Source organism: Daphnia magna, linkage group LG6, assembly GCF_020631705.1.
Source record: "Daphnia magna isolate NIES linkage group LG6, ASM2063170v1.1, whole genome shotgun sequence".
NCBI classification, from domain to species: Eukaryota; Metazoa; Arthropoda; class Branchiopoda; order Diplostraca; family Daphniidae; genus Daphnia; species Daphnia magna.
In genome coordinates this window covers 7,488,535-7,721,772 of record NC_059187.1, presented here as the reverse complement: position 1 = coordinate 7,721,772, position 233,238 = coordinate 7,488,535, and the positions used below count along the sequence as shown (strand labels likewise).

The following is a 233,238-nucleotide window of genomic DNA, read 5'->3' as shown; positions in this document are numbered from 1 at the left end:
TCTATTTCTCTTGATTGAGTTTTTCTTTTTACGCTGTTCGTTTTTTTCTTTTTTTTGCTTCTGCGTCACGCCGACGGCCTGATGTCATACGAGGTGATGTGTTCCCACGAGCCCACATTCATCTTTGTTTTCGGTACCGCTCAGTCAGTGTAACCATGTTGCGTGAGTGGGGGGGGGGGGTGACCGTGAGTAAATAATAACCGTATTTTTTTCTTTCACATATCTTAAAAAAAATAAAAGATGGTTAATCGGATTACAGTCAGTTCATCTTTCATGAGATGTAATATGTATTATCTCATACTGTACGAATGATGTCTTTTAGAAGAAAAACAAATGTATTTGAATTTCGATTTAAACATTTGCACGATTTTTCGCGATTTTGGTGGCTCTGGGAAGTTTGCCCTTTGGACGATACCATATCGCTCTTTCGTATGCGGCAAGAAATTTCCAAATATTGCTAGATATGCTGCATCGGTATTCAACGCCCTCCTCTCCGAAATAGAAGTTTGTTTAGTACGCTTGCAGGATCGGTTCTTAAACCTCTCTCACAGTTTTCCTGAAATATTCTTTAGTGCAAAGTTTTGTCCAAACTAATGATTTCACTTTTTATTTTATTTTATTTATTTATTTATTTTTTTTTTAATAAAAAATTTATATCTGCCTTATCTTGCTTTATTGTGTCCAAGTTGAATCAAGGCGATTATTAAACTTGCGCGAGAGATTAAAGTTCAATTAGGAATTTTTTTGCCAGGCTTTCTAGTTTTATTGCATTACCTCTCGATTGCACTGTGTGAGCCAAATCAAACAAATGTAAAACTGTAAATATGCCATGTACCTTTATTATACCTAATCAGGAACTGTTGAATGTCTTATGCAGTGAATCGTTTAGGATGTACGTCTTATGGGCGTTTGCTACAGTGGCGAACATCTTTTTTCTTTCTTTCCAGACACCGCACCTAGAAGTGTGCCGGTATTATACGTCCCTGCATATTAAAGCATGTTCAGAATAGAGTGCTGTGTAGAAAGGAAAGTTAGATCATTGACTCTTTGTGAGGACTGCGAATTCGATTACACGATGAATAGCAGAACTCTAAGAGCTCTAAGGCTGATGCATTTTTCGCTGAATTAGTACGAGGGGGAAGAAAAAGGATTAAGAGGGCTGGAACCAAACGAAAAATGAACTCGTACCGGGCAAAGAGAATGTTCGCAATCAAACGGGCAGTGCACCAACTGAAACTGTATGGACGTAATAACAAACACAGGATCATTACACACTCGCAGTGCTGGCTCTTGAGCTCACGCTTTCTCTTTCGGCTGATTCGTCCCCTAAAACACTAGGAAAATTAATTGGCTTAGACGCGCTGTGTGGGTAAAGCGGATCGATACAGGGTTGAACAGCAGCAGTTGTCTTCGTCACGGTACAAGTGGAGGGGACGTGGAAAGATGGGCGAAAAAAAAAAAAATTCGTTGTCAAAGTGAAGCCATTCCTTTCTTGCCTCTTGTCAAAGACGTATATTGCTTTAGCTATCACAATGCCTAGCAGGAGTCAGTTGTGAGCTTATGGTGTACGTAAAGAGTGTATAAGCAACTTTCAGTCATCTCGTTACCAAGAAATTCGTTCAGTTTGGTTGACTTGTGCTTGGAACATTAAACTGGTTGACCTGCATAGCGATATTCCGTGAACTGCGGGCGACCAGTCTCTGGGAAAGAACCAAGAGAAAGATAAAGTAGTGGACACCTTTTGCGTACATTTTTTAAAATGAAGTTTTTGGTAATCTAATTTGAGATTTATGCCACACCAAAGTCTTGATAGCATAGTGCAACAGAGAAAACTCTTTTTCTTCTCCTCTCCAGCCACCCTTGAGTATTGCACTTATGTCATCTTAGATATGGGGGGAAAAAAAGAAAATGATAAAAATGGATCACAATCCCCGCTAAAAATGACAGACCTTATTACCTTTTCACACCTTGTCTTATTATTGAAGATCCAATATAGTGCATCCATCAACCGAAACAAACAAGTTTAGGCAACGCTTATATGTCTGGAAAAGTTTCCAGACATTTTCCTTTTCCTCATCAAATCGTCTTTCACCGTTTCTTCTTTGACGGTCTTTTATCGATCAACGAAAAAACTGTGGGTTAGGTCCGCCAAGTTGGAAGGAACGAATGGTGATCGCACTTCGGGAACTGTCGCTGAAGAAACGATACCTTTTGCATTTATTTTTTTATGATTCTAGAATTTTGAAAAAGACGCTGTCAGATATAGTACTCGTTCACTGAATTTCCTGTTGCCTCTATTTATGCACATTTTTCCGTCAGTCAACCAGTCAGAAGCAATTTGCCGGCTGCTGACTGTCCACAGCGACAGGCTGGACATGTACTGTAGACCAACCGCTGATGCCAGCAAATCGATATTGCCCAGCAATCGCTTCACTGCCAAGATCGACCATCACATGCAATAATGCTTGACGCCCGCGTCGCAAAAAAATGCGAAAGATTACTCCGATAAGGTAGTCTTCTTTTTTTTTTTTTTTCTTCCCTCCTCGGCAATATCGTCTTCCGTCTTCCGAGCGAATAACAGCAGAACACCGGAGCCAACTTTTCCTCATTTCTTCTTATAATTTATTTATTATCTTGAAGAAAAAAAAAAGAAAGAAAAGGGGAAATTGGCGAAGGTAAAAAGCACTCACGAGTAACTATAAGTAACTATAACTAATGGCCCCTCTATACTTTGTCACTGAACGGAAAGGGATAAAGAGAAAGTACGCAATTTTGGTGAAAAATGGAGATCGTTATCGGGGCTTTTTCAAAGAAGGTAAAGCCTATGATGGAAAAAAAAGTTAGCTTCCATTCCTAATAGAGAAGGCGGTCGCTGCGCTAAGGGCACACACCAAAGGGATGGCCATCATTTTGATCGAAATCGAATCAAAACGACGACACCATAAATGAATCATAATGGAAATATGGCGCGGACTATTTCCCTTTTTTTGTGTGTGTGTAATTGCATGAGCAAAGATGCCCACTCCCTTCAAAGAAAAAAGGAATGATTTATGATCCCTGAATTATCTAGTTAGACCTACATAGTATTGGGCGATGTCGTAATGTCGAACCATGCATTGCAGGGCGCACGCTTAGTTTCAACGATCGCTTGCTCCTCACTAGCGCTAACCAACGGGAAAGATGTCGGGCACCACTTCCATCCTGTGTTAGATTGCGTGGCCGGAAGCGGAGGTGTATAGGCCGCCTAAGGTGGGAAGAAAATGGCAGAGAAAGGAAACATTGTTGATCAGTTCTTGAAAGCTTAGACTTGCGCCTGATCGATGTCGAATCAGCGTCGACATCAAATGGAGAAAAAGGGCAAAGAGTGGGAGTTGGTAAAAAGCCCAAAAGAATAGAAAACTTATACGTTCATGTTCGTACGGATTTACCGAGTCTTTTACTTTTGTGTTTATGGCCTTTGGAGAGGGGATGAAAAAAAAAAAAAACAAAGTTTCGAATAGGGGGTTGGTAGTAGATTGTAAGCGGCGGGAGTTACCATATGATGTATGTGGCAGCAGCATTTGATTTTCGTCTAGGCAACCGCGTTCGGTCTAGTTGGCCAAGAATGATGACAAACATTCCCATTTGGATAAAAGAGAATCGAAATCAAATATGCCCATGGAGTATTATCATGATGTATTATCATTGCCGTAGATATGGGTATTCTGTGTATCGATTTCCCTGCCTATTCAATTTGCTATGTACACACAAACTATAATAACTATAACGTTCGCCAAAATTTCGGGCGGCTTTATCCCGCTCCCCAAATTGAATCGATTTGGCTTGGGCGTGAGTAGCAGACTATACTGCACAGGACTTATCGACAAAGTAACGTGGTACAGTCTTACAGCCGTAGAGTGTAACAGCGGAAAAAAAGCGAAAAAAAAGAGTAAATAAATAATCGATAGACCTCTCGAGGCTTAGAAATGTATTTGCAATGTATTACTAAATGTTATTTTCTTTTGAATTTTTGCTCGGCTGTTGAAGTTGTCACGCTCCCCAGAGGCGCAACCTGCAGTCGGCTTTGGAGTTTTTCCGGGCACGTAATCTTTTCTTTTCAGGCATTATTTTTCATTGATAAAATCTCCTTTAGCTCTGTTAAATATACGAACTTGACTAAAGAATAATGAAAGCCTCGTTGATCGATTAGTTGTTGGTCTCATCAGAATTGCAAAGTGTTTCTGACGTTGAGCAAATTGAGTTCTGTTTAGGTAATAATAACTGACGCGAACCTTGCACGCGATACTCCCACCATCAAGCATAATTGAGTTTCGAAAATTGATCCTCATCCGTAGCTATCCGTACCAATGCTTGCATGCTTATTCCAAAGCTGGCCATGACAACGCCAAATATAAACGACAAAGGCCCAAATCAAGGATTCTTTTTCCTATCACTTACTGCTCTGCTGCCTTGCGCACAGTAAGCCGTTCCCAAAGACATGGTGACTTTTACAAAGTGAAACGGAGACGCCAAATTCCGCCGCTTGAAGTCACTGCTGGAGGGGCGGGAGACATGGCTGCGTGAGGGGAATAGTGACTTGTTAAGAAAAAAAAATGCTCGGGCCTTTGAACACGAACGGTAGGGCTTGTATCATCCATACCTGACAGAGGCGCTGTTGGTCGTCAGTCGTCGAAGAGAGAGGAAGATATAAACACCAGCGGAAGCAGTAATCAATTTTGATCTTGGCGGGCAAGTTTGGCGTTATTAAAATAGTGTTCGTTTAATTCTTCGCTGCAGATATACCGGACGTGAGAAAACGAGGCTGATGGTGAAAATGCTTGTGATACTTTAGCCTTTTGCTTGTGTTTTGATGCCACTCGGGACTTGGCAGCTTCCGTCGACTCATCAATCCTGCGATGGATCACTGCAAGGATTTCGACACTGGGGATCGCACTTCACCGGATGCGTTCACACTCGCCGCCCGGGTCCAATTCCAGAGTGTCAGCAACATCCAGATCATCCTCAATGAGCATGTACACCATCAGTTTCATCATGTTTTTACAAGATATCTTTCATTTAGACTTTCATGGTTGTGTTCTTTGTTTCTGGATAGTTGGGAGCAGTTACCAAGGCGCAGAGTGTGTTCCATGCCTTTGCAACTTCTACTCAAGAAGAACATTTGAACCATGGTCTTACTGTCAGTGTTGTAGGGAAGACGAGGTTGCCAGGACCTGTCCAGATATGGGTGAGTTGGTCTTTGATTGAAAACACTGTTAACTCTTGACTTCATCCATTGAATTTATTAATCCAAGCAGAGCCAGGAATACAGTAGGCTCATGAGAGAAGATGATGACACAGTTTGGATAGATAAGGGTGGGCTGGATCCAAACTCGCAAAGGTCCCTTGAAGGTTTACTAGACCAGGCTCTCTCAGACTGCATGCTTGTGCCGATTAAGAGACCTGACAATCATCAATTCTTCTTGGTGGTGGCTCTCGTAAACAAACAGGAAGGACATGATGCATTTGGTTCCCTAGATCTGCAGGCTGTTCATCAATGCTTTCAGTAAGCTTTTTTATTTATTATTCATGCGTAACGACATGTGTCCTATTGCACCAAAATTCCAATTCTGGCGCCTGTTATACGTCTCCCTTTTGCCATCCTAATGACACCATCGTTTTGAAAGGCGAAGATATTAGGTCTCGTAATGATTTATTTCTCGCGTGCTTCATTCAGGCAAGTGTTGGGAACGCTGGTTGGTGCCGTCGAACTAGAAGAAGAAAGACGGCTCCGTGAACAATGCCAATCACTGCTGGCGGTGGCTAAAAATCTTTTCTCTCACTTGGGTACGTGTCTCGTTACGACTTTCTGTGGCTGCATTGCATACACGCCACCACACACTCGCTTAGTATGACTGAGGTGTCACATGGGAATGGCAAACGAGGAAAGGATAACAAAGACGGCTCTTTCACATACGATATCTGTTTGTCTCTTTCGTGTCGATAATCAATAGACGATGTGGAGCTACTGCTAAAGGAGATTATGAGCCAGGCGCGTCACTTGACCAAAGCCGAACGCTGCTCGCTATTCTTGCTGGACAAGCAACACAAATGTCTAGTGGCCAAGGTTTTTGATGGTACGTCGTCCGGGTCAGGACAATGGGGCACGACCGATGGGCGCCAGCTGGGTATTCCCGCTGATCAGGGCATTGCAGGTCACGTGGCAATCACGGGTCAATTGCTTAACATCTCGGATGCCTACGCTCACCCACTGTTCTATCAGGACGTAGATAAGACCACGGGATTCAAAACGAGGTGAGTTTTTATAGCACTACGTCATCTACGCCTTTTTTTTTTTTATTTGTCGTACTTGAGCATTTCTCTTATTGATATGAATCTTCTCTCCCATTCTTGGTCGGAAGAAATATTTTGTGTTTCCCGATAAAAGATGGCGACGATGTCCTAGGCGTAGCCGAATTGTGCAACAAAACCAGTGCTCCTTGCTTTACGCGGGCAGATGAGGAATTGGCCATGTCTTTCTCCATCTATTGCGGCATTTCCCTCGTGCATGGTCTCATGTACAAAAAAGTGCGCGACGCACAGCATCGGAGCCACCTGAGCAACGAGCTTATGATGTATCACATGAAGGTATTGTCTGGTGACTTGAGGCGATTTGGGGAAACCTTATGCGTATCACATTCTTGTTGTGCTTCTCCGACAGGTCTCGAACGAAGAAACGCTCAAACTGCTTCAAGAAGAATCGATGAACATGCAAAAAATTGACATCAACTTTTGTGAGTTTCGATTCGTGCCACGGTCAATGGAAGAGCTTAAAACTTCGGCAGCCGTTGTAGCGGTGTTTCAGGATCTGGGTCTCAAGGAACGCTGGTCGATAAATCAGGAAACACTCAGCAGGTTGTCTATTGACGTTGCCGCCATCTTCCGCCCTGCGTTGATTCAATTATTATTTACCCTTTTTTTTTAATATTTTATTTCGCATTTTTTATAAATGTTTAAATACCGTAGGTTTGTTTTGATGGTGCGAAAAGGCTACCGTGATCCACCCTATCACAACTGGATGCATGCCTTTTCGGTTTTCCACTTCAGTTACCTCCTCATTAAGCGACTCCGGCTGGTTCAGCAGGACTATTTTACGTAATAAATTCTGGATTTCCTAAAATAATACATGTTACTAATTTTCGTCGTTAATCACATGGATTCATCCTCAGGGATTTGGAAGCTTTGGCCCTTTTGGTGTCAAGTTTATGTCACGACGTTGACCACCGAGGCACTACCAACTCTTTCCAGCTGGCCTCCAACTCAGTTCTAGCTGCGCTCTACAGTTCTGAAGGATCTGTTATGGAGGTACGAATTTATTGATGTTTACTTGCTTTCATTTTCCAAGCTATCTAACAAAGTTTGAATCTCGCGCACAGCGACACCATTTTGCCCAGTCCATGTGTATTTTGAATACGGAAGGTTGCAACATCTTCGAAAACTTGTCGTCCAAAGACTACACTCGATGTTTAGATTTGATGCAAGATATAATACTTGGTATGATTTTTTCCCCTTCCTTCTATACATGTTTTTATATCCTTTAAAAACTCTTTAAATTTAATCCGATTTTGTAGCTACTGATCTAGCGCATCACCTACGCATATTCAGGAAATTGAAGGATCTCGCAACTTCGGGATTCGACAAAAGTCGGGCCGAGCACCATCAATTACTGTTGTTCTTGATGATGACCGCAGCAGATCTTTCAGATCAAACAAAAGGTAAATCTTAGTATTTGATTTAGTCGCACGAGTATTTTTATTTCAGTTGACGCTGAATTATTTCTTCGTTTTCTAACTGATAGATTGGAAAAGTTCAAGGAACGCTGCCGTAAGTTTCAAGTTTTTACAGATTCCTGTTGAAAGAATCAAAATTTTACAGCCAGTCTTTTTTCTTTTTCCTTTTTCCTTTCAGCTGCTGGTTTATCGCGAATTTTTTTCGCAAGGAGATTTAGAAAAGGCCATGGGAAATCGACCAGTTGAAATGATGGATCGGGACAAAGCTTGCATTCCCACTTTGCAAATACAGTTTATCGATGATGTCGCACTTCCTGTCTACTCGTAAATAAATTTTATTCAAAATTTTTTTACTCTTAAAATATATACGATTCTCTGTTGCATTAATTTTTTTTTCTTCGTTGTCCGTTTGATAGACTGCTTGCTCAACTCTTTCCGGAGCTGAGTATACTCGTCGACACGGTAAACAGTAATCGTGAACGGTGGGTAACGCTAGAAGATGGTCACGTTGTTTCGCCAATGGAAATATTGACAAACGACATTGACTAAGTTCTCGCTGATGTGTTGTCGCCGAGAAGAATAACGTTACTCTAGTCCTTAATTCAATCACACTGAACTCTCACCCTTCTATTTCATCTGAATTTTTCAGAAAAGCTTCACCCGTACTTTTTTTGTTTTATTTTCACATGATTTGAGTGCAAATGCGTGTGCGTGTGTGGTATAGATTCGTCTGTGAAGATTCGTATTTGTACGATTGACCAACCAAAGAGATAATTTCTTGACGAACTTTATCAGCACTGGTTGTCGTTATCAAACCAACACTGTTTTGTTTTTCTTTCCCAACAACCGCAACCGGTGCTTGTGCCAATAAGGAGCTTAAATACCTCTACTTTCTTTTTTTCTCTTGTTCCGTTCTTGAAAAATAATCTGAAAAAAATATTTAGCCGTACGTATGTTGTTAGTCAGCACAGACAACCAGAAACCCACTCGTTTCTCATCCTTCGATCTATTTTTTACTTTTTCGTGTTTTCATTTAATCTTTGTCTCATGTACTTTAATACTATATTATTCTCAGTTAACCGATGGATTTATCAAAAGTTAATAAATGTCAGTGAGTATAAAAAACTAATCCCTAATGGGAAAATGTATTGATGATCACGAGCGTCAAAACAGCAAGTGTAATCGATGTACTTTTCACGGAATGTTGATATGCAGAATGCTGTTACATTATAGTACGTTACGCAGGTTCGTTTTTTTTTTGGCACGTTTTCCTTTTTACACTTTGTCTTTATGTGCGTCATCCTTAGAGTAAACCACCAACTATCTATTTCTTGTCAAAAACAAGGCTGTGCAGCTGATGCAACAGAGTAGTATTACCGCGACGCCAGCAAAAATGTACGTCGAAGTCAAGAGCCAGAAAGCAAATGAAAACAAAACACGACTACAATAGTTGGGATCTGATCGATCACTATAGTTTGGTTCATACACGTGATACACCCAGTAGCAACCTAACCAAAAGTACAATTGATTATATGAACAGTTAAATGTAGTGATATGTGAAAACGTGAATCCTTACCCGTAATGAACCAGCAAATCAAAAAGCTATTTATTAATGACTGAACGGATGCTGTCAAAGAGCTATCAGGAACTTCGAGGTCGGCTTCTTGAGATTGCTGAGAGCGAACTCTGAGAGACAGAAACTGCTTCAATAATCCGCAAGCACCTATGGAAATGGAACAGCAATCACGATCATTTCCCTTACGAGATAGATGAAAAATTATTACCTCCTACTATCAAGTAGATTGGAATATAATTTTCAGCTGGACAATCATAAAAATAAACCGAACCGACAACGAGCATACAAATAGGAACTAGAATAGTGATTCCAATGATTACCATAAGGCCAACTAAAATTAGAATTTCCAATTATTTGTATCACATACATCATATATTATCAGTGAATAATAATACTTTTTCCGAGTAGGAAGAAAAAAAGGTTTTTGACGAAATCAACGAACCCTCGTGAAGTCTTTCGTACTTCATTAACTCGCCCAAAAAGCGAATCGTAAGACGGTGGAGGAGCTTACAAAAGGTAAATGACAGACCAATGTTAAAACAACAGTAAGCTTCTTTTCCTTCAAAAAATTCAAATGTTTTACCATTAGGATCACTAGCTTCTTCATAGCTTGGTAAAGGTTGTTGTATTTCCGCTCTAGTTGTAGTAATGACTGATGGGGAAATATGTAATCCAAATAATCTTTGTTCATGTAACCTGTTAGATGGATGACGTGCATCTGCACCAATTCTGATCACTGTACTGTCTTCTTGAATAGGCTCTGATTCAGAAGATGCAGCTGACTGTATGACATGCATCTGTTTTAAATATGAAGTTTAATGCATCATAAGCAATCAGCAGAACAATATAAAGATCATACAACACTTACATGTCCATTTGAAACATTTGCAGTTGAAATAGCATCATCAACCATATTCACCAGATGCTCTGTGGTAATAAATAAATATAAAATAAGTACAATAATATGTTTAATGATAAAAAACAAACAAACACAAGTTCAATACAAAACGCCTTTGGAAAGCAGAAATACGCATACGACAGCAACACGTAGCCAGTACGTCGCATTTGAGCCACTTCTTTTCAAAACGTAAACTCGGATCACAATGGTAAAATAACTGAATAACCTACTTACCGACCACTGGAAAGAAGCAAAAACGGAAAATATTGCCATCTACTACTAAATGAATCGGGAGAATGGATTTAATGCTGCAATATTTTGGGTGAAGAATAAATCAAATGTCACTGTTGTTTCTCGTTTGCCTTGTTGCCTGTTCGCCTGGGGCCATGTTGGTTTTATTTACTTTTGAAGTTAAGGTTAAGGATGACTCATTGATTTATCATTAATTTATATTTATGGTTGATTGATTGTAGTAATGGAGTTGTACTTGTGAACGCACCTTTCACCTGTTGGGCATAAAAAATATCATGGCGGTAAATCGGAAGGCATTAAAAAAACTAGGAATCAACGAACGGTGCATCATTCTTCCTTTGCTAATTTGTTCGCTAATATAAAATGTTAGGATGCAGGAACGAAAACAAACTGAATTTTTTAAATTCTTACGCAAAGAATTTGAACTTCTATTTAGGAAGAAGTAAGTAATGAATTAAAATGAGCTTTGCCAAGACTTGCGATGCCAATATTTCGTAATTCCTTGCACTCACTAACTTGTGGAATTATTTTGCAGTAGGATTCAGCTTTCATACACAGCTCTCATTATGGTTGTTTTCGGTTTATCTGGAAAGATAAATTAATGCTAAACAGTATAACTGCATCCTAAAAAATGGGGTTCTTAGACCTTTGGTACGAGAATGGCACATCGCACATGAGAACAATGTCCGTGTAGACCAGGCCTACACTGAGAGATATGATCGGCAACGATAAAGATTCTTGAGTTATCAATAATTTTATTTTGGGCAGTATCCCTGCTAGTAGAGTTTTCAAAACTTTCTATGACTCTGCTGATAGTCTGATAAAATCACATTATTCGGTGTTCTGTGCGCATCCGAAGAATGCCCTTGAGCGCCTTGAGCCTTGAGCAATTGAGGAATTGAGATTCAGGATTCAGCCAGCTCTTGGCCGCTCGCATCGGGTCTTGGCTCGTTGGCTGTTCTGTTGTTGTGAACGCACCCTTCGACCCTATTACGGCCTTCGAAAAATGGCGGCTGGCAATCTCCAATCGTGTAGAAATGTCAAATTGTGACGTTCTCTCCAGTGATAATTCGCGCCTGATGTTATGTAGAAAATCAAAATGTCACGTTTAGTAGACTATTTCATCGTAACTGGATACGACCATGAAAAAGACCGTAAGTTAAATCATGCTGTTGGCGAAGAGTTTCATTTTACCTTACTAGACTTCTTTGCACAAAAACAATATTTGTTATGTTGACACTAGCTTGCTTAGTTGGGTAAGCTGATTTTTGCATCAAGGTTTAATTGTTCTTCAAAGGTCTTATAAAAAATAAAGTAACTCATCATTTAAATGTTCATTCCAATCAGGTGGCGGCTTCAGCCAAGGAAAAATCATCCAGCGATTTCCGGAAAAGGACTGGGATGATACACCATTTATTCCAGGTATTGAGCTGTTCTGCCAGCCACTGGGATGGATGCTGTCATCAGAGCAGCTAGAGCCTAGGTTCTTCATCTCTGTCCTGACTGGTATTGATGGCAATAGGCACTATTGTGCCTGTTTGAGTTTCAATGAGGCTGTCTCAATCACACCATCTAAGATTGATGAAGAAGAAGATACTGCAACTGATTATCGAAATTTTCAGTTGCTTGGGTTGAATCGTTCCCTCTCTTCATCAAGTACCCACCACAGCATTATGTATGCACCTACATGCCTTGTCCTTGTCTCAAGGCACAATTATCCAGACACTTTCCGTAACTGGTAATGAATCATGTTCAAATGCTATATTCAGTAGCCTCAGTTTTTTATTGTGTTAATCTGTATTACACTTTTTTCTCTTTCCAGCTTAGGAATTATTTATACAGTGCACATTGAGAACATGGGGCTACCGTTGGAAACGTTAATTGGCAACTTATTAGGCTGTGTTTTTGTCCCATCGCCGGGTGGACCTCAGATTCATTTCAGCATTGGCGCCAAGGACAAGCAATACTTGCAACCACCTGCGAGTCCAACACTGCCCGTCACTGGTTCCACCGTTACGCGGTTGTTCCAGCAGTTAGGGATCAAGAACACACTGTGTGTTTTCTCGGCAGCGCTGACTGATCAAAAGGTGTTGTTTCACTCGAGCAGCCATGCACGACTGAGTGAGGCATGCCACGCATTGACATCCATCATGTACCCTTTCCGTTATGCTTATGTCTACATTCCTATTTTACCGGCTACAATTGTCGAAGTCCTCTCTTCCCCGACGCTTTTTATAATGGGTGTCCATTCTTCGTTGCGAAACCAAGTACCCGAACTGATGGACGTCGTCGTGGCAGATCTTGACGGCGGATCTGTCAGCATACCAGGAAGCATAAGTGTTCCCCTTTTCCCTGAACCTCTTCTCACAAACGTTTACGAAGCCCTAAGCATGGTCCTCCAACCAGAGCTACGCAGCGCCGATTCGGCTTTTCCTCTTTCATCTATTCCAAAGACTGAACCATACACTCAGGATAAGGAAATTCGCGCCATTTTCATTCGGTCCTTGGCCCATCTCCTCCAAGGTAAACCCTATCCAATTAAATTGTTAATGTGTAATTTTGACCGATTTTCTCTTTTCTTTTTGTCCAAATCAGGATATCGCCATTGTCTTACTATATTGCGCATACATCCGAAACCAGTCATTACTTTCCATAAGGCGGCTTTTCTTGGCCATCGTGGTTTAGTCGACTGCGAATTTACTAACCGTGTTCTAGGAATGTTTTTCAACACTTTTGTGGCTGAACGAGGTCCATCTTGGCGAGTGTGTGATGTATGGGATGATGTTTATAGCTCGCTAGCCGAACAACTTCGAGCCGAAAGCCACGATCAAAAGCTTGTTCTGACGCATATTCGTCAACTAGCAGCGCAACTTGCTAGTAACGAAGAACCTTCACCGCAGCCCTTTACGCAACGCATCCCAAGACCCACTGAAGGTGCCTTCACCCGAATCCATCAGCCAATTTTTCCTCGGCTATCGCCAGAGCTCATCCAGCAGCGCATAGATCAAGGTCTAGCCAAAGGCAATGCTGATCTAGTCCAAGCGGCCGTAAAATCTTCCGCCTCAGCTCCACGGCTTGTACCAATGGGACCACCGCTTAGTGGTTTACAAGACTCACGTCACCTGTTCAATAATTCTGCCCGACGTTTGGAGGTCTTGCGGAATTGCATCAATTGCATTTTTGAAAACAAGATCTCGGACGCCCGTAAAACATTTTCGGCAGTTTTACGTGCTCTCAAGACAAACGATGCACGACTGGCGTTGTGCACTGAACTTGGCCATCACGTAGCCGGTAGTCGGGCCATACTTGATCCGGCTCAGTTTGATCTTGTTGTCCGTTTACTAAATTGTGCGCTGCAGGATACATCGATAATGGATGAATATGGCGTGGCAGCTGCCATTCTTCCTCTGGCCACATCATTTTGCCGTAAACTCTGCACAGGTGTCGTTCAGTTTGCCTACACCTGCATCCAAGATCATCCCGTATGGCAAAGGTAAATCCTTGCTCCAATTACATTGTATATATCTGCACAGTGCTAAGAATCTTTACTTTTTTGTTTTTCAATAGTCAACAATTTTGGGAAGCTTCATTCTATCAAGATGTCCAGCGAGATATTCGTGCTCTCTATCTTCCTCGCTCAGAGCCTAATGCGACTTTTAACAGTGCAGAGGCAATTCAAATGAGTAAGGTGGAAATGTCAGTGCTAGAGATCGCAGCCCAACAGATGAGGAGGTGGCCGTCGATGAGCGCTGATCAGCGTCTAGAGTTGGAAGCGAATGAAGAGTCGACTATCTACTCTCAGGCTATTCACTATGCCAATCGCATGGTTTACCTTCTGGTTCCATTGGAAGCGGGTGAGAGACGCCGAAGGGAAAGAGCAGTTGCAGGGCACGGAGAACATGACAGTGTCAGCGCCAGTGTTACAAACACGAGCGTAGCTGACAGCGAGCGATCTGGTGGCGATGACGAATCAGGTTTTGAAGAGGCTATAGCTGGAGAAACGGGAACTGCAGTTGTTCGCTTCGTATCGCGTTTCGTCGACAAAGTTTGCAACGAAGGAAATGTAACTCCCGAACATGTTCGATCGCTGTATCAAATGATCCCTGGGGTTGTCGCCATGCATCTTGAAACTCTAGAAACAGTCAGTCGAGAAGCCCAGCGACTGCCTCCTATTCAGAAACCAAAAATTCTTACGCCGAGTTTATTAAATGGCGAACGACTTCTCGTGGAAGGATTGCGAGTTTATTTACTGCCAGATGGACGCGAAGAAAGCCCCAACTCGGCCGGATTAGGTCTACTACCAGCCGAAGGTGCCCTCTTCCTGACGAATTATAGAATCATATTCAAGGGCACTCCTTGTGACCCACTTGTTTGCGAACAAACAGTCGTTCGTGCTTTTCCAGTAACGTCTCTGACGAAAGAGAAAAGAATTTCGGTTCAATATTTAGGTCATCTAGATCAATGGCTTCAAGAGGGACTTCAACTGCGTTCCAACACTTTTCAAATGCTAAAGGTAGCATTCGATGAAGAGGTGAATTTAGACAGCGTCGAACAACTCCGCAAGTACATCCATCGTGTCCGCCATCCACCTCAGCCTTCCGTCTTCCATTATTTTGCCTTTGTAGGCCAGACAATTGTAGATGCTACGCCAATTCACAAGGGCAAAGAAAAAAGCGCAACACTTAAAGGAATGGCCAAAAAGACTCTTTTAAAAACCGCTCGCCAAGTGGGGCTCAAACCAAAAAGCGCAAACAAGAGGAAAAAATATATTCTTCAGCCACCTGGAATTATCCCAGTTGGTGGAGGTAGCACAAGCGGCAGCGGTTCACTGTTGCGAGAAGAAGATGAATTGGTAATGGATGAATCTTCTGCTAGAAGCCTCAACCCAAATGGCTCTGTGGGAGGTATCAATTTGGCTCAACAGCCCGATCCCAAAACACTGGAGCGTGTGATTGAACGAAGTTATTGCAAGGATTTCCAGAGACTCAATCTTGCACCTTCACCCAACACGAGTGGCACTTTAACACCTGGCAAACCCAAAAGCGATTCGTTTCGAATATCGACAGCCAATAGCAATTATAGCCTTTGCCGTACCTATCCGGCTTTAGTGGTGGTGCCTGCCCATCTTTCAGATGATAGTCTTGCAAGGGTAGCTCGTTGCTATCGTCATGGTCGCTTACCTGTCATAACATGGCGCCATCCCCGAACGAAAGGGTACAAATTAAATTTTTCTTCTATTAATTTCTTTCTTTTGCTTAATTTTGTGTCGCTTATTCGTAGACTTCTCCTGCGAGGCGCTAGCTTTCACGTAAAGGGAGTAATGAATATGCTGAGAAGTAATGCCAATGCGAACTCCGTGGCGACTGCACCACCGGGTCCAAATGATCCTGTTTCATCCAGCTTGGAGCAGGAACGTTATTTAAATGCCATCATCACGGCCACTCCTGTAGCTGTCCTGCGTGAGGGATCCTCATGGGCAATGTCAGACAGTACGCTGAGTATCACATCCCTCGTTTTGACTGTTGGAAATTCCGCAATCGGATCTGCTAGTGGTGTGTCGCCAACAGGTGGACTCGAAACTCCCGATGTGGGCAGAAAGAGCAACTACTTTGGTCATGGTGGAACAATTTCTAAGGCAATGAGTACACTGCGACATAATACCGGTCGGAAAAGCGTAGGTCTTTGGGGTGCCGCAAAGGATCGACGTTCTGGCAGCGGGACTGCTACACTTGCAATACCCCATTCCCCGCATTTCCGCAGCAGCAGTGGATTGGGCATCGCAGGAGCAGAGAGTGATTCAGCCTCGACGACGGAGTCGACCCATTCCATAAGACGAGCTGCTCTTTACATTTTTGGCGAGAAAACCACTATTAAAGCCATTCGCACAGATACACTTCCGAAAACGGATTTCATTCCGGTTGATTTCCCCGAACCTCGCAACGTCCGTAACGGTTAGTCTCCTTTAGAGCCTCGGAACAGTGCATTTACCTTTATTTTACTTATACTTTTTGGAACTCTTGCAGCTTTTAAAAAACTAGTCCGTGCCTGCGTACCCAGCTCAGTAAGCTCCGAACCGGACCAAAGTTTCTATCGAGCAGTTGAGAATTCGGAATGGCTACAGCAATTGCAGACCTTGTTACAAATCGCTGGGGCGATGGTTGATTTGATGGATTTGAATGGATCATCGGTGATGCTTTGCTTGGAGGAGGGCTGGGATGTTACTGCGCAATTGACGTCGATCACTCAGATCTGTTTGGATCCATATTATCGCACAATCGACGGGTTTCGAGTTCTGATAGAAAAAGAATGGCTGGCCTTTGGCCATCGTTTTTCCCATCGAAGCCATCTTAATTCAAATTCTCCGGGTTCGGGCTCAAGCTCGTTCACTCCAATCTTTCTGCAGTTCCTAGACATGGTACGGTTTTTAGATACCGTTTAATTAATTTTTTGTTTTACTGATTTCCTTTTTTGTAGATTCATCAAATTCATAGGCAGTTCCCGCAGTCGTTTGAATTCAATCAGTTCTACCTCAAATTCTTGGCTTACCATCACGTATCGTGCCGATTCCGTTCCTTTTTACTTGACTCCGAGTATGACCGTGCGGATGCTGGAATTATGGCTATTGAAGACAAACGCGGATCTCTCTCACGTCATCATCGCAGCTTCGACACTTTAACTGACGATGAATCAAGTCTGTTTCCTAACGGAGGCCGCATTTTACCTGGGGGTTCCAACTCCCAATCGTCTGCTACGAGTGCCGGCCAATCCATTTTCGATTACATTGAGAAGCAGTCAGCCAAATCTCCTATTTTTCACAACTTTTGCTATACATCTGAAAGTGACAACCTCGTGCTCCGTCCCTACTGTACTGTCTCAAATCTAGTACTGTGGGATTATTTCCTGACAGAGGAGCTGTCTTACGGTTCACCTTACGATCTAGAGGTTAATGCAATGGATTTGGCACAAGCAGAAGAAGCCCGTGCAATGGAAGGGCCGAGCATACCGCCCTCTCGTCGGCGTGCAGTCAAGATGGGCTATGATGGAGTTCAGCATCATTTACCAGACGTGTTTAGCTATATGCTAGACGAAATACGCCGATTGGAAACCGAACTAGGGCATCTACCGCAAAAATGGAAACTTCTTTGGGATCGCATGGAACCACCTTCTCAGGACTTCCCTGCATCTCGGCAAGAAGTCAGCTCGGTGGCAATGGCTAGGGCTCATGCCCGAGACGTTCACAAACGCCAAACAATGGAAATCCTCTTAAAAGGTCGCTTTCCAGGGGGAAGTGGAGCTGGAGCAGGCGCCGGTGTAGGAATGGAAGGAGTCGCGCAGGTTTACACTAACCCGCATCGCTTCGAAAAGTACAATTTCTCGAGCCCTACCAGCTGTGACTTTTGCTCGACCATTTTGTGGGGTATAGTCAAGACAGGAATGCGCTGCAATGATTGCGGTTACAACTGCCACGAGAAATGCATTGATCTTGTACCAAAGCATTGCTCGAAATATCAGACTTCATCGATAGGGTTGGGAGGAGGAACAGATCAACATCGAGTTGGCCCATCAACACCAACAGTCAGCCAATCAGGCAGACCTGGAAGTGTGGACGTTTCTTCTGTTGGTTCCAATGTTTCTCCGCACACCTCCACCTCCCACCAGCACTACGATCAGTTTAGTCCGAATATCGCAGAAAATCGCACGCATGAGGGCTACCTGTACAAACGAGGTGCCTTGCTTAAAGCCTGGAAGCAAAGATGGTTTGTGCTGGATTCGGTGAAACACCAGTTACGATATTATGATTCTATGGAGGATCCATGCTGTAAAGGCTTTGTTGACTTGGGTAGGCTAAAGGCACACACAAATTTTATGTGGATTTATTTTAATAAAGTTTTTCCTTTTGCATAGCCGATGTGGTGTCTGTGGCGCCATCCGGCTCCGTACCACAAGGAGCGCCTAAGAAATTTGACGAAAAGACGCTTTTTGAAGTACGCACTCAGCGCCGGACTTACAATTTCTGTGCCAACGACTCCGCTTCTGCCCAAGAATGGATTGAAAAGATTCAAGCTTGTTTACAGTAGTTTTTTTTTTTTTTCTTGGTTTGTTAAGCGTTCTCCACGACGACGACGATCGCTTGGTCGAAATTCCATCTCAGTTTCTTTAACGTCGTTTACAGCTTATCGCATCAACTCCAGTCAGTTATTCTTTTTTTCAGATTTGCGATCAAAGGAGAAAAAAAAAAAAAGAAATGGTATATAAAATCCGCCTTTATGTTCACTTGCTTCCCGACAAAACATTTGGTTCGTAGAATGTGCAACAGAATTCTGTTTGGCTTTGACTGGGAGATTGCTACTGATCAAGACTTTTTAACCATTTTTTCGTTCTCATATTTTTGTTGTTGATGGATCTAGGTGAGTTGTCCTCGCGTTGAATTGCTTCATACGCCTGTTATATCAAAATGCAAACGCATCAAGAATATTATTGGAAAAGAACAAGTTGTGTATCGAATTGTATATAGTCACTTTTGTTCTTCCTTTTTTTTTTTTTTTGTTGAAACCCCGATGAAAATACATTTCAGCCTAAATAGCGATTCTCCGTAAGTTCTGGAACATTTACTTGGAAAAGCTAGTGTTCACTTATCACGCTAAAAAGGGGAGCAGCACTGTCAAATTCTCCAAGAAACACGTGACAACGCCGTCGTGTTCGAAAATCGAAGCTAGTGTTTGCCATCCTTCTTCTTCCACATCCGATTTGATATGGCATCTCAAGCAGCGACTGGTATAAAAAAGGCAAGCAATTAAATTTTTTTGGTTCAATTAGAAAACAAATTGGCTAGTTCAGTTTTAACAAATTCCGCTGATTAAAATTTAGCTTCAAGCTGAAGAATCAGAAGCTGTTGTTTTCCAAACGGTAAAGTTTACTTATTCACTGCATTCACGTTGTCTAAAAGGAATTTCTGACAAAAAATTTATTGTGCAGGTATTATTTTATTCTTTGGCTATTCTTTTGGTTCCTGTTGCAGCATTCATAGGCAGCAAAGTAACCCTTGGTGGTAAATTATTCTAAACCAATTTCTTACAATTTCCAAATACTGCATGATGTTTTTCTCATCTGTTGATTTCCTATTTAGGGATCCTGGGTTTTGAAACACATTCATGCAATATATGGTCAGCTGTTATAGCAGTAATAGTTTTACACCTTATGCTTGGTCTGTATATTTATCGTACATTCTATCCTGCTCCCACCAAGCAAACCAAGCAAGATTAAAGATTAACCACTGCTACATCATACAAGAATAATAAAACATGAGCTGTGAAATTGGGCAAAAAATTGTTGGACGTAGAGTAGTCATAGAAACACAGACTGGGAAAGTCACTGGTGATGTTCGTAATGTGGACACCAGTTATAGCAAATTGTCTCTGGTAAATGGTGTTGCAGTTCCAACTGGTGTTAAACTTCCTGAGCTATATCGAATTTATGTCAAGGATATTGTTTCAAGTAAGATTAAATGTTTTTACTTGTGAAATGTATTCTTATATTTTTTTGGTATGGGTTTTAGTTACACTTGCAGATGAAGAGGTATTAAATTCAGAAAACTCTGCTTCCAATTCCAGCCAGTTGCCTTTAAAATCACCACCTCATCAAGAAAAGAAAACAAAACCCTTATTATTATTATCTCAAATTGAAAAGAAAGGCAGTGCAGTTCTATCCCCACAGCTGACATCTTTTAGCAATGATAGAAAAAATCAACCCCTAGTAATGCAGAAGGTTCTCCCAGCTCATATAAAAACCCTGGATAATAGCATACAAACCGATATATTAACGAACAAAGTTCCATTTACGAGAGACGGAGATGCTAGTCTTTCATCAACCCTTCCAAATTACACTATAATTGAGGAAATCGATGGATTGTACAACAGTGCGGTATGTAATGGTTTAATTGCTGCTGTAGAGCAAAGTTTGTTAATGAAATATTTGTTTAAAGATTGACAGGCTTGAAAAGGAATCGGTGATTGGGTTAAGCATGGAAGGCATACGAATTGGGCGATTTGGTCTTGTATGTTGGATTGGCGTAGCAATGAGCGATCATGCTTTCCTCTTTGATGTGTGCAGCTTAGGCCCTACTGGTGTCAAACTAGGACTAGCCAAGATTCTTGTCAATGACAAAATAGTTAAAGTCACCCACGATTGTCGTTTTATGTCAGATGCCTTTATTCATCAATATGGAGTCAAATTAAATAACGTCTTTGACACGCAAGTAAGCTGAATAAAAATTTTACTTGTATCATCGTAAAATGAAGCTATTTTTAAAAATTATGTTTTTTAAAACGATAGGTGGGGGCGTTGGTAGTTGAGAAGAAAAAATACGGTCGCTTTAGTAAGTTCGTTCCTGGGCTTCCGAGATGTCTAAGTGACTTCTTTAGTCTGCCAAGTAACCTAATGTACCATCCAAGAAAAAGACAAGGACACGATATGGTAAATAATCTGAAAAAATGTATCTATTATTTTCCATTTTTAATGAATCATACCTGTTCAGGAGTACTCGTTTACTTATCCACTGCAAACTTTTTTTTTTACCTTTTTTTTCCTTTTTTTTTAAATGAAATATGTCACTATCGTACGTTTCAGTACATATTAAAAACGAGTATCTAAGATGAGTTTAACTTTCATAACTGTCTTCAAACAGTCGTTAAATGAAAGGGATTGAAGCAAGCATTTCACATTGTCACTAAAGATTTTTTTTTTTAAATCTGAAGGAGGATGAGGCTATATGGAAGCTACGTCCGTTGCCACAGCACCTTGTAGAAGGGGCTGTTTTCAATGTTTGTTGGCTGAAAAGACTACGTTTAGCTATTATGGAAACACTTCTTACTGAAGTTACTCTTGGAACCAGTTTGTATCTGAAGGAAGTCGGGGATCTAGAAGCAGAATCTGTTTCGGAAAAAAGGGTAATTTATCTTTATTAATTTAACCATGAACTTAAACTCAATTCTTTTTATCTTAGGTGGCAGCTCATCTGATTCCAATGAGTTTTAAACAGTTGGCTTCGCAACCAAAAATATTATCTTCAAACGGAGATCTCCATGAGGATTTCCATGACAGTGTCCCACAAAACGGATGTGATCCATACGTCTCATTTACGCGACATATTTCTCACGTCCGCAAACATTAGTTATGTCTTCTTATCCGCGAGTCGTCATTTAAATCATTCCACTAGCTACATAGCACAAAATAATAGGTATGCTAGTACGTTAGGGCTCTGTTGACAATTTTAATAATTCCATATGGAATGAAATGCCCGTATACCACGCCCGCAGTCCCGTGTGTGATAGAAGAACAGAAATGGAATAAAAAACCCATACTCGATTTTGAATCAATGAAGATAGTGATCCTAAATTTTACGAACACTTTCAAGCTAAAGTTTGACCTGAAGCAAGCATACTAGAATGTCTTTGAATGCCTCAAAAATGATTTCTTACTAAAAATTTCACGCTTTTAAAAAGGTCGTATGATATTACGACACTGGCCCCCCGTACTTAAATGATTTTAAGAATGGGGGCTGGTGTCGCGTTCTTCGCCGACTGTAGCCCGCCCTGAAAAAACGGGGGGCAATGTCGGGGGTCTGGGGTCGGGGTACCCTCGGGGGCTACTGTTGGGGGGTCCACTGTCGCGTTCCCAAAAATTGACAATGGATATCAATGAATCTGCCCCGACCCTAATCGGGGCGCATTTGCCAATCGGGTTTCAAAATTCGGGGCTCAGGGTGAAAATTTTTGAACCCCGATTGGAATTCAGGCGCTATTTTTGCAAATGACGTCGTGGCAAGCGGGTTAACCTCGATTTTTGCCCCGCCCTGCCCCGATTGACGAAGTGGCAGCCCGATTCAACCCCGATAGCCTTTTCCCGGGGTGGGGTGGTTAATCCGATTATGGCTAATCGGGGCCGATCGCTAGATATCAGTCTGTGCTTCAGTCTGTGTGTCAATAATCTCGATGTTACAGAAGAATCGTGGAATGGTTTATTAAAAAAGGTGCTACAGAATCAAATATCAATAGCAACAGTAATGTGACAGCCAAGTTAGTGGAAGTAGCTGAGCTAGAGCTACTAAAAGAAGAAGACTGTAAAATAAATTGTAGAATCTATTGCAACGAAATTTTTCGGTGCAATAAGTGGCGTTATTCCCTATAGAGCAGTAAAATATCCTGCGTTGCGAATTTTCCACAAATGCGAAAATCTCATTTGTGTCCAAGTTGGTCTGCTGCGGCTGCAGCGTCTTATGGAGAAACCATTTTCTTCACGTTAAAAATTTAGTTTTCATAACTATAATTTAGATTTCCCCCTTTTCTTCCTAGCAGTGGGTACCCTATTCATCTTTTCATTTCCCAATTTTTTTTTCTAGCCCCAGTTTTATCTACTTTATTTTTATTTTATTTTTGTTTGTAAGTTGCTCGTCTCTTTTAGCCGAAGAATTTCGTTTGCTGCCAGAAATTCGTCTGCTACAAGGGGATGAACAACAACCCATTCACAAACAATAGCTAAATAAAAATAAACCAGATAGAACTAGGGCTAGAAAAAAAATTGGGAAATTCAATCTTAGGCTTCTAAAAGTGAAGAACAGCTCTGGCGTCTTTGCGGTTTTAAAAAGTTGCGGTTTTGAAAAGCGTCACATGACGGTTTTAAGAATGGACTCTTTCGTTTGCTTTGCCCAATGAATCTGTGCTTGGAAGTTGGAACTGTCAGGTGGCGTTTGGCAGCAGCACCCAATCTTTATTCTTAAACCCAGAACGAGCGGTTCTTCACTTTTTCAGGAGGATTGCTTGATGATACTTGTTGGTTAAACCATGAAGAATACGAATAGATGGATAAGTGGAGGGTTATTAAAGGATAAAACTGTAAGTCCTCGTGGCATTTTCATTCACGCATGCAGGACAGTTGTGAGCAGACGAACCATTGAAATAGCCTTGTACAGTCTAGCTACATCCAGCCAGATACTACATACTAGTATAACCCGAAACAAAAGTTTTGACAAGTATTGTCGTATTTCGGTTGCAGGTTTTCACTAAATACCAAGTAAGTAACGGGTTTAATCGTGTTCAATGTATGATTTTTCGATTCAAGTCTATTTATGTGCCAGAACTGAAATTGTATTTTTATAACTTTTAAAGCACCGCTTAACTTTTATTGACAATAGAGCAAGAGCGAAGCGCGTACCCCCCTTGTTTTACGAACGCACCATATGGTTTTAAGATAGCTTTTGCGGCTAGAAGCCATGTTTGTATCGAGATACAAACATGGCCGCCAGCCGCAATTTCTCTCTTAAAATAGTAAGGTGCGTTCGTAAAACAGTAGGGGGTACGCGCTTCGCCCTTGCTCTATACTATAGTCTACTTTAGGGCTCCGCCCCGATCACATTCTAATCGGGGGCACCGCTAAGCTTCCCCGATTAAAATGAATCGGGGAAGTTCGGTGCGGGGATTTATTTTTCGGTGCGGAACGGTGGTATAATCGGTGCTGCACCTATAGCACCGCTACAGCCATAGGGGGTTAGTCTTACCAGTGACCTTGAGTTCTGATAGGCCAACGAGAATCACGTGACTAGGGTCACATTTTTTTCTTGTTGGCCGTAGGGCAACTGCCAATTTAGATCACTATTCATTGATAATCGGGGAAGGCACCGATCACCGCACCGAGCACCGAAATCTCTTCCCCGATTAAGATTATCCCCGCACCGGATCGACTAAAAAACTCCCCGATTGGCGTGGGGCCGAGCGCTAGTCTACTTTTACAACTATCAAAATCTTAATTACCATTTAAAGCAGAACAAAGCTCATTTTTTAGATTACCGGAATTTCAACTCCCAGTTTTACTTCCGGTTTGATAATTCAAAATAATTTCTTATTCGTAAGTCTATCAGGAAAAAGAATCACATTTTCGTGATCATCTTCAAATTTGGGGTCGAATCCATGTATGAGCTCAAAATTCCCGAAAATCGTCAAAAATCGCAAATTTTTCTGAGCATTTTCTACATAAAAAATCACGATTTCTTTCAAATCCGACTTTTGGCTTAAAACCGTCATTTCAACCCCAAATTTGATAAGGATCACGGAAATCCTACTCGTTTATTTAAGGGATCACTATTTCCGGAGATATTGGCTACTTCCGGTTACTTCTGGGAAATTTTCGTGACAATTTACAAAAAGTAAAAAATTAGCTGTCTTTTTCATCAAGTCCCTGTGCATAGTCACTTAATTCACAGATTGTTATTATGGGCTCCCTTATCAGCCCGCCAGTTTCCTCTACAACATACATTTGTCTGCTACAGAAAGTAAACATGTCTACAAAAAAATTAATAATAAATAAAGTCTATATCGAGGTCAAATAAAAATTACAAGATTACCTGATAACGAAGGAATTTCGTAATCCAATTCTGAATGGAACGGAAGATAATTTCAATGGAAAAAATTAAAACTAAAACTACAACGGGCGAAACACTGTAAGCCGCCATGCAACTATGCAAGAACTGTTACTACTTACTAGTTCAACTTGATCTCGGTCGCCGAGGTGAACCCTACCGTCTTTCATGGGTACACAGAAAGGTTGTAGGGTTCGCTCCGACGACACTAGGGGGAATTATTTACATCGTGCAACTGCACATCTTCCCTCCTCTACACAAAATCCCCGAGCCGTTATTTTTTTGTTTTGTTATTTGTTATTATTTATGTTTATTGTTTATGTTTCCATTCCGAAATACAATGCCTTTTAACTTTATAATTTTGTTTTCCTTTATTATAATATTACTTAATTAAGCAACGATATAATTATGAATTTCCACTCATGGGCATTCGGGTAGTGGAACCGGTTTCAAAACCCGATATCATTACTGTGTACCCTATTTGACTTGTTTTTTGCAATACATCATAGTTTTATTTATTTTCCTTCACTTGCACACCCATTTTAAGTTAAGGCTGGGACATATCTTTTAAAGTGGGTATTTTAAACGAAAGAAAACCGCTTGATAAGCACCTACCCGAGTAATGACCCATCAGCTATTTTTCAGGTAGGTAGGTCGGTGCGGTTTAACGTGTCTCGGGTAATCCCTCTATCACAGTACACAAAATTAAAATAGCTTTATAGGTAACAATATTAGGTCTAAATAAACAAATTTTACAGAAATGGATAGCCGATGATGGGGGCTATCCACTTCCGTAAAATTTTTACTTAAAAAATACCTAACCGAGTAGTAAACCGATTGGATATTTTTGTCGGTGTGGTTTGAAGGATCGTAAATTAAATGAATTATAATCGGTAAACCATAAGCTCTATATTTTAAAAAAATTACAGGAATGGATAGCTCTTGATTAGATCAATCCATTTGTGCAAAATTATCGCATTAAAAATTTTTACTAGGGTAGTAAACCGGTTTACAATTTTTTGTTAAGGTCAGTGTAGTTTCACGGGTATCGGGTAACCCCCACCTCCCTGATTTATGTAAAACTTAAATAATTTTTTGCGGAAAAACTATAAGTCCAAATTAAATAAATTTTACAGATATCAATAGCCCTCATCAAGATCTATCTATTTCTATTAAAAATTTTGAACAAATATTCATAGAAAAAAAAATTGAAAAAGGATTATATTTTTTACTTTTGTCAATAGGGTCGAGTATATCCATAGAGCGCAAAAACTATAAAAAAACGTCTTGTCTCAAGTTTTTTGTTTATGAATATTTTTTCATAATTTTTACAGAAATGGGTAGCTTTTGATGAGGGCTATCGATATCTGTAAAATTTATTTAATTTGGACTTATAGTTTTTCCGCAAAAAATTATTTAAGTTTTACATATATCAGGGAGGTGGGGGTTAGCCGATACCCGTGAAACCGTACCAACCAAAGCAAAATATTGTAAATCGGTTTACTACCCTATGGCAAGTTTTTAGTGCCACCTATTTCACCTCAACCCGTCACCTCAACCCATCACCTCAACCCGTCACCTCAACCCTTCACCTCAACCCTTCACCTCAACCTGGCTATTTTTTTGGCGCCATCTAGCGGCAAATATAATGAATAGTCCTACAAACTATAGAGACCGGCATCTCCCTCGATTTTCGCCTCGATTTTGACACCAGTAGCGCCACATGCTGCGTGAATTTTAACAAGCCGTGCGCGGAACAGTTCTTCGAATTCGGCTTACAGGAGGCAAAAGTGAACTTGAATACTGTTTCTAGAACACGGGTTTCTCCTATGGGGGATAAAACTACAAAAAAACAAATAGATGAAATCAATGTGATATTAGGTTAGGTTAATTTAGGGTAAACAAACTCATAGGGATTAATACAAAGGTATATATTAAGCTACTATGGCAAGTTTTTAGTGCCAAAAGTCTCCCCTGCACCCTACAAGCAAAAACCTCAACCTCGGATGCTATCCGTCACCCTCACCTCAACCTCGGGTGCTAATCGTCACCCTCACCTCAACCTCGGATGCTAGTCGTCACTCCCCACCTCAACCTAGGATGCTATTCATCACCCCCGCTATGCTATGGCGCTATCGAAAACGCTATATCGCCCCGCTATTTTAAAAACTACCCGTCAAATCCATGCTGCCACCTGGCGGCAAATCACAGAAGCTCTGTCATGGAGCTACTAGATAGGAATTTGAAAACTCTCCCAGGGCCACTAGCGCCACTTGTGTTTGGTCCCGAAAATTATTTTTTATGAGTACGCTTTGAAAGGTACGCTGAACAATTCGTACGTTTTTGAACTTTTTTTTCGATTTTAATTTCAATCGCAAAGGTGGAAGGTTGGCATCATGTCGTTGGACATTATTTTTGAAAATTGTCTGACATGTGGAACCTCTATGGAAATTTCACTGTTAGAATCTCACTCAGCGACATGGTAAAAACTGCTTTTAGTTTGTTGGGATCGTGAATTAAAATAAAACGTTCAAAAACGTTCCGCGTACCTTTCAAAGCGTACTCTGGCGGAGAGAAACAAATAATTTTCGGAACCAAACACAAGTGGCGCTAGTGGCCCTGGGAGAGTTTTGAAATTCCTATCTAGTAGCTCCATGACCGAGCTTCTGTGATTTGCCGCCAGGTGGCAGCATGGATTGGACGGGTAGTTTTCAAAATAGCGGGGCGATATAGCGTTTTCGATAGCGCCATAGCATAGCGGGGGTGATGAATAGCATCCTAGGTTGAGGTGGGGAGTGACGACTAGCATCCGAGGTTGAGGTGAGGGTGACGATTAGCACCCGAGGTTGAGGTGAGGGTGACGGATAGCATCCGAGGTTGAGGTTTTTGCTTGTAGGGTGCAGGGGAGACTTTTGGCACTAACAACTTGCCATAAGCTACTATTGCACTAACTTCTTATATCGAACACTCAGCAGTCAGCACTGTGACATTAGATTCTTGCACAGACTTATTACAAATTTACCAGCCCTGTTAAAAAATGGTTTAGTTTTAAATTTGGGGTCTGAAACTTACCAGTTTGTAACGTGTTTTTCGAGGATAGAAAGTTCTATAGATGCCCCACACGTGAGGCACTTTTCGAATAAAACTGATATTTTAACTATGAACTCAGCTGACAGGAAGAACTGTTCCGCGCACGGCTTGTTAAAATTCACGCAGCATGTGGCGCTACTGGTGTCAAAATCGATGGAAAAATCGAGGGAGATGCCGGTCTCTATAGTTCGTAGGACTATTCATTATATTGGCCGCTAGATGGCGCCAAAAAAATAGCCAGGTTGAGGTGAAGGGTTGAGGTGAAGGGTTGAGGTGACGGGTTGAGGTGATGGGTTGAGGTGACGGGTTGAGGTGAAATAGGTGGCACTAAAAACTTGCCATAACTACCCTAGTAAAATTTTTTAATGCGATAATTTTGCACAAATGGATTGATCTAATCAAGAGCTATCCATTCCTGTAATTTTTTTCAAATATAGAGCTTATGGTTTACCGATTATAATTCATTTAGTTCATGATCCGTCAAACCACACCGACAAAAATATCCAATCGGTTTACTACTCGGCTAGGTATTTTTTAAGTAAAAATTTTACGGAAGTGGATAGCCCCCATCATCGGCTATCCATTTCTGTAAAATTTGTTTATTTAGACCTAATATTGTTACCTATAAAGCTATTTTAATTTTGTGTACTGTGATAGAGGGATTACCCGAGACACGTTAAACCGCACCGACCTACCTACCTGAAAAATAGCTGATGGGTCATTACTCGGGTAGGTGCTTATCAAGCGGTTTTCTTTCGTTTAAAATACCCACTTTAAAAGATATGTCCCAGCCTTAACTTAAAATGGGTGTGCAAGTGAAGGAAAATAAATAAAACTATGATGTATTGCAAAAAACAAGTCAAATAGGGTACAATGATATCGGGTTTTGAAACCGGTTCCACTACCCGAATGCCCATGAGTGGAAATTCACAATTATTACAGTAATTTTAATGAAATTATATCGTTGTTTAATTAAGTAATATTATAATAAAGGAAAACAAAATTATAAAGTTAAAAGGCATTGTATTTCGGAATGGAAACAGAAATAAAAATAAACAATAAACATAAATAATAACAAATAACAAAACAAAAAAATAACGGCTCGGGGATTTTGTGTAGAGGAGGGAAGATGTGCAGTTGCACGATGTAAATAATTCCCCCTAGTGTCGTCGGAGCGAACCCTACAACCTTTCTGTGTACCCATGAAAGACGGTAGGGTTCACCTCGGCGACCGAGATCAAGTTGTACTAGTTCGTGTCCAATTTTTTTTTCACAATTTCATCGAACTGGCAACTTCGGACGTTAGCCAACTCTATTCCGTATTCCCCCCATGTCGTGAACCAACCAAACCAGCCAACCAGGGTTCTATGACTCTGTTCAAATGTTAAAAATTATTTTTTTTAAATACAAAGTATAAAACGTGCACCATCGCCTTTTCCGGAGAGGGAAACGATTCGTGGGTGGGGAACCGACTTGATACCGTGTGCTGAAACCCATAATAGTGTCACTTGATTATCTGGATTCATCAGCTTTACATCGTGTTTCCTCTAAGGTAAGATAACGCTTTTGAAGCTTCTGTGGCAAATTCATATTTTTTCAGTAAAAAATTAGTTTCAAAATAGACATGTAATATACTATCGAAAGGTTTACTGCTTGCGTTTTTTTTCTTCATATTTTGAAGTGTAAACTGTCAGCTACTAACTGCCGGTAGTTTGATGTATACAAACGCCACATTTGTTTGTAATGGAAAAATTCAATGGTTTAAAAAAATTCTGCATTAAAGATGATTTACTTTTTTGATTTTGCCAAGTGAAATGCGTTCATTCTACATCTAAATTCAAAAAATGACAATCATAGATTTATAGAATTGTCTGAAATATTCTTAGCAAAACTAATTTCTGTTTGTTCTACAGATGTAAATTGCAATGTAGGAGGATCCCACGCTTTTTGGTGCTATGTATCTGTGGTGGCTGCTAAATGTACGTTGCCTCATTTGTTTTGTGAGTAATTTTAAATGTGATGGAAAAATTATCCACTCTGAGTTGCAAAGATGTATCACTCATTCACTCAATTCATCCTTCCCCACATTATATGAAGCTTTTTATTTGATAACATAGTGTGTTTTATAGTTTGTTGGGGATAATGAAATGTTTCTTTTTACAGGAAAGTTGTCTGGGAAGTAGTGAGGGCTAACCACATAACAACAAAAGGTGTGTATTACGTGTTGGGTAAATGGTTTGTTTTTGTATGATGATTTGTTATCCCTGGCATACAACACCTTGGTGATAATTCAACAATGGTAACTTCATATTTCTGAGATTACATTTAGTTGAAGTGTTGAATTTTCTGGGCTTTTGTTTGACTCAATTTTATTTTCCAGTGTTGGGTTTGTTCGTGTGGGGTCATGAGGTGGCCAGGTTTTTCCTGTGGTTGCTGCCTGGAGAATTTACATGGAGGTAGGGCTCGGCCCCGATTACCCGAGAACCAGCTTTCTACTGGAATATACTGGCGCGACACACATAAAATTTTGTTTTTAAAGTTTTCGTTGTTGATTAGCGCCAGTACCTTCCGGTAGTAAGCTGGTTCTCGGGTAGTCGGGGTAGATCCCTACATGGAGGTAATTATGCATCTTAATTTTTTCATTGTGGTTCTTTAAATGATGATAGCATTTTATGATGCATCCGTTATACGCGGCGGCTCTGCAGAAAAAGCATGAAAATTACTTGCCCTCACTGATGTTCATTTTTCGTGATTCTATGATTCGAATTTTTCTGCTGTGTAACTGCTTATTTTTTTGTTAGGCTTTGCGTGGTGAAATGGTGTTCAATGTTACCAACTTCCGTCATTTTGGTTCCATTCTGGGGATGCATCAGGTAATTTATGGCAGTTGCCAAATTCTGAGTTGTGATGTCTAAAGCATATGACTGAAAAGTGAAAACCCAGAAGATTATGATGTCAATCAGGATACTAAGCTCTTTCTAATGCCGCGTCTTCGTTTAATGGTCTTCATTAATAGTCGCTGTATTTTCCAAGTTTCGTTCCAGGATTTGTCGGCGTTAGTTTTTCGTCGCCAGTTCGTGACGCTGTTTCAAACGGGTAATTATGTTGACATCACTTTGTCTTGATCCCGATCGCTACGCCTCTCCATATCCAGTAGGAAGAAAGGTGTCTTATTTATGAAGGGGATATATTAAATGGCCACGTAGGAAGCAACTGAGACTATGTCTTGTCTATAGGTTGTGCCGTATACGGGGTAGCAGTTTGACAGCGCCTTTATCCTGTTTTTTTTTTAAATACTACTCTTTGTAGGGTTGGGTTAGTCTCTGGTGACTGTTGCGGTGGATTCCGTACCTTAGGTAATGTTCTTGTTTTTGTCGTGCTGAACTGTTCCAAATGATGTTTCATCTTTCGGGTATGATATTATTATGATTCTCTTTATTCACTGATGGAACAGTTTGGCGTTATTTCTGTTTCTTTCTTGCGTTTTTAATCTTTGGCCATTCTGCTTAGGTCCTGGGTTTAGCGCATGTGCGATGGGTCATCGCATTTGTAATACGTCATGCGGATAGCCCAGTGTCGTTGTTCGACGCTTGGTGAGTTTTTTATTTTATTTCTTGTATTCCGTTTGGCTGTTCGAATGATTTTATCCAGTACCGCCCCAAACAGAAGGATAGTGTTGATTGGTTAACCTTTATAATCTCAGTTACATTCGTACAATGATTGTTGGTTGTATTTGGGAATCAATTCAGCGCATTATCTATATTCAGAGTCTGCTGTGGCGATTTTTTGTTGGTGTTTCCTTACGGGTTTGGTGTTAATTTCTTCGTAGGGTTGCGGCAATCTCTGATCCTCTCGTCGAGCAGTTCGCTTTCACTCCTCAGGTAATACTCTTCTCTTTATCGTGCGTAATTGTTCCAAATGATGGTACATCTTTCGGGTATGACATTTTTATGATTATCCATTTTTTTTCTCGCTGATGGAACAGTTCGGCAGTATTTTTTTTTTTTTCTTTGGCTTGATGTCTTGCATTTTTTCCTAGGTTTTTGGTTGCTGAATTTCGCGTATGATTAGTCGTTCAGCATGTCACATACTGAGCTGGTTGCCGTTGTTCGTGTTCTCTTGGTATTAATTAATTCTTTCCCATTTTGTTGTTTGAGTGATAATTTCCTATACCGCCTCAGGCCGAAGAATAGTGTTGAATGGTTTTCCTTAATGACGACCGTTAGCTTCATTCAGGGATTGTTCATTTTGTTTTGAAGATTATGATGTCATGTTAAATTTTGCTTAGAGTTTGCTGTGGGGATTTTTAAATAAAAAATAAGCACGTTCATTCCCTTCAACCAATTGTCAACGCGAGGGTAAATAAATAGAAAATTTTTGCTTAAAATAAATACTATTTTCAAAAGATTTTTGAATTTTTTGGCCTGTAGGAATTTCCCTTACGACACTTTCATTGTAGCTGGCAGTGACCGTAATTATGGCTTACTTAGCCCATACTTATCAAGACCTGCCCTCTTGGTTCTCCGACCTAAAAACTATCATCTTCAAAAACTTCCAGGTTTGTTATGGTCGTAGAACAGCAGACGACGGAGGTAAGAAAGTAACGAAGCAAATAAGAAATTCATACGTTTCGTTCGAAATACGTACTACTCGATTTGAACAGTTCAAAGCGGTATTGTACCATCGGGCAGAACCCAAACGGTCGATGCATTGAAAATGTCGGATCTCTGTTGATGAATTTTCACCAGCACTCTTCTACAAGACGCATGTGAAGCAAACGATAGCGAAGGAGATATGAACTTGAATTGGTTGTTTACAACCCATGGCTTTCCCGCATTCCAGGATTAGTATTATACACCTTTCGCACTTGTACAGAGCGTTCGGAAACAAAATTAGTTGTGAATGGGTTTGCTGTTGACAAGCAAGGTTTGTTATTAAACAGCACGCTGTACATTACAAACCCCATTTTCATACTTTTCTTTTCTACAGGGAAGGATTTGGATTTTTACCAAACTAGACAAGAATGAAATTTCTTGTGGCTGATGGTCTTGTTGACTGACAAGTAAGGTTTGTTATCAAACAGCATGTTGTACATTACAAACCCACTTTCATACTTTTCTTTTCTACAGGGAAGGATTTTTTAAACCAAAGTAGACAGGATATTTATTCTAAATCCTACAATGTCCTGGTAATAAATCACATGAAAAATGCTAAAAGGATTTCGCTGTATTAAGTATATGTTTCAGCAAAATTTTCATGCTAATTCGTGTTTTTTCTTCAATGTAGACTACAAATCATACTGAATTAGAATTTTAACTGAGGCTGGGTGCCAAAACAATGGAAGTGCGATTGGAAATATCCATGATTTATTAACGTTCTCTCATGTTACGGTGTTTTATTAAAGGCAAATTGAAGTGCATATCTGGGCTCCCTTTTTTCTGAAGCTCCGTTTCCCCTTGACTCATAATAAGCCCGTAGGGGGTCATGCACCTACTGTACGGTACATATAAAACAACATATATCGAGGTTTGGAGGGCTTTGGTTGAAAATGGGACGTGGGGGGTCCTCATGGTTCGATGATGTGGTAATGGAGGGCTATATCGCTACCCACAAATCCGAATAAAGGTTAATATAATAAGTGTCTCCCCCTGGTTGAGAGCAATTTTTGAAATGGTTATTTTTACCTTTTAAAAGTTGAAAAATATTTCATTATGTGGAAAATTGTCCATACAAATTTTGATTTACATTAATTTTGAAAAACTTGTTTTTCATACTATATTTGTGTTCACGCTCTCTATACATTTCTAAACTTAAAATTTTTTTCTTTTAAGGTAAAAACAAAACGATGAATAACGTGAAACGAAACACTAACTTTATCAGCGAAACTTTTTAATTTATTCATATTTCGCACAATAATCCTAGTATCCTACCATACAGAATCGGTCTTCGAAAGCTGCGTTGCGCGATGAAATCAAAGGTGAAAAAAGATGTGACCTGATTTCCAAGATTTTAAATGATTTCTGAATCGAAATCATGTATTTTAAGCAAAAGTTGAAATTTGGCAAAAAATAAAAAAGTAAAAGGGCAGCCAAGGTAAAAAGCCAAGTAAAAAGCCTTCCCACTTTTGTCAAAATCGGCAAAAAACGAGATCTCTTGAAAATCTCCAAAAATCACACGGCATAATCGAAATTGATCGCTGATTTCGATTTAGTCATTGGTTTTATCGTCAAACCAGCCGTTTTGAAAATTAACGAAAGCAGTGCTGTTAGCGCCCCAACTTAATTTATGGTTTTTAACGTTTAAATAAAAAACTATAAGACCAAGAAAAAAATAAACCTGATTTCCGTTATTTTAATTGAATTCTGAATCAAAATCATGTATTATTAGCAAAAGTTGAAATTTGGCCAAAAATGAAAAAGGGGGAAGGGTATGGCCTTCCCACTTTTGTCAAAATCGGCAAAAAACGACATCTCTTGAAATTCTCCAAAAATCACACGGCATAATCGAAATTGATCGCTGATTTCGATTAATTCATTTATTTTATCGTCAAACCAGCCGTTTTAAGAATTAACGAAAGCAGTGCTGTTAGCGCACCAACTTAATTTATGGTTTTTAACGTTTAAATCAAAAACTTTAAGACAAAAAGAAAAATAAACCTGATTTCCGTGATTTTCATTGAATTCTGAATCGAAATCATGTATTCGAAAAGTGGGAAGGGTATGGCCTTCCCACTTTTGTCAAAATCGGCAAAATACGACATCTCTTAAAAATCTCCAAAAATTAAACGGCATAATCAAAATTGATCGCTGTTTCGATTTAGTCATTAGTTTTATCGTAAAACCAGCAGTTTTCAAAATTAACGAAAGCAGTGCTGTTAGCGCACCAACTTAATTTATGTTTTTTAACGTTTAAAAAAAAACTATAAGACAAAGAGAAAAATAAACCTAATTTTCGTGATTTTCATTGAATTCTAAATCGAAATACTGTATTTTAAGCAAAATTTGAAGTTTGGGCAAAAATGAAAAAGTGGGAAGGGTATTGCTTTCCCACTTTTGTCAAAATCGGCAAAAAACGACATCTCTTGAAATTGTCCAAAAATCACACGGCATAATCTAAATTGAACGCTGATTTCAATTTAGTGATTGGTTTTCTCGTTAAACCAGCCGTTTTATAAATTAACGAAAACATAGCTGTTAGCGCACCAACTTAATTTATGGTTTTTAACGTTAAAATCAAAAACTATAAGACCAATAGAAAAATATACCTGATTTTCGTGATTCTTATTCAATTCTGAATCGAAATCATGTATTTTATGTGAAATTTGAAATTTGGCCAAAAATGAAAAAGTGGGAAGGGTATAGCCTTCCCACTTTTGTCAAAATCGGCAAAAAACGACATCTCTTGAAATTGTCCAAAAATCACACGGCATAATCTAAATTGAACGCTGATTTCAATTTAGTGATTGGTTTTCTCGTTAAACCAGCCGTTTTATAAATTAACGTATACAGTGCTGTTAGCGCACCAACTTAACTTATGGTTTTTAACGTTAAAATCAAAAACTATAAGACCAATAGAAAAATATACCTGATTTTCGTGATTCTTATTCAATTCTGAATCGAAATCATGTATTTTATGTGAAATTTGAAATTTGGCCAAAAATGAAAAAGTGGGAAGGGTATAGCCTTCCCACTTTTGTCAAAATCGGCAAAAAACGACATCTCTTGAAATTGTCCAAAAATCACACGGCATAATCTAAATTGAACGCTGATTTCAATTTAGTGATTGGTTTTCTCGTTAAACCAGCCGTTTTATAAATTAACGTATACAGTGCTGTTAGCGCACCAACTTAACTTATGGTTTTTAACGTTAAAATCAAAAACTATAAGACCAATAGAAAAATATACCTGATTTTCGTGATTCTTATTCAATTCTGAATCGAAATCATGTATTTTATGTGAAATTTGAAATTTGGCCAAAAATGAAAAAATGGGAAGGGTATAGCCTTCCCACTTTTGTCAAAATCGGCAAAAAACGACATCTCTTGAAATTGTCCAAAAATCACACGGCATAATCTAAATTGAACGCTGATTTCAATTTAGTGATTGGTTTTCTCGTTAAACCAGCCGTTTTATAAATTAACGTATACAGTGCTGTTAGCGCACCAACTTAACTTATGGTTTTTAACGTTAAAATAAAAAACTATAAGACCAATAGAAAAATAAACCTGATTTTCGTGATTCTTATTCAATTCTGAATCGAAATCATGTATTTTATGTGAAATTTGAAATTTGGCCAAAAATGAAAAAGTGGGAAGGGTATAGCCTTCCCACTTTTGTCAAAATCGGCAAAAAACGACATCTCTTGAAATTGTCCAAAAATCACACGGCATAATCTAAATTGAACGCTGATTTCAATTTAGTGATTGGTTTTCTCGTTAAACCAGCCGTTTTATAAATTAACGTATACAGTGCTGTTAGCGCACCAACTTAACTTATGGTTTTTAACGTTAAAATCAAAAACTATAAGACCAATAGAAAAATATACCTGATTTTCGTGATTCTTATTCAATTCTGAATCGAAATCAAGTATTTTATGTGAAATTTGAAATTTGGCCAAAAATGAAAAAGTGGGAAGGGTATAGCCTTCCCACTTTTGTCAAAATCGGCAAAAAACGACATCTCTTGAAATTGTCCAAAAATCACACGGCATAATCTAAATTGAACGCTGATTTCAATTTAGTGATTGGTTTTCTCGTTAAACCAGCCGTTTTATAAATTAACGAAAACATAGCTGTTAGCGCACCAACTTAACTTATGGTTTTTAACGTTAAAATCAAAAAGTATAAGACCAATAGAAAAATAAACCTGATTTTCGTGATTCTTATTCAATTCTGAATCGAAATCATGTATTTTATGTGAAATTTGAAATTTGGCCAAAAATGAAAAAGTGGGAAGGGTATAGCCTTCCCACTTTTGTCAAAATCGGCAAAAAACGACATCTCTTGAAATTGTCCAAAAATCACACGGCATAATCTAAATTGAACGCTGATTTCAATTTAGTGATTGGTTTTCTCGTTAAACCAGCCGTTTTATAAATTAACGAAAACATAGCTGTTAGCGCACCAACTTAATTTATGGTTTTTAACGTTAAAATCAAAAACTATAAGACCAATAGAAAAATATACCTGATTTTCGTGATTCTTATTCAATTCTGAATCGAAATCATGTATTTTATGTGAAATTTGAAATTTGGCCAAAAATGAAAAAGTGGGAAGGGTATATATAGCCTTCCCACTTTTGTCAAAATCGGCAAAAAACGACATCTATTTAAATTGTCCAAAAATCACACGGCATAATCTAAATTGAACGCTGATTTCAATTTAGTGATTGGTTTTCTCGTTAAACCAGCCGTTTTATAAATTAACGAAAACATTACTGTTAGCGCACCAACTTAATTTATGGTTTTTAACGTTAAAATCAAAAACTTTAAGACCAATAGAAAATATACCTGATTTTCGTGATTCTTATTCAATTCTGAATCGAAATCATGTATTTTATGTGAAATTTGAAATTTGGCCAAAAATGAAAAAGTGGGAAGGGTATCGCCTTCCCACTTTTGTCAAAATCGGCAAAAAACGACATCTCTTGAAATTGTCCAAAAATCACACGGCATAATCTAAATTGAACGCTGATTTCAATTTAGTGATTGGTTTTCTCGTTAAACCAGCCGTTTTATAAATTAACGTATACAGTGCTGTAAGCGCACCAACTTAACTTATGGTTTTTAACGTTAAAATAAAAAACTATAAGACCAATAGAAAAATAAACCTGATTTTCGTGATTCTTATTCAATTCTGAATCGAAATCATGTATTTTATGTGAAATTTGAAATTTGGCCAAAAATGAAAAAGTGGGAAGGGTATAGCCTTCCCACTTTTGTCAAAATCGGCAAAAAACGACATCTCTTGAAATTGTCCAAAAATCACACGGCATAATCTAAATTGAACGCTGATTTCAATTTAGTGATTGGTTTTCTCGTTAAACCAGCCGTTTTATAAATTAACGTATACAGTGCTGTTAGCGCACCAACTTAACTTATGGTTTTTAACGTTAAAATCAAAAACTATAAGACCAATAGAAAAATATACCTGATTTTCGTGATTCTTATTCAATTCTGAATCGAAATCATGTATTTTATGTGAAATTTGAAATTTGGCCAAAAATGAAAAAGTGGGAAGGGTATAGCCTTCCCACTTTTGTCAAAATCGGCAAAAAACGACATCTCTTGAAATTGTCCAAAAATCACACGGCATAATCTAAATTGAACGCTGATTTCAATTTAGTGATTGGTTTTCTCGTTAAACCAGCCGTTTTATAAATTAACGAAAACATAGCTGTTAGCGCACCAACTTAACTTATGGTTTTTAACGTTAAAATCAAAAAGTATAAGACCAATAGAAAAATAAACCTGATTTTCTTGATTCTTATTCAATTCTGAATCGAAATCATGTATTTTATGTGAAATTTGAAATTTGGCCAAAAATGAAAAAGTGGGAAGGGTATAGCCTTCCCACTTTTGTCAAAATCGGCAAAAAACGACATCTATTTAAATTGTCCAAAAATCACACGGCATAATCTAAATTGAACGCTGATTTCCAATTTAGTGATTGGTTTTCTCGTTAAACCAGCCGTTTGATAAATTAACGTATACAGTGCTGTTAGCGCACCAACTTAACTTATGGTTTTTAACGTTAAAATCAAAAACTATAAGACCAATAGAAAAATATACCTGATTTTCGTGATTCTTATTCAATTCTGAATCGAAATCATGTATTTTATGTGAAATTTGAAATTTGGCCAAAAATGAAAAAGTGGGAAGGGTATAGCCTTCCCACTTTTGTCAAAATCGGCAAAAAACGACATCTCTTGAAATTGTCCAAAAATCACACGGCATAATCTAAATTGAACGCTGATTTCAATTTAGTGATTGGTTTTCTCGTTAAACCAGCCGTTTTATAAATTAACGTATACAGTGCTGTTAGCGCACCAACTTAACTTATGGTTTTTAACGTTAAAATCAAAAACTATAAGACCAATAGAAAAATATACCTGATTTTCGTGATTCTTATTCAATTCTGAATCGAAATCATGTATTTTATGTGAAATTTGAAATTTGGCCAAAAATGAAAAAGTGGGAAGGGTATAGCCTTCCCACTTTTGTCAAAATCGGCAAAAAACGACATCTCTTGAAATTGTCCAAAAATCACACGGCATAATCTAAATTGAACGCTGATTTCAATTTAGTGATTGGTTTTCTCGTTAAACCAGCCGTTTTATAAATTAACGTATACAGTGCTGTTAGCGCACCAACTTAACTTATGGTTTTTAACGTTAAAATCAAAAACTATAAGACCAATAGAAAAATATACCTGATTTTCGTGATTCTTATTCAATTCTGAATCGAAATCATGTATTTTATGTGAAATTTGAAATTTGGCCAAAAATGAAAAAATGGGAAGGGTATAGCCTTCCCACTTTTGTCAAAATCGGCAAAAAACGACATCTCTTGAAATTGTCCAAAAATCACACGGCATAATCTAAATTGAACGCTGATTTCAATTTAGTGATTGGTTTTCTCGTTAAACCAGCCGTTTTATAAATTAACGTATACAGTGCTGTTAGCGCACCAACTTAACTTATGGTTTTTAACGTTAAAATAAAAAACTATAAGACCAATAGAAAAATAAACCTGATTTTCGTGATTCTTATTCAATTCTGAATCGAAATCATGTATTTTATGTGAAATTTGAAATTTGGCCAAAAATGAAAAAGTGGGAAGGGTATAGCCTTCCCACTTTTGTCAAAATCGGCAAAAAACGACATCTCTTGAAATTGTCCAAAAATCACACGGCATAATCTAAATTGAACGCTGATTTCAATTTAGTGATTGGTTTTCTCGTTAAACCAGCCGTTTTATAAATTAACGTATACAGTGCTGTTAGCGCACCAACTTAACTTATGGTTTTTAACGTTAAAATCAAAAACTATAAGACCAATAGAAAAATATACCTGATTTTCGTGATTCTTATTCAATTCTGAATCGAAATCAAGTATTTTATGTGAAATTTGAAATTTGGCCAAAAATGAAAAAGTGGGAAGGGTATAGCCTTCCCACTTTTGTCAAAATCGGCAAAAAACGACATCTCTTGAAATTGTCCAAAAATCACACGGCATAATCTAAATTGAACGCTGATTTCAATTTAGTGATTGGTTTTCTCGTTAAACCAGCCGTTTTATAAATTAACGAAAACATAGCTGTTAGCGCACCAACTTAACTTATGGTTTTTAACGTTAAAATCAAAAACTATAAGACCAATAGAAAAATATACCTGATTTTCGTGATTCTTATTCAATTCTGAATCGAAATCATGTATTTTATGTGAAATTTGAAATTTGGCCAAAAATGAAAAAGTGGGAAGGGTATATATAGCCTTCCCACTTTTGTCAAAATCGGCAAAAAACGACATCTATTTAAATTGTCCAAAAATCACACGGCATAATCTAAATTGAACGCTGATTTCAATTTAGTGATTGGTTTTCTCGTTAAACCAGCCGTTTTATAAATTAACGAAAACATTACTGTTAGCGCACCAACTTAATTTATGGTTTTTAACGTTAAAATCAAAAACTTTAAGACCAATAGAAAATATACCTGATTTTCGTGATTCTTATTCAATTCTGAATCGAAATCATGTATTTTATGTGAAATTTGAAATTTGGCCAAAAATGAAAAAGTGGGAAGGGTATCGCCTTCCCACTTTTGTCAAAATCGGCAAAAAACGACATCTCTTGAAATTGTCCAAAAATCACACGGCATAATCTAAATTGAACGCTGATTTCAATTTAGTGATTGGTTTTCTCGTTAAACCAGCCGTTTTATAAATTAACGTATACAGTGCTGTAAGCGCACCAACTTAACTTATGGTTTTTAACGTTAAAATAAAAAACTATAAGACCAATAGAAAAATAAACCTGATTTTCGTGATTCTTATTCAATTCTGAATCGAAATCATGTATTTTATGTGAAATTTGAAATTTGGCCAAAAATGAAAAAGTGGGAAGGGTATAGCCTTCCCACTTTTGTCAAAATCGGCAAAAAACGACATCTCTTGAAATTGTCCAAAAATCACACGGCATAATCTAAATTGAACGCTGATTTCAATTTAGTGATTGGTGATTTTCTCGTTAAACCAGCCGTTTTATAAATTAACGTATACAGTGCTGTTAGCGCACCAACTTAACTTATGGTTTTTAACGTTAAAATCAAAAACTATAAGACCAATAGAAAAATATACCTGATTTTCGTGATTCTTATTCAATTCTGAATCGAAATCATGTATTTTATGTGAAATTTGAAATTTGGCCAAAAATGAAAAAGTGGGAAGGGTATAGCCTTCCCACTTTTGTCAAAATCGGCAAAAAACGACATCTCTTGAAATTGTCCAAAAATCACACGGCATAATCTAAATTGAACGCTGATTTCAATTTAGTGATTGGTTTTCTCGTTAAACCAGCCGTTTTATAAATTAACGAAAACATAGCTGTTAGCGCACCAACTTAACTTATGGTTTTTAACGTTAAAATCAAAAAGTATAAGACCAATAGAAAAATAAACCTGATTTTCTTGATTCTTATTCAATTCTGAATCGAAATCATGTATTTTATGTGAAATTTGAAATTTGGCCAAAAATGAAAAAGTGGGAAGGGTATAGCCTTCCCACTTTTGTCAAAATCGGCAAAAAACGACATCTCTTGAAATTGTCCAAAAATCACACGGCATAATCTAAATTGAACGCTGATTTCAATTTAGTGATTGGTTTTCTCGTTAAACCAGCCGTTTTATAAATTAACGTATACAGTGCTGTAAGCGCACCAACTTAACTTATGGTTTTTAACGTTAAAATAAAAAACTATAAGACCAATAGAAAAATAAACCTGATTTTCGTGATTCTTATTCAATTCTGAATCGAAATCATGTATTTTATGTGAAATTTGAAATTTGGCCAAAAATGAAAAAGTGGGAAGGGTATAGCCTTCCCACTTTTGTCAAAATCGGCAAAAAACGACATCTCTTGAAATTGTCCAAAAATCACACGGCATAATCTAAATTGAACGCTGATTTCAATTTAGTGATTGGTTTTCTCGTTAAACCAGCCGTTTTATAAATTAACGAAAACATAGCTGTTAGCGCACCAATTTAATTTATGGTTTTTAACGTTAAAATCAAAAACTATAAGACCAATAGAAAAATAAACCTGATTTTCGTGATTCTTATTCAATTCTGAATCGAAATCATGTATTTTATGTGAAATTTGAAATTTGGCCAAAAATGAAAAAGTGGGAAGGGTATAGCCCTCCCACTTTTGTCAAAATCGGCAAAAAACGACATCTCTTGAAATTGTCCAAAAATCACACGGCATAATCTAAATTGAACGCTGATTTCAATTTAGTGATTGGTTTTCTCGTTAAACCAGCCGTTTTATAAATTAACGAAAACATAGCTGTTAGCGCACCAACTTAACTTATGGTTTTTAACGTTAAAATCAAAAACTATAAGACCAATAGAAAAATAAACCTGATTTTCGTGATTCTTATTCAAGTCTGAATCGAAATCATGTATTTTATGTGAAATTTGAAATTTGGCCAAAAATGAAAAAGTGGGAAGGGTATAGCCTTCCCACTTTTGTCAAAATCGGCAAAAAACGACATCTCTTGAAATTGTCCAAAAATCACACGGCATAATCTAAATTGAACGCTGATTTCAATTTAGTGATTGGTTTTCTCGTTAAACCAGCCGTTTTATAAATTAACGAAAACATTACTGTTAGCGCACCAACTTAATTTATGGTTTTTAACGTTAAAATCAAAAACTTTAAGACCAATAGAAAATATACCTGATTTTCGTGATTCTTATTCAATTCTGAATCGAAATCATGTATTTTATGTGAAATTTGAAATTTGGCCAAAAATGAAAAAGTGGGAAGGGTATAGCCTTCCCACTTTTGTCAAAATCGGCAAAAAACGACATCTCTTCAAATTGTCCAAAAATCACACGGCATAATCTAAATTGAACGCTGATTTCAATTTAGTGATTGGTTTTCTCGTTAAACCAGCCGTTTTATAAATTAACGAAAACATTGCTGTTAGCGCACCAACTTAATTTATGGTTTTTAACGTTAAAATCAGAAACTTTAAGACCAATAGAAAAATATACCTGATTTTCGTGATTCTTATTCAATTCTGAATCGAAATCATGTATTTTATGTGAAATTTGAAATTTGGCCAAAAATGAAAAAGTGGGAAGGGTATAGCCTTCCCACTTTTGTCAAAATCGGCAAAAAACGACATCTCTTGAAATTGTCCAAAAATACACGAAATAATCTAAATTGAACGCTGATTTCAATTTAGTAATTGGTTTTCTAGTTAAACCAGCCGTTTTATAAATAAACGAAAACATTGCTCTTAGCACACCAACTTAATTTATGGTTTTTAACGTTAACTTAAAAAACTATAAGACCTATAGAAAAATATACCTGATTTTCGTGATTCTTATTTAATTCTGAATCGAAATCATGTATTTTATGTGAAATTTGAAATTTGGTCAAAAATGAAAAAGTGGGAAGGCTATACGAATATTCAGATGAAGATGAAGAATGCATACATGTTCTTAATTCCATTGTATTAGAAAGACATCCAAGACAAGTTGGTTATCTAAATGTCATATCGTTATACTCTGATATTGACGTTTGTTCCTAAATAATCTATAAACAAAAATGATTTCTGAAATGATTAAAAAAACATTTTGGATGATATTGTCGCGGGTGAAAAGGGAGATTGGTTATCTCTTTGCAGAGATGAGTCATCCGCTTCTTGGACAACGCTGCGATCGTGGTGAAGAAATTATCGGGAGAAGTCCGCTCTAAGAAAGATACGCAGATACGCAGTCCGGAAGGGGAGTAATTCGCGCGACGGTATAAAACGCTGCCCCGAATCTGCGTTAGATGAATCTCCATCGGGTGAGCTCCCGGAGCTGGGCTCCGTAGGAGGAGTTCCCTGGAGTCTTCAGACGCTCTCCGAGTTTGGTATGGTCATCCCTTATTGTTATTAGTTAAAAGTGAATAATTGTCTAGAATTTAAGTCATCACTTGTTGTATTCGTTTGTTCTTGTTCCAATACAACTCGTGTGACAATATTTTAATTACCTATTTTCTTCTGACTGGAAACTTCTTTCATGATGTCGTTGAATTTGGTTGGATTTTGTTGGTTTTGGTTGAAAGAGTCACTAATGTAGGGTGGCCTATATGAATGGTTGTTTCCCCCTGTAAAATAATACTTATAATGACATGAACACGTAAAAAGAACATACCATACATGCATGCCAAGAATTTCTTCAATTTGTTCGAAATATTTGGGTTTCTTTTTTCATTTGCACTACTACCAGACTGATTGAATTTTGAAATATAAGTTCGATAATCTTTCCTGAGATTTTCCCATTTGGTTCTGCATGATGCACCTTTATCTTCACCACGTACAAGATATCCTTGTTCAGAAAGACCGGTAGCAATATCATTCCAAATTTGCTTTTTATTTGTTTTGTTGTCAATAAGGAGACTCCACTTCTCTTTTAAGAGATCTAAAATATTAAAAGTAAATGAAATACTATAAATAATAGATATGTAAAACATGTAGATTACTCAATAATAGTTCTGTTGCTTCCATATCATGTTCAATTGTGATGCCCTTTTCCCACCATTCCAACACTCCTTTTAAGCACTATTATCAGGCAAAATACTACTTTCAATTTCCATTTTCATTTAGATTTATCTCTGGTAAATTAAACGCATTCAAATCAGAATGTAATGCCTGAACGAAAAATAAAAAGGAATGTATGATAATGGAACACCGTTGCCTCATTTATTTATATAATGACTGTCGTGTGCACAACAAGGGGCGGGGAGATGTATGACGTGAAGTTGAACTAAAGATCAACCGTGGTCCAGACCATGGTTGAGCAAATTCAACTTTTCTAGTTCAACTTGGAATTTTGCTTGACGCAAAAACAGAGGTTGAACTGTCTCTTGGTAGAACCCCCTAGCGGCAGTTGACAACAAAACAGCAGTCGACCTCAACAGTTCAACAAAAGGTTGACGCGGAAACGCACCCCTTGTGAGCTCAACCACAAAAGTTCTACCACAGTCCAGACTATGGTTGAACTAAATTCAAGTTGGTTGACCCTCCCACTTTATAATAATTCTTATTTTCTTTAATCTGGCAACCTTTTTTTAGATAGGGACTTGGCGCGTGGGTCGTGGTACACGTTTATAAATTTTATTTTCTATCACAATGAATACAAAGTGTGAAGGTGTTTAAGGGCCAAGAGGTAAAAGATAAAATAAAAAAATAAAAATATATAAAATAAAAAAATATAAAATTAAAATATGTTAAACTTTGTAATAATTCCTACATTAACATTTATTACTATAGAGGCAATTCACATCGCGGTTTCGCGTGTCAATTGTTTCGATGTCCGCCATTTTCTCTGGTTGTTTATGTTATGTTTTGTGTTGTCTGTATTGGCTGAAAGTGCTTTTTCCCAATACAAAGTGGATTTTGTGAATCAGTGTTTAATTTTTTTGTATTTTTTTTATGTCAGTTAATTGCTACGTATCTTGGTTAGTATGTGTAGCAATTTCTGTTTCCAGATCACATTTCTTGTATTTTTAAAAAAATCTTTTCTGTAGGGCTGTCATGGGTTTTCAATATTGTTGTGCCCCGGGTTGCAAAAGATCAAGCAGGGATAGAAGTGTGCGTTTCTTTTCTATACCTTGCATTCGTAAAAATCAAGGGAAACTGGAATCGGATGTTGTGAAACGCAGAAGAGAAGTCTGGTTGAAAAGACTTCATCTTGTTGGCAAAAAAATTACGAATAACATTAGAGTTTGTAATGCACATTTTGTTCTAGGTAAGTATCAACAAATTTATTAATAGTGAATGTGTCTATCTAATTCTTCTATTTGAAATCACACAGGAAAACCTTTTTACTACACTGGAGAAACACACCCAGACTGGGCCCCATCCCTGAATCTTGAAAAAGTGTATTTTAACGCTAAGTCAGCCATGGATAGAGAGTCAAGAAGAGTCATTTTAAATGTTCAAAGAGGTAATACAAATTATGAAGTATAATTTATTCATACGTTATGACAATTGTTATTAACTACATGCAGCATTTCAAGAAATGGTACAAGAACCCGAACAAGTGCCAATTGAAAATGTGCACCTTAATGAGGAAGTGGTTAATATTTCATTAACTGAAGGTCATCAAGAACTTTTCCCTCAACTGTGTACTGAAGCTGAATCTCAACATTCTGTGTTGTTATCTGAAACGAAGGAAAAAGACTCTTTTGAAATGGATAAATTGAAAATTGAACTCTCCACAGTGAAAGAAGAACTAGAATTTTACAAAATGAAGACCAACTCATTGACTAACGAGTTACAAAAGTTGAATAGTGAATTCCAGTCCTCCATTGAAAAATCCAAAAAGTCTGACTTCTTTGAAAGATGTCAGGGTAGTGATTACTGGATGAAAACTTACACCAGCCTGAATACTTGCACGCTGTTTGAAAGCCTATTCCGTGCTCTTGAGCCAGCAGTTGCCAATTCCATTCATGCTCAAGATCTATCTTATCGTGAACAGTTATTTCTTACTTTGGTGAAGCTCACTCATGATATGACAGAAGATGACTTGGCCTTCCGGTTTAAAATTTCACAAAGCACCGTATCAAGATATTTTCAGAAATGGATAAATATTATAGACCAACGACTTGGCCGGCGCATGATACATTGGCCAAGCAGAGACACTTCGTTATTGACGACGCCTATATGCTTTCACACGAATTTCAGAAATGCAGTATGTGTTGTTGATTGTTTTGAAGTGCAAACACAGATTCCACACATACCATCACAGCAATGTGCAACGTATTCCTCTTACAAAAGTCGCAATACTATAAAATATTTCATTGGAGCCACACCTCAAGGAAGCATATCCTTCATTTCTTCCGGATATGTTGGACGGACTAGTGACAAGCACATCGTACAAGATAGTGAATTTTTGAGCAAACTTATTCCCGGAGATGAAGTTCTCGCTGACAAAGGATTTCGTATTGCGGAAGACGTTGGATTGTGTGGTGCAAAGTTAACAACTCCAGCTTTCGTAAAAAAAAAATCACAGTTAACGTATCGAGAAACGGAACATTCAAGGAAAGTGGCTAATGTTCGCATTCATATTGAGAGAATAATTGGATGTTTACGCATGCGATTTAGAATGTTGGTGGGTCCAGTTAACATTTCATATTTGCGTTGCCACGTTAATAACGTTAGTTTCTATGATCAAATAGTCCGTGTTTGTTGTGTGTTGGCTAACATGAATCCAAGCGTTGTACCGCCTGGTTAAAAATAAATTAATTCGTCTTCGAGATTTATATGTATTTCATTGTGAATACAAATTTGACACATAACGGTAACTTTGATAGATAATGGCTCCAGAATTTCTATTTCAAATAGTACTGTGTCATCCATGACAGCCCTACAGAAAAGATTTTTTTTAAAATACAAGAAATGTGATCTGGAAACAGAAATTGCTACACATACTAACCAAGATACTTAGCAATTAACTGACACAAAAAAAAATACAAAAAAATTAAACACTGATTCACAAAATCCACTTTGTATTGGGAAAAAGCACTTTCAGCCATTACAGACAACACAAAACATAACATAAACAACCAGAGAAAATGGCGGACATCGAAACAATTGACACGCGAAACCGCGATGTGAATTGCCTCTATTCCAGAAATTTGAGATTAGAGATAAGTAAATAACTACTGAATAGACATTGAGAAAAATTTTGTCATCTGCCTTTTGTTGTTTACAAATTTTTCATGTTGACGTTTTACGTCTGCTACTCCACACTAATCGATATATTAAAAAATTTTGCCAATTTCAATAAACTACAAAATACTTTTATCAATATTTTTGAAAAATTTACAGACACCGTTATTTCCTAAAACAAGTATTTTTTTTTATTTCTATCAAATTTGTAATTAAGCATTTCTGAAAGGGATGGGAAAGGAGGAGGAGCTTTCCACATGTAGAGATCAATTTTCGTTTTATGGTTAACTGCGTAGTTCAACCAAAAAGTTCTACTCAACCAACGTAAAAACCGTTTTATGGTCAACCAAAAAGTTGAGCAGCTCAACTACAGGTTGACGATAAAAGGAACCCCAAGTCGGGGGAACACTACACGAAAAAACGAGGATTTTAGGGCGGAGCGTAAGAGTAATTTTCCGCCTGGTGCGAGTGCCATCTGGTAACTCTGCGTGGAGTGAATACCAACACACTCGCAAGAGGCGCTCTCGTCGGGTGGAAAACGTCTATTGTTCATGTTCCCCGCAAAACCCCTTTTCTGAGACGGAAACTAGCCAAACGGGAGCAGCCACGGATCTATAACTCTGAAATATCGAATAAAAACGTAATTAATAAGGCCATCAAAAATAGAAAATATTTGTACTAAACAGCAATCAAAACGAGATTTTTTAAAAGAAAAAAAATTAAATTACTTATTCGAAATTGTATTCGAAATTATACAATTTTGAGTTACAACGAATAAGAATAACGAATACGAATAAGTCAAATTTTTATTCCACGAATAACGAATAAATATTCGAACCAGATCGGCCATATTTCGGGTAGGTCAGATCGGTTTACTCGATTGCGGCCAATCGGGGCCTTAACAACACAAAACAGTGGGCGCGAAAATTTTCCCGCGAATTGAAGGGGTGCAGTATAGTATGTATGGAGCCCGGGGTGTACACGTGCTGTATGCGAAGCTTTCCACGAAAATTGTGTTTACTTTCAAGGCGGCAATGAGATTTTTCCTCTTTTAATTATATTAAAACCGTAGTAACGGGGAAATGTTTGAAACTAGAGCCATGCTACCACAAGTAAATCAATTTCTGAATTATTATTCTGAGTAATTTTGTGGCAGGTGCTGCTATCTGCTGATACTGGCAAGTCGATCTTTGTCTTTCCCCAATTCCTTCGTTGTTTAATCTTGGCTCGTGACGATACGAAATGTATACTCATTGACGTGTGAAATTGTGGTGTAACTTTATAATAGGCTGCGTAATTGAGACACTGCAATGATAAATTGAACAACTCAGCAGTCAAGAAAGTAACTAGATAAACCGTCAATAGTACAGTAGTCCAGGATACATTTTACCAAAGTTTAAGTTACAAAACAAGAATGACGGATGACGAATTAAATTCCCCTTCATGTGGTGTTATTGGTAAATGTTGCTCCCGATGGCGGCTTTGGATTCGACCAGTTGTTATGTAACGCTTAATTTATTTTATCAAGCCTAAGTGAAATTTTGAATGAATGTTTTCTTACACAGGTGTTTGTACTTCATCATCATTGTTATTTTCCTTCCTCTTCTCATACTAACATTATGGAAGAGCAATGAGTACAGCATCAGGTTTGAAGTATGGCTTATTGGGGGGCTATTTACTTTATTGGCAGTTCCTATCAGCTTATGGGATATAACACAGCATTTGGTTCACTATAACAAGCCACATATGCAAAAGTACATCATAAGGTAATCCTGTGCTGTGAAGTCTTTCCAAGTTTTTTTTGTAAAATACTCATTTACCATTTACTTTAGGATTTTATGGATGGTGCCTATTTATGCTTTAAATGCTGTAAGTAGATCATTTTCATTGTTTCCATTGTCAGAAGTACTTAATGTTTTTTGTATGCTGCTATCCAAACTTGTTTTGCAGTGGGTTGGATTGTCATTTCCTGCCTATGCCATTTATTTGGACACATGCAGAGAATGTTATGAAGCTTATGTGGGTATCCTTGAAGTTCTTTCAGTATGAAAACCATCTGACAAAACTTTTTTTGTTAGGTGATTTACAATTTCATGATGTTTCTTCTGACATACCTTAAACAAGAGGTACATGAAGAAGCTGAATTGCGAGACACCAAGACACACATTCATCACATCTTTCCTTTGTGTTGTCTGAAACCATGGCCTATTGGAAGGTAAAATAACAACTAAGTTTGACTCAAGACAGAGGGTGTATTAAAAAGAAGTGGATATCTTGTAGCGAGTTGATTCACAGATGTAAACATGGAATTCTTCAGTATACTATTGTTCGTCCTTGCTCTGCATTGATTTCTGTGTAAGTATAATTTATTTATCTTATGAATTTGAATGAACATAAAGCTCTGTGTTTATTCATCTCCAACAGGATATGCGAAATTATAGGCGTTTACGGCGAGGGCAAATTTCACGCCAATTTGGCTTATCCTTACATGATAGCGATCAACAACCTTTCCCAATTTATCGCTATGTACCACCTAGTTCTCTTTTACCGGGCCCATCGAGAAGGCTTACAGCCGATGAATCCTATCGGAAAGTTCTTATGCATCAAAGCTGTCGTTTTCTTCTCGTTCTTGTAAGTAAGCTTGTCAGTACAGTTGAAACCAGTTCCATTGAATGGAACTTTTAAACCCTGCATCACTTATAAGGCCTTAAACAATCCAATAATATTTTTGCTCCATTTCCATTTTCAATTTTTTTTTTTTTTTTTACAATGAAGTCAGGGGGTCATAATCGCAGTTCTAGTTTTTACTGGAGTCATTACATCCTGGTTTTCAACCAACGACGTTGAACATGCTCCTCAAGGAATCCAGGTAAGGTAGATCCGTGAAACTGTACGGATTGCTAATCGTTTAATAATTTTTTATATTATTATTATTATTTTTATTTTTTATCATTAGAACTTTCTCATATGTATTGAGATGTTTCTGGCTGCTGTGGCACACCATTTTTCCTTTTCATACAAACCCTATGTTGATCTAGCCCAGGATCAACATGGCTGTTGTTTTGCCTTCCTTCACATGTGGGACGTTTCGGACGTACGCCGTGACGTTGCGGAACACATTCATGTTATTCGCGCGACTGTCCGGCGGCGTGTTGCCGGTAGGCCACACCGACATGCTGCCAAGGATGAAGAGAAGAGAGCCCTGCTAGTCCCCGCCGCTTCGCAGAACAACTTAATGCATTCCCCTGTAGCTCCCAACGGCGGCTACCGGACCATGTCGGACAGCATGTACAGCGACAGCGAGCACGAAGGTATCAATGCTGGAATAAGAGCCCTCAAACGCTCTACAGTACCGACCAGCACCGAACGAATCACAGTCCAAGTGGATGTGGAGCGCTCGGTTGATATCGTCGCAGATTTCGTCCACCTCGATAATGACCATCCTGGAGATGGCCAATCGTTGGCCTAATGAAATGCATTTTTTTTTTTCTCCCGTTAAACAAATGGCCCAGCTTGCATGTACATTTTGATGAAGCATTTCGAAACTTGTCATTTATCGCTGTATGCATTTAATTTTCTTTCGGGAAAAAAACAAACGCTGTGCCTTCATCGTGTGTGACACACGTCAGCCATGACGGTCGTTTGCTGCCGTACTATGTCGAGGTTGTTTTTTTATCTAGTCAAGTTCGCTATACGACGTATACGATTCAGAACACGATGGATATGTAACAATGCCACGATTGAATCAATGTCATGTACGATAATTCCTTCCTACTGTTCCTTTGACTTTGATTGCGCATTGTTTCAAGGAGATAATGAAAAGAGAAAGAGCCAGAAAGCCAATGCACTACTGTAAAATTACGTTAAACTGCCTTCAAGGATTCGCGTGCACTTCGTACATTTTCTGAAACGATTACTTATTACATTTACATATATTATACTTTCCCTTGAAATTTCGTCTTTTGTCGGAAATGTTGGGTGATGGAAATCACGACGTGTCGTACGATTGCAAGTGGGTAGGTCGACTGGATATCTCATAGAAAATGGAAGTTTTTCGTTATCCCTATTTCTATCCTTGTTTTCTTTTTCTTTGCTTTTGTTTCCTCTTCTCTCGCCATTATCATTTTGTTTTTTTTTCGTGAATCCCGAGTCACGATACGCACCACAATAAGCCTTGTATTCCGCAATCAACACGACATGCGATGTCAGTCCTTAGTTAGGCTTGTGGCGACGTTGCAGCCCTTTTTCCTTTTTTTTTTTTACCTTAAAAGGGATAGGTAATGGACTTGGCTTGATCCAGACGCATTGTTTCCCCTTTTTCTTGAATACCATCGCGATTGGCTTTCCTTGCTAGCCATATGTTTCGTTCTAAAAGAGAGAAAAAAAATATATGTTTTTTTATCTATAGTTTTTTTTTTTTTTTTTTTCAATGCATTCTTTTTCTTTCTTTCTTTTTTTCTGGATACAATTTCGTGTTTTTGTTCTCCACCAGATGGTTCTGCACGACCGATTCTTGATACATTTTGCATCTTCCTTTTCATTTTCTTTTTTAAAACTAAAAATTATTATTACGTATTTAAAAAAAAAAATCTTTTCTGCAAAGTCTCGCGTTCGTCTTACTCCGTCAATTTTCATTGGATTTACAAAGTATGCACTTTGTGGAACCACCGAAAAGGGATTTCTTTTTTATTTCTACCAAAGCACGTCGAAGACAACTGTCAGACTGTTTATTTATAAGGAACCATTACTTCTCGTTGCTACAATCCGCACAAGGCTTATGCTAAAATGAAGAAAGGGCAAAAATTTGCATATCGCAGTTTTTTTTTCTTTTCTTTTTTTAAGTTTAGTAGAGCATCGAGCGTGAGAGAACTGATTGTGGCCATGTAAATCGATCTTTCTTCAATCGATTAGAAAAGGGTAAAAGATCTATCCGCTACCATCGAGGATGTGCTAGAATATTCTTTTTGGACAAATGCGGCGAAAGTTTTCATGTTTTTTATAGGTTTAGAATCTTGCAAGATGTGGGAAAGACAAGACAATGCGACATTAGAAACGGCGAAAAAGAAACAAATATGGTTTTGTATTTATTATCAACCTTTGCAATAAGGAAAAAAGGACCGCTATATAAACCCTCGTTAATTTTATTCATTATGGCCGGGCGCGTTTTTTGTTGTTGTTTTTTTCGTTTTTTTTTTCTATTTCTGTTACAAATTCCATTTGCAGAGCGATCCAATTAAAATTGGATAGAGAGAGACACACAGCAAACCTTATACGACCGAACTATGCCACGGGTTATCATTATCCGTTTTTGCCATGTTAATAACAATCGGATTGGCGGGGCCTTTAATAATATTTTCTGCCTCGGAGCTACCTTGTTTTTGCTTTCCTGTTTCTTCCATCCGTCCCACCAATCGTCAAAAATCCAGTGTTGTTTTTCTATTTAGTATTTTTCTTTTTTCCATTCCCTTAAACGCCATTTTCATTTTATTCTATTTTATTTATTTATTTATTTATTTTGCTGGCAGGTCGCGGGAGCGTGACTTCGCACGAGAGATGTGCATTATTTATTGGAACCCACCTGGAGGAATTAAAAGTCATTTTTAACGAAAATGCCGAAAAACTAGGACTATACATATTCAGCTTCGGATACCAACAGGTGAGTCATCCGCTTGTTTGTTTTTTTCTTTCTTTTTTTTTTTTTTTTTTTGGTTATCCCAGTTTTTCTTCATCATTTTGGCAGTAGTAGAAGTTTCGCTTTGTTTTAAAATGTTTCCTTCCTATTTTTTTTTTTTTTTTGTCCTTTTCGATTTTTGGTTTTGTTTTTGAAACGCGAGACTTGGGAGTGAAAGCGATATGCGTTTTTGTGTGTGTGTGTGTGTGTGCGTGTGCGCAAGCCGTATATCCATCTGCGGGCGGGAATAACACGACTCAGAAGAAATTGTGTCTCCCCTGTCTCAACCCCCTTTTTATTTATATATTTTTTTCTCTTAGTATATTTAACAATGAACATTCTTCTCCCTTTTTTTTCTTTTGGCTGTTATTGTCTCCTCCCTTTTCACTGGTATAGTGCATTGATTCGCTTTCACTTTCATCGCCGTATTTATTTTTTTCTATCCATAAGGCCACTATCTATTTAACCAGGATAACTAATGCGACGCCGCCATAGTGGCCGGAGATTTCATAGAAAGAAAAGGACAGGGCGACATTTTTTGTGGGACGTTGCGCGCATGCACATTGCACAAGGCCAGTGGCTTGTTATTTGGTCAGCGCGGTTTCTCGTTTTTTTTTTCTTCTTCTCTAACGCGGTTGCGTCAACGCTGACCAAATAATAAAATAAACACACATAGAATTTGGGCTATTGATAAGAAAACTATCAAAATTGTCTTTCTATGTGGCGTGGTGGGAGAGGATTTTATTTTTTCTTAAAAAAAACCAAAAAAGCCCTTTAAAATCTCCCTCAATTATTCATGAGAGAAGAATAAATTTCAACATACAACGGCACGAGAAAGATCGAGACAGATATGTCCCAAGGTTCTTAAAGAAATGTCCATACGTACATGTCCATAACAGGCTGACCTCTCTTTTAACTTGTACATAATTCAGCCTAGACTCTCTCACCGTAAAGCGCACACCATAGCGATGGAGCCTCTTCTTTTCTAGAACGGCTTTTCAGTCAGCTCGTTTTGATACAGCCAACCCTAGCAGGAAGGTACTCCTCCCGATTTCAAAAGACTTTTGAATATATGTTTGTGTGTACACATACTGTGTCAAGAGAGAGCGTCTAGTAGGATCCCTAATATGGTCTTTTCTCATTTACGTACGGACCGAGGGGGAAGACTTGCCGCTGTTAATATCGAAAATCTTGAAGAAATCATTCAGCTGTTTTGTATGTGTGTGTGTGTGTGTGTGTGTGTGTGAAAGAACGAAGGGTGGGAAGAATGCCATCCCATCGTATCATCATCTTTTTTCCGTATATTTCTCTCGAAAAGAGAAGTGTTTAAAAGTATTGTGTTAAACGAGCGAAAAGTCGATTGTCGTTCGGCCTTGTGACCGGGAAAACCAGACGGTCCATTTGCCTGTTTAAGTGAAGTTTCGTTCTTTTTTTTCTTGAAATTTTCAAACAAAACGCCGACGAAGAATTGGATATTAAGACCCACCGTATCAATTAGAATCACAAAGCGTTGGCCATATTTTTGTTTGGCCAAATTGAACAGCGGGATTATATTTGGAAACACGAAACCGAATCATGCGTATGATTCAGCATCTGTCCAATCTAATCCGCCCCCTCGTCAGACATCCGTCAGAGTTTATTTTCATTTCACAATCGGATCTTTTGTTTGCATTTTGTTTTGTGTGGCGGGGGTAGATTTAGAGGATTCTGTTACCTGGCGGGAGTTCGGCAGCACGCGAAAAATGAGAAGACAGAAATCCACCCAGCACAAAAAAAAAAATTCATAAAACATTTCAATATGTTTTTATTCTGATTTTGGTTTTGATTTTTTTTTCTTCCTGTTCTTCCTTATTTGTTTTTGTTTGTTGTCATTCTGAAAACACGTTTGACTGTTTGGACGCGTGAACTCTTCCAAGTCGAGAATTTCCTTTGAAAAGGGACCACTTCCAAGAATTGCATTCGTGTCTTCTTTTGTTGCGTCCGTGTCGCCGTGTCCGCCACTATAATCGCAACCTGCGCGCATTATCCATCACTCCCGACCGAAACTCTCCTCTTCCCGCCATTGAGAATTTTGTTGTCTAAAGAATGAATCGAAAGAAAACGGCGACAACAGCAGTCAAAAGAATTCGTTCCAGGCTGATCATGACTCATAACATAAGGTGATGCCAATATATTCACCTTCACCTCCTCTATCCCGCCTATTTCCTTTCGTTCACTTGGACATTTCCGATGGCCCTTTTTTTTTTTTTCTGGCGTGTGTGCGCACGCGTTCACTTGGCCGCTCTGCGGGGTGTGCTGCGTTTTCTGTTGTCGGTTCGGTGAAACCGACACTGTTCAAGTAGAACCTTCTTCTACAAACCGGGCGTGGTGGTGATTCGGCCCGTCTTATCAAACTCTTTTTGTTTCCATCGTCATCGTAAAAAAAGGGGGGGGAAAGGTCGATGGCTTTAAACGCCTATTCTTCTTCATCCTCCTTCTTGATGGTCATATAATCACAGTTTTTTTTTTTTTTTCACGCAACATTGAAATTCCATCTTTGATGGTACGGCTTTTTTACGCCGAATTTGTTCCTCTAGATTTTCGTTATTCGAGGAATTGACCGCTCGCCACATCCGCCTTTGCTTTTACTATCACTATTACATTTTCCTTTTTCAACGATGAAAGCAACGTAATAATGGATCAGGAACAACACGCACCAAATATAAGCAAGTGGTTTGCTAAAGAAATTTGGGACATTGTATCGTTTGGTTCTCAATTTCACGAATTTGAAAGAAAAAAAAAAAAACGAATTATTTTGAATATCCATAAATGTCGGTCGCTCCGCTCTGATTTCTTTTTTCGATCGCGACTTTTTAAAAATATATTATTATTCTTATTATTCTCGTCATTTTTTAAGGTTTGAACGAAATCTGAGAGAGCGTGAAGTCAAAGAAAGAATTTGGGGTTTTTATTTAGTCTCGCTAATGTGGCTGAAACGAAACCGTTGTTCTATTTATAAAAATACGAATCTTGTGCATATTATTATCCCAATCGCGTGCCTTTTTCGTACGGGTATCGGCGTAATGCGCATTTCTTTTACATCGGCGGTCATGTGCGTCGTTTTATTACCTGACCCAATCTCGCGCTTGAATTTTCAATCACGGCGTCCCTTTTGCTCACGCATAACGCTCAGATACGTTTCGGCTTTTTCATGCTCGCATTTTTCGAATGATTAAAACAAAAATCAGTTTCCTTTCACTTTCTATTTGTTTTTCAATAAAGAAAAAAATTCGATCCGGCTGTCCGTTTTGTTTTTTAAAACAGCAGATTTGGGGCGGGTCGAACAGTACTTGATAAGCTCCCCTTCTCTGTTCCCATTTCGAATGTGTGTAATAGCCATATTTGTGTCATTGTGTCTTTATAGCTAAACAACAAGATAAAAGGGGATTATTATTATTGCTTTGCGAATTCTTTGCGAAAACGAACGGCTCGATTTGAATACCGCGCCCCTTTCCTATCTAAAACACTTTTCTCTCGGCTGTTTCCTCTTCACTTTTAAACGATGCACGAAAAAAAGGTGGAGGTAAAACATCAGTAGGCGGGATGTGACTATTACGGTGATCAAATCGCTTGAAGCGTTTCTCTTTCTCTCCCGAAAAAAATTTTTATTTTATTTCATTTCATTTTTTTTTTAATTATAGCGGCGTTTATTTTGCCAACCTTTTTCAATCGATTCAATTGTAAGTCAAAAGGACGCGAGAGGTTTGATCTGAAAATGTCCCAAGTCAATCCGTCAGATTTCGTGACTTTGAAGAAATCTCCAACTCGACAAAATGGGAATGAAAAGAAAAAGTGTGAACAATTTTGCCTCCCCCCACTTTTTTTTTTCACGAAAAAAAAAAAATGGGCTGTTATCAATGCATTAAGAGATGCCGAACATTCTAATTAGACGGTCGTGCGGATGACACACGCAAATCCCGCTGAAACCTCTTACATCAAAGTGGAGAGCACAAAAGAAAGAAGAAAAATCGTCACGACAAATGGGCGACACAAATCGAGAGGTTTTCATTCCAGACGCGGGATTGTCGACTCTGGAAGAAAGAAATTAGAAAGACGACACGCCAGGCATAGTCGAAACGGGCGGTTCCCCTATCGATCGATCAATGACGAGGTCACAACGTGACTGGGCCATTCGATCGAAAATGCAAGTGTTTCTTTTATCGGGAAGAACTAGGGGACCATCCTTTCCTACCTGTCCATTAAATTTTTTTTGTTTCTTTTTTTGTTGTTGAGCCATTCTCGTAGCTTTTGAGAATGTCTTTTAGTTTTCAAAAAAAAAAAGGGTCTTTCTTTTTATGGCGTTTTTTGGGAGGGCACCGTCAATCAACTTCTTTTTTTGATGGATACATTTTCAATTATTGATTTTAGTCGTTACGCCGCCATTCATCCTTAAATGGCTAACATGGAAAACATTGAAATTTACCAGTGCACAAAAAAAAAACGAGAAAGTTCGATAAATGTATGTTAGAAAATCCCCTTTTTTTTTAACTAAAAGAAAAAACAAGACAAAAATTCGGTGAGCCCACACGCAGCCAACGTCAAACAAAAAAACTTGGCGATGTTTTTATTTTTTATTTTTTTTTTTGCGGTCAGGGCGTAAACGCACGCACAAGTGCAGAGCCACGTTTTAAGGCTACAACAGCGATCAGCCACTTGTTGTTTGTTTGTTGTTGAAATATTTGACCGATAACATACATGTAATCGGGGGTTTCGCCGCCCTTGCCAAGTGAAAGGGAGGAGACGAAACGAACCCCCCCAACCCGTACAAAATGGCGTTTCATTTTTTCTAGAAAAAAGATATTCTCTCTCATCCATTCAGTACGTTATTATTATTATTATTATTATTTATAAAGAAAGAGGTACGTAGCTATTTGCATCTATTCGCCCCTCTTTAAAAGAAGAAAAAAAACTCTCTCTTTTCGACGATCTTCGCAGTCGTTTTTCTTTCGACTACTTATAGATCCTTGTGTCATGATAATGCAAGATGGCTATCCACCCTGGCCCTCTTCTCCCGTGATTTATATCACATGAGACTGGCCGTTATTACAAGCTTCCCTTTCTTTTCTTTTTTTTTTTTTTTTATCATAACCCCCCTACCCTTTTTTGGACTTGGCTGCTAAATTGAGCGAGGGGTTCTTGATTATTATCTTTTTTTTGATTAAATTCCTCTGAGAAAACAAAAAATGTACAGTTTTTTTTTGTTTCTCGAATCCAGAAGTACTCGCAAAAGAAGAAACAATAAAACTCAAAGAAAAACAACAAAGATGGACGGAAAAAAAGAAGAAGAAATGTTGCATTGTATAATATCACTTCCCATCATCTGGTTGTTCTTTTGTCGGTTGTTATTGCGGTGGTTGCGGACCCCCCCCCAAAAAAAAGCGTTAGGCAAATGCGTGTAAGGGAATGTCGTCGTTGCCGCCCGCCGACATCCAACAACAACAACAGTGCAGGGTCACGACCAAACTATTTCTTCTTTTTTTTTCTTTTTCCTCCGCATCATTCTGTGTGTATAGAGCTTCAAAGCTTTACCCGAGACCTCTATACGCGCCAGCCATACATAATCAGAATATTTCCTCTCTCTCTTTCTCTCTCCTCTTTTTCCATTCTTTCATTCTCACTATCTTCTTCTTTTCCAATGCAAAGTAGTTCCTCTGCTTCTTTTTTTTTTTTTGGTTGTTGTTTTGTTTAACCATTTACAGCTTATAGCTTTAAACAAACACGAACCTTATAAGCCGTGGCAACATTCTTGACCTTGGTCCGTTCGTGTTCCCGGCATCCAATGGGACTAACCAAGGATTTTTCGTGATATGTATATCGAATTGATATTTAGCCGTGTGTGCACATCCCCACATCCCCCTGGATGATGACAATTGGTTTTGTTCACATTCGTATCAGGTTTCATTTTATTATTATTATTATTATTTTTTTTTTTTGCTTTGCCGACCGGTTGAATCGAGTTCCGCACGATTATATAACGCACCCAATTTTTATTTTTCACGTCATTAAATTTTGAAGAAGAAAAAAAAAAAAATTCGATGCGCTCCTTTAAACCCCACCCAAAAATATTTTTTATATCCCCCCCCTCTTTTTTTTTTAACGTTAAAGCAGTTAAAAAATATCGACTCGAGAAAACGAGTAAAACATTCTTCATCCACCAGCTCGTTAACGCGTTTTTTTTTTTTCCCTTTCCCCATTCCATACATAATGCAAGTGAGTGTAACAACAACATCGTAGTCCGAACGAGTTAGCCTTAAAGTTCTCTTGGTGGCGAAGCTGCGGGACCAATCGACGCAACAGACTCGCCCGCTTTTTTTTTCTTCCTTCTTTCGTTTTGCTTACGAAAGACACTTAACGAGCGTCGTTGTACGCAACGACAATCGATTCATCATCACAGTCAGAGAGAGAGAGAGAGAGGAAAAAGACACACCAGATATGCACAACTCGATCTTTCGGAAAAAGAAAAAGAAAAAAAAAACAACGTTGAAATGTGTGTACGCACGTAATCGAATTAGAAACCCCGCATAGATATGTATGTTTTTGCGCCTTTTATTTGTATTTATTTTTTGCTCGGTACGCATTTATTTATAGTCTTAACCCGAGGCGCATTGGTTTAAGAATCTTTCTTTCTCTCTCCTTATGACAGAAATGAAGAATAAGGTGACTTTTGTTTTCTTCATTTTTTTTTTTTTAATTTTATTCTCAAGTGCCCGGAAGGGGGAGCCATACAACTCTCTCTCTCTCTCTCTCTTTGAAAATATTATACATCTATAGCCTTATCTGGTGTGTTACGTTATATTATTATACTGACGTGTATGCTATATACTATGGGCTCACACAAACCTCTCCTTCATTTTCTTTTCTTTTCTTTTTTTTTTTTTGGTTTTTTAAATATTTTTCAGGCTCCTCCTCCTTGGACTATCTCTTACGTGTTGGAGCTGCTCGTGTAGACGCATCAAAGTCCGTAAAGGGGACTGGCAAAGAGACTTTGGAACTATTTGGGAATGTTTCCCATTAAAGCAGACGCCGCCGTCTGGCCAAGTTGTGCACCTCTCGCGTTCCTCTTGACTTGTTGAGTTTTGCCATCAATTCTCTGGATTTAAAAAACAAAAAACAAAACAAAAACACGAGAAATCACCTCCGTCACTAAAGTATGAAAAACACCGGTGATATTTCATTAATCCCCTCTATTTTAAATTTAATGAATTGATTTATTTTTGGTTTTACAGGTGGCGTCAAACCAAAGGATTTTGATTGAGAATTTGTGTGTGTTTGTGCGTGGATTGGACGCGCGCGCGGACACGGGAACAATTATCTTGTTAGCAGTGCGCTGAAGCGGCCAAACGAATAGTCAAAGTGTTGTTTACCTTGCAAACAAGTCCAAACGAAACAAGAGAGAAAGTGGTGCGCAACGAACACGCGACCATTTTGTGCGACACTCGTGGCCGGTGAATTGAATAGTGTCGTGTTGTTGTTGTTGTTGTTGTGCGACGACGTGTAAAACTTCTTTCCAGCCGACAACAACAAAAGAGCGCCAGCAACGGGATAATTATTCGGCGAATCGATTACGATTCAACTCTGTGACGTTCGACCAGGTGCGCGCACACACACACACACACACCAGGTAGGCCAATACTTGAAGATAATTCTTGTTTACTACTGTGACTCATTTTCTCGTTTTTTGCGCAAAGACATTTCGATACTAGAAAATGTGGCAATTATCGAGATAATGGCACGTCAGGCTTGCATATCGCGTACCAATTCATAATTTTTCAAACCGATAGTAGAAACGATTGCGATTGGTTGATGATATGAAAAAAAGATAAAGTAGATTTTTTTTTTTTTTTAATTTTTGAAAAAAACAAAACAAGATGGATGAGCCAGTGCGGTGTGTGTATTTTTACAGTATCGTGCGTTAGACACAACGCTGGTTGTCAGGTTCATCGGGAACCTTCTTGCCGACCGCCGACAGTCAAATCACAGCAAGTATCGCGAGTCTGTTATAATTGTTTCGCTTTGGCTCTTGTGGCGGCAATCTGAACACACAGAGGGGCGGAACAAATTCTTTTTTCAAGACCCGGACGTAACCGGTCACGCCGTATGTACACAGTAGTACCTTCAATTTCGTTTTTTTTCTCTCTTTCTGTGCATAACGTCGGGATGTTTTTGTTTTTTTGTTTCCTGGTTGGCTCTTTATCTGAAATCACGTTAATTATTTCCAACCAAATTTTTTTCCTCTTTTGAAACCATCAATTCGAAAATTGATGGGCACATTTGAATGATGGAAAATGTGAAACTGTCCAGTATTTTTCTTCGCAAAACACAATTGTGAGAGTGATGACCTCCTCACTTTTCCTCCTACACTGTGCCGTAATAACCGAGAGGCACAGTCATAAATAAATAAACGAATAAAATATTTTAAAAAAGGGCAAGTTCAAGAAAGAAAGAAAGAAAGAAAAGGCAATTGAAGCGATGCTGCTAGAGGACAGGATTTAATAAAAACGAACAGGACTTTTGCCTCTTACTTCTTAGTTTTTTTTATTATTTCGCGCAACTGCGCTTAAAGGGAAACAATTCAAAGAAAGAAAAAGAAGGAAGAGCTTCTTTTTCAAAACGCAGTGCGTTCGGTCGGTTTTTTGAACTCGATCGACGTGAACATTTTTTCCAGTCACGGGGCTAACGGGACTTTTCTTTCTTATTCTTTCTTGTTGTGTGTGTGTGTGCGCGCGTGTGGAAGGTGCTTTTGCGTGTATACACCCGTCGAAAAATAACAAAAAACACGGCAGAGAGGTCACCAGCATCTGCTTTGCATGACTGGAATTCTTTTGCTTTTTTTTTTTTTTGATGATTCGCGCTGCTGTTCACTTTTTTTTTTGTTTGCCCCGTTGTTGTGTTAGTCCATTGTACGGGAACTGCTGCTGCATCATTCGATCGTCAGCTTCTTTTTTCTTTTTTTTTTTTTCGAATCTTAATTTTTATGAAACATCCACTCCTGAAATTTCCCCTACCCCCCTTTTCGTCAGTTATCTGCTGGTTCGATTCAACTGGCTGACACAGCGGGAACCGGCACGACGACAATGCCGCATCAAGAAGCTTCTCTTTTCTTTGTTTTTTTTTTGTTTCATTTTTATTTTTAGAATTTTCATTTTTTATTTGTCTTATCTGATGAGGCAATTCTCCTTTTTTTTAAAAAGAAAAAAAAAAAAAAAGGAAAGGCCAGCGCTCCTTCTTTGTCATTTTTATCTTTTTAATTCTTTTAAAAACGAAATTTCGTGATTGTTTGGTCGTCTCTTTTTCGGTGGTCGTTTGTTAATTTTATCCTGCCGTAATGCGAGTCGATGGTCCATTTTGTATATTCTGATATTCAAAAAGTCGGAGAACGGGGGAAAACCAGACCACCCGTCCGCGTTTACCATCGGAATGTTATTCAGAAGAAACGAAACGAGTAAAAAAGGGGGGATGATAAAGGGTGTCGAGGGTAGCGTGAAATTGTTTCCTTTTTTTGGGGGGGGGGGGTTCAAAGACCGTTCATATTTGCATTCGACATCTATCGTACTATTTTGCCTATCGGCGATATCTTAACAGTTTTTGTTTTTGTTTTTAATATTTTAATCACGTAGTCAAGTGTAAATAAGTTGAACAAAACGGTAAACTGTCCAGGTGTGTGTGTTTCGACCAGTTCTTCTCTTGACGAATAGAGAGGGGGGGCAGAAAAATTCCGCTTTCAATCTTCATATTTAGTTGTTATTTTTTCGTGTTCGTTAAGAAAGTTAAAAGGGGAAAAAATCCAATCACGTAAAAGTCATTGATCCCGTCATTTCCTATCTAAAAAAAAAATCAAAAAATCTGATAGCTTTTGATTATTTATTTATTTTTTTCTCATGTTATTATTATACCATTCAACTCATTAGTTGGCCCTTGTTGTTTGATTTCCGATTCATGAGATTCGGGCTACTTGAGAACTACTCCTTTTCTGTTACACACACAAGAAAATAATAGACACACACACACACACACACACACAGCTGCTGGATGTGTAGTAGATTGGCTGCTACTTGCCTCGCGTCAGTCCAAAATGGCTTCAGGTGCCGCTTCAATCCGCCTTGTGATTGAATCTTTTAACAAGCTCAACTGATTCTATACATAAGTTTTTTGTTCATGATACCAAGACTCTCTACCGAAACTCACAACCGAAAAAAAACAAAAAAACAAGAAAGGCATCATGAACAAATATCCTTGTTCTCACTCTACCCCATAGTGGATAGGCTGATTGTGTTTCGTACATTTCTTTTTATTTAGTGTGCGTATGTGTGGATTGATTGCTCGGCCAGAGGCTCGACATTGATGTATCGGTTATAGCCGACGTACTACGTTCAATAAGCGGCTAGTAAAGAAAACGAAGACCATAACATTCGAATATAGTAGAAGAAGAAAAAAGTGTGGGGGGGGGGAAGCCTTAGATTGGGCTGATGGAGTGGGTAAACTATTAAAAAGAATTGTGTGTCGTTCAAGTCTGGCAATGAGGAAGACGACGACGAAGCCGTGCAAATGTTAACAACAGTTTGTGTCGGTGGGGTGGAGAACAGAGACGTCCAACAGAGAAGGATAATGACGGAAGTTGTTGCCGTATGGTGTACGTCAAATGCGCCGTATGGCCCATGGATACGTGCTGGCCAACGACGGAAACGTTTTCGTATTGAAGGTTTTCCATTTGATTGTTATTCCAATCGATTTTTTTTTTTTTGAACAATTTTTAATGGTATTAGAAATGGCGATGAATGAATGATGACGTGCTCTGGTTTGTTTTTCGAAAGACGAGAGGTCATAACAACTGGGACGAAAATTAAATCAAGGGAAAAAAAAACAAGTCACTAAAGTTCATCTTCACCTTCCGTTCTCAATCCTTAAAAGAAAAGAAAAAGAAAAAAACAAACCTCAAGTCGCAGGTTTTTTCTTATTGTGTCAGTCATTTGTTGGATGTGATGAACTAGCGTCATGTCTGTCGTTTCTCGTTTGATGACCTTTTCATCATTCGTGGTGGGTCTTTCGTGACCGGCTGTTTCTATGCTACAATAAAATAAAAAAGGAAGTGAGTGCCCTGAATTAAAGAAAACCATTCTGCTGTTTTATATCCCAGTCTCATCCTCCGTTAGGACTCGTAAAAACACGACGTGGGTAAAAGTCTAGCTTATTTTATTCATTCAAAAAGCCGAAATTCGGGTTGGGTGACATCATCCCTTTTCGTTTGTGTATTCTAAACCCCCCCTTAACAGAACAACAAAAAAGGAACAATTGAATTTGGAGTGTGGGCGATGTAACCTTGTAGAGAGAATGTTTGAGTTGTGTACATGTAAAGCACCTGTCTCTTTGATTCATCTTCAGCGCGTGTGTCTATTAGCTTTCACACCTCCAAAATCTTTTGTTTGTTTGGTTTTAAATGCTGAACTATCTGCTGGTTTCAGCTTCTGGGGTTGGGCTGTAACGACGGCTGTTTTTAAAATATTCGTTAGCTGCTAAGACGATATAGAGGAGGAGTTTCAACTTGTATAGAGACACATCCCCCTCGCAATGCAAATTTGAATCGTAACGGGAACCTACAGTGTCTGTTTCGGCGCCCTGCGGGAAATGAACCGGGAAATTATTTTCATCCTACGTCAATGGCCACAAAAGAAATGATCATAAAATTGGAAATAACTTTGTTTTTCTTTTTTTCTTTTTTTTTTTTCCTGCTTAGAATGGCCAATTGCCAGAGACCCTCATCCAAACGAACGGGCCGCGTAGCCGCGCGGAAATGATGCGGTCGTTGGCCATAGGGCGATCGATGCAAATTGATTCATTGATTATTCATCCATCATCTTCTCCCACGTTAATTGCTGAATGGCTTCATTTTTTTCCCCCTTTCCAAAAGCTTTGACGAGGAAAAAAAAAGGTTTTCAGGCTGACGGGACAACATTGTCCCGTCTTCCATCACATTTTTCCGCCAATGTGTTTCGTGACCCGCGCTCTGTAGAGCATAAAAATCGTTGAGATCTTTTCTTTTTTTTTTTCCGTCTTTCTCGTGGGAGATTCGTTGGATGGAAAGAAAAAAAAAATCTACACAGGCCGATCCGTCATTCTCTATCAGGGAAGCATCAGTTAACAACAGGGGAAGCAAACTTCAACACCAATAATAATAATAGTAAAAAAATTAAAAAATAAAAAAATAAGGGTGGGGGGGGATAAAAATGAATTTTCTCCGAGAAAAGAAAAAGAGAAAGTAACGGTCTGATATCATCTTTAAACGTAAGACGACTTTTTGCCCTTGATGCTCTCAGTTTGCCCTCAAGCGTATTTTAAACTTGATTTCTTTTTTTTAAGTTGCCCTTTTTTCTTTTTACAAAAAAACAAAAATAAATAAATAAATAAATTTCGACTGAACGACCGAAACAAGGAGAGTTGTATATATGAACCAATCATTTTGTTGTTACGCCGTGTAATTCTCAGAGGGGTGGAATGTAACAATAACCGGCAGCCGCTAACGTGACGTCTGCCGTTCTCCTCATTGTTGAAAAAGATTTTCTCGCTTTCAGTCCTCAGGGCTGCAATCGAAAAAGATCAAAAGATGGACAGATAATGAAAGTAACGTTAGAGAGAGAGAGAGAGAGTCAGACTAGCCTTCGGTCATCTCTTTTATGATTATCCCCGCCGATTGGCCAGCATCCCCTAAAGCCCCGGCCGTGAAAACCCGTTGAAAAAAATTGTTTTTCTTACCTTCTTCTTTAGCCTTAGGGGACACGTTGGTGTAGAAAAAAGAAAAAAGGAAAAAAAAAACGCAAAAAGTGGGAGGACGAAAGCACATTGAATCAAATCCCGTTTCACGTGATGCACAAAGCGCCACTAGCTACCAGATAGAGTGACGATTGTCATCCAAATCACGAAGCCGGCGAGAACACCGGTCTGATTATTCAGGACCCCCGAGCAGGAATTTCGTGAATAACAAATTGGGAAAGAACAGGAATGAATTGCGTCACTACAATAATATCGCATCATTAGTCAAAATGATTTCCAAAAGTGTTTTTCTTTTTTTTTTTTTTTTCCCTTTTTAAATATTTTTTTTTTTTTTCTAGGACAAAAACTACAAAATTGGGTCACGTAGTTGACAAGTACTTTGGTGCTGTAGTCGGGTTAGTTCACCAGACATCGGGAGTTCGAATCAACTGGGCACAAAAAAATGAACGAGAAACGCTTGTACGTGGACTGTTGAAAATGTTTTGGTGCGTGACCCGGGCAAATGGCCGTAGCGTGTTTTCCCATCTGCAGATGGGTGCAGCTTTAGGTTGCGTTTATTTTCACATCCCGCACAGACGTAAACGTACAGACGTTTAGTCGTTTTTGTTTTCTTTTTTAGTTCGCAAGATGAGAATAGTCAGTTAACAAAAAAGGAGGAGGAAGTTGTTGTTGTTGTTGATTATTATTAGCTACACGGAACCCACTAAAATGAAGAGTTGCGTGATCGGACAGCGTCTCTCTTTTTCATATTGGACGCACATCTACAACAAGCAATTACGTATGCCGCGGTCGTCCCGCGTTGCCGTTTTCTGGTTTTTTTGTTCACGTCCTTGTTTTTCACACGGTGAACGTCGGCGGTCAAAGAGAAATCGCGCGGGACACGAGGGTTGCGTCAATCAGTGGCGCAACCTTTGTTTTTTGGGATGAAATTTTGTGTAAATTCAATCTTTTGGTGGTTTGATTGACGGGCGCATGAGGTGGTGATGCCATTGTTCGGCAATCACGCCCCGAATTCGATGAAAAATGATTGCCGCAATTTACAGGTGAATGTGTCACATGCGTACAACAATTTTTGAGCTCTTCCTTTCAATTTTCTGCCATCGATTTTCAGCAATTGATCGTCGTGATTTCTATTTGGAAATCGACTTGATTTGCGCGCAAGGAGAAAAACTTGTTTGCACTTGTCGTACGACTGGCGATTGACCTCGTCGTTAAACAGCAGGTTTTTCATGGAGGAGAACTGCGTCAATAATTCTTTGCTTTGCACAGCATACACATACATTAATTGTAACGCCAGAATGTGTAGCATTTTTGTTGTAGACATTTTTTCTGCGAACAAGTCGAACCGGTTTAAGAAAATCACCGTGTTGTGCATTTCTTTCATTGCGCTGCTGAAACACGTAACACAACACACGCAACCGGTTTTCAAAAAGAGGAGATGGGCTTTTGGCCGAGTCGATTGCACATTTTTCTTTCGTAAAAATAGAGAAAACGGAATTTAAAAAAAAATAATAAAATAAACATCGATAACAGCGTCCGTAGAGTGGTGTAGCCGACATTCCGATAAAACAAGTGCCGTCAACCTGTCTGTTTTTGTAGAGGACAAGCTCTCTCTCTCTCTCTTTTCTCGTTATATCCAGTTCTTTTTATATTTCTTATTCCTACTTGATCCATTTTATTAAAGCGATTATTCAAAAAATAAAAAAATAAAACTGGAAATTTGCATTGCATTTCGTATAGTAAAACTCCATCGGACCGACTCTCGCATAGATTGTACTCTATAAACTGCTTATCTCTTGCACTAATAGATCAAAAGCTCGTTTCTTTTTTTTTTTTTGCTTGTAAAAAAAAAAACTTTTGCTTTTTCTCATATTTTTTCTTTTACTCTTGCCACTGTCACGTTACACACGCACGAAGAAGAAGACCTGTATAGTTAAAACGTCGATTTTTTTGTTTTCTTTTCGCCCCTGTGCATTTCCCAGAAAAGCCTTTTAAATGACGTCCAAGGCGCCAAACATCTATCATTTCTCTTCCAAAAGAAAAAAAAAAAAAATGTTGGTATAATCTTTCCCATTCTCAGTCCGTGATTCTCCTTTTGTTGAAATTTGTCTGCCTCGAAAGAGGTGCCCAGACGCCCTGAACTTTGCTGAAAATGTAAGGAACCAATGTGGCGAATTCTTCGGACGGAGCCGGTTATAGGCTTTAACATGATATCACCTGCAGGCCTTTGCGTTAGACATGGCGTTATGCCCCGCTTTATTATAATGTCTACACCTGGATCAATAACAGAATCCACACCCAAGCCATCCAGCGCATTTTCCACGGACACGTAACATTCACGCCTACTGTCTGCATGGCACATTAAACTCGTGTTTAAGGGAGCGCACAACGTTCGTCGGAAGTCTTGAACAAATTGGCGTAATACAAGAGAAGTTATGTATGTCAACCTACGATCAAAGTTCACTTCTAATAACATTCTCTGCTAATGCACTCACCTTTACGTTGGCGCAACGACGTAGCCCAGGTATCAAATCGTGTCGACCCTGTACACACGAGCGACATCAGGAATTTAAAACAAGGGCGACAGTCGGCTGATAAAAAAATGTTCGATTGACATAAAAGTAGGTAAACAAGGGGGGGAGGGAATGAGCTCAGTGAACGAGAAAAAAAAATGTATAAAATTCCTAACCCGACAAAGACAAGAACAGAAGTCTATTCATGCGGCACTTGTAAATACATGATGGCGTCAGGTGGCGTTATTGCCGTGTCCAGGCTTATAGGATGCTATGTGTTTTTTGTTGTTTTTTTGGGCCGCCATTACATTTTAAAGATTGGCTGACGGCGTGAGAAGAAAAAAAAAAACGAGTAAAATAGTTAAATAAATAGAGTGTGCGGCACGATACAAAACTTGAAGGAAATTCGTTTTGATTTATTTTGCGGCTGTCTGTTGCTGTTTTGTCCGAGTTGCATAATGCGATGGTCAAGCCACGCTAATTTGTGAGACCTTGGCATAGAAAACCGATGCCAAATGCGCTCTCTTTTTTTTTTTTCTTTCAGCGCGTTTTGCTTGGCCATATGATCGAGTTTGTTCGTCTTGTTTTGGTGAGGAAACAACACCTGGATCGCACCGAGATTACATGTTGTGTCAAGGTTGCTCTCAGTGCCAATTATCGAGACTGACCCAGTATTTAAAGTAATAAACAGATCAACCATCATTTCACCTGCAAAGTGGTGTATGATTTTTATATAATCACGTCCCTTTTTCTTGTGTGTGTTCGTTTCAATTTTATGGTGGGGGGTTCATTTTTTCTTGTGTGGTCTATCACGATCATCAAACCGAAAGACAAAACAAAAACTTTTCTTTACATTGTTAGATAACATCGTCTATTTCTTTCATCGACCTGTTCTTTTTTGTTTTTCCTTGCCCTCACCATTTTTTCCGATCAAAAACCACGCCCCCCCTTAATTGTTGATTGATCCAAACGATCAAATCCGCTTTATTTCACGTAAACGTACGTCAATCTACATTTAAAATCAAATAACATGGCCGTCATAAATCAATGGTAACACAACATTGTCTGCTAATGTAAAACGAAAAAGAACAAGGCGGGAATAGAGGCAGGTTTACTACACATTTTCGTGATTAGGCGCGAGTGTAACGAGCTCATCCCGATGGGGAGAGGTGGGAGGATTCGTGATTTAATGTAATGGCATAGTTGAGAGCCAGTCTTACTCTATCATCAAGGAAAAGATAATTGGCGGATGTTTTCTGATGATAGACGGGAATTGGATCGTGAGCGGCAGAGAGAGAGAGAGAGAGAGAGAAGAAAATAAAAACACATTGACGATTTCCTCTTCAAAGTGTCAAAGGCGTAAAAGATGGCGCGTCGGTCGGCGTACGCACATCAACATCTCGTCGCGCTGCAAACATGCTCTGAATTTTTGCTTGTCAAAATCCGTACTGTAGCTGACACTCCGAACATGATGTAACCATCTATTTCTTTTTCTTTTTTTGTTGTTGTTGCTGTTGTTGAACATTTGAAAAGATACGTTCAAGTTTTATATATGTGGACCCTTCGAGTTTTTTTTGTTTTTGTTTTATTTTTGGTGTTTCGGGGAGGCAAAAAAAAAGTTAAGGGGAGAAACGAATAATCATCACTAATAATACGGCCATTAAAGATAGGGAAATGAGGCACTTATTGCCACATGTGCCAAACTTATTACATCTTTAAATTTTATGTGTTAACGAAGAAGAAGGAAAAAAGGGTCCCCCCCCCCCTTTCATTTTTAGTTTTGTTATCGAGTTGTCATCTAGAAATATAGAACCGGTTAGTTGATGTCTTTGAAGTTGAAGTTGGGAGTTTCGAGCTTAGCGGAGCTAATAACATTTTTTTAAAAAAGAAAAGGAAAAGTTGTGTGATCTAACAACATCAAAAAAGAGAAGCAATCACCATAATTGAAACAGAAGAAAAAAAAAGTTGAATCTGGTTGATGTGAACGACTAAATAAAATGGGAGGGAGGGAGAGAGAAAACAAAAAAAGATGGCCATCACATGGAGGACAAGATGGTTGAAATGAGATCAGCGCATGCTCCATATTGAGTAAGAGCAAGCCTTGTGAATTTGTATTTTGACGATGCGCGCGCCGGCTTCTTGAGCGACACTAGCGCCACCGCTTCGCCCTTAGTTGGCTCGACCTCCTGCGCGCCGCTTCAGTTTCAGTTGGTCCGTGTTCAGCCACATACACACACACACACAACCGCTAACACACAAAAAAAATCAAAGAGTTTTTATTTTTTTTTTCAATTAAATAAATCCTTTCTTGTTTCTTCGGAAAAAAAAAAGAAAAAAGAAACTGGATTTTTTAAATGTGATCATCCCGTCGTCAGTGCCTGTGTTTTTTTTTTCTACAAACCTCAATTGTTTCCACTTCCGCCGAGTGCGAAATCGATTGTTTTTAAAACGAAAAAAAAATTAAATTAAGTCACATCATCATCGGCATCTGTCGGTTATATTGTCATTACAGTTGAGCGTTTGTTTGGACTGCGTCAGGTGGCCAATGTGTCAAAAATAACAACCGACAAGAAGAAGCGACTTGGACGAATTCTATTTATTTTCATTTTTTTTTTTTTTTAAAGATTTTTCCATCAATTGTCGCCTTAGTGCGTCCGTTGTGTTTGTGTTTTCTGTGCGAGCCCGTGAGACGCCTTTTCGCAGTTCTCGAACGCCCCCCTGAAATGGAAATTGCTTGACGACCACGACGAAATTTTCTTTTTTATTTAAATAACTCAAGAAAAAAAAACCAAAAAAAATACGGATTAGAGAAGCAGAAAAATAAGGAGGAATAGAAACAAAAAAGAAAAAGGTAAAATAATTTAAATTTTTTTTTTGTGCCTCCACCTTCGTTTTTCAAAGAAAAATTTTTGTTTTGTTCTCCCCCCCCCCCACGGCTGTCGGTATTTTAAGAAAAGCAAAGTGACGTAAGGGTTAATGAATTAGTGGAAAAGATTTGCGTCATACACACACACTGTCTGTATGCAGATCAGAAACCCAATAGGAGCGGAATCCTTTTCCTGTTGGAAGAAACGAGGACTAAAGTGGCACAAAATAAAACGTGGACTGATAACGAAATGTTGAACTCTTTGCTTTCTATCACGTTTTTTTTTCTGAAAACATTTTGATTACCTTTGACATTTTTTTTTTCTTCATTCAAGAAAACTATCTTTTCTCATTCATTTACGTATGCAAATGAGAAAAGAAGAGGGGACATTAATTGGCCCTTTTTTTTTTTAAATTTAGGGGAGGGGGGACTTTCTGGTCATTGATTTTTTTTTTTTTTTCTTTCGCTGGTTGAAAGCATTTCCAAAATTCGTTTGCATAATCTTTGTAGTTGTAGATGATCTCAATTTCCACCCACCCCCCAGCGTCCATGTTGTGTGTAGCGGAGCGCAAACACGCCCGGCCAGCTCCTCCCTTTCCCTCTTTGTAACACTATCGATCCGTGGCATCTCTTCGAGTCCACCGTCATCCTCATCATCTCTTCCCCGTTTTGTGGGGTGCGTGTTTATTATTACGGGATTCATTTCCATCAGAAATTTAGAATAGAGAAAACAAGTAATCAAAACTCTCTCTCCCCCCGTTTATTTTTTTTTTTTATCATTCCCCTGGTTCGCTTCAACTTTTTTTGTTTTGTGTTTTGTTTAGAGATTAACAGTTAGTTTGTTGTCTTGACGTGAAATTGCGTTAGTTTGATGATTTTTGGCATTCATGGCCATCTTTTTCGAGTTGTTGCGTCTTCGTGAGTTGGCACACGATAAACGATGGGATCCAACTCTCCCCCCTCTCGCAAGAAAAGTTGTGTGCGCAAAGACTGTGTTGTACAGAAAATTAACGAGATGATGATAATGAGTGGGGAAGGGACTCTCGAGGTTTAAGAAAAAAAATAAACCCAAAAATACGTCAGCAAACAAAATGGCCTTGATCGTTCTGTTAAGGCACACCTGTCCATTGAAATGCACAGACATTCTGTCGATAGTTATCGACGTAATGTGTCCCCTTTCCGTTTTGTTATTTGTTCATTAGAATTGAGAAGGGAGTTTCTGCATAGACGCCATCTTTTCTTGCGACTGGTAGCACTGGATACTAGTTGGCCTCGTTCCGTATTATTTTTGTAAAGGTATTCCGGTCTCTGGGTTCCGCATTTTATTTTTATTTTTTATTTTTTCCCGTCGGAATATTTGGCGCTGGCTTCGGTCAGAAACGTGAGTTTTCCAAATAGTTAATGACACAACAACAAAGAGGGAATGCGAGCAAAAGGAAGGAGAAACAAATCACGATGGAGGCCGACTCAAACATGACGTGAAAAAGAAAAAAAGATAAACGACTGGAATTAGCCTCGATTCAAAAAACTTATATTTTTGTTGTTGTTGTTGTTGTTGTCTCTTTTCTTGCGCCCGTTTCCTTCGAGAAATATTTTCACAAAGAAGTTGGAGGTCGTATTTCGCAGTTTAATTTCAGCTATCGCGTACACGTGAAATGCACGACGCCTGGAAGAAGAAAGAAAGAAAAAAAAATGAATAAATTTTTCTTATTGTGTCTGTTAGATATAGGTGAGAAAGGGTTGTTGTTGTACAGCTAAAGCACTTGAGTTATACTGCGCGATGATGACGCCATTTTTTTTTTCCTTATGGGCTTAGAATCTGACGGCCGTCAAAGTGGGTAGCAAAACTCTCCGTCCATTGAGGACTCTTTGACGATAACGATAAAAAAAAAAAAAAATTTTATTATTATTATTTTTTCTTTTTGCCTTTCAAAAAATATAAATAATAAATTTGAACGCTAGTAAACGTAGTTCAGTAGCAGAGTTTTTTTGGTCATGTTCCAAATTTTATTTTTCCCCAATTTTTTTAAAAATAGAACTACAACCCGCCGCTCCGTTTTTTGTTTTTTGTTTTTTTCTTTTTCATTTTGGTAGTAACGTTTGCAGCACTTTTTTTACTCCCGAAAAAAAAAAAACTGTGCTGAGCATTTTATGTCCCTCCCCCCCCCCCCTTTTTTTCTTGCTTGCGTCTTCATTTTCTCCTCCGACTCGAGTTTATTACATTTGCCAGCAGGAGAAGAAAAGCCATTCTTCATTCGAGTGTCGCAACTGTATCCCGACACGTTTGTCAGCACCAACACCCGACTCCTTTTTTTTTTTTTTTTTACTCCCCGTTTCTCTTGCCCCGCACATTTTGAACGAATTTCTTTCATGTCTAACCTTATTGGGATTGTGCCGAATGAAAAGATGTTTGTTATGCATTTTGTGGTTGAAATGTGTCTACTCACGCGGGATTAACGCCGTAACTGACCGCGCCGAGTGAAAGCCAATCAACGATTCATTTTTGCGCTCAGTTTCTTGTTGTTACATCCAACCCGCTTTTTTTTTTTTTTAATGTAAATCACGAAGAAACACAACGTTGCAATCGTTTTGTATCTCCGTAGGCAATGCATGTTTTCATCGTGATCTTTTTACCGCAAAAGCCGATCTCATTTCACGAGGGGATTAATTGTTTTTTGTCGGTTTGTGTTTACTCGTCAAAATCCCATTAAATCCATTCGTCCCAATTTTTGTGTTCCTTTATGGCCGTGATGATATGTTTTTATTATTCCAACGTCCATTTTTATTTTCACTTTCATTTCGATCGGCAACAGTGTCGACCAGAGATGCGTGAGTGAATTCTTGAACGAGATTCGTGTCGTAACTTTTTTTCTCCCCCCTCCCCACCCCTCTTTCTTTGTGTGTTTCAAAACTAAAAAGCCCAAACGAAAGAGAGAGAGAGAAAAATGGGCGAATAAAACACTGGAAGACGATAAGAATTTCGGTGGGATGCAGGTGCGCAACTGGGGAGTGGCCAAAGATTTATGGGTGGGGAATAGCAGACGAAAACACACCGTGAGAAGGATATTTTTATTTTTTTATTTTTTATTTTTTGAGTCGTCGGGATTTTGATGACGTGTCGCGTCTGCTGCCCTTCAAACGTGACGCGAAACAAGAATAAAAGAGAGAGACAGGCGAACATGAAAAGTCTTGAAGGCATTAAAAATCGAGATGATGGTTTTAGATAATACTTTCCCCCGAGATAGCGCCACTTTAAAATAGCAGTCGAAGGCAGCAACACGCAACGTTCGTTACAGGAACGTGCCTATGGTCAAGCCGTTTTCGGGCAGCCTACGAGAATAATCATCATCCAGATATGGTCAAAGCTGGAGAGTTTTCCTTTTGTTTTGTTTCTTCTTAACCTTGAGAGAATTTCCGAATCGGGAGCAAGCTGACAACAACAAACCGAATCATTCATTTCTCTTTGAAAATGAAAAGAGTCGCAGAGATCGCCTTCACGGAGACTATATACTCTGGTTCTGTACACGAACCATTTATTACACGTAGCGCCTATCACGTGGATAGAGAGACACACTTGTTGTGTCGCACTTTGTATCAATCGCGTGCACTTTGATCTTTCAAGGCCGTGCCTTCAACGCGATGTTTACTTTCTCATTGATTAACAGCAGCAGCCTGATGTGAGACGGTAGGAGAAGACGAAAGCGAAAAAGCAGAGTAGCAAATGTAGGTCACTGATAACAAAGCTATGGGTTCACGCAATCGACAGATTAGTCGCGTTTGAACGAGGCTCAATGTTTCGACAATGACGGAATTATGGCAGTTTTAAATCAAAGAAATTATATTTTTTTTGAAATTTTCATTCAAAGTTTCTTTTCAAACTATTTTTCCTTTGAAATCTTGTCGACGTTTTCTCCATGAAATTCCAGTCGTTTATTCATCCGGTTCGCTCATTCATCACCAACTGCTTTGCATCGCTCAAAGTCGTGCATCTGCAAATAGTTTTAACCGCAATCACGAAACGTGAAAGATGATTCCGTGTCGGCCACAATATCTAGCTGCCATATTTTTCCTTTTCCTTTTGCCCGCTTCAATCTACCGTGTTTTCTCTTCGCAATCAGCTGGCCGTAGAAAAACAAGAGGCGAACATTTCTTATCACCTGGGAAGGGCGAAAAAAAAAGGAAAATAGAACGACCAACATTTTCAACAAACGAGAAATGGACGAGTAAACGACAGGCACGAGACAAGTTGTAAAAAAAAAAGAAACCGCGTAAACTGTTTGTTAAAAAAAAAAACGCAACCAAAGATAATGAACGTTGACACAACTGTCAGTTTAAACACCGTGTCAAAACATGCGAGTTTCTTTTTTTTTTTTTTTTTCCGCTCTTCCGGCTGAGATTTTATTCAGTTTTCAATTGTAAGGCACAAATGACGAAAGAGTTAAGAAAAGGATTGCGGATAAATTTAATGAGCTCCCGAACGAAGGACGATCATGTCTCTATGGGGAGCTTATTATTATGGGGCGTAGGGGGGAGTCGGGCGGGGGAGATCGCGTTTAAAGAGAGTGAGCCACTCGGGCACGTGTTCGTATCGATCACTAATCGATAAATTCGTTCTCATCTTTTATGGGAAATAAAAATGCACGAATATGTACAAACAGAAGAGAGAGAGAGGAACAAAAAATAGGGGGGGGGGATATCTAATCTCGATTTCTGTTTGTTCGTACGTGATCTATTGGCAAGGTGCCCAATCTAAAAAAATAATAAAAAATAATACACTTTACGTGTAAAATTGTAATGTTTTTTGTTTCGGGATTTGAAAAAAAAAAATCGATAAACGAAAATCAGATTGATATTTCATGAGAAACATCCGTCCGTTTCGCATCTTTTATTTGATTTAAATGGAAAATAAGTCCACCGGAAGTCAGTTATCATTCCGATTTCAAGTCCAATTTCCTCTATCCGTTGAGGCCAGTCAATGAGGAAAGTAAAACGGCACACGTAAAATTCACGCGTAACTTGCTAAGCCCCACGCAAAAAAAACCTCGGTCCGTCTCCATTGTCCGCCACACGTTGTCTTGATTACACACATTGAACGCTGCTTTCTTTTTTTTTTTTCTCCTACCATTGGCGTAGTTTAGTTGACCAGCGGGGTAACGTGATCATCTCACACGCTGTACAACTAGGGACCTTCTCGTCTTTAAAAAACAAAAAAAAAAAAATGGCCCCTAAAGAAGAGGGGTGTAGTCTTTCTATTTTAGACATGATGTTCCTTTAAACTCTGTCCGCCCTTTTCTAGCATTTTGTGTGTGAACTCTACGGCACCCCCCCCCCCTAAAAGAAAAAAAAAAAGGTATTGGTTTTCTAGAGAGAGAAAGAGAGAGAGATGGTGTTGATGGAATGCGTTCCAGATGGTAACGGATGCTGAGTTAAGAAACACGCAAAGTCTCTGCTGGATTTTTCTTCTTCTTCCTTTTGTTCTCGGCGAGTCGTCAGGCAAAGGTCGGACACGTCAACAGTTGGACACACAGCGGCCGTTTTTTTCTAGGGGGATGCTGGTAAACAAGAGTTCCAGCACCTTTCTCTCTCTCTCTCTCTCTTGGGCCTGCTTCATGAAAACTTTGTTGTGATGTCTTGCTGCTTTGTATGTTTTTCTTACTGCCCCCCTTTTTCTCTTTTTCTTTTTTTTTTTTGCCTAGAAAACATACGACTGTCTCTCTTTTTTAAAAACAGACGTTTTCACCCCATTCATCCGCTTTGGTTGTGCCTTTTCCCTTTCACGAGGCACCCGAAAAGAAAATGGACACCGTCGTTCAATTTTCGTCCATTTTCAAACGGTTTTTTTTTCTTTTCATCCTCTCCTTTTATGTGCTGTGTAAAGAATGGGGATCGGCACCACTGGCTGTTCCCGAACGTGTACAACATTTGTTGTTGCTTCCATGTTGGTCGATCATTTGGCGCATCATATTTTTGCCGCTGTAATCGAAACGATTGGGCACACGCATTTGGCTACCATAAACGATGGCCAGCCTTACAGACGTTGCTCATTGAAAATTCAACCGTCTTTGACGCAACGTGCTCTAAAAAAGGAAGAAGAAAACAAAACAACAACAAAAAAAAAAAACGATGGCAAACGAGAAAAAATGAAGTCAATTTTTTTTCCCCCCTTCCTTTTTGATGAGAAATGTCCAAAAAGAAAACTATAAAAACGTACCTTGTTTTGATGGTGAAACCGCTCGTCATCTCGAAATGTTGTAGCCAGTAAAAAAAAAAAAAAAAAAAAAGAAAAAAGAGAAATCGCCACAGAAAATGACTTGGTGAAGTGGATGACTTTTCTTTGCTTTCATCGTTTCGAATCCGCAGCCGAGCGCAAAATGGGGTTGGCCTGGATCGATGACGAAGAAACTGCTGCTGCGCTCTCTGTACTCTGCTTCTTATTCGTCCGGAATGATCAGTCGACACACACACACACAAAATATATATATTTTAGTCACCCTTTTTTTTTTTTCTTCCTTACATTCGATGTCGTCTGCAACAACGACGTCTCGTTCACTTTTTTTTTGTATTTTTAAATGATAGGCTCCCCCACTTTCCCTTTCGTCTATATATGAGGCGTGACGCCTACGATATACGTATAGAGCTAGTTGGTTCACGCTAATAAGTATAAGCCCTCGAGTCCAGAGAATCTGGTTGCTGCCCTTATTCTCTCTGTGTGTGTGTCTGTGTGTGTGTGTGTTCCCCTCTTCAATTTTTTATTTCGTGTAAGGGAGAGAAAAAGAGAAAATAAAAGGAGAGCAGTCTGTGAGTATTGATCTCCGGATCCTTGGCGAAAGAGAGAGAGACTCACGATAGAGATAGAAGCGGCTATATAATACAACGTCGTAGATTCTCATGCCGTGGCTAGGCAACGTCTCTGACTTGGCCCCAACGCAAGTCTCTTTGTGGAATACGGGCACACACACACACAAAATGGGGGGGAGGGGGGCAGGAGACGGGGTAGGAATAAGAAGAAGAAGAAGCTCTTTTTTAATACCATCGCTAGAATCATATTGAGAGAGATAGAGAGAAAAAAAAAAAATTATAGGCGGACTATGTGTGTTATCTTTCTTGAATTATCCGCCATTTTTTTTTTTTTTTCGTTTCTTGTTTCCTTCCCGTCCGGAAGAGATGGACAATGTGTTCTCCGCCCCCGTAGCTTCGTTGACGAGTGCACTGAACTTGGTCCCCATCAACTATCTAACCGACCGAAATAAAAGAAAGCGTGAAAATAAAAATAATATTTAAAAAAAAAGAGCAGACGACAACTTTTTGATGAGCCCTCCGTCCATAGCGACCGCATTTTTAAAAATAAAACGCGAGTCTCGATGGTGAAAACTTTGCGACGCGACGATAGTCGTTTGTATTTTATAATCATCCAAGAGACAAGCTACGAGGGTGTGTAACCCTCCCCCATTCCCCTCCCCCTCCCCCTTTTTTTTCCCCCCCCTTGTCCCGATGGTTTTGTTGCCATGACGATGTTTTGATACGACGCCAGGCCGGGATTAAGGTAGAACGTTATCTTTTTTTTTTTTTTCTTTCTCTTTTTTCCTCTCAAAGAGAGTCTTGATTGATTCATCCTATTTTATTGAGCAAAGGAAGGGAAGGGGGGGGGGGATGGAATGTCTGTGAACGCTCGGCTTGGTGCGTGCGGCAAATAATCGGCGGCGACCGAAGCGCGTCGTCGTTCCATCAAGTCGATGGCCTGTTCTTTAGGGAACGGGATTTTCTTTTCTCATTGACGGAGCCCAAGTTTTTATGGTGGCAAACGCGTTTGAATATTTTTATTTTTCGGCTCAGCGTGTAGGAATTGAAGAAAATAAAACGAAGGAAGAAATTTGAATCGGCTCAACTACTTTCACCCTCTGGGCGGCCATAGCTTCTCTTTCCCTCCCTTTTTTTTTCTTCATAAATATTTCGACTTAAAATGGGTGAATATCAGTGAGGCAAGTCTAAGAGGAAAAAAAAAAGAAAATCGAAACAGAGGGTGGTGTAGTTGCTCGTTATGGATGAACGAGTGAAAGGGATCGATCCACACACACACACAACACTTCTCTCCTTTTTTTTTAGGGGTTGGCGCTCAACTGGCGACAATAATTTCCCATTGGATGTCACGTGCACACAAACGAAAGAAAAAGAAAAATGGGAGAGCGGCGAACTCATGACTTTTTATTTTGAATATAAACGGGGCTGTCGTGGGCTTCTTAAACGATACAATCGATTTTGTTGTTGTTGTTGTTGTTGTCGTCGTCGTGAGCCCATTTCGTATGCAATTGTTATTGCCTACTACAGCACAGATCAAATAGCGTTGCATTTGCGTGGTGAATGATCACAGGCTCAAGACGGAAAAGAAAATTCCGGTTGTCAGATGACGGATGGCGTTGCTTTTTATTTTTTATCGATCTAAATCCTGGATTCCCTCCCCTTTATTTTTCCAGAAAATGTACAGCCCCTCTCTCTCTCTCTCTGCGTAAAAGAGTTTTGTGCGATGACGAAAGCGTTCCCTTGTTTAAACACAACCCAAACCAGAGAAACAAACAAAAACTGGGACCGTAAATAAAGAAATATAGAAATGCGGATGAAAGAAGTCAAAGAAAACCAAACGAAATATTAAAGAGAAAGGAAAAACGTGAAGAATATGCCGAGGGCGTTCCGCCGGGATTTTCAGCAGACACAACAGGAAAATGGCAATCAACTTCCCTTTCGTTGCGGGCGTGGTGTTCCTCCGTCTTCCGTCTTTTTTCTTTTCTTTTTGATGGAGAAAATGGGTAAAATTTCGTTTGTTTTCCGCCTAGGTGAGTTGGGTGTGTGCTGTTGCAGATAAAGACGGTCTGAAATGCTTTGATGCGTCGAATTTCGTTGAGAAACAGGGAAGAAGAGACGGCCCGTGTGTCTGCCCAACGAGCCAAAGATGCTGGCCTTATTATTAAAAAAAAAAAAAAGGGATTGAGTCGAACGAGCGCAGAGACGCGTTCAACAACAAAAGCATTCACGAACCGAGAATTCGTGAGCTCATGCCAATTTCGTTTTCAATGTCTACGTGCGAAATGTCACTCTTTTTTTTAAAAAGTTGGTTAACTTCCAACATTACAGGAACAAAACATTTAAATCATTTTGTTTTTCTTCTTCTTCTTTCTATTCCGCAGTGAGTGAAATGAATCCGGAGAGAGCCGTCGCCGTCCAGTGAGTCTTCTGTGCATCAGCCGGATTGGAAAACGATCAAAGAGAAATTCAAAATTCAAAGCAAAAGATGATGATGATGATGGAGGAAAGCAGTAGCATCAAATCAGCCGGATCGTCGATGGCGTTGGCGGCTGTAAGTGAAGCGGCTGCAGGTGCGTTAGAGACTCATCACGAGGCCGTCAGTCCCACCACTGTGTCTGTCCGCATTTACGTGCCCGAACTCAACGTCCAGAAGGTGATCCACTTCCATCGCGAAGAGCTCGTCTGGAATGTCAAACAGCAATGTTTGGCAAGTCTTCCAAAAGTGAGTGGAATCCTCCCTTTTTTTTTTTTAAATGGACTGTGGATTATTAATCTTCCATCGTCAAAGATAATTTGTTTTTGTTTTTTGGAAGTTATTTATTCCTTAACTCGTCCCACGCCCAAATCCGGTTGGCGGCAGGTTTATTTTTATTTTTTCTCGCGTCGTTCTTTCCACGCCCGTCAGACTTTGACGTCCCATCCGTCTGTCTATATCCGTCTCGTTCATTTAATTCGACTAACCAGGATGCCCCCCCCCACTTTTTTTTCTTCTTTATTTCCTCTTGTTTACTCCTTCCCGCCCTGTTTTTTTTGGTTTTTTTTTATTTATTATTTCTTAACGAGAAAGAACAAATCAATAAGCTTTGCGTCTTTGTATTGGTTAAACGCAGCCATTGTTTTAAAAGAAAACGTTTCTTCCTTTTTTTGGTTTTGTATTTTTGTTTGTAAACAGCATCGAGTGTTTAGACCTGTATGGTCTGTGTGTGTGTGTTGTGTTTAGTGTGCTGCCAGTCTATATGGTTTGTTTCCATTTGATAACATGATACCAGGTGGAAATGAGGCGATACGTCGATGCCGGCCATCAATTTCTTTAATTAGCTCGCCCTGAAAAACAAAAAAAATATATCGAGACAAGACATCCCTTGCTTTTTATTGAAACAATAAACCCTGCTGTGAGAGCTCACTCGATTCACCTATAGCCCTAACTATATAAGCACTCGACTCGCGATAGCCCCTTTTTTTGTGTTGTTGTTTAATGCGCTACGAAGAGGGAGGGCGGTCTCTGTTAGAAAACGGGAGAAGAAGGTCAAAGCAACAAAGTCAGATGATGGAACACATTAAAGAATGTGTTGCATCGACAATGTAGCCCCAGCAACAAGATCCCTGTTGAGGAAAAAGCATTTTTTATTTTTCGCCTGAATTCGTTAATTTTTTATGTAATATTTTCTTTTTCCTACATAACCAAATTTGGCATCGATGTCTATCGTCTTATGATATTATTGATTTTTTTTTTCCTTAGCCTGTTCTTTATATCAGATGAAAATCTATACTTCTTCCTTCATTAATATGCGAATATTTATTTTTATTTATTTTTCCTTTTTGTGTGTGTGTGTGTGTTTTTTTAATGTTTTTTTTTTTTTGTGCGATTTTTTTATTTCGACTTCGACCTGGTGGTGATGTCTGTTCGTTGTTTGTGCTACTGGATTTCTTAAACTGCCCAACTGCCCAACCCCCCACCCTTAAAAAAAAACAAAACAAAATAACCCCAAAAATAACAAACTAACAGGTGGCCTCTTGGTATCGGGTAAGAGGTTCTTTTTTATTTCTACTAATTTGTTTCCTTTTATGGCCATCTTTAATTGCCTTTTCATTTCGATTCCCGCTTCACAATTGTTCACTCTCTTCAATTCCTATTGAGGGGAAGGATTGTCTGTGCCCATCCATCGCCTTGAATCACGCCACATGTTGCCATGATGCCCATTTTTCCCTTCGTTCATGTGTGTCTACCTAATAACATGAAATGCACGACACGCCACCTATGGCAGGGGGCAGTCAGCTATGCAAATGACACACGAGACATTGAAAACTACAAGACGATCCGCATGTTGCACGCCCTTTGTTGTTGCATCGCCATTCTTTCTCCTTCGTCTTGATTGCAATCTTCCCAAAAAAAGAACAAAAGTCACAAAAAACTTGAGAATTTATCGGTGCGGATGCTAATGAAACGACATCCCCTCCCGTTGTCTTGTCGCGCTTGTGCCGCACCTATTGTCCATTATTTTCCAGAAAAAAGGAAAAAAAAAAAAAGAAAAAGAAAACGGAGACACAAAGGACATGGAATCTGAATGCAAGAAAATAAAAAAGTAGAATAATGAGCATCAAACAACACCGCATGATAACTTTCCTTGGTTGAGGTGGGCTGCGCTTGAAGTCCGTGTGCGCTGGAACACGAACCTCCTTTTTTTCCTTTTTTTTTTGTTCTCCCTTAAACCATGACGAAGCTTTTTATACATTTATTCTTATTTTCTTTCTTTCTTTCTTCTTTCGCCCGCTTATAAGAACGCGGAGAGCACCTTGCCATCGGATCTCTCTCGTCGACTGTGTGTGTGGGATTTTTGATGGCTCACTTGTTGTTGTTATTGTTGTCTCTTTTTGGTAGAAACAGAGTCATTCCGTGCAACCACCACACCACACAGTTGAATTACTTTTTTGTGTTTTTTAAAAATCCAATCATTTGAAACTGATATACTCATTTCGAAATTTTATTTTCATCTTTATTTTATTTGTTTATTTTTTTTTTTGCCAATCGTATTTAGGAGCTGAAGGAAAGTTTCAACTATGGACTGTTCTATCCACCGTCAAATGGACGTGCTGGCAAATTTCTGGACGAAGAACGTCCGCTGTCCGATTATCCATTCAACGGACCTGGCGGCTATCTCGAGGTATTTCTACGTAAATAAACCCATTGTGTGGTTTAGACACTTTCGTGTTTTTGATCCCCACCAAATAACCTAAAGGCCTGCTGTGCAGTTAACGTTTGTATAGAGAATGAAAATGACATCAAATCTTTCCGTTAATGAGCTATATCAAAAAGAGTTTGAATGGACGCTCTCGCTCCCCTTTTATTTCTTTCTTGTGTTTATGGCGCTCACGATCAAGAAGGAAAAAAAAATGTTGAGCTATTTCTTAATTTATTGTGCCGTTGTGTTCATATCCTGATGAACCGCGGTTAGAAAACTCAAGTACAACAGTTGCCTCTAACGGGTTAGAGAAATTTTTTTTTTTTTTTTACATTCAAATTTTAGTCTGCAATCTTATCAGTGGGGCTCTAAACGTAATGAGTTTTCGAGAAACTGGACACTATAGTAGACTAGTTCATAATGGATACGTACACCTAATGTTGGTCGTTAACAAATGCATCTAACGTGTGGGAAGAGCTCGTAACGGCTGTTGTTTTTTTCCCTATTCGAATTTATGAAGACGACCGTTCTGCTTTTTATTCTTTGCTAATGCCTAAGGAGATAATGATCACATCATGAAAGAAAGAGCAGAGAATTATTTTAATGCTCTTCTTTGCAAACAGTTGAAGTACAAGAGACGTGTGTACAAGATGCTGCATCTGGATGAGAAACAATTGCGTTCGTTGCACACGCGCGTCAACCTGCGTCGATTCTTCGACTACGTGACCAGTGGCCAAACAGAGAAGATTACGAAAATGTGTGCCAAAGGGCTGGATCCCAACATTCATTGTCAGGAGACAGGCGGTAAGTCTTATTTTCTTCCATTTATGTGGCGTCCCTTTAAATTTAATACAAACGGCGTAGGAGCAACGAATAGGAAATATGTGGTGGCACACGTGATTTGTAGCCAACTAAAAAACCCGTGACTCTTGGGGCACGAGATTCAATGGCTTTTTTTTTGTTAATTCCCCCTTATGCTATTACCTGGGTTATTTCTGTTTTTCTAAAGAAAACACTCTTGATATTTTCCTTTGCGTCATTTTTTTTTTCAGATCGTTTTGAAGGTGAGTTATTCTTAGCTTTTTTCGTTTACCTGTCGAACTGATGTCGACAGAAAAAAAATTCTAAGAAAATGGTTGTTGGAAAAGGTCGCTTTAATCCTCAATTGAATTTAAAAAATAGATGTCGATATTCCTCTGAGAAAATGGGAAATGTAGGCAAAATTATGCATTCTGTGGTTGGGAAATAGCAAGAATTATTTGCCCATCGATGACCAGATAGCGCTGCGATCAGTCATTTTTTTTTTCGTCTGACATTTAGGCAGAAATTTCAAACGCCCACAATTTTCTTTCCTGGTAAAAACCTGTTTGAGTGACATACCTCGCTTCTTTTTCTTATGCTGACGAATTCTTTTCGACAGAATCGCAAAAATTTTACATTGAATTTATTTCTATTTTCTTCCTGTTTATTATGTAGAAACTCCTCTGACGTTGGCTGCAGTTTCATCTCGCCCTGGGCCACTACTTCTTGCCCTGGTTGGTGGCGGTGCATTGATCGATTACCGAACAAAATGCGGATCGACTGCTTTGCACAGGGCATCTGAGAAGAGTAGCATAGAAGCTGTCAGAACACTCCTGGACTTGGGGGCCTCCCCTAATGTCCGTGATGCCAAAGGTCTAACTCCTCTGTGGACTGCCGTCTCAGCAAAAGCCTCTCCAATGCTATGCCAGGCTCTCCTCCATGACTACTCCATCCATGGTGTCCAAGATGCTCAGGGTTGGCATGAAGTCCACCAGGTATGTATTTGTGTCTTCATTTTTGCCATACTCAGATGGGTTGAGTGGGTTGCGTGCTATTACACCAAATGGCAACTGATTGGTCATTACCAAAGAGCAGTTTGACAAATTTATCTACACAGTTTACTTTCCACTATTTCCACTTATTGCTTATGCTTCTAGAATTACAGGCAAAGAACAAGTGCTGTTCTCGTAATCAAATGACAGGTGCACCAGCTGTATAAGTGCACATATATTACATAGATTGAGACAAGAACCCACTTGTAAAGAAAATTAAGAGATTGTGCTGATTAGCTCTTGCATTCGGAAAAAAAAAGAGAAAAGAATAAACGTAGAATCATAGAAAATGTGTCGTAACTCAACTCGGAGTTAATAACCTCAAATTCTTGTGTTTCAGGCCTGTCGTAATGGACTTGTGCAACATTTGGAGAACCTGCTGTTTTACGGAGCCGACATGAACGCTAAGAATGCATCAGGCAACACGCCCCTGCACGTTTGCGCTGTGGACAATCAGGAAGCGTGCGCACGGCTGCTGCTCTTCCGGGGGGCCGATCGCGAAGCACTTAACTACGCCAATCAGACACCCTACCAGGTGGCGGTAATTGCCGGCAACCTGGAGTTAGCCTCTCTCATCCATCGGTTTAGAAGCGAGGATGTCGGTGAGTCGTCATACCGTAACGGCCCAACACTTTCCCCTCGTAAAAACCGTCATTTTTTAAATGTTGCTCTTGTTTACGACTATCGTTATGCAGTGGCATTCAAAGAAACTCCATCGTTCAACCCCCGTCGGCGAAAGTCTGGTGTAATGCTGTCAATGAGGCATTCCATATCGTCCAACGCTATGATGCTGGATGCCTCTTCCATCGCTTCCTCTTCAACAACCGGTTCGAGCAGCACGCCTAGCCCAACGTTGGTGTACAACTCGTTGGCCAGCAGATCGATGAGCCGCCGCCAGCAGCCATCGCCGTCACCTTCCAACACCGACCGTTGGCTGGAATCGAATCCCATGTGTATGAGTACCGTGTCTGTACGCAGCGATACGGGCAGCTCCTCGTCTTGCACGGCTGAAAGCGAGGACAACGGCAGCAGTTTGACTGGTAAACACCAACCTCTGTTTATGCAATTTAAAATAGAATTTGTTTCGCAAATGTTTTGGTCGCACTTTCTTTAGACAAAATCAGCGTTGATCAATGCGACATTGTCAGTGATAGCTCGGGTGTTGGCACATCCAACAGTGGAAGCGGAGGAAGCTATGATGCAAACACACCGTCGGAGCACTCTCTGGTCCTGCCCGGTATGACAGTCGTCTGTACAGAGGCGTACAGTTGCAAAGAAGCCAACCATCTTAATCTGCAACCAGGAGACATTATTGAAGGTATCATAACTGTCAATTGAATAGGTTGCTGTAACTTTTGATTGTGATTACTGACGATGATATGCGAATTCTTTTGATTAGTGACGGGATCAACGGACTGTGGGCTGTTGGAAGGCTGGCTAAGGGGAGACAGTGGCTACTTTCCTCCCAGTTGCGTTCAAGAAGTCAGATTGCGCAATCCGGCAGCTATTGCTGCAGCTCGACATCATCCCAGTCCGGCTGTTATCTCCAAAACCAATTCTGGTGTGCCAAATATGGGCATGACCCTTCCAGTTCCGGTTCCCATTTTGCAACTGGGCAAGACGATGGAAGCAAGGGCTGCTGGACGTAGAGAAATGACTGCACAAAACTACGGAACAACTCCGCGTATGAAATCTCTGTAAGTATCTGTTAGAAAACAATCAGCGTTGCTTTGTTAGTTAATTCTATGAATTATATTTGTTTGTACAGGTACAGTGAGCCACGAACTGTTATACTTCATAAGGGCCAGCGAGGCTTTGGTTTCGTCTTGCGTGGCGCCAAAACAATGACAGGCATGAAGGACCTAAACCCTGTTCAGAATCGAGTTCCGGCTTTACAATATTTGGATAGCGTCGAATCCGGCAGCGTAGCCGATCGAGCTGGTCTTCAGCCCGGTGATTTCATCCTTGCTGTGAGTTCCTTTGCTTGGCCATGTGCCCATGCATTAGCCCTTGTTTTCGTTTTGGCAACTTGTACGTAACTCCTATTCAAAATTAGATTAACGGCGAAGATCTGGCTAAAGCTTCGCACGAGACCGTGGTCGATTGCATCCGGCGTTCTGGTAATTTAGTTCAGCTGACTATCTGCTCTGCCACCGGCCAAACTGTCAACCAGTCAGTCAGCCAATCAATCAGTGAATACGCCCTAACAGGACATAGCAATAGTCGACAGTATTCAACACTTCCTAGGAAGCTACCCGGTACTGTACTTAATTCTAGAAATACCGAGTACCCTCTCTTGGGCAACGTCTTTATTGATTTCTTCCTTCCAGGCCGACCTCCACAACCACCAAAACGAGATCCGAGAACTACTTTAAGTGTTGGTCGCGCCCGCGCCCGTTCAATGGTCGTTGCACTCAACGATATGGGTACATCATCAAAATGCTGGAAATCAATACGAACAAATCGGCTTAAGTATTTTTCATTGTTGTACTTGCCCCTATAATAGAAACATCGCAATCGAGCACTGAAGCAGCTGAGGAGATCTATTCCAATTCTTCGTCATCAAGGACGGCTTCCATTCGTTCACGTTCAGGTTCTGGAAGAGTTTCCACCACTGATCTTGAGAGATTGTCCATCCCCACAGCTGTTGTTCCTCCTGCGCCGCCATCAGAATCTAACAGATCGCCCCGTGTGTACGCCAGTGTGGCGGAAATGAAACGCATGAGAGTAAGTTGATTCCGTTTTGGCCCCTCTGAAACAGGTTTTTGTAGAGATTTTTACAATTTTGTTTAGAAGCTGAAGAGTTCGGCGGAATTGTTGAAATTACACAAAGAATTTCACAGCACACCGGAATTGTGCTGGGAACAACAGCAAAACGGTGAAGTAATGACGTCTTCTTGGACAGCGGACGTGGAAATTTCACAGGATGTTCAATCAGCAGAGGATTGGCGAAAATGTCAGAGCCAGGAAAACGTTTACGGCATGGAATTGCAAGCGCATAATCAACGCAACTCGCGTCGTTCCTGGGCTGCGAACAATATAAAGCCAGGAGGTCCACGCCATTCCGGTGTACGTTATCATGGCTCCTGGCAAAACATCGAGGACTCGTATCATCAGTCAGAAGATGACGACGACGGTGACGAGACGGAAGAAGAGGACGATGGCGAGGAAGAAGCTGAAGACGCAACCACACCCATCGCCGATCAGCTAAATTTGTTGGGGAATCGAGATTACCGTGCTGTAAAGGCGTGCAGGCCGGTTTACTCCACCGGAAATTGCAACACCCTACCCAAACGAGCTGGCAGCCCACATTGTACCGCCCCCCCACCGGATCACCCGCCACCTCCTCCACCTCCCCCTTCGCAGGTCGTCAGAGTTGACGTAACCAAGTCGCATAGCGAGTACGCTGCCGTCGCTGCAGCGGGTGGCGACCGTCCTACAACTCCAGTCATGTCCAGCTTCCGGCCTAGTGACAATGCCAAGCTTTATGCGTTGCCGGAAGACTTGAAAAATGTCGGCTACATGACACTCCGTCCGATAGGGTCGAAAAAAATAGCTACCGTCTCAACAATCACAGGATCTCCTCCATCGTCCGCAGCATCTAGATCTAAGAGCTTGCCCCCTCGCAGTTCCCGGCCGAATGTCCAGGTGAAGCAGCCGACGAAAAACGAAGAGCCACGCGTCAGCGTGACTGTCAATTCGACGCCGCTTATTCCTGATCCTGACTACGACAGCGAGGAAGAAGCCCACCAGAACGGCATCCTGGCACAAGGCAAAGCGTCGTGCTGCGTGGTGGTGGGACACGAATCTTGCGACAGCGAGCCGCGAACGAAATTACTGATTGAAATCAAGCAACAACCTCCACAGAAGCAACATCGGGTCGAAGTTGACGGAAGAAAGTTGGAAGGAGGAAACCGAGGAAGTCTACCGAAATCTCAAAGCTTCTGCGCTGATTTACTGAAGGCAAAATCTTTGTTGAAAAATTCGCAGTCGTATCCTGAAGAGCTGAGCGATTGCCAACTTATTCAGGATTCGTATCCGGAAGACGCTTACGTCACTTTTGTACCGGTGAACGGCAGCAGTCAGTCGGACGAGGCGCAATACGGGCACAGTAAAAACGGACGCCGAACAGGGACGCTCACTCGCCACGCAGTGTCTTTGATTCAGCTGCCACCACCGGTTGAAAACGGAGAGATGGACGCCGATGACAGGTTGCAGTCTAATCACCAGTCAGAGGTGGCCGTGGAACAGGATTCGGTCAGCACGATATCGACGCTGAGTTCACTGTCGACCAGCACCAACTCGTCGGAAAGAGACGATGCTACGATACTAGAAAATCATAAACCGGTCAAGAAGATCAACAGGCAATGGCGAGAGGCGTCGGCGGGTGGCCCGTCTGAACATCAACCGGTGGTGACCGATGGCGAGAGGACAATCGAAGAGAGTCTACAACTGATCAGGAAGCACGTCGATGAATTGAGCGGAATGAATCGGTCACCTGCGAAGAAGACTGCACCCGTCGTCCCTCCACCTCCGCAGTTCATCGAAGCGGTGGTTTCCACGGACAATGAAGACTCGTTTCTCGCTCCTCCACCACCCGAATTTTCAGATGCTGTAACGATGACGACGACGACGACGCACAAATCCGGTCAGCGTCAATTACCGAAATCGATGAGCTCGGGTCAACTGCGAGACGCATTGGGAGATGGCAGCGACGATGCGGTGCCAATCTCGTTCTCATCGCACTTTCTCAATCGCCGAATGGTTGAACGCCGCTTGAGTGATGACGCTTTAAGCAGCAGCAGCAGCAGCAGCAATAAACCGCCCACCGTTCGAGTAGTTGGTACCGTTCCCAAGAAAGTGTCTTTCAGTCCGGACGTCATCGAGGCCGAAACGACCCGTGCTGGCCATCAAGAAATGGTGGCGACCACTCGAAAATTTCCACACAAGCCCATGCACGAGTGGACTGTCCACGACACGGCAGACTGGCTGGACAGCATCTTCCTCAACGAATACAAGAGCATATTTATGAAGAGAAACATGGACGGCCCCAGTTTGATGCAGATTAACAACGAAACCCTTATGAGTATGGGAATCAAGCGTTTAGGGCACAGGTTGAATATTGAAAAATCGTTGAAACATTACGCTCGTGATCCGAGGAATTGAGGCAAAGAGTTTTATTCCTCAATAAGGCGTAGGGAATGGGCGGGGAAAAAATAAAAGTATTCTTATTTCTTGGGAGTGCATACAGTTGAGACAGAAGCCTGGAAAGCATGAAAATGATTAGGGCAATAGCAACTGAAAGGGAAGTTGAAAAAAAAGAATCAAGAAAAATCGAGTCATATATATCTATGTATAATTTTGTAAAACAATTTTAGAGTCTTTTTGTCTCTCTCTTTCTTCTATATTTCTCCCGGTTTCATCGCAGTACATACCTGAGCTTTGGTACCAGATGATGTAGACTTGTATCCCAGTTTTCTTTACCATTTTCTCCATCACTTTTCTTCCGCCACGTGTGTTGTATTTATACAGTTACATTTAACCTTTTAGATTTATCCTATATCCCACAGTATATATATATATACGCCCATTACAGTTCATCTAATAACCACTTAAGAGCGAGAACGCCATTTATTCATCCTCCTTTCTTCCAGTTTAATTATAGCGCATCTTTCTCCTGTCGTCATCCGTCAGTTAAAAAAAACAAACAAACAAAAAAACAAGTAATTTCTGAAGAGGTCTCTACTTCGTCGGTATTTCCCTTCCTTTCTTGGATCAAGCTCAAGTGTATGAACCGAGTGTTTCCCCATCATACATATAATTCATGTTCGTCAAACCGTTTAATAAAATTTCATGCTCGCATTTTTACAGCTTCACATTAATGAGTGTGTATTTCGATTAACGATTTTACAGATTCTTCTACTTATTCAAATGCGAAAATCAAATGGTGCCGTCTTCAGGGAACCAATGGCTGACATTTTCGATTCGACTACTGGGCATGTTGGCGTTGTTATGATGTAAAGCTTCGTCTGATTGTTGGGCTGGAACGATTTGTTGGTTGGCCGATCGCGCACTGGACCACACGGGAGGAGACAGGGCTGACATCAGTCGGGTGGGAACTTCGTCTAAGCCAACGGCCGAATGGCGTTGATTCATTTCGCTTTCATCGTGGGCAGCGGAAGCTTCAGCCATTCCGTCGCATGACTGATCGCAAGATTGATCTGCTTCGGCCAAATCGTCTTCTTGGCCTGAAGTTGAAGCTGCCGATACGCCAACTGTAACTGCCGTGTTGGTATCTCGACTCTGGTTCGGATTGTTACTGATGTCTAGCTTGCTCAAGGTGTCGACGACGAGATGGTGAACCTCGGCTAATCGGCGGAATAGGAATGGAGTCAGGGCTTGACGAAGTACATAAAGGGTATCATCGGACGTCTGCTGGTGCAAGGATGCGGCACCTTCCTCGTGATCCGACTCCTCAGGTAGTTGAACGGCGTTAAGGAAAATTTCCAGCAAATTAGGGGTCAGTTCGCGGTTGTGACCAACTACATTATTAAAAACTTTGATTAGCTCTGACTGATGCAATGGTCGATTGTTGTCAGTCGCACAGTCATGCAGAGCGTTAAGCGCCATTTCTCGCAAAGGATCACTGTCGAATTTGTGGAGAAGTTGCAGAAGTTGTGACAAAAATTGAGGTCGCGCAGCGTGTTCTGTCATAGCCATCCGGACAATAGTCTCAAGCCCCGGATTGGATTGCGCTTTATCTTCCGAGTCTCGTTCGGCCAGCAAATTGACGTTCAGGACCGAAGAAATATTGGGCTCTGGAGCGCGACGGTTTTCCTTGGGGCGAGCACCCGAGTATTTGAGAGTTGAAGTGTCTTTAACGACTTTATTATTATTGCTGCAAGCGTTGCTAGCATCCAGCACTACGCTAGATCTGGGCAAGGCCATGGCGGATATCGCCGGCGCTGATGTTGCTTCATTGGCTGATGGCTGTTGATGATTCAAATTTCGTGCGTTCACTTCGGGTGCCGTAACTCCTGAACTACTGCCGCTACTATTTCCACCTTGGCCTCTGACTGAAAGTAGACCGTAAGCCAAGGCTGACAGAACCCTGTTGTCAGCGTGTGGAGGACAGTGCACACCAATTTCCACCTGACGCTGACCCTTGTTGATTTTGCGTTTGGTACGGCGTGTAGGCGGTTGGGCAGTGTTACGAGGACTCGTTTCCGGCTGACTGGTAGCTTGAATCTGTTGACTCGTTGCAGGGAGGGCCGATGACGATGTCATGTCTGCCGAGAGTCCAGTTTGTTGGTGATCACCAAGATTTACGTTAGAGGGACCTGATGAGAGGAGATTCTGTCTCGAGTAACTGCGAAAGTTGTCCCAGTAATTATTGGTTCTCGTGCCAGGTGGCACTCGGTTGTTGAGTGTCACTTGCGGATCGAATCGGTCCATACCGGGGCATTCGTAGGCTGCCGCACTCGACCTCTCCGTTTTGGTATCGCGAAAAGGATTCTGGTGGACTTCAACGCTTCTGCTTGCCGTTTCTGGGTGCTGGGGGTTCGGTTCTAGACTGAGTTGAACAGTCGCCAGATCCCTCTGAAGCTGAGTAAGCAAATGGCAGCATGTGCTTACAGCCTGTGCTAGAACATGAAAATCAGATCCATTATCGTTCCACGACGAGTTCACAGGGAGACCGGATAAAGAGAAGCTAGATGTAGTGTTTCGTTGAACGGTAGGATTTCGATTGTTAAACTGCAAGTTCGATACGGCCGAAAGAAGACTTTCTGAGACCAAAGCCAATCGACGTTGTTCGACAACCATTAACTCACACAACGAATTGGTTCGCTCCAACTGGTTTTCTATTCGATCAAGACGTTCCTGTGCAATAAAGCAATAACGTAGAATAAGTTTAAGTCATTCATTCAGAAGTCATACTCACAAGAGGGACGCTTATGGGTAAGCGGATTCCATTCCTGGTGGATGTTTCAGCGCTCAACATCCGTTCCTGTGAAGGGTGATCGTCTTGCCCAGTTACTTCATCCCCTCCAATTCGGGCATCTTCCACCTCTTCCGTGGAAGAGTCAAAAGAAGGTTCATCTTGAGTAAACACGTCCAGCAGAGAGCCATTGACTTGTGACGAGGTTGAGTATCGTTTGGGACTACCGAGGGAATCGTGACTCAAATTGTTCTGGGGCGAAAAGAGGTGAGCACTAGCTCCAATTTGCTGCTGATGTGACTCTTTATTTAGATGCCTGGTAACGCTGGGGTTCGTTCTTGGTATGGTAGAAGTTCTGGCCGACCCGCCCGACGACACATTTCGTAGAAAATCCAAAGGAAATTCCTTAGGCTTGCAATTTTTGTCATCATTCTGCTGAGTATATGGGTTATAGTCCAGATCTATAGAAACATTTTGCATCAACTCTTGCAGCTGAACAAGTCTTTGCTGTGCTTCTTGGAGTTTTCGAGCTCGATTACTAATGGATGTGTAAACTGTTTCAGCACTGCTGCTTATTTCTGCTCTTGTAGCATTTGGTGTCGGTTCCTCTGAATATGGAGAATGCATCTGCTGCAACTGTGACATGGCATTCTCATATTGCCATTTCTTCTGCTGCAGCTCACACATCTTTTCTTGCATTTCTCTATGTTCCCCATCTGATGGGGTGTTGAGCACACATCTTGAGTCATACAGGGGTATAGGTCTTTGAAAATCTCTAAAAGGCAAATTTGCACCAGATAAAAATTGACGATTAATATCTCTGGCACCATTCGCATTAGATGTTGAAGAAGTCGTCCTCGAAGACCGGCTCGTTCTACGTTGGTCAGGGGCAAGATCCGAGGTTCTGTAATTAACAGATGAATTGTCTTTATAACTTGAAGATGACGTATTGCTTGTCACGGAGAGATTCCGTTGTCGATTACTATTTACAGGTCTACTTCCAGACATTTCATGAAAACGAAGAAATAAAGTCCAAGACGAAATGTAAAAGATAGATGTATGACTGTTTCCGAAATGTAAAACAACGAAACTATTTTGACATAGACTACAGATAAATAAATGTGATTTGTCCTAAAATTGCCTAAGAGATGGTGTTTTGACGTAAATACCAACGGCGTCGAATTATAAAATTGAGAAAACAAGAAAATACAAATACTGTAATACAATCCAAAAATTGAATTTAAAATAACTAAAAAACAATTTTATTAGGAAACTTCTTTAATGGATATTTTTAATTTATCTCTGTTAAATTTTGTTTCTTGGCAACGCTCCTGTTCTTCGGTTTCAGCCAGTTCGGCAGCTCTCGTGTATTCTGTCGTTCACTTTTCTACAGCTGTCTCCACAGGCAAAATGGTACTGGAAGTTTTATCGTTAAATATAAGACATTTAGCATTAACATCGGTGGTTGACGATGTGTTTAATTGTGTATTATTGTACTGTATTTAACTTAACAAAATGATGTGAAGTAATGTGGCTTTCTTAATATTTTAAGGGGGCTCACAAAACATTGAAAGTCAAGAAGCTTCTGGCAAAGAAGATGAAGCAAAACAGGCCGATCCCTCAATGGATTCGTCTTAGGACTGATAATACTATCAGGTAAGAATTATAAAATGGAGACTAGAGATGGATTGAAAAGTAACTTATTATTGTTGTATGGTTTTAGATACAACGCTAAGCGTCGTCATTGGCGCAGGAAGAAGCTGAAGTTGTAAGATGGATCGTCAGCAGAACCGTGCGTGTTCCTTGGTCAAAAGTATTTTCACCAAACAATTTCCTTGTGTTAAGGATTTTGGAAGACTTGTATGCTATTTGTCCAATGGAATCATACAAGGATCTATTCAAATGTATCTTGTTGTCTTTGTCATTTCCGAATACTATCGACTTTGAATAAGTTTAGGGGTTACTAAATCATGCCATATTTGGTTGTTCTGGAACAATTCGCATTGGTTACTTTGATCCCTAGCCCTAAAAGCATATTTTGTCGGAAAGGTATGAATATTAAAAAAGAAAGAAATTTAAAATTTTAGCAATACCGGTTAATTTGCCTTGGGTATCAAGTTCATAGAAATTGGGTGGTCAGGTAGGGAAAGCCAGGGTATCGGAAAAAAATTCCCATGGGGTTAGGAAGAAAGGAGGCGAAGCAGATCGTCCCAAATAAAGAACCAGAGGATGAAGAGGATGAGCTGGCCTAAACAGCAACAAAAAAAAAAAATAGTAAAAGGAATGCACGGCAACGTTGACATACCCAAAGAAAAAAGTCAGTAAAGATGGCTACCCGGAGCTTGGTATCGAGCTAGTGAAAACTCTTTCAAAAGTTGTTGTTTTCGTAGATTATGATTAAATCATACTGAGTAAACCAGACAGTATACAGATTGTGCTATTAGTGTCGTGTGAACTTTCTAGAGTGGTTAACTTGCAATGTAGCGTGTATCATGTGCTTGGGGTTCAAATTGAAACGATGCGATTGTTGGTGCACCTCTTGGCGGTTTTCCTTGTAACCGTTCAACAAGGCGGTTCTGCTCATCCTTGGTTATTATTCGCCAATCGCAAAGATATCCGTTTAGTAGACGCCACAAATGCAAAGAATCGCAACAACAATGTCACAATCATCATTAAAGATCTTGAGGATGCTGCTGCCCTTGACTATCATTATGAGAAGGGGATGGTCTGCTGGACAGACATCAGCCTGGAGATGATACGATGTGCCTATCATCAGGGAGCCAATTTACTGAATAAAACAAATGTTATTACAACAGGTATACAAATGGTTTCATGCTAGCTATTGTGGTTGTTCATCATAATTTTGTGACAGGCTTGGTGTCCCCTGATGGCCTTGCCATTGATTGGCTGGGAAACAAGTTATACTGGACGGACAGTGAAACTAATCGTCTTGAAGTCTCAACTTTGAATGGAGAAAACAGAAAGGTTCTTTTTTGGGAGGACTTGGATCAACCAAGAGCCATCTGCCTTTTTCCAAAGAAAGGTTTGCTGTTCTGGACAGATTGGGGGGAGAACCCAAAAATTGAATCTGCTGGCATGAATGGTGATCTTTCAACAAGACATGTTATTATCAAGGAGGAAATTTTTTGGCCAAATGGACTCACAATTGACTACGAAGAAGAGGCTATATTTTGGGCCGATGCCAAATTGAATATTATCTGTTCGGCTAGCCTGTCGGGCGAAAACAGGCGGAAAGTGAGCCAAGGAGATTTACAACATCCCTTTGCCCTAACCATGTTCAAGAACATGTTGTACTGGACCGACTGGCAGACTAAATCTATCCATTCTTGCAATAAGAAAACAGGAACTGGTAGAAAAGCCGTTCTCGGCTCTTCACTTACCCCTATGGACATTCATGTATATGATCAAGAAAGACAGCCCTTCAGCGCCTTACCATGTCAAAATCAAAACGCTAAATGTTCTCATCTTTGTTTGTCCGCTCCTTATCCGCCGTGGTTCACTTGTGCCTGCCCTACGGGATCAAAACTGGTTGACAATTTTACGTGCGCGGATGGCGCCCAACAATTGTTGCTGCTAGCAAGGCGAACTGATCTCAGACGCATCTCACTCGATACTCCTGACTATACAGACGTTGTTCTCCCTTTGGACGGTGTCAAGCACGCTATTGCAGTCGACTATGATCCCGTTGATGGATTCGTCTATTGGTCAGATGACGAAGTAAGAGGCATCCGCCGTGCTAAATTGGATGGCAGTCAACAGGTAAATTATCATAAGAAAATTAAATTTTCAATCCTCCTTACGTGTTTCACAATCCGCCCTTCCCCTATTTTTTTAGGAGGATGTTGTTATTGCTGAGGTTGACCATCCGGATGGAATTGCTGTGGACTGGATCGGTCGTAATCTTTATTGGACAGACACTGGTACCGACAGAATTGAAGTAGCTCGACTTAATGGCACTTGGCGCAAGGTGCTCATATCAGAAAATTTGGATGAACCCCGCGCTCTGGCGTTAGATCCTGAAGTTGGCTGGATGTTCTGGACCGATTGGGGTAAAGAACCTAAAATTGAGCGGGCTTCTATGGATGGCTCGGATCGCCTGGTCCTTGTAAATACTTCTTTGGGCTGGCCCAACGGTATCGCTCTCGACTATGTCCAGCGTCGCCTCTATTGGTGCGATGCTAAAACGGACAAAATTGAAGTGGCTGACATGGACGGCTCTAAACGCAAAGAAATACTCAGCGAAAATGTACCGCACATTTTCGGTTTCTCGTTGCTCGGTGATTTTCTCTACTGGACTGATTGGCAGCATCGTAGTATTGAGAGGGTACATAAATGGACGGGTGAGGACCGCAAAATCATCGTGGATCAACTGCCAGATTTAATGGGACTCAAAGCAATAAACATCACAGAGGTAAACAGTTTATAGTGATAGGTAACGTAACAAGTCATAGTAACATGATACACTTGTATTTTACAGATTCGTGGGACCAACCCTTGTGCTATCGGAAACGGTGGTTGTTCCCACTTGTGCCTCAACCGACCTGGTAAATTTGTTTGTGCTTGTCCCATCGGTTACGAACTGACAGCGGACGAAATCAACTGTGTGATTCCGGAAGCTTTCTTGCTCTTTACCCGGAAAGACGACATACGCCGCATCAGTTTAGAAGCGAACCACAAAAATGTCATCATCCCCATTGCTGGTGTCAAAGAAGCTAGTGCCTTAGATTTTGACGTCAACGACAATCGCATTTACTGGACAGATATAGGAGTAAAGTCCATATCACGAGCTTTTATGAATGGATCAAATCTGGAAGTGGTGGTTGAATTTGGTTTGGAGTATCCAGAAGGTATGGCTGTCGACTGGGTTGCCCACAATATCTATTGGGCCGATATGGGTAGTCACCGTGTCGAGGTGGCTCGATTAGATGGATCGTCGCGTCGCGTTTTGATCTGGAAAGACTTGAAAAATCCGCGAAGTATCGCCCTAGACCCTGGGGAAGGCTACATGTACCTCGGCGTTTGGGGTTCTGTGCCACACATTGAGCGCGCTGGTCTTGATGGCAGTCAACGTATTACGTTGGTCAACGGAGTTGGCCGGGTTAATGGGCTGGTGGTTGATTTTGCCACTAGACGTCTTTATTGGGCCGATGTCGACGGCAAGCATATCGAGAGTTGTGATTTGGACGGTAAACATCGACAAGTGGTGGTTTCTGGCAATATGCCCCAACCGCATGGTCTGACGCTATATGAAGAATTTATTTATTGGGCTGATTGGACCACACGTTCGATCGAAAGGGCCCACAAACAATCTGGTGAAAATCGAACACGTATCCAAACTCAGGTAGATTTCGTGATGGATATTCTAGTTTTTCATTCTTCGCGACAATCCGGCTGGAATCCATGCGCCGTCAATAACGGCGGATGTTCACACCTGTGCCTTGCTCTACCAGCTGGATCTAGTGGCAGCTCGTCGCCTCGCACCCAAACAACGGCGTCATCTACAACAGTTGCATCTTCCTCCTCATCAGCTTTGTCGGCCGTAACCACTATGGCTAATCTTCCAGCAGCTACAGTAGTCGTTCGTCAGTCGCACACTCACCGATGCACCTGTCCCACGCATTACGAGCTCGTGGCAGACAATAAAACATGCGTCGCCCCCAAATCTTTTCTTCTCTTCAGCCAAAAAAATTACATTAACCGACTTCTACCCAGCTCTCCAGATAGCCCTGATATGATTCTTCCTATCCGAGGCTTAAAACAAGTATTTACTTATAGCTTAATCATAATTTTACACGATATTTTTGATCTAACAATTATGTTTTTTCGCCAAAGGTTCGTGGCATAGAGTTTGACCCGGTAGCGCAGCATTTGTATTGGATTGATGGACGATCGCAAACGATTCGTCGAGCTCTTGACAATGGAACACAAGCGTCGCTTGTTGTGCCAAACCCGACACAGTCACTGCACCCATACGATTTGGCAATTGAACCTTTTTCTCGAGTTCTCTTTTGGAGCTGTTCAAGATTCAATGCTATCAACGCTACCAGAATTGACAATCAACTCTCTGTTGGTATGCTGGTTGGCGGTCCGTCCACCAGTGACAAACCAAGAAACATCGCCGTTCACTCAATGAAAGGATGGTTATTCTTCACCAACTTAGTATCGCCTGCACGAATCGAACGATGTCGTCTAGACGGTAGCGATCGTGTAAAGATTATTGAAACAGATATTGAACAACCTTCAGCGTTGACTATCGACACCGATGAAGAAATGATCTTTTGGGCTGACACTAGCTTGAAAGTCATTGAAGTTGCAGCTCTCGATGGAACCAATCGCAGAAAACTCATCTCTTCACAATTGGTGCAGCCCATCGCTCTGACAGTTCACGGACGTCACCTCTATTGGCTAGAGAAAGATTCACAAGTGATCGAGCGAGCATTGAAAAGCAATGGCGAAGACAGACAAAGGGTGCAGGAGCGAATACCGTATTTGTCGGATTTGCTTTCAACGTCTACACTCGACCCTAGCTCTCTGGCATCTAATCCATGCTACCCCCCCAACTCCGGCTGTGGCCATCTTTGTGTACTGATGGATTCGGGCGAACGTGGCAGATGTGCTTGTCCCTTGAACATGGTATTGGAAGACGGTAAAACATGCGTTGAACCACCGGCGTGTTCTCCGGAACATTTTACATGTCGTTCGGGAATCTACGAGACTGGGCCATCAGGAAGCGGGGCGACTCGTTGTATACCCTTGTCATGGCGCTGTGACGGCCAAACGGAATGTTCAGATGCTTCGGATGAAGAAGATTGTCCAGAATGTCGACCGGATCAGTTCCGTTGTCAATCAGGTCAGTGCATCGCCAAGAAACACGAGTGTGATGGCGTTCCCCACTGTATGGATCGATCAGACGAACAAAGATGTTGTCCTCTTGGACAATTTTACTGTTCAGAACTATGCCTTCCTGACATTCTACTCTGTGACGGTGTCCCTCATTGTCCTGATGAATCCGACGAATCAGTCCTTTCTTGCGCAAACCGTGTGACTAATCCATTGGCGGGGGATTCCTCTAAAAGGACGACGTACATCATCGGTATCGTAGTTGGGCTTGGTTCCGTTGCCCTTCTTTGTTTTCTCCTTTTCTGCTGGCGAAGACGACATCACAGCCACGCCGACCCGGACGAAGGAGCACACGACCCTCTTAATCCGGCTGCACCTCGGCACACCATCGTACCTGGTCATGCTCAGCTACACACTGACTATCAACTTCAGTACGTTAGCAATATCGTTGGTGAGCGGACGGCAGGTGTTGGAGCTCCTTCTCATCTAGGCAACAGTGCGGTCGACCTTCTGAGTGGCCGTGGAGTGAAGAATGGAGGCGCCGTCATTGTGGACGGTGGTGGCGTGGCAGTTGGTTCCAATTCCAGCTGCCAATTATATGACCGCAGTCATGTTACAGGGGCATCAAGTTCGAGTTCGAGTGGTCCAGGCTATCCTCAGGAGACCCTAAACCCACCGCCAAGCCCGGCAACCGATACAAGATCACACTGCACTGAGCCTTACTGCTGTACAGCTGTAAGTGGACAATCTCACAAGTCGCACACGATGAGTCATGGACGTCAGTCTGCACGTGGCCACCAGCATCACCCAGGACACCAATCTAGGTTAAGTGGCACACCGAGCCAAGTGTATTCTACCTTACGATCGTACAAGCATTACAAAATGCGTAACCAGCCTCCGCCTCCTACTCCCTGCAGCACTGACAATTTTGAAGAATCTGATTCACAAGTGGCTTACCACAGTTCGCCTTCGCCATCTTCCATACCCAAGATGGGTCCAGGATTCAAAAGTGCAAGTAGAAGGCAGCAATCGTCACATCGACACCAACGGTTGGGTGCCGACTATGATAGCGATCCTTATCCTCCGCCGCCTACACCCGCAAGATCGCATTACGTTAGCGATGCCTCTTGCCCACCGTCGCCGTCGACAGAACGGTCGTACTTCAATCCTTTACCCCCTCCCCCCTCTCCTTCGCCTCAGTAGATTCGATCTAAGTATTTTATGCCTAATGTAATTTTTATTCCTTTTCGAAAAAAGATTGTGGATTCAGAACACTAGGCTTATGTGAAGGAAACTGTACAGCCATTTTAATCTCCTTGTAAATAACGTCTAACAAAAGACAATCATGTGCGCTTGACTTTCCCTTCTCGATTGTCTCCCGTTTCCTGGGTAGTTTGTGGCCATTCATGTTCTCTATGAATATATCTGTTACTACCATGTTTCCTTCTTGATAGAGTGCAAAATGATGAAGATAATTTGTTATCGACGACGTCTCATTTCGTTATCTGGTTTTTATCTCCAGGCATCTGAATTTTTTCCAGGTCTTTGAAAATACGGCAAAATAAATTGCCCGTTGTGCCAACCACTTTTTTGTGTTGCCTTAAAAATACACTGTGGTGTCTCTTTAAATCTTGATTTGCCCTCGTTCCAAATAAAGGCCAATTGCAGATTCTAAGACTTGCACGACAGTAGTGGTACCCTTTCCCCCCTCGAATCCCAGTCTAATTAGGGATCGGCCCCGATTAGCCATAATCGGGTTAACCGCCCCGCCCCGTGAAAAGGCAATCGGGGTTCAATTTCGTCAGCCGGGGTGGGGCGGGGCAAAAATCGAGGTTAACCCGCTTGCCCCGACGCCATTTGCAAAAAATGGCGCCTGAATTTAAACTACGAATTTGGGTCGGGTTTTCATCAGGGCAACTGGGGTGAACTCCCCGATTTTCATCATAATAATCGATTTTGACTCAATCGATTACGTTTTTACGTCGATCGATTGATTGCAATCGGGGTTACAGCCCCGATTTGGCACCCCGATTTGGCACCCCGATACAACCCCGATTGAGATCGGGGTCCAACAATTTTCACCCCGAACGCCCCGCCCTGAGCCCCGAATTTCGAAACCTGATTGGCAAAATGCACCCTGATTAGGGTCGGGGCCGATCCCTAAGTCTAATATTTTTTTTTTTTGTTGAATAGGTGCTTTCTGCAGACGGGGCCGATGTCTCAGGTGTCTGAGAAAATCTGGGCCTGATGCCCAATATCACCACCAGGGTTTGTAACGGGTCTGTTGTGGAGTAGACGATGTTTGGTGCGTCGTCATGCTTCAACGTTTGTTTAGATGATCAGGTGCAGTTTGGATTTCCAGAGGAATGAGACTAGAACGTCACGGATTTGGAGTTGTTTACTTTTGTCTAGTGACATGTTCAAGCCTATGAGAGTGTTGACATCCCAGGTAAGTTTATTTTCCATGAAGAATTGTTTGATTGGTGCATGGAGATTATAATAGAGTTTGCATGTTGTAAGGACGTGCTTTGTGTCTTCCAGTTCAAGGCATCCATGTCGGCATAGTGGAGAGACATTCATGTCTAGCTTGCTGAGGAAATAGTTGAGCTTATTGTGGCCCGATCTGAGTCGATGGAGGGTAATAGAGATATTTCTGATGGGATGGTGATGCCACCCTTCATCTGTCCCTTGAGTTGAGACAGGTTTTACCAGAGTGTTTCAGCTCGGTGAGTGTTTCTGCTAACCATTTTCTCTTGTATTTTTCAATTAATTCAGATGCCGTCAGGGTGTTGTTGATTTTGTTGGTGCATGGGATGTCGGCTAGGTTACTTGCCAACCTGTCAGCATCTTCGTTGCCAGGAATGCCAATGTGGCTGGGGATCCATGTAAGGTGAGTGTAAGTTCCTGCATTTTTTAGGCAATGTAGGAGATTCCATATGTCATGTATAATAGGGTTGTGTGAGTGAGTTGTGGCTGCTTCGATAGCCATCAAGGCTGACTGTGAATCAGTAAAGATTTGTACTTGCGTGGGTCCAGGGTCTAGGTGGTAGCAGGTTTCAAGGGCTTTGAATATACCATGTAGCTCAGCAGTTAGGATGTTAGACCCAGGCGTGAGATACCAGGCACCTTGTTCTTTAATTTCGGGAAAGGTGTAGGCGCATGATGTGGAGAGCGATGAGACGGAGCCATCTGTGTAGCCTTTAATAGTTGTGTGTGGTAGATGTTTTAAGGCGTGGCTCATCTTTGCACGGGCTTCACTTTGATTGACTTGTGCAAACTTCTTTGACATTGGGAAATAGGACGTCTTATGAGGAGCAGAAGACCATGGCGGAGGAATTTTTCTTTAGGCGAAGTAGTCGGGGAGCGTTTTGAAGAGATTAGGATCAAGAGCAGCTAACTCGCTGAGCATTGGAGAAATGTTTGGAATGCTTCTGGGGGGCCATTCCTTGGGGTTCTTGATGTGGTGATAGGCCGGCTGATATGTTGAATTGGTTGGTTTTTTGCTCAGTTTTATTAGGTAGCGTGCTTTGAGCCATTGGCATCTTTTTTTGAACGGTTCAAGTCCTAAATCTGCATATATGATGTCCACTGGTGTGGATTTGAAAGCCCCCGGGATCATCCTGAGGATTCCGCGGCAGACTATGTCGATTTTTGCAATGTTTGTTGAGCTCGTTCCTCCATAGGCAATAGCGCCGTAGTCCACTTTGCTGCGTACGATACTTTTGAAAAGTGTCGTTAGTGTGTGGATGTTAGGCCCGAAACCTAAGTCTAATAAACACACTTCTAATTTAGTAAAGAGAGAAATTCGGAGCAAATTCTGGATAAGGCCTCTTCAAATAGGGAATAGAGCAGTAAAACATCCTACGTTGCACGTTCTCCACAAGTGCGAAAATCTCATTTGTGTCGAAGTTGGTCTTAGGGCTCGGCCCCGGTTCTCGAAAACCCGGTTTACCCGCGGTTTGTCACCCAAAAAAGTCGCCCATGAGCGATCAGGGTAGTCTATTTCCCAAAGTGGGTAGGCTGGGCGGATTTGATGGGCAAACCGGGTATACCCACCGCCATCTTGAAAAATGGCGGCTTGCAAAGCCCCAAGTTAAATTAAAAGGGAGGGTAGCAAAAAAAATTTTTTTGTGGCGGGAAATTCAAAGGGCGTCATTTGATTTCAGGGAAAAACTCGGGTAATCGGGTAGAAAATCGGGGATAACTGGGTTTTGAACCCGGGTAATGGAAACGGTTTTCGAAATTGTGTTACCCACATGGTACCCGGGTAGGTAGTGGGCACAAAGTCTTAGGAACCGTTACCCACCGGATCCAATTTTTTTGCCGAGAAGACCTACCCATTCGCCCAAATACCTAACCATTGGACACGGGGCTGAGCCCTAGTTGGTCTGCTGCGGCTGCAGCGTCTTATGGAGAAACCAACTTTTTCACGTTAAAAAATAAGTGTTCATAACTATAATTAAGATTTTCCCACTTTTCTTCCTAGCAGTAGGTACCCTATTACTTTTTTCATTTCCCAAATTTTTATTCTAGCCCCAGTTCTATCTGGTTTATTTTTATTTAACTATTGTTTGTGCATGGTTTTTGCTCATCCCCTTGTAGCAGACGAATTTCTGGCAGCAAACGAAATTCTTCGGCTAAAAAGGGATGAGCCACTTACTTTTTAACGTTTAAATAAAAAACTATAAAACCAAAGAAGAAATTTGGCCTTCCCACTTTTGTCAAAATCGGCCAAAAACGACATCTCTTGAAATTCCCCAAAAATCACACGGCATAATCGAAATTGAACACTGATTTTGATTTCGTCATTGGTTATCTCGTTAAACTAGCGGTTTTAAAAATTAACGAAACAGTGCTGTTAGCGCACCAACTTTTTTTATGGTTTTTAACGTATAAATAAAAAACTATAAGACCAATAGAAAAATAAACCTGATTTGCGTGATTTATATTCAATTCTGAATCGAAATCATGTATTTTAAGCAAAATTGGAAATTTGGCCAAAAATGATAAAGTGGCAAGGGTTTAGCCTTCCCACTTTTGTCAAAATCGGTCAAAAACGACATCTCTTGAAATTCTCCAAAAATCACACGGCGTAATCGAAATTGAACGCTGATTTCGATTTAGTCATTGGTTTTCTCGTTAAACTAGCCGTTTTAAAAATTAACGAAAACAGTGCTGTTAGCGCACCAACTTAATTTATGGTTTTTAACGTTTAAATAAAAAACTATAAGACCCATAGAAAAATAAACTTGATTTCCGTGATTAGCATTTAATTCTTAATTGAAATCACGTATTTTAAGCGAAAATTGAAATTTAGCCAAAAACGGAAAAGTGGGAAGGGTATACCTTCCCACTTTTGTAAAAATCTGCAAAAAATGACATCTCATGAAATCAACAAAAATCACGGGTCGTAATCCAAATTCAACGTTGATTTCGATTAAGTTGTTGGTTTTCTGGTTAAACCACCTGTTCAAATAAAAACGAAAACAAAGTGTTGCCCCTGCCCCACCCAAAAACTTAGTTTTTGGGTTTTTCTGATTCCAAGTGTCTGCGACTCTGATTCCGTTTTATCCAAAAAACGATTATTGAGTGAAAAACTAATATTTTATTCGGAATTAGCTTTTCATTTGTGTTGTATAGGTTAAGTTTAATTGAATTCCAAGTCAAAATCCTAAGCCGATTTTTTGAAGAAAAAGTCGGGCTAAATTACTTCAGTAAAATTATATATCTTATCAATAGATGGCTGCACTGTGTAGTGGATCGTCTGCAGTAGAAATTTATGGTTCATCAGATGTAGGCATGTAGGAGTTACCTTCGAACCAGTGACGAGGACAGATGACTGTAAAAAAAAAAAAAAAAATCCCAAACTATAGGAAGAGTCATAGTGAAGTCCTGGTTATAGTGTAGAAGTGCGTGAAATCGTTAGAGTGCTGTAAAACCAAATGAAAAATAAAAAAATAAAACTCCAACACCTACGAAATATTACCAAATTTAATAGTCGTTACATACAGCAACCACATTCCACACTCCTTAATCATTGAATCACATGAAACATAAATCACACAAAGGTATTACATCCACGAGTCCAAATTTGCCCTCACACTACACACCCCCATAAAACCACACACATATAACACCCACACTGAGGAGGAGAAAAAAAAGAATAAAAAAAAAAAGTAATAGCAGACATAGCCTTGTTACGAACATCAGCATACTAAACATGGCAATCCCTCCACCAAACTCCAATACCCTACCTTCCCGGTAAACAATTCCTTCTGTATGCCTTAAACTCAACTCCGAGACTACCCTCTGTGAACTCCCTTTCACAGGAAAGAAGAAACTCAATCTCGAACTTACCCATCGTTTTGGACACCTGGATAAAATCCAACCCAACCGGGCTGGGAACCTGCTACTCCTCTACCCCAAAACCCTAGAACAAAAACTAAATCTTCTTAAAGCCACTGAAATCCTGGACCACAAAATAACTGTAACCCGCAGTGAATCAGATTGGGCAAGCAAAGGAGTGATCCATAATGTCCCGGCAGAACTAGCAGGCGATCCAGAGATGGCAGCAGCAATGGGAATACAGGGAAAACTGCAAATTCATACCACAAGAACAGGCCATAACATGACTGTGATAATAACCTTTGAAGGATTCGTACCAGACAGCATCTCCATACAAGGATGGTGTTATACGGTCAAACCATACATCCCACGGCCGCTTCAATGTAGAAAATGCTGGAGACTAAACCACTCCCAACAAAGATGCCATATGGAACCCTGCAATAGAGGAAGCTTCTGCATAAATTGTAAGTCTAAATATCACAGCTCTATAAGCCCTCAGTGCCCTCTGTACCAAAAGAGGCAAGAAATAATCAAAGTAGCAGTTCAGCTCAAAACGTCATTTAGAGAGGCAGAAACTCTCCTCAACCAACAGCACGCTCAGGCGCACAATAAAACGAAAAAATGTTAAACATTGCGAGTTAAATTATGGGAGCATATTTCCACAAATTATCAGTAGATGGCGTGGAATAAGAAATTTTGAGCGCAGAAATGAGTTTGATCGCGATCAAAATTTTTGAGTTTGATCGCGATCAAACTCATTTGAAATGAGTTGATCGATCGATCATTTTTTGAGTTTAGTTTGAGTTTGATCGCGATTGAAAATTGATTTCGATTACGGCAAGTCTGCCTCTCAGTGACAGAGAAACTGACACCCCCATATTAGACATACCGGACTTCCCTGATAAAGACATGGATATCGACAATGAAGTACCAGACGCATGGATAAACCCTTTCTGCATAAACCAAAATTTATAGCAAAATAAAATGCGTTCAGTTCAATGCCAGAGGATTAAACCGGTCAAAGAAAAACGAGTTCAAATCATTCCTAGCTTCATTCAATCCCGACCTAGTATTACTGTGCGAGACTTGGTGGTGTGATGGATATGTGCCCAATTTTACAAACTTTACAAACTGCTTCTTAAAACGACCGACTGGAAGAGGCGGAGGCGTTGTCCTTCTAGGGCTTTTTTAGAAAGCGAAAATCCGACTTTCAGAAATCTGGCAACACATGCGTTTTGTAGTCGTTTTCCGTTTACATGGCAAAGGCCATTAGAAATTTAAGTGTCTTTAACAAAATATACGTAACTCGTTCAATTCGCAATATTTCTTCACAAGAATTCCACAGTGCTCTAGGTAAGATATCGGTCGTTAATTTCATGTATAGTTTACTCGGACTAAAAAATTATTAAGGGCTGAAAATTTAAATACAAAACTTAGTTTTGGTTTTCTGCAGGAGATTCTCGGCACTGCCGAGTTGGACAATAGCCTAGACCAAGTTCCTTTTAAGTTTTCTGCTTATTCATTAGAACAAACTGCTGATCAAAAGAAAAGTTACGCCTCAAAGCTTCAACGCAATGGCGTGAATGACTGTCCATGGGGCATTGACGAGAAATACTTTATTGTTGGTGATCAAGATCTTCGCCAACTACAGAGAAGTTTACCCAACATAGCCAAATACGACCTAATTGATTACCTTTATGTAACAAAAAGTCGACATGATGGCAACAGAACTGAGAATTTGAAGAGTATGCTAAGCTACAAGAAGTTTCAAGATGGATATGTTGTGTACAAGGCCTTGCATAAACTGAAGGATGGCAAGGGAATCGTTTTGGGCAAAGTATGGTCTGCTATATCCTTATTCTCTACATTATTTTTATTCCGAGGTTCGTTCCAAGTCAGCCAATCGTTCAGATAAATCTTGATTGGCCAATTCGAGGTCACGCTTCTGTGATTCCAGCAAAGCTACACGAGCTGAAAGGGATGCGACTTCTTGCTTCAGCATTGAAACGTTGCATGCTTCACTGAGGTCAACTTCTTGACCATCAGTTCCTATAATAAAACCAAGTATGATACGTATTTATCAGACTTGTTCTAACAAAAAAATTAGGCTTTATACCTTCTGAGTGGGCTGGTGTCTCCACAACTTGTGCATCATCTGCCAAAACTTCCAAGCGTGTGTCAACTGGCACAGCTAAGCTGGTAGCTGGTGTATTTGACAAATCTAAAATTACAACTGTTAATATTGTTTGCTAACTATTTCAAGTTGTGTATAACCTTTAATATACTTGTTTCTCTCTAACTTTTTTCAGGCTTTGGCTGGTTAGAGATTTTAATGAAGCGTTTGGCTCGCTGAGCCACTGCCTCTCCTTTCGATTGTGGCTCAAGATTCTTGTTAGGAGCCCAATCGACATCCTTTTTCATCAGGTGATAACTTGGACCTCCTGTTAATCAATAGTGAATATATTTAGAGATTGTTATCTAACTATTAAAACTGAAAATATGTCTTGCCTGACTCAAAATGTGCACAACAAACTTTTATTTTAGGTGTCACACTACTTTCTGACAGATTCAATCGTTTCAGCCATTCATTCCTTCTCAATTGGGTTAATGGGTCGTAGGGATTAACGATTGGGATTGAATAGAACTTCGGATTATTGTCTTTATCGTTTCTTTAATATTTGCGTCCACATCCAACTACACAGCAGACAGCCATTTCTCTGCAAAAAACCAAAACAAAGTTTTGTATTTAAATTTTCAGCCCTTAATAATTTTTTAGTCCGAGTAAACTATACATGAAATTAACGACCGATATCTTACCTAGAGCACTGTGGAATTCTTGTGAAGAAATATTGCGAATTGAACGAGTTACGTATATTTTGTTAAAGACACTTAAATTTCTTATGGCCTTTGCCATGTAAACGGAAAACGACTACAAAATGCATGCGTTGCCAGATTTCTGAAAGTCGGATTTTCGCTTTCTAAAAAAGCCCTCTTGTTAAAAAGGATATTCCAACCGCAAGAATACCCCTCAGACATTTCGGAAACAACTAAACTATAGGCGCTACCATCACAATAGCACCAGGAAATTACATTGATGTCTTTTCAATATACTGCCCCAATGGAAATGAGTTTATAAACGACCTTCTTGCTTATCTTTCTACCCGGGAGAATCCATGCATCATAGGAGGGGACTTTAATGGCCACAGCCCATACTGGTCGTCAGCACCCACTACAAATAAAACCGGAAGACAACTAAGCAAATTTCTCGCCATCTCTGACAACCTCTCTTCTTACCCCCCATTATTTCCCCACTCGGACAGACCCTACTAGAATGAAACAATCTACTCTGGATCTCACGGTTATCTCAAATCTGCTTGTGCCTCGATCGTCAATCTATCTAGGACCCCACCTAGACAGTGACCACACTCCCATCTGCATAAAAATCCAACTGAAAGTTAAAATTGAAAAACCGAAAACCCAACCAAAATGGAAATTCGTCCTAGGGAAATGGGCTAATTGGAACTCTACCATCGTCGAAGAACTAAAGAAATGCAAATTCAATGAAATAGAAGACCCAAAAGACGCATTCCAAACATTCTACGAAATCGTTTTAGAAGGCTAAAAGAAAAAATTTACACTACAAACCGAGGCAAAATGTACCAGGCACCCAAATAAACCCTGGTGGAATAACGACTGTGCAGGGAAAGTAGCTGAATTCAGGAGGGCATGGAAAAGATACCAATAAAGAATGGCCGTCTGCAGAAAATAAATCAGTGTAGGCTACACGATTTATCGGGTCCCGTAATTTATAAGTTCATAAAAGGATCTGGCCAAATGCGAACAATAGACACAACTAGAATTATACAAAATAAAAATTGAATTACACTTGACAAAATGAATGCTTACATGTAACCACGAGAGCCCGTATTCAAATGACAAATGAACACGAAAGTGTGTCCCCGGATCGAGGTTGTGAAATCCCATAAATTTTCCCAAAATAAAAAAAAATAAATCCCGAGATATGAAATATCCCGGAATTTTTAAAAAATCCCATCAATTGTAAAAGAAATCCCGAATAGATTCCCATTTTTTTTTCAGAAATTTTTATTTTACTCAGTTTTGAATTGTTCAAAATCCACTTCAATGCTTCTACCACTCTTTTGGAGATCTCAATGATTTAGCCAAACCTACTTTTTCATTTAATGCGGCAACTAGGGGCGCGTTGTTTTTCAACTTGAAAGTCATACAAATTTAGGTAGCCTTTGTCTCCAAATGCGCGAAATCTCACAAAGAATGGCGCATACCCGCGCCCCTAGTTGCCGCATGTATAACTATTTTTCTGACGGGAAAAATTCAGAAAATGACATATAGCCGGCCACGGAAAAATTATTCACCAAAAATGGATTTAAGTTTAAGCATAACTAATGACCGGAATGAGTAGATTACGTATTTGTACACATAAAAAGCCTAGTTAGTCTTTGATAGTCTTATGATTGGAATATTTAAAAAAATAATAAAGAAGACACGTAGTGCCGTAAGGAAGGACGGCGGGAAAACCCGCGTTCGGATACTTGTGCACTGATATGCCGGCTAGCGGCTACAAGTCATAAAAATAAAAAAAATAAATTGTTTAGATACCTTGGTCTATTTTTAGGTAACAAAATTATTTTCATGGACTTGGAGGTGGATTTTTTAACCCTTTTTTTCTCAATCGCGCTACGCGTGCTCCGTCATTTTAACCCATGCTAAAATGGTCCGAAAACGCAAAGTGTTCGGATACTTTTGGCACCTGCTGTATATATTACTATATATTGCTATGAGAACACGTAACCTCCTACTTCTCAAATAATTCTTATTTCAAAATTTGAGTTGAAATCGTTTCTGTTTAATAACTTTTTTAAAAATTTTCCTTTTGGTTAATTCAATATATTTATATATTTTCGAAGTTATAATTTATATCATACAAGCTCCAAATCAAGACACTGAAAAATATAAACATGGCAACAATATCTGAGTTGACTTGTAGCAGTATTTTTATATTTTTAAAAATTAGGAAATAATATACGTATGGAAATATATATTTTAAACATCTTTTTCCAAATTAAATTTTGTCAGCCCATTTTTTAAGTGAAAGCCACAGCGAATCATTTGTTAGCTGGTGCCCTCGTTTGTTAGCATGCACCGTCGCGAGCGACAGTTACAGATGATTTGATGGTTCCACATTTAGTGATTTCGTTTTTGAAGCAGTCTACGTTAGCGTAAGTATTACCATCAGTCCCGCAAACTGGGGCGTAATTGAGTGGACAGGCACACACTTCTTCTGACGGTTTAGATACTTGCCTGCATTCTCCATCGTAAGCCTTTTTAATCGCTGAATCGAGAACCGTTCCGCATTTGGTAATTTCAACTTCCATGCAGTTCTCATTGTCGTAGGTTTTCCCGTCTGTTCCACAAACAGGGGCGTACAAGAATGTACATCCGCACTCAGCAGCTCCCCTTTTTCCTCTTTCATTCGCCTGTTTGCATTCACCATCATAAGCTTTGCCAAGGCTAACGCCAGTATTTTCTTTTATTTGACAATGGAGGGCACACGCGTTACCGTACGTTTTCCCGTCTGTACCGCACACTGGATCATACTGTAACGTGCAGATGCATACGTCTCGCTGATCAATAGAAGCTGCATAGTGATAACAATATGATTTGTATTAATTGAATTTACATTTTCATTCACAAATCGTACCTCCGAAAACGACAAGCTGATTACTGGTTAGAACGAAGAGGGCGATCAAGACCAGGACCGTGCTAAAAAAGTTCTATACTAGCAGAAAGACAATACTATGAGTGTTACAGTTGGAAATCAAAATTTGTTTGCGATGTTTTGGTACTATAGTTATACTTCATGCAGCACAATACGTACGTACCTGTAAGGCGACTTGAAGCATTTTCAGGTTTTGAAGGTTGAAATATTTGTAGTTGCAAGGAAGACAGGAGTTTACTATCTGAAAATGCCATATGGCAACAGGTACCTTTATATATAGCCGTTCTGGCAGTATACTACCACTATCCCTAAAATGGTGATGTCATGGCGTTCGTGCTTCTTCAATAACAAACGCCCAGCGCCCTAGGGGAAAGTTTCCAAATAAGATTCCCAAGAATGGAAAATCCGCGTTTTATTATTGTAACAACCCGACAATGACTACAGTTTCTATCACTTATTTCAACATTGTTTATTTGGGGAAACAATCTGAGGTGGGCCAACCCTATTGTCCAACGGTTCGTTCGTGAAACGATTGTAACTTCCGCTACCACCGGGAGCGGTGGATCTCAACATTGTAGTATAACATTACTAGCTACTGTAAAGGGCTTCGACTTAATATTGTGAAAACAAAATGCGGTTTCGAGTGACAAACCCTGGCAACTACTTTTTAAACGTGGTGCAGCGATGAACAAGAACAAAATTATGATCTTTGTTGAAAAAGAAACTGATTTATATAAAAAAAAGGGTGGGGCGGACAGCGGAGAGCGCGACACCGTTTGGTAACGGTTAACTAAAGTTGGATCTTCATATAGTGTCTTTCGAATCTCCCAGTAACCTTTTTCCTTGTACAACTTCTTTTTTTCTTTAAAGCCAGGGATTGCCATCAGACAATAAAGACTGGTTTTTGAAGGTCGATGCGTGTGACCCCCGAGATCTAAACTTTTCAAACACCAAGTTCGACCCCAGGCTGTATCTCCAAGCCAACAGGATAAAAGTGAAAAACAACAACTACATGCGCAAAACGAATCAAGATTTATCGTTTCATGTTATCTTTTAAGCCGAGCGTGGTGTGCAAAAAGTCGGACCAACGTTTGTGCATGCCTTACGCGGTTGATCGATTAACATCCAAAAGCTCATTTTCGAAACAGGTAAACAAACTACACAGTGCGTCTTGCGTGGAAGACGAATGACAGCTTTCAAAATGAATACACGTTTATTATGCACTACAAAAAGCTACTAACCTGCTGCTGATGTTTCCAAATAAGACCATGGCCGTTCAATTTGTTTACAACAGCACTACTTCCCCACAGCAATTTTGTAATAAAATCAAACAAATTTATTTAAATTCATGTAGAATGATTAGTTATGGAGGTAGATGGCATCTGTATTTGGGTAGGTACCTATCACGCAAAAATTGTCAATGCGATTCCAATTTCACGCTAACTCTTTCAATGTAATAAAAGAACAAGCGCTCTTCTGATAGACAGTTTTGATAACTTGCCAAAAGGCACTTAGGCGTTGTATGTAAGCAGCTTGCGATAGTTGAGTCTTAAATGACGTCAATCGTGAATGCAAAATTATTTCTTGAACAGCACAAATACGATTGTCTTTGACACAAAGTCTGCTGTGTATTTTTCTGGCATAGCAACAATAAAATCGAAATTTCATTAAATTAAAAACCGAATCTTTTTTTAAAAAATTATAATAAAGTTATAGTCTATAGACTAAACGCCTCGGAACGCTTGTGTTCTTTATGGCATCTTTTTTTCCGTCTTATTTTTTTCATACCAAACATGATGGGTTTCAAATATCTTTTACTATCGTGTTCCTTTTTCACAGTGTATTGTATTAATTAGGATTACATAGAGCCAAAGCGTAGTGCAGAATAGCCTAATAGCATTTCATCCAATTTCATTCAGCTTATGTGGAGTATAACAACAACCTTTATATATATATATATTTGCATTTCTTTGATTAAAAGATTAAAAACTAAAAAAAATTGCGGATTTTCAATTCTTGGCAGAGAAAAAAAGTAAAGCTTTCTTAAGCTTCGGCCGTGGTTTTGCATTCGCCGTCGTGAGCCTTCGTAACAGATGACTTTGCGTTTCCGCACAAACCCTTTGTCTGGACACCCAAAACGCATTCGTTAGAGTAGGTTTTTCCGTCTGTTCCACAAACTGGCTGATAGTTTTTCTTGCAATTGCAGCTAGAATCTTGATCCTGTGGCACTGAAATAACAAAATAAGGAGATGTTATTTGATACTTATTTTTAAAAGAAAAGTAATAGCGAACAGTACACCTACTTCCTTGAACACCTGACTGGTTGCTCAGCAACATAAATGAAATAAGGATGATTAAAAATACAGCTGTGCTTAAGTGTTTCTGTATTTTGAAAAAGACCGTATTCAAATTCAACAGAATCAAAATTAGTCAAAACTTCAGTGTGAAACATTTTAAAACTTAAGTTAAAATTTAAAAAAAAATACCATTTTGAATTAAACGGTGGCTTAGATATATCGTTATAGCTGCTGCGAAAAAAGGGAGAACGTTCCCTGTTTTGTAAACTTGGCGAGTGGGGATGACCGTCGCACTAACAATAGATAACTGAACCCAGTTGCTATCCAAGCGACTTATATATATACGAAGTAGTTTTGACCCCCTCCCCCCATGCGTCAAGTCGTAGTCAAATGGAGAGCGTAAAGGTCTAACGCTAGCGGGCTCTCTTTTGGTTGGCGAATGCTTATAAGGACTTTTATTATGGCGGAAGACAACACCCTGTGACTCCAGGTTATCCGCTTCGGTCAGTGCAATCGAATCGCTAACACATTCATCTTGGTGCAACAATAAAACGCACAAGAAAGTATCACAAACAAGTGAACTTAGTTTCTGCGGAAGGCAGAGGCAACAAATGAATTTTTATTTTGACCAATCACGTTTATTTAAAACAATGTCTATATTTGAATTTAAAAAGTTTTACAAAACATCAATTGTCCGAAATTTGAGGGTAGACATATTGAATGCGACACCTGGTCCGTTTCATAATTGTAAAACCTGCTTGTTAACGAGTCTTAAAATAGGGGGCTACATCACAGTCCCAATTTAATTCCGGTTCACAAGCGTTCAAAATACATAATACATTATGCACTTGCCTGGGAAGCTGGACGGTAATGAAACCCATGAGATAGTATAAGTTAGCTGGTATGAAAAGGGAATGAGAACGAAAACCAAAATAACCTAGCATTCAACATCATGAAAAATGCAAACTCAATTTCTCTGGCAAAGTGATGCCAGCTATCTCAACAGAGCAGGAAGCATCAGCACACAAAGCAAGTCTATATAAAGTCAAAGGAAACTGAAAACAAAAACGTATCAAGGCTAGAACAAAACGTTATCCCCCGGTTTTTCCCTTTAAAAAGTTGTTTTGAGTCCTTGCCAACCAAAAAAAAAAAAAAAAGATTGGTTACTTGGCGAGATTAGTCACGGAAATTACACTGACTCCATTAATGGATTCAAACAAACCAGCTTTTTCTAGTCAACGTTTCAGGTTTCAAGTCCAAGCGGTTATCGGCGGTTATCGGTTCCTCCGTTGTCATCTTGCTCTTTGGTTGCATTACTATGTAATAAATTTCTAATGCTTCGTTCTTCCCGATTTCAGAATTCTGAGAATTTAACATCAACGTGACAAGGCAAAATAATTTAAAATCTCTTTTATTTTTTGTTTTTCCTCAACATACATTTATACACAGGTGACTGGAAATCGTCGATGCAGGGGCTATTGATAATTTAATCATTCTTGTTCGCCGATTGGTATTCCTGAAATGCGGAGCTACAACTTATGTTCAGGAATTTGAAAATGACATGGAAGACGCGATAAAAAAATTCGCAACAACAGATTAAGGCACTCACACTTGCAAAGTAACACAACGATAAACAGGTGAACACTTTCTTTTTTGGCAGGTGCGTATTCTTTTTCTTTTCTGCATGACATAAATTTCTTTCACTATTGTATGAACGCGTTCACTGCGACTTTCGCAAAAAGGACGTAAATTAAGACAGAAGAACACAATATTCCACCTGTTGCAGCTGCATTTGTTTGTTTACATTCACCTTCGTAAGACTCGCTGATAAGTGACTTGATCTTTCCACATTTTGTAGTCAGAACCCTCAAACAGCCCTCGTTTGCATAAGTGTTTCCATCTGTTCCGCAAACTGGAGCCCAGAGTTCGCTACAGGCACATTGAGGTTCGATTTCTTTCGAAACTTCTTGCGGAACTACGAGTGACAATAATTAATTTTTTTATATTCAATTGAAAAGAGAAAGGAATAGTATAGAATTGTATATACTATACCTCCTTGGACGCCCGACCAGCTGTTTATCAGAATACAACAGACAACTGTGAAATGTAAAGCAGTGCTGACAAGCTTCTAACGGCCGAAGAAGAAATTCAGTATCGGAAAATGAAGAAAATGTTTAATTGCGCTAATTGTATATACCATTGGGATAATTAAGTGCATTTTTTCGTTGCGAGATGGGCTGCTAAATATTAGCAAATGAAGAGCTGTCAGCTAAAATCTTGAATGAAAAAAGTGCGTGAGAATAAACGAACTGTATAAGACTAGTCGGACCTGGTTACTATACCTTTACTGGCCTTCCTTCGACAGTTTGTTTCACATTGTCAATGCCTGTCGTGAGATGTCAACGCCCAGCGCTAGCGGGCACTCTAAACTCGTTTCAGCTGCAAATACGTATTGTGATCCGTTTTTAACGTTATAAGGATTGCTTATTAATTGTCACAAGCTATAGCTCCTGCCGGTGTATTGAGATTGGCTGTCAAGATGATTAGTGCTTTCTCCACAGGCATATTCGCGAATAGACCTAGTATACATACTCCCGTGAACCATTTAGACTTTAGCTTGGGGATAAACCCAATCTAGCTGCCATGATGGAAATCATGGCATCATAAGATTGGAAGTCAAATCTTGAGATTAGTAAATAAAAAATTTGCCTAAAATTGCCATTATTCGGATTTTTCACTTGAATATATTGACAGTTTGAATCCTTCGCCTACCGTTTAAGCGGGTTAAGTTAAAAAAAAAATAAATAAAATACAAGGAACGTGCATGATGTTGTTACTTAATATAAACTGCGCAACAACGGCATCAGCTAGTGGTCGTCGTTTGAAAACGCCCAGCCACGAAAGATAATTATACAAGGAGAGTTCGATAACATTTCCTGTTTTGCTGGAAAAAACAAACAAACCCCGATGAACTGGCTGGGATTTTACCTTAACCTGACCTTAGCGTTACGAAGGGACAGAGATAGAAAGCTTTTTTTTCCACCTCAAACCCCAAAAACCCCAATTTAGTTTTTCTTCTTTATGCGGGATGAAAATGTCTGCTTCAGGAAAAAAGGTGTAGTAGAGGGTGTGAGCGATTATGGGGTGCGCTACGCAGTTCGTTGAGCGCATTTATCCCAAATTTTCCTATTCCTTAAAGATTTTAGAATTGAACAAAATTCGTAAAACACGTTTTTGTTTTTGTTGTTGTTTTTTATTTATTTTGTTTTATACAGTTTTTTTCTTCGAATTTTGTAATAGATCAGCTTAGGAGAAAACAGCTTGAGAGAATGTCATCGTAAAATGACAGCTGAATTTACTTTGTTATTTATTAATGGAAATTATCGCCAATCAATAGCACTGGGTTGCAACAATCAGTGAGAGATACAGGTTTTGTACTGCCTCATTAGCATAAGCAACCTTTCCTTTTGCCAAAGAATGTTCATTTAAAATAAACTTTATCTAAAGCAGCTACCGTAGGTCACTAGTTAGGTAATTACGTTGAACATTTAAACTGCATGTAAAATTGTTTATCAAGCTCAAGGCTGGCAACCATAAAAGCGTAGACATTAAATATTGGGGCAAAGGGTTATTTTATTTTTATCGTTAGGTTTTTTTTTTTCTTTTCGGTGGTTGAGGTTTCCAAATTGACCGTTAGATGGCATAGCGCTAAAGTTTGTATTCGTTCTTCACCTTGAATGTGCGGTTTAGGAGAGAAAACATTTTGGTCACGCCTATTTTCCCCCGGCAGCCGGGGGGCGCTAATGTCAAAATGTGCTATTTCCCCCCGGCTGCCGGGGGGCGCTAGTGACAAAACTGTCTATTTCCCCCCGGCCAGTAGGGGCGTTGGTGTTTAAATAGCTATTGCACACCTGAATCAGTGAACACAATCAGGTGGATACTACGGGAAAATACAGTACAGTAGTTGTTACTTCAAGCAGAGTCAACACTGACCGCTGCTTCAAGTAAAAGAAAACGACCAGTAAAAAATAAAATTATGTAACAAGTAGCTTGCTTGCTTGTTATTTAATTTTATTTCACCTGATATTTTAATTTCGATAAAAAGCAGTACCCAGTACTAAGATAACAACTGTGAGTCAAATTTATTTGTGTTTCTTAATAGTAAAATACATTTGATTAGGATTTTAAGTAATACAGATTAGGTTTTAAATACACATTTAATTGGTCTGTCTGTGCAGCACAGGCTTCGCAAAGGGCACAGCGCCCTTTTTGCTGCCGGGGGGAAATAGACAATTTTGACACTAGCGCCCACCGGCTGCCGGGGGGAAATAGATTTTACCAAACATTTTTTCCCCATCTAAGTCTGATTCTATAAGCACTATAAGGTTTGTTTCGCTCAAAGTTTTCTGTCAAATATTGAATTCTGATTCGCTAAATGTCGTTAATTGTAGCTTCAGTTCATTAGAAATCAGATCTAAATAATGACAGTGGAAGGAAGTAAGGTGCAAGCGTTGGTTTCGGATGCATTGGTATAACAATCTTTTCAAATTTATTATTTAAATAATTAGTAACACTTGGGCGAATTACAGAAAGTTGATGCAATTGAGGAAGCTTTCAATGATTTCCTGGTCCAACGTAAGGATGAAGGAATCAAATACAGTGCTTTGGAAAAGGAGATCATAGCAGTGATAAATGATCCCCAAGGTGAATCACAAGATACTGTTTTGCCACAATTGGTTGCAGTTATTTCTTCTGTCAGTAGTGATTCCCATTCAAAGCTCTTATTTAAACTTCTGGAAAGTGTTGTGAATGCAAATATTGCAACTGCGAGGTAACTGTTAAAATTCTAGTTCATATTTATAGCTATCATCCACACTGTTTTATTTCTTATCAGGAAAGTATGTGATACACTCCTAGTCAACGAAAAGTTGACACCAGCAAATCCATTGTTATGGCAAGGTAGCTTCTATCTCATCAAAAAGATTGTATGCCATGTGGATTATAAAGGAGTAAGAGAAATTATGAAAACATGTCTGGAAAAGGCTCAACTCTTGCCCAGCCGCTTTTCTACATCAGAATATCCAAATGTTACAGCATTGGAACTCACTTTAAAGCATATTCTAGATCGTCAAGTCTGCCTGTTACCAGCATATTTTATTGTCAATGAAATCAGAAAAATGTATCCAGAAAACAAAGATTGGCCTCACTGGAAATTGGCCGGGCTTTTATCCGAAGTAGTAGATAGCTTTCGCCCTTTGGTGCAAATGCTTTCTCCCATAGGCAGACCTTTAATGTTTCCTGTGGTTGACCCTTCAGCTCATGGCGTCCACCATAGTTGGAAACTTGAACAGGGCACCCTTAAACTGGCTTTGAAAGGAAATCTGCCGTATGAAAAGGAGTATACCGAACCCCAGACTCGCCTGATACGCTATGTTTTGGAGCAACCTTATTCTCGTGAAGTCCTCTGTGGAATGTTGGGTTTACAAAAGCAGCACAAGCAGAGACATGCTGTATTGGAAGAACAACTTGTAGAACTTTTGGTACAAGCCATGGAACGTGCTGAAAATACCCCTGAACAAGATTCAGACGCTGCTGATGAATTGGGTGTTTCACATTGGCTCTGGCATCACTTGTCTAGCCAAATCATTTACTTTGTTCTCTTCCAGTTTGCCTCCTTTTCTCACCTAGTCACACTTTTGCACGAAAAATTGGCCGAAAGAAAACTACGGAAGGGACGCGATCAATTGATGTGGGTCCTTCTCCAATACATATCGGGCAGCATTCAGAAGAATCCATTGGCTGAATTTTTGCCACTCTTGCGCCTCTATGATCTCCTATACCCAGAACGGGAACCCTTGCCCGTCCCTGACTACACCCGACCTATCTGCGTGCATCAGATGGCTGTTGCATGTATATGGATACATATTGTGAAGAAGGCCCAAACTGAACAACAAAATGCGCAAAAAGAAATTGCTGCTGCTTCTGCGGCTGCTGCCGGTCCCGGAGGAATTGCTCCATCTCCTGCTACCGCCGCCGGTGGGAAAACGGATTCACGAGCTTTCACGACACTGCTTCAGAGACATTTCCCACAAGCGCTCAAAAATCATCAAGAATTTTTACAACACAATGCACTTAATCCTCCTAGCAGCGCCCCTTCTGGGGACTACAGGGTAGCACTACTTTGCAATGCCTTCTCCACAACCTTGGACTGTTTGGCCCGCCCCATGGGTTCGTTAATGGAATCATTGCACGGCAACCTCAGCCAAAAAGGTTCCGGCAATGCAGGAGGTGGTGCCGGTGGCATGCCAAACACAGGACCTATTTCTCCAATTCCTCTGGCCTTCTTGGATGCATTGACTGTCCATGCAAAAATGTCATTGATCCATAGGTGATTGACATTCCACTATCTTAACCTTTAAAGTGCTATTTAATAATCTTGTCTTTCATTTGTATATTCAGCATAGTGACGCACGTTATTAAGTGTGCTCAAACCAAAATGAATGTACCACTGGCTCCAGCTCTCGTTGAGACTTACAGCCGCCTGCTTGTCTACACCGAGATCGAGTCTCTGGGCATCAAGGGCTTTATCACACAAGTGATGACTAGTGTATCCAAATCCCAAGCGTGGGGTATCTTCCATACACTAGTAGAAATGTTCACTTTCCGCGTTCACCATATGCAGCCACAATATCGTATACAACTGTTAACCCTTTTACATTCCTGTGCCGTGCCACAGCAACATCAAACACAGTTGACGCTTTGTGTCGAGAATGCTGCTCTAAGGCTTATTGGATTACTTGGTGCAGCGGAAATGCAGCCATGGTAAAGACAAAAACAAAATACATGTATATTTTAAATAGACTTGAATTTGCATAACATAATATTTACCGTCATTTACAGTTATTCGCGCTCGGCCGCCGATATTAAGCCGCTCTTCTCCAGTGATTCCGAAGAACTTAATCGAGCTCTCATTTTAACCCTTGCCCGGGTCATAAGTGTCGCTGGTTGTGAGACTCAACATAGTGGTTGGTACAAAGATCTTTTGACGTTGATCCAACAACAGACACCTCACAGTTGGTCGAGCAACACACGTGATTGTTTTCCTCCGCCGCTTGCCGAGTTCTTCGGCCAGGCAGCTAACCAGCCAGTCAAAGAATCAAAGCAGCAGCTGAAGCAGAATATTGAAGAAGAGCATCGTAAGGTGTTAGCCATGAATCCAGATGACTGGCCAGCTCACTTTTCTCCGCAATCAAACAATCCTCCTTTTTTCCTGTGTCTTCTTTGGAAGCAACTTCTTGAAACAGAGCGTATTAATCCTGTAGCCTACAAGTGCATCGAGCGTATAGGAGCCCGGGGATTGGGCAGTCATCTACGTACGTTTTGCGATTTTCTGGTATATGAGTTTGCCAATTCGGGCAAAGGCCAACACGTTAACAAATGCATAGATGTACTTAACGAAATGGTTTGGCAGTATAACGTCGTTACTATCGAACGACTAGTCCTCTGTTTAGCATTGTGAGTATATAGTGATTACATTTACGTGGAGTTGCCGAACTAATGAAAGATTTTGATTCTAGACGACCGCTAGAAGGAAATGAAGCTCAAGTTTGCTGTTTCATCATTCAGCTCTTGCTTCTCAAGACACCGCAGTTCCGTTCACGTGTTCAAGATTTCGTGAAGGATAATTCGTCGGAGCATTGGCGCCAAAACAATTGGCATGAAAAGCATTTAGCTTTCCAGCGAAAGTTTCCAGAACGTTTTGGACCACCCGAGTCAGTGCTGGAAACTATTGGGCAGGGTGGATCTTACCAATCCCTTCCTACATACTTTGGCAATGTTTGCCTCCGCTTCCTCCCCGTTTTCGACATCACCATTCATCGTTTCACGGAGATTCCACCCGTCACCAAGTCACTGGAAACAATCCTGGAACACCTAGGCTGCTTGTACAAATTTCACGATCGTCCAGTGACATATCTTTACACCACGTTGCATTACTATGAACGCAAACTGCGTGACAGGCCGCTTCTCAAGCGAAAACTAGTTTCCTCCATCATGGGCTCTCTGAAGGATGTCCGACCTCAAGGGTGGGCTTTGTCTGAGGCCTACTTAAGCTATAGCATTCGCCCGGCCGATGACCTGAATTGGTTGCCAGAATTAGATTACTACGTCAAGTTAGTGGGTCGTCTAGTTGATACCACTGCCGGTAGATCACCATTCCCCTTCCCAGCCATGGATTGGCGGTTTAATGAGTTCCCTAATGCTAGTTGCCATGCTCTGTATGTTACAGCGGTTGAACTCTTGGCTCTTCCTGCTTCTCCTGCTATCGTGGCCAATGCATTAATGGATGTCGTCTTACAAGGCTATAATCTTTTGCCAGTTTCGGAAGCGACGCCAGTGGAATCCTGGGTCAATGCCGTAGGCCTTCTTCTGACATACTTACCAGAATCTTATTGGTCTGTTTTGTATGACAGAATCGTGGAATTGTTGAGTGGTCCACAGCTTTCGTCCTATACGTACCCATGTTCACCGTTGCATCTTTTCCATTTCTCGACAGTCGTCGGCCAAGGGCTTGATGCGCCATTCGTCCTTTTGCTAGCTGTGGCCCATGCATTTTTCACCCATGCAAATATAGGCCAGATGGGTGGGCTTCCACAATTTGTCAAGGATCGTTTACATCCACTGATCCGTACCGAGGAACAGTATCTCTGGCTTTGCCATTTGATCGGGCCCACTTTACAGCGCTTCAGTGTTGACAAGCCCAAATGTGTTTTTGATTTGACTGTGGAACTATACGAACTCCTTGAGCAGGTAGACAAGAATGTGTCTGAAATCAGGATGATTGATCCTATCTGTGATCTTCTCTACCACATAAAGTACATGTTCACTGGCGATCAAGTTAAAACGGAAGTAGAACAGGTCATCCGGAACTTAAAACCTCCATTACGACTACGGCTGAGGTTTATCAGCCATTTAAACCCACAATAGAATTGAAGTGAAAAACGATTTCAATAGAAAAAACCGAAATGTTTGCCAACTTCTCAATCGCTTCACAATTTTGTTCGACCCTATTGATAATATGTATGTACAAAATGAATCGTATTGAATTAAACGATTTTTGGGTTTACCTAGTTATTTCTTCTGTAACTGTTAAAGTTAAAAACCTGTTGCTGTAAGGTTATGTAACACCATTGGAAACTGAACAAAAACAATTTTTTTATTACAGGCTCCTCATAAAAACAGATACTGGTAAAGTATGTTTACCTCTAGTCTTGATAGCAAAATATCCATAAATGCCCATCTCTATCTCTTTCACCTAGTTTCGGTTCACAGACCATTCCAATTTGTGTGATATCTTATCGCGTGTTTTTGTGCCTTGCTTATTATACGGTTGTTGAAGTAGACTACGCACTGACCGATTAGAGTAGTACGCGTGTGTGAACAAAAACATTGGGCCCGTGAATTGTAAACAATGAACGACGTAACACATTGGAATGATGCAGTCAGTAGTAGACCCAAGAACTGAATGATTGACAACGCGTATCGTTGTTGACTCGCTTGAATAGGTCGACTGGGATTATTCCAGTATTTGTTTTGTTTGGCTATCATGTTTGCCGCGCCGAATGCTGGAAGGGTTGTTTAAAGAGGCCCTTAGTTTAGTTCACTGTGAACCCGCTGCTAGAAATTTGGCAGGTCGGCTTCGTCGCGCGACTCAATTGTCAAGTGCAGAAGTTCTTGAAGCTGGGCTTGGTGTAGTTCGTTGTGTTTCATAAGCTCGTCCCGATGACAGTTTTTAATGCATTCAATTTGCTATTCAAACCACTTATTATAAAACTTACAAACGAATAGATCATAAACAACCCACAACATTTCATTGTGAGTAACAGACATTTTTTTTCTGTTGGTCAGTTATGGCCACGTCGCAGATAAAATCTGTTGCACGTACATTCTTATATCTTTCAAAAACTAGTTTAAAGTGTTAAAATTTTACCCAATGATTTTTTTTCTAGACATTTTCAGAATGAATGGTATTTCAGGCTTGAGGCATCGGACAGCAGTCCCTGTTTCAAAAAATGACATGAAGGACTGCTCATCACATCCCCCAGTGAACCCATTTGTGCATAACATTGATTTGGGTCCATATGACAAGATCAAAGTTTACATTTTGACTGTCGTATTGCTCCCTCTCAGGCTTATTGCCGTTTTTGCCTGCCTTTTTATTGCATACTTGCTGGCCTGTATTGGCACCATAGGTTTATCCCAAGAAGACTTGATTGACAAGCCCATGAAAGGATGGAGAAGGTAACATCTGACCGCTTCTATCCTTTAATTTTCTTATTACTTAATGATCAGTCATGTCACTTAGTCAGCTCGGCATTGAAGAAAGGTGCATTGGGAAGTGGGAAGAAGCATTAAAAGTGCAGCTTTTGTGTAAGGTTTCTGTCCTAGATTTGGACTGTACCAATAATCTCTGATTCTATTGAGCTTCCTTATTAGCTCATGTGCTACAGAACTACCATCCAAAATATGTTCACTTCTTTTTGCTGAAAGCATGTTTTGGGTGCTCAAGATCATTTAGTGAGGAGATGCAGTGTAAGCAAAATAGTTCAGGAACCAATTGTTTAATGTCTGCTGTTCAACTCAAGAGACAACACTGGCTTGATGGAGGGGAGGGAATCGCATGCCACCACTCGTTCGAGAACATCATACGATTTAATTCATAGCGTAATAATGGTTATATAGGGAGCTTCGCACGGTGATCTGCTGGTTTATGTGCAAGATGTTCTTCAATATGGGGTTCTACCGAGTAACAATCAAGGGAATCAGGGCAACCGAAAGGGAAGCGCCAATCTTAGCGTTGGCACCGCATTCGAGTTTTTCGGATGCATTCCCTGTTGTACTTCTCACGGCGCCCAGCCTCGTTGTCAAGCAAGAAGTCCAGGACGTGCCATTCTTTGCCAGTGAGTGATATTTTTTTTTCGAAAAACAATCGTTTCTTCCATACTCACTTTCCAATTTTTACTTTTTAAAATTCATTTTACATTTTGTTTTGGTCCATGGTTTATTTCTATCGTTAGCTTGGTTACTGCTTGGCTCCGTTATCGTCTACCAGACCCAGTATAATTTCATTTCGTTTTTTCCTCCTGTTATGTTCGCCATAGTTAGCACTCAAACAGAAAGCCGACTTTCTTTCCGATGGCATTCGTCTCACTTAGATGTTGATGGAAAGCTTTTACAAAAACACTTCTTAATGGCGTTAGCATTTGATCTGCATGAGCTTTTTTTAAATTTAAAAGACGTCTTTTTTTTGTGCCTGATAACAGTGATATCGAGATATCTTTAAACGTCACAAAATTGAATCGCGAGTAGATGCAGGAGTACGAGTTATACTGATAAGCAGCTGGGGGTCATTAAACGCTGTCCTATTTATAACGATACATGTACCCTTGCGTTGAAGTCTGTTAGATTGACCGCGCAGCCATACTTTACGAAACAAAAAGACGGGAGAAGAATGGCTTAGACTATCTGCCACGCCCCACCTTGGCACGCTCATCTTTTCTGTGTTTTCGGGTGACACAGAATAAGTTCTTATTGATTTATCGACTGGAAGCCTTCATTATTTTATTTAAACATTTTTTTTATGTAATCTATTTCTTTATTAAATCTTCTCAAACCTTTGCTCAGCCGAAACAGAGATCTGCACTTTCGTCGCTTGAATTGTCATTTCGGCGTTGTCATAAAATTAATTTCGAGGGCGGATCCAAGCAACAACCAACAGTTTTGATTGGGCCTTTCAATCAGCAGATTTTTTAATGCATTATCTTGAGTGACAATCACGAGGCTGAACGTCGTGAATGAATCACGCACATCTTTTGAATAGCTTTTGACAGAAAGAATTCATTGATGCACAACTCCATACACACAACCGTTATTGATTGCTTGGCGCCCGGATGTTCATCTGTTGTTGGAATGTTTGGCTGACTGGACATTTATTAATCTTTCGTACATTGTTCATGTCTAACGGGGTGGGAAAGAATAACTGGAATTGAACCTACTTTTGTTAATAATTCAGCTGACGGCTTAAGTGTACTGTGAATTCATGCGCATGCAGATCTCTGTCGAAGCTGATCACTGCCACTTCGCGCTTTTGCTTCCGGTCATGTGGTTACCGCGTGCGCGTGATTGGTCAACAGGCCACCGCTAAAGAGGCGCCTATCTTGATCTTCTCCCCGCACAGTAGCTTTCTTGATGCCTTTGTAGCCCATTGGACCGGCCTGCCCTGCCTGATCGTCCGAAGTCAAGACAGACAGAGACCAATTTTCGGACGTAAGTAGTTGCATACACCCAAAAAAAACAACAGCATCGAAGATTCCTTTCTTCTGCTAACATCGCGTCAGTCTGTCCTCCCACCACATTTCGTCGTCTAGAACTCATCGATACGGATCAATCGGTTGCACATAATTCATGCGACTCGCACTTCCGACAAGTCTTTCGCCTCTTTTTTTTTTTTTCTTTTATTATTGTTATTATTATTATTGCCGAGTAACCAGATTATCTTTTGCCATAATTATTTAAATTTCGAGTTGCATTCTGGTTTCGGTCGACAACGGATGCTTCAAAGTTGGATGTCAAGGGGGTTAGAAACTAAATCGATTCTTCTTTGCATGCAAGCTTCCTATTGTTCTTCTATTCGCTTTTCCCTTTCAGATCCTTTGATTTTCTTTTTGTTTGAGGGTTTTCTGATTTCCACTTCTGCTTATTAACAACGTCCGCTTTTTCGACGTCTCTGATTTCTTGTATATATTTATCTCATGATCTACCATATTGCATTTGCCATTTACCGTTAGAGCTTATCAACTACACACAGCCAGTTTACGTCTGGAGGGAAGATCCGGACTCTCGACAGAATACTATCAAGGAAATAAAGAGGCGCACTACCTCACCTGATGGATGGCAGCAGATCCTCATTTTCCCGGAAGGAACATGCTCCAACCGAAAAGGATTGATCACTTTCAAACCGGGAGCCTTTTATCCTGGTGTTCCCGTACAACCTGTCTGCATCAGATATCCTAATCGGTTGGATACCCTTTCCTGGACTTGGCAGGGACCCGGGGCGTAAGTTAATGTTTTCAATATTAAGATAGAAAACTGTGAACTGGAAGTTCTATGTTTTCTTTAATTCTAGTTTGGAGCTCCTCTGGTTGACCATGACTCAATTTTACACTTATTGTGAACTGGAATTCCTACCCGTGTATGTTCCTACAGAGGAAGAGAAGTGCAATCCAAAACTGTTTGCAAGCAACGTCCGAGACGTCATGGCCAAGTAAGCTTTTCTCTTTTCTTTTCTTGTTAGGAAAGCGTTTTTATATTAACTGTTATTTACATTTCAGAGCTCTTCAAGTTCCAGTGATAGACTATTCATATGAAGATTGCCGACTGATGAGCAAAGCCAAAAAGCTTAGTCTGCCTCCTTCAATTGGATTGATCGAAGTTCAAAATATTCGTGAAGAATTTGGGTAAAACTGTTCAGTCTACTTCGTCATCTTTTGTGTTTTTCATAACGAAGTATCTGTTTTTGTTTCTAGTTTAGACGCACGAGTGCTGGAAACTGACTTCTTAGAAAAATTTGCCAAATTTGCAGATCACTCAACCGGTTTGGCCGATGCCAAGCAATTTGCTAAATATTTGCATCTCCCAGTGGATCACCCTAAAGCAATGGAACTCTTTGACATTAACGATTTGGTATACCCCTTAAAATCTAGCTTTCCAGCTATCTTATTACCAATGCCATACCTATTATTCTTCCCAATGTAAAAAGACAGAAAAATATTTAGTCTAAAATACCATTTAAATTTTTCAGGATCGATCCGGGACGCTGAATTTCAAAAAGTATGTCCGAGGTCGCTGCACGTTAATGAGTGGTTCTATCAAGAACTCTATTGGAACCAATGTCAGTTGGGATGTTGTCAAACAACGCCTTAAACTTTCACCAGAGAATTTGGAAACTATTGACTCTTTTGTTGTAAATTTAAAATCGGATGCGAATGAAAACGGTAATGAACATCTCTACTTGAAATGTACGATTTTTATTTAACTAGTCCCTTATTCCAACGCAGACGTATTGGATCACCTGTACGCCGCTGTACCAGAATGGAGTTGGATTGTTTCAGATTTGTGCAATTCATCGTCGCCATAATTTCAGGTCCACCTCAATAATTTATACGAGAACGTTAACCAACTACCATTTTCTTCCCATACGTCATCCACCCAAAAATTTATGTATTAAAAAAATCCTGTTACGAATACCCCTTCCGAAGGAGGTAAATTTAAGACATGTCTCTTCTCCTTGCCGAAGAGCAAATCTGCGCCAGCAAATTTTTGAAACGATTGCTGTGTACTAGTCTCACGAAATGTTGGGTGTATTATTTTGGCTGTCTCTAAGTGTACTTAGCTGATCGTATTCAGTATACTGCGCTCGTTTCTTTGTCGACAAGTATTTCAAACAGATTGCAATCCACCACTTGCATTCTGCGTTGGGCTTCAGTTGCCGTCCCTTTGAAGGCAGTTTTCAAAATATAACGATCTTATTCATTAGGATATTTGTTGCACCTTTGCTTGCTACCCTCTTGAAAATTTACAATGGCTGATTTGTGTCGTTAAGTGCGATTTCTGTGGAACATTAAGTGGCAAGCTTTTAATTCGTAAAAATTTTTGGTCAGATAAACCAATTCCTCGAGCAGTGTTTCATCATGTGGTTTTTCATTTAAGTATTTTATAAGGGTGTCCTTTGTGTGATAGGAATACTGGTATGTATGTGAGTGTTTGACTTGAGCAATCAGCCTACAAAACGAACAATACACAACATCAAATATAATAAGGTCTCGTCTTTATATTTTGTTGAATTTACAAAGGTTAGTGGGAGTCCATATATTGGATGTCAGATATGAGCAATCGGGTTCGAGGTAATGGTCGGGGCTGAGGTGACAAAACTGTGAGCATCTGCCGTTCCAAGTCGACGTTGTTCCTGTAAGAGACATTAGAAAATCATAATCTACTACCACATCTACTTATGCTATCCCACTTACACGCAAATAAATCCAGTGACGTTTGTTTGTATGATGTCATCGTCTCCAGATTCAGCCATACTAATTGATATCAAGTGATGCAGCAACTGTTGACCTGTAAGAGTTACACGTGATTTGGCGAAGTTAAATAAGTTCAATGCAACTGCCTACTTGGTTGTACGGTGACCAGTTTCGTAAGTTGATCTTCCGCTTTCATTCCTAGTGGCATTAACGAATCTGGCAAGGCTGGAGCCCCAATTTTGAATATTTTTACATCGGAAAATCTGACTTCAAACGAGTGTGGGTAAAACTGGGCTGCTGAACCATAGAAATATTCACGTATTCTCTGATCTCGGGCCTCTATTCTAGCTTGTCGACTTCTTTCAACGACCTAAATATAGAAGAATTAAACTTCTGGAATGTAAATGCTAAACTAAAATACATACTCCGCCACTCTTCGGTTGGAATACAACTTTCACAGTTTCAGGTAAGTCTCGCACTAGTTCGTTGTAAAGCCGTTCTTGGTCAAGAACAATTATTAGATCAACTTCAAATGCTTTTGCAGCGTGAATAAGCATTTGATAGCCCTGCCCTTTGATCCAACCACAAGTATTGATAATCACACCACTAACAGCATCTAAATAAAAAATAAATAAAAAAAAAATCACTTGAAAAACAATCTAACAAAGACAAGATTTGTCTCGTACTCTGTCGGTTCGCTTCCATTCTTTCTGCCACTGTTTGGGCTAACTTCGTGACAAGTAAATTGTACAGCATCACATTACTTCCAGGTTCTTTGTAGCCATAGTGGTATATCAGTGGGCAGACCTGAGAAAATCCTTCTTCAACATCTGCAGGACGCTCGATTGCCATAGCACCAATAGTGCCAGGAATGGAAAGTTGGCCCTGGCCAACATCTAAATCAACATATATGGGCCTGTTTGTACAACAGTATTTTTTTTTAACATTTAAAAACATAAGGGGGGGGGGGAGAAGCTAAACTATTTTGATGAGAGAAATGAACTTACTCTTTACTGAATGAAAAAGGAGAGCAAAATGTTTACCTTCTACCCATTCTTACAGCATAGTTCAGTAGCAATTTACAAACAGTTGATTTTCCAACATCTGTTGGACCAACAACCATTGCAATTGGCCCTCTTTTGGTCTCATCAGAATCAGCCTTTTTCCGTATCTAAAAAAGATACATGATCTCTTAGTATTAGAAAACTCATCTTCTTCTATCAGCAAACCTTATTACAATTCATGTTGGGGTAAGAATAGGATAAAATTTACCTGTTCCAGGCCAGCATGGGTATTAAGATAAATGATCATAGGTGTTTCTCTGGCAACATATGCAGCTTCTGTTTTTCCTCTTAATTCTAAAAGACAACCTTGCCATGTGAACACAGCAATTTTTGAGCCACCACCAAAAGTGTACACTTTTCCTTTAACAATTTCTGTTCCAAATACTTCCGCCAATCCAGATTTTAACTAAAAGGAAAAAAAACAACTGCTGGTTAGCTAAAATGTTGATACTTTTTGAATATACATAAAACTAACATACTTCCAGGGTGGCTTTCTCTTTGCTTTCAACTTCAAAACGAAGTTCATTATCTGGGTCTAGCTTGAATTCTTGTACCACTTCGGATTCTTTTTGTCGTTGCTCTTCCGACATTGTTTCAAAACAACAGTGCACCGTTCAAATTCAATGAATAAAAGATTGTTATGATATGATACGACTATTTGCTATTATGCTTTAAAAAGACGAAATCACCATAAATTTTGAACTCGCTGTCAGTATTCAGTAAGCATGTTCAAGGCCTACTTAATGCTTAAGGCCTGTAAACTCGAATACCTCCTATGGCGGGTAGGCGTTCCCTAGTAAAAGCCAATCAGACAAAAAACAAGGGCTACGACGACACCATCTGGCGCTCGCAATTATAGCATCGTTGAAAAACACCCCCAAAAAACTTGAAACACTCAAGGGCTCTCGGTGTTCGCGCAGTTCCCGATAGGATTAAGCGAATAAATGTCTTAATTGAAAAATTGTTAAACGACAAGTAATAAGAAAAATCAGTGCGTATTTCTGTATTTTTGACACGGTACTTTACGAATTACGATACAATTTGTTTCATGATGATTCTCACCAACAATTCTAGTTTTCTATAAAATAAATAGAGCACCAATCAAACGCACATGAACGAAATAAAGGTACCAAATTTTAATGAAAGAATTACTTTCTTCATTTTTCCAAGCCAAACGCCACCTAGCAACACAAAATCAAGCCTTTTTTAAAAAAGCAAAGAAGCCTAAATTGAATTTAATTTTATTTCCTGCGTAACTAACAACCAAAAAAATCGTAAAAACATGACCAACCAGTCAGCCGTTATCTCAGCTTTGCAAAAACGTTAGTAAGGGAGCGGCAGCACGACAAACGAGAAAACGTATAACACGTATCTGAACTACACCCTCAAACCTGTGTTAAAATCCCTATTACAGCAAACGCCACCTATTGAGAAAAATATCGTAAAAATCGGCATCGGTGGTGTAGTACAGTGTAGTACACATGAGGTCATTTTGATATAATCCCTATCGGGAAAATCAGGTTTCGAAATTCTGGGCTCGGGGCGGGGCGTTCGGGGCTCAGGGTGAAAATTTTTGAACCCGGATCTCAATAGGGGTTGTATCGGGGAGGCTAATCGGGGATGCAACCAACGCACACCCTAAATGTCAACCAATTGCAATCAATCGATCGACGTAAAAACAAGATCGAGTCGAAATCGATTATTATGATGAAAATCGGGGAGTTCGGCCCGGTTGCCCCGATAAAAACCCGACCCAAATTCGTAGTTTGATAGAATCCCTATCGGGAAACAGCATTACCCTTTACAAAGCAATAACTGATATTATTATGTTGGCCACCGTTTTTGTTAATTTCAAATGATTCAAGGTGAAAAAATAATTAATTTTGTAGCCATCGATTGTTCAAAATGTATTCTTTTTGAGGAGGGGAGGAGTTGCAATGTACAACAGTAGAATTTCTTGTGTCACAAATAATAGAAAATCCAAGCGCTTTACAATGTATCTTGCTACGACTTTAAAAGAAATAGAATTGGGAGTTTGTAAAATGTAGAAATTTTTTCATTTATATGCTGATATATATGCGACTTTTTGGAATGATTCGATAATTTTACGAAATCGGACAGAGGAAAGAAGGACGAATCTCACACATTTTCTTGTATCGTGTTGTCTCTCTGCTTCGTTCGTCTCTTCGCGAAGCAGAGACAAAACAAGACAAGACAAAACAGACTAAGTGGGCACAACAAAAACTCTTCCAAATATATTCAAAAACGAAAGGAAATCTCCATCAGACGTAGCTCTCTGGTCGCGATGAATATTCGAGAAACACGTCGAGGAGTCGATTTTCAATCAAGTCGGAGGCGCCACGACGATCCACTTCCTCCGTTCCGCACGCTGTGGCTATTTTATGCAAAGCAGCCTGAAATTAGACGCGAGGAAATCATCAATTAGCTTGTGGTCGTCTACATTCATTAGTAGTCAATTAATTACCAAACAGGCGACCAATACTCCGTCCGAATAATTCCTCTCACGAGGATCTCGAACCAGTTGAGCCAGTCGTTCAATGCCCTCCAAATCGACGATCTGACGGGCGGCATTCTCCTCACCGCACACCCTAAATAAGAAAAACGGAAACCCGTTTGAGTTCAATGGATCCGGTCTCGGCGTAAGTTGTCGAAGTAAGTTGGTTTTTTTGTTTTTGTTTTTGTTTTTTTTTTGTTAACACTAAAAACCAAAAATAATTACCGTGAGAGAGCGATGGCCGACTTTTTCAGCACTCTTTCAGAGGCTGTGACTTCAGCCGGACGTTGCATCGGAGACGGCCTCAATTGCAGGAAACTGACCAGTGTGACGAGGGCGCCGTGTGACACCAACTCTGCTCTAGCAGAATAGACGGCCGCCATGTTGGCCAGGATTGTAGCAATCTAATTGGTTTCATTCGTTAGTCTGACGTCATTTTCCGGCTGAAGGGCGAATGCACTCAAACGGATCTAACTCACCTGATCTTGAATGAAGACGGACAGTTCTTTGCGGAAACTGGTAGCCTGGACTAGGACTTGAGCTGTACGATATTTTGTCATGAGCTGGACGGCTTCCGAGTGACTGAAAGTCAAATTAGCCAAAGCGGCCGTCGACAAGAGCAGCGTCTCTTCTGTCTCCGTTTGGCTGCTCAGCTCTGTAAATGATTTCAAAGGAAATTCTAGTTGAATTCAAGGAATTTCTCCGATTTTCGCGCGGATCACCGTTTAAGACGCAAACCGATAGCCGGCGCAGTCAAAACGCTATAGAGGAATCAAATTCGCTTACCAGTCAAGGCAGCTATGAACGACGAAATGTAAGGCGTTAGATGAAGAGTTGGCCATGCACCATTGGGATTGGGTTGCAAATCTCCGTTGGTGCCACACATTCCGGCTTGAGCGTCATCCATGGGTGGATCCAGCCATGGAGATGTGATTTGAGCTAGCAGACCAGCCGCTTCAGATTTCTCCTCGCAGTCTGCCTGACTGCGTGGGTTGCAAAGAATGTCGAAGACCACTGTCAAACCTGCGCACTGTTTTCAGGAGAAAAAAAAAAAAAAGAAACAGAAAAAATTATTATAAAGATTAAAAAAAAAAAAAAAAGAGTTAAACATAAAATAGAAAACGTGACATCGTCGAATGATTTTCTGTTCGGTTCTGACGAGCGTGGCGAAAGTATTTGATTGAATGTAAAATGATAAGACGATGAAATGGAAATATACCGTTTCGAATTCTTGTATAATGTCTGCCGAAGAGCAGAGGGCAGCGAGAGCTCGCAGCAGGTCAGCGCGTACGGGCCGCAAGTGGACCACCTGGAACGCTTCGATAAGAGGCCGAAGAGCAGGTCTGGCTGCATCCGATCCCAGAGACATGAGCGAATTGGCGGCTAGTTTGGCAGCCGACACGCACTTACCGCTCTTCAGTGCTGCCGTCAACACCTGAAAATGGAAATGGAACGAGGTTTTTTTTGGTTTTTTTTTATCTTTAGCAAGGAAAATAAATCCAACAAATTTCATGATGGTCACGTCGATAGCCAAGAAACTTTTTGGGCGGTCGTTTCGATTCGCATCAAACTGAAAAGAGTTTTGCTTCTCTTGTCTACGTACCTCGATTTCTCTTCCGACAAAGGTGTCGACGATGGAAACAAAGACTTGGCCAAGTTTGGCCGTTATCTGACGGGCCAGACTCCAGTTGACGGGCAAGGGCAGCGGGACTGATTCGATGCCAGCATCCAACATCAGCGACGGCTCTGACGTCATCATGTAAAGTGGACGGGCGCTGAAAGTGACGATTTGCACGAGTTGAGTGCACGTCTGTCGGAGCGACTGGATCAATTCTTCGCTGCCCTCCGTCCGCTTGCTTTCCATTTCGCCGCAGGGATCGCTCAGCACTGCCAATTCCGCTTCGCGGATGAATTGGATAACGTGAGCAAGGAAGAGCGGAATCAAAGAAGCCAATTTCGATTCCTCGTAGAGTTCGATGAATCTGAAATGCGACAAGGACAAATTTTAAAAATGCAGATAGAATTTTTTTTTTTTTTTTTTTTAAAGCTTTCAACATTCCAAGCGAAGCGTTCACATTCCCGCCGTATCCAATCGTGTCTTATTAGGTTAAATGACTCTTCAAATGCCTAGCCTCTCTGTCGTTAAGCAATAACTCTTAAACTTGTGTGCCGTTTTAACTCTAAACGAGCTACTGCATCTTGAACATATTTTTTTTTTTACTTCCTCTGCATTCCTACTGCCTTAAAAGGATTACCGGAGGAGTGACTTTAGATAAATATGTTTATTTTTTATTTTTTTTTTCATTTTTTTTTTTGAAAAAGAAAGTAAGATCTAAACTTGCTGCTGCTGGACAAGTCTCTTTCGTCATCTTTTCCGTCTCGTCTCCTGCTGTTCTTCCTGAAAAGAAGTCTTGACTGCTATCCATCATCGACGCAAAGAAAAGAGGAGATGATAACCATCACACCATTCCTTCAGCACCAGAATTAGGCATAGACGTCGCCACTGTTAGGATATACATCTTCGCTTCTCCCGTCCCCTGTTTTTGGTCGAAGATAAGAAAAGCCAAGCAGCACATAGTCCCCATCGATCTTTTACTATTATTATTTTTTTAATTTTTTTTTTATTATTTTTTTTTTCCCTTTTTTTTCAAATCTCCTCCTTATTTCTTATTTTGCCTACTGTCTTTGGGCGTTTTGATAGAAAATAAATTTTCATTTTTTGTTCCGCCCACACAATTTGAGTTATTGTTTTGTGTTTTTGTTTTTTGAAAATTCTTAATGTCTTAAATGGGTAGAAAGAAAAAGAAGAAGAAGAAGAAAAAAAGATAATATTTCGGGTAATGATGGTGTGGTCAGAGCAATTTGTTATCGGCCCTACAGAGTCCGGCAGCAGCGCGCCGCAACCGCCCGCCACGGTAACTCAGCACGTCATAAAGAGCCCGACGACTTGAAGAAGAAGAAAGAAAATGGCTGCCCAATAAAAAGCAGGCCATCAAAACAACCATCAAAAGAAGGACGTGGCTGGGTAAAGAAACATGTTAGCGCATGCTGAGGCAATTCTTGCTCTCTTTCTTTTTGTGCGTATCCTCCACCTACTCCCCTGAATAGAAAACTGTAAAAAAAAATAATTCATATGGACCCTACACACAGCACGCACCAGTGGCTTGTTCGGTTGTTAAACACAAAAAAAAAAAAAGACTTGACCAACGAGTGTATACGTGGCCACATTTTCTTTTTTCTTTTTTTTTTTTTTTTTTTTTTTGGATATTTATCACAAGTAGATCTGCATATGTTTTGCATTCTTTTTCCAATGATAATGACGAATGAGGCCCCATGAAGTCATCGCGGTTGGACTGAATTTGACTAAAGAGGAATCCCCGTTTTTTTTTTTTTTTTCGATTGTGTTTCGGGAAAGAGAAGGGGGGGGGGGACGATGTGAAATCACCCGACGTTATGGCATGATAAGGTTTATTACCCTTTGGTTATGCGACTACGGTTGAAATTGGTCATCCCTCCAATCTGTTTTTGCTTCACCCTCCCCCCTGCCATATTGGGTTGTTTGATCCGGCGTAATCAAGGAGAACCTTGAAAAGTTTTTTTGTTCTTTCTTTAAGAGGTTTGTTTTGATATCAGAAACAAATCCCATTTTTTTCATTGCCGTCCTTTTTCCATTTTAATTGGATCTGCAAGATGCCCATAAGAGGATCACGTCCATCATTTCAGCTCAAAAGAAAAAAACATAATTTCCTTTTTGTTCGTTCCTTTTTTTTAAGGACCCGTGGAACTCATTTGTGTAGCAATTCAACGCTCCCATTCCGCTGAGCTACAAATATTACGCATAACTCTAAAAACGGACATTTTTGCTAAATAGAAAAATGCGGCTAAAATTTATTATTCACTTTTTCCTTTTTTTCTTTTTTTTTTTAAATCTTTTATGACGACAGATCACGTTGGATATAACCTTTGATTTCTTTCATTTCCTTCTTGTTTTGCGTGTGTGTGTGTGTGTGTGGAAAAATGATGGGAACAAAAAAAAAAAAAAAACTTAAAAAAATTAGCCCCGTGGCTGATGTTGTTGTATATATCAAACAGGAAGGAGATCCAAAATCTGCCTTTATAAGGTATTGGTATCTCCTCCCTCCCCCCCCCCCTTTATTTCACCTCATCCTCAACATCTCAACTGAATGCAAATGAATCTTGTTCTTTTTTTTTGTTTTTTGTTTTTTCCTTCGGGATTCACTCGCGCGGTTCCCTTGTTGGCCACCGCCTACATCCCTCTCCATCTTCGTCCGCTGTCCAGGCAACTCGATGACGACGACTTGCTAATTCCCTTCGTTTCTGGTTATGTTCCATTCCATTCCCATGTCTCCAAATGACACGAGAAAACCCCGAAAGATAAAAGAAGGGAAAATATGTAAAATATTATTAACGTCTAAAATAACATTTAAAAAAAAAAAGAATGGAAAAAACAAAAATATATAATAATAATGAATAAAAATAAAAAAGGGAAGAATTTATAATTTGAGAAGATGGAAATGTCGGCGGCGCCTCTATGGCTTCAGGGGCTTTCAAAATGTTCCTTTTTTTTTACCCGTTTTTTTTTTCTTTTTTTTCCTCCATGTCTTCTTGTTTTATTTTCCGTTTTGGTGTGTAGCTGGTAAACATAAACGACGACGCATCATCATTGCCCCACCAGCCTCTTATGTGCGCTTAGTTTCTGTTTATATATCCGAGTTGAAAGCCACATAGAGAAGAAAAGATAGCGACGACGCAGATGGAGCCCCCCCCCCCCAAATAAAAATAAATAATGATAATAATAACAAATGAAAGATACGGAGTCTCATCTCTGCATATCTCGACTCTCTTCAGTTGAAGGGCGTTGTGTGTACAGTAAAATTTCAATTGAAAGTGAAATGATGATGGGCGAGAATAGAGGAATGCTGGCGGGGATCTTTGCCAGACAACAACAACAAAAAAACCAAAAACCAAAAACCAAAAAAAAAAAATGAAAAAGAAAATCAGCCGACGCTATATGCGCGAAGCGAGCGCGCAAAATGGACGATCATTAAGTCAAGACTGATGGGCGGCACTCGACAGCTAGTCCAGTCATACCCACACCCAATTATTATGATTAGGAAAAGAAAAGTATGGAAACTACCTATTTAAAAAAATATATAATAAATAAATAAAATAGTTCTGCTCTAGACCCTTCAGCAAAAAAAAACAAAAAGAAACTTGGCAGCTGGTTACCATAACCAAATTAAAGTTTTTTTTTGTTTTGTTTTTTTTTTTTTTAATCTCACGTTGTTATGTGTCGCTCATTTTCCCACTTTCAAGTCGTTGCGCATTCATTGAAAGGGGCGCCAACGAAAGCGAGAACATTGTCGGCAAAAGACACAGAGAAAAGCCATTTTCCCTTTGAAATGAAAACAAGGCGAGTTGCACTCACGAGCAAAGTTGAGCGAATTCGGTAGAGATGAGGTGAGCGCGGCGCTGCAGCCGCCTCACCTGGGCACGGGCCGTGACCGTCATGCTGTACGTGCGATCCTCGTCGTCCGATTGGTGGTGTAGCGACAAGAGTTGGCTGCTGCCATCAGCGCTGCTTGAGCTGTCGTCCGTCATCCAGCTGGCTGATGAACTGCGCCGCTGTTGTTGTTGTTGCTCTTCTTTCAGCTGCTGTTGCTGGATGGCCTTGTTCTGAAGGGCGCAAGTTGACTCCGGCTGATAAAACATGGGCAAGTCTTTGAGCCAGGCCTCGACGGGGCTCCACCTAAGCATCGAGAATTTCATACAACTGATTTATTGCATCCTATTAGCAGCGATTCATGACTAGAGCAAAACAATCTGACACGTCTCTTTTGCCTTTTTAGAAATATACTTTGTGCATGTATACAGCACCTTGGCTTTTTTTCTTTTTTTTTTTTTTTTTTATTTATCTACGTGGTTTGGGGGGGATTTAGTTTTTTTTTGTTTTGTTTTTTGATTAATGATGTTTAGATTCATTTTTTTTTTGTTTGTTAAATCTTATCCGTTTCCCGCCTTTCATTAGCGATAACGATGTTAAAGAAAAATGGGTGTTTGGTTAAATCGTAAAAATGAAAAGGGATTTAAAAAACAAAAAAACCCTCACCGTGACGATAGTCGGCGGGAAAAATAAAAAAATAAAAAATAAAAGAAAACTATTTAAAATACAAAAATTCATTTAGAAATACGTTACACGCTATAGTTTCCCGCGGCGGAACTCTTTCATTCCATTTAATTTATTTTTTATTATTATTATTATTATTATTATTATTATTATTAATATATACATATTTTTTTTTTTATATATATATTTTACGACAAGTTGATTGGTTTTTAATCCGGTCGTTAGGCTCGGATGCGACCTCAATAACCGCCCTGAAATAAAACCGCCGTTATCTATCGACGAGAGAAATAGTTTTTGCCCCATGTGTACCTTACCGACGCAATGTTTTGTTAGGTATTTAAAAAAAAAAAAACGCTCACGAAACCATCTCAAAACCGATTTTCTTATGTGTACAATTTTTTGTTCTCCCTTTTTCTTCTTTTTTATCGATGCCGCGCTAATGTAAAGTTAGACGACAATAACGGCTACAATGTCGTCATGAAAAAGCAAAAAAAAAAAAAAAATCACGACTCCACTAGAGAAAAAATCCGGATTTTTATGGGCGCGACGAAGCCAACAAGTAAAAGGAGAATGGATATAGGGGGGGGGGGGAAATAATGCTGTACTGGGATTACAAATATAATTTTCAGATTTTTTTTTTTTTTTTCTTTCTCCCTTTTGATCTAGGGCTATATCTATAGCGTAGGCCTTATACACTAAATGTACTAGTTTATGATCAAATATTGGAAGAAAGAGGGAGAGAGAGAGGACCTCCGCTGGCCGGATATTTGTTTTGTCAGAGCAGCTGGGCCGTCGTAGATCCGCTCACTTCGCTCCTCCCCTCCATTTGAACAAGGTAGGTTAGCCGATGTTGTGCCCATAACCCCCCTGCCTCTTATACCGCACAATCCAAACCCCCCCTCAATCCCTGAATCGTAGGCCTACACACAACAATGAAATAAAAAATCTAAAAAAATGGAATAATAGCAACAACAAAAAAAGACGACGACGACTCTGCCTCTTGGCATTTTTTTCTGATCCTATTTTCATTATTTTTAGATTTTTTTCGTTATCCAAGTTCCTGTTCCCTCCCCTCTTGTCGCTTACGTTTTTACGATCCGTAACGACGACGACGGCCATCTATATCACACAAACAATACGTGACAAAAACCAGCGGATTTCCCCTAAAAAAAAAAAAAGAAGTTTCCGAAAGAGCCTCTCTTTTTTTCTTTCCCCCTCATTTTGTTTCCCCAAACTTTTTTGTTGTTTTCTTTTGACATTGCGCATTTTGACCCCCGCCAAGTATACGCGTACTGTACTATACACAACTACTCTCGCTCGTACGCACAAAAGAGCCGTCTGCGCGATTAATATCTATTGCCGCGTAGCACTTAATACACAGCGAGTAAAAAAAAAAAAAAAAAAAAATGTAAATAAAAATAAATAAAACGCTATAAAAAGCAACGTCGGGGAGATTAGGACTTTCTTGGCTACGTGTGGCTTAACGATGCCATCGCCAGGAAGAGGAAGTTGTTATGTTTAAAAAACAAAAACCAAAAAAAAAAAAACACAGAAAAAAGAAAAAAATGGCGGAATATAGATTTCGATGGAAGTTTTGCATTAACGTTAACGCCGTGACTGCGAATTCAATGGGACATAAATATACTAGCACACGCGTTCCTTTGTTTTGTTTTGTTTGTTTTTTTCCTTCCTATTTTCTCTGACTCACGCGGCCGGGCTCCTGTTTACGATGGGGACGCGGATCGTAACATAACTTTGTTATTTTAGTGAGAGAAAAAACCTAAAAAACTTGACAAAAAAAAAAGAAAAAGGGCCATTGTTTTGTCATGAGACGGCAATGGACTCTAGAGGTTGGCATCATCATTCGCTAGTTGACAAAAGCAGCTAACGGCGTGACAGTTTCCAACCTCATTCGCCCTGACGGGAAAACAACCCGAAAAAAACAAAAAACAAAAAACAAACGAAAATAAATACGTAAACAAAACAAACAAAGGCAAACGGCGCGCCACGGAATCTCTTCTCGAGCGGAAACGGCTTCCTCTCTACGTGTCCTCTTTTGTTTTTGTTTTTTTTCAACGCCCTTTTTTTTTCTTTGCCGTTGGAAAAGTCTACCATACTTTGAATCGACGCAAAGAATAATAATAATTTAAAAAAAAAACGGATAACAAGTTCTATAATAAGCCGTTACTTTTTCATAAATTGGCCAACAATTGAAATCATTTACAGTACTAAGATGTTGTGCTGAGAAATCCTAACTGAACATTTCAACTTTCAAGTTGCAATTGAAACTCAAAGAAATCAAAAAAAAAAAATAATAATTTCTTCATAATTATATTATAATGCCGTTTTAATACCTGAGGCCGGTTGGGGATGGCTGCTGCTGCTGATGAGGAAGGATGGAACGGAATTCCGCCGGAGCCGGAATGATCATCGGTTGGGGGTGGAAGTTGACCAATGGAGCCACGACCGGCTGAGGTTGAATCGGCTTGCGAACGTGCGCTGTGCAGTTGAGCGAACGATCGACGCCGACGCCCATCCGAAGTCCGCGTCTGATTTTCTTCTGCTCCACCGGAAGCGGACCGCTGGCCGGCTGATGCACGAGCTGAGGTGTCACGGTAGGCGGGTGGCTCTGGATGACCTGGTGGCCGATTTCCAGCGACGGCGTGTCCGAGTCCCACGTGCTATTATCCGGCCACGACGAGGTCACGACGGTGGCCAGATGGCCATTGACTGGTCTCGCTTGCGGTTGCTTGCGGCGGCCGTCAGCCAAGTTCTCGTTGCTATTGACAACTGGGTGGTTGTCGATGTCGGCCCAGTGAACTCGCGGCCGTTCCTCATTCAAACGGGAGCACTGGCGCTGTTTGTTGTTGTTGATTTGGTTGGCGTTGGCGGTGGAAGCGGCGCTCGAAGCCACCGCCACTGCCGTCCGCCGGTGGTTGCGTCCCTCTGCCGGAAGCGTTTTGCGCGGCGTGGAACTCCTCGGTCCGCTCAAATAGCGGCTGGTCGGTTGAGGACTTTCGGCCATTATTGTCACGCGGTTCGTGCCATTCCTTCCTTCCTCTTCTTCCTCCTCGTCCTTGTCGCCGTTCAGCTGCTGCTGTTGATGCTCGTTGTCCGCTTTGATGCGGCGCAAGTTGGTGCGCTTGCCCAGCAGCAACATGCGACTCTTCTCTTCGTCGGTGAACGACTCGTCAAGGTCGGCCACGGTAGGCAGACAGCTTTGCGACGTTGCCGCCGACGATGCCGTCATCATCCGGCCCGAACTGATGACCCTCCGGAATGATTCGCTCAATTTCTTCCAGCTCAGATTCGGCCGCATGGACGAAGGCGGCACGATGCTCTTGTGTTCCAGCAGCAATGCCGTTTGGCTATCGCCAGAACGGTCCGCTTCGTGATTGTAATTGTTGTTGTTGCGGCTGTGAATGCAAGTCGCCGTCGTCTGATTGTTGGCCAGCACGACGCTGATGGGACTCTTGTCTCCGACGCACTTATCGGGCGACGTCGACGACGATTCCCGACTGCCCGACAGGTTGACCGGCTGAATATTCTTTTCGCAGAGGACGTCGCGCAAATTCAAATTAGCAACGGCGGCCGTAGATTCGGTCGCGCTCGTTCCCTGAATGTAAATGCGGCTGACGTGTAACCTGGCCGGCGTGGCAGCGTCCAGGTCCGTTTCCAGCACTCTGGGAGCGACAGGTTCGGCTAGTAAGGCGCGTTCGATCGCTTCCGGATCGGATAAAGGCGAACGCTTACCGGCGCTGGTGGCCGGCGACACGTTGCTGCTACCGGACGCCGCCGGAACTGGGGAGTTCGTGCTAGAGGCGGCCGACCCTTCGCTGGCCGAATCGCCAGAGTAACCAGAGAAACCGGAATCTTGGCTCCTCTGTCCGGGCGATCTCCGTTGCGGCAGGAAACGTTCAACGTGAGCCGCGATGACACCAGCAGCTGCGGCCAAGTCTTCGTCTTCGGCCACGTCCATCGCATCAGCCAATCCGACACCTCCGGCCGCTAAGTGATGATGCAAATTTAAAGCCACTGGCGAGGATACTGTTCATTCGAAATATATTTAGATTGTAGTTCCAACTCTCATATTCCATTTATTTTTTTTAAATGTGTTTGTAAGGGAGAGACAATTTTTTACTACAATAGTTTGGACTGACTGGATCTATCGGCCCCACCCAAACTCCCTTTCCAGATTGGGGCTGGCTCTTTTGTCATTGATGTCGCGTTTGTGTTGTGCTTTCTTAACGCATAACTGGAGACGTAAAAACGACTGTTGCTATTCTTCCTTTTTTTTTTTTCGATTTCTCTGCTACATTTAGCTCTTACAACAGAGGCGAAGAAGAAGAAGAAAAAAATAAAATGAAATGGGCGGAATCATGTTATAGCACAGGAGGGAGGTGGAATTTTCGGTGACATTCCAGTACGGCATTCCGAACACAATGTGACCAATATGTGACCCAATCCATATAAAAGAGGGAATAACTATAAATACAATTTCGATCATTGACGCATGTGTAACTATTTTGACGAAAATAGAAGGAAAAAAATAAAATGAAATGAAATAAATGCTGTCAAGGACAGACGGGCAGGAATGTTTCAGAACAGAAGGTTGGCCAAACTGAACAGATTGCAAAAACGGGCCTAGAGGTCACATGATTGCCCTCCCCCACCTCCTACGAAAACACTAGCTTTGCTGGATATATTTTTCTTTCAGTTCAATTCTTTTTTCTTGCAACGTTTACAACAAAAAGGAAAAAAAAAAAAGGGAAAGAGAAATGTCGTTATAGCCGCACAGATAAAAATGGAAACATGGGAAATATTATCTTTTGATTTTTATTACCTGGAGTATGATGAGCCTCGTAAAAGACCCGACTGATACGTCGACGAATGCCCGCTCCAACGGCTTGAGGCGTTTGCTGTTGGCCGTCAGCGACGGCCGCGACGGGCGACGAAGCCGCTGACAATTCCCTCCACCGTTCAGGTGACAATATGAAAGCTGCCATTGTTCCTTCTTTTCTTAAAATGAACGGCTATGGGTTTTGGAACAAAACAACAACAAAAACGGCGCTGTAGATCGAAACGGCTGCCAGCTGTCCGCGTTTTTTTGGCTTTTCTTGATTGAATTATTAATAAAGGACGGCGAAGGCGATACACCTGGAAACATACGAGATGAATGAGATACGCGTTAGATATGAGATGGCGAAAACAGTGTTCGTTTCGGCACGTCAAGGGTAAGAAAGGGAAACACGAAAAAAAGAAAACAAATGAATTAACAAGGCGTTACGGGGCGCAATAAAGAGACCCGACTTACTAAAACACAACACACACACACAAAATGTAATCAATGTGTTAATATTACGATTAGATACGGCACGGACGTGAGTTGTGAACGGACGTTGGAGGGGGGGGGGTATTCGATATAGAAAATGGAAACAAAACAAAACAAAAACTGACATGGCGTTAAAGGCCACGGGGTGAAAACAAGACTCGTAATGTACGAATCGAAATGGAAAATGGAAAGAGAGAGAGAGAGAAAGAGAGCCTGACGGTCGTAAATCCATCAGTTTGTATAGCTAGACTTAACTAACCAAACTCCACGTGTGTACCGTATATATATAGAAAGAAAGAAAGAAAGAAAGAAAAAAAGGAAAGAGAAAGGACATTACTTCGTCAGAAAGAAGAAAACAGGTAAATCGCTATAGTTGAAATGAGAAAAAAAAGAAAAAAGAAACCACCACAGGCGCACCAATGAATGGCTATGATGCTGGTCGTAAATCGGCATACGAAATGGCGGAACCAATGGCTTGATGGTGGATTCATCGCTATTGTGTTACACACACACAGCGTCCCATCGGCTCATTTCACGAATACACACACGTACACACACAGAGGAGACACGAATATGGCCTATGCAACGCAGTCCGACACGCTCACTGTTCAACTGATGCGCTGCATCCGCTCTTAGCACAAACGCTGACCATTCTCCGTTGTCTTATCTATAATCTCGCCCACGCGCTAATGTCAACTCACTGATTACTATTTCATTTGTCTGCCAAATAAATTGCAAATGAACTGTCAAACAAATGTTTAAAAAAAAAACAAACACTGACGCACGCACTAATAGAAAAACGAATGTGAAATGCGGGACGGAGCGCGCTCCAGGGTTGTGTTCACTCTACGATGGCGATCAACAGACTGGAACGGAGTGGGCCTCTGTCAGCGCACGGTACTTGTACACACACAGAGCTGGCCCATCCCAGCACGATTGTACTGTGTTTGTGTAGCCCCCAATCGCCTGTACACATGTCCCCTCCGACTGGAAAAACTAGACCCCCTGAAAAAGCAGCAGGGGCAACAGCATATTGTGCGACTGTATAAATTTGGAGCAGGCCAATGCTTGTGCCTGTGTGTGTGTGTGTACTGTTGTAACCTAGAGAACCCAATCAGCTGTGAATGATGTCTAAACACAGCGCCAGACTCGACAGCACGGGGCAACAATACAATCAAAATCAAAATAATATAATGCCCTCCCTCCCTCCCTCCCCCCACGCACCACCTACAGATGCACCTTATTTTTTATTTTTTTATATATATATATAAAGACCAAGTTCTTCTCTTTGCTCTCTACCTTTTCTTTCTAGCTGATGGTTTTCATCACATGAGGCCAGTGGAACAATGCACATGCTCCCTCAAGCGCTTCGCATACATATATATATTTTTCAAAAGTGTACAAAACAAAGCAACAAAAAAAAAAAAAATGAAAAATTGAAACCTTCACTATTTGAGAACGTTTGAAGGTATAAAGTGGAAATGTAGCCCGAGCCGTTAGCAAAATAATATAAGGGAAAAAAAAAAATAAATAAATAAAATTATTTTACGTATAGGTATAGCGACTGAAGTCAAAACAACCTGGGCATATCAGTAACGGTTGTATATAACTCTAAGCTCATTGTCGTTTGTTTTTTGTTTTGTTTTTTTGTTTTTTTTTTTTTTTCCAAGTGATGAAAAGCTTTCGGGGTGTGGTGATATGGGAAGAATAGGACTAGGCAAAGGTTCACAAGAAAGGAACGTGATGACGGTGAAGAACACAAAGCGCAAATGAGCTCCGTTTTGTTTCGCTGTCTACCAGTGCTTCTTCACTTCTCCATTTATTCTCCTCCTTGTACTGTTTTATTGGAAGCGAGGCCACTTTCTGGTGATTTGTTCTCGTTATTTTCCACAGTATTTTTTGTGTTTTTTTTTTTTCTTCTTCTTCTTTCTTTTTAAAGACGTCAAAAGGCTTCGCGATTGGAATGACCTCCGACCGCCAACACGAAGAGCGCCGCATAAGCGGGAACGTGACTCGCTTCAATTCTTGTTTCCCGTCGTTTTCTTTCTGGCTGAAAGCGGAAAGCCAACAACAAGAAGAATGAGGCTTCTCTTTTTTCTTTTTCCTTTTTTCTTTTTTTTTCTCATTTTTCTTTTTCAAACCAATGTCTTTTGTTCTATTCCAGTTCTCTATAACTCGGTGCTGTATATACAGACGTTAATACCACAACTCTTGCACAATGTGTTTTAGATGCACACAGCTATTTTATTTTTATTTCATTTTTTTTTTTTTTTCCTTTTTCAAAAGGGTTCAAAGTTCCCGCTCAGGTGCACAAAACAATGGGCCTTTTTATTTTTCTCCCTTTTCTTTTTTTTTTTTTTAATATTTGATTCGTCTGTCTCAATACTTGTATTAGCAGAAGCTTTTCATCGCCCCCCCAAAAAAAAAAAAAAAACAAAAACAAAAAACAACATATGAATCGCTGTTTAAGGTCCCAAACAAATCAAACAGCCCGATCACGAGCTGACAACACAGTGTAGATAATGACAGTTGTTACGCGCGTTTGTGTACGGCATCAAGCATTCAATAGTGAGCGGTACGGCAACAATCTGACGACGCCATTAGAATATATATATAAAAAGAAAATCTCTCAACTCGCTGCTTTCCTCTCTTGTTTTTGTGTGTGTGTGTTCTTTTTTCCTTTGCTCGAGAAAAATATAGATATTGATCCACCAAGAAAATGATAGGCAAAAAGGCCAATCATTATTGGTCTAACGGGGTTTGATCTGCCCATCATCCCGCGTTTGCCGGCCCTATAGACTTGCGCCAGTCAAGCGATGATGATGTAACAGCATAAAGGCGGAATTTCAGGGAGAGAGAGAGTAGGACAGAGAATTTTTTTTTTTTGCGTGTTTATGTATTTGAAAGAAGAAGAAAAAAAAATAAAGAGGGAATCCTTTCGCGAAAGCAAAAGACCTTTAAAGATTGGAGAGGGATTCTTTTCTTTCTTTTTTTTTTAAAGCTTCTTTGTACCGTTCATCACGTCGGGGGCGGAACTGTGAGGTCAGGTCATACTGATGATGACAGCGTCCCCTTCATCAGATTCTTTAAATGCGTCATCGGTAAAATGGAGTTGTGAAACATAATTACTGCAATATATACGTATACGTATATATATTTTTTGTTTTTTTCGACAGTCTATACCTGCTCCTCCTCCCCGCTCAGCCTGCTTATCCTTATCGTGACGCAGTTGTGCACTAACGACAATAACCGGTAAAAGTAACGGACGGGCAGAAACGAAACAAAGGACAGCAAAAAAAAACAAATTCTTAATGATTCTGTCCAGAAAAAAATATAAGCGCCATAATTGAATAGAGATTCTGATGAATTAGTATAGCAACTGTACAATAATACAGACCTTGAGTTTCAAAATATTATTCTTTTTAAAGCTCGGGAACAACGTTTGCCTTATTTTCTATTTGGAAAGAGATTGCTATCGCGCGTCCTTGGCTGCAAGGGAAGCGAGTCAATTGAAATTCCGATTGGATCATGCTCTCTTCAATGGCATACCATACAAGATATTTAAATTTCTTTCTTTTTTCTTTTAGACAAAAAAAAAAAAAGCAAATTTCTTGTCAGATTGCCATCTTGTGGCTTTCTGCAAGTCTCTTTTCTATTACCCGAAAGATTTATCTGATGAATTGATTTACAGTTCAACTGGTCGTCTCTCTTTTCGTCAGTCGTAAAAAGCGGATGTTGTAAAAAAAATAAAAATAAAAAATACACGACAGAAAAAAAAAAAAATGTATCTGATATCTTTATCTTCTTTTCGGGGCCGTGGTAACTGAAGACGTCATCTCCGCCCGTCATTTGAGCAACTAGTTCAAAAAGAAATCCAGTTTGATTTTTTTTTTGTCCGTCTGTCTACGTCTTGTCTGAGGGCTGTTCAACCTTTTTTTTTTTTTTTTGTTTGTTTGTTATTCTTCTTCCCTGTGTATAAGTCCCTTTTGACCTAGTGTCTATCTCCATTTATATTTTTTTGCTTCGTGTTCTTGTGCAATCCCGAATGATAAATTGAATTCAGCCCCTTCGTCCCTAGGCCTATAGAAGTGAGCCTTTCAATTCATTCAATCCGCTTCCGCTTGTATTCCCCGCTCGGAAAGAATCATCTGACAAACTGTTAAAAAAAAAAGAAAGAGAGAGAGAGAAGAGGACCTTCAACAACAAGCTGAAAAAAAAAATAAACTATTAAATAAAGCACGTTCCCCTTTTTTTTTTTCCATTCCACTCGGATGTGCGATTGGGTAACTTGAATTTCAATCATGGGCCTTATACTGAAACGTATACACACAGCCCCGCGTAATGGTTGAATTCAAACAAACGTTGAGGCAGTTTGGAAAACTAGGCCTGGATAGCATCCGTTTTATAAGCTGTTATCCATTCACTGTGTTGCCTCATGATAGATTACGTTGAGCGGATGGAAAAGGACGGAAAAACCCTTTTCATGTGATAAATAGTTTCGCCCGTGTGTGTGTATGTACTATACGCGTATCTACATTTTTTAACTAAAAGAGAAGGGATAGTTTTTATAATATTTATTTTTTTTTCCCCAAAAATTTTCGGTAGCCGCTGCTGAAGAAAAGATTCAAACTGGCGAGAGGAATTCCATGATCCTTTTTGTCAATAATCAGCTAGAAAAATCCGGAATTAACGGGCTGGAATGGCAGTGAAGGTAATCTGCGAGCAACAACCGTAACTATTCGCAATTCATCGCTAACCATTTCACTCCCCCCAAAATAAAAATGTCCCCTTTTTTTTCCAACTCTTTTCAACCGCACTCCATTTATTATCAACTGGTACACCAACGTGATCTGTCCCTCTCCCGCCACTGGACATAACAGCTTGTCGATGCATCTGGGGCTTTGCACACACATACACACACACGTCGTGGTTTTTTATTTATTCTGCATGACCGATAAGTTCATTAGGTGTGGTTTTTATTTCCTGCGGTCGCATTTTTTCCTAACTGTCACGCCAACACGAGCATTAAAAAAAAGAAAGAAAAAAGAATTCCACCCCATCGGCAAATTTCCAAACCAAATCGGCTGATGGATTTTTCCTGATCAACTGACATGTACAAACACACACGACTAGTTCTCGTCTCTGATCCAATTCCAAACAAGGCCGGAAGTGTTGTTGATGCCGGACCTGGTTGATTGTGCGAGAGAGAATCTAAATCCGTTGCCTCATATGGCCATCCCCTCCCCTCCCCCCTTCCCCTCTTTCTTTTCTTTTTCCTTTCCCAAATAATACATTAAATACATAGAAGTATATCTAGGATAATAGACTGCCTGTGGGGGAGGGTTGCTTATATAATCCTTCCACGTAGCCATCGGGTTCAACTGCTATAGAAGGAAACCAGGTATACACGTCTACATAACAATCGGACCTTATTGCTAAGCCTTTTTTTTCTTTCTTTCTTTCTCTTTACCTCCACCTCTATCTCTATGTCTATCTCCATTTTCACTGTGTAAGTAGAATAGATTGTGCGAGGGCACTAAGCTCGGGCCTCTCTTGATGTGTTTCAATACACACACACACACAGAGAGAGAGGCAACCTTGCCGTCGATATAACTGATGTGCACTGATTTAAGCAGATGGGTTACGAGAACGCCTGCGCTCAATCTGCGACCCAAAGGGATAAGTATTTACCACTTTAAACTATATAAAAAGGACAAAACTTCCATCCTTTCCCTCCTCCTCCCCCCCCCCCACTTCCTTCTTTTGGTGTAGGTAAGCTGTCAACAAGTCCGTCCACCGCAACACCCCCAACCGTTAAACAATTTTTTTGTTTCATTTCTCAACAGTGAAAACACTTGTATTTAATCGTTTCTTTTCTCTGGGTCAGTTGGTTAAACCGCAACCGATGGTCAACTGGTTCGCGACGGTCACTAGGTTATTTTTTTTCTAAAAAAGAAAACCAAGGGGAATAGGACAAAAACAGCAAACATTTCGGAATTCACTGGCCTGGGAATTTAGGAAAAAAAAAAAGGAGGGATAAATTCGGGAGGAAGTAATCGAGGAGAAAAATATATAAAAAGAAAAAAAAAAGAGTTTTGGGTGATGTGTAACGCTTTTGTATGTTTTGAAAAAAGAAAAAGAAAATGTCTGTCTTGATATGGGGGCCATGGCTATATAATGTAAGCTGACGAGCAGTTCTCTTGTTGGTGTTGAAATCCTTCGATGGAAATCATCGTCGTTCAAAAGGGGACGTGGTTGGGCAACATCTTCCATTCAGCGTTGTGTATTGGGTCAAAAAGAAAAAAGGAAAAAAAACTCAACAGGTATCGGGTTATATGGATTGACACCCCGCGGTCAAATAGAGACATCATGTTTTTCTTTTTTCTTTTTTTGGGATTTCTTTCAAAAAAAAAGGGTAGAAAAAAGAACTTTTACGTGAATTCTATCGACGACAATAAGTGGGCAACATTTAAAAACAAAAAAAAAATCTTTTCTTTACAAGCCCCCCGCAACATTCAGAAGGTTAAATATAGCAAAACAGCCTTAACCAAAATCATTGGCTTGTTTGCTTCTCTTCGCTGTTTGCGTGTGAAAGAAACAAAACCCAAAAAAGAACACAAGAAAAAGCCAAAACAAAAAGCAAACAAGTTATTTTCGATTGTCTGATGATCTTTGGTGGTCCCTTTGGCTAATAATCACCTTACACGGCCGTCTTCAAATATACTTTGATTCTTCACCTCCTCCGTCTCTTTCTCTCTTTCTCTGTGTTTGTGTGTGTGTGTGCGCGCATCATAAAAACGAGTTAAGATAAAGATGGGAAACAAGTGATGAAAAGAACGCAACAGTTCGCTTCTTTTCCACATTCGGGGGCGTTATAGCTTACGAAATGATAAAGAACAGATCTTTCTCTCTCATCGTCACGCTTCAAAGTGCGGCTAATGATGGGTTGTCGAGCCATCGGTGAATATAGACGCGCTTTATAGCTATTAGTTTGAAAGAGAAGGTAAAAAGAAGAAGAAGAAGAAGAAGAAGAAAATTGAGGCAATCGAGTACTCATTGGATGAAGTCTCGCTTCCAAGTAGGCTAATAGATCCGTTTTTTTTGTTTTCTGTGTATAGTGCCATCACAGCATTCCATACGAGGATATGGCCATAATATAACCGCACTTATAGATTTGCATATATTACTAAGTAGCTCGTGCTGGCCTATTAAAAAAGCACGACTCCACCGCCGTGACTCTACACACTATCGCTTCTCATTTGAATAGACAAAGTAATCATATTTTTTCCAAAAGAAAAGAAAACGTGTGGGACGCCCCCCCATCCCAAAAAAAAAAAAAAAAAGAATATGAGACGAGCGAACGGGGAAAATCGACACTGATTGGAGACCGGTTTTTTTTTTTTTATTTATTTATTTTTTTCTTTTTTACAGTTTTTGTTCGCGCTCGCTATCTATCGATCTATCAATATCTTTTCATTTTCATTTTGGAAAGCGAAGAAAATTCGTGTGGCGATATTTGCGTTGTAACGTGGACATTTTGTTGACTTTCTGCTGAATTCATCGATTGGACATTGATCAATAGCCACGGCCTTATCACGTTCGTTATGTGCAGCCGCAGTCAGATATGCCTCTAATTGATAATACGTGAATCACCTTGGCAGGTTGATTTGCGAGACCTTGTTCTCCTCCCAGACTGGACGCCGCACATTTTCCAATATGGCGATTGATGTAGAAAAAAGGACAAGACGGCCAAACAGCTGATTTGATTTCGTTTTTAATTTAAATGAAATTCAAATTTTCTTCCTTTTTATTTTCCTGCGGCTTCTTTGGCATATTTTGGGATATAAAGAAAACGACAGGTGAAGAGTCGGTGTACTGCTCGGAAAGAAAAGAAGAAAAAAAAGAGAACCGACTTGGCGCTAGTGAGTGAAATCGGAGATGGAAAACGTATCGTTATCTATCTGTTAGTAGTGTAGAAGATCCAATGATTTCCTCCCACTAAACAACTTGAAAAGAAGATGTTCCCCTCGATTTAGTGAATGTATATACTGACTACTACACAATTTCCTCTTTTTATTTATTTTAAAATCCTGAAACATTGAACGAATTGGATTTTTCTTTGTGATTTGAATGCGTTGTCCCTCGTCGAAGAGCGGCAAATTTTAAATAAGGAATGATGGCGCACGACTATAAAAACACAATCGTGTGAATTTTGATTTTGGTCATAGGAGGGCACATTCGAGAATAATCATATCAAAGCCATTTTTGCCATTTGGCCCGCCATTCCGAATTGTGTGATATACAGCCAGAAAACGTTTGATTCTTCGCATTCTCAGCTGTTTTCAACACGCAAGTCTCGTTGTCGATTTTTTTTTTTTATGTATTGGGCGTTTGGAGCGACTGATCGAAAACGAAAAGGGGCACGGGTGGTCCCCCTCTTTATAAATGCTTTTCTTTTTTTGTGCGAAATGACTTGAGCGTATGACGAACCGATAGCCTTTTACGACGGTGCTATTTCAAATCAGACACGTTTACGATTGTTTCCCCTTTTCGTCATCCCTCCCCCAAAAAAAAGTAAAAGTTAAAAAAAAAAAAAAAAAAATTAAATGATAAAACTAAATTGACGTCATGAAATGTTGACCACACGAAACTTTGGACGGTGTCATTTCACAGGTGGTGCACACACCCAATCGTGTTGATGTTGTTGATACCCTGTTAACGTGAGACCCACTGATTCAGCATCTCGTTCCAACTAACACACAGTGGCAGTCAAACGACATTGACCATCTTTCAGAATAATTAAGCCTTGAAGGGTGTTTAATATCTGGACGCTCCCACCAAAACCTTATGCAAATACGCAATTACAAAAGTTTGGTATCTGAGGTTTTCTTTTATTTTCTTTTTTGTTTTTTCTTCTTTATTAGCAACGGGACCACCGGGTTTTCGAAAACACGCAACCACGGGGGCCAACACCCATTTCTTCAACGTCCAGTTAGGTTATCCCTTTTATACAGTTTCACGCAGCCCATAAAAAAAGAAAAAAATACGAATAAAATCGTATCTGTACAAATCGATTGAGACTGAAATGGATTCACACACCCGATTGGGTATTAGTTTGGATTAAACTCGATTAAGTGCCCGTTTTTCTTTTTCCTTTGAAATAAACATTTAGTTTAGTTTATCTTCTTCGTCCGCGCTGATCGTTGGACGCCAATTTTATCGATCCCTTTGACTTGGACAACATATAATATAGCGATGATATCTCTATCTGATGCACCATATTCGTGTGTCTGGAACTTTCTGGCGCTACAAAACACATCCACAATTTTTCCTACCTCTCTTAGACTTTCTAAATGTCCCCCCCCCACTCCCTCTCTATAGAGGAATTTCTTATTTTCTACTCGTGTCCGTGCTTCTCTTCTTCCGCTTTATCAATTCCGCCCCGTCTCTCTTATTATTTTTTTTGGTTGATTTCCATCCCTCTGCTATGCACTCAGACACACAAAAAGTTAACCTTTACACACCGTGTAGTACATTCGCTGCGAGTGTGTACACATTCTAGTTTCCTCTCTTTTCAATCTCCTTCTGTTCTGATACACGTTGAGAGGGTGGAAGAGGGGGAGCAATGAAGAGGGTGGGGTGTAACTGCATTGTGCCTGGCACTGTGATCGAAAACCAGCAGCAGATGGACGGAAAAAAAGAAGAGAGTTGAACGTGCGATTCGCAGCCGTGTCCAATCACACAGTCGAATTCAGTGAGACGACGAGGGGGAGAATAAGCAAAAAAAATTTAATAAAAGAAAAAAATGATGTGTACAAAAAAAGAAAAAAAGAGGAGGAGGAAGCTTTGCAATGGCAGATCTTTGCATTTCCTATACTAAGGTCCAGGCTGTAAAAAAAAACCTATTTATAGAATTGTGATTCATTTAATTGTTATTGCGTAGAAAGTTTGTGCCTTTGCGGTAGACACCGTCCTCGACCCGGGGCTTTCAAAGATGACGCTAACATTTGATCGAATAGCAACGAGAAAACAAATCGCTACTTGTGCAGACTCATCTCTGTTTGTAAACGATAATGTAAGCTCAGTAAAAACAGATTGGAAAATCAGATAAAGAATTTTTTTCTTCTCTTTCTTCCACCCGACGTCCGTCTCGACTCTTTTTGTCGTCGTCGTTTCGAATTGACTGTCATTCAAGTCAGTACACACTGCTGGGCTATTTGATGTTTGAAGGTTATCTCGTGTCTTTATATAAATAACGTCAGCCGCTCTGCCTATTTCTTTTGATCTTGGCCTTTTATTTGATTTTATTTGATTTTTTTTTCTCGCCTTCCCTTGTGACGATGCGGACAGAGTTAAGGATCACGAAAGAAAAGAGGGCCATAACATTTGATATTGCCCTTGTCTAAACAGCCATCGCGCATTTATGGACGAACCCCGTCTACGATATTCCTCTCATGACCAACAGATAGGAAAATCCATATTTAAAAAAAAAAAAAAAGAAATAATAATAATAATAATCATAATAAATACATAACATACATATGAATATATAGGCTTCTATAAAATCCTATCAAAAGCAGCCCTTTTTCTTCCTCTCCACCCGTTGTAAAGTTTGATAATCCAGGCCGGTTATAGGCCATCCGTCCCCAACAAAAATGAGTACACAGTGCAGTCTGCAGTCTTATGGGAGGGGGGGATCATATATATAAAGACGAGGCTTTAGCGCTACCCGATTCGACCTTATTAACGATACGTTGGGGTGATACGGCCGGTTTGACACTTTCTCACAAGGCTCTCTCCGTTCTCGACGAAGCGACGCAGAGAAAGAGAGAAAGAAAAAAAAAACCCTTTGATGTAAAAGAAAATAAAAAATGAAATGATGTTATCTGTTTGATGATGGAATATTCATTTATTTTCCCTTTTTTTTTTATTGCCATCGCCAGACTGGTTTTTTTTTTTCTGTTGCCATCATTGACACAACTCTCTCCGTCTTTTTAAATTCTTCTTTCTTAATTCTATCCTCAAACATTCGGCCGAATTGTATCGTTACTCGTCGTGTCATAATTCATCGGATTATGTCTAGTTATGATGCACGGGAAAATTTAGAAAATTTACAGGTATATCTCTATATTTTTGTGTGTGCCAATCATCGAGTTCTCCGAGAAAGAAAAAAGCGAACATTTCTAACTCTCGCTCTCTTTTTGTTTTGTGCGTCCGTCCTTTTATTTCACACCCTCAGTCAATCCCAAAAGCAGAAAATCCCATTCGTTAGCGAAAAATGACAGCTCCAGCTAGCGTCCCAAGGTTGGCTGTTTCTTATCCTTCTTTCCATCGTCATCATCAATATGCCGCATAATTATTATTACAATACGCGCCGTGTGTGTGTGTGTGTGTGTGTATGCGACGAGCCAAAACAATGAACACAAATACAAACCGGCAGTCTGTTTCATTAGGGAATCCGAAAAGAAAAGAAAAAAAAACTGTTTCTGGGCTAGAACGTTAGATCACGTGTACAAGAAATTTGAATTTTTTGTTGAAGTTTTTTGTTGCTGTTTAGTCTGCTCTTATTAATATGCATAATTAAGCTGGAACGCAATTTTTCGTTTCGCTTCTTATTTAGAAAGAGATATTACGTAAGCTGCTTCCTAACTTGGATTTCCTTGTTGTGTTTGTTTAGTTCACTTTGTTTTTGCTTCAAATTTTGTTTTTTTTTTCTTTGTTTTTTTTATTGATGAAATAAAAAAAAATTTGTTGGAATCCAGTTTTGCGGGTGGACTTTAATTCAAAATTTGGCTGAAATGCAAGGGGTGGGGGGATAGTTACGTATTACAAGACGGGCGTAACGAACTTGCGCAGAATGGAGCAGCTGCTTATGTTTTTGTTCGGCCAGTTTATGAATAGAAGTCTGATGCATATCAAGAAGAAAGACAGTTTTTTTTTTCTTTTTCCTTTCGCCCAGGTAATAAGTACTGAACTTTATACTTGAAAAAAACAAAAAAAAAACACACACACACACACAGACAAGGTATGGACATAACCGTGGAAGAGGGGGTTGGGGATCCGATTGATTGAAAGCCTTTCATTATTAATTTTTATCAAAAAAATGATCTTTGCATTCATTTTTGTTTTGTTTTGTTTCTTTTTTCATCCTCTCTCTCTCTGTCTCTTATCCTATTTCATAGGATGCTAAATATACAGAGAGAGCAAAATCATCAGCGGATCAAAAAGTTCTTTTTTTTTTTCTTCTTCTTCTTCTTCTTCTTCTTCTTCTTGTTGTTGTTATTGTTCAAACTTATTAAGAAAACACAAAAGAACGGGGGGCGCGTGGATGAGAGAGCGGACAGCAGCGGACACGCGATCTTCCTTCAAGAAGACGCGAGCCTCAATACATCCGAAGCAAAGACGACGAAAAGGGACCGGCCCTTGATGGATGAGCTTTTACAAAAGATCAACTTTTTTTTTTGTTGTCTGCTTCTTCCTTTACACACACACACAACTTGAGGATAATACAGACGGTACATGGTGTACATCTCATACGTTTGCCGCCTCGGTCCATCAGCCCGTCTTTTCTTTTTCTTTTAAAATATATTTCTAACTTTTCCATCATTACCCAGATGACTGTGGCACATCGCTATACGGTGGTATAAAAAGAAAATGGAAAGGCAAAATGAAAAGAGAAAGAAAAAAAAAGAAAGATGGCGATGGGAGATACGCAATTGTACCACATTTTGCCGTAACGTTAGGACGTACGGTTCTCTGTGCCCGGATACCCCAAAATTCATATAAAAACGGATATAGGAAGCCACCCTTCCTCCCTCCCTAAAAAAAAAAACTTGGACAAAACATGTCCCACGCAAAAGCCAATTTTTTTGACTTTTTTTTTTAACGTTTGACTGAGCAAAAAAAGAAAAAAATCTAAAATCCTACACTAGAATGTCCAAAACACATTAGCCATTCTGGTGGTACACATAAGGTATTGTGCAAAAATGATTTCTAACAATAAAAGAAAAAAAAAAAAATGTGGGGGTACTATCAATGGCGGACCGAAACAAAAAAGAAAATTCAAATTCAAACAGTGGCCGTATGTTCGTTACAAGGAGAATCGCTATTAGAGCAGGCATGCATAACCAATTTGAGTGTCTTTCTTCTTCCTAATGTGCCTACTATTATTAAGCTTGCTGTTTGTCGGCTAGGGTCGGGTGTAGGGGGGTGTAGACTGGTTTTCTTTTTACTTCGTCTAAGGGTAGGGTTCGATTTCCTCATCACACACGAACGAATATTCAAAGTCACGTTCCTTACCTTGTCAAATGGTAAACTTTCGATTGGCGTCAAGCTTGCTTGTTGTTCGAAGACACTCGGTTCGCCAGCCGTGCAATTATTGGACTGGTTTCTTCTCCGACGTGTTGATTGAATTAACGAGCCCAGTCCGTTTTCCCCAAACAAGCCGCGATGCAACGTGGTGCTCGATTCCGGATTGCTGGTTAGACTACGTCTAATCAAAACGAACTCGAACCAATTGTAAATGTCACACGCGCACTGACGAGCCTGTAAATGCGTTCAGTTCCTTTTCCAAATGATATGTTTGTTTTCGCTTTTGTTTTGATTTTTTTTTTTGAATTTTTTCAATATAATCCTGGCTCTTTCGTTATGACCCCGATAATTTGTCAATCAAGACCTCACTTTTTAACTGGATTTCAAACGTTTCAGCACAAGAGTTGTCGAAATTTGTCAGCAAATCCTCTCGACTTTGGAAACGGTCGATTCAAAACAGTTGGAACCAGGTGGGACAACGAGTCAGGAGGCTGGGTACAATACACACCCACGAATAGAAAAATGTGTACAGACGGAAAAAGTGAGAAAAAAAGAAAAAAAAGGAAAAAAAAAAAGCTATAGACACACTCGCACACACACACAAACGCACACTACCCCGAAATAGATGGAAATATATTATAGGGGGGAGGGGGGCCCTAACAGAGTGGGGGGAAGTTGGCTAAAAGAACGCAATAGACATGACGTGCGACTGGGACGCTGTCGGGAGAGCAACTGGCGCTCTGTAAGAACTCGGGTTCCTTTTGGGCTCTTTTGGCTACACACACACACACACACACAGCAGCCCGCAGGAGCCCTGCCTCCTTTTTCTCTCTTTTTTACTCTCTCTCTACACACACACACACAACCACACACACACGCAGTGGGTTATGGGTTCGCATGGAAAGGGAAAGGGGAGGGAGCCACCCATCGACCCTTTTGGCTTCTGCAACACCTGGTGGGGTGAGCTCTCCCTACCGACCGTGTAGACTTGTATTCCGGTGTGTGAGGATTCTTCTTTTTCTTTTATTATTGTTTCGATGAACCGTGTGTGTAACTGTGTAGAGTACAATATATGTACACGGTATACAGGCTATATATATATATACGGGATGGGGATTGGAGAGGATAGATCGATGACAACATTCATCCTTCAACCCCAAAATAGGTGAAACTGTTAATGAAACAATGAAAACTTTGGAAATGTCACACACTGGTCAGCCATTTTTGTTGAGTGACACTTCCTTTATATTTTTTTTTTCCTGGAGATAATGGAGTTAAATCAAGACCTCAGGTTTTATTAGATATTTTTTAAAATTTCCGTCCATTCATTGTCAAATAAGTTGATCTCATTTGTTTATTTAAATTTTTTGATTGGTGCGTTTGCAACTAGTTATCTGGGGGGGATATGCAGTACGTGTAATCAACAAGACTGGAGTTTGATGACGTGTTGGTGTTGGAGATGACTGTCGAGAAAGAGAATATAGCCGGCGATGCGACGACGTTTAATTGGAAATGCTACAAACGCCGGGGCATTAACATAAAAAGACTTGGCCATTGAAAAAGATTTTTCCCGCAAACGTGTTTTCTATCGCATGTAAAAAAAAAAAATTTGTTGGAAAAAGAATAAGAAGAAAAGGAGGGCACGCGGCTTGTGTGTAATAAGCAGACGGCGCAAGATGAATGGCATAATTGCTCATTGAAGTAGGAAACGGGACATGGGAGAATATCGGCAATCCAACAGAATTTCATTTTTATTTTTTAAAGCGTAACACAAAAGACGAGACCGAAAATTATGAAAAGAACAACACAAAAAAAAAAAAACAAAACGGGCGGACAGGAGAGGCTGCAGTTGAAGGTCTAAAGACACGGAAGGGTTCCCGGAAAACAAAAAAAACAACAAACTGGATGGCCATCATGTGATTAGCATAAGTTTAGCCGAACGAAAACGGTGGGGCAAAGCACCAAATACATATACACAATATATTATATATATCTATATATGTACAACTCCGACATACATTATTTAAAGAATAAGAAGAAGAAGAAAAAGAAAAGAAAAGAACAAAACGGAATTTGTATATACGATGGCAAAAAAAAACAGAAATCGGCTCATAAATATCGCGTCGCCCAGGGTCCCCCTTTTTTTGTTCTTCTTCTTGTTCCTCCTCCTCCATCTTTCTTGCGTTCTTATCGCATAATGTCTCGTCCGTGTACGCAACTATTAACCGGCACGATATTTCAAAACAAAAAAAAACAAAAAAAGGACTGGCAAAAATGGATGGATAATTCGAATGGGCCAACGAGCAGCTGCATTTATCTATGTGCAGCCATCAGTTCTGGCCAGCAATTGATTGTAACGTCTATCATTCAAAGGATTAAACGATACGGAATGAAAAAAAAAAAAAATGGGCAGCCACGGACAACAACAAACAAAAAAAAATTAGCGGACAGAAAAGACGAAAGAAAACAAAAGGGAAGTGCATAGAGCATCCATTGCGGTCCGATTGATTCGACCCGGGTGGGCTCAATATGCATATCAGCGTTCCGTTCGCGACGGATGATCAAAAGTCTCCATTTTTCTTTTTCTTTTTTTTCTTTTCCAGGGCTTCTTATATAACACACTGTAACGTTCATGCATATTTCAACTGACTGACTGGCCTTCCCTCTTCAAGGAACACATAGAATTTTTGAAATGGATGTATATGGTAGCCGAGTGGTGGATGTACAGGATCCCGTCCACCGTCCGATATAAGAACATGTACACACCACACACACACACACACAAAACGCCAAGCTTTTTGAAGAAGCTAAAGAAAAGATTCCAAGATGAGCATTCAAGGTGAGTATCAAATTGATCCTTGAGAATGCGCCCCCCCCCCCTTATTCCTATAGATTACATGTCCTCTCTGTGTCTATGCGCGTATAAATAGTTATCGACGGGGAGACGTTTGATCAAAAAGGGTCTCCACCAAAAGGGACATCTAGTAGCTGTCGTGTTGTCTCTCCTAATGTAGGCATCCAGAGTGCTTGTACATGTAGGCCCATGCAACTATTGAGCGGGAGTAATTTGATCGTCATCCAGGGACAAAAAAAAAATAAAAACCCAGGCCATATAAATTTAACCGTCACCACTGCTGCCGCTTTTTGGCTATTGTATATAAGAAAACTTCTTTTTTTTTTTTTCATACCACCTTGAGCCTCTACGAGTTTTTCTCATTCCTCTTCTTAGGTTCCTTATATTCCCATCTCTCTTTTTTTTTTTCTTCTTCTTCTTCTTCTTCATTCCTTCTATGTCACTTGAAGCTCCGACCTGCCAATAGGCCGTGATGTAACATGTCCCCTGAAAAAAAAAAAAACGGGGGCCTCTCTTTTCTTTTGATCGTGGGAAATTAGTATCAATTCAAAGACTTAAATAGCTTAACAGGTTTCCTTTTTTTTTATTTTTATAAATATATATTTCTGTTACACATGTCTTTCCCGTTTTTATACTTGTATAGTCCATGGGAAAAAGACTTTTTTTTTTTTTATTTTTTCGCCAGGAATGTGTGTAATCTCATGTGTTTGGTGGCGCGCTCTTGACTATGTAACGCGTCAAACGTTTTCTTTTCAAGTGGGACGTGTTATCCTCCATGTACGCGCATGTATGTATGATGACCAAGGGATTTTTAAATTTTTTTTTTAAAGAGGGTAGAGCCATTGTGTCATAGCGGTAAAGCTTGTGACAAAAAAAAAAAAAAAGAGAGAGAGCATCCTCGTTTTAACAGGCCCGCAACAAGTGGCTCTCTCTCTCTCTCTTCTCTTTTCATTTTTTTTTTTGTATCTTTCGTTCCTCAATCTGGGAGATAACAAATCTCGTGGCCGTCTTTTAAAGCGATACGTTCTTTTTAGCCACGATATACAGAAGAGATGGCACATACTTTGAGCTCACCTGATCGCTTTGGAAACACCAGCGAGGGACGCATGTGAGCCGATGGATTAGTCGTGTAACAGAGATCGATACGATAGTGTATACTGCATGTTCTTTTCCTTTTTTTTTTTTTTTGCGGTAGACGTATAAATTTGTCACAGACACACACACACACACGCAAAAATGGACAATTCTTTGCGTACAATGTATATACAAGACTTTATGGACATTGAATTCTTTTTTTTACTGTCTGGATATTTTCGAATAACTTCAAGGACGCATAGTGTACGTTTTGGCTGGCAATTGGCAATCCATCGTGACGGAGCAGTCCCCCCCCCCCTTGCCCAGTAACGCCCGATTTGACACCAGATATGCCAACGTTTTCGTTCAACTGTCCTTGCAGGTATACGTATATCTGTACGTTGTGTGTGCTATAGTTAAGTTGGCGCGCTGAGAAACGCATTTCACCGCAAATCCATTCCATCCATTTGGGTGCGATATGATCGACATTGAGCAATTGCGTTTCTTTTTGTGTGTGTTGCACCAACGAACGAGGACGACTTTCACGTTGTATCTTCTTCGTTTTTTTTTCTATTCTTTCTCTCATGAAGAGTAAAAAAAAAAATGGAGCCGTATTCTTTTTTTTGTTAATTTTTATCTGAGTATGAAACAACTTTGGCGCAATAACGTTTTATTACCTCAGTTTACGATGACGGCAATTCTCCCGCTAATGGCGCACATGTCCAATTGATTTCCTATAAATTATCCGGCCAAAACCGCGATAAAACCGATTTTTTTGGAAATGAAAATGTGTAATAATAGTAGGCTATACTATTATGCTATACAACACCAAAAAATAGGATACGTTCACAATCAACTTCATTTTTTTATTTTTTTTATTGTGTAGCGTTCTGAATTGTGTTTGATCATCTCCACCCCTCTGCCGATCGCTCCTCCCCGCCAATGCGACGTATTATATTGTGTAAGTCGTGCGGTGGAACACACATATACATTTGCGGGTCCAGCAAAGTCAACAGAAGTTGTCTGGGCACCAAATAAAAAATAGGAAGGAGGAGTCACTTTTTGCTGATGGATTGTCGTCATTGCTTTTTTTTCTTCTTCTTCAACGCCATTATTATTTATTTTTTTTTTTACCGATTTTTCTCGATGCCGCATTGATGTGCTGCTGTCTCGAAACCATTTGAGCGCAAATGTTATATTGGCGCTCAGGATATTTTCCCTATTTTTATTTTATTTTTATTTTTTTTTGTTTAACTTTTTATTCTTCTTTCTTTTTTTTTTTTGGGCGATGCGGATCATCAAACCGCGTCTAGCCACGGAAACGACGGTTACATTCAGAAATCGACTTTTGATTTTCTCCCCTCTTCTTCTAGCGGTTTTGCCTCTTTAAAAAAATGTTTCGATACGAGAGTTAAAAAAAATGAATGAAATAAAAAGGAAGACGGAACAAGGGGGGAGTTGCAATAGGGCTTGATCTATAGGTACATTTCGGAAACAATAATAGTTAAAAAAAAAATAATTCATAATAAAGTTTAGAACTTGTGTCTGTCTGGTGACTTAAAGTCGACAAGGAGGGAGGCATCAGCGGCTTGTTTACCGGAATAGCAAACATTCCCCACGCCACCCTTATATGTGTCATCTACATGATGATGTACAGAGAAAAAAGTCAATCGCTAACCAAGAACTTGCGATGATTAATCGTGACACATTTTTTTTTTCAAATCCGGTAGAAAATTGCGTCGTATACCCTATACTTTTCATCGCTTTTATTTCATTTTATTTTTTATCTGTTTGGTGCATCGGGCGGGGAGTTTGAGAACAGCATCCGATCCAGGATTGTATCGCGCGCGCGGCCCGGTAATTTTCAACTTCACAAAAAAAAAATAATAATAAAAGAAAAAAGGAGAAGGGACTTTTAGTCAAAGTCCGCAAAGTTTTGCGCATTATACGGTGACGATGTTTGTAGCCAGAACCGGTGATTAGCCGCCTCTGTGTCCGCCTTTTTCGTCGCTTTGTAGTCGCTTAATAAATGACGACGGCAATTGAAATTTAAAATGAAAAAAAGAGGGGGAAACTTCTTTTTTTTTTTTTTATTTGTTGTATTTAGACGAAGGGATCCACCTCCATGATTACGGCAGAGCGCGATGTTCTAAAACGATAGTGATGGACGCATTACGGTGAAAGATTTCTATCGTGTGTGTATGTGTCTGTGTGTAACAACTGACGATACATCACCGGAGGTGGGATTCTGTAAAGGGGAGGGGGGGGGGATGTGCAATTTATATAGTTCAATTTCCAATAGTCGGATATACACAACTGACACGGACGATTACAATCGCTAGATGTACGTCACGTATCTCTATAACGACCTGTGTCCCTGCAAGTCCATCAGCTTTTTTTTTTTTTTTTTTGCTTTCACAACACACTGCACACAATCACCCGAAATGTTCAAACATTACGGGGAGGAGTTTTTTTTTTTATCGCTCGCAAATATCCATCAAAGCGTAGCTAAGACAGCTTTACGTTAACCGTTGTGGACGTTGGACTAAAAATAGTCTTCCCATGGGAGGAAAAGTTTTCAATTTGAAAAAATCTTTTTAAATCGAATTTTTAAAATTCTATTCTTGTTTATAAAATTTTATTTGAAACCGTCGCATTTTTAAGTGTTTGCGTCTGAATAAAAAATTGTAGACGTTCATCCTCTAGCCGTAACTTCATCTTTCTTTTTTGTTTCTTTTGAAGAACTGCTGTGATATACTTGAGTCATTAAACGGTTCCAATTTAATGTGAAAACATTACTTCAACTGTTTGGCTGTAAAAAAAATATATATATACTGTACATAGAAATAAATAGAAGGAGAAAAGAAAAAATGAGGGTAGCACATGGTCCATTCTCCCCCTAAAAGATCGTTTAACTGCTGATATTCAAAATGACATTAATAACGAGCTGTTTTTTGTGTCTGTGTGTCTGTGTGTTGTTGTTGTTGTTGCCAAAAGTCTAAAGAGGAAAGGTGGGGGATTAGACATAGATTGGCCTCATAAAACTCGGGGAAAAAAGCCATTAAAAATATACACCAACATAACAAAGATTTTCCTATTTTTTTTATTTTTTGGCAGCACTGCGCTCCCCTCCCCGACCCTATTTTTCTATCGGATCTGAATAAACGGCGAAACTCATTTGGACGCGGTTGACTGAATCAACGAGACACATCGTCCACCTATACCAGATAAAGATTTTCTTTCTTTTTTTTTATTTTCCCCTTAAAAAAGAAATAATAATGTTTTTTTCTCTTTCGCATACATCGAGGGGGTTGGAGACATTTTTTTTTAAATGGAACGTGACGGCATCGTTCATATTGACTTTGCAGGACAAGTTATAATATAGGGTTATGTTACATAAGTTACTTTCCTATCTTAGTATTATCGGTATGATGTGTTTGTTTGATTCCCCCCTTTCTTTCTAACGACAGAAGAAGATTTCCCACTCATTTTTTTTTAGCCCCCCCCCCTCCTCACTCATAAAAATAACTGAAATGTATTTTTTTCTCCTCTTCAAAAATGCCGTGTGATAAACGTGTATAAAACCGCAGGAAAAGATGACGCGTATAATTCTTATTTATTTCATCTTCTTTCCGAGTGCTGAGAATTATTTTTAAAAAATACGAACGGGGTATATCTCACAGCATCTTTTTTTTTTATCCCCCCCCCCTTTATTTTTTTACCCTATTGCATTCTTCTCACATCTTCGTGACGCAGTGTATTGACGCAAGTCACACGCAGACAAACACAGAAAATCGAAAGGAAAAAAAAAAAAAAAAATCTTCGTCTATGATTTGAATTCAACAACTTGTGTGGGGAGGAAATGGTAGAAAACCGCTACAATGTCGACTCTCAAATCCCTTTGAATATGTCGAGTGAAAGTGTTTGTGTTTGTTTCTTCTTTCGAAACGGGGGGGTTATGAATCGCTTTTCATTGCGACGGGCCAGCCAAAGTCTGACGACTTTTGGAGGACAGTGTCGGTAAGATAAAAAAATGAAAAAAGGGCAGGGGAATTGGGGGTTTGGGGGCAGGTGTTGGGGTGATGAATATTTTGTGCACCGCGCATAAAAATCCCAACGGCATTTCGGGGCTTTTCTTTTTTTTTTTTTTTCCTTCTCGTTTCGGGTCGACACCTTTCTTCTCTTTTATTCTTCCATCATTTATTTGTTATCTATCCGCATCTACTCGATTGTATCTTCCATTTTTATGTACACGTCTTTATGTCTACGCTTCTCGTTTCATGCGTTCAAATATTCAACACGACTCGATGCACCTCAATCAAGACATTTACTGTACACTTTTTGTTTCTTTTCAGATTTTTATTCCTCCTATTCTCAGGTTTGATTTTATTTATTCATTTTATTTATTTTTTGCTTATTTTTCTGCTTGGATGGGCACACCATCAATGCCCGTTAACTTCCATTTTTTTGTTTACTCGCATCGTTGCGTGCGAAGCGAAAACTTTCTAGTCACATGTGTCACCGAGCCGGCCCGATAGCGTCTTAACTTTGCGGGAAAACGAAAAGAAAATAGCTAAATAACTAAATAATAATAAATACAAAATGAAGAAGTATACAGACATTTCGTGAATTCAACTTTCTTTTCCTTCTCAACAAATCGCATTTTATTTTACACTAATTCATAGAGACATTGACATTACTTGGCATCAAACTAATTTCATCAAACGTCACGTAATTGGCAGAAGAAAAAAAAGGGGGAGGGACGTTTTAACGACAACAACAAAACATTCCGATAAAACCTGTTTTTTTTTTTTTTTTTTAATATAAAAAAGAAAGAAAGATTATGTGAAAAATTCCATATCAGGACAAATCGAAATCGAACCAAAAAACGTGAAAACGAATGAATGTTTGCGGTTATTCTTTACAGGTAAACAGGGACGATGAAAAAATGCGGTTTTTTTTTTAAGAATGTAAAACGTCGTCCGCTTATGGTGACAAAAAAAAAAAGAAATTCAAATCGTAAAACGTAAAAAAAGGAAAAAAAAAATGTTTTACAACCTTATCTCTCTTGTTGAATGTGACGCAACCCCAGCATCTAACAAGGTGCTAGCGTGAGGTCGTAGGAGGAATGCGGTGGCCCATGTGGCAGATGCCACCCATTTTGACGCCTGCAAGTGTCGACAGTCACAAAACTGTTTGACTGTGGTGCCGTTATTTTGCACATCCCCCCCCTCCTCCTCTCTCCTTTTTCATTCACATTTTGAATGCGCTCGAGCGCACCTTGCATTTTTCCCCATATAAAGTCTAGGCCATTTTTTTTTTTTCGTGTGAGGGCGTTCAAAATTTGTATATTCGAGTTCTATAGCTCATAGATGCAAATTGATGTGTGTGTGTGTGTGTGAGTGTGTGTGTGTGGGTGGGTGAGGGGGGGAACAGCAGGAACACACTGACACAATCACACACACTCCGATACAAACGGTGCCATTATGTCTGTGTGTCAGAGACAAATCGGGGCCATCAAAACAAAACAAAAAAAGGAAACTCAACTGTCGAGTGAGCTGCTCCAGCGCCGATTAAATTAGCATAATGACCCCTCCTTCTTTTTTCATGCTCTAAGTCGAGCCTGTCCTGTTTTTCTCTTCTGTTTCCTTTTCATTCTATCGAGACAGAGAGAGAGAGAGAGAAACAGAGAAACAGGGGATATTACACATCTGTGTAACAAATCTGCCAGAGTGAGCTCGGCTTCATCAAGATTATATTTTGCTGCGGATGCTCTCTATTCACTCTCTCTTGTTTCTACCTATACTCTGTATACATAAGGTGGCTGCAAGTCCATATAACGATAGAGTATAGACCATGAATAAAGGGACATCGCAGGGAAATGGTGGGAGAAAACCCCCTCCCTGTCCTTTGATTCACTAAGTATTGTAACAGCAGACAGCTTCTAAGGGTCGTCGAGATATTTATCTGTGTGACATTTTGGGCGTTGGCTGCGCCCAAGGCGTCTCTTATGGACACATTTTTTGCCCCATACGGGGTTGATCTAGTTCTATATAAAGTATTTTTATGTATCCAGCACCATCGCGGATGGAAAACAATCCAGTCTTGATTATATGCTCTATAGGCTGAACAGGATTTACATTCTAACCATCAATAATAGTTTTTATTATCCTTCTCCCCCCCCCCCTCTTACACAAGAGAATATATATATACATACAGTATAAAAGCGCATAACAAAAAAATAAAAATGGCTATCTGCAGCTATAAATATGCCGGAAAACGAGTGACGTAAAAAGACGAATAAAAAAAAAAAAAAGGGAAACTGACTTGCATCATACGTGGGAGGTTGGATGGGGGATTCAAATAAAAGCAGCTAAGGGAAAGAAAAAAAAATGTGAGCCAATCAAGTGACTTATTGTGTCACCCGAAAAACGGATCGCTATTGAGCCCAACCTCGCTGTGACTGCAACAAAAATAATAATAATAATAATAAAATGTGACGTACAAAGTTGCTGATTATTTCGGCGGTAGCAGTCGATAGGGAAATCAAATAGCAAATTATTGTATAGCCTCCCCCTCCCCAGGAAAAAAAAAACAGGCCTATATGTGCATTTAATTCCGGCTGTTGTGCATAGACGACACAGGAGTCTGTGCGCTAGTAGGGATTACACTGAAAATATATTTAAAAAAAAAGAAAAAGAAAAAGAAGGATGCTGATAGACCATCTGCAGTGGTATACATCCTCAGTATATGTACTAAATATAGAGAACAAGCCATTTCCTTTTATTCTTTCTCATTGGAATGGCCCTACAAAAAACTGGTTATTAAAAAGAAAAAGAAAAAAAAAAAAGGAAAAAGAGGGGGCGGCTTTATTGTCGAGTGGATTGCGGGGCTCCCCGATTTGAACAACGTAAAAACGCGCGCATACAAAAACAAATTTGAAAATCCCACACGCGTGTGAAAGAGAACTGCTGTTGCTCTCCTTTTCCTTTTCCCTCCCTGTACGGACAACAGATTGATTGACATTTTTTCTTTTGAATGTTGCGGTGGTGGGTAGTGTGCGCGCGCGGGAGATTTAAAAAAATAAAATAAACCAGTTGTCGAACGATGAGTGATTCGAATCCAAATTGCCAGAGCTGACAGCAGACACGTTTTTCTTTTCTTTTTTTTAGATTCCAAAAGCCACACGGATGAATGGAGTAATGCGCTCCGTCTGAGCCCTACTTCACGCTCTCTCTCTCTCTCTCTCTCTCTTTCGCCTTTGTCGATCCGTGTCCATTCAATCAAGTGATGGTCGTTGATAGAGCAATTCCCCATTTTTATTCCACAATTCTTGTTCGTTCTTTTTTCTTTTATTTAATTTTATTCCCACTTTTCCCCTTTTTTATTCGAATTTGGGAGTGTGTGGTTTTTTTTTTGTTGTTTGGTTTTTTTATCGTTCGGTTGAAATTTGTCGACGACTATTTTGGAGCCGTCATCACATACTATAAGCGGTCTTCTCTTAAATCGTTTTTTGTCGTAAAAAGAAAAAAGATAAAAAAAAAAAAACAAGTGGGAAGAGAAAATAATCAATAATAAAAGTGTGTGTGTGCGAAACGCGAAAGTCCGAGGTGCGGAATGACACACTGCGTTCGATCCCCCGCGGCGTCTTCATTCCTTTTTATTTCAAAAACGGAAAGAAAATAATGCCGACTGTTTTGTTAATGTGTTACGACTTTTGGCTGTACGTATGTAGACCTTTTCACGAGAAAAAACCACACACAAAAAAAACTTACAGAATAATAAATAGCATTTTCGACCCCCGTCGCACAGTCAAATATAATGAAGGAAATCTATTTCCTCAAGTTATTTTTCTTTCTGCTTTTTTTCTTTGTTTTTCATTGAATTCTGTCGGTGCTGCTTTTTTTTTTGCAACACATTCGAGAATATTCATTATTATTCAAAACACACAACATTTTTCATTGATCGAAGGGGGGTGAGGAAAAGGGGAAAAAGAAAAAGGACGGAATCCTGCTGAGTTCGCACGGTATGCGTACACACATACGTAACGTCCAGCATTTCCGAGCAGCGGGGCTCTTTTTTTTTTTTCTTCTTCTTCGTTGGAATTCGAGAGGTGTCGGGTGAAAGTGCTCACGTAGCAAGTATACGCATGTAACACAAGTCAGACTTGCAACAGCGTCCACCATGAAAAACGAAAAGAAAAACGGTCGATCTGCCATTTTGAACCAAGTGAGGAAGACGAAACGCGGCCAGAAAGTGAAACACAACCAACCGTTTCAGTTTGACTTAATCCCGATGGAGTACAAAGCCACGGTATTTTGCGCAAGGTGAGACACGCAGGTAAGATGAGCGTGACTCCACCGGTTCAAAAGAGAAAATTGCCCACCAAAGAATGTTTGACACACGATCCCTAACGCTGTAGCTATGCAACGTCGCACAACACATTACCTGCTACTTAATAACCTATCTAAGCAAAGGTGATGAATATACCACATCGGATTTCAAAATACAAACTATCTCGGGGAAAAAAAAAAAAAAAAAATCCTGGATATGTTATTAGAACTATCAAAAAAAAAAAAGAAAAAAGAAAAAAGAGGGTGGTGCACACAAGGGCGAAGAAGAGGAACTACATCAGCGTTCGTCCCACACGACGCATCAACGACCGTTTCTTCATTTTTCCTTATTCCAAACGTATAGATTGTTTTCTGACGATGGCCCTTATAAGGCGTTAAACACTTTTCACCAAAACCAAAAACAAAAAAAATAAATAAAATTTAGAAAAATAAAATAAAACAAAATAAAAATCAAAAGGAATTTCCACGTAGCATATCCGTGTGGATCGCATATACAGGTCATTATAAGGTGCCGTGTGTGTTTTCATATATAGGGACTCCACCACTGGTTGATTAATAAAGGCGTGTTCGTGTTCTTCTATCTTCCCCGTCCGGGGAGGGAATCAACTACCTGACGGCGAAAAAGAAAGAGCTGTACAATCAGGGCCAAGTGGCTGCTGTCTGCGCGCGTGTTCTGCTTTTCTTTTTCCCCTTCACGGCTAACGATTTATCCCAATGACGTCCTTATTATTGTTGCCAGGAGGGGTCCAGGAAGTGTAAAATGATGCGTTTATAACACGTTTTCTTCTTCTCTTCTTTCTATTTAAGAGGCGATGGAAAATTGGAAGTCGCCACCTGCGTTTGGAAAAAAGAAACAAAGAACCAAAAATAGAACATTCCTTCACAGTTGTCTATTTATTATGAAAAGAAAAACAAAAGAAAAAATGGATGTTGGAGCCACAGCGCAATACAGTCCCGTTATTCATTCTTACATCGATTTTGGCATGTGTTTGCTCCATACTTGTACACACGGTGACTTGTGTGTTTGCATTCCTCGCTCCTTGTGTATACAATAACGGGGCGACAAGAGTTATACAGCCTTTGTGCGGGGGGAAGCGATTCACCTTTTGCGGCTTCACTTACCGCAATGATTCTCGGTGAAACAAGTTGCTATTTCAGCACGACAGCCCCGAAACGGCCTCTTTTTTTTAACATATTTATATAGCCCACCGTCAAGAAGCAAAAAAATAAGGAGAGGCAGCAGTACTTGTCGAATGTTTTCGGTTACCCCGAAGGCCAGCGTATATGTGGCAGTATGTGGCAGTAAGTGCAACTCTCCACGCGATTTAGTTTGAATGAGTTTTTCTAACCAATGTGGAAGGCAAAAAATATAAATAAATAAATAAATTGATGACGTTCTTGGCCTGCTTTCTAGCCCTTTTATTTATTTGTTTCCTTTTCGCAGTTTGGCGCTATAGCACGCAGCACCGGCTTACGTATTATGTAAGCTTCTCTTCGATTCATTTCGGAGGACTCGATTCCGTTTTCGTGACTCATGGACCCATTGAAATTCAGTCAGCGAAAATTAAGGATAGTTTTTTTTTCTTTTTCTTTTCTTCCTTTTTCTTCTTTTGCTTTCCTTCTTTGTCGTTGTTTCTTTTCTTGTTGTAGCGTTCAGTGTAATCCGACATCGTCATCCGAATGATGTGAGGACACGAGAAAGTTGAAAACAATTTGAGGAGAAAGGGCGCCAGCATTTGATTATCAAAGGCCTCGATAAAAAAAAATTATGTTTTATTTCTTCATTTCTTAACGGTAATTTCAATTGGGTTGGAGTAGAAAAAGAGTAGAAAATAAAAAGGCATCTGACTTTTTCAATAGTCGCGAGATTAACATAGACCCCCATGCTGTTTTTTGGGTGAGGCGAATTCACCTGGCCACCAGGTGGCACCAGCTCTTGAACGAACGTTGGAAATAACATGCCCATTTATTATGTCCGTCTCTTTTCATCACGCATACCCGTTTCTCATCGCTTCGTTGGTTTCTTTTCAGCCAATAAGACAAACAGTTCTGCTGCACTTCGACTTCCTCTTGTAAAGAAAACAAACAATAAAAAAAAGAAAAGAAAAGGAAAGAACAATTTTCTGAAACGAGATGGGCTATCTGCAAAGCCAACAGTCTATACCTGCGACCGTAATGACCCAATCAAATAACAACAGTCGAGGAACTCTTCCAAGGATCCGGCTTCGTTTCTATAACCGTTACAGACACACACTCACGTTCTTATATACACACACACCAACCTATGAATATGGTAGCTCCTTTTTTTTTATTATTTATGTTATTATTGCTGGCGTCTACTGTACATAATAAAGAATATTTTTTTTAATAGGATACACACGAAGATGAAAAGGGGAAAAAAAGGGGCGCGAAATAAAGAAGAAGAAGAAAGAAAAAAAAATGACCAGTAGCCTCGTTTTTGTGTGCGTAGAACCCGGAACAACAACAATTGGAAAAGAATAATAGTTTTAAAATGTTTTTTTTTTTATTATTATTTTTTTTTTCTTCTAAAAGACGAGTCTATAATAATAAGAAATCCGGGGGTTGGCATGTGTGGGGTTGAATGTTTCCTTTTTTTTTATATTTTATTTTGAATGTATGCAATAAAAATAAATAGTAGTAAGACACAGCACAGCCTTCTCTTTTTTCTTGCTTCTTGTTGTATTACGATCCGTTCGCAGCAAAAATAAAGAGTGAGTTGTCCTAAAAGAAAAAAAAAATCATCGAATATCAACAGAAAAGAATTGTAGAAAAAAAATTGTTTTTGTTAGATTTCAATAGTAAAAATAGCAAAATAAAAAAATGGTAACAATATATCAAGAGGAAGTGCCTATAGATAGTAAGCAAAATGTCTAAACTAAGTAATAAAAAAAAAAAAAAAAAGCATAATTTTTTTTTTTAAGGCTCGACAATTATAACAATAGCTGCTAGAAACATGGGAGTGTCTTCCCATTCTACGTCACTTTTTTTTTCTCTCCCTTTCTTTTATACTCACCGTCCTCGAAAAAAAAAATTGTATACAGTGTATACACTAGATGTGGTACTATAGTATATAACTACTGTGTTCGTCTAGTATTTCTACCACTTGTCGATGAGATATATTCTTTATCTGATCAGTGCAGCGGTTATTTTTCTCTTTTTATTTCATTTTTTTTTTCTTTTTTACCCATTTATTTTCATCTTGGGTGTACAAGCCCATCCCAGAGATCTTCCCCCCTTCAATATCAACATTGTCTGTATCCATTTTATTTATTTTTTTTTAACGTTTCTTTTCTTAAAAAAAAAATTTTTTTTCCATCGTCCGCACTTTGTGTGAGCCTTGTTGTTAAGGCCGGATGGGGTGGTGCGGGAAGAAAAAGAAAAAGAAAAAAAAAATGCTACTCGTGTAACTAGACGTTAGCCTATACCCAATTAAAGGACAATATAGTGTGTCTATATGCCCCTTTCTCACAGTATTTTGGTGTCTGTGTTATTTTGATTTTCCCCATTTTTATTTCGAGGCAATAGAAAAAATAAGTGCTCTTTTTTTTTCTTTTTGTGATCTTCTTCATAACCTATTCTTGCAGATACTCTTTGAACACGACGGGGGTATATATATAATCTTATAGAAGCGTTTGATCTGATGGGGGTCCGGTGCAACACGAGAGTCGTGCCCAGCGAGGACGACCGTTGAGCACCCAGTCATTTTTTCTTTTTGTGTTTATTATTGACTGTCGGTTTTGTTTTTTCGTTTGTCTTTGCTTGAACATTTTGGAATTTTCTTCCCCTTCCCCCCCTTTTATTTTAAAATTAATGGCCCGGTGCCCGCAGTTTTGTCCTGTCGAGTTTAGGAAGCGAACAGACGCCCAAAAATGAATTAGAAAAAAAAAAGAGCGTCTGAAATTATTCACGATGACTGTCTCTGTCGGAGGAGCATCTGCCTCCAGTCCCGCTATCTCTTTGCTTTCTCACCGTCTATCATCTGACTAAACCAAACAAAAGGAAGAAAGAAAAACGACTTGAAAAGAAAAAAACAGGAACAAGAAAAGAGAAAGGAAAATAGAAAAGGGATGTTAAAAAAAAAAAAATACAAAAATAAAACGCCATCCAATGACGACGACTTTGAAAATATAAATCCCCCGTAGCTATTAAAAGCGCTATGCAAATAAAGGCGTGTCTATCACATGGGATAAAAGGTCAAAAAAGAAGAAGAGAAGAAGACACGGCAGGAAAGGGATTGAATAGTAATAATCAAGATAACACTATATGCACCACGGCGTGTCTTTGTAATGTAGTTCCCCCTGGTGTATACACAAATTCACGCCGGCTCTTTCGATCTAATGGATGAATACGAATAATAATAATAATAATAATAATAATAAAATATTAGAATATTAAATCCATCTTTCTTTTAGCCGATGGCCGGGAGAGGGGTGTGGATGTCTCTTCCCTGTGTGCGTGTGTGTGTTTAACCCCTTTCTATATTATATCCATCTTCTTCTTTTGATCAAACATAAAATCCCTTTTCTCACACTAGGACGACAATGATGTTACGATGATAGGAAGAGACTCCCGGATCGACTTCGGCACACGGCAGCCGCTCATCCCTTCTTGTATCCAGTCGCATACACACGCAGTGTGATGTTGTTTTTTTGTTTTGTTTTTTTTTATTTCATTTTTTGTTCAATCCTTTTGTGCGTCTGACGAGTTTATGTACACCCTTTTCTTATTTAATTTTTTTTTCTTTGCATACGTAATTTTATTTCGAAGGTGTGTGTGTGTGTTTTGTCTGTATAGTCAAAGAAAAAGTCTCCTCTGCGTTACACGGGCGTCCGTTACGGTCATTCATTTGAGCTCCTTCCTCTCCCCCCCCCCCCTTCTTCTTTGCCTTATTCTCCCCTTCAAACTCCGCGTGCTTTTTTTTTTATTATTTTTTACCTAGACCATCATATGCCCGTTGAGTTATTTTTCCAGCAAGCATATCTACATGTACCTCGGCGGGGCCACTTTTCCCCAAATTTCATTTAACCAACACTTTAAAACGTGTCGGGGCAGATGGTTGGACGTCCGCCGTCGTCTAGCGTCGCGCTTCTTCTTCTTCTTCTACATACGTTGTCCCTTTTGTGTGTGTGTGTGTGTGTTGAACTTTTTGGTTTGTTTGCGTCTAGAAAGGGGGGCGACGAGAGACCTCACACGTATCTGATAAAGCGCAAAAAGGAAGGGCTTCACCGTTTCCTTTACGCATATCCGCATCTGTCAACGTCGGTGCGCGCTTTCCCGTCTCTTTTCGTCAACCATAAGAAAAGAGGAAAAGGTGGGGAGAGAGAAACGGGCAAAAATGGAAATTTTGAAAAGAAAACTGGGCGCATTGAAAATATGTTTCAATAGCGGCGCGGTGGCGACGTTGCAAGACAAACGTCATTCGGGTTAATTAATCAAAAAGGTTCCTTTCATTTGAGGAAAAATGTCTGCAGGGACTTGATAGAAAACATCCCCAGCTCCCCCTTTTTTATTCTTTTTTAATTTGTCTAAAAAAAATTGTGTGTTAAATTTTGTGAACGTTGTGAATTCATCAATCTCGATAAAAACCGGTTGCACGGCAATTATTCACGATGAAGGGAAGATGTATGGGAAAACTGTAAACTTCTTTTATCATTTGATTTGATTTATATTTTATTTTCACACAATGCAAAATTCTTGCTCGTCCCTCTTCGAAATATGGAAATTGGCGCGTTGGAAACATTTTTTTTCCTTTTTTTATCGAGCCGATGAAGTAGACGCAACTCGACTGTGAACCGTTGATTCACATGTCTACAACTTGTTCCCATCAGATATGATTTTTTCTTTTTCTTTTTTAACTATCGCATCGTTATTTTTCAGGCAGTTTCTAAATCGTTATCGCCATCACGCGCAGCCGTTGCCGTATTCATTTTTTTTTTTTACGAAGACAGAAAAACGAAGGGCGGATGCAGACGGAAGCCGAGGAAAAACACAGAACTTAAAAGGATATTTAAGACAGACCCCATGCAGGGCCGACAGAAAAAAATAGATAACGGCAAAATTATTGAGAAAAATAAGAAAAATAAAAATAAAAATGAAAAATGAAAGAAAAACGAAATTATAGAAGAATTAAAAATTAGCGGAAACGAAGAAATTCTCACTCCCCCCCCCCCCCAAAAAAAAATGTAGGGAATGCGGTAGTCTAGTTTCATCGGCTCGATTGCCCATTTATTATATTTTTTTCAAGGAAGTCTTCTCGATTTCCCTTTGTTTGCTCGTTTCCTTCCTTCTTTGGACGGAGAAAAAATCTTGTTATCGTTTCAATGGGAGACGTTTGTGCTCATCGGCCAACAGATCAGTTCACACGTGCTTTTTCTCTCATCAGTTTGCCTCCTCTTTTTCCATCACTCGTCATTATGAAGGCATCCCCTCAAACGCATCGCCCTCCAACTTCCGATACGCCGATATCCTTCGGCTTTTCTTCTCCTTCTTTCTTGTATTTTCGGGCCAAAGATGATCACCGATCGCTTTCCATATCCGCCTGCCGCGCCCCAATTGTTTGTCTGTTTTCACTAAGGTCTCTCCGCTTTTTTCTCCCTTAAAATCTCCCATTCAACAGGACGAGGAGCGCCCCGAAACTCACACGGCAATTCCAAGATTTTCGACACCCAAAAACAGCAACCGGTGAGGCCGATTGGGGTATGGGGGGACTTCCTCTCTCTCTCTTTCTCTCTCTCTTTTTTTTTTTTTTTTTGAAATCTTCTTTTGACCCGGGTGTGTATCTAATACACACCTATACTCGATATCTTCTTCTTCTTTTTATTTATTTTTTATTATTTTTACTATTATTTCTAGAAACAGGAAATCGTTTCGAACCGACAAAAAGGACTGCGGACAACAAACACCCAACGATATATATCGAATGTATTCATATTTTGACGCTGTTTTCTCATCATTTTTATTCGCCACCCACCCACCCACCCCCTCTTCACCACACGTGAATTCAACAGCCCACCGACACACCTCCTACGCGTCCGTTTATCTCTTTTCTATGCGTGTGTGAATGTTCATTTTTCAAATCTCCTCAAAATGTGAGACTCGCTTTTCAAAAGAAAAAGGAAAGAATAAAAAAAAAAAAAATGGTAGAAGAAAAAAAAAAAGTAGACAACAGAAAACAACATGGATCTGACACGCCCATCTTTTTAAGAATCCATCCGATAAAAATGTACCAGATATATACAGAGTATTCAAAACGTCATTTTTCTATTTTTGCCATTTCATCACTTTCTCTTATGTGCACAAAATCCAACGTCTTTTTATTTTCCAGCCCTCGATTCTGACCCCTCCTACTCATAAAATTTGAACGTGGTCGTTTTTTTTTTTTTTTTTTAGAAAAGAAAATGTTTTGACCATGACTGACCCAATCTATTACACGGTTGTCGTCTTACGTAATATATAGCATTCGCCTTCAACTTAACGTAGAAATGATGAGCAACGAAGAAAAAGATCGCCAATTCCAATGGCTATAACAATTCGTACACTTTTGAGTTGCTTAACCCGTTGAATGTGTGCACACACACACAAAATTAAAAATAAAAAGAAACCACCCTACGCGACGGTTGTCATGGTAACGTGTTAGTCAATAACGACAAGACGGCCGTTGAATCAAACGAGTGAAAACCATGTTGAAAGCTGGCCACTACACGGATCTGCTGCGCCAAGTCAACGAACTCAAACGCCAACTGCATTTGGTCGGTAAAGTAGCCAACAAAAAATGTGTCATCATTATCGTTCAAATCTATTTCCCTAATTCCAATAATAGCGGGCTGGTGCCTTATAGCATCGTCACAAATGACATATACAAATAAGATGGACACATTCATGTGGGGGAGGGGGGTGGGGGGGATAAATAGATGGTCATCAATACATTTTCAATTTTTGATACGAGACCGATGATAAATCGTCAAGATACGCCAGAAATAAAAACGTTTCTATAGTTCACGAAAAAAGGAAAAAAAAAGAAGTGCGTGCATAGAAACATTAGGGAAGGGAGATGTTGTCGTACGTGCCGGCAGGAATGAAGGGGGACGAGGATAAAGGCCGGGCAGGTGCTGGCAGCTGGACACTTTACAACAGAGAGAGAGAGAACATCAACAGTGTCAAATTGTCTTACCATCAGCAGTTGACCCATCTGTCCCCCCACCCCCCACGTACTCAAAATTGTTTCTGTCTCTTTCTTTCTTTCTTTTTTCCCGAACAAAAGGCTACATTCTCCTCCCCCCGGTTGTTCTGTCCACCGAACGAAAAATGGTTAGTGTATAGACGCACAATTACGGAACAGACGTCGGACAATTTCACCCCAAACAATTCTATATACGTAGATACGATGTTATATCTACTAGGTCTACATTGTGTTTTTATTTATTTTATTCTGTACATTTGTCTCGATCGGCAATTGCCGCCTACGCCGCTTATTTATTTCGACCCATTCTTTTTTTTTTTTTGACATTTTCGGATTGTATTCATATCCTTATACTCATCCCTGTGTCGCTTTGCTGGGTTTTTGGGTCCTGTGTGCGCAAACAGCATCCGGATGTGCGCACTCTGCTTCTCTATTTATATGCATTTTTATTTATTTTTTATTTATTTTCCTTCCTCTTATGTTTTTGGATCGTGTCCAACGTGTTTGTGTACGCACTGGCCATCCACACACACTTCACACAGCAACAGCTTTTGTATTGCATCCCTACACATCGACATTGTCGTCCATATAGTGTAGTATATACAATTTGAAAGGGAAAGAAAAAAGGAAGCTAGCTATATACATGATGTGCTGGAGTATTCATTTCTTTTTCTGTTCGAGAGCGTCCATTATGAGCCGCTAGTTGAACATTGCCTATTTGATGGCTGGCCAATTTGTTGCCATACAAGCGACACCTAATGTGTTTGGCTTTCTTTTGTTTTTCTCCCTGTTATCTCTTCCTATTTTGATGCTGCTGCATTCTATTCATGGCGATTCTTGTCTGATTTATTGATGGATTTATTTTGAGTCATTGTCATTAGCCTACCTGAAAAATCGCCTCCCTTTTTTGTTTTCTTGCGCTGGACGTGCGCAACATTTCCTGCTTTCTGTTCTTTATTGGGTCGTACAGCGTTCGAAAGAATTGGCGATTGATGGTAATGTTTCTCCTTTTTTATTTTTGACCCGCAATGCGTATGCACACTTCCTTCTCAGTGGAGGAGGTTCAGCAGAAAAAGTTCAGTCGACTCACAGTAGATCTTCGTCTATTTAAAAAAAAAACGATATAAAATATGCGCATTTTCAATTAGACCTTGAGGGGCGAAATATGCCGGATTATCGATATGTAACGTGCGAGTTATTCACGCATTGTGTGAAGTTAAGTCATGTAAAAAAAATATATATATCCAAAAATTGAAACTGAAAAACGAGAAGAAAGAAAAAATGGATCGGGGGCGAGCAATGAATCGACATGAATAATAACAAGTGTGAAAGAAAATAACCATTTTTTTTTTTTTGCTTTCTACGATGACAAACCCACCCCACCAAACTCTTCTTTAAAAAAAAAACTACATAAACAAAAATATAACGCCCACTATCGTCTGTATCCAATTTGTTCGTCTTGTTATTTATTTCATTTTTATTCATCGAACACACAGCCGTTTTTTTTTTTTTTCCGAATAAAAAATTAAATTGATAAAGATTTTTTTGTGTGGGACGTGCGATGGTCCGGATGAAATTGAATAGAGGCGGAGCGCAAGGCGTGCGAGGATGAAAGCAACGAAACGATCAAAAGGAACCAGCAGCGGCTCAATCGACTGAAACAAGATGGTAACGGCTTCAATTCTTCTACGTTTTTAAAAAAAAAAGTTTTCGAATTTTTCGATTCGAACACGTTTTCATTTGTTCAAAAAAAAAACGACACGCATCGTCGATTTTCGAGGGTAGACCCACCCATAGGTTAAAATCGATTACCGCATTTGTCACTTGTCCACGTTCGACATTTTGTTAAATCGCAAAATTCAATCTCTTTTTTATTTATTTTTTTTTAAATTTGTGTTGCGCAACACAAACGGCTGCTTTTCAGTGGGCGATATCAAATCGGAGCTGAGCGATACGGTGAGGAACAGCCGGCAGAATCATCCGACGCAGTCGAGTCCCATGGGCATCCTGCAGGTGCTCAGAGACAACAACATCGATTACAGCAAATACAAACTGACGAAATCAGCCGACGAAATCCTTGTCGATCTCGACTGTCGCATCGCCGACCTTGTCAAACAGGCCGACCTCACCAAACATCAAACCCAATTGGTGAGTTCTTTTATTTTTGATTTTGATTTTTTTTTTTTCAAAAACATGACCTCACCTTAGACGCTCGAAAATTAGACTGTCGGGATCGTAACGGCCGTTTCCGCCGCTAGTTGTGTGGCTCTTTAACGAACGTGAGGTTAACCAAAACACAGCGCACAAGGTTATACCATTTTTTTTTTTTTTTTTGCGGAGAAAAGAGCAGAGGTCTTTATTATATACGTGTACCCTTTTAGCCAAAGAAAATGTTTTCTTTTCTTTTCTTTTTCTCAGTCCATACAACTCTCGCTCTTTTTTTGCGCGCGCGCGTTATTTAGTATTCAAAAAGGCAAAGAAACAACCGCCCATGATTATGCTAATAGGTATGTTTCACTGGATCGTGAGCTCAAGAGAAACATGGCCGATTAGTTGTTCTTGTGTTTGTGTCGACTTCTTTCCATTGTGCGTCGTACGATCTTCTTTCCTACCCCCCCTTCCCCCCACTGTATACACTCGAGTTGGTTTATACTCGTGAACGAACGGTGTAACAGGAGACCCCGACCTTGGCGTGTCGTGTGCACATTCGAAAAATATAATGTACATGTATATACATTTTAACTATTTTTCTCCTCCCTCCGTGTGCCGCTGACCTTTACCCGATAGATTTACCAGAGGATCAACGAGATCGAAGAACAGCTGGCCCTGGATTCGGAGCCGAGTCGAGCGGAGAGTCCGACGCGCGTGTTATCGTCGACTGCATCGTCATTATCGCCGGTCAAATCATCAGCCACGTCATTCCCCATGACCAAGGTCCCCATATCTTCACTTTGCATTCTTTTTAAAAAGGCTATCTCTATTATTAGTATATAGTAGCTCTACACCAAAAAAAGCTTTTCATCGATTTCCCGCATTGCCTTTTCTGTAACACACGCATTTGGCTTCTCTTTTCTTATTCTTGCAGCATATCTATTACGTTTTCTATATCGTGCCATGTCGATATCATTTTTTTCCTTTTTTGGACTCTCGGCGCGTGGCGAGTTACGCGTTGCACGTGTTAGCATTCAGTTCCACGGTCAGTTCGTGTTGATTACTCAATCACCCATTTGGACACGGCGCCAGTTCGTATTCTCTCCCCTTGTTTTTTGTTTTCTTTTTTCTTTTATCTATTTGAAGTTATGACTTCATTGATACGAGTGATATGCGCTTCCGTCTATAAACTAAATCTCTTTATTTCTATTGGATTGAATGGAAAAGACCGCCGTTTCTGATTTGATGTACTTTTTATCTTTACGACCTGTAACGAGAATTTTCTACGCGCGCACTCGAAATCCAGCGAACGGATATTATAGGGTAAACAATACTCTGTATCGATCCGTGCTGGAACATAATAGTGGCAGTGAGGGGGTGGGGAGTAAATAAGATCGATTATTCTTTTTTTTTTTTTTTTTTGCGCAGACGAACACAAACAAATCAAAAATTACGTCAATGTTTTCTCGTTCGCGGATGCAGCTTCACGAAAAAAAAAAAAAAAAAAATCTACAGGGCTTTTGTGCTGTCCATATTCCGGAAGAGTTAGGGCGCAGATGATGTGACGGATGACTGCTCTCTTTCGAACCCGAAGACCTTTGCTTCCAACATATATAGGCCTTTTTATGTATAGACTAAGGGGGAAAACTAAATATGTAACAATAACGCTAAAGGCTAAACTAACATTGCAGGCTGAGGGTTTTGCCGGAGCCCGTTGCATGAGGTGAAATCAGATCCGTTTTCCTTTTTCGTACTGCAAACGCCATTAAACAAGCGAAAAAGAGAGTAGTGGGTGGAAGTTGGGGGAGTCGTCCAAAAATGAGGGCATATAGTCGGATTTTCTTTGTTGGTTTCACGTGTGTGGTTCGTTCACGACGATATCAAAATCTCTTCTTTCATCCCCCCCTCCACCGCAAACCCCCCCTCATTCCACCTAAAAATGACCTAGCGGCGGCTATGTTTAAACAAATCGACTCATATTTAGCTTCGATTCCAGGGCATTATAAGGTACAGCCTTTTCTGTATTTCAGGATGAGGGGCCAAAAGGGAGGGGATTACATAATACAGGCTTTATATTTATGTCTACAGTCGGACAAATGCACAACAGCATTTGGGGAAAAGCGCTGGTTGGTCACATTCAAAAGCTATATCAAATGCAGCGTATTTTTCGAATTTCACAAGCGTGAAAGTCGGGCTTTTTTTTTTTCATTTTCATTTTCATTTTCGTATACAAATGTATGTAGTCGATTGCCACAATCTCTGTACATCAATGATCAGCACCTGCCTCTTTTTCACCCTCCCGTCGAGCCCGTGCACGTTTTAAGGCTCGTGTTTTGTTACAAGTTGCTTTGAATGTTGTCGAATTTTTACACAAATGCGTGCATTAAATTCTGTGTAAATGTCGACCCCCCAACAGGGTTGATTACGGCTATACAAACCCTCCCCCATTTCTCTCTTTTTATTTTATTTTTTTATTTTTTATTATTATTATTCCACAGAGGACAAGTTGGTGAATTACAGAATGATTAGGTACGCCTTTGAATAGAGACATTTTGGGATATGTTTTACATGTACAAGATGTGATCTAGTAATCATTTTTGAGTTTTGCATTTTTATTTTGATCCAAAAGGAAGAGATAAAAACGATAAAATATTTTCATGAATAATACTGTCAGCTGATTCAAGTTTATTAGCTACATAAAGTATCAACAGCTGTTGTGTACACGTGACATGTTCGTTAAACTCCTTTTTCTTTTCGAAACATTTATTTGGCTTTTCTTCCTATAAATAATATGCGACTCGTGCGCGTACCTCTGTCCTCATTCCTCCCTTAAATATTTGGCTCTCTTACTTACAACACGTAAATAAGAAAATCTCTAAAAAAGAAAACGAAGGATTTAATGAGAGAGAGAGAGAATGTTACGGCGTTCAATGGTATTTTTTTTTCTTCTTCTTCTTCTTTTTAATCGCAGTTGATTGATGAGGAAGTTACGCTGACGGAGATTCAAAGCATTCGCCAGAAGATGGTCGAAGCGTACCACATACAGCGCCAGTACAAGACTATCCTGGACGTGATCAGCGGCGAAAGGATCGGTTACGAAAGTCAACTCATCGAGCTGGAAAAAAGTGCGGCCGATTCTAAAGTAGAAGCCGCTAAGCTCAAGGTTAGTTTTTTTTTTTTTTTTTTTTTAAACCCATAATCATCAACACGTCTACTATTTTTTTCTTAAATATTTATCTGCCCGCTGGTATGCGGGCCTCAAGCGGTTTTAACCCTATCCGCCCATTTCCGTTTCACGAGAGGTTGCGTTCATTTCACCATCGAAAAAGAAATTTTAAAAAATCCGACACCTGGTCCATGTGTGGCTCCATTGTTCTGCTAAATCGATGAATGGCAGAGTGAATACATAAACGATCGGGTGTTCTTCCTTGGCTGACAGAGTGTACGTTACGTCTATACGCACCGAACGAATCGAATGAAATCGAGACGCGCCTTGATGTGTACTTTACCTATTTATATTTCGTTAAAATCTAGCGGGATGTGCATTGTGTTTTGTGTGTGTGTGTGTTTATTCGAAGAGATAAATGGACGGTGAGAAGAAGAGAAAAAAAAAAAAAAGAACGAAATGAAATTTATTCAGGGTCTTGGCATGAATGCCAACTTTCTTTCCTTTCAATCTTTTCTTTCATTTCGTTGTTGTTGTTGTTGTTGTCTCTATTTGTTTATGGTGATTTTCTTTCGGCTTAAAAAAAATTATATATATATAAAATAAAAGATTTTCTTGTGTCGCGGCTTTGGGTGTATAGCAAGTGAGAGAGGCAGCCAAGAGAGCCAGAGACGTAGCCAAGACGGAACTGCAGCATCACGAAGAGACTCTAGTGGCATCAACCAGAGAAACCGACCGCCTCCTGAGCGACTACAAGTACATACACTTCCCATTCTTTTATTTTTATTTACTTATTTATTTTATTTTGAAAGAAAAAATAAACAAATAAATAAATTCTCTTTGTATAAATGTTTCTGTGTAGCTGTATTGCGCTATTGTGTTTGCATTGTAGCTTTTCCCTTTTATTCATCTATTATCCAATTAAACACGGACTCGCCCAGTCATCCATCTCATTGAACCGCGGCCGGTGTTTTTGAGTACATCGCCGTTTTGATGACGTCGATTTTCTCAATTTTGAAAAAAAACAAACAAACAAAACAAACAAAAAATCAAACATAAACGTGAAAGACGTGACTCAGTCCAAGTTTCCCTGTTTTCTCTCTTCTTTTTTTGTTGTTGTTGTTGCTGTTGGTTACAACCGGTCAGATTATTCTAATCGGTGCGCTTTCGATTTTTTGTTTATTTTTCATTTGTTTGTTTATTTGTGTTCCTCTAATCCGTCAACGTTCTCGTGCCAGTCGGCAATCTTCTAACTTTAGAGAAATTCAAACAAAAATGAAAAGAAGAAGAAAATTCAACTCGTTTTCTTGATCAAATCCCATCAAATATTTTATTCAAATGAATTCCAAATTTCTCATTTTAAAAAACAAAAACAAAAACAAAAAAAAAGCATTTTAAGTGGGAAACATTTGATCGCATTATTACGTAGGACAGAAGCGCAATGACTTCTGTTTTTCTCTTCCTTTTTCCGCAGGCGTCGCATTGACGAAATGAAATCGACGGCGTCCAACGCTTCCAACCGTCAAGTCCGCAATCCAGCGACACCAATGACGGGCCGCGTCACGCTACCCACAGGGTCGGCGGCCACTTCGGCGGGAGGAGGTGGCGCGGCTACTGGTGAAATTTCGCTTGCAGATCAGGAAGCGAGACAGGCCCTTCACGAGACCAAAAAGGCCATCGATCACTTGAGATCCGTTACTGGTACACATTTTTTCCCTTTAATTTGATTTTCTTTGGCATTAGAATAGCTACGATATTCACCGATGCTCTCTCTTCAATGCCTCGTTGATATATTTTGCGCTACGCTGCATCCATTATGTACTTGTAATCATAATTCATATTCAAATGAATGGCACGGCGTCATAATAATTTATTGAGATATTATTCAATCCCTCCACCCAGAAAAGGAAAAAAAAAAAAAAACTCCCTCCTCTTCATACGCGTTGCGCCCAACCCTCCATTTAAATCCTTTAAACAAATTCTATGTTGTCTTTCTTTTTCTTTACCTTCCTTGATGTATGATCAACTTATTTTTATTTCCTCAGCCAACTCTTTTTTTTTTTTCTTTCTTTTTTCCATACATTTCTATGCGGCGGGCGTCATTTATATATAGTCGACATAGCCACTCGATTCAAAAGTGCACCAGATCGACATTTCAAAAATGCGGACGTGAAAGTGAACGAGTTGCTAGCAAAGGAGAGAGCACAGAGTGATGTTACTATTCAAAAGAGGTTGGGGGGGGGGGAGCGGGGAGATCCATTCAACGGCGATTAGCGTGATCCGCTCTGGATGGTTATCGTCAAACATATAGAGGCTATTATGCATACGATAGAGTATGTACAGTATATAGGTTACATGTGAGAAAAAGACGAACCAGCTGCTGCTACTTTGTTGCTCGTCTATAGTTGGCGGCTTTTGGGTTCCATTTTTTTGTGTTGTTGCTTCCCCTTTCTTGTTGCCATTTGCAGTGTGTCGATTGACTATTGTGTCCGTGTGTGTGTGTGTGTGTGCTACATATTTAATATTCCGTAAAGTAGTAGCCGACATATCGAGATATATTTGCGTGTTGCATAATGTGGCCATTTATCACCATCCAGTCAGGGGAGTTCAGGACGCCCACAGAGAAAAGCCACTTCATTTTTTTCTCTCTCTCTTTCGTTCTCGCTCTCTCTCTCTTTCTCTCCACACAGGGAGAGAGAGAGAGACGTGATTTTGTGTGTGTGCTCTTAGCACTAGATTAGCATGGACGTATCGCACATGTAGTGTGCAGTGTTTAAATTTTGTAAAGCTCTGTCGGGATTAGACTTGCTAATTAGATCGGACGCTCAGGCGATGATGACCGTTGCTGGTGTACAAAATGTCGACTGCCCGTGGTGACGCTTGCCAGCGATTACCAACCGGATCACAAATGTTCAAACTGAAAGGCCACCGACACCACAGCCGGCTTCATTTTCAAGTGGCTTTCATTCAAACATGCCCCACAGCTGATGCTCTTTCATAATCATCCACATGATTGTTGGATGTCCTGATGGTTACCCATTAGGCCCGTGTCACGAGCGTCCAATTCATCACGTCAGTTCATCACCTCTTTCTCTTTTCATTTTTGAAAAACCTTTTCTTCTTCTTATTTTTCTGATTTGTTCGCTGCATCAAAAGATTGTGCGCGTGCTTTTTGTTCGCACTCCTCCTCCCTCCCCCGACGTGTCCGACAGCGGACAGACAATTCGTTTCCTGTTCGACGGGTTATCATTTCTCTTTTGATCATTAGCCAAGTGTTCGCGTCCATTCAAAGGCAACCGACAAAAGATTTTGAAATCCTTTTGGGGGCCAATCAACGTTTGGCGCTGTTATTATCATAGATAGGCGCGTACGTTGATTGAAAACAATTTTCAAAGCGCGCAATAATTTCCGTTATGAATCATCTCTTGACTGGTTCTTTTCTTATTGTTTACCGACGTTTCTACATTTCTTTTTCTTTTTATTAATATAGAATTTATATTTGAAGCATTTGTTGTAAAGTGGGCTTTATGATTTCAATTGAACGAAACACCAGTTAGCCTCCGTTTGGGCTGAAACTATATGGGACGCGTAATACGAGTTCGTTATTCTCTTAAATACGGTACCACTTTTGATCGTTGCCAAGTTCTAATACAGGGTTTTAATCTTTCCAGGGGTGGAGCGATTTTACTGTTAACATCGCCGAGATCTGAGAATTTGAAACGAAAGGAAAGGGGAAAAAAAAATAATAATAAAATAAAATAAAAAACAGGGACTTGGAAATTTATCCGGTCACAGACTGATGCAATTAGGAAGCAGCTCTCCGAAATTTGAAACTCTTTATCCCATACAATAAAAGGATAAACAGATTTTCCCGCATCGATATGCGCTACAATTTCGCCTATAAATAGCTGGTGATAAAGATCAAAATTTTTTTTTTCGTCGTTGGATTGGTTACCGTTTTGTCAGAGGTGCCTAGACAGTCTGCCATAAAGACATGAAATTGAGCTGATGGGCTCTAGATGAAACTACACAATGTCGCTTTATGTACTATAGAAATGAGCAGAATAACCCTGTTCTCGCACAAATGGGTTATGTTAATTCGAGTAATCCGCGTATTTTTCTCTTCTTTTCTTCCCTGTTTTTTTTTTTTATTATTGGCTTAGACTAGCCTCGATCGTACCAAATATATGGGCATATCTACCTTTTGTAAGTCTACACACACAATGTACACTCGCGTCTTTTTTTCTTCGTATTTTTTTATTTTTTTATTTTATTCCGCGTCGTCCGCTACTGAAAGAAAATACAGAGAAAGGGTAGATTTTTCATCCCTTTTTTTTTTATTGAGCCGCGATATTTTGGTTTTAAAAAAATGGACGAAGAGAAAAGGGGACGCTAAAAATGTCATTTTGAAAAGCAGAAAATCGCTTGGCACGATGAAATGTTTTTAAGCCCCTTACCGTCGTCCTATAAAGAATTCGAAAGATGATACCATCAAGCGGCAGTCGACCGTCTGCCATTATATAGGCGCATTTCCCCTGCGATCGTAACTGTTATTAACGAGACCGAGAGGAAGGCGATACCTCCCCTTTCTCAACGCTTTAAGGAGACGGAAGGGTTGCTATATTTTGAAAGCGATATAAGGGAGTTGCAGAGGTGAATAAAGCAGACTGAGGAGGTATCATTGTGAGCAAACGTTAACATTGGCCGTATCGTGTGTCATGAATAAATTTTTTTTTTTTTTTTTTTCATTTCGATTTGAAATGAAAAGGTGCGGCGGACGTCCGTTCGACAATCCGGATCGTCGAATCGCAAAAGGAGAAATGCGACGAGTTGAGGCAACAGTTTCACGTCCTCCAGGAGCGAGTGCAATACTTGGCCCAGTTGAAGGAGACGCTACTGGTTCGATTGAATCAATTACTCGAAGCGCACTGTTTATCAAGTAGCAACAGCACCCGGCCGACGCCCCGCTTACTGGACGAACTGTTTGCCGATGACGGGTCGTTAGCTACTCCACGCTACAAGACGGCCAGCATCAACGGTGAATACCAAATAGCTCAGGAGGACGAAGAGCAGATCGACTACAATGAAGCGCTGCGATCTGTGGCGTCGGCAATCATCAAGATCTGCTCTCAAGTGAATATGAATCATTTTTTCCCATCCGTTTCGCTTCTACGTGTGTGTCACTTTTTTGTATGGAAAAAGAGAACTGTAAAGATTTGAGAACCCGCATGAATGAAATCGCTCGAGTTATCCAACGATTGATGACTCTTTGGGTTCCCCCCTTTTTTTCCTTTTTTTTTTTTATTTCTTTTTCTTTTGCTTTCATTTTGAAGAAGGCCCGTAATAATTCGCTACGGGTCTCGCGATAACGGATGAGCGAAAGGGGCAAAATTCATTTAATCTTCTCCAGCAGAGAGACGCCATCCTCTTGAGATGGGTGCGGCTGCTTTATATGGAGATGTTATTATAGCCGACAATGTTTCATTTGAAAAGAGTTTTTCTCATCGAGCTCCTCGCTCTCGCATATACAAAAAAAAAATGTGCATTCACTTTTCCTTTTCTACTGATCCATCGTCAAGCAAAAACACGGGGGCAACCCTTTTCGTTTGAATCATCGTCACGATGACTTTCGACGCCGACAACGCAAAGAACCTTTCTTATTTATTGTGCACAAAGGAAAAAGAAATTGATTGTGTATGCGATGGTTTCAAATAGATTCCAGTCGGCCCACCCGTCGAGGAGGCCAATTACCCGGCCGAGTCTGCCGTGATAACCGATCACCTCAATGTTCTCAATCTGCTGGAAAGTAAGCTGTCGGCCTTGATGGAACTTGTCAAGAGTCTCGACGCCATCAAGGCAGAACCGTCAACGGTCAATGGTAATCCCAATCCGGACCTTCTCTATTCACAGGTAAAAGTAACACACGAATAAAAGACCACCCTCTATGCAAGACACAAAAACTGAAAAGTCTATTCTGCTTAAGTAAACAATCAACGGAATTGAGATCACAATGTGTACACGGTTTTGATTTTTTTTTTTTTTTTTTTTTATTTAGATGGGTCAACTGTCGTTGCCGTCAAGTCCACGGCCGGCCGAGCCGAAGTTAACGCAGCCGAACGATGGGTGTGGAACGACGGCGGCGGCTGGAGCTGCCGCCACGACCGTTGCAACGGACCGTGCCGGACGGGTAAGTAACCCCAAATTGAGGGTTGGCAACGACTCCGGCTCGGATGAAGATCAGGTACCGACACGAGGTTTCCTCAAACGACAAACGCGCATCATCGTCGACGCCAAAACCAAGAAACAAAATCAACGACCCAGAAAAAACGATTAACGATTGACGAGGCCAAAAACTGTTCAATCGACGCAAGCCTAAGGTAAATAGAAATATCAAGTAGTAAACAAACAACAACAACAAATCTTCTCAAAGTAGAACAGCCAACATCAGACCAATAAACCTTTTAAATTCGAAAAGATGTGAAGCATGCTGTTTGATGTGTATAACAGTCAATAGCGAACCCTGCTGTCCGAATTGCGGCCACGCTTGTACGGACAACAATGCGGCAACGGTCTGAATCTAAATATTAGCCCTCATCATATACAGATAGCGGGGAGGGGGGGGGGATGCTTGGTCAGCTATTGAACAGTATGTCAACGTTTGCATTCCCAAATATTTGCTAACTAGCCTATACAAACAATCTGCGGTGGATTTTTTCTTTCCCCCATTTTAGTTAACAGTTCAATCAAAATGTTCACGTCATATCGCAATGCGCCTTCCCTCTGATATAGCGGTAAACATAGCCAATAATAAAATAAAAGTCCAAAAGAGAAAAAAAACCGACACTAGAGCAAACACGGGCTGGTGTCAACGATGACGATCGATTGACAATGACAATACCAATGTGGCATAAACGTAATTCGATCTGAAGTACACAGCCGATCTTTCGGAGAGAATCACACTGAAGAAAAAAAAAAAAGTAGCTGTTATCATTGTGCTGAATAATAGACGCGAATATTATACAGACGCGGACGCGATAGCGACAAACAAGGCACATACGATATTTTCTTTCATTCAACGTATGGATGTATATACAGTATATACTGTGTATAAACAGTACAATTGAGAGTGAGAGAATAATATGGGAAGGACCCCTCCTTCTTCCAAGACACGTTACATTGAAGGGGGGGGGGGGTTGGCTGGCACGAAGTCTTATTGTATGGACGTGTAATGTGCCTTATTGTCGTTTTACATGTTCCGTGTGACAGTTGGTCGGGCCATAAACGACACGACCGAAACACGCTTTTCTCTCGAACGAGTACGTACAAAGCTCGGACGAAATAGCCGGACAATGTCCTCGTCAACCATCGTCTCATCGTTCACCCCAACCCTGGAGGGCGGGGTGAGTCCAGTAGAAGGCAAAAAAGAGAAAGAAAAAAAAATACGTGGGAAAAAAAAAAGAGAGGAAATTTTGAATAATAATGAAGGGAATGAAGGGAATAAATAAGAAAAAAAACGAACAACAACAAAACAAAAAAAAGATAACTGTCGTTCGTATTATAATGACGGGAAGATGAGCTAAGGAGCGCGCTTCTGCTTCTTTGATTTCGTCGCCTTTTGTTTAGTTTGTTTGCCCTGCCGTGCTCTACAAGTCTTGCCATCTTGCATGACAATCGAGTCAAAAAAGAAATATTCGTCTCTCATTTCTGCACCCGTTACCCCCCTATTTTAGAAGCGCTAAGAGAAGAATAGCAAAGATATCATTCACTCTTGGCTTCTTCCCTTTTTTTTATATTTTCCTCTTCGTAAATTAGGGTCTTTGAGAAGGCGATCTAGAAACGAAACCGGAATATTGAGAGGACGGCCGTCGCGGACATATGTTCCAAGACGCATATAATAAAGGACACCAAATATACTATTTTGCATACGCGTTATGAAGAGTTGTAGAAAAGTCACTCTGCGCCATGCCACGCCATTATATGTGAAATTAGACGATGGTTGATGCCGTGGTCTTTTGTTAAGTAGTCGCTATTAGTTTTTCTTTCACTGCAGTTGTTGCTGGCCGAAGGAGAAACCGGTTGTCCTATTATCCTTCCAGTTTTGATCGTCACATTATTTATGAGATGTTGTTTGTTTATTTTCTTTCTCGTCTTTCTATTCCGCCCTTTTTTTTGCATATATATATATATATATACATAACTGTCATTGAAGTTTTGTAACATGCGTCGGTAATAGGAGAAGTACTACCGGTAACGCGCGTGCCCCCGTTGAGAGATTGCAAACGTAAAAGTCGTTCCTGCAAGCGTCGCTGTCAAAGGAAAACAGCAATTAAGTTGCCATTTCCCTGATTGAACTAATTGCTTTTCCGTGTTAGGCAAGGCAAATAGATTTTCTCTGTCAAACATCAAGTTTTGAATACCGGTAGAGAATTTTAGATTTTCTCAACTGATTATGATGCGCAAGAAAAAAAAACAAAAAAATTTCACTGTTCAAAAATCAGGTCCTAATCCAAATTTTAATGCAACACATGCAACAATTTTCTCCCCCCCCCCCCTTTATCCTTTTATGTATATAGTCTACATCGTTATAGTATTAAATGGAGCCGGCACTGTGCACGCCGTCACGTACCCCTGCCGCGCCTTGAAGATTGCGGGTTGCCTTTTATCACATTTATAGTCTAGCTTTATATTCAAATCAGACCAGCAATCTGAATATGTCAAATATGCAAAATGGGTAATAATGAGCGCCCAGCGGGGTACAATAAATGTCACTTTTGACTTCGCCTTTTTCTCTCCAATACTTGAACGTTCAAAAAATGAAACGTAGAGCCACGGGTGATGGTCGTACTCACCAATGTATTGACACGTGAGAAAGAAAAAAATGTCTATCGATTGCTTCTATCCGATTATTGTTACGACAGTAGGCCCCGTCACAGGAGAATACAACTAGGGCGTGTCCTTCGGTTTGCATCTACGCTCAGCTAGTCGTCCGTGTGACTCTATGGCCGCGAGTTGTTCTCCCTTTGTGTGTACATTCTTGTTGTTGTTGCTAAAAGGCTTTTCATTATGAAAATATAGAAAGAAAAAAAACAAACAAGTAAAATCTACTCACCGACAGACGATCTATTCGATTGGAGGCTACATAGGCTCCGATCTATTCAGAGCCTGTATCTGCTTTTAGTTGTTTTGTGTCGTCTTCCGACTAGCCAACAACCAGCACCGTCAAGGATAAATATCAAAAAATTCTTTTGTTACATCCTACGAGCAAGAGGAGGCTGAGCGCTTTAGATGAGCGGCGTTGAAGCCGAAGACCAACGACACCATAGGGGAAAAATACAAAAAAAAAAATAAATAAATAAATAAAAAACACACAGATTGGAGGGCACGGCGTTTTGTCAAGGAAGGGTAGTCATCCGTAAAATTGCTACAGTACAGAAATTGGGCCGAGGTGCGGCGGAATTATAGGGGCAAGAACTTGTGTCAACATTGTCCTCATGTCGGACAATCCCGCGCTTACACATTTTACGTCATTGGTATTCTGTAGGGCGTCCCGTTTTTGTGTGCACTACACAATGTCAGATCTCGATGAATGGCATTGCTGTGCACGCCAATAAATCCTGCCACTTTCGCTCAGTCAGATGAAATTGATCGGCCAATCCCCGAGATAAAACGGTCAGTTGTATCAGCGCGCCTAAGCTTATTTGCCGATTGTAACATTGTTCCACCGTTTCGCGATAGAAATTACTTTCTGAATGTTAAATGAGGTGTGAAGACCATTTTACGAAAGGAATATTTTGCCGCGTTACGTCACGTCTATCCGAATTGTTTTATTCATTACGACCTCAACCCATTGGATATGTGTGCGGAAACTGGGATGGAATCACTTGATAGTTTTTTTTTTGTTTTTGTTTTTTGTTTTTTTAGTTTTCTTCAACCGTCATGACTATTTTTTATATTAATTATTTATAGGGTGTCGTCGCTTATTTGCGTGTCCTTTGCACGTACCGTGGGGTTTCCATCGGAATGCAAAGGTTTATTTCGGTAGTTCCTTCGTGATGGCATTTCTAGTTTTATGCTGCATTTTTAGATACTTATGTACATCTCTATTACACGCTCGCACCACGCCGTGAATCTCTTCTCGGAACGGTTGCGTGTAACGTGACTGTTTCGACGTAGCCCATGTGAAACAACACTGACCACTAGCGACGGCAGCTCACGATTTCATGTTTTGTTTTCCTTTCAAAAACGTTTGAAAGTCAGCTTTTACTACGCAACTGACAACTTGAATAATTTGGTAGCTAAACTTTATTCGTTTTTGCCGTGTTGACTATAAAAAAAAAACATAGAGCGTAACTAGTTTTTCCCGTGATTCAACAGCCCAAAGTGAATGATTGCATCCTGCATCTTTGCTTCGTTTTTCTTTTCTTTTTTCACGGAAAAATTCATTTCTTTTCATCCTCTCCCAGTGGTCTCTCACCGTTCATCTAGTAGACGTGCATACAATACGTCTGTTGACTCGTTTTTGTTATGCGCTGTGCCTTGTTTTCATTGTAGCAAGTAGTTGATTTGACTCGCATTCCCATTCTCATGGTTATTTTGATTTCAAGACACACACACACACACACAAACAGATTTGTTCCTCCCGTTTTCAATTTGCCTCAGACAAAGTCATTGTCAGTAGAGATATCAAGACCATCATTATAAAAATGTGAGTTTATTGAATTCAATGGCTGTGTTTCGTCCAAAGTGCACCTTTAGTAGGCTACGGCGTAATGAGATCAACGACGAGAGTGTGAGTATTCTCTTGAAAAGTAGTCAATATTTTAGTCTGAAAACAGCGCGACCCGCTGTTGGGCATGCCCACTGTAGTTCCACTAGAATTAGGCGGGGATCTTATACGTCCATATGGACACGTGGGAAATAGTAATTCAGTACATATAGAATCGGGGAACAAGGAGCTCCATTGAAAGTGTCACATGGAAAAAGGGGGCGTTCACTAGGTTTGATTTCCATTAGCTCTCTCGCTTTCTCATCTCCGACTCTTTGCAGGGGAATTTTTCCAGCTTGCTTTTATTCTACTGTTTTGAAAAATAGAAAAATAAAATAAAATAAATAAATAAAAAATAAAATGAATAGCTTTGTTTAAAGATATCTCTGTAGAGTGTGGGAGATCAACCCCAGTTCTAGTCCGTTATCTCTACTCACCCTCAGGTCCGTCTGTTTGTGCTCTTCTTCTTGTCTATACCAACGGCGAGACTTCCTTTTGTTGCATCATCTGCAGAATTCTCCTTTTTTTTTTACTTGCCGAGGACTGAGGGACGTGATGTCGGGCTTTAAAACTATAAAGTCGCACAAAAGATGACGAACCGTCGCATTTGGCCCAGCATCTTGTCCGCGTAACTGGAAAATCAGTCAAGAGTGATAAATTTATTGCAATAATTCCCTCATCCTAAAGCTCGAGGGTGAAACCGGGCAATTTCTAAAGAATCAAGGGCAATGTCAATAACATCGTCAGAATCACACAGAGAAGACGGTCGAACAATCGACGTGCGCAGGGATGTTTTTGTCCGGCCAAAAAACTTTGCCGCCCGACGAGATACACAAACCATTCATCATCAATGTACTACGTGGAATTTGACAGATTTCTGTCTGTTTTCATTGACAAGCTCTTCTAGTGTATGAGATCAATTGGCCATCTTGACGAGAGAAAGTACATTCATGTGGGGCTTCATTCAGTCAATACTGGACTGGTCGAGTTTTGGCTATTTATTTCCCTTTTCAAAATTAGCTCATCTGTCATTATAATAGAAGCGCATCTGTGCTGATATTTCTATAGAAATTTGTAAAAAAACCAACAAAAAAAGAACCGTACGATGCAGCTTTCTAATCATGCTTTTGTGTTTAAAATTAAGAATGACCTCTTGTTCATGTGGACGCAATAGCGTGAGATAGTTTCAAGAGCGATTTCGTTTTCAAGCGAGGGGACTTTGTCCTAAATGTCCTGATGTTTGAACGTAGGTAAAGCTGACGTGAATCTCTTCATAAACAATTCAGGGGAAAACTTTATGTGGTTTTTTTGTATTGTTTCTAAAAAAAGGGAAGGAAAAAAAAAACGTGTATCAATGTTGAGCTAATTCTATTGATCTCATGAGGAGGGTACAGTATATAGGGGGTGGTTTTTTTTGAATTTTTTTATAGATATGTATCACAAAACCGGAAATCTGTCGAATGTCAAAGACTTGAAACTGGACCATCTTCAATTTCGATGAAGTGGAATAGAGCCAGATGTTGGACTCTCATTATGCTAAAAATACAACAACAAAAAACCGACTAATCTCCATATGGAAAAGCAATTCCCAGCCCCGTTGATTATTCAGGAAAAGGACACGTTCCAACAGTTTCATTACGACATTTATAGAAAAAGAGAAAAGAGCCAACCTTTAAATATGCTAAATTTAATTTGTTACGCTTTTCATTCTAATCCAACATTTGAATTTCAACCCGAGATGGAAATGTAAACGTTAAGAACTGGTTCCATATTGGTTGCACCAAACAAATTTGCCCTTTATTTTATCTGAATTCCGCACCAATTCCCTTTGATTGGTTCAAATGCCGAGGCAAACAAGCACTTCACTTTCCTCGTGAACTGATAACCTCTACAAGTCAATTGTTTTCTCATTTAAACAATCCGTAACGTCGAGCGCTTTGTTAGTCGCATTTTTTTCCACCCGGCAAGTAAGTGTTCTCCGATAAGAGTTTTCGCTTGGAAAACGATCAGGCCTCGATAGCAACGGATAATGAAAATTATGTACACTTTACAGTTCCACTGGGGTTGCGATAGATTCACGAATCACATCCCCTGACTCGAGTGTATCGTTAGATTTGGGGTAGCACAGAACCACTAGTTTGCTAAGCAAGCCTATTGTTTCCAACGACACTTCTCGACTCTACATACATAGCACCAGAGAAGATATTTATAGAGCTGTGTCCATATATCAACCTCGGAAATTTTTGATTACACATTTACTTCAGTCAACTGTAGTTCTACAATGTACAGGGGTACAACAATTGATTCTAGATTGAAAAAAAAAATCGTACTTGACGAACGAAGAATCACTACAATTCTTCTTCTGGGGTATATAAATGTTGACCCCATCGGAATGCACGGCATATACCAATCTGCATACAAATAGAAAGCGCTGGCTCTATACGTTTGAATAAAGTTGACAGGCGAGAATAGGGCAAGAATAATACAAACATTAATGGGCAAAGCTGGACCGGCATAAATTATTTATAGTCTTGATCTTACCGGTTTCTCTTGTTGAGTATTGTGTCTAAAATTTACGTCCAAGTGCGTTTCTGAGTTTAGCAATCTGTCGCATGAGATTGTTGTTCTTTGTTGAGTAAGCAATGAGCTATGGCTGTACAGGTTTTCAGACGTTCTGTCGCGACGTCGCTCATACACGAGAAGCAACGCCCATCTACGAAGAGAATGAAGACGGCGATGAAAAAAAGAAAAAAACAAACAAACCCAGAGGGTTTTATAAAGGCACTCAGTCAACTGTAAAATCAGCGCTATATAATACTATAGTGTGTGGCTTGGGGCAAAGCGGCATTCAGAAAGACATGGGGCGATGTCAACTTCGAAGCTGTGCAGTTGACAATAGGCCTATCCCCTTACTATGCCACTATGCCGTTTGCGTATTATGACATGCCACGACTCTATTGAAATGACTTTATATTGAAATTCGGGTGACTCGACGGTGCGAGCGACCGGCTACGACATTCCTGTCGTGGGCCTCATGTTGAGCAAGACGCGGTTGACTTTTTTCATCAATATTTTAATTGGTTCACTCAACCAGAAAAGATGAAAATGAACCAACCCTATAATAAAATTCTTTGGTTTAAGATTTAAAACATTTACTTTCTATGAAATACTTTGAATTAGTTCTAGTGGTGACTTAAAGGGCTAAACCTAAACAACTCCAAGTTAGATGTTATTGTCCGGTTTCATACAGCAATCAAATAATGGGTTTTGGGATACTGCGACCTATCGTTGAAAACATCTAGATTTCACTCATGACTATGTTTTGCTGTAGCACTGGACGTTCAAGTTTCGTGCCTCTATTAATTTATAAATACCACAGTTCAGGTAGGGGGGCTCACCGTAAAATTTCTTGTCGACTTTTCTTGATGAATATGTGTTCTGTAAATATTTTCTTTTAATGAAAAGATGGGCTTAGTTTGACTCACCTCAAATAAAAGACAACAAATAAGTTTTCTTTCTTTCTTTTTTTTTTTTTACTTTTCATTAGCACGACTGAGATCACTGGTAAACTGACTGAGGTTTCGTTACAGAAGATGAGATCAAATAACTGGCCATACATTTTCCAGTTCAACACTGAGGAATGGAAACATACGTAGTGCATGATTGAGAACAAAGAAAGGCAAAACAACACAATGAAACGCTCTGGTGTGATATGCAATTACGATAGCTACTCTACTTTCAAGAAATTAGGACATTCTTTTTTCCAGCGACTGTCCTCGCAGTTTGCTGTTGAAAGAACATCACGTGCTAAAAACGTGCTGGTGCAGGACAATACGCGGTTTAAAGAAATATTTAAATAAATGGCAAAAGACTGACACGATTTGTAGAAGAAAAATCAATCCAAAATGTGAGGTTAATCGGAAGAACGTAGCGAGGAAAGAAAAAGAAAAAGGATGATGATCTGTGCGTCAAATGTAAACCAACCACAATGAAGGCTCCTCGAAACGAGCGAGGACGTACATTTTTGAATCGGTTGTGATCATATGTAGCTTAAAGAATCTCCCTGTTGGGCTCTGTGAAAATAGAACTTAGTTCTAAATGATCGACTAACGTATACATAGCTCTTTCGAGCGAACTTTGCAATAAAAGTTCGCTTTCGGGAAGAGGTGGCTGAGATCGGGGCTGTAGAGCCGGCCAATGCTTGAAGGACCGATGAAGGCGAAGGGCCACACAGCAAAATATGAAACGCAGTAACAACAGCCGTAGAAAATCATCGCCAAGGAATGGCAAATAAGATGATTCTGTAATATGCATAAAACAAAATAAAGTTAATAGATAAACAAAAACAAATAACTGGAGAAAAAAATTAATCATTACCAATGCCTTTAACACGGGTTAATAATCGACTAGCTTCTGCCAAAAATCGATCCACAAATGCTTGGCCTGTTTCCCAGAGGTGATAAGGTATTTCTTTGATTTTCCCAAGAACGCATATGGCCGTTAGGGGACTGTGCAGGAAAAGGGTAAGAAGACCTCCTTTGGGATGCAAGTCTGTAAAGTGGAATAAAATATGGGGGAAAATGTGTTACTCTAAATAGCACACCAAAGGTTACGAAAATTGATTTCAACGCTAACCTTGGTACTGAGATGGTACATCTTGTGGAGACATGAGTATCACCAATGGTTGTCCGAAAAGCTGCGGTACATTCTGGAAGACCCAACTATTGTCCGAATCCACAATCAGAAAGAGAGGCTTGCGCATAAAAGGGATTAAATCCCCAGGATACAAACAGTTTAGCTCTTTCCCTTGGGATCCACGCTTATTTCCACTTGGATCTGGCTCTCGTTTGCTGTTAGTACAAACACCGCCCATATCGTATCCTTAAATATCGAGAGAATTAGTTAATAAACTACTCAACTGATGATGAATAATAATAATAATAATAATAATAATAAATCACAAATAAATAAATCAAAACAAACAATTAAATAAATAAATAATGTTTCAGAATCGTAAAACAGGGAAGAAAAAGTTTTGTACTGTCTTCGGTCGAACTCGATGATGGAAATAGACCGTCTGCCGAAATGTAGAGTAATAGGGCGCCATTTAAAGGTAACTCTTTGAATCCCGATGCAAGAAACACAAGGAGCTGACTAAGTGTCGGTTTGTAGAGAAGATATTTATGGGGATTCTCTCGTTTCAAGGGACGATCGTTAGACTCCTGTGACAATTTATTTAATAACTTTGAAGTCATGAAAACAATAGATACACTTAAACCACCATTTACCATAGAAGGTGTTCGTGATGGAAGAGAATAGGCTTGATAAGAAGCATCTTCTTGAGGTTCTCTTTCAAGGGTTTGTAAAATGCGGAACATATCAAGAGTCAATTCACTGAACTTCACTTGATCGTTGTTATTTCCGAAAATCAGAACTTCTTGTAGAGTTAAGTCCATCGCTGGGCTCTTTTCTACAGGAGGTGTGGTGAGTGGACTTAACCTGGCAATACGACAACAAAATTGCTAGTAGGCCTATGCTATAGGCATTTCTAGTTAATGCCAATATACCTGTGTGAAATAACCATGGGATTAGAATCCGCATCTAGTATATTCAGAATGGCGTCGGCCTCTAGAAAAGATTTGATTTCTCCTAGAACTAGGCTCCACTCCAACTGATCATCTGGCTCATAAGTACTTGTGTACTCATCAACATATTTTGAGAGTTCCTAACAATTCCAATCAAGAATAGATGCATTATTTTGGAATATAATTTTTAAATTGTATGAAGTATTACCCTAACTAATTCTCTAACTAGCTTCATCTTCTTCAGCAAAAGACAAACTACTATAAATCTTGCATAATATCTCAATTTTTTTACAACCAGGTCAGACCTGAAATAATATTGCATTAATGCATGTAAACAGTAAACAAGATTGTATTAATGGAAAGATACTTAGAGCCTCCATGATGATCTTCTTTAGCAATTCTGGAATAATATGATCTTGCTCTAATAGCAGAATAGAATGAAAAGGCTTCATTTAAATAATTTGTTTCACTGGTTCGAAGGCTGTAAAAAATTGTTTAACTTTGTTATGTACATTAAGGTTGTGTATTATAATCTTTCTTACTAATAATGATAGTAAAGTTGTCCTATTTTGGAGGCAATTTCTCCTATTTGCCATCTTTTAAGGTCATATTTAACATCTAGGATTTGGCGGTGTTGCTGTTGGAACTTCCACAACTTGGTGTAGACATCAAATGTGCGACCAAAATAGGCCTGCCATTGTTTATGGCCATATTGGGGCAAATCTCTAAAAACCATGTAATTATGAAAACATAGTTATTTTTGAACCACGAAGGTTACAATGCAACATGGAAACAAAATGATGAAAAAGGTTAAGCTTCACCTACTATAGTGTTAGTGTAGTAACTAAGCCATATATTTACCTTAATCCATTGAAAAGCTGTTTTGATTTTTCTTGGAGTTGGCAAAACTCGTTGATAATCCTACGCTCATTTTCATCGAGTTCAGCCATTCGTCGGCTTTTCTCAATAAATATTTTGCTGGTCCTACTGTTGACAATTCAATTGCCTCAGGGGGTAAGCGGATTGTCAACGTTGCCTAAACTTTAAATTCCATTTTACATTAATTGATATTATATTTGGTGGGATACCTAGTTTTAAATAACCAATGATTTGTAACAGAACAAATTTTTCGAATTTGTTTTGGAAACTTATTAATTTGTACATGCGGCAACTCCCTTTCTAACATTTTCAATAGTAAACCCATTTGTTGTGTCACTTTATTTTGGAATCGCAATATGGAAAGGGTTTTGTAACGCCCCTTTTTCCTCGAAATACATTTCATTGTCCCACTTAATTAAAAGTGGCCGGAAGCTGAACAGATCACCCGTCGTCAAAGGGTAACCAGTTGTGTAAAATTGTATTAGTTATTCCGTCATCATGGTCCCTGTCAGCACCAAGTTACAGAACGAAATGTTACTGGACCTAGCACGCAATTTACGCCAGGAAAGGTTACTCATTGGCTCTGAAAGACAGAATCTGCAAATTCTTAACAAAAAGGTAATTTAAAGTTAAGTAGAATAATATGGGCTCACTGCTTCCATTGTTTCTTAGATCTATGTCCTATCCACCATCATTAATTTTTCAGTTGAAACCCACGGGGCAGGATGAATGTTTAAATAGAATAACACAATAGTTTCTGGTTCTGAATATAAACACCATACTGTGTACATTTATTTGTTCAATGGCTTTGATAGGTGTCTGAGGCACTGGAGAAACTTCATCAACTAGCATGGGTTGCCAGCCAGCAGAGGATTAATCTTGATGGCTTAATTATCTCACGTCTTGAAGTCAGTCCATCATTTTCCTGCCATCAAGCAAATGCTCTTGAGGGAGCTTGCTTCATTGAGGGTTATAGACACCTGGGTTTCCATGAAGCCCTGTTCAGTGAATTTCTCCAGCGGTTGAGACAAAATGCACCCTTGTTAGCAGTTTGCTTGGCTAATGGAGAGAAACTCAGTCCTGAAACAATGCCCACCGTCATAAGTGTTGTTACTTCAAGTCTTTATGCCAACTTTCTATTGGGTGATGATGAAAAATACTGCCTACAACTCTTGAAGCATTTAATGGAATTACAGCTTGTTAATTCTGAAAACCCAAGGAGGTAATTTCATGCATACTGTTGTCATTGTGAATTTTACGTAATCTGCCGGTTTGTCCGTGAAGGCTTCTCCGGCATGGAAGCTGCGCCTTCAGCCGCCTATACAAAGCATTTACCGAGGGTCTCTTTTCAGCCAAGGTTTTCCTCACGGCTGCCCTTCACGACCCCATCCTATTCCTGCTGATGGAAGATGAGATGTATCTTGATGTCGATCCAGTCCGGGCCGTCAACCGCTACCCATCTTATGAGCGAGAGAAACGATTTGGTCGCGAAGGCACTCCAGAGTTTAATACCGCTATTCAGAAATACAGAACCACTGCTATCGATCGCCTCGTTCAGCTGACTCAAAGATTTATTTTGGGGCTAGCTGCCAGCGTCGCCTGTTTTCCGTCAAGGTACGTAACTCATGTTTAAAGAAACCATCAAAGGAAATCCTAAGTCACATGTTTATTTTCCCTAGTGTTGCGTGGCTAGTTCGTCAAATGCGATCGCTCTTGACACATTCGATGCGGATTGATGCTCGGCAAGTTCACGCTATTTGCGTTGATTTGGTCTTCGCATTCTTCATCTGTCCTGCCATTGTTAACCCAGATCCTTGTGGCATCGTTGAAGCCCCAATATCTCCTATAGCCCGTTCTAATTTAATTCAAGTAGCTCAGATACTTCAGGTGTTAGTCCACTCTAAGTGGGAGCCCTTTGATCCTAAACTGGATGATCTTTATTCCCGTTTCGACAAAGACTGCGTCTCTTCAATTTTGGATGCTATTCTAGACGAAGGAACTTCTTCCGCCAATGTGGCACCTTTCTCCCCTTCGTCGACAGAGTCATCTCCATCTGCGGATCCATCAGTCGACACGCACCGTCTCCTAGTCGGCTTGAATCGTTCTGTCGCGTTGGTGACCGAAAATGAACTTCAAACGTTTGTTCAATTCCTTCGAACTGTACTAGCAAGTGACGGGCTAGAAGCAAATGATAAAAGAACGTTGGAAAACTTGATGCAGCCTGTACCACTGGTATGTTCCCCTGTTAAATCTGCACTTTCACAGAGCAATGGAGATTTGACGCCTTCGTCAAATGGTGTAACCGTCGAACCTACTGGATCTTCACCCAAAGGGAAAAGAAACCTTCTGGATAAAGTCAATAGTCGAGTCCGTTCTAAGGCTGCCAATCTACTTCAAAGAGACAGCGACCATTCATTTGGCATATGGTCCAGCTCTGACGATTCTGGTGATTTGGGCACACCTCGCCACTCGAACGGGGAAGAATCTCCTGGTTCTTCTGGAGCCGTCCTTGGACATGTTCTGGTTATCCCGTTTAGTAGCAAGAATGAAGAATGTATTGGCATGTTGTCAGAGCAACAAGTATTGGCGCTTGAACAAGAAAAGGAATCTACTAGAGCATCATTGGATGGAAGTTCCGTTCAGGGCGCGGAAGAAATGCAGCAAAATCCTGTACAAGAAAAAAGGACTCGTTTTTCATTGTCGCATGATGAAGGATCTATCGGCAATACCAGCGACAACCTCGAGGCTGTATCGGAAGCTGCGTCGAATCATAGTGTTGAATCGTCAGTAGAATCCGAAAACGACGAAGCTGAGCAAGATCCCATCGACAACCTTTCGGATATGGTGTCAGCAAATGTGTCTGGCAGAGGATCACCAAATGTCTCGGGAAGAGACACTCCGTCTTCCCAAGTAAATGCCTAGTTTTGCCATCGAGTTACCAAGTAATTACTTAACCAAATTTGTCTTCAAGATTACGGAAGGAGATGAAGGCACTTCAAGAAGTGGCATTAACGAACAACGGCCGTTGTTAATGCAGGTCGCTCCGCCCAAGCCTTCTGATATTGATGATAGATTTGGCCGTTTCGACGTCAAGGATTTAATTTTAGGTGACGAAACTCGTTCACTGGTGAGTGACTCTTGGAGTACAGATGTTTTGGGTAGTGATAGCGAATTGGCGAACGAGACGGCTGAAAGGGACCGGCAGCCCGACAGGTAATTCGTAAACTTTACTGTTCATTTTCAAGGATATTTGACGTAAATGGCTCCATTTTGTTTAATTCCATTCTTAAAGACCACCACTAGAAGATATTGTCCTTCCGGGCCGTCACCTACTAGTGGAGGCTGAGGCCGGTCTGTTTGACGTTTCAGAGACGGCATCAGAAGCTTGGAGCACTGATGTGGTGACTTCAGACACTGAGAGAATGGCGGAAGTGGATACGGATGAAACTAGTAGCGTGGCTCGTTCTGAAGCTGACAGTGAACAGGACTCTACGTCGATGCTTGCTGTCAATGCTGGACCATCGCATCTTGGAGCTATTCAGCGAATTCGCGGGAGAATGTCGGGCAGTCTTTTTCGTCCGATTCGGGAAGCTAGCGTTGAGCAGATTCAAAATCTAAGCCTTCAGACAAGGTCGGCTCCCCAGCAAGAAATATCCTCGAACGTTTCAAACGGTCCAATGTCTTCGTCTTCTTCCTCATGCAGCAGCCACGGCAGTATAGCCAGCAGTGCGAAAGGGTTGGCTACTTCTACTGCAGCAAGTGCGGCAATGGTGAATACAACGGCATCCTCTTCAGCTGGAGGGACAGTCCCTACGTCAAGCGGACAAGCTTCGACAGGCGCCATTCCAAAGAGTATCAGTTTTGACAAAACTGCCGATCGTGGTGATAAAGAGCATTGTTACGATGACGAAAACAAAAACAAGCGAAGCTTCTTTCGCAACTTTAAACTGCCTTTCAAGCGAGGTGGTCGAACAAAAGATCGTGCAAGTGCAATTGATCACACGGACAGTGTAAATTACAGTACTTATAACCGTACGCTACGGCGATCTGCATCGGAGGAAGCTCGCACTGCGCTAGCAACAGAAAGCTCGGATGATATTTTGGCAAAGTATCGTTCGAAAGGATCTACTCTCACCAGCCAAGGAGATGCCAGTAGTTCAAATGGAACTCAATCGATGGTCAATTTCAATTTGGCAGAAGAACAGTCAGTCGATGAAGATGAAGGCGAAGATGAACGCCAACATATTGATCCATTAAATATTGAATCATCTTACGCTTTTGCTGATGCGAAGAGGAAGCTCAGACTTGTTCTTAGCACGGCGGACGTCCAGTCGCTCCACGTGATGAACAATGCCACAGCCGCCAGCAATAGCACGGAACATGAATTGATCATTTTTCTCAAACTACAGCTAGCAGAGGCCATCAACCTGCAAGATCGCTCGCTGGTAGCTCAGCTTCATGAGACTCTGCGTTGCGTCCGTCTCTTTGACGCTGATGGCTGTTCAAAGCTTTTTCACTCTCTCAAAGAAGATTATAAGGGCCGAGCACCCTACCTGTCCTACTTAATCCAATGTCGCCAGTCCCTGCTCTCTGTCTTGGCGCATTTAGAGCGATTGGGTAATCGCGTCGAACAAGACAAGGCCGTTTGTCATCGTTTCCTAATCTCCGTTTGCGTCCGCTTATTTCTGGAGAGACGCGAGAAACAGCTCAACGATTTTGTCGTTGAATTTCAGCAATTGCATGCGGCCGACGAGAAGGCTGATTGGCTTGAATCATTTCTTCATCGTCTTTCGGCAGAATTGGAACGCGATTCCATGTGGCAATCTGCTAGTCGCTATCAGATCGAGCTAGCTCAAACCGCTGTTGAACAAAGATTAATGGCCTTGATTTATAGCTACGCACTTTATCCAAATGGCGATGGCGACGTGTCCAGAGATCAGGCATGTGACGTGATAAATCGAACTGTCCTTCTATCGCTGACTAATTTAATTATTATCAACAGGTTCTTCATGAACACATAGAAAAGTTGGGGCAAGTGGTTACTCCTAGCCACAAGGATTTGAGGATTCCGAAGATCTATCGCTACGAATGCCCGTGGCCATCGGCTCAAGCAGAATTGGTTTCTATAAGTGCTTACAAAACGCCCCGTGATAAAGTCGCTTGTGTGATCCGTTGCGCGACAACCATTATGAATCTACTTTCATTAGCCGCTGCTGCGGCAGAAAGAGGTGTTCCGGCCGCCGACGACTTCATGCCAGTTTTTGTCTTTGTCATCATTAAGGTATAGGTTAATTTTTTTCCCCCCCTTCATTAGCAACAAGTAATGCCACGGTATGGAATTACAGGCTAATCCGCCGTGTCTACTGTCGACAGTCGAGTATGTCAATAGTTTCTTTGGCAACCGATTGGAAGGAGAAGATCAGTACTGGTGGACGCAGTTCTGCTCGGCAATCGAATTCGTGAAGACAATGGATTACGGACATTAAGCGATACGTAGCGCGTAAAAAATCCGTGCCATAACTTAAAGATTCTTGTTCAGATGTTAGAACATCATTAATCCTTTTGTGGTGGTTTAAATAACGTACCTTATATATATTAGTTTGCTCATGTTGTTGACAGTGAGAAGGAAAGCTGTTTATGTCATTGTACATATTTGTTATTCGTTGGCAGAGCTCGTACTTTGTAGAACATTTCAATGAGTTGCGACAACATTGTCAGTAATCGAGTCCGGTTGGAAAGTTTGTTTCATGACATTATTTAGTTCTTTTGTGCATTATTTAGCTTACCTCATTTTGTAAATATATAGATTATGCTTCATCTCTTCTGATTTCGTAGCCGTGTCTAATTCTTTTCCGAAATATTGCACATACGTACTATACACCTGTGCGATGGGTACCAATTCCAATTTATTATAACTTTGTTTTGCAAAGAAATTGAAAAGCGAATGCCCTCTGCCATACTTGACAAAATGCGACCTTAAAAAAGTAAACAAGTGGCAGAAAAATTCAAGATTTCTCTGAATTCGAGATTTTTTTTTTTATTTATTTATTTTTTTTTTCCCTTTGGAAACCAATTTGTGCGACTGCGTACGCCGGTGCGGAAGGTCTTCGTTGTACAGAAGACCAGTTGCTGCAACAGCAGCACAGCACCCATTCCCTAAATCAAATCAAATCTGAATTCGAGAACTATTTTCACACTGTTTCACCATGCCCGATTGGCTGTTGTAGCGGTGCTGTGCACTGGGTCGAAGCTAATCGGGACTAAGCTCTAAATAACAACATTGCACATTTTTTTCGGCTATCAGATTTCTAAGTGACTCACATTGTAGTCTGATGCATAATAGATTCCAAATATGATGAGAGTATAGAACCTTACAAATTGGATTTATTTGTAGCTATCCCAGCATTATTATCATAACGTTAAATTTTCTGTGTCAATCACATTTTCAGCAGGAAACTTAGATCAGAGTTTACTTCGTGTTCTTTAGGTATTTGACCACGAATAAAGAGTCTTGCGCACTGATTGGGAATACATCCTTTAAGAAGAATTTGATCGTCTTTCACCTGTAACCAGCTGCCCTCTCTCAAGCCCAAGACGGGCGGTGAGCAAACATTGGGAATGCCATGGTATTCCGATATACGCGTTTCTCTTGTTTCCTGCGAATTCAATTTGACACGATTTTAAAAAAGCCTTGCTTAATTTAAAAAAAAAGAGACTTTACATACTCCCATGTGTTTTGAATTTGGATCAGGATCCAGGTAGTGAGGGTTGATGTTGAAAGGAAGAAAACCCAGAGCATCTAAGCTAGTAGGGTGAACTATTGGCATATCATTGGTAGTACAAATGTTAACTGTTGCCAAGTTTGTCCCAGCACTGGCACCCATATAAGGAACACCATCCTTGTTTTTAAGGTTTGTTTTTAAACTTAAACCTTAAACAGGAAATGAAAGAAAATTTATATTGTACCTGCACTACTCTATCCCTGATTGCTTCAAGTAAATTCAGATCATACAGTGTTTTCAGCAATAGGAATGTGTTTCCTCCCCCAACAAAAAAACCTTGAGCTTCTTTAATAGTAGACAGTTGATTGCCTGATTTGTGAATACTATTAAGTTCCAGACCTACAAAGAAAAAAAAAAGTAAAAGATGGCAAGATCTCAAATAGAAACTTGATACCAAATTCAGAGAAGGCATCCTTCACTTTTCTTTCATAGGCATCATGGTCATGGGCTGCGTAGGGTATGAACACTATTTTTGATACACCATTTCTAAGATTTGGTAATCATTAATAACTAGCAATTCTGCAACATTAGCCAAAACACATACTCAGTAAAAAAGGATTTGATGACATCAGAGGCATATTCCAGGTACTTTCCATTTTGTAACACTGAAGTACTAAGGAGCAACAGCTTTCTCATTCTTTCTCACAACAAATAATATCCCAGCAGACTTACAAGTTTACGTAGACAGACACAGACATACAAAGATAGATCAGGATGTTTCTAAGCGACAGGATATTTTTCCGATGTGTTATCTTGAGTGTCTAATCAAATTTCGGCGATGTTTTTTTGTTAAACTTCTTTTTGTCTAAAGTCGAATGTGTCAATCTGGTACTTTATGTTGTCGACTGTTGACTTGTTGATTTTTTATATCTATGAAACTGATAATGCAATTAGAAAATAAAAAAAAAACAAAGTGAAACAGACAAGCGATGTAAAATGTAATTATTTAAAATAAAAGGAATTTCAACTTTCAAATGAACCATAGCCTGAGGACAATTCCAGACGACAGATCTTTTAACTTGAGTACTGTAAACATAAACGAAGGGAAAAATTCTGGTAATATTTTATTTAGTTTATTAATAAGAAATGCAAAGGAAACGTGTAAAGCTTAGCAAAGTAAAATGTTAAAAAACTGTCTTATGCGTCAAAATTCAATGGTTTTCAATACAAAGAATTTTTTTCTTTTATTCAAATTTCAGTTTATACAAATAGCCGCTAGATAACGTCGTGGTATGGAATCGTCTGCTTTAACTGCAGTTTTTCTTTTCACATTTTCCCATCACCATCGCTAGTGGGAATTTATTAGAAAAAAAAAACAAATCATGTGCGTAGTCAAAGTTCGTGACAAGATTGCATTCCTGATAGACCTATAAGTTGTGAGAAAATGGATTCCCTTTCAACCAGTTATTATAGTCAAGTAAGATTTCCTTATGCCATACATTTTGATTTTGTTTAAACTTATTCAATAATCAATAACTTTTTTTAATCAATAACCATTTTATTGCATGATCTTCAGTACCTTTTGACAGGTTTTTCAGTCCTTACAATAGTTTTACTTCTAATGTTTGGAGTATACCTTGCGAGGCCCATCAAAATTAAAGGTATGTCTGTAAAAGTGTTAATGTCTTTGTACATGTGTAGAAACTACACGCGTATTGAGTTGTGATCTCCCGAAAGATTATATCCTCTAATCAACTTCTATTGTTTATTTTTGAAATGAATTGTCTATAAAGTCTACAATTTCTAAAATACATAAATTTATTTCAAAGTTGATTTAAATTTATAGTAAATGTGTCCAACTGCATTTAGCTCCTTTTTAGTTATGGCAAATTATAAGAATAAAACTCTGTTTTAAGTGAAATGATTTCTTTTCTAACTTAGATGTAAAAAAAAATTATTAACATTGTTTTTTTTTTGTTTTTTTTTTTGTTTTTTTGTTTTTTTAAATTTTTTATTATTATTTGTTTGTTTGTTTTTTTGTTTTTTTTTGTCATTTTTAGTTGCTGAGGTAAAAGAACTGGTCAGGTCTGGAATGAACAAGCCCCGTTTCCGAAAACGAGACAAGGTCATGTTTTACGGACGCAAAATGCTGCGCAAAATATCTTCAGTAAAACAGAAAGTGAAAATGATTTCAGGTCAAGTTCGTGGACCACCTGGAAAAAAGAGAAAACTAGTCATGAAACTTGCCCGTCGTCTCCTACCTCGTCGCGATCACATGCCTCAACAGCTAAAAAATGTTGAGCCTCCCATGGAGTATCTTCAAGAGGATATATCGGAATCAATCGATCAAAGATTGCCTCCAGAAGTCGTTTACATGTTGCAAAATATGAGAATGTTTGGCTGCTTTGAGAAACCCTTGTTCCTTGAACTTATCAAGCACATTGAAAGTGTAGATCTCCGAAGCAACCAGCATCTGTTTATGATCGGTAATAACGATACTTTTCTGGCGTCCATTGCCAGCGCTACAAATAATCTGCATTCTTTTTCATTTAGGCGACCAGGATACTAATATGTATATAGTCCAAAGTGGTAGACTTAGAGTCTACAGCACGGAAGGGGATGGCTCTACTATAACACTTAAAGAAGTGAAAGGCGGAGAAGCTATTTGTTCATTGCTGAGTTTTACCGACTACCTAACTGGCCAACCGAGTGTTTTCAAAACCGTTTCTGCCCAAGCTATAGAAGAATCTTCTGTTCTTCAACTGCCTGTCTCTGCCTTTCAGGATGTTTTTGACAAACACCCGGATGCATTGGTCCGCGCTATACAAATCATAATGGTCCGCCTGCAACGTGTCACTTTTTTGGCCCTTCATCAGTACCTTGGCCTCAGTGCCGAGCTCGTCAAGTCTTTCCCCACCAAGCACCATGGAGGAAGTTCGTCACCCATCAAACTTCGAATGCGTGAGCATATTATCACGCAGAAAAGTACAAGTGTGGCTGACCCATTGGAATGCTCCACACCCCCGACGACCCCCCTTTCGGAAGGTAGACGAAGAATCAAAGATGAAAAAGATTATCAACTGTTACTGCAGGTTGGGATTGATGGCTTTGTAAAGCTCTTGGGTCTTGAAGATTCGTCATTCTTGGAAGGTAATCCTAATTATTTGTGCAATTGCTTGAGTTATTTTTTGCATCTGGAATGCCCCTACAGGTCACATTGAGGTCCGAGAATTGATACCTGGAACTTATATCATGAAAGAAGATGCCATGAAAGACGTCGCACTCGTCTATGTCATTTCTGGAACTCTTTGTGTTTCTCAACGCGCTGCCAGTAAAAATGAAGACGTTCAAATGTTTCTTGCCCACTCGGGGGAACTAGTTGGTGGGCTGGCTGTTTTGACTGGTGAGCCCAGCTTTTTCACTGTCCGCTCACGTCACACAACATGTGTTGCCATGCTTTCAAAATCTACATTTTACTCGTAAACTTAAAATAATTTTTACAGTACCATTTTCTATAGTATTGACCTTATTCATTTTTATTAGGATCATGTCTAAGCGGCCAAAAGTGGTGTTACATATTGCTCGCACTGTCATTTACCGCTTATCACCTTTTGTACGTCAGATTGATTTCGCTTTAGATTGGGTCTATATTGAGAGTGGAAGAGCGTTATACAGGTTTTTCTCCTATCACTTTAACTATTTTCTATGGTTATTTATAGGTTTGTTGTTTTGTTTTTTCCCAAAATTATAGGCAAAATGATGAGTCTGATTGCACATATATAGTATTGAGTGGTCGCCTTAGATCCGTCATTACACATCACGATGGCAAAAAAGAATTGGTCGGAGAGTATGGTCGTGGTGATTTAGTTGGAATCGTTGAAACATTGACACAAAACCCTCGCAGTACTACAGTTATGGCTGTCCGTGATACTGAATTAGCTAAGCTGCCCGAAGGGCTTTTGGACGCCATCAAGCTCAAGTTTCCTATGGTAGTATCGCGTCTAATCAATCTTCTTGGACATAGAATCCTAGGTAATAGATTCTAGCCTATTGTTGATAAACGAAGCCAGCTTAATATCAGACGACACATTTATTTTACAGGTACTTGGCAAACGCAGAGTTCCAATTTCAATCAAGCACTGCAACAGCGATCCGCTCAATCCAATTTTTCCACTGTAGCGATTCTACCCGTTTCCGATGATGTTCCCCTTTCTCAATTTAGCCATGAACTGTACACATCGTTGAGTTGGATCGGTAGCCGTTAACTTACTGTTCTTCCATAAAGGTGTGTGTAACGAAAAAATTCGTGTCTTTTCAGGTCCTACAGTTTTATTGACTTCTGACTATATTCGCCGAATCCTCGGCCCAACAATCATGGAATCAGCTAACGAATACAAGTTATCTGCGTGGCTCGGACAACAAGAGGATCAAAACCGAATCGTCCTCTATCAGTGTGACCGGTCTCTTACACCTTGGACCCACCGTTGCATTCGTCAAGCTGATTGTATCCTGATTGTAGCATTGGCTACCATGGAACCATCAGTCGGCAACATTGAAAAGCAGCTTGAGACGATCGCAGTGCGCACACAGAAGGAATTGATTCTTCTACACAAAGAGGGAGGCGATAAACCACGAAATACTGTTCAATGGCTGAACGCTCGCTCTTGGTGTTCGTCTCATCATCATATTCAATGTCCACCAAGAATTTTTTCTAAGAAGCATGCATTACGGCTGGTATTTATAATCCGTCGTAGTCGTAAATAATGGGGGATTTTCATCTTATAACTTCGTTTACCTTCTTCTCTAGGCTGAAGGGACGACTAAATCGCCGCAGCTTTTGGAACGCAATATTCATTCCGATTTTTCTCGCTTGGCTCGTCTATTGACGGGCGAATCCGTAGGGCTAGTACTCGGTGGTGGTGGTGCAAGAGGAGCGGCTCACGTTGGCATGATTCAAGCTATTCAGGTGACATACAACATTCTGTTTTCTTTTTCTCTCCAGTTTTAGCAAAAATTTCGTCGTCTTCAACAGGAGGCTGGTATTCCAATAGATATGGTTGGAGGTGTAAGCATAGGAGCGTTCATGGGTGCACTTTGGTGTATGGAAAAGGATATTCATCAAGTTACTCGCAAAGCTAGTTCGTGGTCTTATGTACGTTTTAACAGAAATGGTCTTGACTGTAATCACGTGCAACATTTATTTAAACATTTCTCCCATTCGTGTATAGAAAATGACACAACTTTGGCGGCAGCTCGTTGATCTAACGTACCCAGTAACATCTATGTTTAGTGGTGCCGGGTTTAATACGATGATTCGTGAAACTTTTGGAGAAGATTCTCTTATAGAAGATTTATGGCTTCCTTATTTTACCATCACCACCGACATCACTTCCAGCTGCATGAGGCTTCATAGTCATGGTATTTCTTATTTGACACTTCCTGCACATTTTCATAATTGAGTGAGTGCAAGGCTGGGTTGCTATCTACTTAGTAATATCTGCATGCGTGTACAACCCGCAATAGTAGTTGGTAGTTCCCAAGTCTCCAGACCCTTCTCCAGAACATTTTGCTAGGGACTGGTGTATAAATGTGTTTTGAGTGGTGTCGGGCGTATTTGAAAATGGATGGAGGTAAATTATTTTTTATTCATTAAAGAAAGCCTTCGTTTTGGGCATATTATAGGATCTGTGTGGCGATACGTGCGAGCATCGATGTCTTTGAGTGGTTACATGCCGCCATTATGCGATCCAAAAGACGGCCACTTGCTTCTCGATGGCGGCTATGTTAATAACCTTCCAGGTAGTACCTTGCTTTTAATTATTTTATCTTCCCTGATAGTTAAGTTCGTTTGGCCGCATGATACCTTTGGTGGTTACTGTTCAAAACAATAACCATCGCAACCATGAATCAGGTAGGAAGCATGCGATTTTCCGATCATTTTAATGGAACAGCATATAGCCTTGCACCATTCTTATTATCTGCGTGTGGACAAAATAATAAACAGTCGCTTATGATTGTAACACCTAAACACTAATACCAGGCTCACTATGGCGAAGTGTTCGGGCCTCCATGTCAATTGCCGGATGGTAATATATTGACTAAACGTATAACTGATGTAGTTGCATTAACGCAGTAAACGTTTACAATAGGCTACCTCCGATGTGCGATCCTACCGACGGTCATCTGCTAGTTGACGGTAAGATACTCCTTGTAGAATTCTAAAGCTTGATGCTTAAAATCCGTTTTATTTTCCTCTATATAGGATGCTACGTCAACAACGTACCTGGTAAAGTATAATTGCATTGCTGTTGTTTATTATATTCGTATCTGGCGATAGTCGTTTTCGGAAAATGCATTCAGGTGAGCAGGTTCCATTACATTTGATCGCGTGACGAGAAATTTAAAAACATGTTTTTGTTTTTGTATTTGTTTTTTTAACGAAAACAAATACGAGATTTTATAAAATTATTTTTTTCTCTAAGCCGACGTAATGAGAAGTCGAGGTGCCAAACATATTCTGGCAATCGACGTAGGTTCGCAAGACGATACCGACTTGACTAATTATGGAGACTGTTTATCCGGATGGTGGTTGCTCTGGAAAAAATGGAATCCGTTTGCGAGTCCAGTAAAAGTGCCTAACTTGCCAGACATTCAGTCCCGTCTTGCATATGTTTCCTGCGTTCGTCAGTTAGAAGTAGGTTTTATTATTTTTTTTTTAGGTTGACCTATATAACGTTTGAAAACTTCCTGTCAATCATAGGAGGTTAAAAAAAGTGACTATTGTGAGTATATAAGGCCACCCATCGACAAGTATAAAACGTTACAATTTGGTAGTTTTCATGAAATCAAGGCAAGTATAGAACTATTCTTTACAAAATAATTGTTTTGATAACGATGGTGTGCCACTGGATATGCAGGATGTCGGTTACAACCATGGGAAAACTTACTTCATTGGTTTGCAAAAAGCTGGACTTCTTGGTACTTACACCAAACCTGGTGTTCACTACCGAGAAACGAAGAAATATTCACCAACTACCAATACCTCAAATAACTATTATCCGTATAATCAGCGTTACGGAACAAATGATACTCAGCACCGATCTCAAGGTCGACGAGGTAATTTGATGAATTTCGACCTATTAAACGACGTTTCTTTCTCATATTAAAACATGTTTGTTTAGGACCACAAACATTTACAGATCTGGCGGAAATGGTAGCAAAAGTACGAGGCCCAGTCAATCGAATACTTGATGATGAAACTTCTGAATCGGGTAGCGACTTGGAATACGATAACGATGAAGTCAGCAACGTTTCCGACCCCTACGACGATCAGGATCTGATTGACCATCGAAACCTCCGACAAAGGCGGAAGCGCAGCTCCCTATCGTGCACCGACAGTGACATCCTTTCCTAATACCGACACTTTTTTCTTATTCGTAAGAGGGAGATGAGCGCACCATTTACGCGAGTCAAAGTGCCTTCTGCTACGTTTTGCAGTGTCAACTGTTCACAAACTGTTTCAAATGTTCAAATGTTGCTTGTAGAAATATACAGTAAGGTTGCCAAAGCACTGAGCAAAGTCATGTCTTTTGGTTTTTTTACGGGTTTTTTTTACCTCTTTACGGAACTATTAAGATGTATTAAATCCGTACCTATCCGAACAAAAGTAAATAAATAGACACTTAAGTTTGTTTCAGAAGTTAACCAAACTTAACTTGTATTAACTATTGGCGAATCTTTAATCTATTAACTACTTAATTGGTTCATCCAAGGGCTTGATACGCGAAAAAAGCTCGAAATCAGAAACGTACTAGCGCGCCAGAAATTTGTTGCACCGGAATACACCGGAATACTGGCACATCAGCTGAGACCAAAGTGGTCAAAACTAAGAAAGCCACCTGGCGGCTAACGCATAGACGCTGAAATTCAAAACAAAACCTTTGGTCTTACCTGACATATTTTAATGCAACATACTTTTACTAAAACAACATATTATAATTGAGCTCTAACTTCCAGTGCATTAAAAATCAAAACTTCTCCAAAGTCAAATAATAAAAACGGCAGAAACAAATTAAGCAAAGGCAACACTGTGGAACGGCTTTCTGTCCACGGCACGACGGAAGCGGGTAGTGCGGAGCACACAAAAAATACACGTGCAATCATCTTCTTAAGGAGCCGGAAAACGCTGTCGAGTCTCAGTCGTTCTCTGTCTTTTCATACGAACCAGCCGTCTCGTTTTTGTTGTCTGAATTATACAAATTTGGTAAGTTTTGATCCACTTAAAAATGTGTAGTGTGTATGTATTCATTGCGGTGTTTCTCCGTATAAAGTAAAAAGAAATGGTTCAATATTAAAAATTGAGTTGATGACCAGTCAGATTAATTAAAAAGGTTTGGTTGAAATGTTAGTTCGTCATTGCTTGGAAGTATTGTAAGCTTTGTTAAAAATGTAAACCCTTTGAATTGTACCCGTAAAACTTGGAAAGTAGAAGGTGAAAATCATTGGATGATATTCAACGCCATGGTAAATTGTAAGAAATATCTCTTGCGGATGAAGGAATGACGACGTTATGTTGGGACGCCATTTGCTGGAAATGTGGGAACGGAGGGTGACATTTTGTTGGCGGCGTGCTTCTCGGTGCGCCGCTGTGTGTACTGAGTAACGGAAGTCATGATTGTATCTTGGTTTGCAGAAGGAAGAAGGTGGAAAATGAGCAGTTCAGTATGTTACAAGTGTAACGAGACGGGTCACTTTGCCCGTGAATGTAGCCAAGGCGGAGGCGGTGGTGGAGGTTACGGCGGAGGTGGCTTCGGTGGGTCACGTGGAGGACGAGGTGGCCCACGTGGTGGTAGTGGTGGAGGCGGCTTCGGCCGTGGTGAGTGTGAGTTTGATCAAGAGTTTTGATGATTATCAGGCGGAGAGGATACGAGTGAGCATCAGTAACAACCAACAATATTCTCCCGTTGCACGTGCGTGTATCCCACGTCAAAATCCGTATTTCTCTAATTTCTTCTTCGTGACGATATGAATTCGGAATTGATGCGATCGCAGATGTACGTCGACGTGGCGTCAACGGAATATTCGTACTTGGTTCTGTTGTCTTGCAGGATCCCATGTCTATTGTTCCGTTTGCCTATGGCGCTAGTGTCAATTCTTTGGTCTAGTTTCTTAAATATGAAATGGACTTGCTATCGAATTGTCATCGCTTCTTGTATGCCAGATGTTTTTATGTTTTTTTTATTTATTTCGTGTTTAGCATCATGCTACAATTGCAACAAATCCGGCCATATTGCCCGCGATTGCCCCGAATCTGGATCCAAATCTTGCTACAACTGCGGTAAAAGTGGACACATTTCCCGTGAATGCGACGCACCTGACAACCGTGGAAGCGGTGGTGGTGGTGGACGTGGTGGCGGTGGCGGATACGGTGGACAAAGCCGCGACGTAAGATCTTTGATATTCGCAAATTTTTTTACAAATCGATGATTTTATCAACTTCATTTTGCAGTGCTACAGCTGTGGCAAGTCTGGACACATTTCTCGCGACTGCCCTGATGGCGGCAGCGGAGGCCGAGGTGGTGGCGGATATGGAGGTGGAGACCGTAAATGCTATGGATGCGGAAATTCTGGACACATCTCACGAGATTGCCCGAATTCCAACCGCGGCGGAGGTGGAGGTGATGATGATGAGGCCAACTACCGATAAACAGAAGAAACAAGATATTTTTTTCTCTTTGTGTCGAGATGTCATGTAATCTTCAAGCTGGTGGTTTTTTCATCTTTATGTGTCGTTTCGAATTTCGCATCACGAACGTAATTACACGGTGGTAAAAGAACGTGCAGTAAATTTTGTGGAATTAAATTACTACTTTAAATCGTCTCAATATGACCAGGTGAAATTTGAATTACTTTTCAGTGCAAGAATATCGTTTTCGGCTAATCTAAAATCTCATTGACAAGTTATTTTAAAATGCAGTTAGAATTTTGCATCCTTGTAATAAAAATTCAACGAATAGCTTGGCGATGACTGACGCATCGTTTTTTGAGGTTAGCGTGTGTAAATGATGCAGCCCAAGTAAATTAGAAATAGCTACAATCTATAGTTTCCTTTCTATAAAATGCTCAATGATGGCGTAATTTACGCGCATGCGCTCGGTAGTTGTGTACTGAATGTGTAAGATTCATAAATGGTGCTACATAGTGTACGTAGTATTGATAGTATATTTTTGCTGCTTTCCCAACTGTGCGGCGTGGTTCGGGTAGTGCCGAGCTCACTAAGGTAGTGTTGAGCGCAGAAGAGCATTTGGGGAGGAGGGGAGACAGAGATAGGCTCGCCAACTGCAATCCATTCCTTGTCATACCTTTCGAGCAAGCTGCTTCGTATATTGCATTTCTGATTAAGTAAGTTACCATTTTTTATATCCTACCTGTTCAGTGATTATCTTAGTACAAAAATTTAAAAATATTTTTTTTAAGTTGCCTAGTGTGCCTGGGGTAATGTTGCAATAAGTTGTTGTGGTCTTTTTAACGAGGTAGAAAAAAAATCGAAGCCTACGTCGAATTGTTCTCCTGGGGCCGTATTCTAGCCTTGGCTTAAATTCTGGTCTTAAACTTACTAAAATTTCTTATAAAATTTCCTCACGTAAGTTAGGAAAAAATGTAAGTTCGTTATTTCAATAAACACGTATTCTAGCTTAAATTTTCTTACTTTTATTTCTGAACTTAGTATAAGTTCAAATTCCAAGATCAGATTTTTCAAGCATAGAATTTTTTTTTTCTTAGAGGGCGGACCTTATAGCGACCAATAAGAATATTCGTTTCATGACATTGCGTACAGTAATAGATGCTGTTTACTTTATTATTATTACAAGGCGTCTGCTAGAGCTAGAATCTAGTTAGTATTTTTAAAGTTATAAGATTCTTTGATTGACAGTTTTGGTATCTTGAACTGTGTTTATTGTGCTAGTGAAAGACTTACGAGATTGAAATGGCCCCAGCAATAAAATAAAAAGCGTGGTCGTCATTCCAAATAGAAATTTTAGTTGATGAGTACATCGCAAGAAAGTTAACTTAGCTATAATTGTGTGGCTTATTAGTTTAATGTAAACTTGATTGTTGATTGTAATTAGTCTACAAACAACTTGCGGCCCAATTTGTTGGAAATGAGTCCTATGGTTAATCAGCCAATGCAACAGTTAATACACATGGAAATGTTGTAGTAGCTTAAGACTACTAATAATATGAAATAGAGAATACCTTCGATATACCAAATAGAAGCTTTATCGAATCTAAATACTTTGTAAATTTTATTATCGTCAAATATATCAAAAATATCAGCACGTTGACGATAAAACGGAACCATTCTCCTTCTCACTTCTATTCGTTTTTCATACAATTCATCCTCATTCGCATCACTGTCATTGTCACTATTTAAAACTTCGTTCAAAACATCAAGGTGACGTTCGAACTTGTCGATGTTATTCATCTTCAATTATTCATCAACAATCAACAAGACCACTAGATGTTGTTACTTGAAAATCAAAACAATGACACGTGAAAATACTAAAAACTAGGACAACAATAGCTGTAAGCATTAGCCTTAGCACGGAATTTTAAGAAAATAACCGCTGTAAGCCAACTAATAGTTGGCTTACAAAAATTTGCTTTCTTAAGTTTAAAAAGACAAGTTCAAAATATTTCTTAAGAAAAAAAGGTGAGTTGAGAAAAGCTAGAATACGGTTTTAGGTAAATCCAAGCATAAATTGGATTTTTAAGCAAAAAACAGTAAGTTAAGAAAAAATTCCGTGCTTAAGTCAAGGCTAGAATACGGCCCCTGTTGTGTTCATAATTTCCAAGAACAATAACAATAACGATATTTATCTCCCAGATGTTTTGCAATTAATCTACATTAGTTCAAACTGAATTTTTGGTACTTTTAGTCGTGAAATGTGTGATTCATTTCGATTATTGAACGTCTGGCTTTCTGACGTCAAGGTAAATTTAAAGGTGTCCATAGCACAAAGACGTGGTAAATTTTAATGGAAAAAACAAAGAAATGAAATTTATAGAGAATTGTGTTTAGCTGGATGTGTTGAACGAAAACTGAGAGTATGAAAGGCTGTGATGTATGCAGCGCAGTCTGCGTGTTGTTGAGTAACGGAAGTCATGATTGTATGTTGGTTTGCAGAAGGAAGAAGGTGGAAAATGAGCAGTACAGTTTGTTACAGATGTAACGAAACGGGTCACTTTGCCCGTGAATGTAGCCAAGGCGGAGGCAGAGATGGAGGTTACGGTGGTGGAAGCTTCGGCGGAGGCTTCGGTGGGCCACGCAGCGGAGGACGTGGCGGTGGCCCACGAGGTGGTAGTGGTGGAGGCGGCTTTGGTCGTGATAATGGAGGCGGCTACGGCCGTGGTGAGTGTGAGTTTGTCCTGAGTTATTGATTTTGTGGGTGGAAAGGAGTAAAGAGTGAGCATCAGCGATATAAAAAAAGAAAGAAAAAAATGGCGACTATTGGGCAATGTACTTCTGTCGCCCATAATTCTTTCGTAGTTATTATCAATGCCGATGCAGTCTGAACTGAACGGTAATAGAATCGTTATGATGTCTTACAATCCCGAAGTCTATTATTCTAATGCGGTGCACTGCGTGAGAACCCTTCTATTCGTTTTCTCGATTCTTTGCGATCGAAGTCGATTGATATGGTGATCACCACCTATTGTTTGTCGACCATGGTTTGTAACTAATAGCTTTTTCTCCCTATTACAGCATCATGCTACAATTGCAACAAGCCTGGTCATATTGCCCGCGATTGTCCCGAATCAGGATCGAAGACGTGCTATAACTGCGGCAAGAACGGCCACATTTCACGTGAATGTGACGCACCTGATAATCGCGGAAGCGGCGGCGGTGGTGGCAACTACGGTGGAAGAAACCGAGATGTAGGCATTCTCGTTGTTTTTCCCTTGCGACGTTTCATTTGATTATTGATTGTCATTAACAGTGCTACAGCTGCGGAAAATCTGGACACATCTCTAGAGACTGTCCTGATGGGGGCAGTGGAGGCAGAGGTGTTGGTGGATACGGAGGTGGCGACCGGAAATGCTACGGTTGCGGAATTGTTGGGCATATTTCTCGAGATTGTCCAAATTCTAACCGTGGCGACGAAAATGAATCCAACTATCGTTAACCTGCAAGAAAATATTTTCGGACTCGCCCGAGTTGTCGATTTGTCATGTCATCCCCAAATTGGTGGATTTTTTCGTCATTTATTTGTTGTATCAAACTACGCCACACGAACTGGTTTATTGAATACACAGTGGTAAAAGAACAAATGGCAAACTACGTTGCAATATTATTAAGTTTTTTTTTGGTGAACTTGTTGAATTATTTGTGATACGGACGCAGAGAACTGAATCATTGATTGGTTATTTTCGCTGTTATTGGGAAAAGAATTGGCGAAACGTTATTGCGCAAATCATCATGTCTGCCAATTTAGGATGTAAAATGTTTATTGAATGAAATTACTCTCGAAAAAGACAGCAGCTGAGTTTGTTATAAGTGTATGGGCATTTTCAAACAATACCAGTGAATCCAACGGAGTGATTTTCCGCCCGGTGGGAGCGCCTCTTGCGGGTGTGTTGTATCACTCCACCCAGAAAATGCATTTGTCGACAGATGGCAGTCCCACCGGGCGGAAAATGCCCCGACCCAAAACCCTCGTTTTTTTGTAAAGTTTTCCCCGCAAGAGGGTACCCCCTTTTCTGAGAGGGAAAATAGCAATAATATAGGTGTACTAAATGGTGGAGGAACTAGGGGTCTATGACTCTGGTGTCTGGTCTCTACTCTCTAGAGCTCAGCCCCGGTTCTCGAAAACCCAAGTTACCCGCGGATCATCGCCAAAAATAGTCGCCCAGGGGCGATCCAGGTAGCCTATTTGCTAAAATAGGTAGGCTGGGCCGGTTTTGTAGTGATGTTACGTTTAACTTAACGGATAACGTAAAACATGCGTTAACGTACCATTTTGAGGGTCCGTTATGTAATACATCCCCTTGGGGAGTTAGTATTACCAAAGAATTAAATGTCGTTTCGAATTGGAATTTAAGTGAACTCGGAGGCGAATTACCCACAATGATAGACATGTATTTCACTTGACTAAGGCCATAAGAATTACACGGGAAAGAACATACAATATGACAAGAAAGGGAATAACGAGCCAGACCATAATGGCCAACGAAATAAGGACAATTTGGAAGCTTACCGATGTGGCGCGAGCGTTACGGGAGCGCACGCTGGTAAAACGATAGGAAGCGGAGAAATTAACACTCAGCAATTCGACTACTAAACGTTTCAGAACTGTGAGAAGACTCTAGCAAATTCAAGAATTTGCACCGACAGAGTTTCCGCGTCTAAACGTTGTGGAAGTTGCCGAACGACTCTGTTTGTCGGAAATGTGGGTTCATCACGAAACCTCGCATTTCGGGAGTGGTCACAGACGCTGATGGCCTGTCGCAACTTGGCACGAGCAACCAATCAAGAGATGTTTTATTAAGTGGTTGATTGTGACGTGTAAGCAACCAATCAACTGATTGTTTATTTATTGTGCGATATGCGCATCAGTTGCAGGTGTTCATCGAGGTCAGCTAAAAGCGTCGATGACTTCATCTCCGAATTGACAAACAACGTTTCAAGGAAGTAAAACATGTAAATATGTTGCAATTGTAGACGTTAACATAAGAAGAAAGGTGGATATCATAAATGAAGAAGGGAGTAACATAAGATCATAAAATGTGGGCATGTTGAGTAAATATATTTGTAGGCCTTCGTTACATCGCTCCGGGCTGCGTAAGATTACGTCCCGTAATCAGACTTCATGTTGGTGATAAGAAGTTTTAACTTCTTTAATTGGAGGACAGCAAATACCGAAGAGGCCAAGACAGCAGCAAATGCGTAAGACGATGAGGACAAGGATGGAAATGACGGTGATGACCAAGGAGATTATGATGACCTCCCACCAGCTGGTATATCTCTCGACTCCTGCTGCTGTCAGTAGAACATCAGCTGCATGAGGACGATGATTCGATGGGAAATCAGCAGGTGATTGTTCATTCATGGCGGCTACGATGTCAGCTACAACGTTCATGTGGTTGAGTAAATTATCGTTATAAGCTGGATTGCTGCGATGGTCATAGTCGAAGGCTTTCACGTCTTCATAGCGGAAGGAATGAGCCAATGTACGCTCCGGCGGTACAATATTCGGGTCGATCCTTTTCCAAGTGTTGTTGCGGAAGGCGTAAGGTTTATCGTTGAAATTGACGAAACCATTTGTCCAATAGCATGGGGAAAATTTCACTAATTCCCAGCCATCGAGATTAATGGTATAATTGTTAAATTTCGGTTGTGGTCCACATGGTGTGATTATGGTTTCAAATGTGGCATTCACAGCTTTACACTGAATCACTACGGCGGTTTGTCCAAAAGCTTGCAATTTTGCACACCGAGGTAATTTCAATAATGAAGCGGCGAGCCAACCATTATATTGGGCGGTGATAATTGCTCGTTCATTTTTAGCTTTGCGAACATCACATTCAATTGTCTGTAGCATACGCGCTAATTCATTATCACGATCAATAGCACGATCTTGAATATATTGTTTATTGGCCAATTTATCCAAATCGGGGTCACTAGATGGTGAGGTGGTTTCAACAGAGACGCTTGGTTGGGCTTTCTCCTTGATGGACGCCGACTCGGCGGTGAGTGATAGAGATTTATCGACGAAAGGCCACGTTACCAAAACTAAATTTGATTGGCCGACGATTTTAAAAGTCGTTGTTCGGTTGTTGCAACTTCGATGATTGGGGTCGCAAGGTGGTTGAAGAGTCAAATGAAAATCTAGTTGACGGTCGTCGTCCAAGAGGCGGAAATATTTTTCATTAATCGTTTTCATCATAAGATTTCCGGTTCCAGATTCAACTGTACGTAATTCGTGTTGAACCTTATGGGTGTATGTCGTATCCCAAACCAAAGTTAGATGGTTGTGAGACAAGGTACCAGCGGTTGAAGAAGCTTTTCCGATCGGCGTTGGAAAATCTTCATCTTCCATTTGTTGAAACAGTTGTACTTGCTCAAGCACACAATTCAGAGTTTCCCAATCGACGGTTCGCATCCAGTACCCATCAGATCGAGGTTCATGCGAAAATACATACTTCTCATCCGAAAGAGTCATTTCATATCCTTCACACTTTTTAGTGTTAATCATTTTATAGCACTCAGAAGCCGTTGTGTCTATAGGAATTTTCTCAGGCACAATCACTGTTTGACCGAAAAAGTTCATAGTCACGCGGTGAATATTTCTCCATTTGGCACAAATAAAACCCGGAAATTTCACTGCGGCGCGTTCATCACTGTAGACAGCATATCTCACTGGAACAGCACTCGTGGAATTCATTTTCGGCTTGCAGTCAGCATCAGGAAATTGAATAATTCCCATATTCAAAGGCTCGGCGCAATCGCATACGGTTGTTTGAAATGCGCGCGCGCGTAGGTAGAGACACAGCAGTAGCAATAGTAACGGCATTGGCGACATTACTACAGACGAAACATACGGAAAACAACACAGGGAAATATAAAAATGGAAACATTCTTATGGCCAAGTATTCTACTTTATCATGTGGGTTTCTTAAAACTAAGTAAATGGGAACAATAAAAGAAAAGGTAAAAATGTGGGGAAGAAAAGTGAAAATATTCTAATGGATTTAAAAAGGGTAAAAGACATTCCGTCGGCTATACTTTAACGGTGACACGGCAACAGAGATAGGGGAAATAGGGACTTTCAATTTAACAGAGTTTTCTACTGGAAGGGAGCAACAATTTGGGGCAAATTTGGTGTCGTCAGAAAGAAGAGAAAAAGATCTTAATTATAGAAAAGAAAGAATTACGAAAATTTTACTCATATAGAAACGCGGATAAGAAATAAAACAGTTAAAAATGTAACTCTAAATGCGCGGCGCTGTCAAGGTCACGCGCAAGTCCAATACATGGGGAAAGTGCGAATGGGAGGAAAACGGGGGGAAATAAAAAGAAGATAAAACGGAATAGATTGCCGACGGCGAAAAAGGGACTTAGAATATTTTCAACGTTGGAACATTGGGAAAAGCTACAGCAAGGAAAGGAAAATAAAATATATATCTTTCGCGTTGGGTGTGGCAGCTAGCGGTGGCGCTGCTATACGCGTAGTGTAAATGGAACAATGACGCATTTGCGTCAAGAACGAAAACAGAAAAGTTGTTAGTTAGGAAACGAATCAAGTGAAACAGTGTGTTAGTGTTTGTTGTGTTTTGTTTTTTGTTTTTTTTTTGTTTGTTTGTTGTTTCTTTTTTTTTTTTTTGTTTTTGTTGTTTTTTTTTTTTTTTTGTGGTATTTTTTCTTTTTTTTGTTCTTTGTCTGTTTATTTTGTTTATTTTGTTAATTTTTTTCTTTTGTTTTTTTTTGGTTTTTTTTTCAAAATACGTGTAAATTTGTTGGTACAAATGTGTAAAGTGTGTTAAGTGTCTACTGTGATGTGTAATTTGTAATACCTTGTCGAGTATTCACTCACATATATGGATACAGTGTAAATTTCAAACAGTGTTTTACGTAAAGGTAAGTTTTTCTAAGTATTACTTTTAGGTGGACATAGGGAAAAAGAAAAACATGACAATAAAAACATTTTTAAGGTAAGCAATCAAAATAAAGTAATAATGCACTGACAATTGAATTCACATAAGAAATACATTTCATTTGAAAACTAGGTGTAAATATGATAGACATTTTTTATAACGGAAGAGAGGTAAGTGAGTGTTTGTTTTTTCTCACTTTTCATTACATCAATTAATCTCTTTTTTCTCTTTTGTTTACAGGTCCATCAGTGTTTCAATGTTTATTATTCTCTTTTTTTTTCTTTGACACTGTTTTTGTTCAATTTTTTTTTTCTTGAATATATATTTTGTTAATTTTTTCATGTTTATTGATGTTTATTGATGTATATGTTTTTTTTATTATATTTTTTCCTAACCCTCTCTCCCTTATGTATGTTTTTTTTTTTTTTTTTTTTTTAATCAAATACAATGTTGAATAAAACAGTTTTGTGTTCATTATTATTGTGTAAACGGACAATCATTCGGAGGCTGGTTGAAGATGTGTCGAAGAAAGCATCGCATAACAACAAGTGCGTAGGCGAAGACAGGTCGCCATTTTGTTGAGTGTCAGTTTTCTTTGTTTGTAAAGTGAAAGATAAGCGAAAAAGAAGAAAGGAAAAGTAGTGAAAGAAGAATAGGCGGCGGAATAGAAGAAGAGTTCGGGACTAAAGGATTGCTACGGTAATGCCAATATAATTTCCCTATTATTTTATGCGTATTAGTACTTTTACTCGTAGTTTAAAACTCGACCGCTAGATGACGTTGTTCTAGTTTACTTTTTGACCGCTAGATGGCATGAGAATGTCAATTCTGGAAATAAATAAGTCTAACTTAGAAAATAAGAACTTATTGATTAAAAATGACAAATAACTCGATGAACTTAGTTAATTAAGGTTTTTATTTATCTAACGGGGAGCTTTTTATTTTACAATAAGTAAAAAGTTAGCTTGTCCGAGATGGAATGACTTGCTTGGATATACACATAGCTTATACCCCACGCGTAGATAGTTGGTTAGCAAGCTTGCTTGCGACGCGTGGGTACTCGGGTTCAAATCCCGGGGGAAGCTTGTAAAAAGGAACAAATGTGCGTCGGTACAATATACGGAAGGCGGGTCACTTGTGGCCTATCCACCCCCTTCCTGTATATTGAGGCCTCGCGCTCTTCTCAGTATGCAATTTCGTTGGCCGTATAGCTCTTGTGGTGGAGGGAGTGTTGGTCTTCGAAATGAATTACTGACGATGGAGATTTGTACCTTTCGGCTAGGGGAGAGTCTGGCGCCAGATTCGAGCCTCGTTCGAACGGCTTTTGCATTTTTTCAAAATTTTTAAAGTAATTTTTCCGCAATGTAATTATATATTTAATTCCAATTCTAATCGAATTAAAAAAAAATTATGATATTATCATATATCTTATTCCTTAGAAACATATATAATTATATGTTTTTAAAGAATCTCCTATTTTTGAGGCTACTTGACTAAAGATTTAACTTATGCTGATTGTTTGAACTCTATCTTTTCCCTATCTTATATTTTTATTCTTTTTTTTCTTTCATCCCGTATATGTTTTTTTTTTTTTTTTCCCAATTTTGAGACTATTCTTATTGTTATTTTTTTGTTGTTGTTTTATTTATTTAAAACACTACTAAGGCTACAGTGCATTTGAAGAGGGAGGGGAAATACAGAGAGGGAAAAGAAGACAGGATAGAAAAGTGATAGGCGAATAACAGAATATAGCAAAATTTCAAGAGACTAAAAAGAGAGAAATAGAAGAAAGAAATTTTTTCTCATCGATTGTCTTCAAATACGTAATTGACGTGTTCCATTCTTGTTAGACAAAGCTGTCCAGTTGGGATTGCAATTGGTAATGAGTAGTGGTTATGATGTGATGAATAATTTTCGGAACTTATATGTGGGATTTCTTCTTGCTATTGGACTCCATCTCGGTAACGCAGAGGCTTTTGTCGATTGCGTTGCGGGCGTCTAGTAACATGAAGTAGTTCGGGGTTCACAGTTGGCGTTTCTTCTTCTGGCTCGGATGGCAAACTCTCGGTTTCATCAACTTCGGCGCGTGAGGAGTCATTTTCGTTAATTGCGTTATGTTGGACTGATTGTGTTTCGTTGTCTGATTCTTCTGGGTTAGAAATATTATCTTCCGATGAAGGACGATGAACGCTGACGACATCAGCTTGTTGTTGAGATACATTTACATCTTCAAAATGATCAGTTGTTTGCGTGGTGTCATCTTCGTAATCGTCACTTGCCAATATATCTTCATGATCTTGACTTTCCATGGTAATGTCATGGTCTTGAGTTTGCGTCGCAATTGACTTGCGAAATCGGTTTTCGAAATCGGAGGGGTTCTCAATTGGGGGACAAGGTTCCGTTTTCCACAACATTGTCTCGTACAATGGTTTTAAACGATTTACGTGCGTACGTTGACATACATAAGAACTATCAGCTATATCTACAGTATTATTATTATAAACTTTTACTACTCTATAAGGACCTTTATATTTAGATGTAAACTTCCTACTATCGCCATCCTTAACTACACGAATATCTAATAAGACTTTATCACCTACAACATATTTCTTTTCTTTTGCTCGTTTGTTATATTGCTCGCGCTGGCGATTCCGAGCTTTCTCGGTTTCTTCGCGAACTCGTTGGAAGCTATAACGCAAGCGATCGTTTAAATTCCCTACATAATCAGAGGCGGATTTAAAAGTCGAAGGAGAAGCATCTAGAAATTCGTTAATAGGGATATTAGGATCTCTACCGTGCACTAAATAATAAGGGGTTTCAAGTGTCGAAGAATGCGTAGAACTACGGTATGCAAATAAAACATCATCCAACATTTCTTCCCAATTAGCATGTTGCCCATCTTTTAATTCTTTTCTTAACATAGAGGTTAATGTTCGATTAAATCTCTCTGTCTCACCATTACTAGCAGGATTGTAGGCAGTGGTGAGCCTTTGATCAACCTTTAACTTTTTACAAAAATAGCGGAATAATTTCGATGTGAAATTTGTTCCACGATCAGAAACAATAGCTTTTGGCATTCCATGCCGTACAATAATGGTTTTATATACACACTCAGCTGTGGTTTGGGCAGTTTGATCTTTCAATGCTACTGCTTCTACCCAGCGACTAAAATAATCAGTGATAACTAAGATATAACTATTTCCATTAGGAGAAACGGGAGTAATAGGGCCTAAGAAATCCATACCAATCACTTGAAAAGGGGCTTTTGCAAGTTCATGGGGATGTAATAGGGCTCTATAAGTTGATGCCATATTCGCGATACAAATTTCACAAGCTTGACAATATTCTAATATATCTTTCCTCATTGTAGGCCAATAATAATTGTTTTTGACCTTCAAATAAGTTTTATAAAAAGCTAAATGCCCACCCATCGGCGCATCGTGTAATTCTTTCAACACTAGATGGCGGAGGGAGTAAGGCAAGACTAACTGATGATTAATTTCATTACGTTTACTATCCTTTGAAGGCAATTCGTGCCGATAAAGCGTACCTTCAATAATTTCAAAATATTCAATTTCTTTAGCCCAATCCGGCTTGGATTGGCTAAATTTCTCGTCGAGTACTCCTTTCTCTAGATAATTTCGAATATCTATACAAAGTTCATCTTCAAGTTGTTTTTCGCAAATTAACTTAATATTATTTGGTACTGGTTGAATACTAGCAACTTTTAAACGGGATAAACAATCTGCATTCTGATGGATACGTCCAGGCCTATATTTCAATTCATAATTCGTCGCGGCTAATAATATAGCCCATCTACCTAACCTACCATTATTATCTTTCTGATTTTTAAGCCATTGCAAAGGTCGATGGTCACTAATGATTTCAAAAGGTTTATCTAATAAGTAATGGCGAAAGTATTTAATCGCATCAACTACAGCTAATGCTTCTTTTTCTGTGGTACTGTACTTCATTTCGGCTTTTGTTAATTGTCTACTAGAATAGGCTATTGGATGTTCTTGCCCATCTTGCATTTGCGATAATACTGCTCCAATTCCATACTCACACGCATCGGTAAAAAGAAAAAATTTTTCGTTAAAATTTGGATATGCAAGAACTGGGGGAGTTACTAGAGAATTGCGCAACTTCTCAAAGGCAACCTGTTCCTCAGTTCCCCACGCAAATGGTTTCCTACTTAGATCTTTATGCGTTAATCGGGTTAACGGCTTAGCAATTGAACCAAAATCTTTAATAAATCTTCTATAATATCCGGCAAGTCCAAGAAATGATCTGACTTCGTCAACAGAAGTTGGTGTTTTATAATTAACTATCTTATCAATTTTACTCGGATCGGGTTTAATACCGTCCGTTGAGATTACATGGCCTAAATAATTTACTGAACGCTTAGCGAATTGACATTTATTAAGTTTTAGTTTTAAATTGGCTGCTTTCAAAAGGTTAAAAATTTCTCGAATGTCGTTTAAATGACTTTCAAATGTATCTGAAAAGATAATGACGTCATCCAGATAAACTAACGCTTTACTTCCTAAGACGTTTCTCAGTACATAATTCATTAGCCTTTGGAACCTGGCAGGTGCATTGCACAAACCAAACGCCATTCTCTCGAATTCATAAAGATTATTTTCTACAACGAAAGCTGTTTTCTCGATATCTGGATCATGAACTTGAATCTGCCAATAACCGGAAGCTAAATCAAGGGTTGTAAAGAATTTCTTTCCATATAATTTGTCTAAAGTTTCATCGATGCGTGGCATGAGAAAAGAGTCTTTTTTTGTAATGCTGTTTAATTTCCTATAATCAACGCAAAATCTTATTTCTCCATTCTTTTTCTCTACAAGCACCACGGGTGAAGCCCATGGAGATTGCGAGTATCTGATGACCTTTGCATCTAGCATCTCCTGCACTTTGTCTTCCAATAATTTCCTTTGATTATTAGTAACTCTATATGGGCGTTGTCGAATGGGGCCTCTTCCTTCTGTATCAATTGTATGTTTAATGAGATTGGTATTCCCTAGTTCTGAATCTTTTGAAGCAAACAAGTCGTGAAAGTCATTTAATAATTGAGAGAGCGGTGCTTGGAATTCCGGGTCGACTTCCGAAATTACAATAGGCTCACGAGATTCTATGGGCTTAATTTCTGATGTATTTAACGCTACTTTTCCGATAATCTGCTGAGCGATTTCAATAACGCCTAACTTGGTGTTTCGTGGAATTGTGACTTGCTGTAACGAATGATTCTCGACTATAATGTTATATGCTCCATCTCCCGATACCTTTCCTATAAATTCTTCAATATAAATTCCTTCTGGCAAATTCTCACTTGGTGTGAAGATAAATGCCGATTTCGGAGGTACATACGGAAATGAACCCTTCAATTGGCCTACAGTTACTAGCGACGTCTGACGAGGTAACGTCGTCTTTTTGACTGCGGTAACTGCCATTTCCGGCACCCTAAAAATAGAAGAGGGGCCTTGCCCATCTCTAGCTAAGTAAATACTCTTTGTTTCTCCATCAAGCTGAAAACCATGCTTCTGGATTGCGTCCCATCCAAGGATACAATCTTCAGAAACACCGTTTGTAACAATAAATTCTTGCTGTAAAATTGTCTCCCCGTATCCAACGGGCAGAGTCACTTTTCCCAGCGTATGTAACTTATTTTCTCCTACATCATATAAATCAAAGTCAAGCTGGCTGCAGATCGCCTGACCTCTAGGGGGTAACTTCTTAAATAAACGTTCATGTAAAATGCTTTTAGACGCGCCTGTATCGAATAATGCTTGGAACGGGACCTGGAAAATCTTTAACGGAATTCTTGGAGTCGATTCATTCGTAATTGTTGTTAATTTTGCGACTTGTCGGGATTTGCGGGGAGGCTCTTCATCAACTGACCCGAAGCTACAGTTGATTCCTACTGGTTTTCCTGATGTTGAGGAGGACCGGGAATGTTAGGTCTATTATTGTTTCTGAACTTAGGACAATTGTTAGATCTATGCCCTATGTCACGGCAAGAATAACAAATAGGCGGCTGAGCTTGTTCTAGTCCTTGACGTTGATAACGGCGACAATCTGCCTGAATATGACCTCGGTAACCGCAAAAATTGCAAACAACCGACGACTGTAAAGGTCGATTATTGAAATCATTTGGAGGTCTGGGGGCTGGCGGACTACTGTTTGTAGAACTAATTTGGGAGTTTACAAATTGTCTATTTCCATTATTGTTATTAAAGCGCTGCTGCGGAGCTCTCACGTTACCATCTTGCTGATTAGCTAAAGTCGGTTGAAACGAAACCTGTTTCCTATACTGTGTGTTTGAAGGATATGAGACGTCTTTCCTATTGAGATGGAGTTTCTTTACGCTCTGCACGAGTTCACTAAGAACGTCCCTAATCTGCTCACTTTCAGTTTTCTTTTCCACAACAGGCTTGTCTTCATGGTGAACGTTAGCCACTGCCTTCATCATCATTTCTTTCTGATCTACTATCATTTGCTTAAGCTCTGTCAATTCTGCGCTATTGGTGCCATGTGTGCCATCAATAGACCGAATAAACTCCTGCCTTTCACGATCTGTTTCTAACGCTTCTAGTCTACTAGCATACGTCCGTGTTGAAGTAACTAGTTCGCCAAAATCCTTAAAATCCTTATACTTAACTTTCGTCTGTAGTTTGGAATCTAAGCCTTCAATAAATTTCTGCATTAAAATGATTGCAAAAGACTTCTCAGAGTGAGCTACAGGATATGCACGCTTGAAAATTTCCTGAAGTCGAAGGGCATAATCAACGATCTTTTCTCCTGGCTTACGCTTAGCTTTGTTAAATTTCTTAAGATATAAATCAACATTTTCGTCGCCGTGAAAATGATCGAGCAAAGCTTCTTTGACCGAATCATAATCATGCGGAAGATCTTTCAAAATGGCCTGAATTACGGAAAAAGCTCTGTCTGTTAACTTAGCACGAAGCATTTGGACAATTTTCTCTCCTGACCATCCTGATGTGTCTACTATAGCTTCGAAAGATTCTAGCCAAGAGTCGAAACGCGTAAGTGGACTTCCGGAAAACGAGGGAAGTAATTGCAAACGGGAAAAGGTATGCTGATTATTCTGGAAATCATCAAGATCTCTAGCTGTAGCTGCTCTACTAGGGGAAGGACATTGAGCCATGTTCTTAGGATTTGTTTCTTGCGCTCTTAAGCTCTCCTGTCTTGGATTGTGAGATTGTGTTGAAATGCTGCTCGTAGACGATCGAGATTCGCTGTAAGGTCTGCGACGCTCCTGGGTGGTGTAATCAGTACGCGTAGGCGTCGGGTCGAACATCGACGACGGAAAAAGCGAATAGGGCGGTGGTCGGCGAATCGCACCTGTCGTGGACGTCGAACGGTCCTCTCGTCTTGATGGTGTGCTGGTTGTTGGGATACGTCCTCCGCCGTATGGGATGGTAGGAACCGTTGCAATCGGACCTTGATTTGGGAGAGTGTTTGTTTGATCTCCTCCGCCAACTGCACGTTGTTCGGGTTGACTGCTCCTGGGAAGTTGTCCAATTT

The 233,238-nt window shown here is 40.0% G+C and overlaps 26 protein-coding genes and 10 long non-coding RNA genes across 78 annotated transcripts; 20 read left to right on the top strand and 16 right to left on the bottom strand.

Annotated features, from left to right (window-relative positions):
* Positions 1-3,989: 3,989 nt before the first annotated feature.
* Positions 3,990-4,739, bottom strand: LOC116924246. The gene is made up of 2 exons (XR_004394801.2): positions 4,640-4,739; positions 3,990-4,555 (listed from the first exon to the last, which is right to left on the bottom strand). It is a non-coding gene; the product is annotated as an uncharacterized LOC116924246 (long non-coding RNA).
* LOC116924237 (cGMP-dependent 3',5'-cyclic phosphodiesterase) lies at positions 4,552-8,891 on the top strand. The gene is made up of 15 exons (XM_032930743.2): positions 4,552-4,705; positions 4,777-5,012; positions 5,093-5,224; positions 5,295-5,542; positions 5,714-5,823; positions 5,991-6,291; positions 6,399-6,624; positions 6,698-6,891; positions 7,003-7,131; positions 7,206-7,341; positions 7,413-7,530; positions 7,608-7,751; positions 7,835-7,860; positions 7,945-8,090; positions 8,183-8,891. The coding sequence occupies exons 2-15, from the start codon at positions 4,896-4,898 to the stop codon at positions 8,313-8,315; spliced, it is 2,160 nt and encodes a 719-aa protein (XP_032786634.2). The 5' UTR covers positions 4,552-4,705; positions 4,777-4,895; the 3' UTR covers positions 8,316-8,891.
* LOC116924243 (transmembrane protein 272) lies at positions 8,883-10,726 on the bottom strand. Of its 4 annotated transcripts, XM_045175141.1 has the most exons (8): positions 10,475-10,726; positions 10,211-10,269; positions 10,039-10,139; positions 9,926-9,978; positions 9,738-9,848; positions 9,551-9,673; positions 9,343-9,489; positions 8,883-9,274 (listed from the first exon to the last, which is right to left on the bottom strand). In XM_045175141.1, exons 2-8 carry the CDS (start codon positions 10,253-10,255, stop codon positions 9,087-9,089), a joined length of 768 nt encoding a protein of 255 aa, XP_045031076.1. In that variant the 5' UTR covers positions 10,256-10,269; positions 10,475-10,726; the 3' UTR covers positions 8,883-9,086. The 4 variants fall into 4 exon arrangements, with proteins under 4 accessions (XP_045031076.1, XP_032786642.2, XP_032786643.2 ...); XM_032930751.2 differs by having other exon boundaries at positions 9,926-10,139; positions 10,475-10,717; XM_032930752.2 differs by lacking the exon at positions 10,475-10,726 and adding an exon at positions 10,347-10,429 and having other exon boundaries at positions 9,926-10,139.
* A 574-nt stretch (positions 10,727-11,300) lies between these two features.
* On the top strand, positions 11,301-19,079 carry LOC116924234 (myotubularin-related protein 5). 2 transcript variants are annotated; one of them, XM_045175130.1, is made up of 10 exons: positions 11,301-11,646; positions 11,840-12,230; positions 12,315-13,015; positions 13,088-13,985; positions 14,060-15,706; positions 15,773-15,981; positions 16,060-16,443; positions 16,516-16,907; positions 16,967-18,332; positions 18,398-19,079. In XM_045175130.1, the coding sequence occupies exons 1-10, from the start codon at positions 11,592-11,594 to the stop codon at positions 18,568-18,570; spliced, it is 6,216 nt and encodes a 2,071-aa protein (XP_045031065.1). In that variant the 5' UTR covers positions 11,301-11,591; the 3' UTR covers positions 18,571-19,079. The 2 variants fall into 2 exon arrangements, with proteins under 2 accessions (XP_045031065.1, XP_032786630.2); XM_032930739.2 differs by having other exon boundaries at positions 11,302-11,646; positions 15,773-16,443.
* Positions 19,080-19,155: 76 nt separating this feature from the next.
* On the top strand, positions 19,156-19,807 carry LOC123473792 (vacuolar ATPase assembly integral membrane protein VMA21 homolog). Its single transcript, XM_045175144.1, has 4 exons — positions 19,156-19,278; positions 19,361-19,399; positions 19,469-19,541; positions 19,620-19,807. The coding sequence occupies exons 1-4, from the start codon at positions 19,246-19,248 to the stop codon at positions 19,754-19,756; spliced, it is 282 nt and encodes a 93-aa protein (XP_045031079.1). The 5' UTR covers positions 19,156-19,245; the 3' UTR covers positions 19,757-19,807.
* Positions 19,795-21,863, top strand: LOC116924242 (piRNA biogenesis protein EXD1). The gene is made up of 6 exons (XM_032930750.2): positions 19,795-19,987; positions 20,049-20,413; positions 20,475-20,747; positions 20,825-20,965; positions 21,247-21,438; positions 21,495-21,863. Exons 1-6 carry the CDS (start codon positions 19,795-19,797, stop codon positions 21,660-21,662), a joined length of 1,332 nt encoding a protein of 443 aa, XP_032786641.1. The 3' UTR covers positions 21,663-21,863.
* Positions 21,864-29,319: 7,456 nt separating this feature from the next.
* On the top strand, positions 29,320-33,411 carry LOC116924233. 26 transcript variants are annotated; one of them, XR_006647916.1, is made up of 15 exons: positions 29,321-29,544; positions 29,906-29,992; positions 30,156-30,202; positions 30,373-30,609; positions 30,794-30,865; positions 31,026-31,088; positions 31,147-31,157; positions 31,229-31,348; positions 31,503-31,585; positions 31,760-31,873; positions 32,032-32,350; positions 32,423-32,584; positions 32,656-32,918; positions 32,982-33,054; positions 33,122-33,411. It is a non-coding gene; the product is annotated as an uncharacterized LOC116924233 (long non-coding RNA). The 26 variants fall into 26 exon arrangements; XR_006647918.1 differs by having other exon boundaries at positions 31,147-31,228; positions 31,302-31,348; XR_006647922.1 differs by having other exon boundaries at positions 31,147-31,245; positions 31,302-31,348.
* Positions 33,412-44,120: 10,709 nt separating this feature from the next.
* On the bottom strand, positions 44,121-44,770 carry LOC116928922. The gene is made up of 3 exons (XM_045175589.1): positions 44,746-44,770; positions 44,565-44,684; positions 44,121-44,370 (listed from the first exon to the last, which is right to left on the bottom strand). The coding sequence occupies exons 1-3, from the start codon at positions 44,768-44,770 to the stop codon at positions 44,246-44,248; spliced, it is 270 nt and encodes an 89-aa protein (XP_045031524.1). The 3' UTR covers positions 44,121-44,245.
* An 892-nt stretch (positions 44,771-45,662) lies between these two features.
* LOC123473732 lies at positions 45,663-47,523 on the top strand. Its single transcript, XM_045175051.1, has 4 exons — positions 45,663-45,723; positions 45,793-46,013; positions 46,080-46,211; positions 46,276-47,523. The coding sequence occupies exons 1-4, from the start codon at positions 45,698-45,700 to the stop codon at positions 47,499-47,501; spliced, it is 1,605 nt and encodes a 534-aa protein (XP_045030986.1). The 5' UTR covers positions 45,663-45,697; the 3' UTR covers positions 47,502-47,523.
* On the bottom strand, positions 47,513-48,600 carry LOC123473733. Its single transcript, XR_006648040.1, has 2 exons — positions 47,703-48,600; positions 47,513-47,633 (listed from the first exon to the last, which is right to left on the bottom strand). It is a non-coding gene; the product is annotated as an uncharacterized LOC123473733 (long non-coding RNA).
* A 489-nt stretch (positions 48,601-49,089) lies between these two features.
* LOC116924516 (transmembrane protein 184C) lies at positions 49,090-51,878 on the top strand. The gene is made up of 9 exons (XM_032931045.2): positions 49,090-49,441; positions 49,504-49,704; positions 49,771-49,807; positions 49,889-49,957; positions 50,017-50,153; positions 50,219-50,293; positions 50,363-50,569; positions 50,714-50,807; positions 50,895-51,878. The coding sequence occupies exons 1-9, from the start codon at positions 49,353-49,355 to the stop codon at positions 51,405-51,407; spliced, it is 1,422 nt and encodes a 473-aa protein (XP_032786936.1). The 5' UTR covers positions 49,090-49,352; the 3' UTR covers positions 51,408-51,878.
* Positions 51,879-61,130: 9,252 nt separating this feature from the next.
* Positions 61,131-91,485, top strand: LOC116924514 (SH3 and multiple ankyrin repeat domains protein 3). Of its 3 annotated transcripts, none has more exons than XM_045175048.1 (14): positions 61,131-61,264; positions 80,969-81,312; positions 83,627-83,752; positions 84,394-84,574; positions 85,247-85,566; positions 85,964-86,225; positions 86,319-86,663; positions 86,738-86,941; positions 87,023-87,320; positions 87,392-87,593; positions 87,680-87,881; positions 87,954-88,049; positions 88,130-88,350; positions 88,417-91,485. In XM_045175048.1, exons 2-14 carry the CDS (start codon positions 81,076-81,078, stop codon positions 90,787-90,789), a joined length of 5,067 nt encoding a protein of 1,688 aa, XP_045030983.1. In that variant the 5' UTR covers positions 61,131-61,264; positions 80,969-81,075; the 3' UTR covers positions 90,790-91,485. The 3 variants fall into 3 exon arrangements, with proteins under 3 accessions (XP_045030983.1, XP_045030982.1, XP_045030984.1); XM_045175047.1 differs by having other exon boundaries at positions 61,133-61,269; positions 80,972-81,312; XM_045175049.1 differs by lacking the exon at positions 61,131-61,264 and adding an exon at positions 71,164-71,777 and having other exon boundaries at positions 80,972-81,312.
* Positions 63,186-67,985, bottom strand: LOC116924517. Its single transcript, XR_006648039.1, has 3 exons — positions 66,396-67,985; positions 64,580-64,712; positions 63,186-64,476 (listed from the first exon to the last, which is right to left on the bottom strand). It is a non-coding gene; the product is annotated as an uncharacterized LOC116924517 (long non-coding RNA).
* On the bottom strand, positions 91,486-94,723 carry LOC116924515. Its single transcript, XM_032931044.2, has 2 exons — positions 93,566-94,723; positions 91,486-93,504 (listed from the first exon to the last, which is right to left on the bottom strand). The coding sequence occupies exons 1-2, from the start codon at positions 94,568-94,570 to the stop codon at positions 91,564-91,566; spliced, it is 2,946 nt and encodes a 981-aa protein (XP_032786935.2). The 5' UTR covers positions 94,571-94,723; the 3' UTR covers positions 91,486-91,563.
* A 105-nt stretch (positions 94,724-94,828) lies between these two features.
* On the top strand, positions 94,829-95,469 carry LOC123473730 (60S ribosomal protein L39-like). Its single transcript, XM_045175050.1, has 3 exons — positions 94,829-94,975; positions 95,115-95,218; positions 95,286-95,469. Exons 1-3 carry the CDS (start codon positions 94,844-94,846, stop codon positions 95,332-95,334), a joined length of 285 nt encoding a protein of 94 aa, XP_045030985.1. The 5' UTR covers positions 94,829-94,843; the 3' UTR covers positions 95,335-95,469.
* A 422-nt stretch (positions 95,470-95,891) lies between these two features.
* On the top strand, positions 95,892-102,052 carry LOC116924518 (low-density lipoprotein receptor-related protein 6). The gene is made up of 5 exons (XM_032931046.2): positions 95,892-96,378; positions 96,435-97,342; positions 97,419-97,994; positions 98,061-99,344; positions 99,416-102,052. The coding sequence occupies exons 1-5, from the start codon at positions 96,081-96,083 to the stop codon at positions 101,624-101,626; spliced, it is 5,277 nt and encodes a 1,758-aa protein (XP_032786937.2). The 5' UTR covers positions 95,892-96,080; the 3' UTR covers positions 101,627-102,052.
* A 6,317-nt stretch (positions 102,053-108,369) lies between these two features.
* LOC116924520 lies at positions 108,370-109,209 on the bottom strand. Of its 2 annotated transcripts, none has more exons than XR_004395002.2 (3): positions 109,043-109,209; positions 108,885-108,989; positions 108,370-108,817 (listed from the first exon to the last, which is right to left on the bottom strand). It is a non-coding gene; the product is annotated as an uncharacterized LOC116924520 (long non-coding RNA). The 2 variants fall into 2 exon arrangements; XR_004395001.2 differs by having other exon boundaries at positions 109,054-109,209.
* A 2,469-nt stretch (positions 109,210-111,678) lies between these two features.
* Positions 111,679-112,851, bottom strand: LOC116924519 (ovoinhibitor). Its single transcript, XM_032931048.2, has 3 exons — positions 112,690-112,851; positions 112,509-112,581; positions 111,679-112,445 (listed from the first exon to the last, which is right to left on the bottom strand). Exons 1-3 carry the CDS (start codon positions 112,708-112,710, stop codon positions 111,940-111,942), a joined length of 600 nt encoding a protein of 199 aa, XP_032786939.1. The 5' UTR covers positions 112,711-112,851; the 3' UTR covers positions 111,679-111,939.
* Positions 112,852-112,979: 128 nt separating this feature from the next.
* LOC116924527 lies at positions 112,980-114,515 on the top strand. The gene is made up of 2 exons (XR_006648038.1): positions 112,980-113,305; positions 113,397-114,515. It is a non-coding gene; the product is annotated as an uncharacterized LOC116924527 (long non-coding RNA).
* A 1,703-nt stretch (positions 114,516-116,218) lies between these two features.
* LOC116924521 lies at positions 116,219-117,163 on the bottom strand. Its single transcript, XM_032931050.2, has 3 exons — positions 117,021-117,163; positions 116,876-116,951; positions 116,219-116,798 (listed from the first exon to the last, which is right to left on the bottom strand). The coding sequence occupies exons 1-3, from the start codon at positions 117,039-117,041 to the stop codon at positions 116,527-116,529; spliced, it is 369 nt and encodes a 122-aa protein (XP_032786941.2). The 5' UTR covers positions 117,042-117,163; the 3' UTR covers positions 116,219-116,526.
* Positions 116,627-117,146, top strand: LOC116924524. Its single transcript, XR_004395006.2, has 2 exons — positions 116,627-116,768; positions 116,842-117,146. It is a non-coding gene; the product is annotated as an uncharacterized LOC116924524 (long non-coding RNA).
* Positions 117,164-118,503: 1,340 nt separating the features above from the next.
* On the top strand, positions 118,504-123,951 carry LOC116924528 (mediator of RNA polymerase II transcription subunit 23). Of its 3 annotated transcripts, none has more exons than XM_045175044.1 (8): positions 118,504-118,583; positions 119,168-119,208; positions 119,275-119,352; positions 119,413-119,654; positions 119,718-121,211; positions 121,283-121,645; positions 121,724-122,338; positions 122,401-123,951. In XM_045175044.1, exons 3-8 carry the CDS (start codon positions 119,305-119,307, stop codon positions 123,806-123,808), a joined length of 4,170 nt encoding a protein of 1,389 aa, XP_045030979.1. In that variant the 5' UTR covers positions 118,504-118,583; positions 119,168-119,208; positions 119,275-119,304; the 3' UTR covers positions 123,809-123,951. The 3 variants fall into 3 exon arrangements, with proteins under 3 accessions (XP_045030979.1, XP_045030978.1, XP_045030977.1); XM_045175043.1 differs by lacking the exon at positions 118,504-118,583 and adding an exon at positions 118,614-118,954 and having other exon boundaries at positions 119,067-119,208; XM_045175042.1 differs by lacking the exon at positions 118,504-118,583 and adding an exon at positions 118,614-118,954 and having other exon boundaries at positions 119,062-119,208.
* LOC116924531 lies at positions 123,744-124,459 on the bottom strand. Its single transcript, XR_004395009.2, has 2 exons — positions 124,085-124,459; positions 123,744-124,018 (listed from the first exon to the last, which is right to left on the bottom strand). It is a non-coding gene; the product is annotated as an uncharacterized LOC116924531 (long non-coding RNA).
* A 72-nt stretch (positions 124,460-124,531) lies between these two features.
* On the top strand, positions 124,532-129,695 carry LOC116924529 (lysophosphatidylcholine acyltransferase). Of its 3 annotated transcripts, none has more exons than XM_032931054.2 (9): positions 124,532-124,696; positions 124,831-125,122; positions 126,933-127,147; positions 127,669-127,936; positions 128,007-128,144; positions 128,212-128,337; positions 128,407-128,563; positions 128,682-128,874; positions 128,938-129,695. In XM_032931054.2, the coding sequence occupies exons 2-9, from the start codon at positions 124,842-124,844 to the stop codon at positions 129,015-129,017; spliced, it is 1,458 nt and encodes a 485-aa protein (XP_032786945.2). In that variant the 5' UTR covers positions 124,532-124,696; positions 124,831-124,841; the 3' UTR covers positions 129,018-129,695. The 3 variants fall into 3 exon arrangements, with proteins under 3 accessions (XP_032786945.2, XP_032786944.2, XP_032786946.2); XM_032931053.2 differs by lacking the exon at positions 126,933-127,147 and adding an exon at positions 125,564-125,781 and having other exon boundaries at positions 124,533-124,696; XM_032931055.2 differs by lacking the exon at positions 124,532-124,696 and adding an exon at positions 125,564-125,781 and having other exon boundaries at positions 124,979-125,122.
* LOC116924530 (protein CLP1 homolog) lies at positions 129,223-131,727 on the bottom strand. 2 transcript variants are annotated; one of them, XM_032931057.2, is made up of 9 exons: positions 131,450-131,727; positions 131,179-131,376; positions 130,950-131,077; positions 130,593-130,822; positions 130,332-130,522; positions 130,057-130,276; positions 129,907-130,000; positions 129,729-129,845; positions 129,223-129,661 (listed from the first exon to the last, which is right to left on the bottom strand). In XM_032931057.2, the coding sequence occupies exons 1-8, from the start codon at positions 131,558-131,560 to the stop codon at positions 129,734-129,736; spliced, it is 1,284 nt and encodes a 427-aa protein (XP_032786948.1). In that variant the 5' UTR covers positions 131,561-131,727; the 3' UTR covers positions 129,223-129,661; positions 129,729-129,733. The 2 variants fall into 2 exon arrangements, with proteins under 2 accessions (XP_032786948.1, XP_032786947.1); XM_032931056.2 differs by lacking the exon at positions 129,223-129,661 and having other exon boundaries at positions 129,696-129,845.
* A 1,137-nt stretch (positions 131,728-132,864) lies between these two features.
* Positions 132,865-159,001, bottom strand: LOC116924533. 3 transcript variants are annotated; one of them, XM_032931058.2, is made up of 11 exons: positions 158,265-159,001; positions 144,477-144,790; positions 141,988-143,680; positions 138,935-139,255; positions 135,089-135,467; positions 134,705-134,920; positions 134,272-134,515; positions 133,965-134,140; positions 133,711-133,889; positions 133,456-133,579; positions 132,865-133,384 (listed from the first exon to the last, which is right to left on the bottom strand). In XM_032931058.2, the coding sequence occupies exons 2-11, from the start codon at positions 144,637-144,639 to the stop codon at positions 133,253-133,255; spliced, it is 3,627 nt and encodes a 1,208-aa protein (XP_032786949.2). In that variant the 5' UTR covers positions 144,640-144,790; positions 158,265-159,001; the 3' UTR covers positions 132,865-133,252. The 3 variants fall into 3 exon arrangements, with proteins under 3 accessions (XP_032786949.2, XP_032786951.2, XP_032786950.2); XM_032931060.2 differs by having other exon boundaries at positions 141,988-143,641; XM_032931059.2 differs by lacking the exon at positions 158,265-159,001 and adding an exon at positions 145,383-145,843.
* Positions 159,002-178,252: 19,251 nt separating this feature from the next.
* Positions 178,253-190,549, top strand: LOC116925072. The gene is made up of 10 exons (XM_032931693.2): positions 178,253-178,331; positions 180,343-180,426; positions 180,683-180,906; positions 181,546-181,692; positions 183,881-184,072; positions 184,716-184,831; positions 185,550-185,776; positions 188,844-189,208; positions 189,791-189,985; positions 190,131-190,549. The coding sequence occupies exons 1-10, from the start codon at positions 178,259-178,261 to the stop codon at positions 190,407-190,409; spliced, it is 1,902 nt and encodes a 633-aa protein (XP_032787584.2). The 5' UTR covers positions 178,253-178,258; the 3' UTR covers positions 190,410-190,549.
* Positions 190,550-194,524: 3,975 nt separating this feature from the next.
* LOC123473853 lies at positions 194,525-198,791 on the top strand. The gene is made up of 2 exons (XR_006648174.1): positions 194,525-194,864; positions 198,388-198,791. It is a non-coding gene; the product is annotated as an uncharacterized LOC123473853 (long non-coding RNA).
* On the bottom strand, positions 198,350-201,449 carry LOC116925075 (protein SCAI). The gene is made up of 10 exons (XM_032931698.2): positions 201,287-201,449; positions 200,968-201,150; positions 200,793-200,906; positions 200,634-200,730; positions 200,408-200,565; positions 200,129-200,339; positions 199,882-200,062; positions 199,476-199,721; positions 199,218-199,391; positions 198,350-199,141 (listed from the first exon to the last, which is right to left on the bottom strand). The coding sequence occupies exons 1-10, from the start codon at positions 201,373-201,375 to the stop codon at positions 198,891-198,893; spliced, it is 1,704 nt and encodes a 567-aa protein (XP_032787589.1). The 5' UTR covers positions 201,376-201,449; the 3' UTR covers positions 198,350-198,890.
* A 165-nt stretch (positions 201,450-201,614) lies between these two features.
* On the top strand, positions 201,615-207,121 carry LOC116925073 (GTPase-activating protein and VPS9 domain-containing protein 1). The gene is made up of 8 exons (XM_032931694.2): positions 201,615-201,922; positions 202,120-202,526; positions 202,589-202,918; positions 202,984-204,214; positions 204,276-204,517; positions 204,597-206,244; positions 206,307-206,585; positions 206,650-207,121. The coding sequence occupies exons 1-8, from the start codon at positions 201,803-201,805 to the stop codon at positions 206,788-206,790; spliced, it is 4,398 nt and encodes a 1,465-aa protein (XP_032787585.1). The 5' UTR covers positions 201,615-201,802; the 3' UTR covers positions 206,791-207,121.
* Positions 207,122-207,670: 549 nt separating this feature from the next.
* LOC116925077 (alpha-aspartyl dipeptidase) lies at positions 207,671-209,127 on the bottom strand. Its single transcript, XM_032931700.2, has 5 exons — positions 208,631-209,127; positions 208,481-208,572; positions 208,271-208,425; positions 208,030-208,203; positions 207,671-207,960 (listed from the first exon to the last, which is right to left on the bottom strand). Exons 1-5 carry the CDS (start codon positions 208,720-208,722, stop codon positions 207,742-207,744), a joined length of 732 nt encoding a protein of 243 aa, XP_032787591.1. The 5' UTR covers positions 208,723-209,127; the 3' UTR covers positions 207,671-207,741.
* Positions 209,128-209,340: 213 nt separating this feature from the next.
* LOC116925074 (neuropathy target esterase sws) lies at positions 209,341-215,596 on the top strand. Of its 2 annotated transcripts, XM_032931696.1 has the most exons (20): positions 209,341-209,503; positions 209,603-209,687; positions 210,087-210,512; positions 210,580-211,176; positions 211,238-211,505; positions 211,570-211,701; positions 211,778-212,058; positions 212,128-212,280; positions 212,345-212,760; positions 212,834-212,992; positions 213,059-213,178; positions 213,255-213,444; positions 213,709-213,825; positions 214,067-214,112; positions 214,176-214,222; positions 214,289-214,312; positions 214,509-214,720; positions 214,787-214,876; positions 214,944-215,142; positions 215,208-215,596. In XM_032931696.1, exons 1-20 carry the CDS (start codon positions 209,471-209,473, stop codon positions 215,438-215,440), a joined length of 3,828 nt encoding a protein of 1,275 aa, XP_032787587.1. In that variant the 5' UTR covers positions 209,341-209,470; the 3' UTR covers positions 215,441-215,596. The 2 variants fall into 2 exon arrangements, with proteins under 2 accessions (XP_032787587.1, XP_032787588.1); XM_032931697.1 differs by lacking the exons at positions 214,067-214,112; positions 214,176-214,222; positions 214,289-214,312.
* On the bottom strand, positions 214,503-215,983 carry LOC116925079. Its single transcript, XR_004395314.2, has 2 exons — positions 215,781-215,983; positions 214,503-215,678 (listed from the first exon to the last, which is right to left on the bottom strand). It is a non-coding gene; the product is annotated as an uncharacterized LOC116925079 (long non-coding RNA).
* Positions 215,984-216,144: 161 nt separating this feature from the next.
* LOC116925076 (cold shock domain-containing protein 3) lies at positions 216,145-217,862 on the top strand. 2 transcript variants are annotated; one of them, XM_032931699.2, is made up of 4 exons: positions 216,145-216,289; positions 216,719-216,907; positions 217,283-217,470; positions 217,535-217,862. In XM_032931699.2, the coding sequence occupies exons 2-4, from the start codon at positions 216,736-216,738 to the stop codon at positions 217,730-217,732; spliced, it is 558 nt and encodes a 185-aa protein (XP_032787590.2). In that variant the 5' UTR covers positions 216,145-216,289; positions 216,719-216,735; the 3' UTR covers positions 217,733-217,862. The 2 variants fall into 2 exon arrangements, with proteins under 2 accessions (XP_032787590.2, XP_045031327.1); XM_045175392.1 differs by having other exon boundaries at positions 216,146-216,289; positions 216,719-216,901.
* Positions 217,863-218,281: 419 nt separating this feature from the next.
* LOC116925078 (cold shock domain-containing protein 3) lies at positions 218,282-221,358 on the top strand. Of its 2 annotated transcripts, none has more exons than XM_045175391.1 (4): positions 218,282-218,427; positions 220,214-220,444; positions 220,793-220,965; positions 221,028-221,358. In XM_045175391.1, exons 2-4 carry the CDS (start codon positions 220,231-220,233, stop codon positions 221,211-221,213), a joined length of 573 nt encoding a protein of 190 aa, XP_045031326.1. In that variant the 5' UTR covers positions 218,282-218,427; positions 220,214-220,230; the 3' UTR covers positions 221,214-221,358. The 2 variants fall into 2 exon arrangements, with proteins under 2 accessions (XP_045031326.1, XP_032787592.2); XM_032931701.2 differs by having other exon boundaries at positions 218,285-218,427; positions 220,214-220,438.
* Positions 221,359-222,599: 1,241 nt separating this feature from the next.
* Positions 222,600-226,016, bottom strand: LOC116935615. Its single transcript, XM_045175390.1, has one exon. It carries the CDS (start codon positions 224,607-224,609, stop codon positions 222,888-222,890), a length of 1,722 nt encoding a protein of 573 aa, XP_045031325.1. The 5' UTR covers positions 224,610-226,016; the 3' UTR covers positions 222,600-222,887.
* Between the last annotated feature and the right edge of the window lie 7,222 nt (positions 226,017-233,238).

Bases quoted from the DNA above. Each gene is read 5' to 3' on its own strand.
- LOC123473732 (XM_045175051.1), top strand. From the start codon at position 45,698: ATGTCAGTTAATTGCTACGTATCTTG. The intron at 46,014-46,079 runs GTAAGTATCAAC...GAAATCACACAG, and splicing joins TAATGCACATTTTGTTCTAG to GAAAACCTTTTTACTACACT. The intron at 46,212-46,275 runs GTAATACAAATT...AACTACATGCAG, and splicing joins CATTTTAAATGTTCAAAGAG to CATTTCAAGAAATGGTACAA.
- LOC116925072 (XM_032931693.2), top strand. From the start codon at position 178,259: ATGTTGAAAGCTGGCCACTACACGGATCTGCTGCGCCAAGTCAACGAA. The intron at 180,427-180,682 runs GTAACGGCTTCA...GCTGCTTTTCAG, and splicing joins CAATCGACTGAAACAAGATG to TGGGCGATATCAAATCGGAG. The intron at 180,907-181,545 runs GTGAGTTCTTTT...TTTACCCGATAG, and splicing joins CCAAACATCAAACCCAATTG to ATTTACCAGAGGATCAACGA.
- LOC116924530 (XM_032931057.2), bottom strand. From the start codon at position 131,560: ATGTCGGAAGAGCAACGACAAAAAGAATCCGAAGTGGTACAAGAATTC. The intron at 130,823-130,949 runs GTAAACATTTTG...TTGTACAAACAG, and splicing joins GCTGTAAGAATGGGTAGAAG to GCCCATATATGTTGATTTAG. The intron at 129,846-129,906 runs GTAAGTGGGATA...TGTCTCTTACAG, and splicing joins GTCACTGGATTTATTTGCGT to GAACAACGTCGACTTGGAAC.
- LOC123473730 (XM_045175050.1), top strand. From the start codon at position 94,844: ATGGATATTTTTAATTTATCTCTGTTAAATTTTGTTTCTTGGCAACGC. The intron at 94,976-95,114 runs GTACTGGAAGTT...TAATATTTTAAG, and splicing joins CTGTCTCCACAGGCAAAATG to GGGGCTCACAAAACATTGAA. The intron at 95,219-95,285 runs GTAAGAATTATA...GTATGGTTTTAG, and splicing joins AGGACTGATAATACTATCAG to ATACAACGCTAAGCGTCGTC.
- LOC116924242 (XM_032930750.2), top strand. From the start codon at position 19,795: ATGAGCTGTGAAATTGGGCAAAAAATTGTTGGACGTAGAGTAGTCATA. The intron at 20,414-20,474 runs GTATGTAATGGT...ATTTGTTTAAAG, and splicing joins ATGGATTGTACAACAGTGCG to ATTGACAGGCTTGAAAAGGA. The intron at 20,748-20,824 runs GTAAGCTGAATA...TTAAAACGATAG, and splicing joins ATAACGTCTTTGACACGCAA to GTGGGGGCGTTGGTAGTTGA.
- LOC116924518 (XM_032931046.2), top strand. From the start codon at position 96,081: ATGCGATTGTTGGTGCACCTCTTGGCGGTTTTCCTTGTAACCGTTCAA. The intron at 96,379-96,434 runs GTATACAAATGG...ATTTTGTGACAG, and splicing joins AACAAATGTTATTACAACAG to GCTTGGTGTCCCCTGATGGC. The intron at 99,345-99,415 runs GTATTTACTTAT...TTTTCGCCAAAG, and splicing joins CTATCCGAGGCTTAAAACAA to GTTCGTGGCATAGAGTTTGA.
- LOC116925075 (XM_032931698.2), bottom strand. From the start codon at position 201,375: ATGGCTGAACTCGATGAAAATGAGCGTAGGATTATCAACGAGTTTTGC. The intron at 200,566-200,633 runs GTAATACTTCAT...TGGAATTGTTAG, and splicing joins TAGTTAGAGAATTAGTTAGG to GAACTCTCAAAATATGTTGA. The intron at 199,142-199,217 runs GTAATGATTAAT...TGCATATTACAG, and splicing joins AACCCGTGTTAAAGGCATTG to AATCATCTTATTTGCCATTC.
- LOC116924515 (XM_032931044.2), bottom strand. From the start codon at position 94,570: ATGTCTGGAAGTAGACCTGTAAATAGTAATCGACAACGGAATCTCTCC. The intron at 93,505-93,565 runs GTGAGTATGACT...TTTATTGCACAG, and splicing joins TACCCATAAGCGTCCCTCTT to GAACGTCTTGATCGAATAGA.
- LOC116935615 (XM_045175390.1), bottom strand. From the start codon at position 224,609: ATGTCGCCAATGCCGTTACTATTGCTACTGCTGTGTCTCTACCTACGC.
- LOC116924519 (XM_032931048.2), bottom strand. From the start codon at position 112,710: ATGCTTCAAGTCGCCTTACAG. The intron at 112,582-112,689 runs GTACGTACGTAT...CTGCTAGTATAG, and splicing joins TGCTTCAAGTCGCCTTACAG to AACTTTTTTAGCACGGTCCT. The intron at 112,446-112,508 runs GTACGATTTGTG...ATCACTATGCAG, and splicing joins TCAGCTTGTCGTTTTCGGAG to CTTCTATTGATCAGCGAGAC.
- LOC116924237 (XM_032930743.2), top strand. From the start codon at position 4,896: ATGGATCACTGCAAGGATTTCGACACTGGGGATCGCACTTCACCGGAT. The intron at 7,531-7,607 runs GTATGATTTTTT...CCGATTTTGTAG, and splicing joins GATGCAAGATATAATACTTG to CTACTGATCTAGCGCATCAC. The intron at 7,861-7,944 runs GTAAGTTTCAAG...TTTTCCTTTCAG, and splicing joins AAAGTTCAAGGAACGCTGCC to CTGCTGGTTTATCGCGAATT.
- LOC116924533 (XM_032931058.2), bottom strand. From the start codon at position 144,639: ATGGCAGCTTTCATATTGTCACCTGAACGGTGGAGGGAATTGTCAGCG. The intron at 134,921-135,088 runs GTACGTAGACAA...TTCCATTTTCAG, and splicing joins TTGTCGGAAGAGAAATCGAG to GTGTTGACGGCAGCACTGAA. The intron at 133,890-133,964 runs GTGAGTTAGATC...GAAACCAATTAG, and splicing joins CCGTCTTCATTCAAGATCAG to ATTGCTACAATCCTGGCCAA.
- LOC116924234 (XM_032930739.2), top strand. From the start codon at position 11,592: ATGTCACGTTTAGTAGACTATTTCATCGTAACTGGATACGACCATGAA. The intron at 12,231-12,314 runs GTAATGAATCAT...TTCTCTTTCCAG, and splicing joins CCAGACACTTTCCGTAACTG to CTTAGGAATTATTTATACAG. The intron at 15,707-15,772 runs GTACAAATTAAA...GCTTATTCGTAG, and splicing joins CGCCATCCCCGAACGAAAGG to ACTTCTCCTGCGAGGCGCTA.
- LOC116924516 (XM_032931045.2), top strand. From the start codon at position 49,353: ATGACGGATGACGAATTAAATTCCCCTTCATGTGGTGTTATTGGTAAA. The intron at 49,442-49,503 runs GTAACGCTTAAT...TTTCTTACACAG, and splicing joins TGGATTCGACCAGTTGTTAT to GTGTTTGTACTTCATCATCA. The intron at 50,154-50,218 runs GTAAAATAACAA...GATATCTTGTAG, and splicing joins AAACCATGGCCTATTGGAAG to CGAGTTGATTCACAGATGTA.
- LOC116924529 (XM_032931053.2), top strand. From the start codon at position 124,842: ATGAATGGTATTTCAGGCTTGAGGCATCGGACAGCAGTCCCTGTTTCA. The intron at 127,937-128,006 runs GTAAGTTAATGT...CTTTAATTCTAG, and splicing joins ACTTGGCAGGGACCCGGGGC to TTTGGAGCTCCTCTGGTTGA. The intron at 128,338-128,406 runs GTAAAACTGTTC...TTTTGTTTCTAG, and splicing joins AATATTCGTGAAGAATTTGG to TTTAGACGCACGAGTGCTGG.
- LOC116924514 (XM_045175048.1), top strand. From the start codon at position 81,076: ATGATGATGATGATGGAGGAAAGCAGTAGCATCAAATCAGCCGGATCG. The intron at 85,567-85,963 runs GTATGTATTTGT...CTTGTGTTTCAG, and splicing joins GTTGGCATGAAGTCCACCAG to GCCTGTCGTAATGGACTTGT. The intron at 87,594-87,679 runs GTGAGTTCCTTT...ATTCAAAATTAG, and splicing joins CCGGTGATTTCATCCTTGCT to ATTAACGGCGAAGATCTGGC.
- LOC116925077 (XM_032931700.2), bottom strand. From the start codon at position 208,722: ATGAGAAAGCTGTTGCTCCTTAGTACTTCAGTGTTACAAAATGGAAAG. The intron at 208,573-208,630 runs GTATGTGTTTTG...ACCAAATCTTAG, and splicing joins ATCAAATCCTTTTTTACTGA to AAATGGTGTATCAAAAATAG. The intron at 207,961-208,029 runs GTATGTAAAGTC...TTGAATTCGCAG, and splicing joins CAAATTCAAAACACATGGGA to GAAACAAGAGAAACGCGTAT.
- LOC116924243 (XM_032930751.2), bottom strand. From the start codon at position 10,255: ATGGTTGATGATGCTATTTCAACTGCAAATGTTTCAAATGGACAT. The intron at 10,140-10,210 runs GTAAGTGTTGTA...TATTTAAAACAG, and splicing joins CAAATGTTTCAAATGGACAT to ATGCATGTCATACAGTCAGC. The intron at 9,674-9,737 runs GTATTATTATTC...TTCTAATTTTAG, and splicing joins TTTCTTCCTACTCGGAAAAA to TTGGCCTTATGGTAATCATT.
- LOC116924521 (XM_032931050.2), bottom strand. From the start codon at position 117,041: ATGCACTTAATTATCCCAATG. The intron at 116,952-117,020 runs GTATATACAATT...TTCGGCCGTTAG, and splicing joins TGCACTTAATTATCCCAATG to AAGCTTGTCAGCACTGCTTT. The intron at 116,799-116,875 runs GTATAGTATATA...TGTCACTCGTAG, and splicing joins CTGGTCGGGCGTCCAAGGAG to TTCCGCAAGAAGTTTCGAAA.
- LOC116925073 (XM_032931694.2), top strand. From the start codon at position 201,803: ATGGTCCCTGTCAGCACCAAGTTACAGAACGAAATGTTACTGGACCTA. The intron at 202,527-202,588 runs GTAATTTCATGC...TTGTCCGTGAAG, and splicing joins AATTCTGAAAACCCAAGGAG to GCTTCTCCGGCATGGAAGCT. The intron at 204,215-204,275 runs GTAAATGCCTAG...TTTGTCTTCAAG, and splicing joins GAGACACTCCGTCTTCCCAA to ATTACGGAAGGAGATGAAGG.
- LOC123473792 (XM_045175144.1), top strand. From the start codon at position 19,246: ATGGCATCTCAAGCAGCGACTGGTATAAAAAAG. The intron at 19,279-19,360 runs GCAAGCAATTAA...ATTAAAATTTAG, and splicing joins CAGCGACTGGTATAAAAAAG to CTTCAAGCTGAAGAATCAGA. The intron at 19,542-19,619 runs GTAAATTATTCT...TTTCCTATTTAG, and splicing joins CAGCAAAGTAACCCTTGGTG to GGATCCTGGGTTTTGAAACA.
- LOC116928922 (XM_045175589.1), bottom strand. From the start codon at position 44,770: ATGGAAGCAACAGAACTATTATTGA. The intron at 44,685-44,745 runs GTAATCTACATG...TTAATATTTTAG, and splicing joins AGCAACAGAACTATTATTGA to ATCTCTTAAAAGAGAAGTGG. The intron at 44,371-44,564 runs GTGCATCATGCA...ATTATTTTACAG, and splicing joins TGTACGTGGTGAAGATAAAG to GGGGAAACAACCATTCATAT.
- LOC116924528 (XM_045175044.1), top strand. From the start codon at position 119,305: ATGACAGTGGAAGGAAGTAAGGTGCAAGCGTTGGTTTCGGATGCATTG. The intron at 119,353-119,412 runs GTATAACAATCT...GGCGAATTACAG, and splicing joins CGTTGGTTTCGGATGCATTG to AAAGTTGATGCAATTGAGGA. The intron at 121,646-121,723 runs GTAAAGACAAAA...CGTCATTTACAG, and splicing joins GCAGCGGAAATGCAGCCATG to TTATTCGCGCTCGGCCGCCG.
- LOC116925078 (XM_045175391.1), top strand. From the start codon at position 220,231: ATGAGCAGTACAGTTTGTTACAGATGTAACGAAACGGGTCACTTTGCC. The intron at 220,445-220,792 runs GTGAGTTTGTCC...TCCCTATTACAG, and splicing joins CGGCTACGGCCGTGGTGAGT to CATCATGCTACAATTGCAAC. The intron at 220,966-221,027 runs GTAGGCATTCTC...TGTCATTAACAG, and splicing joins ACGGTGGAAGAAACCGAGAT to TGCTACAGCTGCGGAAAATC.
- LOC116925074 (XM_032931696.1), top strand. From the start codon at position 209,471: ATGGATTCCCTTTCAACCAGTTATTATAGTCAA. The intron at 212,761-212,833 runs GTATTTATAATC...CTTCTTCTCTAG, and splicing joins AGAAGCATGCATTACGGCTG to GCTGAAGGGACGACTAAATC. The intron at 213,445-213,708 runs GTATTTCTTATT...GGCATATTATAG, and splicing joins CATGAGGCTTCATAGTCATG to GATCTGTGTGGCGATACGTG.
- LOC116925076 (XM_032931699.2), top strand. From the start codon at position 216,736: ATGAGCAGTTCAGTATGTTACAAGTGTAACGAGACGGGTCACTTTGCC. The intron at 216,908-217,282 runs GTGAGTTTGATC...TTTCGTGTTTAG, and splicing joins CGGCTTCGGCCGTGGTGAGT to CATCATGCTACAATTGCAAC. The intron at 217,471-217,534 runs GTAAGATCTTTG...TTCATTTTGCAG, and splicing joins ACGGTGGACAAAGCCGCGAC to TGCTACAGCTGTGGCAAGTC.